This window comes from Loxodonta africana, chromosome X (assembly GCF_030014295.1).
Source record: "Loxodonta africana isolate mLoxAfr1 chromosome X, mLoxAfr1.hap2, whole genome shotgun sequence".
Taxonomy (NCBI): Eukaryota; Metazoa; Chordata; class Mammalia; order Proboscidea; family Elephantidae; genus Loxodonta; species Loxodonta africana.
Genome location: NC_087369.1, coordinates 69,657,641 through 69,945,998, shown reverse-complemented (window position 1 = coordinate 69,945,998; position 288,358 = coordinate 69,657,641). Strand labels below are relative to the sequence as shown.

Genomic DNA, 288,358 nt, shown 5'->3' with positions numbered 1-288,358 from the left:
AAAGACATTTCCTTAAAAAACTGAACACTTCAAAGGCCAGCATAGCAGGGGTGGGGGTTTGAGGGCCGTTGTTTCAGGGGACATCTAAGTCAATTGGCATAATAAAATCTATTAAGAAAACATTCTGCAGCCCACTTTGGAGAGTGGTGTCTGGGGTCTTAAACGCTAACAAGCGGCCATCTAAGATGTATCAATGGATCTCAGCCCACCTGGAACAAGGAAGAATGAAGAACATCAAGGACACAAAATGATTATAAGCCTAAGAGACAAAAAGGACCACATAAACCAGAGACTACATAAGCCTGAGACCAGAGGAGCTAGATGGTACCTAGCCACGACCGATGACTGTCCTGACAGGGAACTCAATAGAGAAACCCTAAGGGAGCAAGAGAGCAGTGGGATGCAGACCCAAAATCTCATAAAAAGACCAGACTTAATGGTCAGACTGGGACTGGAGGAACCCCGGAGGCCATGGACTCCACACCTTCTGTTACCCCAGGGCAGAAATCAATCCCAAAGCCAACTCCTCAGACAGGGATTGGACTGGAATAAGGGATGGAAAATGAGACTGGTGAAGAACAAGCTCTTGGATCAAGTAGACACATGAGACTATCTTGGCATTGCCTGTTTGGAGGGGAGATGAGAGGACAGAGGTGTCCAGAAGCTGCCTGAATGTACATGAGGAAAGAGAGGGGAGGGAAGTACTGTGCCATCTCATCAATGTGAGAGCAATTAGGAGTGTATAGCAAAGTGTATGTAAATTTTTGTATAAGAGACTGACATGATTTGTAAACTTTCACTTAAAGCACAATAAAAAAAAGTAAAAAAAAGCTCATCACAGGGAAACAATGAAGTTATTAGGTAAAAGAAAACAACGTAAAAACAATAAGGAAGAACTAAGACATGTAGTCATAAATCTTCCATATGGGAGGAAGACAAGGTGATAAAAAGAAATAAAAGTTAGCTTTAAATTTAGAAAATTAAGGGTAAATAATAAGGTAACCACAAAGGAGACAAACCATCCTACACATCAAAACAATATACAAGAAAAAAATAGAGACTCAGCAGAAACAAAATCAACAACAATGAATAAGAGGAAAGCGCAATACATAAAGATAATCTACTCACCACAAAAAATTAAGTGGGTAAAAGAAACTGTCAACGATACAGAAAAAAACATCAAAATGATAGCACTAAATTCATAAAAAAAATTCATACCTATCCATAATTATGCTGAAAGTAAATGGACTAAATGCACCAATAAAGAGACAGACAGAGGTAGAATGGATTAAAAAACACTCTCTGTCTATATGCTGTCTACAAGAGGCTCACCTTAAACTTAGAGATAAAAACAAACTAAAACTCAAAGGATGGAAAAAATATATCAAGCAAACAACAATCAAAAAAGAGCAGGAGTGGCAATATTGATTTCTGACAAAATAGATTTTAAAGTTAAATCCATCAGAAAGGATAAGGAAGGACATTATGTAATGATTAAAGGGACAATACACCAAGAAGATATAACCGTATTAAATATTTATGCACCCAATAAAAGAGATGCAAGATACATAACACGAACTATCAGCATTGAAAAGTGAGATAGACAGCTCCACAATAATAGTAGGAGACTTCAACACACCACTATCAGTGAAGGATAGGACATCCAGAAAGAAGCTCAATAAAGACATGGAAGACCTAAATGCCACAATCAGCCAACTTGACCTTGTAGACATATACAGAACACTCCACACAACAACAACCAAGTATACTTTTTTTTCTAGTGCACATGGAACATTCTCTAGAATAGACCACATAGTAGGTCATAAAGCAAGCCTTAGCAGAATCCAAAACATTGAAATATTACAAAGCATCTTCTCTGACCATAAGGCCATAAAAGTGGAAATCAATAAGAGGAAAAGCAGGGAAAAGAAACCAAACACTTGGAAACTAAACAATACCCGGCTCAAAAAAGGCTGGATCATAGAAGACATTAAGGATGGAATAAAGAAATTCAAAGAATCCAATGAGAATGAAAACACTTCCTATCAGAACCTCTGGGACAGAGCAAAAGTGGTGCTCAGAGGCCAATTTATATCAATAAATGCACGCATCCAAAAAGAAGAAAGGGCCAAAATAAAAGAATTATCCCTACAACTTGAACAAATACAAAGAGAGCAACAAAAGAAACCCAGAGGCACCAGAAGAAAACAAATAATAAATATCAGAGCAGAACTAAATGAAATAGAAAACAGAAAAACAAGTGAAAGAATTAACAAGACCAAAAGCTGGTTCTTTGAAAAAATCAACAAAATTGATAAACCACTGGCTAAACTGGCAAAAGAAAAACAAGAGAGGAAGCAAATAACCCGAATAAGAAATGAGATGGGCGATATTACAACAGACCCAACTGAAATTAAAAGAATCATATCAGATTACTATGAAAAATTGTACTCTAACAAAGTTGAAAACCTAGAAGAAAAGGATGAATTCCAGAAACATACTACCTACCTAAACTAACACAAACAGAGGTAGAAAACTAAATAGACCCATAACAAAAGAAGAGATTGAAAAGGTAATCAAAAAACTGTCCCCCCCAAAAAACCCTAGCTTCACTGCAGAGTTCTACAAAACATTCAGAGAAGAGTTAACACCACTACTACTAAAGGTATTTCAGAGCACAGAAAAGGACGGAATACCCCGAAACTCATTCTATGAAGCCATCATATTCCTGACACCAAAACCAGGTAAAGACACGACAAAAAAAGAAAATTACAGACCTATATCCCTCATGATATTGGATGCAAAAATCCTCGACAAAATTCTAGCCAATAGAATTCAACAACATACCAAAAAAATAATTCATCATGACCAAGTGGGATTCATACCAGGTATGCAGGATGGTTCAATATTAGAAAAACAATTAATGTAATCCATCATATAAATAAAACAAAAGAGAAGAAACACAAGATTTTATCAATTGATGCTGAAAAGGCATTTGACAAAGTTCAACACCCATTCATGATAAAAACTCTCAGCAAAATAGGAATAGAAGGAAAATTCCTCAGCATTATAAAGGGCATTTATACAAAGCCAACAGCCAACATCATCCTAATTGGAGAGAGCCTGAAACATTCCCCTTGAGATCAGGAACCAGACAAAGATGCCCTTTATTACCACTCTTATTCAACATTGTGCTGGAGGTACTAGCCAGAGCAATTAGTCTAGATAAAGAAATAAAGGGCATCCATACTGGCAAGGAAGAAGTAAAAGTATCTCTTTTTGCAGATGACATGATCTTATACACAGAAACCCCAAGGAATCCTCCAGAAAACTACTGAAACTAATAGGAGAGTTCAGCAGATTATCAGGATACAAGATAAACATACAAAAATCAGTTGGATTGCTCTACACCAACAAAAAGAACAACGAAGAGGAAATCACCAAATCAATACAATTTACAGGAGCACCCAAGAAGATAAAATACTTAGAAATAAATCTTACCAGAGATGTAAAAGAGTTATACAAAGAAAACTAGAAAACACTTCTGCAAGAAACCAAGACTCCTTAAAAAAACAAAACAAAACCCAGTGCTGTTGAGTCGATTCTGACTCATAGTGACCCTATAGAACAGAGTAGAACTGCCCCATAGAGTTTCCAAGGAGCCCCTGGTGGATTCGAACTGCCAACCCTTTGGTTAGCAGACGTAGCACTTAACCACTACTCCACCAAGGTTTCCAAAAGAGACCTGCATAAGTGGAAAAACATACCTCACTCACGGATAGGAAGACAACATTATAAAAATGTCTAATCTACCAAAAGCAATCTATAGATTTAAAGGAATTCAGTTCCAAATTCCAATGACATTTTTTAAATGAAATGGAGAAACAAATCACCAACTTCATATGGAAGGGAAAGAGGCCCAGGATAAGTAAAACATTACTGAAAAAGAAGATCAAAGTCCGAGTCCTTACACTACCTGATTTTAGAAACTATTATACTGCCACAGTAGTCATAACGCCCTGGTACTGGTACAACAACAGATACATAGACCATTGGAACAGAATTGAGAATCCAGACATAAATCCATCCACATATGAGCAGCTGATACTTGACAAAAGCCCCAAAGCAGTTAAATAGGGAAAACACAGTCTTTTTAACAAATGGTAGTGGCATAACTGGATATCCATCTGCAAAAAAATGAAACAAGACACGTACCTCACTCCATGCACAAAAACGAGACCAAAATGGATCAACGACCTAAATATAAAATCTAAAACAATAAAGATCATGGAAGAAAAAATAGGAACAACATTAGGAGCACTAATACATGGCATAAACAGTATACAAAACATTACTAACAATGCAGAAGAAAAACTAGATAACTGGGAGCTACTAAAAATCAAAAACCTATGCTCATCCAAAGATTTCACCAAAGGAGTAAAAAGATTACCTACAGACTGTGAAAAAGTTTTTAGCTATGACATTTCTGATCAGCACCTGATCTCTAAAATCTACATGATACTACAAAAACTCAACTGCAAAAAGACAAATAACCCAGTTAAAAAATGGGCAAAAGATATGAATAGACACTTCATTAAAGAAGACATTCAGGTAGCTAACAGATACATGAGGAAATACTCATGATCATTAGCCATTAGAGAAATGGAAATCAAAACTACAATGAGATTTCATCTCACTCCGACAAGGCTGGCATTAATCCAAAACACACAAAATAATAAATTTTGGAGAGGCTGTGGAGAGATTGGAACACTGCTGGTGGGAATGTAAAATGGTAAAACCACTTTGGACATCGATTTGGCACTTCCTTTTTAGTTTTTTTTAAAAAAACTAGAAATAGAACTACCATACGATCCAGCAATCCCACTCCTTGGAATATATCCTAGAGAAATAAGAGCCTTTACACGAAGAGATATATGCACACCCATGTTTATTGCAGCACTGTTTATGACAGGGAAAAGATGGAAGCAAGCAAGGTGCCCATCAACGGATGAATGGATAAATTATGGTATAGTCACACAATGGAATACTATGCATCGATATAAAACAGTGATGAATGTGTGAAACATTTCATAACATGGGGGAATCTGGGAGGTATTATGCTGAGTGAAATTAGTAGTTGCAAAAGGACAAATATTGTATAAGGACACTATTATAAGAACTCGAGAAATAGTTTAAACAGAGAAGAAAAATTTCTTTGACGGTTAAGAGAGGGCAGAGGGAGGGAGGGTGGGAGAGGAGTACTCACTAATTACATAGTAGATAAGAACTACTTTAGGTGAAAGGAAAGACAACACAATATACATGTGAAATCAGCACAACTGTACTAAACCAAAAGCGAAGAAGGTTCCTGAATAAACTGAATGCTTCAACGGCCAGCATAGCAGGGGTGGGGGTTTGGGGACCATGGTTTCAGGGGACATGTCAGTCAATTGGCATAATAAAATCTATTAAGAAAACAATCTGCATCTCACTTTGGTGAGCTGCATCTGGGGTCTTCAATGCTAGCAAGCGGCCATCTAAGATGCATTGATTGGTCTCAACCGACCTGGATCAAAGGAGAATGAAGAACACCAAGGACACAAGGTAATTAGGAGCACAAAAGACAGAAAGGACCTCATAAACCAGAGTCTACATCAGCCTGAGAACAGAAGAACTAGATGGTGCCCGGCTACAACCGATGACTGTCCTGACAGGGAACACAGCAGAGAACCCCTGAGGGAGCAGGAGAGCAGTGGGATGCAGACCCCAAATTCTCATAAAAAGACCAGACTTAATGGTCTGACAGAGACTAGAAGGACCCCGGTGGTCATGGCCCCCAGACCTTCTGCGGGCTCAGGACAGGAACCATTCCCGATGTCAACTCTTCAGACAGGGATTGGACTGGACAGTGTTTGGAGAGGGATGCTGGTGAGGAGTGAGCTTCTTGGATCAGGTGGACACTTGAGACTATGTTGGCATCTCCTGTCTGGAGGAGAGATGAGAGGATGGAGGGGGTTAGAAGCTGGCGAAATAGACAGGAAAAGAGAGAGTGGAGGAAGGGAGCGGGCTGTCTCATTGGGGGGAGTGCAATTAGGAGTATGTAGAGAGGTGTATATAAGTGTTTGTGTGAGAGACTGAGTTGATTTGCAAACTTTCACTTTTAGCACAATAAAAGTTAAAATATATATAATATATATACTCACATATTGCTTATTTTTCCCATATTCCCACCCAAACTGTGTTATGTCCAAACCATGTTTACTTGTTCAAGCCTATCATGACATCATTTTTTGGCTCTTACATCCCCTCCCCTTATCTCCTTCTACCAGCCCTCTACTGCTTTCTATAAACATTTGAAGGCACCTATGTGTCAGTTTCTGTGCTAGAGATATGCTGGTGAAAAAGGTAAAAGCATCCCTTGCCCTCATGGAGTTTATGTCCTAGCATATCTCTCAATACACAGTTACTAAATTGAACATCTCACACAGAATCTAGACCTTAAAGTCCATTATCAACACAATTGATTTAGCCATGCAATTGACCTGTTTTTGTAGCTTGTTTCCTTCAGGAATCATTAATTGTTATTTTGGATAGTCAAGTCAATATTGTCCTATCTCTCCTTTTCCTCCCCCCAAAAGCATGTAATCGGTGCATATTTTTGCAATTTGGACATGTCTTTGGTCTCATTTTTCAGCCAAGCATCACATACATATGTGTGCTTGTGAGTATATAAGTCATGCCCAGCCTGATCTCTACTCCCAGGGGTCTAGTAGGGAAAATGGAATGTAGATTCATCCCTAGGACACTTACTAGAAAGAGATGAAGTCCAGAACAGAAGAAAAATGTTCCCTAGGGGGATTACGAGTAGCGAAGAGAAAATTAAGGAAGGTTTCATGCAGAAGGTAGCTTTTGACCTCGGCTTTGAAGGGTGGATGGTACTGAGGGTTTAAGTAACAGAATGGAGTCAACTGATTTACGTGAAGACAATGGAGGATGGTGCCTTTCCTTATGTCAAATCATAAATTTTCTTGGAGCCCAGGAAAAGCAGGAAATCAGCAGCTCCTCATTATTTTACATAACACACTGGTATAGAGATTTGACAGTTGAAGAGACGCATTTGGATTTTTTTTTACTCTAGATGAACGTTTACAGAAAAAAACAGCTTCTCATTGAACAATTAGTACACATATCATTTTGTGACATTGGTTGCCAACCACACGACATGTTCGCACTCACCCTTCTCGAACTTGAATACCCCATTATCAGTTTTCCTGTCCCCTCCTGCCTTCTCGTCCTTGCCTCTGGGCTGGTGTGCTCATTTAGTCTCATTTTGTTTTATGGGCCTGTCTAATCTTTGGCTGAAGGGTGAATCTTGGCAGTGACTTCAGTACTGAGCTAAAAGGGTGTCCTGGGACTACACCCTCAGGGTTTCTCCAGTCTCTGTCAGACCAGTAAACTTGGGTTTTTTTTTGTGTGTGTGTGTGTGAGTCAGAATTATGTTCCACATTTTTGTCCAGCTCTGTCCAGGACCCTCTATTATGATCCCTGTCAGAGCAGTTGGTGGTGGTAGCAGGCACCATCTAGTTGTTCTGGACTCAGTTTGGTGGAGGCTGTAGTACTTGTGGTCCATTAGTCCTTGGAGCTAATCTTTCCCTTGTGTCTTTGGTTTTCTTCATTTTCCCTTGCTCCAGACAGGGTGAGACTGGTGGAGTATCTTAGATGGTCGCTCAAAAGCTTTTAAGGTCCCAGATGCTAATTACTGAAGTAGGATGTAGAACATTTTCTTTATAAACTATGTGATGCCAGTTGAGCTAGATGTTCCCTGCGACCATGGTCCCCACAGCCCTCAGCCCAGTAATTCAGTCCCTCAGGAAGTTTGGATGTGTCTATGTAGCTTCCATGACCTTGCCTTAGTCAAGTTGTGCTGGCTTCCCCAGGATTATGTACTGTCTTACTCACACACCAAAGTTACCACTTATCTATTCTTTATTTAGTGTTTTTCCATCCACATCCCTCCCCTCCCTAGTAACCATCAAAGATTGTTACATTTTGTGTGTAAACCTCTTCATGAGTTTTTACATTAACGGTCTCATACAATATTTGTCCTATCGTGACTGACGCATTTCACTCAGCACAATGCCCCCCAGATTTATCCATGTTATGAGATGCTTCACAGATACATCCTTGCTCTTTATCGTTGCATAGTACTCCATCATGTGTGTGTACATTTTGTCTATTCATTCATCTATTGATGGACATCTAGGTTGTTTCCAACTTTTTGCTATTGTGAACAATTCTGCAATGATCATAGGTGTGCATATCTCCATTCATGTGACAGCTCCTATTTCTCTAGGCTATTTTCCTAGGAGTGGGATTGATGGATCATATGATATTTCTATTTCTAGCTTTCTAAGGAAGTGCCATATTATTTCCAAAATGATTGTACCATTTTGCATAGCTATCAGCAGTGCATAAGAGTTCTAATTTCCCCGCAGCCTCTCCAACATTTGTTTTTTTTTTATTTGTGCCAGTAATGTCGGAGCAAGACGGTGTCTCATTGTGGTTTTGATTTGCATTTCTCTAATGACTAATGATAGCGAGCATTCCTCATGTGTCTGTTAGCCACATGAATGTCTTCTTTGGTGAAGTCTGTTCATATTCTTTACCCTTTTTAAAATTGGATTGCTTGTCTTTTTGTTGTAGAGGTGTTGAATTTTCCTTTAGATTTTAGAGATTAGAACTTTGTCAGATTTGTCATAGCCACAGATTTTTTTCCCAGTCTATAGGGTCGCTATGAGTCGGATCAGTACCATCGGTTCCTGATCATATGCCACCTCTTGAAATGGTTGAACATCGACTAATTCTTTTGGTATAATGATTCTGTGTATTCTTTCCATCTTCTTTTGATGCTTCCTGCATCATTTAATATTTTCCCCATGGAATCCTTCACTATTGCAACTCCAGGCTTGAATTTTTTCTTCAGTTCTTTCAGCTTGACAAATGCTGAGCGTGTTCTTCCCTTTTGGTTTTCCATCTACAGCTTTTTGCACATGTCATTATAATACTTTATTTTGTCTTCTCGAGAGGCCCTTTGAAATCTTCTGTTCAGTTCTTTTACTTCATCAATTCTTCCTTTTGCTTTAGCTGCTCAATGCTCAAGAGCAATTTTCAGAGTCTCCTCTGACATCCACCTTGGTCTTTTCTTTCTTTCTTGTCTTTTCAGTGATCTCTTGCTTTCTTCATGGATGATGTCCTTGATGTCATTCCACAGCTCGTCTGGTCTTTGGTCACTAGTGTTCAAAGCATCAAATCTATTCTTCAGACGGTCTCTTAATTCAGGTGGGATATGTTCAAGGTCATATTTTGGCTCTTGTGGACTTGCTCTGATTGTCTTCAGTTTCAGCTTGAACTTGCATAGGAGCAATTGATGGTCTGTTCCACAGTCGGCACCTGGCCTTGTTCTGACTGATGATATTGAGCTTTTCCATCGTCTCTTTCCACAGATGTAGTCAATTTGATTTCTGTGTGTTCCATCTGGGGAAGTCCATGTGTATAGTCACCGTTTATGCTGGTGAAAGAAGGTATTTGCAATGAAGAAGTTGTTGATCTTGCAAAATTCTATCATTCAATCTCTGGCATTGTTACTGTCACCAAGGCCATACTTTCCAACTACTGATCCTTCTTCTTTGTTTCCAGCTTTCACACTCCAATCACCAGTAATTATCAATGCATGTTGATTGCATGTTCGATCAATTTCAGACTGCAGCAGCTGAAACTGAAGGAAAAAGTCCAAACTGCTCTGAAGGCATTGGCGAAAAACAAGGCTCCAGAAATTGATGGAATATCAGTTGAGATGTTTCAACAAACAGATGCAGCACTGGAGGTGCTCACTCACCTATGCCAAGAAATATGGAAGACAGCTTCCAGGCCACCTGATTGGAAGAGGTCCACATTTATGCCTATTCCCAAGAAAAGTGATCCAACCGAATGTGGAAATTATAGAACAATATCAGTAATATCACACGCAAGGAAAATTCTGCTGAAGATCATTCAAAAACGGCTGCAGCAGTATATCAACAGGGAACTGCCAGAAATTCAGGCTGGCTTCAGAAGAGGACATGGAACCAGGGATATCATTGTTGATGTCAGATGGAACCTGGCTGAAAGCAGAGAATACCAGAAGGATGTTTACCTGTGTTTTATTGATTATGCAAAGGCATTTGACTGTGTGAATCATAACAAACTATGGATAATACTGCAAAGAATGGGAATTCCAGAACATTTAATTGTGCTCATGAGGAACCTTTACATAGACCAAGAGGCAGTTGTTCGGACAGAAGAAGGGGATACTGATTGGTTTAAAGTCAGGAAACGTGTGCATCAGGGTTGTATTCTTTCACCATACCTATTTAATCTGTATGCTGAACAAATAATCCGAGAAGCTGGACTACATGAAGAAGAACGGAGCATCAAGTTTGGAGGAAGACTCATTAACAACCTGCGTTATGCAGATGACACAACCTTCCTTGCTGAAAGTGAAGAGGACTTGAATCACTTACTAATGAAGATCAAAGACCACAGCCTTCAGTATGGATTACACCTCAACATAAAAAAAACAAAAATCCTCACAACTGGACCAATGAGAAACATCATGATAAACGGAGAAAAGATTGAAGTTGTCAAGGATTTCATTTTACTTGGATCCACAATCAACAGCCATGGAAGCAGCAGTCAAGAAATCAAAAGACGCATTTCACTGGGCAAATCTGCTGCAAAGGACCTCTTCGAAGTGTTGAAGAGCAAAGATGTCACCCTGAAGACTAAGGTGCGCGCGACCCAAGCCATGGTATTTTCAATCCTATCATATGCATGTGAAAGCACGGCAGTAAATAAGGAAGACCGAAGAAGAGTTGACGCCTTTGAATTGTGGTGTTGGTGAAGAATATTGAATATACCACAGACTGCCAAAAGAAGGAACAAATGTGTCTTAGAAGTACAAGCAGAATGTTCCTTAGAAGCAAGGATGGCAAGACTGTGTCTTACAAACTTTGGACATGTTGTCAGGAGGGATCAGTCCCTGGAGAAGGACATCATGCTTGGCAGAGTACAGGGTCAGCGGAAAAGAGGAAGACCCTCAACGAGGTGGACTGACACAGTGGCTGCAATAATGAGCTCAAGCATAAGAACGATTGTAAGGATGGCGCAGGACCGGGCAGTGTTTCGTTCTGTTGTGCTATGAGTCGGAACCGACTCCACGGCACCTAACAACAACAACATGAGTCAGAATCGACTGGACAGCACTGGGTTTAGTTTTGGTTATAGGTTCTTTACTTACTCTTTTGGTGAAGTCTTTCAGTGAGCATGTGTTTAATTTTTAGAAGATCCCGGTTATTTAACTTATCTTCTGGTGTTTGTGTATTGTTAGTTATTTGTATCCTGTTAATGCTTTGCATTAGGTCCTCTAGTGTTGACCTTATTTTTTCTTCTATGATCTTTATAGTTTTTAGTCTTATATTTTGGTCTTTGATCCATTTTGAATGAGTTTTTTTGTATGGTGTGAGGTCCTGTATCATTTTTTTGCAAATGAACATCCAGTTTTGCCAGCACCGTTTGTTAAAAAGACTATCTTTTCCTCATTTAATGAACCTTGGGCCTTTGTTGAAGATTAGGTGACTGTGAGTGGATGGATTACATCTGGGTTCTTAATTCTCTTCCATTGGTCAATGTGTCTGTCATTGTACCAGTACCGGGCTGTTCTGACTACTGTAGCTTTATTGTAGGTTCTGAGGTCAGGCAGTTGGAGTCCTCCTACTTTATTCCTTTTCTTCAATAGTGCTTTATTTATCTGAGGCCTCTTCCCTTTCCATATAAAGTAAATAGCTTTTCCATGTCTTTAAAGAATGTTGTTGGTTTTTGGATCGGGATTGAATTGTATTTGTGGGCCACTTTGTGTAGAATTGACATTTTCACAATGCTGACTACATATCCATGAGCAGGGTATGTTTTTCCATTTATATAGGTCTCTTTTGGTTTCTTATAGTAATGTTTTGTAATTTTTTTTTTCTGTACAGCTTTTTCATCCCTGGTTAGATTTATTCCTAAGCACTTTACCATTTTTAGGAACTATTATAAATGGTATTGCTTTCCTGATTTCCTTGTCATAGTTCTCATTATTAGTGTATAGGAAGACTAAGGTGCACCTGACCCAAGCCATGGTATTTTCAATCACATCATATGCATGTGAAAGCTGGACAATGAATAAGGAAGACTGAAGAAGAGTTGATGCCTTTGAATTGTGGTGTTGGCGAGGAATATTCAATATACCATGGACTGTCAAAAGAATGAACAAATCTGTCTTGGAAGAAGTACAAGCAGAATGTTTCTTAGAAACAAGGATGGCGAGACTGTGTCTTACAAACTTTGGACATGTTGTCAGGAGGGTCAGTCCCTGGAGAAGGACATCATGCTTAGTAAAGTACAGGGTCAGCGGAAAAGAGAAAGACCCTCAAGGAGATGGATTGACACAATGGTTGCAACAATGGGCTCAAGCATAGCAATGATTTTAAGGATGGCACAGGACCGGGCAGTGTTTTGTTCTGTTGTGCATAGGGTCTCTATGAGTTGAAACCGATTCGACAACACCTAACAACAACAACAATATTATATCCTGATACTCTGCTGTATCTTTCTATTAGGTTCAGTAGTTTTCTTGTGGAGTCTTTTGAGTTTTTGATATATAATATCATATCTTCCACAAACAAGGATAGTTTTACTTCTTCCTTACCAATCTGGATGCCCTTTATTTCTGTTTCTTGCCTTACTGCTCTAGCTAGGACTTCCAGCACAGTGTTAAATAGGAGTGGTGATTAAGGACATCCTGTCTTGTTCCTGTTCTCAAGGGGAATGTCTTCAGCCTCTCTCCATTAAGAATGATGTTGGCTGTTGGTTTTGTATAGATGTCCTTTATTATTTGAGGAATTTCCCTTCTATATCTATTTTATTGAGAGCTTTTATCAGGAATGGGTGTTGGACTTTGTCAAACTTGAGGCTTGAATTTTTTCTTCACTTCTTTCAGCTTGAGAAACGCCGAGCGTGTTATTCCCTTTAGTTTTTCAGCTCTAGCTCTTTGCACATGTCATTACAGTACTTTACTTTGTCTTCTTGAGCTGCCCTTTGAAATCTTCAGTTCTTTTACTTCACCAATTCTTCCTTTTGCTTTAGCTACTCGACGTTCGAGTGCAAGTTTCAGAGTCACCTCTGACATCCATTTTGGTCTTTTCTTTCTTTCCTGTCTTTTCAACGGCCTCTTGCTTTCTTCGTGTTTGATGTCCTTGATGTCATTCCACAACTCTTCTGGTCTTCAGTCACTAGTGTTGAAAGCATCAAATCTATTCTTCAGATGGTCTCTAAATTCAGGTAGGATATACTCAAGGTCATATTTTGGCTCTCGTGGACTTGCTCTGAGTGGAAGGCATTATGCTGAGTGAAATCAGTCAGATGCAAAAGGACAAATATTATTTGAGTCCACTAACATAAGAACTGGAGAAATAGTTTTAACAATGAAGAAAATATTCTTCGATGGCTACAAGAGTGAGGAGCGAGGGAGGCAGGGAGTGAAGGAGGGGTTTTCACCATTTAGACAGTAAATAAGAACTATTTTAGGTGAAGGGGATGATAAGATACAATACAGGGGAGGTCAGCACAGCTAGACTAAGCCAAAAGCAAAGAAGTTTCCTGAATAAAGTGAATGAGTCCAATGCCAGCGTAGCAGGGGTGGGGTTTGGGTACCATGGTTTTAGGGGCATCTAAATGAGTTGGCATAATAAAATCTATTAAGAAAGCATTCTGCATCCCATTTTGGAGAGTGGGTTCTGGGGTCTGAAGCCCTAGCAATAGGCCATCTAAGATACATCAATTGATCTCAACCCACCTGGACCAAAGGAGAATGAAGACCACCAAAAACACAAGGTAATTATGAGCCCAAGAGACAGAATGGGCCTCATAAACCAGAGACTACATCAGCATGAGACCAGAAGAACTAGATGGTGCCAAGCTACAACCGATGACTGCCCTGACAGGCAACACAAGAGAGAACTCCTGAGGGAGCAGGAGAGCAGTGAGATGCAGACTCCAAATTCTCATAAAAAGACCAGACTTTAATGGTCTGACTAAGACTAGAAGGACCCCAGAGGTCATGGTCCCCAGACCTTCTGTTAGCCCAAGACAGAAACCATTCCCAAAGCCAACTCTTCAGATAGGGATTGGACTGGACTATGTAATAGAAATCGATTCTGGTGAAGAGTGAGCTTCTTGAATGAAGTAGACACAAGAGACTATGTGGGCAGCTCCTCTCTGGAGGAGAGATGAGAGGGCAGAGGGGTTCAGAAGCTGGCCGAATGGACATGAAAATAGAGAGTGGAGGGAAGGTGTGTGCTGTCTCATTAAAGGGGGAGCAACTAGGAGTATATAAGAAAGGAGTATATAGCAAGGTGTATATAAGTTTTTGTATGAGAGACTGACTTGGCTTGTAAACTTTCACTTAAAGTAAAATAAAAATGTCAAAAATTAGAACTTGGATAGTGAAAACCTTATGAATAGCAGTAGAATATTGTCTGATATAGTGCTGGAAAATGAGCCTCTCAAGTTGGAAAGCATTCAAAATATGACCAGGGAAGAACTGCCTCTTCAAAGTAGAAAGAAAACTAAACCCATTGCAATTGACTTGATTCCAATTCATAGCCACCGTAGAGGACAAAGTAGCATTGACTTTAATGATATGGATGAAGTAAAGCTATTGGGACCTTTATTTGATGAGGTGGCATGACTCAAAATGAGAATAAACAGAGGCAAACATACATTGATAATTGGAATGTGGAATATATGAATCTAGGAAAATTGGAAATTATCAAAAATGAATTGGACCACATAAAGATCGATACCTTGAGTATTAAAAAAAAAAGAAAAAAATACCTTGAGTATTAGTGAGCTAAAATGGAGGAGTACTGGTCATTTTTAATTGGACAATCACATTGTTTACTATTCCAGGAATGACAAAATGAAGAATGGCATTGTATTCATCTTCAAAAAAATTTTTTTCAAGAACTATCCCGAAGTACAAAACTGTCAGTGATAGGATAATATCCATATGCCTACGAGGAAGACCAGTTAATACCACTGTCATTCAGATTTATGCACCAACTACTAATGCCAAAGATGAAGAAATCAAAGGTTCTTTATGAACGTCTGAAGTTTGAAATTGATCAAATATTCAATCAAGATGCGTTGATAATTACTGGTGATAGGAAAGCAAGAGTTGGAAATAAAGAAGGATCAGTACTTGGGAAACATGGCGTTGGTGATAGAAAAGATGTAGGAGATCGCATGATAGAATTTTGCAAGACCAATGACTTATTCATTGCAAATATCTTTTTTCAAAAATATAAATAGAGACTATACACATAGACCTCACCAGGTGGAATACACAGGAATCAGATCAACTACATTTGCGGAAAGAGATGACAGAAAAGCTCAATATCATCACCCAGAACAAGGCCAGGGGCCAACTGTGGAACAGATCATCAATTGCTGAAGAAAATTAAAACAAGTCCACAAGAGCCAAAGTACAAATTTGAGTATATCCCACTTCAAATAAGACACAATCTCAAGAATATATTTGACCCAGTGAACATTAATGGCTGAAGACCAGACTAGTATGTGATGACATCAAGGACATCACACATGAGAAAGGAAAGGTCATTAAAAACACAGGAAGACCGGATAAATAAAGCTTTACTGAAAAAGAAGAACAAAGTGGAAGGTCTCACTCTACCTGATTTAAGAACCTATTCTACTGCCACAGTAGTCAAAACAGCCTGGTATTGGTACAACAACAGATACATAGACCAACGGAAAAGGATTGAGAATGCAGACATAAATCCATCCACATATGAGAAGCTGGTATTTGACAAAGGCCCAAAGTCATTTAATTGGGGAAAACACAGTCTTTCTACAAATGGTACTGGCATAACTGGATATTCATCTGCAAAAAAATGAAACAAGAGCCATACCTCACACCATGCAAAAAAACTAACTCTAAATGGATCAAAGACCTAAATATAAAATATAAAACAATAAAGATCATGGGAGAAAAAATAGGGGCAAGGCTAGGAGCCCTAATACGTGGCATAAACAGTATACAAAACATTACTAAAAATGTAGAAGAGAAACCAGGTAACTGGGCACTTCTAAAAATCAAACACTTATGCCCATCCAAAGACTTCACCAAAAGAGTAAAAAGACTACCTACAGACTGGGAAAAAGTTTTTAGCTATGACATTTCTGATCAGCTTCTGATCTTTAAAATCTACATAATACTGCAAAAGCTCAAGTATGAAAAGACAAATAACCCAATTAAAAAATGAGCAAAGGATATGAACAGGCACTTCACTAAAGAAGACATTCAGGCTGCTAACCAATACATGAGGAAATGCTCACAATCATTAGCCATTAGAAAAATGCAAATCAAAACTACAAGGAGATTCCATCTCACTCCAAAAGGCTGGCATTAATCCAAAAAACACAAAATAATAAATGTTGGAGAGGTTATGGAGAGACTGGAACACTTAAACACAGCTGGTGGGAATTTAAAATGGTACAACCACTTTGGAAATAGATATGATGCTTCCTTAAAAAGCTAGAAATAGAACTACAATATGATCCAGCGATCCCACTCCTTGGAATATATCCTAGAGAACTAAGAGCCTTTACATGATCATGTCTTCAGGGGACATCTAAGTCAATTGGCATAATAAAATCTATTAAGAAAACACTCTGCATCCCACTCTGGAGAGTGGCATCTGGGATCTTAAACCCTAGCAAGCGGCCATCTAAGATACATCAATTGGTCTCAATCCACCTGGAGCAAGGAAGAATAAAGAACACTGAACACACAAGGTAACTATTAGTCTAAGAGACAGAAAGGTCCACATGAACCAGAGACTATGTTAGCCTGAGACCAGAATAACTAGACGGTGCCCAGCCACAACTGATGACTGCCCTGACAGGCAACAACAGAGAACCCCTGAGGGAACAGGAGAGCAGTGGGATGCAGACCCCAAATTCTGGTAAAAAGACTGGACTTAATGGTCAGACTGGGACTAGAAGGACCCCAGAGGTCATGATCCCCAGAGCTTCTGTTAGTCCAAGACAGGAACCATTCCCTGGGCCAACTCTTCAGACAGGGATTGGACTGGAATATGGGATGGAAAATGTTACTGGTGAAAAACAGGCTTCTTGGATCAAGTAGACACATGAGACTGTGTTTGCATCTCCTGTCTGGAGGGGAGATGAGAGGGCAGAGGGGGCCTGAAGATGCCCAAATGGACACAAGGAGAGAGAGTGGAGGGAGAAGTGAGCTGTCTCATTAGGGGGAGAGCAATTAGGAGTGTATAGCAAGCTGTGTATAAGTTTTTACATGAGAGACTGACTTGATTTATAAACATCCACTTAAAGCACAATAAAAATTAATTTAAAAAATGTGGGAAGAGAGGTAAAGACCACATGGCACTATAGACAGAAGCACCACACTGTCATCCAGAGCAAAGTCTCCAAAAACTAAGTAAGACAGAGACAAATTTCAATCCTGGAACTCTAAGTGTCGAATGATTAAAGAGAGTCCTTCAGTTTGAGAACAAACACCATGAGAACACAGCTTGCCAGATACCAACCTAGGAAATGAACTCTCACGGACTATTCAAAACCAAAAGATTTTCAACAGGGAACCAGAGAGATTAGACTGTAAATGACAACAAAGTCAGAACAATAAAAGGGGGAATAAATGGTGTAGGCATATAGCTTTCTAATGGAGAAGAAGGCAAGATGATACCAGGTAATAACAGACTGCTTCAAACCTAGGAAGATAAGGGTAAACTGTAAGGTAACCACAAAGAAAGTTAACAAACCTACTCATCAAAATAAAGAAGAAAAACAAAGTCTCAGAAAAATAAATTCTACAAAAACAAAAGGAATGAAAAGAAAAAATCCACAAACGAATGAAATTCAGCTCAGGAAAGTAAGAGGAACAAAGAAAACGTCTGTACCACAAAAATAGCACTACAAAAGACAGCAATAAACTCACACCTATCAATAATTATACTGAATGTAAATGGCCTAAACGTACCCAAAAAGAGACAGAGGGTGACAAAATGGATTAAAAAAAACTGGGTCGGAGGGGGCCAAGATGGCTGACTAGGCAGACGCTACCTCGGATCCCTCTTGCAACAAAGACTCGGAAAAACAAGTGAATCGATCACATACATGACAATCTACGAACCCTGACCATCAAACACAGATCTAAAGAATTGACCTGAGTGACAGGTGAGCGAAAAGCTGCATCCTGAACCAGCGACCGCTTCTGGAACCTGCGACCCACTCCACAGCCTTGAGCTCCGGCGGTTCCCTGGTGCCTAGTGGCGGGGCTGATTGTAGCTTGCTGAGGTGGGACACAGCCCTAACCCCTGCCCCCCTGGGGTAACCTCCGTAGAGACTCAGCCAGCGCAAGCAGGCTACACACTGACGGGACTAAGGAGAGAACCAACAACCACGGGGAAACAGTGACTGTTTTCGGAGCCTGGGGCCAGCGTCCCAGTCAGAAAACCTTGGCGCCGGGCTTTGGACTGGGCGCAGGGGAGCTGAGCACGGCATCCTAAGATGGCACAAACACAGGACATAGCCCTAGCCCCCAGAAGTGACCTCGAGGTAAAGCCAGCCAGTGCACGCAGGCAGCTCAGTGATGCAGCTGACAGGAGGAGAAGTCACCGGGAGGCAGCAACTGGTTTTGGAGCCGGGAGTGTAGCATCCCAGCCAGGGAACCTTGGCTCTGGGCTTTGGGCTGCGAGCGGAGGAACTAAAGACGGCTTCTGAGACAGCGCAAGCACAGGACATGGGCCTGACCCTCAGGGGTAATCTCTACCCAGCCAGAGCACAAAGTCTACGCGCCCCTCGGGAATCTCAGATAAAAAAGTCATCCCAAGCAAGATAAGTAACTTTGTCTATATTCCTGGGTGCTGTGCTATCTATCTGATCCCTCCTCTCCCCTTCCCAGGTGACTTCATTAACATTGGAATTTCCTGGGCCAGAGAGTGAAGTGCTCTTCAGTTTTTTTTTTTTCTTGGTTTGTTTGTTTTGTCTTTTCCTAATCCACTCTCCTGGCTTGAAAGAAGCAGCTACAAAAAAACCAGAGACAAAGAATCCTTCCCTGACTTCCCAAATTGGGCTAAAAATACAGAACCAGCTCCAGCCAAGCATTTGAGATCCACAGTCTTGGGCTTTCATCCCTACAGGGATCAAGGTGGCTATTATAATGCAAAGGCAATTCCAATAGGGATCTGACTGTGATAGTTTTAGCCAATTATGGGAAAGACAAGTTTCCCAGGTCTGATATCTCTACCTATTAAACAGAGCCCTCACTGACACACAAAGGGGAACTGAGGGCTGAAGCTCCACCCAAACCACCTAACCTCCTGCCATAGGGGTCTGAGGATAGTGACATCTACCAATCTGTAGAGGTACATGCATTGGGTGCCTAAGGTACAGCTGCAGAGCCCACCCACCAAAGTGCTTTAGGAATAGAGACACACCTAACTCACTGGCACTTGGGTGAAGCCTGTCAGCATCCTGCCCCCCCCCAGAATGTGACCCCCTGCTGCTACTAGAATCTGGTGCACACAACTATCACAACTACTTCTCTAAGCGAATAGGTGACTGTCTACCCCACACACTTGGTGACCCAAAATCAGATTCTACTCAAGAATAGTGAATGGATTCTTAGGCTTATATTTCTGGTAACGGCCCAAACCAGCTGGTAAGAGGACATAAGTGAGTCAAAGCCTACAACAATCAAGACAGCATAATCTAGTAGCCCATCTACGTACATTGAAAGAAAACAAAACAAGATAAGTCTCAGTGAGCAAATATAAAACAAATCATTACAATATCTTATAGATGGCTCAGAGACAACAGTAGATATCAAACCACATAAAGAAGCAGACCATGATTACTTCTACAACTCCCCAAAGGAAAGAATCAAAATCTTCCCCAAATGAAGATATGGTCCTGGAATTGCCAGATACAGAATATAAAAAACTAATTTACAGAATGCTTCAAGATGAAATAAGGCAATCTACAGAAAAAGCCAAGGAACACACTGATAAAGCAGTTGAAGAAATCAAAAAGATTATTCAAGAACACAGTGGAAAAATTAATAAGCGACAAGAATCCATAGAGAGACAGCATTCAGAAATCCAAAAGATTAACAGTAAAATTACAGAATTAGACAAATCAATAGGAAGTCAGAGGAGCAGAATCGAGGAATTGGAATGCAGAGTGGGGTAGCTGGAGGATAAAGTAATTGACACCAATATAGCTGAAGAAAAATCAGATAAAAGAATTTTAAAAAATGAAGAAACCCTAAGAATCATGTGGGACTCTATCAAGAAGAATAACTTGCATGTGATTGGTGTTCCAGAGCAAGGAAGGATAACAGAAAATACAGAGAGAATAGTTGATGATCTGTTGGCAGAAAACTTCCCTGACATCATGAAAGACAAAAGGATAGCTAACCAAGATGCTTATCAAACCCCATATAAGATTGAGGCAAAAAGAAAATCACCAAGACATATTATCACCAAACTTGCCAAAACCAAAGATAAAGAGAAAATTTTAAAAGCAGCCGGGGAGAAAAGAAAGGTCTCCTACAAAGGAGAATCAATAAGAATAAGTTCAGACTACTCAGCAGAAACCATGCAGTCAAGAAGGCAATGGGATGACATATATAGAGCACTGAAGGAGAAAAACTGCCAGCCAAGGATCATTTATCCAGCAAAACTCTCTCTCAAATATGAAGGTGAAATTAAAACATTTACAGATAAACACAAGCTTAGAGAATTTGCAAAAACCAAACCAAAGCTACAAGAAATACTAAAGGAAATTGGTCAGAAAATCAATAACATCAGATAACAACACAATACAAGGTCACAGAACAGAACATCCTGATATCAACTCAAATAAGGAAATCACAAAAACAAATTCAGATCACAATAATCAGAAAGAGGGACTAAATACAGGAGGCATAGAACTGCCATATGGAGACGAAAACAAGGCAATATAGGATGATACATGATAGGTTTTTACTTACAAAAATAGGGGTAAATATTAAGGTAACCACAAAGAGGTTTAACAATTCCATAACTCAAAATAAAAACCAAGAAAAAGATAAAGACTCAGCAAACATAAATTCGACTACTGTAAAATGAGGAACACACAATTTACAAAGAAAAACATCTCAGCACAAAAGGGAAGTGCAAAAATGAAATTGTCAACAACACACATAAAAAGGCTTCAAAATGACAGCACTAAACACATTCTTATCTGTAATTACACTGAATGTAAATGGACTAAATGCACCAATAAAGAGACAGAGAGTCTCCGACTGGATAAAGAAACACGATCCGTCTATATGCTGCCTACAAGAGACACACCTTACACTTAGAGACACAAACAAACTAAAACTCAAAGGATGGAAAAAAATATATCAAGCAAACAACAATCAAAAAGAGCAGGAGTAGCAATATTAATTTCTGACAAAATAGACTTCAAAGTTAAATCCACCACAAAGGATAAAGAAGGACACTACATAATGATTAAAGGGACAATTGACCAGGAAGATATAACCATATTAAATATTTATGCACCCAATGACAGGGCTGCAAGATACATAAAACAAACTTTAACAGAACTAAAAAGTGAGATAGACACCTCCACAATTATAGTAGGAAACTTCAACACACCACTTTCCGAGAAAGAAAGGACTTCCAGTAAGAAGGTCAATAGAGACACGGAAGACCTAATTGCTACAATCAACCAATTTGACCTCAGAGATCTATACAGAACACTCCAAGCAGCAGCTGGAAAATATATATTATTTTCTAGTGCACATGGAATATTCTCTAGAATAGATCACATATTAGGTCACAAAACAAACCTTTGCAGAATCCAAAACATCAAAATATTACAAAGCATCTTCTCAGACCACAAGGCCATAAAAGTGGAAATCACCAACAGAAAAATCAGGGAAAAGAAATCAAATACTTGGAAACTGAACAATACCCTGCTTAAAAAAGACTGGGTTATAGAAGACATAAAGGAGGGAATAAAGAAATTCATAGAATGCAATGAGAATGAAAGCACTTCCTATTGAAACCTCTGGGACACAGCAAAAGCAGTGCTCAGAGGTCAATTTTTACCGATAAATGCACACATACAAAAAGAAGAAAGAGCCAAATCAGAGAACTGTCCCTACACCTTGAACAAATAAAAAGAGAGCAACAAAAGAATCCATCAGGCACCAGAAGAAAACAAATAATAAAAATTAGAGCTGAACTAAAAAAAAAAGAAAATGAAATAGAGAACAGAAAAACAATTGAATTAACAAAGCGAAAAGCTGGTTCTTTGAAAAAATTAACAAAATTGATAAACCATTGGCTAGACCGACTAAAGAAATACAGGAAAGGAAACAAATAACCCGAATAAGAGAAGAGATGAGCCATATCACAACAGACCCAACTGAAATTAAAAGAATCATATCAGATTATTATGAAAAATTGTACTCTAACAAATTTGCAAACCTAGAAGAAATGGATGAATTCCTGGAAAAACACTACCTACCTAAACTAATACAATCAGAAGTAGAACAACTAAATAGACCCATAAAAAAAAAGAGATTGAAATGGTAATGAAAAAACTCCCAACAAAAAAAAGCCCTGGCCCTAATGGCTTTACTGCAGAGTTCTATCAAACTTTCAGAGAAGAGTTAACACCATTACTACTAAAGGTATTTCAAAGCATAGAAAATGATAGAATACTACCCAACTGATTCTATGAAGCCACCATCTCCCTGATACCAAAACCAGGTACAGACCTCCCCCAAAAAAGAAAATTACAGACCTATATCCCTCATGAATGTAGACGCAAAAATCCTCAACAAAATTCTAGCCAATAGAATTCAACAACATACCAAAAAAATAACCCACCACGATCAAGTGGGATTTATACCAGGTACATAAAAATATATATATATATATATATATATATATATATTATTTTTTTATGCAAGGTTAGTTTAATATTAGAAAAACCATTAATGTAATCCACCATATAAATAAAACAAAAGACAAAAGCCACATGATCTTATCAACTGATGCAGAAAAGGCATTCGACAAAGTCCAACACCCATTCATGATAAAAACTCTCAGCAAAATAGGAATTGAAGGAAAATTCCTCAACATAATAAAGGGCATCTATGCAAAGCCAAGAGCAAACATCATTCGAAATGGAGAGAGCCTGAAAGCATTTCCCTTGAGAACCGGAACCAGACAAGGATGCCCTTTATCACTGCTCTTATTCAACTTTGTGCTAGAGGTCCTAGCCAGAGCAATGAAGCTAGACAAAGAAATAAAGGGTATCCAGATTGGCAAGGAAGAATTAAAATTATCTCTATTTGCAGATGGCATGATCATATACACAGAAAACCCTAAGGAATCCTCCAGAAAACTACTGAAACTAATAGAAGAGTTTGGCAGAGTCTCAGGTTACAAGATAAACATACAAAAATCACTTGGATTCCTCTACATCAACAAAAAGAACACCGGAGAGGAAATCACCAAATCAACACCATTCACAGTAGCCCCCAAGAAGATAAAATACTTAGGAATAAATCTTACCAAGGATGTAAAAGACCTATACAAAGGAAACTACAAAGTACTAGTTCAAGGAACTAAAAGGGACCTACATAAGTGAAAAAACATACCTTGCTCATGGATAGGAAGAATTAATATAGTAAAAAGTCTGTTCTACCAAAAGTCATCTATACATACAATGTACTTCTGATCCAAATTCCAACGACATTTTTTAATGTGTTGGAGAAACAAATCACCAACTTCATATGGAAGGGAAAGAAGCCCCGGATAAGTAAAGCATTACTGAAAAAGAGGAAAAAAGTGGGAGTCATCACTCTACCTGATTTCAGAACCTATTATACAGCCACAGTAGTCAAAACAGCCTGGTACTGGTACAACAACAGGCACATAGACCAGTGGAACAGAATTGAGAACCCAGATATAAATCCATCCACATATGAGCAGCTAATATTTGACAAAGGACCAGTGTCAGTTAATTGGGGAAAAGATAGTCTTTTTAACAAATGGTGCTGGCATAACTGGATATCCATTTGCAAAAAAATGAAACAGGACCCATACCTCACACCAGGCACAAAAAACTAACTCCAAGTGGATCAAAGACCTAAACATAAAGACTAAAACAATAAAGATCATGGAAGAAAAAATAGGGACAACCCTAGGAACCCTAATACAAGGCATAAACAGAATACAAAACATTACTAAAAAGGATGAAGAGAAACCAGATAACTGGGAGCTCCTAAAAATCAAACACCTATGCTCATCTAAAGACTTCACCAAAAGAGTAAAAAGACCACCTACAGACTGGGAAAGAATTTTCAGCTATGACATCTCCGACCAGCGCCTGATCTCTAAAATCTATATGATTCTGTTAAAACTCAACCACAAAAAGACAAACAACCCAATCAAAAAGTGGGCAAAGGATATGAACACACACTTCACTAAAGAAGATATTCAGGCTGCTAACAGACACATGAGAAAATGCTCTCGATCATTAGCCATTAGAGAAATGCAAATTAAAACTATGATGAGATTCCATCTCACTCCAACGAGGCTGGCATTAATCCAAAAAACACAAAATAATAAATGTTGGAGAGGCTGCACAGAGATTGGAACTCTTATACACTGCTGGTGGGAATGTAAAATGGTACAACCACTTTGGAAATCTATCTGGCGTTTTCTTAAAAGTTAGAAATAGAACTACCACACAACCCAGAAATCCCACTCCTCGGAATATACCCTAGAGAAATAAGAGCCTTTACACGAACAGATATATGCACATCTATGTTTATTGCAGCACTGTTTACAATAGCAAAAAGCTGGAAGCAACCAAGGTGTCCATCAGTAGATGAATGGTTAAATAAATTATGGTACTTTCAGACAATGGAATACTACGCATCGATAAAGAACAGTGAGGAATCTGTGAAACGTTTCATAACACGGAGGAAGCTGGAAGGCATTATGCTGAGCGAAATTAGTCAGAGGCAAAAGGACAAATACTGTATAAGACCACTATTATAATTTCTTGAGAAATAGTATAAACTGAGGACACATTCTTTTGTGGTTAGGAGAGGGGGGAGGGAGGGAGGGTGGGAGAGGGTTATTTACTGATTACTTCGCAGATAAGAAGTACTTTAGGTGAAGGGAAGGACAAAACTCAATACAGGAAAGGTCAGCTCGAATGGACTGGACTGAAAGCAAAGAAGTTTCGGGGATAAACTGAATGCTTCGAAGGTCAGCGGAGCAAGGGCAGGGGTGTGGGGACTATGGCTTAAGGGGACTTCTAAATCAATTGGCATAATAAACTCTATTATGATAACATTCTGCATCCCACTTTGAAGTGTGGCGTCTGGGGTCTTAAATGCTAATGAGCGGCCATCTAAGATGCATCAATTGGTCTCAACCCGCCTGGAGCAAAGGAGAATGAAGAACACCAAGGTCACACGATAACTATGAGCCTGAGACAGAAAGGGCCGCATGAACTAGAGACTTACATCATCCTGAGACCAGAAGAACTAGATAGTGCCCGGCCACAACCGATGACTGCCCTGACAGGGAACACAACAGAGAACCCCTGAGGGAGGAGGAGAACAGTGGGATGCAGGCCCCAAATTCTCAAAAAAAGACCAGACTTAATGGTCTGACTCAGACTAGAAGAATCCTGGTTGTCATGGTCCCCAAACCTTCTGTTGGCCCAGGACAGGAACCATTCCCAAAGACTACTCATCAGACATGGAAGGGACTGGACAATGGGCTGGAGAGAGATGCTGATGAAGAGTGAGCTACGTATCAGGTAGATACTTGAGACTGTATTGACATCTCCTGCCTGGAGGGGAGTTGGGAGGGTAGAGAGGGTTAGAAACTGGCAAAAGGGTCATGAAAGGAGAGACTGGAAGAAGGAAGTGGGCTGACTCATTGGGGGAGAGTAAATGGGAGTATGTAGTAAGGTGTATATAAGCTTATATGTGACAGACTGACTTGATTTGTAAACTTATACTTAAAGAACAATAAAAATTATTTTAAAAAACTGGGTCCATCAATATGCTGTCTACAAGAGAATCACCTTAGAAACAAAGATATAAATTTATAAAAAATCAAACGTCCCTCTGCAGAACCCACCCACCAGCACGCTGTAGGGAACAGAAACGCATTTTCCAGAGACACTTGGGGGTCGGATCTCAGCCCCCTTCCTTGTTCAGAGAGTGACCCACTGCTGCAATCTGATACCGGTATATACTCCAATCAGCCCTGCCCCTCTAAGACTGTAGGACAGAGCCTATACCGCACACTTGATGATCAGCTACCTGGAAACCTGAGCTGAATTCAAACAAGAAAGCTGCATGGGCTCTTACACTGATATACCTGATAACACCTCTAGCCAGCTGGGGACAGGGCACAAGAACTCCAAAGGCAAAAATAATCAAGCCAGTTCACTCAAGCAACGCATAGTGGTATACCAAAACAAAACAAAGCAAGCAGCCATGACACAGTAAGGAAGCATAAACTAATACAAAAACTTATAGATGACTTGGACACAACAGTCAATATCAACTCACATAAAGAAAGAGATCATGATGACCTCCACGGGCTCTCAAAACAAAGAATCCAGGGATCTTCTAGATGAAAGTGCATTCCTGGAATTACCAGATGCAGAATACAAAAGTTTAATATACAGAACCCTTCAAGACATCAGGAAGGAAATGAGACAATACGCAGAACAAGCCAAGGAACACACAGATAAAGCAACTGAAGAAATCAGAAAGATTATTCAGGAACATAATGAAAAGTTTAATAAGCTGGAAAAATCCATAGACATACAGCAATCAGAAATTCAGAAGATTAACAATAAAATTATAGAAGTAGAAAACTCAATACAAGGTCAGAGGAGAATTGAACAAGTAGAAGCTAGAATTTCTGAACTCAAAGATAAATGACTTGGCACTAATATATTTGAAGAAAAATCAGATAAAAGAATTTTTAAAAAATGAAGAAACTTAAGAATCATGTGGGACTCTATCAAGAGAAACAACCTACCAGTGATTGGAGTACCAGAACAGGGAAGGATAATAAAAAATACAGAGAAAATTGTTGAAGATTTGTTGGCAGAAAACTTCCCTGATATTGTGAAAGATGAGAAGATATCTATCCAAGATGCTCATGGAACTCCACATAAGGTAGATGTTAAAAGAAAGCCACCAAGACAAATTATAATCAAACTTGCCAAAACCAAGGATAAAGGGAGAATTATAAAAGAAGCGAGAGATAAATGAAAAGTCACGTACAAACGACAGCCAATAAGAATAAGCTCAGACTACTCAGCAGAAAACATGCAGGCAAGAAGGGAATGGGATGACATATGTAAAAAACTGAAGGAAAAAAATTGCCTTCTAAGAATCATATATCCAGCAAAACTGTCTCTTAAATATGAAGGTGAAATTAAGACATTTCCAGATAAACACAAGTTTAGGGAATTCGTAAAAACCAAACCAAAACTACAAGAAATACTAAAGGGAGTTCTTTGGTTAGAAAATCAATAATATCACGTATCAACCCAAGACTAGAACACTGGGCAGAGCAAACAGAAGTCAACCCAGACAGGGAAATGCAAAAAAAAAAAAAAAAACCAGGATTATTAAAAAAAAAAAAGCCCAACACAGGGTAACAGCAATGTTATTATTTAAAAGAAGACAACATTAAAATAGTAAAAAGGGACTAAGAAATGTAAACATACACCTTCCATATGGAGAGGCAGATACGGCGATACAGAGAAATAAAAATCAGTTTTAAATTTAAAAAAATGAGAGTAAATAATAAGGCAACCACAAAGGAGACAAACTATCCTACTCATCAAAATAAAATACAAGGGAAAAATACAGACTCAGCAGAAACAAAATCAACAACAACAAATTTGAGGAAAGGACAATATATAAAGAATATATATATCTACTCAGCACATAAAATTAAGTGGGGAAAAAGAAACCGTCAACTACACACAAAAAAAGACATAAAAATGATAGCATTAAATTCATACCTATCCATAATTACCCTGAATGGAAATGGACTAAATGCACCAATAAAGAGACAGAGGGTGGTAGAATGGATTAAAAAACAAGATCCGTCTATATGCTGCCTAAAAGAGACACACATTAGACTTAGAGACACAAACAAACTAAAGCTCAAAGGATGGAAAAAAAATATATCAAGCAAACAACAATCAAAAAAAGAGCAGGAGTAGCAATATTAATTTCTGACAAAATAGACTTTAAAGTTAAAGCCATCTGAAAGGATAAGGAAGGACACTAATGATTAAAGGGACAAAATACCATGAAGATATAACCATATTAAATATTTATGCACCCAATGACAGGGCTACAAGATACATAAAACAAACTGTATCAGCATTGAAAGTGAGATAGACAGCTCCACAATAATAGTAGAAGACTTCAACACACCACTTTCGGTGAAGGACAGGACATCCAGAAAGAAGCTCAATAAAGACACTGAAGATCTAAATGCCACAATCAACAAATTTGACCTCATGGGCGTATACAAAAAACTCCACCAAACAGCAACCAAGTATACTTTCTTTTCTAGTGCACATGGAACATTCTCAAGGATAGACCACATATTAGGTCATAAAGCAAGACTTAGAAGAATCCAAAACACTGAAATATTACAAAGCATCTTCTCTGACCATAAGGCCATAAACGTGAAAATCAATAACAGGAAAAGCAAGGAAAAGAAATCAAACACTTGGAAACTGAACAATACCCTGCTGAAAAAAGACTGGACTATAGAAGACATTAAGGATGGAGTAAAGAAATTCATAGAATCCAGTGAGAATGAAAACACTTCCTTTCAGAACCTTTGGGACACAGCAAAAGCGGTGCTCAAAGGCCAATTTATATCAATAAATGCACACATCCAAAAAGAAGAAAGGGCCAAAATAAAAGCATTATCCCAAAAACTTGAACAAAGAGAAAGAGAGCAACAAAAGAAACCCAGAGGCACCAGAAGAAAACAAAAATTAAAGCAGAACTAAATGAAATAGAAAACAGAAACAATTGAACGATTAACAAGACCAAAAGTTGGTTTTTTTAAAAAAATCAACAAAATTGATAAACCACTGGCCACACTGACAAAAGAAAAACAGGAGAGGAAGCAAGTAACCCAAATAAGAAATAAGATGGGCGATATTACAACAGACCAAACTGAAACTAAAGAATCATATCAGATTACTATGAAAGACTATACTCAAACAAATTTGAAAATCTAGAAGAAATGGATGAATTCCTAGAAACACACTACCTACCTAAACTAATACAAACAGAGGTAGACTACATAGACCCATAACAAAAGAAGAGATTGAAAAGGTAATCAAAAAACTCCCAACAAAAAAAGCTCAGGCGGCTTCACTGCAGAATTCTACCAAACTTTCAGAGAAGAGTTAACACCACTACTACTAAACAAAGGTATATCAGAGCATAGAAAAGCATAGAATACTACCAAACTCATTCTATGAATCCACCATATCCCTGATACCAAAACCAGGTAAAGACGCCACAAGAAAACAAATTATAGACTTATATCCCTCATGAATGTAGGTGCAAAAATCCTCAAGAAAATTCTAGCCAATAGAATTCAACAACATATCAAAAAAAAAATTCATCATGACCAAGTGGGATTCATACCAGGTATGCAGGGATGGTTCAACATTAGAAAAACAATTAATGTAATCCACCACATAAATAAAACAAAAGACAAGAACCACATGATTTTATCAATTGATTCAGAAAAGGCATTTGACAAAGTTCAATACTCATTCATGATAACTCTCAGCTAAATAGGAATAAAAGGAAAATTCCGCAACACAATACAGGGCATTAATACAAAGCCAACAGCCAACATCACCCTAAATGGAGAGAGCCTGAAAACACTCTCACTGAGATCAGGAACCAGAGAAGGATGCCCTTTATCACCACACTTATTCAACATTCTCCTGGAAGTCCTATCCAGAGCAATTAGACTAGATAAAGAAATAAAGGGCATACAGATTGGCAAAGAAGAAGTCAAAGTATCTCTATTTGCAGATGACAGGATCTTATACACAGAAAACCCTAAGGAATCCTCCAGAAAACTACTGAAACTAATAGAAGAGTTCAGCAGAGTATGGGGATACAAGATAAACATACAAAAATCACTTGGATTACCCTATACCAACAAAAAGAACATCGAAGAGGAAACCACCAAATCAATGCCATTTACAGTAGCCTCCAAGAAGACAAAATACTTAGGAATAAATCTTACCAGAGATGTAAAAGACTTATACAAAGAAAACTACAGTACACTTCTGCTAGAAACCAAAACAGACTTACGTAACTGGAAGAACATACCTTGCTTGTGGATAGGAAGACTTAACATTATAAAAATGTTTATTCTACCAAAAGCGATCAATACAATTAATGCAATTCCTATCCAAATCCCAACAACATTTCTTAATGAGATGGAGAAACAAATCACCAACTTCGTATGGAAGGGAATGAGGCCCTGGATGAATAAGGCATTACTGAAAAAGAAGAACAAAGTGGGAGGCCTTACTTTACCCGAATTTAGAACCTATTATTCTGTGACAGTAGTCAAAACAGCCTGGTACTGGTACAACAACAGACACACGGACCAATGGAACAGAATTGAGAATCCAGACATAAATCCATCCACATATGAGCAGTTGATATTTGACAAAGGCCCCAAAACAGTTAAATAGGGAAAAGAGAGTCTTTCTAGCAAATGGTGGTGGCATAACTGGATATCCATCAGCAAAAAAATGAAACAAGACCCATACCTCACTCCATGCACAAAAACTAACTCTACATGGATCAAAGACCTACATATAAAATCTAAAACGAGAAAGATCATGGGAGAAAAAATAGGGAGAACGTTAGGAGCCCTAATACATGGCATAAACATTATACAAAACATTATAAAGAATGTAGAACAAAAACTAGATAACTGGGAGCTCCTAAAAATCAAACAGCTATGCTCATACAAAGACTTCAACAAAAGAGTAAAAAGACTACCTACAAACAAAACAAAACAAAAAAAAGACTACCTACAGACTGGGAAAAAGTTTTTAGCTATGACATTTCTGATCAGCGCCTGATCTCTAAAATCTACATGATACTGCAAAAACTCAACTGCAAAAAGACAAATAACCCAATTAAAAAAAGGGCAAAAGATATGAATAGACACTTCACTAAAGAAGACATTCAGGTAGCTAACAGATATATGAGGAAGTGTTCACTATGATTAGCTATTAGAGAAATGCAGATCAAAACTGCAATGAGCCTCTCTGAGGCTCTGTGACTGTGCCTGCGCTAGCGGCTCTTAAGCCTAGAATCAGTGGGAGGCGGGGCGAAAATGGCGGACTAGGTGGACGCTACCGCGGATCCCTCTTGCAACAAAGACTCGGAAAAACAAGTGAATCAATCATATACATAACAATCTACGAACTCTGAACAACAAACACAGATTTAGAGACAGAGAACAAACAAATACGGGGAGACAGCGATTGTTTTCAGAGCCAGGAGCCAGCGTACCAGTCAACGGATTTTCTGGAAAAACTAGTTTCCCAGTGATGGCTCGGAGACAGCAGTCCATATCAAAACACATAAAGAAGCAGACCACGACAGCTTCTACAACCCCCCAAACAAAAGAATCAAAATCTTTCGCAAATGAAGATACAATCCTGGAATTATCAGATACAGAATATAAAAAACTAATTTACAGAATGCTTAAAGACATCACAAATGAAATTAGGCTAACTGCAGAAAAAGCCAAGGAACACACTGATAAAACAGTTGAAGAACTCAAAAAGATTATTCAAGAACATAGTGGAAAAATTAATAAGTTGCAAGAATCCATAGAGAGATAGCATGTAGAAATCCAAAAGATTAACAATAAAATTACAGAATTAGATAACGGAATAGGAAGTCAGAGGAGCAGACTCGAGCAATTAGAATGCAGACTGGGACTTCTGGAGGACCAGGCAATCAACTCCAACATAGCTGAAAAAAAATCAGATAAAAGAATAAAAAAAAATGAAGAAACCCTAAGAATCATGTGGGACTCTATCAAGAAGGATAACCTGCGGGTGATTGGAGTCCCAGAACAGGGAGGGGGGACAGAAAACACAGAGAAAATAGTTGAAGAACTCCTGACACAAAACTTCCCTGACATCATGAAAGACGAAAGGATATCTACCCAAGATGCTCATCGAACCCCATTTAAGAATGATCCAAAAAGAAAAACACCAAGACATATTATCATCAAACTTGCCAAAACCAAAGATAAACAGAAAATTTTAAAATCAGCCAGGGAGAAAAGAAAGGTTTCCTTCAAGGGAGAATCAATAAGAATAAGTTCAGACTACTCAGCAGAAACCATGCAGGCAAGAAGGGAATGGGACGACGTATACAGAGCACTGAAGGAGAAAAACTGCCAACCAAGGATCATATATCCAGCAAAACTCTCTCTGAAATATGAAGGAGAAATTAAGATATTTACAGATAAACACAAGTTTAGAGAATTCGCAAAAACCAAACCAAGGCTACAAGAAATACTAAAGGAGATTGTTTGGTCAGACGACCAATAATATCAGGTACCAGCACAATACAAGGTCACAAAACAGAACGTCCTGATATCAACTCAAATAGGGAAATCACAAAAACAAACAAATTAAGATTAATTCTAATAAATAAATAAAATAATACACATAACAGGGAATCATGGAAGTCAATAGGTAAAAGATCACAATAATCAAAAAGAGGGACGAAATACAGGAGGCATTGAACTGCCATATGGAGAGTGACACAAGGCGATACAGAACGATACAAGTTAGGTTTTTACTTAGAAAAATAGGGGTAAATAATAAGGTAACCACAAAAAGGAATATCAACTCCATAACTCAAGAAAAAAGCCAAGAAAAACGTAACGACTCAACTAACATAAAGTTAAACATTATGAAAATGAGGATCTCACAATTTACTAAGAAAAACGTCTCAGCACAAAAAAGTATGTGGAAAAATGAAATGGCCAACAACACACATGAAAAGGCATCAAAATGACAGCACTAAAAACTTATTTATCTATAATTACCCTGAATGTAAATGGACTAAATGCACCAATAGAGAGACAGAGAGTCACGGACTGGATAAAGAAACATGATCCATCTATATGCTGCCTACAAGAGACACACCTTAGACTTAGAGACACAAACAAACTAAAACTCAAAGGATGGAAAAAAATATATCAAGCAAACAATAAGCAAAGAAGAAGAGGAGTAGCAATATTAATTTCTGACAAAATAGACTTTAGACTTAAATCCACCACAAAGGATAAAGTAGGACATTATATAATGATAAAAGGGACAATTGATCAGGAAGACATAACCATATTAAATATTTATGCACCCAATGACAGGGCTGCAAGATACATAAATCAAATTTTAACAGAATTGAAAAGTGAGATAGACACCTCCACAAATATAGTAGGAGAGTTCAACACACCACTTTCGGAGAAGGACAGGACATCCAGTAAGAAGCTCAATAGAGACACGGAAGATCTAATTACAACAATCAACCAACTTGACCTCATTGACTTATACAGAACTCTCCACCCAACTGCTGCAAAATATCCTTTTTTTCCTAGTGCACATGGAACATTCTCTAGAATAGACCACATATTAGGTCATAAAACAAATCTTTGCAGAGTCCAAAACATCGAAATATTACAAAGCATCTTCTCAGACCACAAGGCAATAAAACTAGAAATCAATAACAGAAAAACTAGGGAAAAGAAATCAAATACTTGGAAAATGAACAATACCCTCCTGAAAAAAGACTGGGTTATAGAAGACATCAAGGAGGGAATAAGGAAATTCATAGAATGCAACGAGAAGGAAAATACTTCCTATCAAAACCTCTGGGACACAGCAAAAGCAGTGCTCAGAGGCCAATTTATATCGATAAATGCACACATACAAAAAGAAGAAAGAGCCAAAAGCAGAGAACTGTCCCGACAACTTGAACAAATAGAAAGTGAGCAACAAAAGAACCCATCAGGCACCAGAAGAAAACAAATAATAAAAATTAGAGCTGAACTAAATGAATTAGAGAACAGAAAAACAATTGAAAGAATTAACAAAGCCAAAAGCTGGTTCTTTCAAAAAATTAACAAAATTGATAAACCATTGGCTAGACTGACTAAAGAAAAACAGGAAAGGAAACAAATAACCCGAATAAGAAACGAGAAGGACCACATCACAACAGAACCAACTGAAATTAAAAGAATCATTTCAGATTACTACGAAAAATTGTACTCTAACAAATTTGAAAACCTAGAAGAAATGGATAAATTCTTGGAAAAACACTACCTACATAAACTAACACATGCAGAAGTAGAACAACTAAATAGACCCATAACAAAAAAAGAGATTGAAACGGTAATCAAAAAACTTCCAACAAAAAAAAGTCCTGGCCCGGACGGCTTCACTGCAGAGTTCTACCAAACCTTCAGAGAAGAGTTAACACCACTACTACTGAAGGTATTTCAAAGCATAGAAAAAGACGGAATACTACCCAACTGATTCTATGAAGCCACCATCTCCCTGATACCAAAACCAGGTAAAGACATTACAAAAAAAGAAAATTACAGACCTATATCCCTCATGAACATTGATGCAAAAATCCTCAACAAAATTCTAGCCAATAGAATCCAACAACACATCAAAAAAATAATTCATCCTGATCAAGTGGGATTTATACCAGGTATGCAAGGCTGGTTTAATATCAGAAAAACCATTAATGTAATCCATCACATAAATCAAACAAAAGATAAAAACCACGTGATCTTATCAATCGATGCAGAAAAGGCATTTGACAAAGTTCAACACCCATTTATGATAAAAACTCTTACCAAAATAGGAATTGAAGGAAAATTCCTCAACATAATAAAGGGCATCTATGCAAAGCCAACAGCCAACAACACTCTAAATGGAGAGAACCTGAAAGCATTTCCCTTGAAAACGGGAACCAGACAAGGACGCCCTTTATCACCGCTCTTATTCAACATCGTACTTGAAGTCCTAGCCAGGGCTTTTTTTTTTTTTTTTTTTATGCAAAGCCAACAGCCAACAACACTCTAAATGGAGAGAACCTGAAAGCATTTCCCTTGAAAACGGGAACCAGACAAGGATGCCCTTTATCACCGCTCTTATTCAACATCGTACTTGAAGTCCTAGCCAGGGCAATTAGGCTAGACAAAGAAATAAAAGGTATCCGGATTGGCAAGGAAGAAGTAAAGTTATCGCTATTTGCAGATGACATGATCGTATACACAGAAAACCCTAAGGAATCCTCCAGAAAACTACTGAAACTAATAGAAGAGTTTGGCAGAGTCTCAGGTTATAAAATAAACATACAAAAATCACTTGGATTCCTCTACATCAACAAAAAGAACACCGAAGAGGAAATAACCAAATCAATACCATTCACAGTAGCCACCAAGAAGATAAAATACTTAAGAAAAAATCTTACCAAGGATGTAAAAGACCTATACAAAGAAAACTCCAAAGCTCTACAACAAGAAATTCAAAAGGACATACTTAAGTGGAAAAACATACCCTGCTCATGGATGGGAAGACTTAACATAGTAAAAATGTCTCTTCTACCAAAAGCCATCTATACATATAACGCACTTCCGATCCAAATTCCAATGTCATATTTTAAGGGGATAGAGAAACAAATCACCAATTTCATATGGAAGTGAAAGAAGCCCCGGATAAGCAAAGCATTACTGAAAAAGAAGAAGAAAGTGGGAGGCCTCACTCTACCTGATTTCAGAACCTATTATACAGCCACAGTAGTCAAAACAGCCCGGTACTGGTACAACAACACGCACATAGACCAATGGAACAGAATTGAGAACCCAGATATAAATCCATCCATGTATGAGCAGCTGATATTTGACAAAGGACCAGTGTCAGTTAATTGGGGAAAAGATAGTCTTTTTAACAAATGGTGCTGGCATAACTGGATATCCATTTGCAAAAAAATGAAACAGGACCCATACCTCACACCATGCACAAAAACTAACTCCAAGTGGATCAAAGACCTAAACATAAAGACTAAAACGATAAAGATCATGGAAGAAAAAATAGGGACAACCCTAGGAACCCTAATACAAGGCATAAACAGAATCCAAAACATTACCAAAAATGATGAAGATAAACCAGATAACTGGGAGCTCCTAAAAATCAAACACCTATGCTCATCTAAAGACTTCACCAAAAGAGTAAAAAGACCACCTACAGACTGGGAAAGAATTTTCAGCTATGACATCTCCGACCAGCGCCTGATCTCTAAAATCTACATGATTCTGTCAAAACTCAACCACCAAAAGACAAACAACTCAATCAAGAAGTGGGCAAAGGATATGAACACACATTTCACTAAAGAAGATATTCAGGCAGCCAACAGATACATGAGAAAATGCTCTCGATCATTAGCCATTAGAGAAATGCAAATTAAAACGACGATGAGATTCCATCTCACACCAACTAGGCTGGCATTAATCCAAAATAATAAATGTTGGAGAGGCTGCGGAGAGATTGGAACTCTCATACACTGCTGGTGGGAATGTAAAATGGTACAACCACTTTGGAAATCTATCTGGCGTTATCTTAAACAGTTAGAAATAGAACTACCATACAACCCAGAAATCCCACTCCTTGCAATATACCCTAGAGATACAAGAGCCTTCACACAAACAGGTATATGCACACCCATGTTTATTGCAGCTCTGTTTACAATAGCAAAAAGCTGGAAGCAACCAAGGTGTCCGTCAACGGATTAATGGGTAAATAAATTGTGGTATATTCACACAATGGAATACTACGCATCGATAAAGAACAGTGACGAATCTCTGAAACATTTCATAACATGGAGGAATCTGGAAGGCATTATGCTGAGCGAAATGAGTCAGAGGCAAAAGGACAAATATTGTATAAGACCACTATTATAAGATCTTGAGAAATAGAAAAAACTGAGAAGAACAGATACTTTTGTGGTTATGAAGGGGGGAGGGAGGGAGGGAGGGAGAGAGTTTTTTATTGATTAATCAGTAGATAAGAACTGCTTTGGGTGAAGGGAAAGACAACACTCAATACAAGGAAGGTCAGCCCAATTGGACTGGACTAAAAGCAAAGAGGTTTCCGGGATAAAATGAATGCTTCAAAGGTCAGCGGAGCAGGGGCAGGGGTCTGGGGAACATGGTTTGAGGGGACTTCTAAGTCAATTGGCAAAATAATTCTATTATGAAAACATTTTGCATCCCACTTTGAAATGTGGCGTCTGGGGTCTTAAATGCTAACAAGCGGCCATCTAAGAGGCATCAATTGGTCTCAACCCACCTGGAGCAAAGGAGAATGAAGAACACCAAGGCCACACGACAACTAAGAGCCCAAGAGACAGAAAGGGCCACATGAACCAGAGACCTACATCATCCTGAGACCAGAAGAACTAGTTGGCGCCTGGCCACAATCGATGACTGCCCTGTCAGGGAGCACAACAGAGAACTCCTGAGGGAGCAGGAGATCAGTGGGATGCAGACCCCAAATTCTCATAAAAAGACCAGACTTAATGGTCTGACTGAGACTAGAGGAATCCCGGCGGCAATGCTCCCCAGACCTTCTGTTGGCACAGGACGGGAACCATCCCCGAAGACAACTCATCAGACATGAAAGGGACTGGTCAGCGGGGGGGAGAGAGATGCTGATGAAGAGTGAGCTAATTAAATCAGGTGGACACTTGAGAGTGTGTTGGCAACTCTTTACTGGAGGGGGGATGGGAAGATAGAGAGAGAGGTGAGATGGCAAAACTGGCACGAAACGAGAGACTGAAAGGGCTGACTCAATAGGGGGAGAGCACGTGGGAGAAGGGAGTAAGATGTATGTAAACTTACATGTGACAGACTGATCGGATTTATAAATGTTCACTTGAAGCTTAATAAAAGTTAATTAAGAAAAATTAATCAGTGAAAAAAATAAATAAAAACTGTGTGTTAAAAAAATCTGCAATGAGATTTCATCTCACTCCAACAAGGCTGGCATTAATCCAAAAAACACAAAGTAATAAATGTTGGAGAGGTTGTGGAGAGATTGGAACACTTATACACTGCTGGTGGAAATGTCAAATGGTACAACCACTTTGGAAATCGATTTGGCTCTTCCTTAAAAAGCTAGAAGTAGAAATACCATACGATCCAGCAATCCCACTCCTTGGAATATATCCTGGAGAAATAAGAGCCTTTACACGAACAGACATATGCACACCCATGTTTATTGCAGCACTGTTTACAATAGCAAAAATTGGAAGCAACCAAGGTGCCCATCAACGGATGAAGGGATAAATAAATTATGGTATATTCACACAGTGGAATAGTACACATTGATAAAGAACAGTGAGGAATCTTTGAAACATTTCATAACATGGAGGAACCTGGAAGGCATTATGCTGAGTGAAATTAGTCAGTTGCAAAAGGACGAATATTGTATAAGCCCACTATTTTAAGAACTTGAGAAATAGTTTAAACTGAGAAGAAAATATTCTTTACTGGTTACGTGAGGGGGGAGGGAGGGAGAGCGGGAGAGGGACATTCACTAATTAGATAGTAGATAAGAATTACTTTAGGTGAAGGGAAAGAGAGTACACAATACAGGGGAGGTCAGTACAATTGGACTAAACCAAAAGCAAAGAAGTTTCCTGAATAAACTGAATGCTTTGAAGGCCAGCGTAGCAGGGGCAGGGGTCTGGGGACCATGGTTTCGGGAGACATCTAAGTCAATTGGCATAATAAAATCTATTAAGAGAACATTCTGCATCCCACTTTGAAGAGTGGTGTCTGGGGTCTTAAACGCTAACAAGCAGCCATCTAAGATGCATCAATTGGTCTCAACCCACCTAGATCAAAGGAGAATGAAGAACATCAAGGACACAAGGTGATTATGAGCCCAAGAGACAGAAAAGACCCCATAAACCAGAGACTACATCATCCTGAGACCAGAAGAACTAGATGGTGCCTGGCTACAACCAATGACTGCTCTGACAGGGAACACAAAGGAGAACCCCTGAGGGAGCAGGAGAACAGTGGGATGCAGACCCCAAATTCTCATAAAAAGACCAGACTTAATGGTCTGCCTGAGACTAGAAGGACCCCTGTGGTCATGGCCCCCAGACCTTCTGTTGGCCCAGGACAGGAGCCATTCCCGATGTCAACTCTTCAGACATGGATTGGACTGGACAATGAGTTGGAGAGGGATGCTGGTGAGGAGTGAGCTTCTTGGATCAGGCGGTCACTTGAGATTATGTTGGCATCTCCTTCCTGGAGGGGAGATGAGAGGGTGGAGGGGGTTAGAAGCTGGCCAAATGGACACGAAAAGAGAGAGTGGATGGAGAGAGTGGGCTGTCTCATTAGAGGGAGAGTAACTGGGAGTGTGTAGCAAGGTGTATATGGGTTTTTGTGTGAGAGGCTGACTTGATTTGTAAACTTTCACTTAAAGCACAATAAAAATTATAAAATATATGTATATACCAAGCAAAGAGCTACCAAAAAAGAGCAGGAGTGGCAATACTAATCTCAGAAAATAGGCTTTAAAACACAATCCACCATAAAAGACAAAGAAGGGCACTATATAATGATTAAAGGGATGATCCATCATGAAGACATAGCCATAATAAATATTATGCACCCAATGACAGGGCTCCAGAATACATTATACAAACTCTAAGAGTTTGTGGTCATTGACAGTTCCACAATATTAGTAGGGGACTTCAACAAACCACTCTCGGTAAAGGACAGAATAACCAGAAAGAAACTCAGCAAAGAAACAGAAGATCTAAAGGATACAATCAGCCAACTTGATCTCATAGACATATGTAGAACACTCCACCCCATATTTGCAAAGTACACATTCTTTTCCAATGCATATGGAACGTTCTCCAGAATAGACCACATCTTAGGCCACAGAGCAACCCTCAACAAAATCCAAAGCACTGAGATAATACAAAGTGTCTTCTCTGACCACAATGCCATCAAAGTAGAAATTAAGAACAGGAAGAGCAAAGAAATCAATTACATGCAAATTGAATAACACCCTGCTTAAAAACCACTGGGTAATAGAAGAAATCAGAGATGGAATAAAGAAATTTCTAAAATCAAATGAGAGTGAAAATACATCATACCAAAACCTTTGGGATATACCAAAGGCAGTGCTCAGAGGTCAATTTATAGCAATAAATTATTATTGGTGGTGGTGGTAGGGGCCATCAAGTCAGTTCCAACTCATAGCGACCCTATTCACAACAGAATGAAACACTACCTGGTCCTGCACCATCCTTACAATTGTTACTATTCTTGAGTATATTGTTCCAGCCACTGTGTCAATTCATCTTGTTGAGGGTCTTCCTTTTTTTCACTGACCCTCTTCTTTACCAAGCATGATGTCCTTCTGCAGGGACTGATTCCTCCTGACAACATGTACAAAATATGTGAGATGTAGTCTTGCCATCCTTGCTTCTAAGGAGCATTCTGGTTGCATTTCTTGCAAGACAGATTTGTTCATTCTTTTAACAGTCCATGGTATATTCAATATTCTTCACCAACATCACAATTCAAAGGCATCAATTCTTTGGTCTTCCTTATTCATTGTCCAACTTTTCCACGCATATGAGGCGATTGAGAACCCTATGGCTTGGGCCTGGCACACCTCAGTCCTCATGGTGACGTCTGTGCTTTTCAACACTTTAAAGAGTGTTTTGTATCCGATTTGCTCAAAAAGCAACGAGCTTTTTGATTTCTTGCCTGCTGCTTCCATGGGTGTTGATCGTGCATCCAAGTAAAACGAAATCCATGACAACCTCAGACTTTTCTCCGTTTATCATGATGTTGCTTATTGGTCCAGTAGTGAGGATTTTTGTTTTCTTTATGTTGAGGTGTAGTCCATCCTGAAGGCTGTGGTCTTTGCAGTAAGTGCAATAGATGCACACATCAAAAAAGAAAAAAAGGAAAAAAACAAAACCTTAGCTACACAACTTGAACAAATAGAAAGAGAACAGCAAAAGAAGCCCACAGCCACCAAAAGAAAGGAAATAATAAAGATCAGAGCAAAAATAAATGAAATAGAGAATAGAAAAACAATAGAAAGAATCAACAAAGTCAAAAGTTGGTTCATTGAAAAGATCAACAAAATCAACAAACCACTGGCCAAATTGACAAAAGAAAAACAGGAAAATACTCCAATAACCCAAATAAGAAATGAAATGGGGGAAATTACAACAGAACCAACTAAAATAAAAAGAATCACAACAGAATATTATGAAAAACTATATTCCAACAAATATGAAAACCTACAAGAAAAGGACAAAATTTCAAGAAACACACTACCTACCCAAATTTACACAAAATAATGTTGAAAATCTGAAAAGACCTATAACAGAGAAGAGATTGAAAAGATAATAACCCCCCCCCCAAAAAAATAATAAAGCCCTGGCCCAGATGGCTTCACTGGAGCATTCTACCAAACATTCAGGGAAGAGATTACACCAGTACTACTCAATTATTTCAGAACATAGAACAGGAAAGGATACTTCCAATTTCATTCTATGAAGCCAGCATAACCCTGATAGCAAAACCAGACAAAGACACCACAACAAAAGAAAATTACTGACCAATGTCTCATAAATATAGATGCAAACATTCTCAACAAAATTCTAGCCAATAGAATTCAGCATCACATCAAAAAAATAATACTCCATGACCAAGTAGGATTCAAATCAGGTATGAAAGGATCGTTCAACAGTAGAAAATCAATCAATGTAATCCACCACATAAATAAAAGAATCACATGATCATCTCAACCAACATAGAAAAGGCATTCAACAAAGCTCGACCCTCATTCCTGATAAAAACTCTCAAAAAATACGTATAGAAAGAAAATTCCTCAACATAATAAAGGTCATCCATACAAAATCAACAGTCAATATCATCCTTAATGGAGAGAGGCTGAAAAAAATCCCCTTGAGAACAGGAACAAGACAAGGATGTTCTTTATCACTGCTCCCATTTAACATTGTGCTAGAAGACCCAGCCAGAGCAACAAGACGACAAACAGAAATAAAGGGCATCCAAATTGGTAATGAAGAAGTAAAACTGTACCTATTTGGGGACGATATGATACTATACATAGAAAAACCAAAAGACTTCATGAAAAAACTACTGGAACCAATAGAAAAATTGAGCAGGGTGGCAGGATACAAGATAAACATATAAAAATCAGTTGGATTTTTATACACCAATAAAGAGAACAATGAAAGAGAAATCAGGAAAACAATGCTATATATAATAGCCCCTAAAAAAAGTAAAATACTTAGGAATAAACCTAACCAGGGATGTAAAAGATGTATACAAAGAAAACGACAAAACACTACTGAAAGAAACCAAAAGACATCTACATAAATAGAAAAACATGCTTGTGGACAGGTACACTCAACATTGTGAAAATGTCAATTCTACCCAAAGAAATTTACAAATACAATGCAATTCCCATTCAAATGCCAACAAGATTCTTTAAAGAGATGGAAAAACTAATCCTTAACTTTATTTGGAAGGGGAGGAAGCCCCGGATAAGTAAAGCACTACTGAAGAAGAATAAAGTAGGAGGACTTGCACTACCTGACCTCAGAACCTACTATACAGCTATGGTAGTCAAAACAGCCTGGTTGGTACTGGTACAACGACAGATACATTGAACAATGGAACAGAATTGAGAAACCAGATATAAATCTATCCACCTACTGTCACCTGATCCTTACAAGGGCCCAAAGTCCATCAAATGGGAAAAAGACAGTCTTTAAACGAATGGTGCTGGCAAAACTGGATGTCCACCTGCAAATAAGTGAAACACGACCCATGCCTCACACCGTAAACAAAAACTCATTCAAAATGGATCAAAGACCTAGATATAAAGCCAAAAAGTATAAAGACCATAGAAGAAAAAAAATGGGTCAACTGTAGAGGCCCTAATACATGGCATTAAAAGGATACAAACCATAACCAAGGACACACAAAAATCCAGAAGATGAGCTATATAACTGGGATCTTCTAAAAATTAAACACTTACGCTCATCATACAGGCTGGGAAAAATTTTTTTGGCTACTGCAAATCCTACAAAGTTCTAATCTCTAAAATCTACAGGAAAATTCAATACCTCTTACTACATAAAGACAAATAATCAAATTAAAAAATGGGCAAAAGAAAATGAACAGGCACTTCACAAAAAGAACATTCAAGCAGCTAACAGAAACATGAGGAAATGCTCCTGATCACTAGCCATTAGAGAAATGCAAATCAAAACCAAAATGAGATACCTCCTCACCCCGAGATTACTGGCACGAATTAAAAAAAAAGAAAACAGAAAATAACAAATGTTGGAGTGGCTGGGGGTAAATTGGAACTCTTATGCACTGCTGGTGGGAATGAGAAATGATAAAATCATTTTGGAAAACATACAGCACTTCCTTAGAAAGCTAAAAATAGAATTACCATATGATCCAGAAACCCCTCTTCTAGGACTATATCCCAGAGAAATGAGTCATCACACAAATAGATGTATGCACACCCATGTTCATCGCAGCATTGTTCACAATAGCAAAAAGATAGAAACAACCTAGATGCCCATCAACAGATGAATGGATAAATAAACTATGGTACATATACACCATGGAATACTATTCAATAATAAAGAACAATGAAGAATCTGTCAAGCATCTCACAACATGTGTGAATCTGGAGGGCATTGTGCTGAGTGAAATCAGTCAATCACAAAAGGACAAATATTGTATGAGACCACTACTATAAAAACTCATGAAAAGGTTTACACACAAAATGAAACAATCTTTGATGGTTACGAGGGAGGGGAGGGGTGGGGATGGAAAAACACTAAATAGACAATAGATAAGTGGTAACTTTTGTGAAGGGTAAGACAGCACACAATACTGGGGAAGACAGTACAGCTTGCACAAGGCAAGGTCATGGAAGCTCCACGGACACATCCAAACTCCCCGAGGGGCTGAATTACTAGGCTAAGGGCTGTGGGCACTATGGTCTCCGGGAACATATAGCTCAACTGGCATAACAGTTTGTAAAGAAAATGTTCTACATTCTACTTTGGTGAGTAGCGTCTGGGCTCTTAAAACCCTATGATCGGCCATCTAATGTATTTCACGGGTCTCTCCCCTGTAGGAGCAAGGGAGAATGAAGAAAACTAAAGACACAGGGGAAAGGTTAGTCCAAAGGACTAACAGCTTCCCCCAGACTGAGTCCAGCACAACTAGATGGTGCCCAGGCACCACCACTGTCTGCTCTGACAGGGATCACAATAGAAGGTCCCAGACAGAGCTGGAGAAAAATGTACAACAAAACTGTAAATCACAAAGAAGTACCAGACTTATTGGCCTGACAGAGACTGGAGAAATCCCAAGAGTAGGGCCCCAGGGCGCCATTTTAGCTCAGTAATAAATTCACTCCTGAAGTTCGCTGTTCAGCCAAAGAGTAGACAGGCCCATAAAAGAAAACCAGATTAAAGGGGCACACCAGCCCAGAGCCAAGGACAAGAAGGCAGTGCAGGACAAGAAAGCCTGTAATAGGGAACCTAAGGTTGAGAAGGGAGAGTGTTGACATGTTTTGGGGTTGTTAAAGAATGTCAAAAAACAATATGTGCACTACTTTTTTTTTTTTAATGAGAAGCTAGTCTGTTCTGTAATCCTTCATCTAAAGTACAATTAAAAAAAAAGGTATGGGTCAAAGCAGAGAGAATTGGTTTCAGGGGCAAAGAGGCACCCCTTCAGGGCCTGTACAGGACCTGTAGCCCAGTTGGACACCTTTGAGAATCAGAGCATTCAGACCCAGGGGGAACGGAAGAAGAAGGTGAGGATGCCTGGCAGAGAGTCCAGATTTTCTGTGAGCACAGTGCTTCAGGGGTGAGCTGATTCTGGACCAAGAAGCCAGGGTGCAGGAGGTGGTGAAGGAGAACACTTGGGGACTCTGGGGGTTCAAATCTCAGCTCTGCCTTTTTAGGGCTGTGTGACATTGGAAGATGGGGTCATGTCATCTTTTTGACCCTCAGTCTTCTCTTCCTCAACCCGAATTTGTTATGAGCAAAAAATGGGAAAAAGAATGTAAATATGCTTTTAAATGGTAAATGGGTCTACTATTATTTAGAATCTTGATCTCTGAGAACCAGGGAGGGAGTCAGGTGAACTAGGGATAGCTGAGCTCTGCAAGAATTATGCTTTTTGTTTCTTGTTTAAGAAACCCTACTTTACCCCCACAGTCACAAGATAACCTATATTTTTGTTCTATAATGACATGGACTGGTTGTGTTAGAAACTACCTAGCAATTATGCAATACCAGAGGATACTTATAGATTAAATGAATTTTTAGTGGGTGATCCTGGGAATAAATACCTACTTACAGCAAAAAAAAAAAAAAAAAACCCACAGGAATGAAAGAAAATACCAAAAAGAATGTCAGAAGAGACTCTGAAACTTGCTCTTGAACATAGTTAAAGGGAAGAGAAGAAACAATGAAGTAAAAGAGCTGAACAGAAGATTTCAAAGGGCAGACTGTGTAGGCAAAGTATTATAACGAAATGTGCAAAGACCTGAAGTTAGAAAATTAAACTAAAAGGGAAGAACAAGCTTGGCATTTCTCAAACTGAAAGAACTGAAGAAAAAATTCATGCCTAAGGTTACAATATTTAAAGATTCTGTGGGCAAGATATTGAATGATACAGAAGGCATCAAGGGAAGATAGAAGGAATATGTAGAGTCACTATATGTAAAAGAACTTGTCGGTGTTCAACCATTTCAGGAGGTAGCATATGATCGAGAACTGGTGGTACTGAACGAAGAAGTCCAAGGTGCACTGAAGGCATTAGTGAAAAACAAGGCTCCAGGAATTGATGGAATACCCACTGAGACGTTTCAACAAACTGATGAAGTGCCAGAAGTTTGCCTGTGTTTTATTGACTGTGCAATGGCATTCATCTGTGCGGATCATAACAATTTATGGATAACATTGTGAACAATGAGAATTCCAGAACACTTGATTGTGCTCATGCAGAACCTGTACATAGACCAAGAGGCAGTCGTTCGAACAGAGCAAGGGGATGCTGCATGATATAAAGTCAGGAAAGGTGTGTGTCAGGGTTGTATCCTTTCACCATACCTATTCAATCTGTATGCTGAGCAAATAATCTGATAAGCTGGACTATGTGAAGAAAAATGGGGCATCAGGATGGGGGGAAAACTCATTAACAACCTGCGATATGCAGATGACACAACCTTGCTTGCTGAAAGCGAAGACGGCTTGAAGCACTTACTGAGGAAGATCGAAGCCTACAGCCTTCAGTGTGGATTACACCTCAACATAAAGAAAACCATAAATCCTCACAACTTGGCCAATAGGCATCATCACCATAAATGGAGAAAAGATCAAAGTTGTGAAGGATTTCATTTTACTTGGATCCACAGTCAACACCTACAGAAGCAGCAGTCAAGAAATCAAAAGATGCATTACATTGGGTAAATCTGCTGCAAAAGACCTCTTTAAGTGTTAAGAAGCAAAGATGTCACTTTGAGGACTAAGGAGCCTGATCCAAGCCATGGTATTTTCAGTTTCCTCAAATGCATGGGAAAAGTGAACAATGAGTAAGGAAGACTGAAGAAGAATTGATGCCTTTGAATTATGGTGTTGGCAAAGAATATTGAATATACCATAAACTGCCAGAAGAATGAAAAAAATTGTCTTGGAAGAAGTACAGCCAGAATGCTCCGTAGAAGCGAGGATGAGACTTCGTCTCATGTACTTTGGACATGTTATCAGGAGGGACGAGTCCCTGGGGAAGGACATCATGTGTGGTAAAGTAAAGGGCCAGGAAAAAAAGCAGCAGACCCTTGACAAGATGGGTTGACACAGTGGCTGCAACAATAACCTCAAACAGCAACAATTGTGAGGATGGCTCAGGACCCGGCAGTGGTTCATTCTGTTGTACACAGGGGTCACTATGAGTCGGAACCAACTGGATGGCACCTAACAAGAACAACATGCTAAGCACTGTGCTAAGAGTTCACACACATGCCAATTTATTAATTCTCACAATATTCCAATCATGGAAGTAGTATAGTTCCCATTTTGCTGATGAGGTTTTAGAGGCTCAGAGAAGTTAACTGACTTGCCCAAGGTCAAACAGCTCAGAAGGAGCCAGCCAGGGTACAAATCCTGGTCTTTCTGATTTGAAACCCCATTCTTCTCTGGTTAGACATGAGGGTTTCTGTGATCCACTCATCTTTGAAGCCACGCTTGTGTCATGCTCTTGTGATGTCCATAGATGGGTAACCTAAAAATATAAAAAATATATAGATTGTGTAAATGAATAAGTGAAGGGATGGGTTAATAAAAGAATTTAAAACTTTAAGTTCCCTTAGGAAGAGTCTAGTCTTGTGCTTCTCTAACCTGCTCTTAGTGCTCTGGGGGTTCTTTGCTGGTGCCTCAGAATTAACCATATTTTCTGGTAGGGCAGGCATACTAAGGGGGCAGGTCCCTACTTCCCCTCAACCCTTCCCATTTCCTTTCTCCCTCTCAGCTTTACCTAGAATAGCTCCACTTTCCCCTTTCATAGAAATTGGGTGTTTACTACAAGATTCTGTTCAGGTAAAGAGTTCTGCTTCAAAAATAATTTTAAAACTACAAATTTTAGACCATCATCTCCATGTGGCAGGTGAAGGAACTGAGCCCCTGAAAGGCAAGATGACTTGTCCAAGACCGTACAACCAAACCAAACCCATTACTGTTGAGTCAGTTCTGACTCATAGTGACCCTATAGGACAGATCAGGACTGTCCCATAGGGTTTCCAAGGAGTGAGTGGTGGATTCGAACTGCTGACCTTTTGGTTAGCAGCTGAGCTCTTAACCACTGTGCCACCAGGGCTCAGCCAGGATTCTTGAAATATTGTTCTTTTTCATCATGAATTAATAAAATTTATTTTTTAAGAATGAGGAAGAAAAATAAAGATTTCTTTATTATTAAAAATAATAACTGTCATTTTTGAGTTTTTACTATGTGCCAGGCACTGTGCTAAACCGTTCATATGTATAATCTTGTTTCAGTTGCCACAATAGCCCTATGAAATAGGTATTATTATTATCTCCATTTTACATAGGTGAAAACCGAGGTTTAGAGAAGTTTAGTGACTTTTACAAGGGGCCCTTGTGGCACAGTCGTTAAAGGGCTCAGCTGCTAACTGAAAGATTGGCAGTTCAAATCCACCAGCCGCTCTTCGGGAGAAAGATGTGGCAATCTGTGTCCTTAAAGATTTCAGCTCTGGAAACCCTGTGGGCCAATTCTACTCTGTCCTATAGGGTCACTATGAGTCAGAATCGACTTGATGGCAATGTGTTTTTTGTGTTTAGTGACTTTTCCAAAGTTACACAACCAGGAAGTGGAAGAGTTGGGATTTCAATCCAGGATTCCAGTTTTCATACTCTTAATCATGATGTTATATTGCAAATACTACCAAGTCTATAGCAGGGGTTGGCAAATTATGGCCATGGGCCAAATCTGGCCTGCCACCTGTTTTGTAAAGAAAGTTTTATTGAAACCTAGACATACCCAATGTGCTCCAGTGGCAGAGTTAAGTAGTTATAAGAGAGATTGTGTCTTCTGAAAAGCCTAAAATATTTACTAACTGGACTTTTATAGAAGAAGTTTGCCAATAGGCATCAACCTAAAATATGGTGGCAAGGGGGGAAGGGTTAAGCCCTGGGATTAGTCCCCAGAAATGTCCCCAGGGTAGGAAGGAGAGGTGAGCACTCAGGTGTTTGATGTGCCCTCTCAGTGACACTGCTGAATGGATACAAGCCCAGAAACCTGGCCTAGCTGACCTCCTGCAGCCTTCACTGTGTTGATTCAAGTGGGTCTATGCCTCCTTTTTCTTATTGTCTTTCATGAGTCAGAGCAGAGGTCTTAATCCTTCTCCTCCCTGTCATAAATGCTTTACAGCATTTGGACTTGGATCCCAGCTTAATGGGTTTGGCCCCCACCTTCCTTCTCTAGTTCCAAGGTCCATATCCGTGCTGGGTGGGGGAAGAGGCAGATAACCCCAGGGGCTGCCGTGGCCTGATCCAGCTTCCCATGATAGCTAGGCACTTCTGAGGGAGCTGAGGCTGGCGGCTTCTCTCTTCTCCCCACTGGTGTTTCTATTTGGCTTGGTCCAGATTGTAGTTCATAAATATCTGGTCACCCTTAATCGCCTCCAGTGGTTTATGACCCAGACTTTGTCCCACCATCTCAGTCTTCTGCAAATTTTCCTCCTTGGATCCTGCTCCAGATGCTTTAAAGCCAGGAGAGGAAAATGTGTCAAGCCTGCCTGGAGAAGATCATCTGTTCCTAGCCAATATCTCCTCATCACAAAGTAAGACTACTAGGCAGTAGAACTGCCATCATACCTGTCCCCTTCCTATCCCTGTACATGGTGGGTAATTGAAATCCTTTCTGAAGAGGCATTAAACTCTTAGCCTTTTCTCCACAGATTATCCCCTCTCCTTTTCTCCTTATACTTTGCATCTTTGAAAACTCTTTTTCTTCTGCTCTTAACATCTAGAATCTGGCTTCCTCATGGAATCATAGATATGCAAATTGACAGAGCTGGGTGGGCCCATATTTAAAGGCCCTCATTATACAGATGGAAAGACTAAAGCCCAGAGAATACAAGGACCTGGGCCAAAGACACATAGCTTATTACTACCAGAGCGAGTGGGGCTGGAACCTAGATTGCTTGTCAGTTCTTTTTCACTACCCTGTTTCCAGCAGGGAATTACTTTGGCTTTAAACAAATCCAGGCTCCAGTTTCACACTGAAGTTTTATTGCCCATTTTGTTATTATTTATTACTATTATTTTAATATTTCTAATTCTAAGTTTAAGAGTTTTCAGGCTGTCGATCTTTGTTAATCTGGCTATCTTCTAGCTACATCCAATCTCAGATGGGAATTGTAAGCAATGCGAGTTAATGTATATTAAAAAAAGAAAAACTAGCAATGACTGTTGAACAGTAGACACTGAATAATTGTGAATTCCTTTCTCCCATTTAAAAAGGACTATGCGTTTCCTCCAGAAGCAGCACACTGTGGTGGTTAACAGTCTAGACTGGCCCAGTAAAATTCCCTGCCTGAACATGTTACTTCCCCTCTCTGGCTTTCCACAGTTGTAAAATAGGGGAATTAAAGTATCCATTCCACAGGATAATCTTGAGGCTTACATGAGAGAATGCATGTAAAGTGTTTAACATAGGGTTTGGCATATAGAAAGTTCTTTGTTTCATTACCAGTTTTATCATTCTCTATTTTTTTTTTTATTATAAAGCAGCCATGACCTCAGAATAACAGGCAGGGCTGACAACTATGCTTCAGAACAAGAAGAGAAACAGTTTGTGGGAATGGGGGCTCTTCTCACATGTAGTAACAATTACAGAGGGTCATTGTCTTAAACGGTGTTGTCAGCAGCAGCCTATGAACTTTGGCTGGTCACACTGAGGGAGAGTTTTCTTCACCTTCTCAGCAGAGGCTAGCTAACAAGCTTTTGTTGAGTGCTCACCAGTCATTTTCAACTCAAAGCGACCCCATGTGACAGAGTAGAACTTCACCACAGGTTTACTAGACCGTGATCCTTACTGAATCAGATCATCAACCTTTTGGTTAGCAGCTCAGCACTTAAATATTTATTTCACCAGAGCTCTTAGCAAGCTGCAGTAACAGAAATGTATCCCACTCCCTTGGATTTCCTCCTGACATCCTAACTGGGATTTGGAAAACTCCTGAATATGGTCAAAGAAACATCCCAGGTTTTGTACAAAACTGTCCCAGAACAGGACATTCCAGGAATTTAGTTTCTGGAAAAGAGGGAATCCAACACTTCCCCACCCACCGAAGCACATACGCTCTTTGCTACAGTAAACCCTGCCAAATTGGAGCCCCTGACTTAATTTCTGAAAAAGGCTCTGTGTCATGGATTGAATTGTGTCCCCCCAAAATATGTGTCACATTGACTAGGCCATGATTCCCAGTATTGTGTGGTCTTCATGATTCTGTGATCTGATGTGATTTTCCTGTGTATTGTAAATCCTACCACTATGATGTTAATGAGGTGGGATAAGAGGCAGTTAGGTTAATGAGGTAGGACTCAATCTACAAGATTAGGTTGTTTCCTAAATCAATCTCTTGAGATATAAAAGAGAGAACTGAACAGAGAGACAGAGGGACCTCATACCACCAAGAAACAAGAGCCAGGAGAATAGCATGTCCTTTGGACCCGGGGTTACTGTGCTGAGAAGCTCCTCGTCCAGGGAAGATTGAGGACTAGGACCTTCCCTCAGAGTCAACAGAGAGAGAGAGCCTTCCCCTGGAGCTATTACCCTGAATTTAGACTTCTAGCCTCCTAGACTGTGAGAGAATAAATTTCTCTTTGGCAAAGCCATCCACTTGTAGTATTTCTGGTATAGCAGTACTAGATAACTAAGATACCCTGTAACCCAGGATACTGACTAAGCAAGCCTGGCAGGCTCAGATTGGGGTCTGCAGTTCATTATTACTGGGCCACTGACATGAATATGGAAGTGTTTTCCCTAGCAAACATAAACTTTCTTTCCTCTCTTTCCAAACGCTATCTCACCTGCCTTCCTCTGCAAAAACCTTTGTTTAGCAAGGCTTAGGGGAATCCTAAGCTCCTGGGAGAGAAAGTCAGTGGCTGAAAAGCTGGAGGAAGTTTGGCTGGGTGTGCAGGGAAGTTAAAGGAGACTATGGGCCTTTTTTTTTATCTCTCTCCTCAAAGTGCCTAGGACCACTACCAGCTTAACTCCTTCAGGAGCAATTTTGGAGTTATACAGAGTAGTAAATTTTCCTGTTGCAACAGCATCTTGCTCATTTTCTGTCACAGGTTTGGGGGTTTATTGAGGCAATGGATCTGAGGATCACATAAATGGGAGGCTGGAACACTTTAAAATGACCAAGCTTGGTTTCATATTTTGAAAGCCAGATCGGCACATCCAAACCCCTTTGCCATCAAGTCTCTTACGACTCATAGCGACCCTAAAGGACAGAGTAGAGCTGCCCCATAGGGTTTTCAAGGAGCCCCTGGTGGGTTTGAACTACTGACCTTTTGTTAGCAGCTGTGGCTCTTAACCATTGTGCCATGATATCTGATCTAAACTATCAGCTTAACATCTGAATTATTTCTTACTCTTATTGTCAAAATAGCAGAAATCTTTACAAAACATAGGCTCAAATTCTGACTTTGCCAGTAACAGGGTACATGACTTTGAGCTAACACCTTCACCTCTTTGGCCTCAGTTTCCTATATGTCACATCAGGAGGTTAAAGAATGATGATTTCTAAAGGTTTTTGTGGATGTATGAATCTATAATTCACTCTGTTCTTTGTTACTGAGCATCTATTACATGTCAGACTCTTTGATACCAGCTCAAATATCCATTATTTTGTATGAGCCTTAAAACAATTCTGTGAAATAAATATTTCAATTTTTTAGATGACAAAATTGAGGCTTAGAGAGGTGAAAATGATTTGTTGAAAGATCACAAGCAAGAAATGGGATGTGAACCCAGGTCATGGAAACCCTGGTGGCGTAGTGGTTAAGTGCTATGGCTGCTAACCAAGAGGTCGGCAGTTTGAATCTGCCAGGTGCTCCTTGGAAACTCTATCAGGCAGTTCTACTCTATCCTATAAGGTCGCTATGAGTCGGAATCAACTCGACGGCAGTGGGTTCTACTAATTTCAATTCGGTATGCTTTCTATAATATCACAAATGGGATGTGAGGAAATAAGGCAGCCAGTATGCTAACTATGAAGGTAGATATTTGGTGAAATCTTATTTGCCCCATGAATGATGTGGTGATACTATGCTGGACACAATTGCCAGGCTGAGAGGTCAAGAGCCTTACGTTATAGTACTAGCTCTCAGGTCTTCAGGTGTGTCCCCTTCCTCTTTGGATCTCAATTTCCCCACCTCTCACATGCTAGGACACAGTGATAATGATTAAATAAGAATTTAAATTGTACTTGTAGTTTTCAGAACCCTTTGGGGATGTCAACACACTCTCCATTTTCCCTCCCACCAAAGAAAGGCCTATGCCCACAGAAAGTGAAAAAATACCCACCTGGGAGCTATTTTGAGTCACAGAGGGGAGAGCCTGAAAGAGCTAAGAAAACAGAGGACCAAAATGTGAATCATTTTTGTTGTTGTTGTTAGGAAGGCTGCTGAGATTGGAGACAGGGGTCCAAGGATCGTTCAGCGTTCTCATGTTCAGTTGAGTAAGTGATATTTGTCTAGGATGAGCAAGTCCAGCTCTACTCAAAAAGGGAGATGGAGGAAGGGATAAGAGCATTGGCACATAAAAAGAACAACTTGCAAATTCTAGGAAAAACAGTGGTGCAAATTGTCATGGATAATGGGGCCTAGGCCCAATTGACATTGAGATGACAGGAAGGTACGGTAAAGATAGAGAAGGCCTGACTTGATGCTGGTTGACTTTCTTCCCAGGTTGGAGCAAAGTCTCAGTGTATTTTTAATTAAAAATTAAGCTATGCTTAATTCCAAGTAGCCCAGGAATTTTCCCTCTTTCTCTTTCCCTTCCCTTGAGTGACTCTTTCTTCTGCCTTCTTTTGTACATTTTCCCAGGACTCTTGCTGAAATTTCTTATTTTATTTTTCATTTTACCTTGTCCTTTTCTTTTCCCTCCTCAACCTGGCTTTGGATCAGGCCCTTATGTTAGCCCTATCTGCTCTACTGCCTGTAAGACTTCTTTCTGTACTCTCAGCTAAGAGAAAACAGCCCTACCCAAGTGAAAAAAAATTACACAGGGCCTTCACATTCAACATCTCACTTGATCACATTCAACTCTTCATTTGATCTTTATAGCAAACTGATTAGAGCCCAAAGCAGATATTATTCCCATTTGAAAGATGAAGAAACAGGCTCAGAGAAGTTAGGTGATCCTATTTTTTTTCCAGTTTTAACGCTCCCCACTTTGCCATGCAATGTCCCAGTGATTCTAAAGGAATGCTATAGGCTATCTCTTTGTTCTGCTTTTATAATGTATGACAAAACCAAATTAAAAACAATAATAAAAGCAACAACAAATTGAGCTTTGTGGATGAAAGAAAGGAAGCCAATGATTAGAAGGAAGGAGAGCTAATATTTATTAAGTCCCATATATACTATATAAGATTATCTCATTTAAACACAGCTTAAAACATTACTCAAACCTAGGTTTGTCTGACCTAGAAGTTCTGGTTCTTCCCACTATACCTTGTTGTTTCCAAGGAGAGTATAATCTCAGCCTGGGGTGTGTCGCTGTATATGGGAACTTGTGAGTATCCATAAAATGTCAAGGTTTTGTGACCATAAAATAGAAAGCTTTATTTCTAAACCTATTTCCTCATTTATATTAATAATGGCTACTAATACTTTTTGATCACTTACTTATGCACTTCAGCACTTACATGTGTTTTAAGTACTTACAGATCTTAATTAATTTAATCCTCACAACAACTCTATAAGGTAGCTACTACTATTAGTTCCACTTTACAGATAAAGACACTGTGACTAGAGAATTGCAGCAATTTGCTCAAGTCACACAGCTAGGAAAAGTGGATCCAGTATTTGTTAAGGTAGTCTGATCCCAAAGCCTGTGCCCTAGATACAAAATGGGGAAAACAATCCTTATCTTACAAGGTTTTGAGAATTATATAAGATGGCAGATTTGAAATATACACTGTAAAATGGAAAGTGCTAGGCAAATGCTAGGTAGCATTTTTTCTTAGGTTCTATCGTCTAGCCCTTTGGGTCATTAGTCACCACCTTTGAATGCTTATCATTGTATGCTGAAGATCTGTACTAGTCTCTCCCAGGAACATTTCCACCTTTGCCGTATGCTTCTTCAGTTGTGGAGTGTTCTTACCTGGGACAGTTTTCTCTCTAGGAAAATGAGATCAAGGCATAACTGTCTTTCTGACTCCTCTTTGAGATGGTAGTTTGAAGGAGTTTCATGTTGCATTCAGACTTGCATTGAGCCAAGGACACATCCTTCCCGCTAAGTGTTCCAAAATGTGGCTATTGCTGTGCTACTGTATATAGGTATATGTGATTGTGCCTGTGTTTCATCAATGAATGTGAATATTGGCAACATATGACAGCTAGAAGGGCTCTTTTAGAGCTCTTTATATGTAGCATTTTTTTTGTAGTTCTGCATTTGTGTATTTCATTAGATTCCCAAACAGATCTGTGGCCCCAAAATGGTTGAGAAGCTCCATTATTTTACAGGTGGAGAAACTGAGGCTTACTAAGGTAAAGTGACTTGCCTAAAGTCACTATTTAAGCCAGTGGCAGAACTTGAACTAGGGCCAACTAGTGGGAAAATGTATGTTTGTGCCTCTTTATGTTACCTTAGCAGTAATTGTTTACAGAACAGGGGTCCCTGGATAGCACAAATGGTTACATGCTCAGCTGCTAACCAAAAGGTTGGCAGTTTAAGTCCACCCAGAGGCACCTCAAAAGAAAGGCCTGCTGATTTACTTTTGAAAAATCAGCCACTGAAAACCTATGGAGAAGTTCTACTCTGACACACATGGCGTCTCCATGAGCAACTGGTGGTTTATGGAACGCCTACTGGACCCCATCACCAAGTCTGGCAATAGATACACAAAGATCTCTAAGATATAATATCCACCCTCAAAGGAGTTTAGAACCCAATCTGGAAAATAAAGACAGTTCATGAGGCAGTTCATGAGACAGAAAGGTAAAAATAGTACAAAGTCTGACTTAATACATTTGGGTGTTATAGAGAGCAAATAGTCCTTAAGAAGAAAGTAGGATGGAGATGTTAGAGGGGGTTTTCTGGAGTACTTGGGATTTAAGTTAGGCTTTAGAGCATAAATATGGAAGGTATGTTTTGTGGGAGATAGGATAAATGAGCAAACTGTAGCTAGGAGGAGGAAGGAAGGAAGGAAACCAGCAGTTGCTGTCTATTATGTTCCAGGCACTGATCGTACTCGGGCCTTTCACGTAGGTTTGCTAATTTATCCAAAGTTGATATTATTATCCCCACTCCAGATTTCAGTAGTCAAGTATTACCCAAGGCCATACAACTAACTGGTCAGTGGGAGAGCCAGGATTTGGAAAGAGGGACCCCAAAAGCGGTCCTGTCCTACATCGGGAGCTTTCTGCCCAATATCATTGGATACTGGGCCACTGCTGCGTATGGAGGAGCCTGAGAGTTTGTAGGGAAGTTTACAGATCTGTTTTTTAATCAGAGTAAATATCTGCACCTAGCCAGGGTAAATATCCAGGGATTTCCTATACACGTGTTTCTGTATATATCTTTAATTTTCTGTTTTTTATTATTATCCCTATGTCATGTGCTTGGGATGAGGATTTAGTGAAATAATTTATATAAAGCACTTAACATAGTGTTTAGTATGTAGTATTCTCTCAATGAATGGGAGCTATCATCATCATCATCATACACATTAGGTGTGTCTCTGCCTATGTGAATATTTGTGTCCGTTTCTAGAAGTGATCATAACCACACGTGATTCAATGTCTCGGAAGATTTTTTTTTCCCCAGATATGGCTGCAGCTATGGGCATATATATGTTCTGTGTGTGTGTGTGTATATATATATATGTTAGTGTGCAAGTATGCTTCAGTGGAAGGCAGTCTAGCATGGTGATTAAGAGCATAGACTCTGGAGAATACTGCTTGGTTTCAAGTCCCAGCTCTACTGACTGTTAACAGGTGACCATGGGAAAATTACTTTACACCTCTGTTCTGTCGTTTCTTCTTTTGTAATATGGGGATAATAAGGACATCTACCTCCTAGGGTAGTGGTTAGGATTAAATGATTTAACCTATGTAAAACATTTAGAACAGTGTCTGGAACACAATGAGCATCCAATAAATATTGATATTATTATAATGATGAAAGTTACTAAGGATTTTTGTGACAGTGTGGTTCTATGTGTGAATACAAGTGCACGCATCCCTATTTTTAGGTAAGACTGTGAGGCTATGTGTATGTAAGTGTATGTATGTGTATGTATATGACGTTGCCTATGTTTCAGGGTTTGATGTGGGTGCGTATGGTATGACTAAGGGCTTTATTCCATCTCCAAGAAGTCTAATCTCCTGATTGATGCATTGGAATGAGAGGCTAGAGGCTTGGGACTGCCTCTGATTTAGAATTTAAAAAACCCATTGCCAAGGAGTCGGTCCCAACTCATAGTGACCTGTGACGTGGGTTTGTGCATAGCCTTGGGGGCCAGCAAAGAACCTTTCTTCTGAGAAGTTAAAAACATCTTCCTTGTATATTCTCATTTTTTTTTTCATTTTAACTTTTCTTTTGAGGTGTAACACAAATTCTAAGTTTATAGCTCAATGTTTTTTCACAAATTTAACACACTTGTGTCACCAACACATAGATGAAGGAAGAGAACATGACCTAGAAGCCTTCCTGCTTGACTTTTCCAGTCACTGATCTCCACTGCCCTCAAGGGAAAACATTATCCTGACTTCTAGCAGCATAGATTAGTTTCACTTGATTTTGTACTTTACATAAATGAAATCACACAGTATGTACCCTTTTGTGCATGCGTGTGTATGTGTGTTTCCTGCAACATTATGTTTGAGAGTCACCCATATTTTTGTGTGTAGTTGTGGTTTGTTCATTATCATTGATGTGTAGAATTCCATTGCATGAATGAAATGCAATTTTTTCCATTCTAGTGTTCATGGACATTTAAACAGTTTCTATTTTCTGTTTATGAACCTTCTAGTAATGTCTTTTGGTAAATTTTCGTTTGTTTTTAACCACAATTCACAGAAGATGGCAAGTGGCAAAAATTAGTCTCCCCTTTGCCTATCGGAAAACAGAGGCATAGGGAGAATTTGTGACTTGTTTCAGACATTGAGTGAATCAGTGGCCCAGTCAGGGTTCTGGTGCCTGTTTCCTGGTTCCTGGGCCAGAGTAAATTCTTCTTTTACACTGCTGAAGGAACTGGAACCAAATTTTGTTTCTAAAGGAAGTGAATTATAATTATCAGTACAAGGGATTTTTTAACTTTGCCCTACAAAGTCCAATGTGTAGATATCGGTGAATGCTTGTTGAACTGAAAGGAATCAAGTAAGGCAGAGAATCCGGGCAAATTGGTTTCTGCTTTCTCAGTTACTTTGACTCTTTCCCTTCTTTTCTTTCCCTCTTTAGTTTTCCAGGCACGTGCAAAGCTTGTGTTCTTTTCTTCCATACCAGCAGGTATTCATTTGCCTGTTTCCCAAAGTAATGTGGACCATGGAGCCAGGACATCTCCTCTGGGCTCTGCTATTTATGTGTCCATTGTGGCCCCAACTGACTAATGGGGCCACTCGAGTCTACTATCTGGGCATCCAGGATGTGCAGTGGAACTATGCTCCCAAGGGAAGGAACGTCATCAAGAACCAGCCTCTGGACAATGACACGTAGGTTTCATCTCTTGTGGTATTAGAGTTGGAGTTGAGGCAGAAGACTCTTCCTTGAGGGCAGGGGGTAGCTTCTTGAGGACCCTTTCTCAGGATGTAATAGCAGCCAGATCTTGAGCTTTCTGGGTCCTCCACCCAGTGGCGGGTTTCCTGGGAAAAGAGGTGATTGACTCAGGAGCCAGCATCCCATCTGGAGTCTGCTCTTTCACACTGATGTGCCTCAGCCTGCTAAGAATCCTAAAAGATAACAATTCCATATTACCTTGATTCTAAGATGAAATTCACATTTTTGATGTAATAACAGTTGTTGGACTTAAAAAAGGACAGATATATGAAATACAGTGTTTATAAGATGCATAGTTATTTCAGATAAGTGTAAATGTGAAAAAAAGGTAAGACCTAGAATCAAGGAAATAGAAGTAATAGCTATGATTTATATAACATTCTGTGACAGGCATTATACTAGAAATTTACATACTTTGTCTTATCTAATTCTTAAAAAAATGCTCTCAGAGGCATGAGTGTCCCTGTTTTACAGACAAGAAAGCTGAGTCTCAGGGAGGTCAAGTGACTTGCCCAAGCAACACAGGTAGTAAATGGAAAAGCTAGGATAAGAACCTGGGTAATGTAGATATGTTAGGTCCCTGGGTGTCACAAATAGTTTTTGATTACTAACATAAACGTTGGCAGTTCACACCCACCCAGCAACACCATGGAAGAAAGGCCTGGTGATCTGCTTCTGTGAAGATTGCAGCCAAGAAAATTCTTTGGAGCAGTCCTACTCTGTAACACATGGAGTAACCATGAGTTTTGGAATTGCCTGGACAGTAACTTTTTTTTTTTTAATGAGGATGCCAAGTGTCCTTGAGGGAAAACTTCATTATCCCCCATTCCCAATGCTTTAAAGTAATAGTTAACATTCATTGAGCTCTACTACGTGCTGGGCACTGTTCTGAAAGCCCTGGTGGCGTAGTGGCTAAGTGCTACGGCTGCTAACCGAAGGGTCGGCAGTTCAAATCTGCCCGGCGATCCTAGAAAACTCTACAGGGCAGTTCTACTATGTCTTATAGGGTCGCTATGAGTCGGAATTGACTCGACGGCACTGGGTTTGGTTTGGTTTTTGGTTGGGCACTGTTCTAAGCTTTTAATTCATTTAGTTCCCATTAACAACTTTCTGAGCTTGGTAATGTGATTATTTCATCGTATAGATGCGGAAACTACACAGAGCATATAACTTGCTCAGTGTCCCGCAAATTCATAAGTGCCAGTATTGGCATTTAATTCAAGCAGCCTGGCTTCAGAGCTTATAAGACCTCCCATATATAGCAGGATGGCACTAAAAAAAGTCAGGCCATATCAACAGGGAGTTAATCACTTAAAGATTCACTCCACAGTTGGTCACCTTCCCATTACTATATATTTGGTTGAACCATGTAAAACTACTTTTTTTTTTTTTGGCTAAAGCTGACCAAATATCAGCAATTTCATATGCTTCAATTAATGGTTCCCATTGCCTAACAGACTCTAACCTAAAGCTTTCATGTTTTGATCAATACAATCCCATGTTCTCTTGCTGTGCTCTAAAAAAAGATGGACATTTTTTGGTCAGCTTTCTCTGGAAAAGAACCCTCCAGAGATTCAAAGATTTTGGCTAAACGTAACTCTCTCTTTTCTTCTTTCCCAGAGTGGCTTCAAGCTTCCTAAAGTCTGACAAGAACCGAATAGGGAGTAGCTACCAGAAGACCATCTACAAGGAATACAGGGACAGCTCATACATGGACGAGGTGGCTCAGCCAGCCTGGTTGGGCTTCCTGGGGCCAGTACTACAGGCTGAGGTGGGGGATGTCATCCTTATTCATCTGAAGAATTTTGCCACTCGTCCCTATACCATCCACCCCCATGGTGTTTTCTATGAGAAGGACTCGGAAGGTAAACCAGCCCAATCTGTCTTCCTTCTGCTCGACAAAAATGTCACTTTTCTTCTGCTGCCATATGGGATAGAGGGGCTGGGAGAGAGGGCAATCTTTTCTCCCTTATTGATCTGAGATGGCAAGGACTCTTTCAGAGAAACCGTGACTGGGTGCTGGTATCAATTCTGCTCTTCATACACTATGTGACTTTGGGCAAGTCACTGCCCCTCTTTGGGTCGTAGATTCCTCATCAGGAATGTGGAAATACAATCTACCTTTTATCAGAAGGGTCTTGAGGTGGCATTTCCATAAAATATTTGAATACGCTTTGAAAAGAGAAGAGTGTACTGTGAATGTAAAAAAAAAAGGGAGTGTTAATATAATGTCACCGTCTTCTGAAGGGTCTATTTTTTTCTTAAAAGGACATTCAGTTTATTCATCTGTATCTGCCACTATCGCAGGCCCATGGCTTAAAATTGAGTGAGAGAATAAACCAAAACCAAACCCGTTGCCAACAAGTTGGTTCCGACTCATAGCGACCCTATAGGACAGAGTAAAACTGCCCTATAGGGTTTCCAAGGATGGCCTGGTGGATTCGAACTGCCGACCTTTTGGTCAGCAGCCATAGCTCTTAACCACTACGCCACCAGGGTTTCCAAGTGAGGGGAATAGAGAGGGAAATCTGAAGATTCTGGCTTGGCTGTTAACTCTCTACATGACATTAGGCAAGATACTTTTCCTCAGTTTTCTCTTCCTTAAAATGGGGAAGTAGACCAGCTGATCATTAAGTTGCCCTCGAATTAAAATTCTATGATTGTCTGCTTTCAGTTTTCCAAAGTGAGTGCTTGAAGGAAGGGAATTCTCTTTTTTCCCTTGTCTCTGTGCCACCAGCTTTGTACTCGGGCAGTACTAGATCAGGCCATGCAGCACTTTGCCTGACCACAGCTCCCCCTCCAGTGGCTGCTACCTTTCCACTCGCTGTTGACATGGGGTATGAGGTTCTTTGGCTAGATGTTACCTGCATCCGTACCCTTATCAATTTGCCAGGAGCACTGTGCTGGACTTTATAATTCTCTCTTTCACAAGACTGGACGTAAGTGCCCCACATGTCAGTCTACTCTTGGCTTATATATCTACCAGGCTCCCTCTCATTGACCCTGCAACTAGGCATGTGCTAATTTCATTTTCTAGGCTCCCTATACCCAGATGGCTCCTCTGGGTGGCTGAAAGCTGATGACTCTGTTCCACCTGGGGGTAGCCACATCTACAACTGGACCATTCCAGAAAGCCATGCACCCACAGATGCTGACCCAGCATGCCTCACCTGGATCTATCATTCTCATGTGGATGCTCCACGAGACATCGCAACTGGTCTCATTGGACCCCTCCTTACTTGTAAAAGAGGTACAGGCCCTAAGAGTAAACTGAGAGATCTAGTTTGGGACATGCAGTGGAAACCAGTGATGTGATTTAACCACCTATGTATTGGACAACAGTAGCCCCAGGAGTGTTAATTCAGCATTCTGGTTTACTAGCAGTAACAAGCCCTTCCAAACTCCCTTTCCACTATTTTATTTTTCCATTTTGGTATTTTTTCTGAAAAAAAAATTTATCCTTTCTTACTCTTTCCTTATTTCATTGTTAAAGCTCAAATTAGTAATAATGAGGGTCAGGTCACATTGAAGTAAGGCCTGTGATAAGAGTTCAGGTGTGGATAGAATTGAAAGTGAGGCCATCAGGGTTTGGAGAGGATTGAGTGCCTGGTTGGAAATAGGGTATGTTCAAGGTATAGTCAGGCTTGAAGACCTGGGTGTGTGTTTCAGGAGTGTGATCGGGTTAAGGCCTTATTCTAGGTTGAATAGGCAGCGTTGGTAGAGGGAATTATTTTAGGTTCCACCTTTAAGCCCTAGGCTTAGCTGAATCAGTGGTTTTATCTGGGAATTCTGAAAATGAAAATTAGCAGAAAAAGTCTCTATCTGCTTTTCTGTTGCTGACAGACTCTTAAGTTCCCATATCTTCCTACTGCTTTCTTTTGAGTACCGCTGCAGCTTATTGTTGCTATGGAAAGGAGGTTCTCAAGGGCACCTTTCTTACTTGTCCTAGGAGCCCTGGATGGGAACTCCTCTCCTCGACGGCTGGATGTGGACCATAATTTCTTCCTGCTCTTCAGTGTGGTAGATGAGAACCTTAGCTGGCACCTCAATGAGAACATTGCCACTTACTGCTCAGACCCTGCCTCAGTGGACAGAGAAGATGAAGCCTTTCAGGAGAGCAACAGGATGCATGGTGAGCTGGGAGGAAGTGGCCACACTATGACAGTGAACACTAAATGCCTTCTCTGGCCCTAGCATTTGGTGGGTGCTTTAACATACCCGGCTCTTTTTAATTCTCACAAGGACCAGGAGTAGCAGGTAGCTTTCCTCTGTCTTACCTATGAGGACACAAGCTCCTAGGGTTAAACAGCAGATAAGTGGCACAGCTGAAATTCCAACCCTTATATGTCTAACTGCATAGGCTGTGCTTTTTCCATTAAGCTGCCCAGCCTCATAATGTAGAATAGCCAAGGCTGTTGACTCCAAAGTCATATAATGTAAGTACAATTACTTTGGAGAAGGCTGTCCACTGATATAATTAATATTTTTTTGTTTTTAAAAATGATGCAAGCTGGCAGAATTGCCCACTTTTTGGAGGAAAATCATTGCTTCAAGTTAACATGACTAAGTCACCCAAGCTGCTTTATGTCTATAAGAGAACTGACCATTTTAAACTAAAAACAAACCAAAGCCATGAAAGCCCTGCAGCATGAGTGGAGAACAGCCTTTAGGAATAGAAAAAAAAAAGTTGATTTTGTTTTTGTTTAATTAAGGGAGTGATTTACTTACCTTTGGTGGCAGAGGTAGGTTCAAAGCCAGACAGTTGATAAAAAAAAAAGAGAGGTGAAAACTCAAAGGGAAGATGTAAGGATGGCTTGGAACCCTCAAATTTCTCTTGGGTTTTATACCAATTGCTTATATTACTCATGATATTTAGCTAACTTGACAATTGTCCAGTGGAAATATCAAGACAGAAACAGTCCTGAAAGGAAAGAATAGCCTGCAAAATAAACCCTAGAGAGATTTCCTAGATTATTGGGTCTGAACCTTGGCTCTACCACTTAATAGCTCTATGGCCTTGGGAAGTAACTTCACCTCTTGAGCCTCAGTTTTCTCATTTTATGAATGAGAATAATGATATCTGCCTATTTTTCAGGACAGTTTATAAAATTTAAGTGGGATAATACATATGATCAGTACAGTGTGCTCTTTAAAACCTCAACTGAATGTTGTCTTAGTATTGTCAAATGATAAGGCTTCTCCCATTGGGGAAGGTGAGGTGTGCTAACTATGATATTTTCTTTGGATTTTTTTTTTTGCAGCAATAAATGGCTTTGTCTTTGGGAACTTACCAGAGCTGAGCATGTGTGCACAAAAGCGTGTGGCCTGGCACTTGTTTGGTATGGGCAATGAAGTGGATGTCCACACAGCTTTCTTCCATGGACAGATACTAACCATCCGGGGCCACCGCACTGATGTAGCTCACATCTTTCCAGCCACCTTTGTGACTGCTGAAATGGTGCCCCAGGAGTCTGGCACCTGGTTAATTAGCTGTCAAGTGAATAGTCACTTGCAAAGTAAGACCCAACATCTTTGACCCTTGGGGTGCAGGGGTGAGGTGGTGTGGAGCCATCAAATAGGTCTTTTAGGTGAGGCATCTTGGTATAAAGAAAGAAACACTAGGCTCGAAGTCAGGGTACCCAAGTTCTTTCCTGGCTCTGTCATTAACTTTTTGAGTGAACTCAAGAATATTTCTCTCGGTTTCGTTTGCCCCATCTCTAGTATAAAATGGTCTAAGGATGGAAAGATGGACTTTTTTAAGTTTTGATTTTATTGTGGTAAAAATACATATAACAATTTTAAGTGTACAATCCAGTGACATTTATTACTTTCCCCATGTTGCGCTACCATCATCACTACTCATTTCTAAAAGTTTTAAGTCACCCCAAACAGAAACTCAGTACCTCTTCAGCAAACTCCTATTCCCTCCTCCCCTCAGTCACTGGTAACCAGTAACAGAGTTTTGTCTCTGTGCATTTGCCTATTCTAGATATTTCATATAAGTAGGGTCATGCAATGTTTCTTCTTTTATGTCTGACTTATTTTACTCAGCAAAATGTTTTCAGGGTTCATACGTGTTGTCACATGTATCAGAATTTTATTTTTCTTTATGGCTGAATAATATTCCATTGTGTGCATGTACTGTGTTTTGTTTATCCATTCATGGGGTTGTCTCTGCTTTCATGTCTTTTGTGTATGTATGATGTACTCAGAAGTGTAAGTCATGTGATAATTTTATGTTTAACTTTTTAAGGAACCTCTGAAGTAGCTGCACCATTTTACAGTCCCACCAGCAATGCAGAAGTGTTCCAAATTCACTGCATCCCTGTCAACACTTGTTATATCACGTTTTTCTGATAATACCCATCTTAGTGGGTATGAGGTGGTATCGCATTGTGATTTGGATTTGCATTTCCCTAATGACCACTGTGTTGATCATCTTTTCATGTGCTTTTGTTGGCCATTTGTATATCTTCTTTAGAGAATTGTCTACTCAAGTCCTTTGCCACATTTTAAATTGGGTTGTCTTTTTGATGTTGAGTTGTAGTAGTGCTTCATATATTAAAACATTCTCAGATACATGTTTACCAAATATATCTCCCATTCTGTAGGTGGTCTCTTCACTTTTTTTAATCTGGAAATTTTGTATTTGTATTTTTTTTTTAATTGTACTTTAGGTGAAGCATTACAGAACAAACTAGTTTCTCATTAAACTGTACACACATTGTTCTACAACATTGGCTAACAACCCAACGACAAGTCAACACTCTCCCTTATCAACCCTGGGTTCCCTATTACCAGGTTTCCTATTCCCTCCTGCCTTCCAGTCCCTGCCCCAGGGCTGGTGCGCCCCTTTAGTCTTGTTTTGTTCCATGGGCCTGTTCAATCTTGGTTGAAGGGTGAACCTCAGGAATGACCTCATTACTGAGCTGAAAGGGTGTCCAGGGGTCATACTCTCAGGGTTTCTCCAGTCTCTGTCAGGCCAGTACGTCTGGTCTATTCTTTTTTTAGTTAGAATTTTGTTCTGTGCTTTTCTCCAGCTGTGTCCAGTACCTTCAATAGTGATCCCTGTCAGAGCAGTCAGTGGTAGTAGCCGGGCACCATCTATTTGTGCTGGACACAGTCTGGTGGAGGCCTTGTAGATGTGGTCCGTTAGCTCTTTGGACTGTTCTTTCCCTTGTATCTTTAGTTTTCTTCATTATTCCTTGCTCCCGAAGGCTGAGACCAGTGGAGTATCCTAGATGGCCACTCATAGGTTTTTAAGACCCCAGAAGCTACTCACCAAAGAAGACTGTAGAGCATGTTCTTTATAAACTATGTTATGCCAGCTCAGCTGGATGTTCCCCAAGACCATGGACCCCACAGCCCTCAGCCCAGCAATGCGGTCCTTCAAGGAGTTTGGATATATCTATGGAGCTATCTATGGAGCTACCATGACCTTGCCTTGTACAAGTTGTACTGGCTTCCCCAGTATTGTGTACTGTCTTCCCCTTCACCAAACTTTCCACTTATCTATTGTCTATTAAGTATTTTTCCATCCCCACCACTCCCCTCCCTTGTAACCATCAAAGATTGTTTCTTTATGTATATAAGCATTGTCATGAGTTTTTACAGTAGTGGTCTCATACAATATTTGTCCTTTTTTGATAGACTTATTTCTCAGCATAATGCCCTCCAGATTCATCCATATTATGAGATGCATCACAGATTCATCATTGTTCCATAAAATTGCATCGTATGTATGTACCACAGTTTGTTTATGCATTCATCTGTTGATGGGCATCTAAGTTGGTTCCATCTTTTTGCATTGTGAACAATGCTGCAATGAATGTGTCTATTCATGTGACGACTCATATTTCTCTAGGATATATTCCTAGGAGTGGGATTGCTGGATCATATGGTATTTCTAGCTTTCTAAGGAGGCTCCATATCATTTTCCAAAATGGTTGTATCATTTTTAATTCCCTGCAGCAGTGCATAAGAGTTCCAATCTCCCGGCAGCCTCTCCAACATTTGTTATTTCCTGTTTTATTGATTTGTGCCAGTAATGCTGGGGTGAGATTGAATCTCATTGCAGTTTTGATTTGCATTTCTCTGATGGCTAGAGATCGTGAACATTTCCTCATGTGTCTGTTGACTGCTTGAATGTCTTCTTTGGTGAAGTGTCTGTTCATTTCCTTTGCCCATTTTTTAATTGGATTGTCTTTTTGTTGTAGAGGTGTTGGATTTTCTTGTAGATTTTAGAGATTAGACCTTTGGCTGATTTGTAATAGCCAAAATTTTTTTCCCAGTCTGTAGGTTCTGTTTTTACTCTTTTGTTGAAGTACTTTGATGGGCGTAAGTGTTTAATTTTTAGAAGATCCCTGTTATCTGGCTTGTCCTCTGGAGCTTGTGTGTTGTTGATTGTGGTTTGTATCCTGTTAACGCCATGTATTAGAGCCTCTAGCTTTGATCATGTTTTTTCTTCTATGAACTTCATGGGTTTTGGGTTTATATTTAGGTCTTTGATCCATTTTGAGTTAGTTTTTGTATATGGTGTGAAGTATGGGTCCTGTTTCATTTTTCTGCAGATGGACATCCACTTTTGCAAGCACCATTTGTTAAAAAGGCTGTCTTTTGCCCATTTGATGGACTTTGGGCCCTTGTTGAAGATCAGGTGACCATAGGTGGATGGATGTAAAATCTGGGTTCTCAATTCTGTTCCGTCTGTCAATGTATCTGTCGTTGTACCAGTACCAGACTGTTTTGACTACTGTAGCTGTATAGTAGGTTCTGAGGTCAGGTAGTGTGAGTCCGCCTGCTTTATTCTTCTTCTTCAATAGTGCTTTACTTATCTGGGGCTTCTTCCTTTCCCATATAAAGTTGTTTTTGGTATTTGGATCAGTATTGCACTGTATTTGTAAATTGCTTTGGGTAGGATTGTCATTTTCACAATGTTGAATCTACCTATCCATGAGCCTGGTAAGTTTTTCCATTTATGTAGATCCCTTTTGGTTTCTTGCAGTAGTGTTTTGTAGTTTTCCTTGTATACATCTTTTACATCCCTGGTTAGATTTATTCCCAAGTAATTTTTTTTTATGAGCTATTATAAAGTTTTGTTTTCCTGATTTCCTTTTCATCTTTCTCTTTATTGGTATATAGAAATCCAACTCACTTTGTATGTTTACCTTGTATCCTGCTACTCTGATCGATTTTTCGATTCATTCCTGTGGTTTTCTCATCGAGTCTTTTGGTTTTTCTATGTATAGTATCACATCATACACAAATAGGGAGAGTTTAACTTCTTCATTACCAATTTGGATGCCCTTTATTTCTGTTTCTTGCCTTATTACTCTAGCTAGGACTTCCAACACAATGTTAAATAGGAGTGGTGATAAAGGGCATCCCTGTCTTGTACCTGTTCCCAAGGGAAATGTTTTCAACCTCTCTCCATTAAGAATGATATTGGTTATTGGTTTTGCATATATACACTTTATTATGATGAGAAATTTTCCTTCTATACCTATTTTATAGAGAGTTTTTATCAGGAATGGGTGTTGCACTTTGTTGAAAGCCTTTTCCGCATTGATTGAGATGATCATGTGATTCTTTTTATTTATGCGGTGGAGTACATTGATTGATTTTCTAATGTTGAACCATCCCTTGCATACCTGGTATAAATCCCTCTTGGTCATGGTGTATTATTTTTTTGATATGTTCCTGAATTCTATTGGCTAGAATTTTGTTAAGAATTTTTGCATGTATATTCATGAGAAATATTGGTCTGGAACTTTCTTTTTTTGTGCTGTCTTTCCCTGGTTTTGGTATCAGGGTTATGCTGGCTTCATGAATGAATTCAGAAGTATTGCTTCCTTTTTTATGTTCTGAAATAGTTTGAGTAGTACTGGTGTAAGCTCTTCTCTGAATGCTTGGTAGAATTTTCCAGGAAAGCCATCTGAGCCAGGGTTTTGTTGTTGTTGGTAGTTTTTTTGTTACCTTTTCAATCTCTTGCTATAGGTCTTTTCAGATTTCAACACCATTTTGTGTTAGTTTGGGTAAGTAATGTGTTTCTAGAAATTTGTCCATTTCCTCTAGATTTTCAATTTTTTTGGAATATAGTTTTTCATAATACTGTGTTATGATCCTTTTTTCTTCAGTTGGCTATGTTGTAAAGTCCCCCATTTCATTTCTTACTTGGGTTATTTGTGTCCTTTCCTGTTTTTCTTTTGTCAATTTGGCCAGTGGTTTGTTGATTTTATTGATCCTTTCAGAGAACCAACTTTTTTTTTTTTAACTTTTATTGAGCTTCAAGTGAACGTTTACAAATCCAATCAGTCTGTCACATATAAGTTTACATACATCTCACTCCCTACTCCCACTTGCTCTCCCCCTCTTCAGTCAGCCCTTTCAGTCTCTCCTTTCTTGACAATTTTGCTGGCTTCCCTCTCTCTCTATCCTCCCATCCCCCCTCCAGACAAGACTTGCCAACACAATCTCAAGTGTCCACCTGATATAATTAGCTCACTCTTCATCAGCGTCTCTCTCCCACCCGCTGACCAGTCCCTTTCATGTCTGATGAGTTGTCTTCGGGGATGGTTCCTGTCCTGTGCCAACAGAAGGTCTGGGGACCATGGCCACCGGGATTCCTCTAGTCTCAGTCAGACAATTAAGTTTGGTCTTTTCATGAGAATTTGGGGTCTGTATCCCACTGATCTCCTGCTCCCTCAGGGGTCCTCTGCTGTGCTCCCTGTCAGGGCGGTCATCGATTGTAGCCGGGCACCAACTAGTTCTTCTGGTCTCAGGATGATGTAGGTCTCTGGTTCATGTGGCCCTTTCTGTCTCTTGGGCTCTTAGTTGTCGTGTGGCCTTGGTGTTCTTCATTTTCCTTTGCTCCAGGTGGGTTGAGACCAATTGATGCATCTTAGATGGCCGCTTGTTAGCATTTAAGACCCCAGACGCCACATTTCAAAGTGGGATGCAGAATGATTTCATAATAGAATTCTTTTGCCAATTGACTTAGAAGTCCCCGCAAACCATGTTCCCCAGACCCCCGCGCTTGCTCCGCTGACCTTTGAAGCTTTCATTTTATCCCGGAAACTTCTTTCCTTTTGGTCCAGTCCAATTGAGCTGACCTTCCATGTATTGAGTGTTGTCTTTCCTTTCACCTAAAGCAGTTCTTATCTACTGATTAATCAATAAAAAACCCTCTCCCACCCTCCCTCCCTCCCCCCCTCGTAACCACAAAAGTATGTGTTCTTCTCAGGTTTACTATTTCTCAAGATTTTATAATAGTGGTCTTATACAATATTTGTCCTTTTGCCTCTGACTCATTTCGCTCAGCATAATGCCTTCCAGGTTCCTCCATGTTATGAAATGTTTCACAGATTCGTCACTGTTCTTTATCGATGCGTAGTATTCCATTGTGTGAATATACCACAATTTATTTACCCATTCATCCGTTGATGGACACCTTGGTTGCTTCCAGCTTTTTGCTATTGTAAACAGAGCTGCAATAAACATGGGTGTGCATATATCTGTTTGTATGAAGGCTCTTGTATCTCTAGGGTATATTCCGAGGAGTGGGATTTCTGGGTTGTATGGTAGTTCTATTTCTACCTGTTCAAGATAAAGCCAGATAGATTTCCAAAGTGGTTGTACCATTTGACATTCCCACCAGCAGTGTATGAGAGTTCCAATCTCTCCGCAGCCTCTCCAACATTTATTATTTTGTGTTTTTTGGATTAATGCCAGCCTTGTTGGTGTGAGATGGAATCTCATTGTAGTTTTAATTTGCATTTCTCTAATGGCTAATGATCGGGAGCATTTTCTCATGTATCTGTTGGCTGCCTGAATATCTTCTTTAGTGAAATGTGTGTTCATATCCTTTGCCCACTTCTTGATTGGGTTGTTTGTCTTTTTGTGGTTGAGTTTTGACAGAATCATGTAGATTTTAGAGATCAGGCGCTGGTCTGAGATGTCATAGCTGAAAATTCTTTCCCAGTCTGTAGGTGGTCTTTTTACTCTTTTGGAGAAGTCTTCAGATGAGCATAGGTGTTTGATTTTTAGGAGCTCCCAGTTATCGGGTTTCTCTTCATCATTTTTGGTAATGTTTTTTATTCTGTTTATACCTTGTATTAGGGCTCCTAGGGTTGTCCCTATTTTTTCTTCCATGATCTTTATCGTTTTAGTCTTTATGTTTAGGTCTTTGATCCACTTGGAGTTAGTTTTTGTGCATGGTGTGAGGTATGGGTCCTGTTTCCTTCTTTTGCAAATGGATATCCAGTTATGCCAGCACCATTTGTTAAAAAGACTATCTTTTCCCCAATTAACTGACACTGGTCCTTTGTCAAATATCAGCTGCTCATACGTGGATGGATTTATATCTGGGTTCTCAATTCTGTTCCTTTGGTCTATGTGCCTGTTGTTGTACCAGTACCAGGCAGTTTTGACTATTGTGGCTGTATAATAGGTTCTGAAATCAGGTAGAGTGAGGCCTCCCACTTTCTTCTTCTTTTTCAGTAATGCTTTGCTTATCCGGGGCTTCTTTCCCTTCCATATGAAATTGGTGATTTGTTTCTCTATCCCCTTAAAATATGACATTGGAATTTGGATCGGAAGTGCGTTATATGTATAGATCGCTTTTGGTAGAAGAGACATTTTTACTATGTTAAGTCTTCCTATCCATGAGCAAGGTATGTTTTTCCACTTAAGTATGTCCTTTTGAATTTCTTGTAGTAGAGCTTTGTAGTTTCCTTTGTATAGGTCTTTTACATCCTTGGTAAGATTTATTCCTAAGTATTTTATCTTCTTGGGGGCTACTGTGAATGGTATTGATTTCGTTATTTCCTCTCCGGTGTTCTTTTTGTTGATGTAGAGGAATCCAAGTGATTTTTGTATGTTTATTTTATAACCTGAGACTCTGCCAAACTCTTCTATTAGTTTCAGTAGTTTTCTGGAGGATTCCTTAGGGTTTTCTGTGTATAAGATCATGTCATCTGCAAATAGTGATAACTTTACTTCCTCCTTGCCAATCCGGATACCCTTTATTTCTTTGTCTAGCCTAATTGCCCTGGCTAGGACTTCAAGTACGATGTTGAATAAGAGTGGTGATAAAGGGCATCCTTGTCTGGTTCCCGTTCTCAAAGGAAATGCTTTCAGGTTCTCTCCATTTAGAGTGATATTGGCTGTTGGCTTTGCATAGATGCCCTTTATTATGTTGAGGAATTTTCCTTCAATTCCTATTTTGGTAAGAGTTTTTATCATAAATGGGTGTTGGACTTTGTCAAATGCCTTTTCTGCATCAATTGATAAGATAATGTGGTTTTTGTCTTTTGTTTTATTTATGTGATGGATTACATTAATGGTTTTTGTGATATTAAACCAGCCTTGCATACCTGGTATAAATCCCACTTGATCAGGGTGAATTATTTTTTTGATGTGTTGTTGGATTCTATTGGCTAGAATTTTGTTGAGGATTTTTGCATCAATGTTCATGAGGGATATAGGTCTATAATTTTCTTTTTTTGTAATGTCTTTACCTGGTTTTGGTATCAGGGAGATGGTGGCTTCATAGAATGAGTTGGGTAGTATTCCGTCATTTTCTATGCTTTGGAATACCTTCAGTAGTAGTGGTGTTAACTCTTCTCTGAAAGTTTGGTAGAACTCTGCAGTGAAGCCGTCCGGGCCAGGACTTTTTTTTTGTTGGGAGTTTTTTGATTACCGTTTCAATCTCTTTTTTTGTTATGAGTCTATTTAGTTGTTCTAATTCTGAATGTGTTAGTTTATGTAGGTAGTGTTTTTCCAGGAATTCATCCATTTCTTCTAGGTTTTCAAATTTGTTAGAGTACAATTTTTCGTAGTAATCTGAAATGATTCTTTTAATTTCATTTGGTTCTGTTGTGGTGTGGTCCTTCTCGTTTCTTATTCGGGTTATTTGTTTCCTTTCCTGTTTTTCTTTAGTCAGTCTAGCCAATGGTTTATCAATTTTGTTAATTTTTTCAAAGAACCAGCTTTTGGCTTTGTTAATTCTTTCAATTGTTTTTCTGTTCTCTAATTCATTTAGTTCAGCTCTAATTTTTATTATTTGTTTTCTTCTGGAGCCTGATGGATTCTTTTGTTGCTCAGTTTCTATTTGTTCAAGTTGTCGGGACAGTTCTCTGATTTTGGCTCTTTCTTCTTTTTGTATGTGTGTATTTATCGATATAAATTGGCCTCTGAGCACTGCTTTTGCTGTGTCCCAGAGGTTTTGATAGGAAGTATTTTCTTTCTCGTTGCTTTCTATGAATTTCCTTATTCCCTCCTTGATGTCTTCTATAACCCAGTCTTTTTTCGGGAGGGTATTGTTCAGTTTCCAAGTATTTGAATTCTTTTCCCTAGTTTTTCTGTTATTGATCTCTAGTTTTATTGCCCTGTGGTCTGAGAAGATGCTTTGTAATATTTTGATGTTTTGGATTCTGCAAAGGTTTGTTTTATGACCTAATATGTGGTCTATTCTAGAGAATGTTCCATGTGCGCTAGAAAAAAAAGTATGTTTTGCAGCAGTTGGGTGGAGAGTTCTGTATCAGTCAATGAGGTCAAGTTGGTTGATTGTTGTAATTAGATCTTCCGTGTCTCTATTGAGCTTCTTACTGGATGTTCTGTCCTTCTCCGAAAGTTGTGTTTTGAAGTCTCCTACTGTAATTGTGGAGGTATCTATCTCACTTTTCAATCCTGTTAAAATTGGATTTATGTATCTTGCAGCCCTGTCATTGGGTGCCTATATATTTAATATCGTTATGTCTTCGTGATCAATTGTCCCTTTTATCATTATATAGTGTCCTTCTTTATCCTTTGTGGTGGATTTAAGTCTAAAGTCTATTTTGTCAGAAATTAATATTGCTACTCCTCTTCTTTTTTGCTTATTGTTTGCTTGATATACTTTTTTCCATCCTTTGAGTTTTAGTTTTTTCGTGTCTCTAAGTCTAAGTTGTGTCTCTTGTAGGCAGCATATAGATGGATCGTGTTTCTTTATGCAGTCTCTGACTCTCTGTCTCTTTATTGGTGCATTTAGTCCATTTACATTCAGGGTAATTATAAATAAGTTTTTAGTGCTGTCATTTTGATGCCTTTTTATGTGTGTTGTTGACAATTTCATTTTTCCACATACTTTTTTGTGCTGAGACGTTTTTCTTAGTAAATTGTGAGATCGTCATTTTCATAGTGTTTGGCTTTATGTTAGTTGAGTCGTTACGTTTTTCTTGGCTTTTATCTTGAGTTATAGAGTTGTTATACCTTTTTGTGGTTACCTTATTATTTACCCCTATTTTTCTAAGTAAAAACCTAACTCGTATTGTTCTATATCGCCTTGTATAACTCTCCATATGGCAGTTCAATGCCTCCTGTATTTAGTCCCTCTTTTTGACTATTGTGATCTTTTACCTATTGACTTCCATGATTCCCTGTTACGTGTATTTTATTTTTTTTAATTAATCTTAATTTGTTTGTTTTTGTGATTTCCCTATTTGAATTGATATCTGGACGTTCTGTTTTGTGACCTTGTGTTGTGCTGATATCTGATATTATTGGTTCTCTGACCAAACAATATCCTTTAGTATTTCTTGTAGCTTTGGTTTGGTTTTTGTAAATTCTCTAAACTTGTGTTTGTCTGTAAATATCTTAATTTCGCCTTCATATTTCAGAGAGAGTTTTGCTGGATATATGATCCTTGGCTGGCAGTTTTTCTCCTTCAGTGTTCTGTATATGTCGTCCCATTCCCTTCTTGCCTGCATGGTTTCTGCTGAGTAGTCTGAACTTATTCTTATTGATTCTCCCTTGAAGGAAACCTTTCTTTTCTCCCTGGCTGATTTTAAAATTTTCTGTTTATCTTTGGTTTTGGCGAGTTTGATGATAATATGTCTTGGTGTTTTTCTTTTTGGATCAATCTTAAATGGGGTTCGATGAGCATCTTGGATAGATATCCTTTCGTCTTTCATGATGTCAGGGAAGTTTTGTGTCAGGAGTTCTTCAACTATTTTCTCTGTGTTTTCTGTCTCCCCTCCCTGTTCTGGGACTCCAATCACCCGCAGGTTATCCTTCTTGATAGAGTCCCACATAATTCTTAGGGTTTCTTCATTTTTTTAAATTCTTTTATCTGATTTTTTTTCAGCTATGTTGGTGTTGATTCCCTGGTCCTCCAGATGTCCCAGTCTGCATTCTAATTGCTCGAGTCTGCTCCTCTGACTTCCTATTGCGTTGTCTAATTCTGTAATTTTATTGTTAATCTTTTGGATTTCTACATGCTGTCTCTCTATGGATTCTTGCAACTTATTAATTTTTCCACTATGTTCTTGAATAATCTTTTTGAGTTCTTCAACAGTTTTATCGGTGTGTTCCTTGGCTTTTTCTGCAGTTATCCTAATTTCATTTGTGATATCCTTAAGCATTCTGTAAATTAGTTTTTTATATTCTGTATCTGATAATTCCAGGATTGTATCTTCATTTGGGAAAGATTTTGATTCCTTTGTTTGGGGGGTTGGAGAAGCTGTCATGGTCTGCTTCTTTAAGTGGTTTGATATGGATTGTTGTCTCCGAGCCATCACTGGGAAACCAGTTTTTCCAGAAAATCCGCTAAAAAAAATGCAGTCAGATCCCTATCAGAGTTCTCCCTCTGGCTCAGGATATTCGGATGTTAATGAAGCTGCCTGGGGAGGGTGGGGGAGGGAACAGAGAGATAGGAGAGTAGCCCCTCAGAATATAGCCAGAGTTGCTTGTCTTGCTTGGAATGACTATTATATCTGAGATTCCCGCGGGGTGCGTCGCCTATGTGTGCTGGCTGTGTGGAGATTGCCCCCGGGGGCTCTGGCCCGCTGGAGTCACGGTCAGATCCTCCCCTTCCAGCCCCACGCCCATCGTCAAGGCTCCCCTACTGGGACTGTGCACTCTCGACTCCAAAATCAGTCGCTGCCTCCCGGGGACTTCTCGTCCCTCCAGCTGCGTTGCCGTGCCGCCTCCGCCAACTAGTTGGGCCTCCTCCCGGGGTTAGTTCAGATGGGTGGAGCAGCTCCCCGTGCTTGTGCCGTGACCGAGTGTCCCGGCTGGGACGCTGTTCTCCCTGCTCCAATACCAGTCGCTGCCTCCCGGGGACTTCTCCTATCGGCTGCGTCCCACGCCGCCTGTGGGACCCAACTGGTCCCCCTCCCTGGGTTAGTTCAGGGGGGTGGAGCAGCTCTCCGTGTTTATGCCGTACCTGCGTCCAGTCCAAATCCCGGCGGGATGGTTCCCTGGCTGGGACACTGCTCTTCCTGCTCCAAGACCAGTCACTGCCTCCCGGGGACTTCTCCTACCGGCTGCGTCCCACGCCGCCCGTGGAACCGGCTGGTCCCTCTCCTGGGGTTAGTTCAGGGGGGTGGAGCAGCTCTCTGTGCTTGTGCCGTACCTGACTGGTACGCTGGCTCCAGGCTCTGGAAACAATCGCTGCTTCCCCGTATTAGTTCGTTCTCCGTCTCTAAATCTGTGTTTGTTGTTCAGGGTTCGTAGATTGTTATGTATGTGATCGATTCATTTGTTTTTCCGTGTCTTTGTTGTAAGAGAGATCCGAGGTAGCGTCTGCCTAGTCCGACATCTTGGCTCCGCCTCTCGAGAACCAACTTTTTAGTTTCGTTGATTTTACTGTTTTTCTATTCTCTATTTCACTTATTTCTGCTCTGATCTTTATTATTTCCTTTTTCTGGTGGCTGTGGAGTCCTTTTGCTGTTCTCTTTCTAATAGTTCAAATTGTGTAGCTAATGTTTTGATTTTGTCCCTTTCTTCTTTTTCGATGTGTGCATCTATTGCTGTAAATTGACCTCTGAGAACTGCCTTTGATGTGTTCCAAAGGTATTGGTTATAATGTGTTTTCATTCTTTTTTGATTCTAGGAACTTTTTGATTCCATCTTTCATTTCTTCTATTACCCAGTGGTTTTTAAGCAGGGTGTTATTTTTTTTTATTCAGTTTCCATGTAATTTTTTTTCCTTACTCTTCCTGTTGTTAATTTCTACTTTGATGGCATTGTGGTCAGAAGAGATACTTTGTACTAGCTCAATATTTCAGATTTTGTTGAGGGTTGCTCTGTGACCTAAGATGTGGTCTATTCTGGAAAATGTTCCATGTGCGTTGTAAAAGAATGTGTACTTTGTAAATGTTGCGTGGAGTGTTCTATATATATCTATGAGGTCAAGTTGGCTGATTGTGCTCTTTAACTCTTCTGTATCTTTGTTGAATTTCTTTCTAGATATTCTGTTCTTTACCGAGACTGGTGTGTTGAAGTCTCCTACTATTATTGTGGAACTGTCAATTTATCTTTTAAGTTCTCTTAGAGTTTGTTTTATGTATTTTGGAGCCCTGTCATTGGGTACGTAGATGTTTATTATGGTTAAGTATGATAACCCACAAAAAAACCCCACTGCCGTTGAGTTGAAGTATGATAGATCATCCATTTAAACATTATATAGTGCCCTTCTTTGTCTTTTATGGTAGATTTTGTTTTAACGTGTATTTTATCTGAGATTGGTATTGCCACTCCTGCTCTTTTGGTAGTTATTTGTTTGATATATTTTTTCTATCCTTTGATTTTTAGTAAATTTATGTCTTTTTTTCTAAGATGTGTCTCTTTTAGACAGTATATTGATGGATACTGTTTTTATCCCTTTTGTCACTCTGTGTCTCTTTACAGGTACATTTAGGCCATTTACATTCAGTGTAGTTATTGATAGGTGTGAGTTTATTGCTGTCATTTCATAGTGCTTTTTTGTGGTGCTAACACTTTCTTTGTTCCTCTTACTCATCTGTGCTGTGTTCATTTTTTTGTGTGGATTTCTTTTTCATCTCTTTTGTTTTTGTAGATTTTGTTTTCGGTGAGAATTTATGTTTTTCTGCTTTATTTTGACAAGTAGGTTTGTTAACTTTCTTTGTGGTTACCTTGAAATTTACCCTTATCTTCCTAGGTTTGAACCATTCTATCATTACTTGGTATCGCCTTGACTTCCTCTCCATTAGAAAGTTATATATCTACACCATTTATTCCCTCTTTTATTGTTTTGATGTTGTTGTCATTTACAGATTAACTTCTCTGGTTCCCTGTAGTAATTCTTTTGGTTTTGGATAGTCTTTGAGAGTTCATTTCCTGCATTGGAATCTGGCTAGTGCAATCTTGTGTCCTAGATTCAGGTTGTGGTCTGATGTTGTTTGTTCTCAGGCTGAAGGACTCCCTTTAATTACTCTTGTAGGTTTGGTTTAGTTTTTACATGTTCCTTTAATTTCTGTTTATCTGGAAATGCATGAATTTCACCATCATATTTGAACAAAAGTTTTGCAGGATGTATTATTCTTGGTTGGCATTTTTTTTCTTTCAAGGTTTTATATATGTTATCCCATTGCCTTCGTGCCTGGATGGCTTCTGCCTAATAATCAGAGCTTAGTCTAATTCTTTCTCCTCTGTATGTGACTTTTTGTTTTTCTCTAGCTGCTCTCAGGATTTTTTCTTTGTCTTTGGTTTTAGCAAGCATGATTATAATATTCCTTGCTGTTTTTATTTTGGGGTTTATGCTAAGTGGGGTTCGTTGAGCTTCTTGGATGGTCAGCTTTCCATCATTCATGATATTGGGGAAGTCTTCTGTCAGCAATTCTTCAGTGATCCTCTCTATGGTTTCCATCTTCTCTCCCTGTTCTAGAACTCTGATCACTTGGAAATGTTTGCTTTTGTTTGTATCCCACAAAATTCTCAGGGTTTCCTCTTTTTTTTTTTTATTTTTCCTCAAACAGAGTTGTATTCAAGTGTTTGTCTTCAATTTCACTGATCCTGCCTTCCAACATTTCAAACCTGTTCCTTAGCACTTCTACGACACTGTCCATTTCTGAAATCTTGTTTTTTATCTTTTGGATTTCTAAATGTTATTTTGTATGATTTCTGGTTGTGAATGTATTTTGGCATTTTTTTCATGTATTATTTTCCTGAATTCTTCTATTTCTTTCTGTATTTTCCATGAATTTGTCTGCCTTTTCCATAAGTTTGTCTATTTTTTCCTCGCTTTATGCTTCAACTCTTATATAGCGCTGAATATTAATGATTTTAATTCCCTGCCATGTAGTTCTAGTGCCTTTTCTTCTATAGGAAAGTCATTTGGTATTTTGTTTTGGACGCCCACTGGAACTATCCTGTCCTGTTTTTTTTTTTTTATGTTTTGATATTGTCTGCTGTCTTTGAGACATTCAGTAGTTACTTTCTGTGTTTCTTGATTTTAGATTTGTTAGTTTCATGCTGTTTTTTTGTTTTATTTGGTTATGTCTTAGCAGGCAGGATGTGCATTCTTTGTTGTTTGCTCATTTGTAGTCCTGATACTTTTCACCTCCTTGTCCAATGGGTGGGACCAATCACTCTGCTATGGTGCAGCAGGGTAGGTCGAGCAGGTGCTCTGTCTCCTGCCAGGAATTTTGTAAAACTGCTTTCTGTACACCCTGTCCATGGATCTGTGATGTGGGTGGGGTGAATCCAAGTGGCACATACCCTGCACTTCCCAGCCAGCCAAGCCTCTGCATCCAGCCAGAAAGTTCTGAGGTACAGCAGTGTGGCAAGGATCGGGATGGGAGAACATGTAATGCTGGTTACTTGGTGCTCTGTCTCCTACTGGGAGCTCTGTGAAGTTGTTTTCTCATGCTCCCTGTCTGCCGATCTCCAACAGGAGTTCAAGATGGCTAATCCATGCTGCCTTAGCTGATAAGGAGCCTTCGCAAATATTTCTCCTCATTCTCTGTCCTCTGTCAGCTTCTTTTGCCATTTGGTGTTTGGTTGAGTTCTTTTTCTCTTCATTTGATACTTCGGGTTCCAGGAACGACGTTTGCATCTGTTTGTACTTAATTTTCCAGGTCTTTGCTGTGGAGGGATGATGTTTTGCTTCTGTCTAGGGTGCTATATTCTGTCTCTTCACTTTCTTCATAAAACCCTTTGATGAAAAAACAATATTTTTGTTTGGTTGAAGTACAATTTGCTTATTTTCTTTTTTGTTGCTCTTTGATTTGCTGTCATATCTGAGAATCCGTTGTCAAAAAGAGATCTTATGAGACAGAGCCAAGATGGTGGAATAGACAGAAGGTTTCAGCGAGCCCTCTTTACAACAAGGAGCTGAAAAAGAAAAGCAAAACGAGTATATTTGTGACAATCTGGGAGCCCTGAGCTTCAAAGACAAGCTTAGAAAATGAACTGAGGGGCAGGAGAAGGAAGAGCCCATTCAGAAATGGAGAGGAGTTACTGGACCTGAATCATGGGGAACCCTCAAGCACCATTTCTGGAGTGACGGCGGTGGGCTGGCACTAGCGTTCGGCCACAGTTTCCTCAGGGAGAAGCAGCGAGCCACACAGTCTACTCAAACCTCTGGAACCTGAGAATAATGGCGTTCTCGGCAAAAGCTAAGTACTTGCATATATTTTACCTTCTCCCCCCACGCCCAAGCCGACTTCAGCAGCTGAATTCCCTGGGCCTGAGATAGGCCGTGATGAGCACCTAGAGCTATCCTCCCAGACTTGGAGAAGCAAAAAATTTTCCACTGGGGGAAAAGAAAATTTACCAGCTCCACTAACCGGGGGAGCTCAAGACAGAAGCAGCTCCTGTCCAGGCATAAGTGGTCCATGGACTTTCAGCAGATTTCCCTTCTGCATGGGCCTGTGTGGGCCTATTTTGGGAGAATAGGCCCTTGTTGGAAGACTCCAACAATTTCAGCTGTGTGATGGAGAGGTGGGTGTTTGATGTTTGGCATTGCTTTGCCTATTAAACAAGGTCCTCACATACCCACATCAGGGACCTAAGGACTGGTAACTCCACTCAGGTCACCCAGCCAACAGTGACGAGGGTCCAAGGATAAGTGGTACCTCCCAGTCCTTACAACCAAAAATATTGGGTGCACATGGTTCATCTGCCGAACCCACCCACTTGCACACTCTAGGGAACAGGGACACACTTCCCTCAGAGACACTCAGGGGTCAGTTCTCAGCTGCCTGCCTTCTTCAGAGAGTGACACCCTGCTGCAATCAGATATTGGTACATACACCAATCACCCCTGCCTCTCTAAGACTGTAGGACAGAGCCTGTACCACACACTTCATGACAAGCTACCTGGACACCTGAGCTGAATACATAAAAGAAAAGTCAATCGACTCCTAGGCTGATATACCTGATAACAGTTCTAGCCATCTGGAGACAGGATGTCAGAGCTCAAAGGTGAAAATAATCAAGCTAGCTCGCTCAAGCAACCCATGTGGGTATATCAAAACAAAACAAAGCAAGAAGCTATGACGTAGTAAGCAAGCATAAACTAATACAATAATTTTTAGATGGCTCAGAGAAAATGGTCAATATCAAGTCACATATAGAAACAGACCATGATCACCTCAACAAGCTCTCAAAACAAAGAATCCAGGGATCTCCTAAATGAAAGTGCATTCCTGGAATTACCAGATGCAGAATACAAAAGTTTTAAATATACAGAACCCTTCAAGACATCAGGAAGAAAATGAGGCAATACACAGAACAAGCCAAGGAACACACAGATAAAGCAAATGAAGAAATTACAAAGATTGTATGGGAACATAATGAAAAACTTAATAAGCTGGAGAAATCCATAGGCAGACAGCAATCAGAATTCCAGAAGATTAACAATAAAATTACAGAATTAGACAACTCAACAGAAAGTCAGAGGAGCAGAACTGAGCAAGTAGAAGCCAGAATGTCTGAACTTGAAGATAAATCACTTGGCACTAACATATTTGAAGAAAAATCAGATAAAAGAATTTAAAAAATGAAGAAAGCTTAAGAATCATGTGGGGCTCTATCAAGAGAAATAACCTACAAGTGATTACAGTACCAGAACAGGGAGGGAATAACAGAAAATACACAGAAAATTGTTGAAGATTTTTTGGCAGAAAACTTCCCTGATATTGTGAAAGATGAGAAGATATCTATCCAAGATGCTCATCAAACTCCACATATGGTAGCTGTTAAAAGAAAGTCACCAAGACATATTATAATCAAACTTGCCAAAACCAAAGATAAAGAGAAAATTTTAGGAGCAACTAGGGATAAACGAAAAGTCACCTACAAAAGAGAGCCAATAAGAATAAGCTCGGACTACTCGGCAGAACCCATGCAGTCAAGAAGGCAATGGGATGACATATTTAAAAAAAGTGAAGGAAAAATCTTGCCAGCCAAGAATCATATATCCAGCAAAACTGTCTCTTAAATATGAAGATGAAATTAGGACATTTCCAGATAAACAGAAGTTTAGGGAATTCATAAAAACTAAACCAAAACTACAAGAAATACTAAAGGGAGTTCTTTGGTTAGAGAATCAATAATATCAGATATTAACCCAAGACTAGAACACTGTGCAGAACAATCAGAAGGCAGCCCAGACAGCGAAACAAAAAAAAAAAGAAGCTCAAAACAGGGTAACAGCAAAGTTATTATATAAAAGAAGACAACATTAAAACAATAAAGAGGGACTAAGAAATGTAATCTTAGATATTCCAAATGGAGAGGAGAATACTGCAATGCAAAGAAATAAAAGTTAGGTTTAAATTTACAAAAATAGAGGTAAAAAATATGGTAACCACAAAGGAGACAAACTATCCTACTCATCAAAATAAAAGAGAAGAAAAAAATACAGACTCAGGAGAAATAAAATCCACAACAACGAATATGAGGAAAGGACAATATATAAAGATAATTTACTCAGCACATAAAATTAAGTGGGAAAAAGAAACTGTCAACAACACACAAAAAGACATCAAAATGATAGCACTAAATTCATACATATCCATAATTACCCTGAAAGTAAATGGACTAAATGCACCTATAAAGAGACAGAGAGGGGCAGAATGGATTAAAAAATAAGATCCCTCTATATGCTACCTACAAGAGACACACCTTAGACTTAGAGATGCAAACAAACTAAAACTCAAAGGATGTAAAAAAATATACCATGCAAACAACAATCAAAAAAGAGCAGGAGTGGAAATATTAATTTCTGACAAAATAGACTTTAAAGTTAAAGCCATCTGAAAGGATAAGGAAGGACACTATATAATGATTAAAGGGACAATATACCATGAAGATATAACCATATTAAATATTTATGCACCCAATGGCAGGGCTGCAACATACATAAAACAAACTCTATCAGCATTGAAAAGTGAGATAGACAGCTCCACAATAATAGTAGAAGACTTCAACACACCGCTTTTGGTGAAGGACAGGACATCCAGAAAGAAGCTCCATAAAGACATGGAAGATCTAAATGCCACAGTCAACCAACTTGACCTCATGGACATATACAGAACACACCACTCAACAGCAACCAAGTATACTTTCTTTTCTAGTGCACATGGAACATTCTCAAGGATAGACCACATATTAGGTCATAAAGCAAGCCTTAGGAGAATCCAAAACGTTGAAATATTACAAAGCAACTTCTCTGACCATAAGGCCGTAAATGTGAAAATCAAAAACAGAAAAAGCAGGGAAAAGAAATCAAACACTTGGAAACTGAACAATACCCTGCTCAAAAAAGACTGGATTACAGAAGACATTAAGGATGGAATAAAGAAATTTATGGAATTCAATAAGAATGAAAACACTTTCTATCAGAACCTTTGGGACACAGCAAAAGCTATGCTCAGAGGCCAATTTATATCAATAAATGCACGCATCCAAAAAGAAGAAAGGGCCCAAATCAAAGAATTATCCCAAAAACTTGAACAAAGAGAAAGAGAGCAACAAAAGAAACCCTCAGGCACCAGAAGAAAACAAATAAGACAAATTAGAGCAGAACTAAATGAAATAGAAAACAGAAAAACAAGTGAAAGAATTAACAAGACCAAAAGCTGGTTCTTTGAAAAACTCAACAAAATTGATAAACCACTGGCCAAACTGACAAGAGAAAAACATGAGAGGAAGCAAACAACTAGAATAAGAAATGAGATAGGCGATATTACAAAAGACCCAACTGAAATTAAAAGACTTATAACAGATTACTGTGAAAAAATTGTACTCTAAGAAATTTGAAAACCTACAAGAAATGGATGAATTAATAGAAACACACTACCTACCTACCTAAACGAACACAAACTAAGGTAGAACAACTAAATAGACCCAAAACAAAGGAAGAGGTTGAAAAGGTAATCAAAAAAACTCCAAAAAAAAAAAAAAAGCCCTGGCCCGGATGGCTTCCCTGCAGAGTTTAGCCAAACATTCAGAGAAGAGTTAACACCACTACTACTAAAGGTATTTCAGAGCAGAGAAAAGGACGGGATACTACCAAACTCATTCTATGAACGCAACATATCCCTGATACCAAAACCAGGTAAAGACTCCAGAAAAAAAGAAAATTGTAGACCTATATCCCTCATGAAAGTAGATGCAAAAATCCTCAACAAAATTCTAGCCAATAGAATTCAACAACATATCAAAAAAATAATTCACCACGACCAAGTGGGATTCATATCAGGTATGCAGGGATGGTTCAACATTAAAAACATTAGAAAAACACTTAATGTAATCCACCACATAAATAAAACAAAAGACAAGAATCACATGATTTTATCAACTGATGCAGAACAGACATTTGACAAAGTTCACCACCGATTCATGATAAAAACTCTCAGCAAAATAGGAATAGAAGGAAAATTCCTCAACATAATAAGGGACATTTATACAAAGCCAACAGCGAACATCACCCTGAATGGAGAGAGCCTGAAAGCATTCCCCTTGAGATCGGGAACCAGACAAAGATGCCCTTTATCAGCGCTCTTATTCAACATTTTGCTGGAGATCCTAGCCAGAGCGATTAGGCTAGATAAAGAAATAAAGCATCCAGATTGGCAAGAAAGAAGCAAATTTAACCTTATTTGCAGACCACATGAGCTTATACACAGAAAAACCTAAGGAATCACCAAGATAACTACTGAAACTAATAGAAGAGTTCAATAGAGTATCGGGATATGAGATAAACATACGAAAATCAGTGGGATTCCTCTAAACCAACAAAAAGAACATCAAAGAGGAAATCACCAAATCAATACCATTTACAGTAACCCCCAAGAAGATAAAATACTAAGGAATAAATCTTACCAGAGATGTAAAAGACTTATACAAAGAAAACTACAATACTCTTCTGCAACAAACCAAAAGAGAACTACATAAGTGGAAAAATAGACCTTGCTCATAGAGAGGAGGACTTAACATAATAAAAATGTTTATTCTACCAAAAGTGATCTATAGATTTAATGGAATTTGGATCCAAATTCAATGACATTTTTTAATGAGATGGAGAAACAAATCACTGACTTCATATGGAAGGGAAAGAGGCCCAGGATAAGTAAAGCATTACTGAAAAAGAAGATCAAAGTCTGAGTCCTCCCACTACCTGATTTTAGAAATTATTATACCACCACAGTAGTCATAACAGCCTGGTACTGGTACAACAACAGATACATAGACCATTGGAACAGAATTGAGAATCCAGACATAAATCCATCCACATATGAGCAGTTGATATTTGACAAAGGCCCCAAAACAGTTAAATGTGGAAGAGACATTCTTTTTAACAAATGGTGCTGGCATTACTGGATATCCATCTGCAAAAAAATGAAACAAAACCCATGCCTCACTTCATGCACAAAAACGAGATCAAAATGGATCAAAGACCTAAATATAAAATCTAAAACGATAAAGATCATGGAAGAAAAAATAGGGACAATGTTAGGAGCTCTCATACATGGCATAAACAGTATATAAATCATTATTAAGAATGCAGCAGAAAAACTAGATAACTAGCAGCTCCTAAAAATCAAACATCTATGCTAATCCAAAGACTTCACCAAAAGAGTGAAAAGACTACCTACAGACTGGGAAACAGTTTTTAGCTATGACATTTCCGATCACCACCTGATCTCTACAATCTACATGATACTGCAAAAATTCAACTACAAAAAGACAAATAACCAAATTAAAAAATGGGCAAAAGGTATGAACAGACACTTCACTAAAGAAGACATTCAGGTAGCTAACAGATACATGAGGAAATGTTCACGATCATTAGCATTAGCCATTAGAGAAATGTAAATCAAAACTACAATGAGATTTTATCTCTCTCCAACAAGGCTGACATTAATCCAAAAAAACACAAAATAATAAATTTTGGAGAGGCTGTGGAGAGATTGGAACACTTATACACTGCCGGTGGCAATGTCAAATGGTACAACCACTTTGGAAATCGATTTGGCGCTTCCTTAAAAAGCTAGAAATAGAACTACCACATGATCCAGCAATCCCACTCCTTGGAATATATCCTAGAGAAATAAGAGCCTTTACACAAACAGATATATGCACACCCATGTTCACTGCAGCACTGTTTACAATAGCAAAAAGGTGGAAGCAACCAAGGTGCCCATCAATGGATGAATGGATAAATAAATTATGGTAAACTCACACAATGGAATACTATGCATCGATAAGGAGCAGTGATGAATCTGTGAAACATTTCATAACATGGAGGAACCTGGAAGGCATTATGCTGAGTGATATTAGTCAGTTGCAAAAGGACAAATATTGTATAAGACCACTATTATAAGAACTCAAGAAATAGTTTAACCTGAGAAAAAAACATTCTTTTATGGTTACGAGAGGGGGGAGGGAGGAAGGGTGGTAGAGGGATATTTACTAATTAGATAGTAGATAAGAACTACTTTAGGTGAAGGGAAGGACAACACTCAATTCAGGGGAGGTCAGCACAGCTGGACTTAACTAAAAGCAAAAAGTTTCCTGAATAAACTGAATGCTTCGAAGGCCAGCGTAGCAGGGGCAGGGGTTTGGGGACATCTAAGTCAATTGGCATAATAAAATCTATTAAGAAAACATTCTGTATCCCACTTTGAAGAGTGGTGTCTGGGGTCTTAAATGCTAGCAAGCAGCCATCTAAGATGCATCTATAAGTCTCAACCCACCTGGATCAAAGGAGAGTGAAGAACACCAAGGACACAAGGTAATTACAAGCCCAAGAGACTGAAAGGGCCACATGAACCAGAGACTACATCAGCCTGAGAGCAGAAGAACTGGATGGTGCTCGGCTACAACAGATGACTGCCCTGACAGGGAACACAACAGAGAACCCCTGAGGGAGCAGGAGTGCAGTGGGATGCAGACCCCAAATTCTCATAAAAAGACCAGACTTAATGGTCTGACTGAGACTAGAAGGACCCGGGTGGTCATGGTCCCCAGACCTTCTGCTGGCCCGGGACAGGAACCATTCCCTATGTCAACTCTTCAGACAAGGATTGGACTAGACAATGGTTGGAGATGAATGATGGTGAGGAGTGAGCTTCTTGGATCAGGTGGACACTTGAGACTATGTTGGCATCTCCTGCCTGGAGGGAAGATGAGAGGGTAGAAGCTGGTGAAATGGACACGAAAAGAGAGAGTGAGGGAGGTAGTGTGCTGTTTCATTTGGCAGCGTGTATTTGGGAGTATGTCGCCAGGTGTATGTAAGTTTTTTTGTGTGAGAGACTGAATTGATTTGTTATATATTAAAAAAGGAGATCTTACACCTATTTTTACATCCATGTTTTCTCCCCTTTTTTTTTTTTTACTTTAAAACAATAGAAAATTTATTCTTTCAGAGTTCTGGAGGCCAATAGTTCAAAATCAAGGTGTTGTCGGCAGGGTTTGTTCCCTACAAAGGCTCTAGCAAGGATTCTCTTCCTTGTCTCTTCCAGCTTCTGGTGGCTGTTAGCATCACTCCACACTCAGCATCCATCTTCACATGGCCTTCCCCCTGTGTTTCGGTGTCTCTTTTTTTCTGTCTCTTATAAGAACACTTGTCATTGGATTTAGGGCACACCTAGATAATCCAGGATGATCTCATCTCTAGATCCTTAATTATATCTGCAATCTGCAAAGACCCTTTTTCAGATATACAAATTCTGGGGATTAGGAAGGTCTAAGAATTAGGAAGCAGACATACTTTTTAGAGGTACCATTCAACCAGTTAGCTGCTCTTTGTGCTTTTACAGTGCAAATAGATAACGTGGTTTTATTTTCATCCTGAGAAGTAGTTCCTGACTCATAAAATAGAAATGAGTAAGCATTTACTGGGGCTTCACAGAAAGCCTTGTCTTCTCATCCAAGTTGGATAACTACTTAGTTCATACATGAAAAAAGGTTTTTTTTTTTTTTTAACTTTAAAAAAAATTTCACAGAGGAAATAAAGGGTTGTGATATATGACATGTTCTTGATAGTATAAGTTCCTGTCTCCCTGAGAGAGAGGCAGGTATTTCCCAGGACAAACATGGACAAAGAGGTCCAACATAAGATATAGGTTTACTGAGAAAAAAAATATGAATAAAATTAGCAGAAAGCAAATGAGTATAAGAAGGGAAAAACTAGTCATGTTTTGAGGCCATTTAATCTCCCCTGAGAGATTGTGGATGGGTCCTAGAAAGACAGCTGTGGACATTGGAAAGGAGAGAAAGGACATTGGACTTGGAATCGGATAGACCTGATTCATGTTTTTCCATATAATCTTGAGTAAGTAATGGGTTCTTGCTGAATATGTTTTACCTCTTTTAAGTTTTAGGAAAATTACATTTCCTGGCAAAAGTTTATTTCATAAAAATGGGGATAATGATAGGCACCTCTCAAGGTTTTTATGAGGATAAAATGATTTGTACTCTGTGAAAAGTATCTTATACATGTTAGGGGTTTGATGAGAATCTAAACGAGAAATGTCTGTAGGGAGTGACAGATTGGGAACACCTACAGTGTGGGTGTGTTATCACAATTCTTCAGTCACGAATTTCTATAAGGCTTGCTGAAACTGAAGCCTTATAGGCTTCAACTTGAAATAAAAAGGTCAAGATAAACAAATTGGGCTCCAGTTTTTAGCCATCACAGAGTAATCGTTATGGATTAGCCCTCCCGCTGAACATGACCATAAACCTGGACAAAATACATGGGCAACTTTTGTACAGACAATGGACAACAGGCATCACAAGACTGCGATCCCTGAGAGAACAAAAACTCTTGAGAAGAGTTCCATAATCGTCTAGCTCCCTGTCCTGGAGCAAGATTCCTAAGTGCTGCATGTTGTTGTTGTTGTTGTTAGGTGCTGTCGAGTTGGTTCCGACTCATAGCGACCCCATGCACAATAGAACGAAACACTGCCCGGTCCTGCACCATTCTTACAATCGTTGTTATGCTTGAGCTCATTGTTGCAGCCACTGTGTCAATCCACCTCGTTGAGTGTCTTCCTCTTTTCCGCTGACCCTGTACTCTGCCAAGCATAATGTCCTTCTCCAGGGACTGATCCCTCCTGACGTGTCCAAAGTATGTAAGACACAGTCTTGCCATCCTTGCCTCTAAGGAGCATTCTGGCCGCACTTCTTCCAAGACAGATTTGTTCGTTCTTTTGGCAGTCCATGGTATATTCAATATTCTTCGCCAACACCACAATTCAAAAGCGTCAACTCTTATTCATTGTCCAGCTTTCACATGCTTATGATGTGATTGAAAATACCATGACTTGGGTCAGGCTTACCTTAGTCTTCAGGGTGACATCTTTGCTCTTCAACACTTTGAAGAGGTCTTTTGCAGCAGATTTGCCCAATGCCATGGGTCTTTTGATTTCTTGACTGCTGCTTCCATGGCTGTTGATTGTGGATCCAAGTAAAATGAAATCCTTGACAACTTCAACCTTTTCTCTGTTTATCATGATGTTGCTCATTGGTCTAGTTGTGAGGATTTTTGTTTTCTTTATGTTGAGGTGTAATCCATACTGAAGGCTGTGGTCTTTGATCTTCATTAGTAAGTGCTTCAGGTCCTCTTCACTTTCAGCAAGCAAAGTTGTGTCATCTGCATAACGCAGGTTGTTAATGAGTCTTCCTCCAATCCTGATGCCCCGTTCTTCTTCATATAGTCCAGCTTCTCGGATTATTTGTTCAGCATACAGATTAAATAGGTATGGTGAAAGAATACAACTCTGACGTACACCTTCCTGACTTTAAACCAATCAGTATCCCCATGTTCTGTCCCAACAACTGCCTCTTGATCTATGTAAAAGTTCCTCATGAGCCCAATTAAGTGTTCTGGAATTCCCATTCTTCACAGTGTTATCCATAGTTTGTTATGATCCACACAGTCAAATGCCTTTGCATAGTCAATAAAACACAGGTAAACATCCTTCTGGTATTCTCTGTTTTCGGCCAGGATCCATCTGACATCAGCAATGATATCCCTGGTTCCACGTGCTCTTCTGAAACCAGCCTGAATTTCTGGCAGTTCCCTGTCAATATACCGCTGCAGCCGTTTTTGAGTAACCTTCAGCAAAATTTTGTTTGCGTGGGATAATATTGGTATTGTTCTATAATTTCCACATTCGGTTGGATCACCCTTTTTGGGAATAGGTATAAATACGGATCTCTTCCAGTCAGTTGGCCAGGAGGCTGTCTTCCATATTTCTTGGCATAGACGAGTGAGCACCTCCAGGGCTGCATCTGTTTGTTGAGACATCTCAACTGATATTCCTTCAATTCCTGGAGCCTTGTTTGTCGCCAATGCCTTCAGAGCAGCTTGGACTTCTTCCTTCAGTACCATCGGTTCCTGATCATATGCCACCTCTTGAAATGGTTGAATATCAACTAATTCTTTTTGGTATAATGACTCTGTGTATTCCTTCCATCTTCTTTTGATGCTTCCTGCGTCGTTTAATATTTTCCTCATAGAATCCTTCACTATTGCAACTCAAGGCTTGAATTTTTTCTTCAGTTCTTTCAGCTTGAGAAATGCCGAGCGTGTTCTTCCCTTTTGATTTTCCATCTCCAGCTCTTTGCACATGTCATTATAATACTTTGTTGTCTCGAGAGGCCCTTTGAAGCCTTCTGTTCAGTTCTTTTACTTCATCAGTTCTTCCTTTTACTTTTGCTGCTCGACGCTCGAGAGCATGTTTCAGAGTCTCCTCTGACATCCATCTTGTGCTGCATAGAGAACTAGAATTTCAGGCAGAGCATGATGGCCCTACCGCCTGATGATCAGAGTATAAGGCAGCTGAGGAAGCCGGAATCTGTGGACAGAATATTAGAGAGAACTGAGCCTTTGTGAGGAAGGATCATCTAGCCAGAGATCTGAATGATGAGGAGGAAAAAGTCATGTGAAAATTGGAGGGAAGAGGTCTGCGGACAGAGGAAACACAGCTCAGGGGCAAAAATGAGTTGCTATGCTTGAAGAAAAGTAACTAGAAGGTCATCGTGGCTGGAGAGGAGGCATAGAAGTGAAGGTAACAATCCCCATTCTGTCCAAAGTGAAGCCTCCTCCTTGTGTAGAAAACTGGGTACTCCTATCACTTTAGGAACGTTTTAGGAGAATCCTTTCTGTCTTCCCCCCTCATTTCCCCTGCAGTAGTTTCAGAGAGAAAGACCAGACATCTTGGCAGTTCAAGAGAAAAGAGCCAGCCATTTCTCCCTTCTTCCAAGTTCCCAGTGATTATGAGAGACGGTAAATTACCTGAAAATTTCCTTAGCCTATTAATGCTGAAAATTATTAGTGTGACCTGGATAAAAATTGGATCAATTTAAGGACTGTGTCATATTAAAGCAGTAATAACAACTACAAAAATAATTGTGTAGCCAAAAGTGAAAATAATTCTGAGCCTCACATGCCCAGTAATATTTAAGGGAATCAGATTTGCAAATACAACACTCATATCCCTGTGGTGGTTGTATGTCCAGAAAGTATTTGACACTCTTCCCTGGGTAAAGGTAAAGTCTAATCCCCTTCCCTTGAGTGTGGAATGGGCTCAGTAACTCACTTCTAATAAATAGAACATGGTGGAAGTGATAGAGTGTGATTCTCAAGACTAGGTCATAAAAGGCATTACATATTCCCCTTGTTCACTGTCTTGGATCACTCACTCTTAGGGAAGCTCATTGCCATGTTGCAAGGATACTCATGCAGTCCTATGGGGAGGCCCTTGTGACAAGGAACTAAGGACACTTGCCAACATCCATATGAGGTCTTCCTGTCCATCAAGACTTTAGATGACTTCAACTCTGCCTGACATCTTTACTGCAACCTCATGAAAGACCCAGAACCAGAACAACTCAGTTAAACCACTCCCGAATTCCTGATCCACAGAAACAGTGAGATAATAAATGTTTATTGCTTCAAGCTGCTAAATTTCGGGGTAGTTTTTATACAGCAATAGATAACAAATTCAATGCCCTTTCCCAGTTTATCTTATTCATCACTTCTCACGCTATACAAATATTCCAAAACCTGTCATCTTGTTTGTTTGTTTCTTTTTTTTTTTTTAAGGTGTCTTACAAATTAGTGTGTTAAGGACGGGAATTATGTATACTTTATGTAAAAGCTATGAAGGGAGGAATTATTATTTTTATTCTTATTTAGGTGAAATTTTACAGAGCAATTAGTTTCTCATTCAAAAATTTATACACAAATTATTTCATGACATTGGTTAAAATCCGCGTTGTGTCAGCACTCTTCTCCTTTCCCTTTTTACCCTGCATTCCCTGGTTCCATTCATTCAGTTTCTCTATTCTTTCCTGCCTTCCCGTCTTTGTTTCTGGGCAGGTGCTGCCCATTTGATCTCTTACACTTGATTGTTCAGCTAAGCACATTCCCCAAGTGCGTTATTATTTATTTTATAGACCTTCTTAATCTTTGGCTGAAAGGCAAACTTTGGGAGTGGCTTCAATTCCGAGTTAGAAGGGTGGCCAGGAGTCATAGTCTTGGGGGTTCCTCCAGTCTGTCAGACCACTAAGTCTGGCCTTTTTTTTGTGAATTTGATCATTAGTTCTGTATTTTTCTCCCGCTCTGTCCAAGATCCTCTGTTGTAATCCCAGTCAGAGCACTTGGTAGTGGTAGCCAGGCACCATCTAGTTCTTCAGGTCTAGGGTTCTTCTGGTAGGCTCTGGTTCATGTGGTCCATTAGTCCTTTGGAGTCTTTAGTTTTTTTTTCCCTCTCTTTTGCTGTGGACTAGAAGAGAGTGATAGTTGTATCTTAGATGGCTGCTCAAAAGCTTTTTTTTTATTGACTTTTATTAAGCTTCAAGTGAACATTTACAAATCCAATCAGTCTGTCACATATAAGTTTACATACATCTCACTCCGTACTCCTACTTGCTGTCCCCTTATTGAGTCACCCCTTTCAGTCTCTCCTTTCGTGACAATTTTGCCAGCTTCCCTCTCTCTCTATCCTCCCATCCCCCCTCCAGACAAGAGTTGCCAACACACTCTCAAGTGACCACCTGATATAATTAGCTCACTCTTCATCAGCATCTCTCTCCCACCCACTGACCAGTCCCTTTCATGTCTGATGAGTTGTCTTCGGGGATGGTTCCCGTCCTGTGCCAACAGAAGGTCTGGGGAGCATGGCTGCCGGAATTCCTCTAGTCGCAGTCAGACCATTAAGTAAGGTCTTTTTATGAGAATTTGGGGTCTGCATCCCACTGATCTCCCGCTCCCTCAGGAGTTCTCTATTGTGCTCCCTGTCAGGGCAGTATTCGATTGTGGCCAGGCACCAACTAGTTCTTCTGGTCTCAGAATGATGTAAGTTCATGAGGCCCTTTCTGTCTCTTGGGCTCTTAGTTGTCATGTGGCCTTGGTGTTCTTCATTTTCCTTTGCTCCAGGTGGGTTGAGACCAATTGATGTATCTTAGATGGCCGCTTGTTAGCATTTAAGACCCCAGATGCCACATTTCAAAGTGGGATGCAGGATGTTTTCATACTAGAAATATTTTGCCAATTGACTTAGAAGTCCCCTCAAACCATGTTCCCCAGACCCCTGCCCCTGCTCCGCTGACCTATGAAGCATTCATTTTATCCCGGAAACTTCTTTGCTTTTGGTCCAGTCCAATTGAGCTGACCTTCCATGTATTGAGTGTTGTCTTTCCCTTCACCCAAAGCAGTTCTTATCTACTGATTAATCAATAAAAAAACCCTCTCCCTCCCTCCCTCCCTCCCCCCTTTGTAACCACAAAAGTACGTGTTCTTCTCAGTTTTTACTATTTCTCAAGATCTTATAATAGTGGACTTATACAATATTTGTCCTTTTGCCTCTGACTCATTTCGCTCAGCATAATGCCTTCCAGGTTCCTCCATGTTATGAAATGTTTCACAGATTCATCACTGTTCTTTATCGATACGTAGTATTCCATTGTGTGAATATACCACAATTTATTTACCCATTCATCCGTTGATGAACACCTTGGTTGCTTCCAACTTTTTGCTATTGTAAACAGAGCTGCAATAAACATGGGTGTACATATATCTGTTTGTGTGAAGGCTCTTGAATCTCTAGGGTATATTCCGAGGAGTGGGATTTCTGGGTTGTATGGTAGTTCTATTTCTAACTGTTTAAGATAACGCCAAATAGATTTCCCAAGTGGTTGTACCATTTGACATTCCCACCAGCAGTGTATAAGAGTTCCAATCTCTCCGCAGCCTCTCCAACATTTATTATTTTGTGTTTTTTGGATTAATTCCAGCCTTGTTGGTGTGAGATGGAATCTCATTGTAGTTTTAATTTGCATTTCTCTAATGGCTAATGATCGAGAGCATTTTCTCATGTATCTGTTGGCTACCTGAATATCTTCTTTAGTGAAATGTGTGTTCATATCCTTTGCCCACTTCTTGATTGGGTTGTTTGTCTTTTGGTGGTTGAGTTTTGACAGAATCATGTAGATTTAAAGATCAGGCGCTGGTCTGAGATGTCATAGCTGGAAATTCTTTCCCAGTCTGTAGGTGGTCTTTTTACTCTTTTGGTGAAGTCTTTAGATGAGCATAGGTGTTTGATTTTTAGGAGCTCCCAGTTATCGGGTTTCTCTTCATCATTTTTGGTAATGTTTTGTATTCTGTTTATGCCTTGTATTAGGGCTCCTAGGGTTGTCCCTATTTTTTCTTCCATGATCTTTATCGTTTTAGTCTTTATGTTTAGGTCTTTGATCCACTTGGAGTTAGTTTTTGTGCATGGTGTGAGGTATGGGTCCTGTTTCCTTCTTTTGCAAATGGATATCCAGTTATGCCAGCACCATTTGTTAAAAAGACTATCTTTTCCCCAATTAACTGACACTGGTCCTTTGTCAAATATCAGCTGCTCATACGTGGATGGATTTATATCTGGGTTCTCAATTCTGTTCCTTTGGTCTATGTGCCTGTTGTTGTACCAGTACCAGGCAGTTTTGACTATTGTGGCTGTATAATAGGTTCTGAAATCAGGTAGAGTGAGGCCTCCCACTTTCTTCTTCTTTTTCAGTAATGCTTTGCTTATCCGGGGCTTCTTTCCCTTCCATATGAAATTGGTGATTTGTTTCTCTATCCCCTTAAAATATGACATTGGAATTTGGATCGGAAGTGCGTTATATGTATAGATCGCTTTTGGTAGAAGAGACATTTTTACTATGTTAAGTCTTCCTTTCCATGAGCAAGGTATGTTTTTCCACTTAAGTATGTCCTTTTGAATTTCTTGTAGTAGAGCTTTGTAGTTTCCTTTGTATAGGTCTTTTACATCCTTGGTAAGATTTATTCCTAAGTATTTTATCTTCTTGGGGGCTACTGTGAATGGTATTGATTTCGTTATTTCCTCTCCGGTGTTCTTTTTGTTGATGTAGAGGAATCCAAGTGATTTTTGTATGTTTATTTTATAACCTGAGACTCTGCCAAACTCTTCTATTAGTTTCAGTAGTTTTCTGGAGGATTCCTTAGGGTTTTCTGTGTATAAGATCATGTCATCTGCAAATAGTGATAACTTTACTTCCTCCTTGCCAATCCGGATACCCTTTATTTCTTTGTCTAGCCTAATTGCCCTGGCTAGGACTTCAAGGACGATGTTGAATAAGAGTGGTGATAAAGGGCATCCTTGTCTGGTTCCCGTTCTCAAGGGAAATGCTTTCAGGTTCTCTCCATTTAGAGTGATATTGGCTGTTGGCTTTGCATAGATGCCCTTTATTATGTTGAGGAATTTTCCTTCAATTCCTATTTTGGTAAGAGTTTTTATCATAAATGGGTGTTGGACTTTGTCAAATGCCTTTTCTGCATCAATTGATAAGATCATGTGGTTTTATCTTTTGTTTTATTTATGCGATGGATTACATTAATGGTTTTTCTGATATTAAACCAGCCTTGCATACCTGGTATAAATCCCACTTGATCATGGTGAATTATTTTTTTGATGTGTTGTTGGATTCTATTGGCTAGAATTTTGTTGAGGATTTTTGCATCTATGTTCATGAGGGATATAGGTCTATAATTTTCTTTTTTTGTAATGTCTTTACCTGGTTTTGGTATCAGGGAGATGGTGGCTTCATAGAATGAGTTGGGTAGTATTCCGTCTTTTTCTATGCTTTGAAATACCTTCAGTAGTAGTGGTGTTAACTCTTCTCTGAAAGTTTGGTAGAACTCTGCAGTGAAGCCGTCCGGGCCAGGGCTTTTTTTTGTTGGGAGTTTTTTGATTACCGTTTCAATCTCTTTTTTTGTTATGGGTCTATTTAGTTGTTCTACTTCTGAATGTGTTAGTTTAGGTAGGTAGTGTTTTTCCAAGAATTCATCCATTTCTTCTAGGTTTTCAAATTTGTTAGAGTACAATTTTTCGTAGTAATCTGAAATGATTCTTTTAATTTCATTTGGTTCTGTTGTGATGTGGTCCTTCTCGTTTCTTATTCGGGTTATTTGTTTCCTTTCCTGTTTTTCTTTAGTCAGTCTAGCCAATGGGTTATCAATTTTGTTAATTTTTTCAAAGAACCAGCTTTTGGCTTTGTTAATTCTTTCAATTGTTTTTCTGTTCTCTAATTCATTTAGTTCAGCTCTAATTTTTATTATTTGTTTTCTTCTGGTGCCTGATGGGTTCTTTTGTTCCTCGCTTTCTACTTGTTCAAGTTGTCGGGACAGTTCTCTGATTTTGGCTCTTTCTTCTTTTTGTATGTGTGCATTTATCGATATAAATTGGCCTCTGAGCACTGCTTTTGCTGTGTCCCAGAGGATTTGATAGGAAGTATTTTCATTCTCGTTGCATTCTATGAATTTCCTTATTCCCTCCTTGATGTCTCCTATAACCCAGTCTTTTTTCGGGAGGGTATTGTTCTTTTTCCAAGTATTTGATTTCTTTTCCCTTGTTTTTCTGTTATTGATTTCTAGTTTTATTGCCTTGTGGTCTGAGAAGATGCTTTGTAATATTTCGATGTTTTGGACTCTGCAAAGGTTTGTTTTGTGACCTAATATGTGGTCTATTCTAGAGAATGTTCCATGTGCGCTAGAAAAAAAAGTATGTTTTGCCCAGTTGGGTGGAGAGTTCTGTATAAGTTAATGAGGTCAAGTTGGTTGATTGTTGTAAGTAGGTCTTCCGTGTCTCTATTGAGCTTCTTACTGGATGTCCTGTCCTTCTCCGAAAGTGGTGTGTTGAAGTCTCCTACTATAATTGTGGAGGTGTCTATCCCACTTTTCAATTGTGTTAAAATTTGATTTATGTATCTTGCAGCCCTGTCATTGGGTGCGTAAATATTTAATATGGTTATGTCTTCCTGATCAATTGTCCCTTTTATCATTATATAGTGTCCTTCTTTATCCTTTGTGGTGGATTTAAGTCTAAAGTCTATTTTGTCAGAAATTAATATTGCTACTCCTCTTCTTTTTTGCTTATTGTTTGCTCGATATGTTTTTTCCATCCTTTGAGTTTTAGTTTGTTTGTGTCTCTAAGTCTAAGGTGTGTCTCTTGTAGGCAGCATATAGGTGGATCGTGTTTCTTTATCCAGTCCGTGACTCCTCTGTCTCTCTATTGGTGCATTTAGTCCATTTACATTCAGCGTAATTATAGATAAATAAGTTTTTAGTGCTGTCATTTTGATGCTTTTTCATGTGTGTTGTTGGCAATTTCGTTTTTCCACATACTTTTTTGTGCTGAGACGTTTTTCTTAGTAAATTGTGAGATCGTCATTTTCGTAGTGTTTGACTTTATGTTAGTTGAGGCGTTATGTTTTTCTTGGCTTTTATCTTGAGTTATGGAGTTGTTATACCTTTTTGTGGTTACCTTATTATTTACCCTTTTTTTTCTAAGTAAAAACCTAACTTGTATCGTTCTATATCGCCTTGTATCACTCTCCATCTGGCAGTTCAATGCCTCCTGTATTTAGTCCCTCTTTTTGATTATTGTGATCTTTTACCTATTGACTTCCATGATTCCCTGTTATGTGTATTATTATTTTCTTTAATTAATCTTAATTTGTTTGTTTTTGTGATTTCCCTATTTGAGTTGATATCAGGACGTTCTGTTTTGTGACCTTGTATTGTGCTGGTATCTGATTTTATTGGTTCTCTGACCAAACAATATCCTTTAGTATTTCTTGTAGCTTTGGTTTGGTTTTTGCAAATTCTCTAAACTTGTGTTTATCTGTAAATATCTTAATTTCGCCTTCATATTTCAGAGAGAGTTTTGCGGGATATATGTTCCTTGGCTGGCAGTTTTTCTCCTTCAGTGCTCTGTATATGTCGTCCCATTCCCTTCCTGCCTGCATGGTTTCTGCTGAGTAGTCTGAACTTATTCTTATAGCTTTTCCCTTGAAGGAAAGCTTTCTTTTCTCCCTGGCTGCTTTTAAAATTTTCTCTTTATCTTTGGTTTTGGCGAGTTTGATGATAATATGTCTTGGTGTTTTTCTTTTTGGATCATTCTTAAATGGGGTTCGATGAGCATCTTGGATAGATATCCTTTCGTCTTTCATGATGTCAGGGAAGTTTTGTGTCAGGAGTTCTTCAACTATTTTCTCTGTGTTTTCTGTTCCCCCTCCCTGTTCTGGGACTCCAATCACCTGCAGGTTATCCTTCTTGATAGAGTCCCACGTGATTCTTAGGGTTTCTTCATTTTTTTTAATTCTTTTGTCTGATTTTTTTTCAGCTATGTTGGTGTTGATTCCCTGGTCCTCCAGATGTCCCAGTCTGCATTCTAATTGCTCGAGTCTGCTCCTCTGACTTCCTATTGCGTTGTCTAATTCTGTAATTTTATTGTTAATCTTTTGGATTTCTACATGCTGTCTCTATGGATTCTTGCAACTTATTAATTTTTCCACTATGTTCTTGAATAATCTTTTTTAGTTCTTCAACTGTTTTCTCGGTGTGTTTCTTGGCTTTTTCTGCAGTTTGCCTTATTTCGTTTGTGATATCTGGAAACATTCTGTAATTAGTTTTTTATTTTCTGTATCTGATAATTCCAGGATTGTATCTTCATTTGGGAAAGATTTTGATTCTTTTGTTTGGGGGGTTGGAGAAGCTGTCGTGGTCTGCTTCTTTATGTGGTTTGATATGGACTGCTGTCTCTGAGCCATCACTGGGAAACTAGTTTTTCCAGAAAATCCGCTAAAAAAAATGCAGTCAGATCCCTATCAGAGCTCTCCCTCTGGCTCAGGCTATTCGGATGTTAATGAAGCCGCCTGGGGAGGGTGGGGGAGGGATCAGAGAGATAGGAGAGTAGCACCTCAGAATATAGCCAGAGTTGCTTGTCTTGCTTGGAATGACTATTATATCTGAGATTCCCGTGGGGCGCGTGGCCTATGTGTGCTGGCTCTGTGGAGATTGCCCCCGGGGGCTCTGGTCCGCTGGAGTCAAGGTCAGATCCTCCGCTGCCAGCCCCACGCCCAACTTCAAGTTTGCCCTACTGGGACGGTGCACTCCAGACTCCAAAATCAGTCACTGCCTCCCAGGGACTCCCCGTCCTGCCAGCCTCGTGGCCGCGCCGCCCTCGCGAACCGGCTGGGTACCCCCCCGGGGCTAGTTCAAGGGGGTGAAGCAGCTCTCCGCGCCTATGCTGTGCCTGCGCTCAGTCAAAATTCTGGTGGGACGGTTCCCCGGTTGGGACGCTGCTCTCCCTGGTCCAAGACCAGTCGTTGCCTCCCGGGGACTTCTCCCACCGGCTGCATCGCCACGCCGTCCGCGAGAACCGGCTGGGCCCCCTCCCGGGGTTAGTTCAGGGGGGAGAAGCAGCTCCCCGTACTTATGCGGTGCCCGCCCCCCACAAAAATCCCGGCGGGACGGCTCCCTGGCTGGGACGCTGCTCTCCCCGCCCCAAGACCAGTCGCTGCCTCCCGGGGACTTCTCTCACCGGCTGCGTCGGCACGCTGCGCGTGCGAACCGGCTGGGCCTCCTCCCAGAATGAGTTCGGGGGTCAGGGCTGGGCCCCTTGTTTGTGCCGTCTGCCCCCCTGGGCTCTGCCCCAAATCAGGCGCCGAAGGTCACCTGACTAGTACGCTGGCTCCAGGCTCTGAAAACAATCCCTGCCTCCCCGTATTTGTTTGTTCTCCATCTCTAAATCTGTGTTTGTTGTTCAGGGTTCGTAGATTGTTATGTATGTGATCGATTCACTTGTTTTTCTGAGTCTTTGTTGCAAGAGGGATCCGCAGTAGCATCCACCTAGTCTGCCATCTTGGCCCCGCCTCCTCTGGAATTGCCTTTTTATGTGTGGAAATGAGTACCTCAAAAGCTTTTAAGACTCTGGTCACTACTCCTCAAAGTGGGACATAGAATATTGTGTTTAGGAACTATGTTGTGCCAATTGACATAGATGTCCCCGAATCTATGGTGCTTTGCCTTCGAGCCTGGGAACTTCATCCCTTGAGGTATTTAGTTGTGTTTAAGAGATTTCCCTGACTGTGCCACTTGTGTGCTCTATTATCTATATTAAAATATGAGTTGCATCTACAGTCATGTATTTAGGAATTTCCACCACCAAACCTGTATCTGTCGGTAGGCTTGTTCCCTTACCCCCTTCCTCACCTCTTGGCATATCTATCTATATCATCTGTCTATCTATCTATCTATCTATCTATCTATCTATCTATCTATCTATCTATCTATCTATCTATCTATCTATCTATCTATCTATCTATCATCTATCTATCTATCATCTATCTATCATCTATCTCTCTATCTATCTATCTATCATCTATCTATCTATCAATCTATCTATCTATCTATCTATCTATCTATCTATCTATCTATCTATCTATCTATCTATCTATCTATCTATCTACCTATCATCTAATCTATCTATCCATTCATATATTGCTGTTTGTTGATTCTATCATTGCAGGATTGTCTCTGTTGTAGTAGTTACCATACAAAAAGAAAATAAAAACCCGTTGCAGTCAAGTAGATTCCAACTCTTAGCAACCCTAGAGGAGTAGCTGGAGGATTAGAACTGCCTACCTTTGGTTAGCAGCTGTAATTCACCATAGCTCTTAACCACTGCACGACCAGGGCTCCCAGTAGTTACAATAATTGTCCTTTACTCCTGCATTCCTCTCAGTGTCCTTTCTTGCCTTGGTCATGTCGTGCTGACTTCTCCCATATTGTGTATTGTCTTTCTCTTCATCAATATTAACTCATGTCTACTATCTCTTTGGTAATTTTCCCTCCCTCCCCCTCCCATCCCCTTGTAACCATAGAAGAGTTTTTTTTCATGTGTGTAAACCTTTTGTTGTAACTTTATAAATGCAGTCTCATACAACATTTGTGTTTTTGTGATTGACTTATTTCACTCAGTATAATGCCCTCCAGATTCAACCAAGTTGTGAGATGTTTTGCAGATTTGTCATTATTCTTTACAGTTGCATAGTATTCCATTGTGTGTATGTACCAGTTTGTTAATCCATTCATCTGTTGATGGGCACTTAGGTTGCATCCCCATTTTTGCTATTGTGGATAATCCTGCAATGAACATAGGTGTACATATGTCTATTCATGTCATGGCTCCTATTTCTTTAGGGTATATACATAGGGGAGATATTGCTGAATCATATGGTATTTCTATTTCTAGCTTTTTAAGGAGGTGCTGTAGCATTTTCAATAGTGGTATGCCATTTTACATTCCCACCAGCAGTGTATAAGAGTTCCAATCTCCTCATATCCTTGACGACATTTGTTATTTTCTGTTTTTATTATTATTATTATTATTAGTGCCAGTAGTGTCGGGATCAGATGGTACCTCATTTTAGTCTTGATTTGCATTTCTCTAATTGCTAATGGGAAACCCTGGTGGTGTAGTGGTTAAGTGCTATGGCTGCTAACCAACAGGCCAGCAGTTCAAATCCACTTGGCTCTTCTTGGAAACTCTGTGGGACATTTCTACTCTGTAGAACTATAAGGTCACTATGAATTGGAATCGACTCCACGGCCATGGGTATGGTAACTGCTAATGATCACAAGCATTTCTTTACATGTTGGTTAGCAGCCTGAATGTATTCTTTGGTCAAGTGTCTGTTCATATCCTTTGCCCATTTTTTTTTATTGGATTGTTAGCCCTTTTTTGTTGAGGTGTTGAAGTTTTCTATAAATTTTAGAGATTAGACCCTTGTCAGGTAAGTCAAAGCCATTTTTTCCCCCAATCTGTAGGTTCTCTTTTTTACTCTTTTGGAGAAGTCCTTTGTTGAGCATAAGTGTTTAATTTTTAGGAGGTCCAGTTTATCTAGTTCATCTTCTTCTGTGTGTGCCTTTTTAGTAATCTATTTATGCCATATATTAGAGCCCCTAGAGTTGTCCCTAGTTTTTCCTCCATGACCTTTATAGTTTTAGGTTTTATATTTAGGTCTTTGATCAGTTTTGAGTTAGTTTTTCTGTGTAGTGTGAGGTATAGACCCGGTTTCATTTTTCTACAGATAGATATCCAATTTTGCCAGCACCATTTGTTGAAGAGACTCTCTTCCCCTTTCAATAAGCTTTGGTCCATAAGTGGATGAATTTACATTTGCATTCTCAATTCTGTTCCATTGGTCTACGTGTCCATTGTTGGACCAGTACCAGGCTGTTTTTTGTTTGTTTGTTTTGTTTTTCATTTTATTGAGCTTTAGGTGAACATTTACAGACTGGAGTTAATTTCTCATTCAAAAATATATACACATATTGTTTTGTAACATTCGTTGAAGTCCCCACAATGTGCCAGCATAATACCCTTTTCCACCTCAGGTTCCCTGTGTCTGTTTGTTCAGTTCCTGCCCCTTCCTGCGTTCTCATCTTGCTTTTGGACTGGAGTTGCCCATTTTGTCTTGTATATTTGATTGAACTAAGAAGCATGTTCCTCATATGTGTTATTTTTTGTTTTATATGCCTGTCCAATCCTTGTCTGAAAAACGGGCCTCAGGAATGATTTCAGTTATGGGTTAGCAGAGAGCCACTCTGCTAACCCAGTATTGGGCCTTTTTTTTTTTTAATACGGTGGCCGTATAGTAGGTTCTGAGATCAGGTAGTGTGAGGCCTCCTACTTTGTTGTTCCTTTTTAATAAAACTTTACTTTTTCAGGGCCTCTTTCCCTTCCATATAAATTAGTGATTAGTTTTTCCATCTCACTGAAGAATGCTACAGGGATTTGAATTGGGAATTGCATTGTATCTGTATATTGCTTTGGGTAGTATTGATATCTTCATGATGTTAAGTCTTCCTATCCAAGAGGAAAAAGGATGGTATGTTTTTCCATTTACGTAAGTCTCTTTGGTTTCTTGCAGCAGTATTTTGTAGTTTTCTTTGTATAAGTCTTTTAAGTCCCTGGTTAATGTATTCCTGAGTGTTTTGTCTTTTGGAGGGCTATTAGAAATGATATTGTTTTCCTGATTTCCTTTTCACAGTTCTCTTTGTTGATGTAGAGGAATCCCACTGATTTTGCATCCCTTTACTTTACTGAATCCTTCTGTTAGTTCCAATAGCTTTCTTGTGGAGTCCTTAGGATTTTCTATACATAGGATCATATCATCTGGGAATAGGGATAGTTTAACTTCTTCCTTACCAATGTGAATGCCCTTTATTGCTTTTTCTTGCCTTATTGCTCTGGGATAGAAACTTCAACACAATGTTGAGTAAGAGTGATGATAAAGTTCATCCTTGTCTGGTTCCCATTGTCAAGAGGAATGCCTTCAGACTCTCTCCATTTAGAATGATGTTGGCTGTTGGATTCGTATAAATGCCCTTTATTACGTCAAGGCATTTCCCTCCTATTCCTATTTTGCCGAGAGTTTTTATCATGAATGGGTGCTGGACTTTGTCAAATGCCTTTTCTGCATCTATTGTTAAGATCGTGTGTTTATCTTTTGCACCATCCCTGCATACCTGTTATGAATCTCACTTGGTCCTGATGAATTTTTTTATGCTGTTGAATTCTATTGGCTAGAATATTGTTGAGGATTTTTGCATCTATGTTCATGAGGGATAAAACCAAAAAACAAACCTGTTGCAGTCTAGTTGATCCCCACTCATAACAACGCTGGTGGCGTAGTGATTAAGAGCTACGACTGCTAACCAAAAGGTTGACAGCTCGAATCCACCAGGTGCTCCTTGGAAACCTGTGGGGCAGTTCTACTCTTTCTTAAAGGGTTGCTATGAGTCATGAGGGATTTTGGTCAGTAATTTTCTTTTTTTGTGGTGTCTTTACCCTGGCTTTGGTATCAGGGTTATGCTGGCTTTATAGAATGAGTTTCGGAGTATTCCTTTAGGGATGTTTTCTGTCAGTACATCTTCAACAATGCTCTCTTTGCTTTTTGTTGACTACTCCCGTTTTGTGATTCTGATCACATGTAAGTTATTCCTCTTGATGGTGTCCCACATGTCTCAGTATTTTTTCATTCTTTTTTTATTATTATTGTTATTTGAACAGATTAGGGTCAAGGCATTGGTCTTCTATTCTTCTGATCCTGTCTTCCATTGTTTCAATTCTATTCCTGTGATTTTCCATCGAGTTGTCGATTTCTGCAATTTTATTGTTAAGCTTCTTGATTTCTGGTTGCTGTTTCTGCATCATTTCAAATTGTCTGTGTATTTTGTCATTTTGTTATTGCATTATTTTCCTGAATTCTTCTAGTGTTTATCTGTGTTTCCTTGGTTTTCCATATGTTTTTCCATGTTTTCCTTGATTCCTTTGAGGACCTTATACATAAGCCTTTTGAATTCCTTATAAGGAAGCTCCATTAATTTTTCTTCCTCAGGGAAGATCTCTGGTTCTTTATTATGGTTACTTGCTGGGGTTATCTTGCCCCCCCCCCTTTTTAATGTGGTTTGCTATTTTCCGTTGCCTCCAGGACATTAAGGAGTTATTGTATTTATTTCTTATTTGTATAATTGTTTTCTGGGTCCTTTTTTTTTGGTGATTCCTGGCAGGTGTGGCTTGAGTGGTGCTCTGGTCACTGAACTGGCTGTCCCTACCTGTCTTTGGGCAAGTGGACTGGTGGGTAGATGTGGGGGCTCAGGTCTCTGTTTACTGATCTTGCAGGGCAGCTGAGGGTGAGTTGGTTGGGCTTTGGCCTCCGCCTGTCTTCAGTTTGGTGGCTCAGGAGCAGGGAATGATGCTGTTCATACGGGTGGAGCAGCTGATGTGGTGGGTGTGGTTGGTGAGTGGGGGCATGCTCATCACCTCTCGCTGGTTGTGGGGGGAGGTGTGGATGGTAGAGGTGGTTGGCAGGAGTACATTCACACTGTCCACCTCTTCCTGGGCAGGAGGAGAGAGGAAGTAATGGCAGGCATATGTTCACTCAGTCTTACTGCAACTGCAGGAAGAGGGCGGAAGGTGCAGCAGGTGGGTAGATGCGTATTCACTCTTCTTCTGCCCTGTGCTGGGCAGGAGAAGGGAGGAAAGATCCTCAGGGGGATGCTCAAGTAGTTGTAGCTCCCCTGCCCATTTCTGGGCAGGTTAAGGGATAGAGTCACATCTGGCAGGTGCATACACAAAGATGCTTCCTCATGTCAGGCAAGGGGAGGGAGGAAGGGGCTGCCCAGTCACGGTTCCTCTGGCCTTCGCTGGGTGGATTAAGAGAGGCACACCTGGTGAATACGAGCACAGTGGTGCCCCCTTGCATCAGGTGGAGGGAAGGAGGAAGGAGATCCAGGGTGATACACACACAATCACAGCTTTTCTACCCCTGGCTGTGTGGGTAAAGGGATGGAGTCACACCTGGCAGATGTATGCACACAGGTGCTGCCTCGCACCAGTTGGCAGGAAGGAGGAGGGAATGGTGGGTGAGCTCTCTTGATGTCTTGCTGCTGCTGCCCTCTATCAGGCCCTTGTGGGAGGAGTAGGTAGAAGGTGGGCATACGCACGGGGCCACACCTAGTCTGGCTCATCAGATGGGCAAGGGAGAGTAGTGGACAGGGTTGGGTGGGGTAGAGGGGAAGAGGATAGGCTCATGTTATGGTCCCCTAGTCAGGCAAAGCGATCAGAGTATGGGATCTTCTGCCACCTCTGATCAGGAGGATGGTTTGAAGGGTAGTCCATTCCCCTGGCTAGGATACACAGGTGCCAGGGGACCTCACGTCTGCTGCAGCCAGTGAGTGGGACCTGTCCTCTCTAGAGTACAAGGAGGGGGTGCTGCCAGGGGACCAGTTGGGTGGGAGAGCTCCCACCAAAACTCCAATGGTCCACTGCCTTGTATGCACCACTCACCCCTGAGGTCAAGGGCCGCTGCTCTTAAGTATCTCCGGTTCTAGATCTTGCACCCTCCCTGTCTCTGCTTCTTTCCTTGTGTGTCTATAGAGGCTCTCTGTCCTTTTTGGGAAAGTTGTGAAGTTGCCAGATTGCTGCTGGCTTTGTCGTAAGTTAGCTGCAGTGGTCTGATATGGCTGATTGAGCTTGTTCATTTTATGTTACTCCTCTTTCATTGCTTTCCTTATTTCTTTCAATCAGTGCTCGGTTTACTCCTTAGACTTTCTTTTTTTTAATGTTCAGTGTCCCTGGATTGTTATTTGCTCTGTTTTGCTTTTTTTTTGGGGGGGTTGCTGTAGGGGGACATTATGGTGCATCTGACTAAGCCGCCACCTTGGCTCCAACTCTTTCAAGATTTTTATGGTTTTAATTCTTATATTTAGGTCATTGATTCATTATAAGTTAATTTTCACATGTGGTATAAGGTATTAGTACAATTTCATTCTTTTGCTTGTGGAAATCAGGTGGCTCCAGAACCATCTATTTATTTATTTTTATTGTGCTTTAAGTGAAAGTTTACAAATCAAATCAGTCTCTCATGCAAAAACTTATATACACCTTGCTATGTAATCCTAGCTGCTTTCCCCCTAATGAGACAGCACACTCCTCCTTTCCACCCTGCATTTCCCATGTCCATTCAACCAGATCCTGATCTTCTCTGCCTGCACATCTTGCCTCCAGGCAGGAGCTGCCCACATAGTCTCATGTGTCTACTTGAAGCTCACTCCTCACCAATGTCATTTTCTGTCTTATAGTCCAGTGAAGTCCCTTTCTGAAGGGTTGGCTTTGGAAATGGTTCCAGTCTTGGGCTAATAGAAGTTCTGGGGACCATGACATCCAGGGTCCCTCTAGTCTCAGTCAAACCATTAAGTCTGGTCTTTTTATGAGAACTTGAAGTCTGCATCCCACTGTTCTTCTGCTCCATCGGGGATTTTCTGCTGTGTTCCCTGTCAGGGCAGTCATCGGTGATAGCCAGGCACCATCTAGTTCTTCTGGTCTCAGGCTGATGTAGTCTCTGGTTTATGTGGTCCTTTCTGTCTCTTGGGCTCATATTTACGTTGTATCTTTGGTGTTAGAACCATTTATTAAAGAGACTATTCTTTCCCCGTTGAATGGACTTGGCACCCTTGTCAAAGATTACTTGGCCCTAGATATATGGCTTTATTTCTGAACACTCAATTCTACTTCATTGATCTGTATGTCTATCCTTATACCAGTAACACATTGTTTTGATTATTGTAGCTTTCTAGTAGGGTTTAAAGTTTGGTAGTGTGAGTCCTCCTACTTTGTTAAACTTTTTTCATGATTGTTTTGCCTATTCACGGGCACTTGAAATTTCATATGAATTTGAAGATTGACTTATTCCATTTTTGCAATTTGGTTGTTGGAATTTTGATATAAATTGTGTTGAATCTAGATCACTTTCAGTAGTTTTAACATCTTAACAAAATTTCTTCCAGTCCACGAATACAGAATGTCTATCTATTTATTTAGGTTTTTTAAAATTTATTTCAGCAACATTTTATAGTTTCTGTGTAGAAGCCTTTCATATCTCTGGTTAAATTTATTCCTAGGTATCTTATTCTTTTAGATGTTATTGTAAATATGATGGAAACACTGGTAGCATAGTGGTTAAGTAGTATAGCTGCTAACCAAAAGGTCGGCAGTTTGTATCCACCAGGCGCTCCTTGGAAACTCTTTTGGGCAGTTCTACTCTGTCTTACAGGGTCACTATGAGTTGGAATCGACTTGATGACAACGGGTTTTTTGGTAAATATGACTGTTTTCTTGACTTCCTTTTCAGATTATTCATTGCTGCTGTATGGAAGTACAACTTTTTTTTTTAACGTGTTGATCTTGTACCCTGACACTTTGCTGAATTGGTTTATTATCCTTAGTAGCTTTCTTGTGGATTCCTTGGGATTTTCTGCATATAGGATCATGTCATCTACTAATATAGCTTTATTTCTTCCTTTCCTATTTGGATACCTTTATTTCTTTTTTCTTTCTTAATTGATCTGGCTAGGACTTCCAGTACAATATTGAACAGCAGTGGTGGGGGTAGGCATGCTTGTCTTTTTCCGGACCATAAGTGGGGAATCTTTCAGTATTTCTCCATTGAGTATGATATTAGCTGTGGCTTTTTTTCATAAATGCCCTTTATAATGGTGAGAAACATTTCCCTTCTATTCCTAATCTACTGAGTGCTTTCAAATGAAAGGGCATTGGATTTTGTTAAACGCCTTTTCTGCATCAATTGAGATGATCGTGTGGGTCTTTTCCTTTGTTCTATGAATGCAGTGTATTACATTGACTGCTTTTCTAATGTTGAACCACCCTTGCATCCCTGGGTTAAATCCCAGTTGGCTTTTATTATGTCGTTATATTCAGTTTGCTAGTATTTTGTTGAGGATTTTTGCATCTATATTATAAAGGATATTGGTCTGTAGTTTTTTTTTTTTTTTCCTTGTGGTGTCTTTATTTGGCTTTGGTATCAGGGTAATGCTGGTCTCATAGAATGTGTTAGGAAGTGTTCCCTACTTCTCATATTTTTGGAAAAATTTAAGTAAGATTGGTATCAATTCTTCTTTAAAAATTTGATAGAATCCTCCAGTGAAGCCTCTATTTGAGGACTCTTTTTGTTGGAAAGTTTTTGATTACAGATTCAATCTCTTCACTTGTTATAGGCCTGTTGAGACTTTCAATTTCTTCTGGAGTCAATTTAGGTAGTTTGTGTGTTTCTAAGAATTTTCCCATTTCATGTAAGTTATCTAATTTGTTGGTATATAGTTGTTCATAGTAATCTCTTTTTTTTTTTTCTATACAGTTGATAGTAGTGTGCCCTCTTTCACTTCTGATTTTAGTTATTTGTGCCCTCTCTTTTTTTTCCCTTGTCATTCTAGGTAAAGATTTGTTTAATTTATCATTCTTTTCAAATAACCACCTCCTGGTTTCATTTTGTCTATTGTTTTTCTATTTTCTATTTCACTTATTTCTGCTTTGATAGTTTTTATTTTCTTTCTTCTGGTTGATTTTGGCTTAGTTTGCCCTTTTTCTTGTTTGTTTTTTAAGATGTAAAGTTAGGTTATTGATTTGTGATCTTTAATCTTTCTTAATGCAGGTATTTATAGCTATAAACTCCCTCTGAGTACTGCTTTTACTGCATCCCATAAGTTTTGGTATGTTGTGATCTCGTTTTCTTTCATCCCAAAGTATTTTCTAATTTCCCTTGTGATTTTTTTTGACCCATTGGTTGTTTAATAGTGTGTTGTTTAATTTCCACATATTTCTGAAATTTTCAGTTTTCTTTGTGTAATTGTTTTCTAGTTTCATTCTATTTTAGTCAGAGAAGATACTTTGTATGATTTTAATTTTAAAAAATTTATTGAGAACTATCAAGTCTCAATAAATATATAATATATAGTCCATTCTGGAGAAAAATCCATATGCACTGGAGAAAAACATGTATTTTGTTGTTGGTGGTGAGAAAGGTGGACCTTTAAGTTACCTTTTTTTACTCAGAACTCTAAGGAAGTACCTGGAGTTATTTGCAGTTGATTGAACATAGTGTGAAGGAGAGATTAAAAGACAGAAGGGATTCTGCAGGAGATCATGGAGTATTGTTGGTGAGTAGTGACATTCTAGTTGGGTTTCAACAGCAATAGAGTTGAAAGATTTGGTTTTTAGAGGAAAAATGGTTGAAGTTATGGCACACTGTATTGAAGAGCATCAGAGGTGAGGAGAACTTCTGAGGCAATGGAAAGAGGACTAGATAAATAGAATGTTTGCATTGTGATCTCAGCTGTAATGATGCTTCAGAGAGATAATGTGATTTTGAACCTGAAAGACTAGGGGGATGATGAGACCAACATAGTGGATATAATAGAAGAAAACAGGTACTCAAGATTTTCAGTTACAAGATGGGAACTTAAGTCTTATCTCTACCACTGATTAGCTGTGTGATGTTGGACAAGTTACTTAATCAGTCTGGTCCTTAGTTTTCTTCATATGAAAAAGAGGACTTTAAAATCCTGTTTCACAGAGTGGTTGTGAAGATTGAAGTAGATAACATATGTAAAGCATCTGACACAGGGCCTGACATAGAATGCATACTCAACAAAAACTAATATACTTTCCCCCTCCTTCTTCACACCTCAGAGTTACAATTTACAGAATAGAAATAATGATTGGTAGGAATCTCCATAAGCTGTTGTGAGGCTCAAATGAGATAATGTAGCCGAATGATCTTTATAAGCTGCTAAGCAAATGTAAGGCAGTAACATCCATTACCATTATGCCTTACTACAGCATCTTATGCATTTGGAGACATTATTTAGAATATGCACTTCCGTGTCAGTCCCAAATATGAAGCTTCATCCCTGTGTATAAAAGGAGTTCCATTATTTTTGGAGTTTCCTAGTTAACATAGGACTTATGTTTCTTTTTTAATTCAATATTCCCACCAACCTTGTGAGGTGGATTTCAATATTCTACCCACTTACAAAAGAGGGACTTAGCTCAGATTGAGTAAATGACTTGCCTACAGTCTTACATATAGTGGTAAAGCTTGAGCTTGGACTCAGGTCTCCTGACTTCAAGCCCTGTGATGTTGCTGCAATGTAAACCTGTTGCAAAGACAGGACTAAGGATCTAGTAAATGAGTCAGTGGTTGTGTCAGCAGATGGAGATACTTTAATTCTGACCTGGGCTTCCTCTGTCCCATCCAAGTTCTTGAGGAGCATAAGAATGTGGCCTGTGGTTTGGCAGGGTTAAAGAGTCTAGTGGAGGATGGGAGGGGGAAACACTAGGAGAAGGAGGAAGGTGGGTCCTCTGAGTAGAAATATTGTAGGTTGGAATGGGGTCGGTCATAATGTTTTTTTTCTCCAGATGGCATGCAGGCACTCTACAAGGTCAAGTCTTGCTCCATGTCCCCTCCTGTGGCCCAGCTCACAGGAAAAGTCCGTCAGTACTTCATTGAGGCCCATGAAATTCAATGGGACTATGGCCCAACGGGGCATGACGGGAGCACTGGGAAGAGTTTGATGGAGCCAGGCAGGTAAGAGGTAGTGGGCTCCCTTTCCCTGTTCTAGGTACAGTCCCAAACACCTGTTGTCTTCCTTTCAGAAACTTCTTACTCCACTTAGGTTATAAAGACTGTCTGGCTAGGGTTACATCACAACTTTTAGCCAACTTCTTGTGGGCCCCTGGGGAGAATGTTCTTGGGAAACTGTGGGTAATAGAGTTTTTTGTAGAGTTAAGTCATATCACCAGCAAAGGGTTCTAGCAGAGTTTTAGGTTGGTCCTGTTAGACACTCAAGACATGTTCAGAAAGAAAGGCCAAGGTGGGGCCAGATCTTAAGTCAGTTTTTTTCAACCTCTTCTTTATCTCACCCATTATTTATATCCTTGCTCTTTCCTTTCTCGTCCATACTCTATAGGATGCAGTTGAGCAGGGATGCAAAGCACACTCAGAGAAATTTAGGGAGAGGAGAACCAACCTGATTTCTGGTCATTCCATGCCCATTTTTTTGGAAGAATTTCTCCAAGTTCTCTTGCTTCTCCCATGATCCAGATAGGGGTAGGGTAGAACAGTAAGTTATTGCCCTCTTTAGTTGGTAGGCCTTATTTATGCAAATTCACTGAGAAATAATTGATGCCAGGTCTTTCACAAAAGATGCAGTTAGTAGATGACTAGGAAGGGACATAGGGGAAGATTCTAGGGCACCCATGCTTATTCTTCCAGCAGGAAATAATGGAGTGGATCTGCAGAAAACTTAGGAAAGTAGATGCCTGAACCTCAGCGTGGGCTTTAGAATCTCCAACTGGGCTTACCAACTTGTTGGGCTTTCATTTTGGAGTGAAGGGTATTCTTGGTTAAGATGAAAGAGTCATGAGTACCTGAGGTTGATTAAAGACACATGTAGACTATGTAACTCCACAGGACAGAACTAATACCAGTGACTGGAACTTAGAAGCAAACAGATTCAGCTTACCATAAAGAAAAACTCCTCTGAGCCTGTGCTTGGAAAGTCTCAAGTGGAAGCTGCATGTCATTTGTTAGGGGTGTTGATAGAGAAAATACCTTCACTGGGTGGGAGTTAATCTGTATGATCTCTGAGGTCCTTTCTAACCATGAAGATCTATAACTTGATGGGACCCAGGGTGAGAAGGGAGTACTTTGGTACCCAATGAAATTATGTGACATTTGCCTTTTTATGTGCCAGTGGATCAGATAAGTTCTTTCAGAAGAGCTCCAGCCGAATTGGGGGCACTTATTGGAAAGTCCGATATGAAGCCTTCCAAGATGAGACATTCCAGAAGAAGGTAAAGCTAGAGGAAGAAAAGCATCTGGGAATCCTAGGTAAAGAACCCTTAACTTATGAAATCCATTGACTACAGCCAAAGAAGTGGGGGAGACTTGGAAACTGCCTCAGAGGCACAGTCTAGGCCAGCATTTTCAAACGTGAGTCCCAAGAGATTAGTATTGTGTGAAAAAGGTTTGAGGAGTGATTGCGAAACAGTAGGCTAAGCATAGTTAAATAGTGTTTTGCAGCCTTTTATTCATTCTTGTTCATCATAGATTTTCTAGATGGGAATAGAGTATGTATCATTTCTCACACTTATGTTACAACTGAATCTTTTTCCAGTGAACATCTTCCAGTACCACACTACTGTACAGATCACACTTTTAAAATTGCTTCTATAGGGGTATTCTTGAAGATATGATCTAGATAAGACAATAAGATTCTCCAGGTCCTTAGATGTGTGGAGCCAGAAGAAAGCTGACATGACATAGAGACTTGCTTTCTATGGTGAGGGATGGAGAATCAGACTTACAACCTAACCCTAGAGAAGATATCCAGGAAGTCTAAGTAACAGTATTGAAACAGTATAACAAGGTTAGGTGTGGTTTGGTCACTTGGTGGAACCAGGAATCAAAATAGATTAGATAGGGTAAACTTTGGAAATATAATGAATCTTACTCTGGGGAAGTGTGCAAAGACCTGGAGATAGAAAACCAAAAGAGAAGAACACGCTCAGAATTTCTCAAGCTGAAAGAACTGAAGAGAAAATTCAAGTCTCAAGTTGCAATATTGAAGAATTCTACAGGGAAAATATTAAACAACTCAGGAAGTATCAAAAGCAGATGGAAAGAATACACAGAGCCACTGTACCAAAAACAATTGGTCAACATTCAACCATTTCAAGAGATAGCATATGAACAAGAACCAATGGTACTGAAGGAAGAAGTCCAGGCTGCACTGAAGGCATTGGTGAAAAACAAGCCTACAGAAATTGACAGAATACCAATTGAGATGTTTCAACAAATGAATGCAGTGCTGGAGGCGCTCATTCATCTATGCCAAGAAATTTGGAAGATATCTACTTGGCCAGCTGACTGGAGGGGATCCATATTTGTGCCATTTCCAAAGAAAAGTGATCTGACAGAATGTGGACATCACTAAAAAATATAATATCAAATGCAAGTAAAATTTTGCTGAAGATTATTCAAAAGCAGTTGCAACAGTACATCAACAGAGAACTGCCAGAAATTCAAGCCAAATTCAGAAGAGGACGTGGAACAAGGGATATCATTGCTGATATCAGATAAATGGTGGTTGAAAGCAGAGACTACCAAAAATGTTTACCTGTGTTTCATTGACTATGCAAAGGCATTCAACTGTGGGGTCATAACAAATTTTGGATAACATTGGGAATTCCAGAATGCTTTATTTTGCTCATGAGGAACCTGTGCATAGATCAAGAGACAGTTGTTTGAACAGGACAAGGGGAAACTGTGTGGTTTAGAAGGTGAGCATCAGGGTTGTATCCTTTCACCATGCTTATTCAATCTGTATGCTGAGCAAATAATCCAAGAAGCTGGACTATATGAAGAAGAACACAGCATCAGGATTGGAGGAAGACTCATTAACAACCTGCCATATGCAGATGACAGAATCTTGCTTGCTGAAAATGAAGAGGACTTGAAGCACTTACTGATGAAGATCAAAGACCACGGCCTTCAGTATGGATTACACCTCAACATAAAGAAAACAAATTCCTTACAACTGGGCTAGTAAGCAACATCATGATAAATGGAGAAAAGATTGAGGTTGTCAAGGATTTCATTTTACTTGGATCCACAATCAATGCCCATGAAAGCAGCAGTTGAGTAATCAAATGACGCATTGCATTGGATAAATCTGCTCCAAAAGACCTCTTTAAAGTGTTAAAAAGCAAAGATGTCACCTTGAGGGCTAAAGTGCTCTGACCCAAGCCATGGTGTTTTCTATCGCCTCATATGCATGGGACAATGAATAAGGAAGATGGAAGAACTGATGCCTTTGGATTATGGTGTTGGTGAAGATATTGAATATACCATGGACTCCAAGAAGAATGAACAAATCTGTCTTGGAAAAATTGCAACCAGAATGCTCCGTAGAAGCAAGGATGGCGAGACTTAGTCTCTCATACTTTGGACATGTTATCAGGAGTGACCAGTCACTGGAGAAGGACATCATGCTTGGTAAAGTAAAGAGTCAACGAAGAAGAGGAAAACCCTCAATGAGATGGATTGACACAATGGCTGAAACAACAAACTAAAGAATAACAATGATCATGAGGATGGCGCAGGACCAGGCAGTATTTTGTTCTGTTGTACATAAGATTCTTGAGAGTTGGAACTGACTTGACAGCACCTAACAACAAAAACAACACTCCTGGAATAGGTGTGCATCAGTTGATTCTAAGAGATTTGGACGTGGACAATATGCTCTGCATCAGCTGGGAATCAGGACTGGAGGAAGACTCATTAACAACCTGCCATATGCAGATGAAATATAAGGAGCAAAAACTCACCATAGGAAAGAGGGCTGGCAGTGAGTATTAAGGAACTATCATTGACTTGGGTTCAGTATGGATCCCCAGTATTTAGGCAGGGGTGAAAAATTAGGTATGGAAATTGAGTAAAAACCAAAATAGAAACTCAGATCTAGGCTTAGAGCCAGCATAAGTGTTCAGAGTGCTTCTAGTTGGCCTCAAAGGTGACCAAAACTAGGTAATAAGTGATGGGCAGTGGAGCACACAGAAGCCCAGGAATCGTGGCTAGACTACCTAGTGCAGGTCCTGGATAGAAGATATAATAATTTTCTTTGGTCATATTTGCTTTAGGATTGAGCCAATCTCAGACATTTAAATAGGTCCTATCAGGAGCTCTGGTGGAACAATGGTTAAGGTCTCTGCTGCTAACTGAAAGGTTGGTAGTGGAACCCACCCAGCTTCTCCATGAAAGACCCTGGCCAGCTGCTTCCGTAAATATTGTTGTTGTTAGGGGCCACTGATTCAGTTCCAACTCATAGCAATCCTATGTACAACAGAATGAAACTCTGCCCGGTCCTGCGCCATCCTCACAATTGTTGCTATGCTTGTTCCCATTGTTGCAGCCAATGTGTCAGTCCATCTCACTGAGGATCTTCCTCTTTTTTGCTGACCCTATACTTTACCAGGAAACTCTGGTGGCATAGTGGTTAAGTGCTATGGCTGCTAACCAAGATGTTAGCAGTTTGAATCCACTAGGTGCTCCTTGGAAACTCTATGGGGCATTTTTACTCTGTCCTATAGGGTCACTATGAGTCGGAATCAACTCGACAGCAGTGGGTTTTTGGTTTGCTTTACTTTACCAAGCATGACGTCTGTCTCTAGTGACTGGTCCCTCCTGATATCATGTCCAAAGTATGTGAACAAAGTCTCACTATCCTTGCTTCCAAGCAAATACAGCACTCTGGCTGTATTTCTTCCAACACGAATGTTAAGACTGCAGCCTAGAGAACGCAATGGGACAGTTCTCTCACGTGGGGTCACTATGAGTTGGAATTGCCTTGAAGACATCTAACAACAATAACAACATCAGGAGATGCAGCTATAAGAGCTGTTACAATAAAGTTAGGGGGAATGGGATTGGACCTGACAACAAGGTGGGGGAAAGTCTTGGCTTCAAGTCCTGGCTCTGCTCTTAATCAGCCATGTGAAAGTGGGCAGGCCATTTCCATCTCTCTGAGCTACAGTTTCCTCATCTGTAAAACGGAGATAATAACTCCTGCCCTATACACCTTAAAATGATATTTGATTATGAAAATAAGATAATGAATTTAAAAGTGTTTTTTATGTAGAGTATGTAGAATTTCTCACGCTGCAAATTGCAGTATAGTCGGAAGAGATTAGTATTCTTATTATTGCAAAGAGATGGGTTCTCTGTTTTTTTCACCTTTTGCTTCCCCTTTGCTTTCCCTCACTGCCCTTCTGTTTACCACTGTTTTCATTCTAATTCTCTCTCCTTCCCATTTCCAGGGCCAGTGATCCGGGCTGAGGTGGGTGACATCATCCAGGTAGTCTTCTACAACCGTGCCTCCCAGCCCTTCAGCATTCAGCCCCATGGGGTCTTTTATGAGAAAGACTACGAGGGCACAGTCTACAATGATGGTGAGCAGGCAGAGTTTCCAAAAAACATGGGCTGCAGGTGGTAGCTGGTGGCTCTAGAAGGCAAAAATTGGGGGAAGGAGGAAGGGAAATGGAGGCAGAATTAGTTGCAACAAGTGGACGTTGTTTAATCAATGAATGGTAATATAGCAAGGCAGAGCTGGGCTCAATATACGGGACAACTTCTTTTATATTTAAATTTATTTTGATTAAAAAATAAAATGTATATTATGGAATTTGGAAAACAAAAAATTGCAAAGGAAATAAACATCATTCACAGATAAATTTCCATGTACATTTTGATGTATTTTTATTTTTCTGTGCTGATAAAAATGCATGTATTTATAGATTTGAGATCATATGGTTTATGCAGTTTTTTATCTTGCTTTTCTCACTTGGGGAGCAGTGATGGTTCAGTAGTAAAATTCAACTTCCAACCAGAAGTCCCAGGTTCGATTCCCAGCCAATGCACATCATGTGCAGCCACCAGTCATCTGCCAATGATGCTGAACAGGTTTCAGCAGAGCTTCTAGACTGACAGACTAGGAAGAAAGACCTGTCAATCTACATCTGAAAATCAACTGGTGAAAATCCTATGGATTACAACAGGCTGTTCCCTTTGTGCATGGGTTCACCATGAATCGGGGGCTGATTTGATGGCAGCTAACAACAACATTCTCACCATTATATTGTGACCATTTTCCATGTAGTTATAATGTTATAAACATTTTAATGACTATATAATACTCTGCCGTATGTATTTGCCATAATTTATTTACCTTATCCTCTATTGTTTGGACGTGTAAGTCCCACCTCCAGTATTTTTTAATATCATAAACCATGTTGCAATGTCTGGTTGTATCCATACATCTTGGTTTGCAATTTGGATTATTGTTTTAGGAGAAAAATCTAGAAGTGGAAATATTAATTCCTTGTTTTCTTTAAGAATAATATTAAAACATGTTAGTTCTAGGCAAAAATTATCAAACAATATGAAAACATAAAGGTCAAAAAGTTGCAGAAAATCTAGAATAAAAGGACATTATATAGTGCAACTGGTCTGGCCTCTTCAAGAAGTCAATGTCATGGGAAAAAAGAAACTAAAGAAACATAACAACCAAATGCAATGTGTGAATCTTGACTGGATGCTCGCTGTAAAATACAGTTTTAAGAAAAAATTTAGAAATAAATGGAAAAACTTTGATATAAACTGGATATTAGATGATATTAAGGAATTTTCCTAGGTGTGAAAATGATATTGTGGTAACATAGGAGATGCTCGCTGATGTATTTAGGAGGAAATGTCATGATGTCTGCATTTTATTTCTAAATGCTTCAGCAAAAACAAAAACTGTGTGTGTGCGTGTGTGTGTAGTTATACATACACATAGGTGTAAATAAAGTAAACATGGCAAAATGTTAACAATCATTCCTAGGTGTTAAATGGTAGGGTGATCTTCGTACTATTCTTTAAAGGTTTCTACATGTTTGAAAATTTACTGAGTTAGAAACAAAAAATAAGTAAGATAAATTAAAACCACGCTCAATTATATTACTCTATTGTAAGCTATAAATATCCTTGTATATGCATCTTTGCACACTTTTGTGATTATTTCTTCAGAATATATTTCTAAGATGTGGAATTGCTGTATCAGAAGGTAAAATTTTTGATGTTGTTGTGCACTGTCAGGTCGACTCCAACTCATAGCAACCCTATATGACAGGGTAGAAATGCCCAATAGAGTTTTCTAGGTTGTAATCTTTATGGCAACAGATTGCCAGCTCTTTTCTCCCATGGACAGGCTGGTGGGTTTACACTGCTGACTTTTCAGTTAGCAGCTAAGTGCTTAAATTGCACCACCAGGGCTATGTCCAAGTTGCTTCCTGGAGAGGTTTGTAGTCCCATCAATTTTCAGTTTCATCAACAGGGGCGTGAGAGGGCCCCTTTCCTCACAACTTCACTAGCACTGGGACAACCTTTTTGTTTGTTTTGTGAAAGTATACACAGCCAAAGATACATCATTTCAACAATTTCTACCTGTACAATTCAGTGACATTGGTTATATTCTTCAAGTTGTGCTACCATTCTTACTCTCCTTTTCAACTTTACTCCACTACCATTATCTTAAACTCACAGCCCTCTAAGCTTCCCATCCAACCTTTCCATTTGCCATTATCAATTTGATCTCACACAGATAATTCTTTTAAAGAGGACAGTACTCAAAGCAGATGTGATTTGCTAATTTAAATAATCTTTTCCTTTTTTTTTTGGTTCAAAGAAGATTTCAGGGAATAGTTTTGGTTTAAAGTTTAAAGATTTCCTCAGCACAATAGTTTTAGTGGCTCATGCAGCCTCTGTGGCTCCAGAAAGCCTGGATTCCATGAGAATTTGAAATGCTTTCCCACATTTTCCTCCTTTTGATCAGGATTCTTCCATAGACTCTTTGATCAAAACATTCAGTAATTGTAGCCAGGCACCATTCAGTTCTCCTGGTCTCATGTCAAAGGAGGCAGTTGTTCATGGCGGTAACCAGACACACATTCAGTTTCCTCCTCTGATTCCTGATTCTCCTTCCTCTGTTGTTTCAGGTGAACGGAGACCAATTGTTGTACCTTGGATGGCTTGCTAGCTTTAAGACCACTGGGGCAGTCTTTGCAATCCGTGTTAACCTTACAGTCTTATACACAAAACAGCAGCAACAACAACACTCACTGTTATGATTTGCATCTGTTTGATTACTTTAGGTTGAACGTTCTTTCCAACATTTATTGTGAACTTTACTTACTGTTTTTGTGTGCATGAACATTTTAGGGTTTTTTATACATTTTATTAGTTTTTCAATAAGGGCTATTCCCATTTAGACTAACTCTTCATAGGTAAATGAGAGGGGTAGGTGCCATCTGAACCACTTCTCGCCGGCATTGATTATCATAATTTACAAAATGTTTGATAATTTGATAGGCAAAAAGTTATCTTTCCCTTTTCATTTTTCATTTATTTTATTACTAATAAGCCTGTACATTAGAAATATGTATATATACATATATATATTTCTGTGCATTGTGTGACCATGTCCTGTGTCCACTTTTAAAATTACAGCTTTGATGTCTTTTCATATACACACACATGCATATATACATACATATAAAAAGGAAAAACTGATCAACAATCAAAGTCATTCAAAGACGAACCGGCTATGATGACAGGTAGTGAGTCTCCCATCACTAGAGATTTTTAGCAGCTGTAAGAGATATAAGAACAGATGAATGTATGTTTTCAAATGACTGTAAGTTTTAAAGTCCCTTTTATTTCTGAGGTCCTATGATTTTGGAAAACTGAAATATAGGGAAGTTTAAATCGTTCCAGTTCATATAGAAAGTAGCGGCAGACCTAGAAACCAAACTTGGGGTCTCTCTCTTGACTTCTAGCTCACGGTCCTTCTCAATATTCTACTCACTGCTAACCCACAGAACTGGTTTTGTAGTTTCTGGTCTTTACCCCATGTTTGGAGCTGATGGTTTTCACTCTAGTCATTGTGAATAATGAATCCTATGTTTTTTTATGCAGGCTCATCCCACCCCGGTTTGGTGGCCAAGCCCTTTGAGAAAGTAACATACCGTTGGACGGTACCCCCCCACGCTGGCCCCAGTGCTCAGGATCCTGCCTGTCTTACTTGGATGTATTTCTCTGCCACAGATCCCATCAGAGATACAAATTCTGGCCTCGTGGGCCCCCTGCTGGTGTGCAAGGCTGGTGCCTTGGCTGCAGATGGCAAACAGGTATTGCCAGAGCTTCTGGCTGGGAAGCCTGCTGGTAGGAGGATGAGGCTGGGTGTGCTGAATAGGACTTATGCATGGAGCTAGGTTCCAGAGGTGAGGGCATAGAAAAAAATTAACCAAGCTGTTGAATCACAAAATTAGTTGTTGTTGACGTCATGCTATTTTGCATGCTATTCTTTCACTCACAAAACACACAACTGCCCTCAAAACACACAACTGCCTTACCCCATATTCTTTCCATTTTAGCTCCTCCCATCATCTTCTGTTTTTTTTTTTCTCATCTCAGTGGCTCCTAACCCTTGCTCTTAATCCATAAATCTACCTTAATATTTGCTTGTATTCTTTCATATCTAGCCCACCATTTCTATCTGTGTAATTTTGGGCAAGTTATCTAACTTCTCTTTGCCTCAGCTTCCTCATCTGTAAAAAGAGATTAACAGTGAAAGGAAGTACCTCAGGTTTCTGTGAAGATTAATTAAAATAATCCATATAAAGTGCTTAGCACAGTGTCTGGAACATAGTAAATACTCAATAAATGTCAGCTGCAACAGCAATAATAATAATTTCTTTTCTCTTATTTTCTAATTTCCCGCAGAACCCTCCCCTGCTCTCCTGGCTACCTTCACCCACTCCTCTCCCCAGGTGATTCTAGATCCTTGCCTATTTTACTCAGTGTACTCCTTAATCCTCATCTTTTGCTTCTTCTCTGCCTCCTTTCCTACATTCCTCCCTTCTGGTATTCTAATTCCTCCATATTGTGCCTTTATTCTGACTTCTTTTCATCCACTTGCAATTTGAGATTAGCCTAGGAGCAACAATTGTAGCTCTGGGCAGGAGGTATGGGCATTGCTTTGAGTATGGGAAAGAAAATTAGAATCAGGTTCCCTTGGGTCTGCAACTTCACAGTCCACAACTGCTGAAACTATTGTCATTCCTTCCTCCGATCTTCTCCACTTGGCCTGCAGAAAGGGGTGGATAAGGAATTCTTTCTACTCTTCACTGTGTTGGATGAGAACAAGAGCTGGTACAGCAGTGCCAATCAAGCGGCTGCTATATTGGATTCCCGACTGCTCTCAGAGGATACCAAGGGCTTCCAAGACTCCAATCGGATGCATGGTACGGGCAATACCTTTGCTCTGGGCTACAGATAATGGTTCCCAAGCAAAATATAACGCTAACTTTAACCATGGCTCATCCTTGAAAACACTGATCCCATTTGTCAACCCTGCACAAGTGAAAAGCTAGATTCAGAGATTTGATCTAATACAAAAATCCTTTAGGTAGCACCTTCTTGTGCCCTGCTCTGTATTACATATGGGGGGGCACTGGAAGAAGGGATTGGCACAAGAGGAATAAGCTGGGCTGATACCTCTGAGCTTATCTTCCTCTTCCTATTTCCTACTACCACTCCTTTCCTATGCCATATGCCAGACAAATGGACTATTTTTCTTTCCAGGAATATGTGTATATATGTGTGTGTGTATGTGTGTATATATATATATATATATATATATATATATATATATTACTTTTGCAACCCTCCACCTGAAATTCCCCTCTTTACATCTTTGCCCTCTGCCTGTGAAAATTCTGCCCATTCCCTAAGGTAATATTCAAAAGTCACCTCCTCTGTGTAGCCATATATTATCACCCAAGGCCAGAGTGATGACACCTTCTTCTGAAATATCATTGCATTTTGATTAGACCATTTTAATAGCAAGTTCCATATACTTTTTGATACTATAGTTACTTTTTTATGTTGCTTTTGACTTCTGCTATGGTTTTTGACTTCTGCTAGAGTACAGTCTCCTTAAAGGTGAGTACTGGGTGTTGCTTATCTCTATATCTTATACACTACCCTCTACACTGTCTAACACACAGTAAATATTTATTGGATTAACGAACTAACAAATGAGTGGGTAGGTGGGTGAGTGAGTGAATAGGAAGACATGACCCCATCTTGCAAGGAGATCCTAGCATTTTGGAATGAGACAAGACTAATAACATCCACAAAAAAAATTAGAATGATACAGGGAAGTCTATAATTAAGTGCTAAATTGTGAGGAACAGCTTTTAAGTGACATAGGACTTCAGGAAAAAAGAACATTGAGGAGAAACAATCAAGAAAAAGGATCCCTGGTCCTTTGGTTAGAGAACAAACATCAGATGAAAACCTGAATCTAGGATGCAAGAATGCATCAGCTAGCTACCAACCTAGGTAATGAACTCTCAATGATCACTCAGAACTAAAAGATTTACAACAGTGAACCAGAGAGGTTAATCATAAAACCACAGCAAAGTCAGAGCAATAAAAGAGGGAATAAACACTATAGGTAAAAAACTTTTCAAATGGCTACGTAGTCAATGCAATACTGAGTAATAAAAGACTGGTTCAAACTTAGGAAGATAAGGGTAAATTTTGAGGTAACCACAGAGAAAGTTAACAAACTCATCAAAATAAAGAAGAAAAACAAAGTCTCAGTAAACATAAAATCTACAAAAACAAATGGAAAAAACCCACAAACAAAAGGAATTCAGAACAGGAGAGTAAGAGGAACAAAGAAAATGTCAGCACCACAAAAAAAAAAGACAGCAATAATCTCACACCTATCAATAATTACACTGAAAGCAAATGCCTTTAATTTACCCAAAAACAGACAGAGAGTGACAGAATGGACTAAAAAAAAAAAGCATCCATCAATATGCTGTCTGGAGACACACCTTAGAAATAAAGACACAACTTTATTAAAACTCAAAGAATGGGAAAAGTATATCAAGCAAACAGCTTCCAAAAAAGAGCAAGAGTGGCAATACTAATCTCAGATAAAGGAGACTTTAAAACAAAAACCAACATAAAAGGCAAAGAAGGGCATAAATAATGATTAAAGGGACAATCCATCATTAAGACATCACAATAATAAACATGTACATTCTCAATGACAGGGCTACAAAATACATAAAACAAACTCTAACAGAACTGAAAAGAAAAATTGACAGTTCCACAATAGTAGTAGTAGATTTAAACACACTATTCTTGGTAAAGGACAGAGCATCTAGAAAGAAACTCTATAAAGATACAGAAGATCTGAAGGCCACAGTCACACAACTTGACCTCATAGCTTGACACAATAGCTGCAAAGTACAAATTCTTCTCCACCACACATGGAACGTTCTCGAGAAAAGACCACATCTTAGACCACAAAGCAACCCTTAACAAAATCCAAAACATTGATGTAATACAAATATCTTCTCTGACCACAATGCCATCAAAGTAGAAATTAACAACAAGAAGAGCAAGGGGAAAAAATCAAATACATGGAAACTGAATAACACCCTGACTAAAAACCACTGGGTAATATAAGAAATCAAAGAGGGAATAAAAAAATTCCTACAATCAAATGAGAATGAAAACACATCATACCAGAACTTTTGGGACACAGCAAAGGCAGTGTTCTGAGGTCAATTTATAGAAATAGATGCACACATCAAAAAAGAAGAAAGGGACAAGACCAAAACATTAGCTATACAACTCAAATAAATCAAAAGAAAACAGCAAAAGAAGCCCACAGCCACCAGAAGAAAGGAGATAATAAAGATCAATGCAGAAATAAATGAAATAGAGAATAGAAAAGCAATAGAATCAACAAAACCAAAAGATGGTTCTTTTAAAGAATCTACAAAATCGACAAACCACTGGTCCAATTAACAAAAGAAAAACAGAAGACGCAAATAACACAAATAAGAAATGAAATGGGGGACATTACAACACACCCAACTGAAATAAAAAGAATCAGAGTACTATGAAAAAAAAATTCCAACAAATTTGAAAACCTAGAGGAAATGAAATTTCTAGAAACACATTACTTACTCAAACTAACATAAAATGATTCTGAAAATCTGAACAGACCCATAACAAAAGAAGAGATTGAAAGGTAATAAAAAATAAATAAATAAACTTCCAACAGAAAAAAAAAAAGCCCTGTCCCCGATAGCCTCATTGATGAAATCTACCAAACGTTCAGAGAAAGGCTTACTATAAGTGGAAAAACATATCTTGCACGTTGATAGGAAGACTTAACATCATAAAAATGTCTATACTACCAAAAGCAATCTATATATTTAATGCAATTCCAATCCGAATCCCAAGGACATTCTTTAATGAGATGGAGAAACAAATCACCAACTTAATATGGAAGGGAAAGAGGCCCAGGATAAATAAGGCATTACTGAAAAAGAACAAAGTGGGAGGCCTTACTTTACCTGATTTTAGAACCTATTATACTGCCACAGTAGTCAAAACAGTCTGGTACTGGTACAACAGACACATAGACCATTGGAACAGAATTGAGAATCCAGACATAAATCCATCCACATATGAGCAGTTGATATTTGACACAGGCCCCAAAACAGTTAAAAGGGGAAAAGACAGTCTTTTTAACAAATGGTGCTGGCATTACTGGATATCTACCTGCAAAAAAATGAAACAAGACACATAACTCACTGCATGCACAAAAACTAACTCAAAATGGATCAAAGACCTAAATATAAAATCTAAAACGATAAAGATCATGGAAGAAAAAATGGGGACAACGTTAGGAGCCCTAATACATGGCATAAAGAGTATACAAAACATTATAAAGAATGCAGAAGAAAAACTAGATAACTGGGATCTCCTAAAAATCAAACACCTATGCTCACCCACAGACTTCACCAAAAGAGTAAAAAGATTACCTACAGACAGTGAAAAAGTTTTTAGCTATGACATTTCCAATCAGCACCCAATCTCTAAAATCTACATGATACTGCAAAAATTCAACTACATAAAGACAAATAACCCAATTAAAAAATGGTCAAAAGGTATGAACAGACACTTCACTAAAGAAGACATTCAGGTAGCTAACAGATACATGACGAAATGTTCACGATCATTAACCATTAGAGAAATGCAGATCAAAATTACAATGAGATTCCATCTCACTCCAACAAGGATGGCATTAATCCAAAAAACACAAAATAATAAATGTTGGAGAGGCTGTGGAGAGATTGGAACACTTATACACTGCTGGTGGAAATGTCAAATGGTACAACCACTTTGGAAAGTGATTTGAAGCTTCCTTAAAAACCTAGAAATAGAACTACCATATGACCCAGCAATCCCACTCCTCGGAATATATCCTAGAGAAATAAGAGCCTTTACATGAACAGATATATGGACACCCATGTTTATTGCAGCACTGTTTACAATAGCAAAAAGATAGAAGCAACCAAGGTGCCCATCAATGGATGAAGGGATAAATAAATTATGGTATATTCACACAATGGAATGCTACCCATCAGTAAAGAACAGAGGTGAATCTGTGAAACATTTCATTTCATAACATGGAGGAACATGGAAGGCATAATGCTGAGTGAAATTAGTCAGTTGCAAAAGGACAAATATTGTATAAGACCACTATTATAAGATCTTGAGAAATAATTTAAACTGAGAAGAAAACATTATTTCTGTGGTTCCGAGAGGGGGAAGGGAGGGAGGGTGGAGAGTGGTATTCATTAATTAGATAGTAGATAAGAACTACTTTAGGTGAAAGGAAAGACAACTCACAATACAGGGGAGGTCAGCGCAACTGGACTAAACCAAAAGCAAAGAAGTTCCCTGAATAAACTGAATGCTTCAAAGACCGGCATAGCCGGGGTAGGGGTTTGGGGACCATTGTTTCAGGGGACATCTAAGTCAATTGGCAAAATAAAATCTATTAAGAAAACATTCTGCATCCCACATTGAAGAGTGGCGTCTGGGGTCTTAAACGCTAGCAAGCAGCCATCTAAGATACATCAATTGGTCTCAACCCACCTGGATCAAAGGAGAATGAAGAACACCAAGGACACAAGGTAATTACGAGACCAAAAGACAGAAAGGGCCACATGAACCAGAGACTACATCATCCTGAGATCAGAATCAACAGATGGTGCCTGGCTACAACCAATGACTGCCGTGACAGGGAACACAACAGAGAACCCCTGAGGGAGCAGGAAAGCAGTGGGATGCAGACCCCAAATTCTCATAAAAAGACCAGACTTAATGGTCTGACTGAGACTGGAAGGACCCCAGTGGTAATGGCTCCCAGACCTTCTGTTGGCCCAGGACAGAAACCATTCCCAAAGCCAACTCTTCAGACAGGGATTGGACTGGACAGTGGGTTGGAGAGGGATGCTGGGGAGGAGTGAGCTTCTTGGATCAGGTGGACACTTGAGACTATGTTGGCATCTCCTGTCTGGAGGGGAGATGAGAGGGTAGAGGGGGTTAGAAGCTGGCAAAGTGGACTCAAAAAGAGAGAGTGGAGGGAGAGATCAGACTGTCTCAATAGGGGGAGAGTAATTGGGAGTATGTAGCAAGGTTTATATAAGTTTTTGTGGGAGAGACTGACTTGATTTATAAACTTTCACTTAAACACAATAAAAGTTATAAAAAAGAAAAAGTTCAGAATAGAGCTTGCACCAGTACTGCTCAAAATATTTCAGAGCATAGAAAAGGAAAGGATACTTCCAAATTCATTCTGTGAAGCAAGCATAACCCTGATAAAAAAAAAATCAGGTCAAAGACACCAAAAAAAAAAAAAAGAAAGAAAGAAAATTACAGACTGGTATATCTCATGAATATAGATGCAAATATTCTCAACAAAATTCTAGCCAGTGGAATTCATTATCATATCCAAAAAATAATAGACACCATGACCAAGTGGGATTCATACCAGGTATGCAAGGATGGTTCAACATTAGAAAATCAATCAACGTAATCCACCACATAAATAAAAGAATCACATGATCATCTCAATCTACTCAGAAAAGGTAATTGAAAAGTCCAACACCCATTCCTGATAAAAACTCTCCATAAAATAGGCATAGAAGGAAAATTTCCCAGCATAATAAAGTGCATCGATACAAAACCAATGGAAACCCTGGTGGCATAGTGGTTAAGTGCTATGGCTGCTAACCAAAGATTCAGCAGTTCAAATCTACCAGGTGCTCTTTTGAAACTCTGTGGGGCAGTTCTACTCTGTACTATAGGGTTGCTATGAGTCGGAATTGACTCGATGGCTCTGGGTTTGGTTGTGGTATACAAAACCAATAGCCAGCATCATTCTTAATGGAGAGAGACTGAAAACATTCCCCTTGAGAACAGGAACAAGAAAAGGATGCCCTTTTCACCACTCCTATTTAATATTGTGCTGGAAGTCCTAGCTAGAGCAGTAAGGCAAGAAAAAGAAATAAGGGGCATCCAAGTTGGTAAGGAAGAAGTAAAATTGTCCCTGTTTGGGGATGATATGATACTATATATAGAAACCCTAAAAGACTTCAAGATAAAACTACTACAACTAACAAAGATTCAGCAGAGTAGCAGGATATAAGATAAACATCTAAAAATCACTTGGATTCCTATATACCAATAAAGAGAAAGATGAAAAGGAAATCAGGAAAACAATATCTCTTATAATAGCCTATAAAATAATAAAATACTTAGGAATAAATCTAACCAGGGATGTAAAATATGTATACAAAGAAAACTACACGACACTACTGCAAGAAACCAAAAGAGATCTACATAAATGGAAAAACATACCGAGCTCATGAATAAAAAAAAAATAGGCAGACTTAATATTGTGAAAATGTTAATTCTACCAAAAGCGATTTACAAATACAATGCAAACCCGATCCAAATACCAACAGCATTCTTTAAAGAGATGAAAAAACTAGCCCTTAACTTTATTTGGAAAGGGAAGAGATCCTGGATAAGTGAAGCACTACTGGAGAAGAAGAAAGTAGAAGAACTCTCACTATCTGACCTCAGAACCTACTATACAGCTATGGTTCTCAAAACACCCTGGTACTGGTACAAGGACAGATACATTGACCAGTGGGACAGAATTGAGAACCCAAATGTAAATCCATCCACCTACAGTCACCTGATCTTTGACAAGGGCCCAAAGCCCATCAGTTAAGAAAAAGACAGCCTTCTTAAAAAATGATGCTGGCAAAACTGGATGTCCATCTGCAAATAAATGAAACAGGTCCCATACCTCATATCATACACAAAAACTGATTCAAATGGGGATCAAAGACCTAAATATAAAACCAAAAACTATAAAGGCCATAGAAGAAAAAATAGGGCCAAAGCTAGAGGCCCTAATACACAGCATTAACAGGACACAAACCATAACTAACAACACACAAATTCCAGAAAATAAGCTAGGTAACTGGGATCTTCTAAAAATTAAACAATTATGCTCATCAAAAGAATTCACCAAAAGGATAAAAAGAGAACCTAGAAACAGGGAAAAAATAATTTTGGCTATGACAAATCCGACAAAGATCTAGTCTCTAAAATCTACAGGAAAATCCAACACCTCTACAACAAAAAAGACAAATAATCCAATTAAAAAATGGGCAAAGGAAATGAACAGGCACCTCACCAAAGAAGACATACAAGCGGCTAACAGACACATGTGGATATACTCGCAATCACTATCCATTAGAAAAATGCAAATCAAAGACATTACTGGCACGAATCCAAAAAACAGAAAATAACAAACGTTGGAGAGGCTGCAGGAAATTTTACGTATTGCTGGTGGGAATGCAAAATGGTACAACCATTTTGGAAAATGAAATGGTGCTTCCTTAGAAAGCTAGAAATAGAAATACCATATGATTCAGCAACTCCACTCCTAGGAATATATCCTAGAGAAATAAGAGTCGTCACACGAATAAACATATGCACACTCATGTTTGTTGCAGCATTGCTCACAATAGCAAAAAGATGGAAACCATCTAGACGCTCAACAACAGGTGAATGGATAAAAAAACTATGGTACATACACACAGTGAAATACTATGCAAGGATAAAGAACAATGATGAATCTGTGAAGCATCTCACAACATAGATGAATCTAGAGGGCATTATGCTGAGTGAAATAAGTCAACCACAAAAGGACAAATATTGTATGAGACCACTACTATGAAAACTCATGAAAAGCTTTACACACAAAAAGAAACAATCTTTGGTGGTTATGAGGGAGGGGAGCGGTGGGTATGGAAAAACACTAAGTGGGCAATAGATAAGTGTTAACTTTGGTGAAGAGTAAGACAGTACACAGTATTGGGGAAGCCAGTACAGACTGTCCAAGGCAAGGTAATGGAAGCTGCATAGACAAATCCAAATTGCCTAAGGGACCAAATTATTGGACTGAGGGCTGTGGGGATCGTGGTCTTGGGGAACATATAGCTCAACTGGCATAACATAGTTTATAAAGAAAATATTCTACTTTGGTGAGCAATATCTGGGGTCTTAAAAGCTTGTGCGTGGCCATCTAAGATACTCCACTGTTCTCACCTCCTCTGGAGCAAGAAAGGATGAAGAAAATCAAAGACACGAAGGAAAGATTAATCCAAATTCCTGATGGAGCTCAAGTACTACAGCCTCCACCAGACTGAGTCCAGTACAACTAGATGGTTCCCTGCTACCACCACGTACTGCTCTGACAGGGATCCCAACAGAGGGTCCCAGACAGAGCTGGAGAAAATTGTAGAACAAAATTCTAACACAAAAATAAATAAATAATAAAGGCCATACTTACTGGTCAGACGGAGACTGGAGAAATTCCTGGCTTATGGCCTCTAGACACCATTTTGCCTCAGTAATGAAGTGTCTCCTGAGGTCCACCCTTCAGACAAAGATTGGACAGTCTCATAAAACAAAATGAGACTAAAGGGGCACACCAGCCCATGGGCAAGGACTAGAAGGCAGAAGGGGACAGGAAAGCTGGTAATAGGGAACCCAAGATTGAGAAGGAGAGAGTGTTGACATGTTGTGGGGTTGATAACCAATGTCACAAAACAATAAGTGTACTAATTATTTAATGAGAAGCTGGTTTGTTCTGTAAACCTTTATCTAAAATACAATAATGAGTGGAAAAAGGGATTAGGTTTAGGACCTATCCTACAATGATACGACCCATTAACATAACAAAAGAAAACTCCCTGTTTCCAAACAGAGTCATGTTTATAGGTACAGGGGTTCAGAGTTCAATATAACTTTTTGAGGGACACAGTTCAATACTTAACCCTGGGATACCACCTAGTCGAATCTCGAACATCCTGAATCAGTCCTCTAAGCGTCTCATCATTCCACTCCTATTTTCTGTTTCTTGATTTTGTTTTTTCTGGGGGCTTACATTTCAGAAATTTCCTCAACTTTATTATTTTGTGTGTGTCTTTGTATTTTTTTTAATTCAGAAATGACATTATTTACATTTCTAGGATTTTTTTCCTTTATTTTGATCAAATTATTCCTTTTAATAGCACCCTGTTATTGTTAAGTGTATATAATGTGCTCTCAAATCTCCCTGATAATTTTTCAATCTGAAAAATAAAGTTTTCTAAATTAAAAAAAAAGAAAAGAAAAAGGATTCCTGGAGGAAAAAAAGTGCTTGAGCTGGGGCTTGAACACTGAATAGATTTGTAATCAGGACATTATGGGCAGGGAAAGCAGAATCGGGGTATTGGTAATATTCCCATAGGCAGTCCAGGGGATTATCAGACAGGATGTCTCATTATGGATAGTTCCAGCGATTGTGGGGGTCAACTCTAAACAGGCTTACCTGTATTTTTCAGAGGAGGGTAAGAGGGTGGGAGGAGTGGAAGAACAAGTGCATTGCCTTTTGGCGCTATCTCTTGGTTCCCATCACCAATCATTTCCATTAGCTGGAAAAAGTAAGACAGTCCTGTGGGCCAAGTTCATTTCAGTTTGAATTTACTGAGCACCTAACTGGTACCTGGCAATGTACCAGGCACTCAGGCTGTCACATATATAAAAGAAAAAAATTAAATGATGTACTTCCTGCTAGGTCAATCCAGTGCAGGAGATAGATAAATCATTGTAGTCTGTGTGGTAAGTGCTACTGCAGAATTTTGTGATGCAAAATTGCTGTGGGAAAGAGATAGAGAGATATCTCTGCTTCGCAGGGTGGTGACCTTTGTGCCAGAACATGATGGACGAATTACAGGTTACCATAGAGAGAGACCATAAAGGAAGATTACTCCATGTAGAAGGAATAGCATGTGAAAAGTCAGCGTATGTTTTATAAGCACCTATCATGTTTAAGGCCTTGGGGATGCAGAGAACATAGAGTTCATATGATAATGGGGTGTGTATGTGAGGGAGAGGGAGACAGAGTGTAGGCAGGAGTACCAGGGAGGAAGCTACTGCAGAAGTCCAGGCCAGAGAGGATGAGGGCAAGAACCAGGGCAGTGGCAGTGATGATGAAGAGGAGACAGGTAGAGAGTTGAAGGTGGAACCCTGGGGAACCCCAACACTTATGCAGGGCATGGAGAATGAGAGCAAGATGGATAATGAACTATTAGAGAGGTTGGAAGAGAACCAGGAGAGTGTGATGCCACAGAAGCCAAGGAAGAGGAAATAGGTTGGTGCTTTTGGCAGTGGGTAGGAGGGGAAGGAAGATGGCGTTGTGGCAGTGGAAAGTGGTTCAGTGTTGCCAAGACATGAGGCATGGTGAAGGAGTGGCAGGAGATGAGGCCAGAAAGACCAGTTTGGCCCTCATGCCAAAGAGCCTTGAAACCAGACTAAGGAGTCAGGATTTCATTCCGTAGATGGTGGGGAACCCTTGAACGGCTTCAAAAATAAGCTAAATAAGTGATCCGATCTCTGAGTTTTTTTTTTAAGAAAGTTTAGCCTTAGGCAGTGTGAGGATCCTGTGGGGGGATTGCACTGGAGGCAGGAGCTTACACTGGAGCAGAGTGGAGTGGCAGTTGGGCTGTGGAGAGTTGAGGCAGGTCTGGATGTGTGGAGTGGCCACAAGGGATACTGAGGGAGAGACAGAAATATCTACTAGCTGTCATAAGTATAACCAAAGTGGTTTAGGGAAGAAGGCAGAGGGGCTGAGGATGACTTGGCAGTTTCCAGTTGTAGGAAATCATAGTACAGAACTGATGCCATGTTACTGGCTGGTGCTTGAGTCTCATCTTCCAATTTTGCTTTGTTTTCTTGTTTTCCAGCCATTAATGGGTTTCTGTTCTCTAACCTGCCCAGGCTGGACATGTGCAAGGGTGACATGGTGGCCTGGCACCTGCTCGGCCTGGGCACCGAGACTGATGTGCATGGGGTCATGTTCCAAGGCAACACCGTGCAGCTTCAGGGCATGAGGAAGGATGCAGCCATGCTGTTTCCTCACACCTCTCTCACGGCCATCATGCAACCCGACAACCCTGGTAAGTGCTTTAGCATCTGATCCTAGGCTCAGAGACTTTGTTGGGCTTGAGGTGTAGGGAATTGGTGAAGAGAAAAGAAGAGGCATGTTGAGTGTCTTGGGAAAGTTTTCAAATTCTTTTGTCTCCTTCCTCCTCAACGCGCTCTCCATGTTCTGATTCTTTAGATGATCTTCCCAGCTGCAAGTAGAATAGAATGAATAAAAGACTGAGGCAACTCCTTTCTGGAACAACAGGAGAGAAGCCTGGATGCTGCCGAAACTTCAGGCAGTTCTTATATAGACAGACAGTGGACTTGGCTAAGTAGCCCCTTGGCCACATAAAGATTATAATTACACAAACAGTCCTTGCATTAGAAGGGAGGTTGATGAGAAGTACCTTTCAATTCTGAAATTCTGTGATGATTTCTGCAAACTCTTCCACTTCTGAGGGGAGGGGGAACTGTAACATGTTCAGCCCAGGAATCTGAGCACACAAGCTTGCTCATTAACTTGTTCTGTAATTTTGATCTAATCACTACTCTGCTCTGTGGCTTGCTTTCCTTCCTTTGCCCTCACCCCTGCCCTTTTTGTAAAGAAGAGAGTTGACAAGAAGATTTAACTAGAATGTTTCTTCAGATTCCATCTATGTCTGGCATTTCCTAATGCAGCAGTATTTTTTCTTTGTAGTCCTTAGGTGTGTTCTGTTTCTAGCCAGTAAGTGGTAATAACAATTGTAAGAAAAATATGGCCATTCCAGGCAGGTCCCACCGAACTTCTTTTATTTTAGCTCTGTAAGTTCCATTCATATCTGGGAGAAAAAAAAATCCCTAAACAAAACAAGTCTTCTCCTTGACAATTTAATAATTCCAGCCTAGCACTGGATTTGACAAATACTTAGCATTAAGCTGGTTTCCCCAGATTTCCTGGGTCTTTATTTCTGTCCATCTACTTGGGCTACTTTCTTTGTGTGTGTATGTGTGTGTATATTAATTGTTTAATGAGAAACTTGTTTGCTCTGTATACCTTCATCTAAAATACAATTTAAAAAAGAAAAAGAAATACTAAGGAATTTGAATTATTCATTCCTCTTTCTGCAATATTTGTAATAATTTTACTAAAATCCACATGAATATGCCTTGTTCTAAGCCATTCACCATCCCAATAAATCTTCTTCCTTCTAAACGGGGGCATCTAAAACTAAGGGAAAATAACCAGCACACTGTGGAACTAGAGGAAAGATTAAAGGAAAACCATTCCAAAATTACCAATTTAGGAAGGCAGTATGTTTGCAAGAAGGAGAGAAACCCACAAAAGGAGTTCACCCTTTGTTTTGGGTTATTTAAAGATAAAATGGTGAATGAAAAACAAAACTGTCTTGTGCCATGTCGCAATGCCTACATCCAACCATTTAAAGTTTATCAGCCCCATAATGGCTCAGCAAGTCCCTGCATGATACAAACACCACGACGTCTACCATGTCAGAATCCAAAATCTTTCCGATGCAGTTATTTCGGGGACTAAGAGAAGTTCGTTTTTGTAACTAATCTTCCGTAGTGTCTCAGGAGGTTTGTGTTCAGCTCCCCCTGCAGTCCAAAGCGCGGTGTCGCTCACAGCACAAAAGTACTCAGCAAAGTCCTTTAATGAGCAGAGTGTTTCCTCAGGTTGAAGGAAGATTCACTTTTCCTAAATTCGGCCTCAAAACCTTTGATGCCTTTACCCAGGGGGTCACCTGTACCCTACTTAAGGAAAAGCTGGAGGCCTTGGCTGGGGTATTGAGTGTACCAGAAGAGATTAGGAGTTTCCCAATAGGAGTAATTGCATCTCAACTCCAGTGAGGCTCCTTCAGAGACAGAGACAGGACCATCAGGCTGGGTCACTGACTGGGCTCTGACGTCTCTCAGGGCAAAGATCGTTCCCAACATTGGGATGAGCAACAGGAAGATGGCTGAGCAGTGGAGACACGGCAGGCTCTTTTCTGAAGATCTCTCCTGAGCAGGCAGTAAAGTGGCTGCAGAATCTAAGCTCTTAACAATAGGAGCTGTCAGGAAGGTTAAGCTGGACAGGTTCTTAGATAAAAATACAAAAACTGTTGAGGTGAGCCTGGATGCTTTGTGGCCTCTGATTCTTGCCCCTTGTCTCCTTTAGCGAAGAATTCGATGAAGAGTTCTTCAGCCAGCTGCAGGGAGGGAGGAGGGGCTAAGCCAGTGATGCTTATCTTCAACAGAAGCAAAATCTCTAGTTTGTGCGGCATCGCCCTCTAGAGGCCAGGCACAGAATCAAGGGTGCAAAGTCCCCACAGACAGCTCATTAATGTTTTCCTTCGATTTCCTAAGGTATTATATTAAAACTTCCACATAATATGTTTCTTCCTTCCAAAAACTATGATGGTGTTTTCTTCTCTTGGCTTTGCCCTTATGACAAGCACTAGATGCAGGGCAGGGCAGCACTGAGACAGGAGACTAAGATTCCGAAAAAAAAAAAATCTTTCTCACTCTGTGTGCTGGATTAGTTCCCTGAGAGATTGATAACAGGATATCTGCTTAAATCTCATATTAAAACAGTATGTAACATGCCCAGCTAAATGTTGAAACAAATGTTTAAAATCCTTACTAGGTCTGTAATTTAGTCTTGTCATATTCCTCTTCTCAAATAAGAAGTGGAAACGCTATTTTCCTTTAAAAGGGGGAACATTTTTAGCCATTAGAATATCTAAAGATAAAATTCAAGCACTTTATCCCCATCCAAAACCAAATACACATTTCCATTGCATTCAGGGCCTATTAAGTTTTATTGGAAATGTAAAATCATTAAAATGACCCACTGGCATGAAGTTTGATGAATCCACATACGTAAGTTCAGCACCTGTTATAGACCTGTATATTAGACACTGGTGAATAATAAGGAATGCACAGTGCAGGAAGCTTGCCTTCAAGGAGTTAAAACAAAACAAAAATATTTGTTGTTGTTCTTAGGTGCCATACAGTCAGTTCTGACTCAAAGAGACCCTGTGTACAACAGAATGAGACACTGCCCAGTCCTGTGCCATACTCACAGTTGTTGCTAGGTTTGAGCCCATTGTTGTAGTCACTGTGTCAATCCATCTCATTGAGGGTCTTCCTATTTTTCTTTTTTAAATTAATTTTTATTGTGCTTTAAGTGAAGGTTTACAAATCAAGTCAGTCACTCGTACAAAAATTTATACACACCTTGCTATATACTTCTAATTGCTCTCCCCCCAATAAGACAGCACACTCTTTCCCTCCACTCTCCATTTTTGAGTCCATTTGGTCAGCTTCTGGTCCCCTCTGCCCTCTCATCTCCACTCTAGACAGGAGATGCCAACATAGTCTTATGTGTCTACTTGATCCATGAAGCTCATTCTTCACCAGTATCATTTTCTATCCCATAGTCCAGCCCAATCCGTGTTTGAAGAGTTGGCTATGGGAACGGTTCCTGTCTTGGGCTAACAGAAGGTCTGGGGACCATGACCTCCGGGGTCCTTCTAGTCTTAGTCAGACTGTTAAGTCTGGTCTTTTTATGGGAATTTGGGATCTGCATCCCACTGCTCTCCTGCTCCCTCAGGGGTTCTCTGTTGTGTTCCCTGTCAGGGCAGTCATCAGTTGCAGCCAGGCACCATCTAGTTCTTCTGGCCTCACGCTGATGGAGTCTCTGGTTTATGTGGTCCTTTCTGTCTCTTGGGCTCATAATTACCTTGTGTCTTTGGTGTTCTTCATGCTCCTTTGCTCCAGGTGGGTTGAGACCAATCGGTGCATCTTAGATGGCCGATTGCTAGCATTTAAGACCCCAGAAGCCACTCTCCAAAGTAGAATGCAGAATGTTTTCGTAATAGATTTTATTATGGCAATTGACTTAGATGTCCTTGTGCTACTTTCTTGGCCAGGAAGGGTCATGAGCAAATTGGAGATATCAGTTAGTGGAGCTGAAAGGAATGCGAGGAACAAGTGCTTGCAGTGGAGAGGGCATGCGGAACTTCTGAATAAGAAAGGCCTTATTCTCTGGCCTTGGCCTCAAAGCCAAACCCAGGTTTTATCTTCTTCCTACATAAGGAACTAGGCTCCCCAGCCAGGTACCTATGCCTCCCTATGGCTCATTCTTACTTTGGATGAATGAAATTATTGTTTGTGTCACATTGAGGCCCAAGGAAGGTGCTTGTAGTTGGCTTAAAACATTCTGATGGGTGGTGTGGGGAGAGAGAGGGAGAATGTATTTCTAAGAGTAAAAGCTTGGAAGGTTACTCTTGGTTAATTATTCCTGAGGGTTTTTTTTTTTTTGCTAGCTAAATCACAAACCTTTTTTATGTTTTTATTTTACAAGCCTTTTAAACTCTTTTCCTGAAGTGATTCCGTCGTAGAAGTTTGCAACTGAAGAACATTTTTGAGATATTCTTGGTTCTCTTAGTTTACTGATGGGGACAAGGTATAGAGATCTGGAGGGAAAAAATAACTTGCTCAGGCTGGAAATGTTGGCACTATTATTTCCTCTTCTCCCTCTTGCCCCTTCTCCATTAACTCCTATTGATTCTTACTCCTAGATAATCTCTCATAACCATTCTGCCCCTGGGGGCTTGCTCTCTGACTACTGATGAGAGAGACCATTGTGCTTCTCCAGAGACCTGGGCAAAGGCATCAAGTTAATGGAAGAGCCAGGACCAGAATCTGGCTTTGGAACTCTAGAGAGAATGGTAGCAATGGGGAACATTAAATATGCCTACGTACTTGAGGACTTTTGCCAATAGTTTAAAAACATCAGCTTGGAGATGCAACGTGTTATGTACTGAATGCTTACAATTAGGTAAAGATAAATAAAAAACTAAGTGAACAAAGAGAGAAAGAAAACAAAAGCCCAGAAAGAAATGCAGCAAAATGCTGAGTGTTTGAGTCATTGTGGGGCTATTGGTGATTTTTTAAAAATCATCTTTTCTCTTTATTCTACATTTTAACGACATTCAACAGAAAACAAAGTACTGTGTTTAAAAATACACCCTGCACAATATGCCTCAGCCCTTCACAATAGAACTACTACTATTAGAGCTTTAATAGCTAAGTAGAGTAGCAGATAAAAAAGTTAGAGCTTATGTTATTTCCCAATAAATTCATGTGAAACTTCTCAGCAGCAAAGAGGTGCATATTCATTACTGCCTTGGTTCCTCACTAGAGTTTCTTTCCTCTCTCACCATTGGAACTCTTCATTTGTTTTTCCCTTTTTCTCACCCTTTCCTGCCCTTTTTTTTTCTCACTCCTTTTCCCTCTCTTCTGTCATCTTTTCCCTTCCCTGTCTGCTTATTTTTTCTTTGTTTTCGTCTTTTCTCCTTTCTTATATCTCTCTTTCTTCTTTTCCTACCTTCTTTTATTCCTTCATTCATTCCTTCTTTTTCTTCCATCCCTTATTTTCTCCAATCTTCACTCTTATTTTTTTACATTCTTTCTTTTGTCTCTCTTGTTCTTTGTCTTTTCTTCTTTCCTTCTTTTTCACTTTCTCCTTTTTTACTTTTCCCTCCCTTCTTCCTTATTTTTTCTTCCCTTTTCTCCATATCTCCCTTCTTTCTTTTCTACCTTTTTTGCTTCTTCTTCTCCCCTTTTTGCTTCTCTTCTATTTCACTCCCTTCTTTCTATCTTATGTTCTTTTTCCCTTTTATTTTTAATTTTCTCCTTTTTTATTTTCTTTTCATTTTTCTTTCACTCTATATTCCTTCCTCTCTTCTTGTCTTTCTTTTTTATTCCTTTTCTCTGTTTTTTTCCTTTATCTCTTCTTTTTCTATTACATTTTTCCAAAACACTCTAAACATCTGTTTTCTTCTTGTTGATCTAGGTTTGAGGGATATGAAGATGAATGAGGTAGCTCACAGTGAGAAAGGGAGACAGGCATATCAACAATAATCACAAGGTTATGATGATGCTATGTACCAAGAGCTGTGATAACGGAGAGGAAACAATGAAAAATTCTGCCTGACTGTTGGAGTGAAGCTCCCTAGGAAAGCAGAGATTAAAATTGAGCTCTTAAGAAAGAGTAAGCTTTCACCAGGCAAAGAAAGGGAATGGGTGGTGAAGAATGGCATTATAAACAGTGGGAACCATATGGATAGTGGCATGGAAACAGCACCTATCTGGAAAAAGTTGAATAGCTGATTTGATCCAATGGTTCTCCACTCAAGGTAGTATAATAAAGAGCATCTGGAAATGTGTGGAGGCAGTTTCTGTTATCACAATGACTGTAGTGGGAAGGAGGTACTACTAGCACTTAGAGAGTGGGAGTCAGAAATGCTAAAACTTTTTCCAATGTGTACGATGGCCTTACACAATGAAGAAATGCTCACCCAAAATGCTAAAACACCCCTGTTTAGAAACACCAAGAGTGTAGAGTTGAAGGAGAATATAAATGGCTAAAACCCTGGTTAGAAAGAGAGGCAGAGGCCAAATTATGAAAGGTCTTGGTAAGGAGTTAGGACATCTAGGTTATGGAAATCTATCAAAGATTTTGCTTCTTTTATTAAGATGATGAGTGGCAGGATTTGATTAAGATTTTTGTAAGTTTACTATGGATTAGTATAAAAATAGCTCTGAGTCAGGAGGCACCAGAGTCAGGGAAACACAGCAGGAGGCTCTTGCAAGAGACTATGAGTGCCTGCCAGTGGGTGCAGGCTGTGGGGCTGGAGAAGGGGAGAGGAGTTAAAGAATATTTTAGAGGAAAATGACACAAATTTGATGTGTGTTTGAGCAAGAAGAAAGGATGGCTGAGATTTCCAGCTTGTGTAATATGTGGATAGTGATGTCATTAACCAAATGAGCAAATACAGAAGCAGGGACAGGGTGATATGGTTGCAGTTGAAAGTGTTCATTTGGGGACATGTAACATTTTAAGTTACTGGTAAAACCCAGGTGGAGATTTCATAGTAGGTGGTTTTACATAGAAATCTAGAGCCAGAAAGAGAAGCCCAGGTACAGAGATAAATCTGGGCGTTTTCATAGTTAAAATACATAAACATACAGAGTGATAGGAAAGAAATCCTAAGGGAGAAATCAACACTTAAGTAGGTAGAAGAAGATAAGTTAGAATAAAGGGACTGCAAAGAACTGGTTAAAAAAATGTAGGAGGATATTTGGAAGAGAGAGAAATGCCATGGAAGCCAAGGTCAACAGAGTATTGAAAAGAAGGGGCTTCGACAACAAATGAAAGGTTCAGAGGATGTGGCTAGCCCCAGGTTACATGACTCAGAATTTCTTCTACCTATTCCCATCTCCTCAAGGAATCATCAGACTTTCTTCTCCACATCAACCGCTCATCCATGACTTTTGGACAGTGTATATAGTTATTTATTCACGTATACATTCACTCATATAATACAATTATTTCACACCTTCTATGTGCTAGAGAATTGAAAAACATAGGCATGATTCTTGCTCTCAGGGGAAATTCACAATAAGCACATAACGACCCATAAATAAAAGAACAAGATAATTTCATATAATTATACATGCCATGAAGGAAGTAAAATACAGTTATGTTATAAAATGTTGAGAACATTACCTCAGAGAGGCTTTCAGGAAAGCTTCTATGTCAATTTGAGGTGATGCCTAAATAATGAAGAGGAGTGAACTATACGAAGATTTCTGAGCAAAGAATTCCAGGCAGAGGGACCAATAAGTCCCAATGTCCTAAGGTAAGAATAAGCATGACTGGTTTAAGGATCAGAAAGAAGACCGATATGGTTGGAGTGTAGTGAACTAGGGGAAGCCTGATATGAAATGAGACCATAGAGGTTTACAAAGATCATATTATATAGGGCTTTGTAGACCATAGTCAGGAGCTTGGATATTATTCTGAATGTGAATGCAATGTTTAAAGCAAGTGAGCAATGTACTCTGGGTTGTATTATTAAAGAGCACTCTGGCTCCTGTGTGGAGAATGGTTGAGGAGGGCAGGGAGAGAGCAGAGTAGGCAGCTGGTAGGCTATTGCAGTTTTCCAGGTGAGATGATGATGGAGTTTGGACTAGGGAAGTGGCAGTAGAAACGGAAATAAATGAATGGATTAATATAAATTTGAAAGGAGAGCTGATAGGATTTACTGATGGATTGGTGTGGAGGATACGGGAAAGAAAAGAGTTGGGGTGCTGATAAGGAAATAAAAGAGTGGACCCCTTCTTTTGCAGAGCCTATAAAGTAGTGGAAGGGATCCATTTTAAAGAGAGAAGACCATGTGGTTTAGATGTGAAGTGCCTTAGGAAATCAAAAAATCAAACCCATTGCCTCTGAGTCAATTCCGACTCATAGCAATTCCATAGGACAGAGTAGAACTGCCCCATAGTGTTTCCAATGAGTGCCTGCTGGAAATGAAATGTCTTAGGAAGGGAGGGTCAAAAGTGAAGAGGTCATTGTGGGCTAGAATAGTCAGGGAGTGCTTTCTGGGAGAAAAGAAACATGATTTGGATCTGGGGCAGGTAATTCCAGAAAGAGGGTAACAATATGAATGAAGATTCCAAGGTAGGAGCAAGATATATGAGAAGGCAGTGAGGGACAGATTTAATTGGAGCACTGGTTGAGTTTGGGACAATAAGTGGAAAGTGGGATTGGGTTCATAGTTTGGGGCCAGGTCCCAGACGGCTTTGAAGGTTATAGTGATGGAATAGGCAGTGGGCAGCAAGGGAAAGGGATGATGAAAGTAATATCATGACCAGTATTTCTGAGACTCAGTGTCCTTGACATAGAAACCTGGAGATTGAGATTAGCTCCAGGCAGCTTTGCAACTCAAACATTCAAGATTGTTATTTCAACATTCCATTGTAAAAATCTTCTAGGGAAGGTCATTCCAAAGCTGTCTTGTATAAGCTAAAAACCAAACCAAACCCGTTGCCATCGAGTCGATTTTGACTCATAGCGACCCTATAGGACAGAGTAGAACTGCCCCATAGAGTTTCCAAGGAGCACCTCGTGGATTCAAACTGCCCTCCTTTTGGTTAGCAGCCATAGCTCTTAACCACTGCACCACCAGGGTTTCCCTTGTATAAGCAGAAGTTCCTTTTTTATATCTAATTATTTAAGCTCACCTTTTTTTTTTATTGCATAGGTTAAAACTTTCTTTGGAATAGTAATCATTACAACTTCATTTACTATGGTTAAGCATTCGGCTGCTAACCAAAATGTCGGCAGTTTGAATCCACCAGCCGCTCCTTGGAAACCCTATGGGGCAGTTTTACTCTGTCTTACAGGGTTGCTATAAGTCGGAATCAACTGGATGGCAACGTTTCTTTTTTTCTTTTTTTTTTTTTTTGTATACACTGTGCTAAGCACTGTGAACACATTATTGTGTTTAATCTTAGAACAACCCAACAAATTCAGTAAAATGATCCCCATTTTGCGAATGAGGGAACTAAAAAATACAGAGCTTTAGAAATGCCTCAAGGTTATATAGATAGTAAGTGGCAGGTAGGGTGACTAACCATCTTAGTTTGCTCAGAATTCAGGGATTTCCAGGGATATGAGGCTTTCAATGTTAAAACAAGGAAATCCTCTGGGCAAACCAGGAGGGTTTTGTCATCTTAGTGGCAGAGTCAAGTTTCAAACCTTAACAGTGTAGTTTTGGAACTGGAACTCTTAATCTCTGTGCTTATTGCTCTCAATGAATCTGTAATAATATTTAATCTAATGCATAGAAGAACCTTATCTGAGACTACCTACCCTCAGCAATATACCTAGGGAGAGGCAGGAAATCCTCCAGGCACTTCCCAGGGGAGTCCTGAGCCAAGTTTTTTTTTTTAATTTTATTGTGCTTTAGGTGAAAGTTTACAAAGCAAATTAGTTTCTCATTAAAAAATGTATACCCAAATTGTTTTGTGACATTGGTTGAAATCCCCACATTGTGTCACCTCTCACCCTTTCCCTTTCCACCCCGGGTTCCCCGTGTCATTCCTCCAGTTTTCCTGTCCTTTCCTGCCTTCTTGTCTTTGCTTTTGGGCCCATTTGGTATTCTATACCTGATTGCGCTAAGAAGTATTTTCCTCATGCATGTTGTTTGTTTTATAGGTCTGTCTAATCTTTGGCTGAAAGGTGGACTTCAGGAATGGCTTTCAGTTCTGAGTTAGCAGATTTTCTGGAGGCCATAGTCTTTTATAGTCTCAGGTGTTGATGCAGACTCTGCGAAACCTTTAAATCTGAACTTTTTTTGGAGAATTTGAATTTTGTTCTACATTTTTTTCGCTCTCTGTCTTGGGGTCTCTGCTGTGATCCCTGTTAGAGCAGTCAGTGGTGGTAGCTGGGCACCATCTAGTTCTTCTGGGCTTAGGCTGTTTGAGCCTCTGGTTCATGTGGTCCATTAGTCTTTTGGACTAATATTTTCCTTGTGTCTTTGGTTTTCTTCATTCTCCTTTGCTCCAGATGGGATGGGACCAATAGATGTATCTCAGATGGCCACTCAAAAGCTTTTAAGACCTCAGATGCTACTCACCAATGTAGAAAGTAGAACATTTTATGAACTATGATATGCCATTGACCTAGATGTCCCCTGAGACCACAGTCCCCAGCCCTCAGCCCCTGTACTTGGTCCCCTAAGGTGTTTGGATGTGTCTAGGAAGCTTCTATGACTTTGCCTTGGTCAAGTTGTGCTGACTTCCCCTATATTGTGTGTTTTTCCCTTCACCAAAGTTTACACTTGTCTATTATCTGGTTAGTCATTTACCCTACCCGCAAGTCCCATCCCTAGTAACCATCAAAGATTGTTTATTTCTGTGTGTAAACCTTTTCTTGGGTTTTTATAGTAGTGGTCTCATACAATATTTGTCCTTTGGAAATTGACTTATTACATTCAGTATAATGTCCTCCAGATTCATCTATGTTGTGAAATTTTTCCCAGATTCATCATTGTTCTTTATCGTTGTGTAGTATTCCATTGTGTGTGTGTACCATAATTTGTTTGTTCATTCATGTGTTGGTGGGCACTTAGGTTGTTTCCATTTTTTGCTATTGTAAATAATGCTGCAATGAACATGGCTGTGTTTGTATATGTCTATTCGTATGATGGCTCTTATTTCTCTAGGATATATTCCTAGTACTGGAATTGCTAAAGAAACCCTGGGAGTTTAGTGGTTAAGGCAATGGACTGCTAACCGAAAAGTCAACAATTTGATACCAACAGTGGCTCCATAGGAGAAAAATGTGGCAGTCTGTTTTTGTAGAGATTTGCAGCCTTGGAAACCCTATGGGGTCACTACGAGTAGGAATCAACTCAATGGCTGTGGGTACTGAGATTGCTGGATCATATGGTATTTCTATTTCTGGCTTTTGAAGGAGGTGCCATATAGTTTCCCATAGTCGTCGTACCATTTTACACTCCCACCAGCAGCGCATAAGAGTTCAAATCTCCCCACAACCTCTCCAACATTTGTCATTTTGTGTTTTTTTGGATTAGTTGCATTAATGTTGGGGTGAGATGGTATCTCAGTGTAGTTTTGATTTGCATTTCTCTAATGGCTAATGATGGCAAGCATTTCCTCATTAGTCTGGCAGCTACCTGAATGTCTTCTTTGTTCAAGTGTCTGTTCATATCCTTTGCCCATTTTTTAATTGGATTATTTGTCTTTTCATTGAGCTGTTGAAGTATTCTATAGATTTTTAGATATTAGACCCTTGTGGGATATGTTATAACCATTTTTTTCCCCCAGTCTGTAGGTTCTCTTTTTACTCTTTTGGTGGAGTTTTTTGATGAGCATAAGTGTTTAATGTCTAGGAGTTCCCAGTTATTTAGTTTATGTTCTAGTGTTTGTACATTGTTAATTATGGTTTATATTGTATTTATGGAAACCCTGGTAGTGTAGTGGTTAAATGCTACGGCTGCTAATCAACAGGTCGGCAGTTCAAATGTTTATGCCATGTACTAGTGTCGTCCCTATTTTTTCTTCCATGATCTTTAACATTTTAGGTTTTTTATTTAGGTCTCTGGTCCATTTTGTGAGGTATGGGCCCTATTTCTTTTTTTTTTTTTTTCAGATAGACATGCAGCTTTACCAACACGATTTGTTAAAAAGACTGCCTTTTTTTTCCTTTTTAAAGAACTTTGGGCCTTTGTCAAAAATCACCTAACCATAGGTGGATGGGCTCTCAATTCTGTTCCATTGGTCTGTCATTGTATCAGTACCATGCTGTTTTGACTACCACAGCTGTATAGTAGTTTCTGAGATTAGGTAGTATGAGGCCTCCTACTTTGTTCTTTTTCTTCAATAATGCTTTGCTTATCCCCGGCTTCTTTCTTTTCTGTATAAAGTTGGTGATTTTTCCATCTTGTTAAAGAGTGCTGTTGGTATTTGGATCAAAGTGTATTGTATTTATAGATTGCTTTGGGTAGAATTGACATTTTCAAAATGTCAAGCCTTCTTATCAATGAGCATGATATGTTTTTCCATTTGCGTAGTCTCTTTTGGTTTCTTGGAGTAGAGTTTTGTAGTTTTCTTTGGGTAGGTCTTTTATGGCCATTGTTAGATCTATTCTTAAGTGTTTTATCTTTCTATAAAAAAATAGGTATTACAAATTGTATTTTTCCTTGATTTCCTTTTCAAAGCTCTCTGTATTGGAGTATAGGGATCCTACTGATTTTTGTGTGTTGATCTTGTATCCTGCTTCTCTGCTTTAGTTCTAGTACTTTTCTTGTGGAATCTTTGGAGTTTTCAATGTATAGGAACATATCATCTGCAAATAGGGATAGTTTTATTTATTCCTTTCCAATTTGGATGCCCTTTATTTTTTTCTCTTGCCTTATGGCTCTAGCTAGGACTTCCAGCATAATGTTAAATAGGAGTGGTGATAAATGACATCCTTGTCTTGTTCTCATTTTCAGGAAGAATGCTTTCAGCTTCTCTCTGTTGAGAATAATATGGGCTGTTGGTTTTGTATACATGTTCTTTTTATGCTTTCTATAAGTATTTTATTGAGAGTTTTTATCAGGAATGGGTGTTGGAATTTATCAAATGCCTTTTCTGTGTTGCTTGAGCTGATCATGTGATCCTTTTATTTTCTTTTATTTATATGGTGGATTATGTTATTGATTTTCTAATGTTGAACCTTCCTTGCGCACCAGGTATGTATACCACTTGGTCATGGTGTATTATTATTTTTTTGATATGATGTTGAATTCTATTGGCTAGAGCTTTGTGGAGAGCTTTGCATCTATATTCATGAGAGATATTGGTCTGTAATTTTGTGTGTGTGTGTGTGTGTGTGTGTGTGTGTGTGTGTTTGCCTGGCTTTGGCATCAGGGTTATTCTGGGTTCATAGAATGAATTATGGAGTATTCTTTTCTTTGCTCTGAAATAGTTTGAGTAGTACTGGTGTGAGCTCTTTTCTGAATGTTTGATAGAATTCTCCAGTGAAATAGTTTGGACCAGGGCTTTTAGTTGTCGTTGGGAGTTTTTCTTTTTTTATTACCTTCAATCTCTTCTCTTGTTATGGATCTGTTCAGATTTTCTATCTCAGTTTGTGTTAGTTTAGGTAGGTAGTGTGTTTCTTGAAATTTGTCCATTTCTCAAATGTGTTGGAGTACAATTTTTCATAATATCCTCTTATGATCATTTTTATTTCAGTTGGATCTGTTGTAATGTCTCCCATCTCATTTCTTACTTGGGTTATTTTTTTCCTGTTCTGCCTTTCTTTTGTCAGGTTGTCAATTGTTTTTCAATTTTGTTGCTCTTTCCAAAGAACAAACCTTTTGATCTTGTTGATTCTTTCTATTGTTTTTCTGTTCTCAATTTCATTTATTTCTGGTCTACTCTTTATTACTTCCTTTCTACTGGTGGCTATGGGCTTCTTTTGCTGTTCTCTTTCTATTTGTTCAAGGTATAGGGCTAAAGTTTTGATTTTGGCCTGTTCTTTTTTGATGTGTGCATTTATTGCTGTAAGTTGACCTCTAAGCGTTTCCTTTGAGTGTCTCAAAAGTTTTGGTATGCAGTGTTTTCATTCTCATTTGATGCTAGTAAATTTTTTTTATTCCCTCTTTGATTTCCTCTATTGCCCAGTTGTTTTTAAGCAAGGCAGTATTCAGTTTCCATGTATTTGATTTTTTATCCTTAATTTTCCTGATATTGTTTACTACTCTTATGGTGTCATGATCAGAGAGAATGCTTTGTATAATTTCAGTGTTTGGGATTTTATTGAGGATTGCTTTGTGGCCTAAAATGTGGTCTGTTCTGGAGAATGATCTATGTGCATTGGAAAAGAATGTATACTTTACTGTTATTGGGTGGAATGTTCTGTATATGTCTATGAGGTCCAGTTGTTTGATTTTTGCCTTTAGATCTTTTGTATCTTTGTTGAGTTTCTTTCTAGATGTTCTGTCCTTTACTGAGAGGTGTGTGTTCCAGTCTCCCACTATTATTGTGGAATTGTCTACTTCTCTTTTCAGTGCTGTTAGAGTTTTATGTATTTTAGAGCCCTGATATTGGGTGGATAGTTGTTTATTAAGGTTATGACTTCTTGGTGGATTGTTCCTTTAATCATTATATAAAGTCCTTCCGTGTCTTTTATGGTTAATTTTGCCTTAAATTCTATTTTACCTACGGTTCGTATTGCCACTTCTGCCCTTTTTTGATTATTGTTTGCTTGATTTTTTTTCCATCATGTGATTTTTGTGTGTAAGGTGTGTCTCATGTAAACAGGATATTGATTGGTCATTTTTTAATCCATTCTGCCACTCTCTATTTAAGTTTGCATTTAAGCCATTTCTGTTCAGTGCCATTATCAATAGGTGTGAGTATATTTCTGTCATATTGTTGTGCTTTTTTTTTTTGTGGTGCTGCCATTTTCTTTGTTCCTCTTACTTTCTTGTGCTAAGTTCCTTTTGTTTATAGTTTTTGTTTCTTTTAATATTATAGATTTTTGTGTTTACTGAGTCTTTATGTTTTTCTTTTTACTTTGATGACTAGGTGTGTTAACATTCCTTCTGGTTATCTCAAAATTTACCCTTATCTTCCTAAGTTTGACCCAGTCTTTTATTAATTGATATTGCCTCGACTTCCTCTCCATTTGAAAGCTCTATACCTGCACTGCTTATTCCCTCTTTTATTGATTTGATGTTGTCATAATTTACAGACTGACATCTCTTTTTCCCTGTTTTAAGTCTTTTAGCTTTGTTTTATTATTGAGAGTTTTCCCTAGGTTCTTACCTGGTTAATGCTGTCCTGTGTCCTTGACTTGGGTAGTATTCTGATGTTGTTGGTTCTCTAACTGAAATACTCCCTTTAGTATTTCTTTTGTTTTGTTCAGTATTTAATAATTCCCTTAATTTCTGTTTATCTGAAAATGTCCTGACTTCACCATCATATTTGAAAGCGTTCTGCAAGATATGTTATTCTTGGTTGGTAGTTTTTTTTTTTTCTTTCGTGTTGTATATATATATGTCATACCATTGCCTACTTGCATGCATAGTTTCTGCTGAGTAATCGGAGCTTAGTCTTATTGTTTCCCCTTTGTATGTGACTTCATTTTTCTCAAGCTGCTCTCAGGATTCTTTCTTTGTCTTTGTTTTTGGCAAGTGTGATTATGATATGTCTTGGTGACTTTCTTTTGGAGTCTATCCTATATGGGGTTCATTGAGTTTCTTGGATGGACAGCTTTTCATCTTTCATGATATTTAGGCAGTTTTCTGCCAGCAAATCTCCTCTTTGTTTTCCATTTTCTCCCCCTTTCTGGAATTCTGATCACACACAAATTTTTGCTCTTAATTGTGTCCCACATAATTCTTAGGTTTTCTTGATTCTTTTCTCTGATTTTTCCTTAAACAAAGTGGTGACCATGGATTTGTCTTCAATCTCACTGATTCCATCTTCCATTGTTTTGAATTTGCTCCTAAAACGTTTTATTGAGTTGTTTGTTTCTGAAGTTTTGTTTTTTATCTTTTTGATTTCCAGTTGCTGTTTTTGGATGATTTTTAATTGTTTATTTATTTTCACATTTTGTTTTTGTATTATTTTCCTGAATTCTTCTATTGTTTTGTCTGTGTTTTCCTTGATTTTGGCTATGTTTTCATTGTTTGTGTGTGTGTGTTTTCATGGTTTTGAATATTTTCTTCCTTGGTTTTGTCTGTTTTCCTTGATCTCTTTCCTAATCTCTTGCCAAAAACAAAACAAAACCCATTGCTGTCTTGTTGATTCCAACTCATAGCAACCCTAGAGGACAGAGTAGAATTGCCCCATAGGGTTTCCAAGGGGCAGTTGGTGGATTTGAACTGCTGACCTTTTGATTAGCAGCTGAACACTTAACTACTGCTCCACCAGAGCTCCTAATCTCTTTCAGAGCCCTAAATACTACTGTTTTGAATTCCATATTAGATAGTTTCACTGCCTTTTCTTCTACATTAAGGTTATCTGATTCTTCATTTTGGTCACTTGTTATGGTCATCTTGTTCTGCTTTTTTATATGTGTTTTGATACTGTCTGCTGTTTCCAAGACATTGAGGTATTATCTTCTTTATTTATTGATTGTGTGTTCATCTGTTTCATCTTGCTTTTTTGTTTTGTTTTGAAATGTCAGGGTAGATGGTCCAGGCATGCTTTGCTACTTGCTGGCCCATGTGCCTGATAGCCCTCATCACCTTGTCTGTGTGTGTAGGGTAGCAGCAGGCAGGGAAAGCCTACTTTTCTGTTCACTGGTTTCACGAGACGGCTGAGGGCAGACTGGGTGGGCACTGTCAGCCTCCTGATGATGGTCAAGTGGTGTGGCAGTGTTCAAAGCCCCTTCTCAGATGGGTGGGGGTGTCATATGGGTAGTCATATGAGTTTGCTTCCCACCATTCAGCAGTTGATCAAGTGGAGAAGGGAAGAGGAGGTGCAGGTCCAGTGTACCAGCAGCCTTAGCTCTGGGGTTGCTCTAGTGTACTGGTGTAGTGCGGCCTGACAGGAAGCGAGGTAGGTGGCCTACAGGCCTTGTGGGAGGGAGAAAGAAAAGAAAAAGGGAGAAAAAAGGTATGGTGCAACAGTAGCTGGGGGGTAGGGGTGTTGCAGATCCAAGGGCTGGTGGGAGTCTGGGGGAGGTTATGTACTGGACTAGGTGGGAGGAAGAAAGAAAAGAAAGAAAAAGAAATAAACAATAAAAATAAATGGCTGTGTAGTGGGGGACAGGGGTTGAGATGGGGCAGATTCAGGGCAATGGCATGCCAGTGTGCCAATGGCACTCTATCCATGGAAGTGTGACAGGGGCTGATGGGAAAGGGAGGAGGTGGTGTACGGGGCTAGATGGGAGTGAGAACAAGAAGGAAGAGAGAGGAAAAAAAAGAAAAGAAAATGGTGATGTTGTGAGGGCCAGTGAGTGGAGGTGGGACAGATCCAGGGGACAGTGGGAAGGGAGGGGAGGTGATGTATTGAGCTAACTGGAAGGGAGAAAGACAAGAAAATAAAGAAAGATTCAAAAAAATTGGTGTGGTGGGGGCCAGTGAGTGGGAGGGGGTGAAACCAGGGCAGTAGTAGGCTGGTATGCCAGTGGATCTCTAGCCGTGACAGTGCCATGTGGGCCTGGGGGAAGGGAGGGAGGTGGAATACAGGGTTACGTGGGAGGGAGAAAGAAAAAAATTTTTTAAATCATTTTAAAAAGGCGACCTGGTGGGGGCTAGCGGTGGTGAGAACAGAATGGACCCAGGGGCCTGTGGGAAGGGAAAGGGGCTGACATATGGGGCTAGGTGTGAGTGAGGAAAGAAACACAGAAGAGAAAAAAAGAAAGAAAAATAAAAAAAAGACAGTGGGGCAGGAGCCAGTGGGTGAGGGCAGGGCAGACCTGGAGTGGTGGTGGGCCAGTGGATCTCTAGCTGTGGTGGCACAGCAGGGACTGACAGGAAGCAGGCGAGATGGTGTATGGGGCTAGGTGAGAAGGAGAACAAAAAGGGAGAAAAAGAAAAACAAAAAAAATGGCTGTGTGACAGGAGCCAACAGGTGGGGATGGGAAGACCCAGGGCAGTGGTAGGCCTGTGGCCTCTAGCCATGGTGGCACAGGGAGATAGCTGGTAGGAGGGAGGAAGGTGGTGTATGGGCCTAAGTAAGAGGGAGAAAGAAAAGGAAGAAGGAGGAAAAAAAGCCAAGCAGCAGATGGGGATGGGGCAAGGTGGGCTGGGAAGGGATCTTGTATTGTGGACAACACTGGTGGGGGCTCCCAGGATGGATTCCTGCTTCTACTCACCAGAAGAGTAAGAGGTAGGAAAGCCTGTTTCTCTGTTTACCAGAGTTTACCAGGTGCTCTGTCTCCTGTTGGGAGCTCTGTGAATTTGCCTTCCCCTACTCCCTGCCCCCCATGTGTCTCTCAGTTTGTCATACTGTGGGTGTTTGCCCGTTGCTGTGATGCTGACAGCCATGCCACCAGTGTTCAGATACCAGCAGGGTCACCAATGGAGGACAGGTTTCAGCTGAGCTTCCAGACTAAGACAGGCTAGGAAGAAGGACCCAGCAGTCTGTTTCCGAAAAGAACTACCCAGTGAAAACCTTATGAATAGCAGCAGAACATTGTCTAATATAGTGCTGGAAGATGATCCCCCCAAGTTGGAAGGCTCTCAAAAGAAGACTGGGGAAGAACTGCCTCCTCAAAGTAGAGTCAACCTTAATGACGTAGTAAAGCTATCAGGACCTTCATCTGCTGATGTGGCATGACTCAAAATGAGAAGAAACAGCTGCAAACATCCATTAATAATTGGAACCTGGAATGTACGAAGTATGAATCTAGGAAAATTGAAAATCATCAGAAATGAAATGGAACACATAAACATCGATATCCTAGGCATTAGTGAGCTAAAATGGACTGGTATTGGCCATTTTGAATCAGACAATCATATAGTCTACTATGCTGGGAATGACAACTTGAAGAGGAATGATGTTCCATTCATGGTCAAAAAGAACATTTCAAGATCTATTCTGAAGTACAATGCTGTCAGTGATAGGATAATATCCATACACCTACAAGGAAGACCAGTTAATGTGACTATTATTCAAATTTACTCACCTACCACTAAGGCCAAAGATGAAGAAATAGAAGATTTTTATCAGCTACTGCAGTCTGAAATTCATCGAGCAGCAGTCAGGATGCATTGATAATTACTGATGATTGGAATGAGAAAGTTGGAAACAAAGAAGAAGGATTGGAAGTTGGAAAGTACAGCCTTGGTGATACAAACAATGCCGGAGACCAAATGTTAAAATTTTGCAAGACCAACGACTTCTTCATCACAAATACCTTTTTTCACCAACATAAATGGCTACCACACACATGGACCTCACCAGATAGAACACACAGGAATCAGACTACATCTGTGGAAAGGGACGATGGAAAAGCTCAATATCATCAGTCAGAACAATGCCAGGGGCCAACTGTGGAACAGATCATCAACTGCTCATATTCAAGTCCAAGCCGAAACTAAAGAAAATCAAAGCAAGTCCACAAGAGCCAAAATATGACTTGCATATATCCCACCTGAATTTAGAGACCATCTGAAGAATAGATTTGATGCATTAAACACTAGTGACTGAAGACCAGACAAGTTGCGGAATGACGTAAGGTCTTCATACATGAAGAAAACAAGAGGTCGTTGAAAAGACAGGAAAGAAAGAAAAGGCCAAGATGGATGTCAGAGGAGACTCTGAAAGTTGCTCACAAACGTCGGGCAGCTAAAGCAAAAGGAAGAAACAATGAAGTAAAAGAACTGAAGATTTCAAAGGGCAGCTCAAGAAGACAAAGTAAAGTATTACAATGACATGTGCAAAGAGCTGGAGATGGAAAACCAAAAGGGAAGAACACGCTCCATGTCTCTCAAGCTGAAAGAACTGGGGGAAAAATTCAAGCCTCGAGTTTCAATAGTGAAGGGTTCTATGGGGAAAGTATTAAACGACGCAGAAAGCATCAAAAGAAGATGGAAGGAATACACAGAGTCAATATAACAAAAAGAATTAGTTGATGTCCAAGCATTTCAAGAGGTAGCATATGATCAGGAACCAATGGTACTAAAGGAAGAAGTCCAAACTGCTCTGAAGGCATTGGCAAAAAACAAGGCTCCAGGAGTTGATGGAATACCAAATGAGATGTTTCAACAAACAGCTGCAGCACTGGAGGTGCTCACTCATCTATGCCAAGAAATATGGAAGACAGCTTCCTGGCCAACTGATTGGAAGAGGTCCACATTTATGCCTATTCCCAAGAAAAGTGATCCAACCCAACGTGGAAATTATAGAACAATATCATTAATATCACATGCAAGCAAAATTTTGCTGAAGATCATTCAAAAACAGCTGCAGCGGTATATTGACAGGGAACTGCCAGAAATTCAGGCCGGTTTCAGAAGAGGGCGTGGAACCAGGGATATCATTGTTGATGTCAGATGGATCCTGGCTGAAAGCAGAGAACACCAGAAGGATGTTTACTTGTGTTTTATGGACTATGCAAAGGCATTCGACTGTGTGGATCATAACAAATTGTGGATAACATTGCGAAGAATGGGAGTTCCAGAACACTTAATTGTGCTCATGAGGAACCTTTACATAGATCAAGAGGCAGTTGTTCGGACAGAACAAGGGGATGCTGATTGCTTAAAGTCAAGAAAGTGTGTGTCAGGGTTGTATCCTTTCACCATACCTATTCAATCTGTATGCTAAGCAAATAAATAATCCGAGAAGTTGGACTATATGAAGAAGAACGGGGCATCAGGATTGGAGGAAGACTCATTAACAACCTGCGTTATGCAGATGACACAACCTTGCTTGCTGAAAGTGAAGGAGACTTGAAGCACTTACTAATGAAACCAGAGATCACAGTCTTCAGTATGGATTGCACCTCAACATAAAGAAAAAAAAAATCCTCAAAACTGGAGCAATAAACAACATCGTGATAAACGGAGAGAGGATTGAAGTTGTCAAGGATTTCATTTTCCTTCGATCCGCAATCAACAGCCATGGAAGCAGCAGTCAAGAATTCAAAATGACACATTGCTTTGGGTAAATCTGCTGCAAAGGACCTCTTTTAAGTGTTGAAGAGCAAAGATGTCACCTTGAAGACTAAGGTGCGCCTGACCCAAGCCAAGGTATTTTAAATCACATTATATGCATGTGAAAGCTGGACAATGAATAAGGAAGAATTGTGGTGTTGGTGAAGAATATTGAATAGGCCATGGACTGCCAAAAGGATGAACAAATCTGTCTTGGAAGAAGTGCAACCAGAATGTTCCTTAGAAGGGAGGATGGAGAGACTGCATCTTACTTACTTTGGACATATTGTCAGGAGGGATCAGTCCCTGGCAAAGTACAGGGTCAGCTGAAAAGAGGAAGACCCTCAAAGAGGTGGACTGACATAGTGGCTACAACAATGAGCTAAAGCATAACAGTGATTGTAAGGATGGTGCGGGACCAGGCAGTGTTTCTTTTTGTTGTGCATAGGGTCTCTACGAGTCAGAACTGCCTCCACGGAACCTAAGAACAACAACAACTCCCTGCCCGGGGTCATTGCTGGCTGTGTTCCAAGATGGCAATGCTGTGCCCTATCAGTTGGCAGCGGACCTCTGCTCTGTATCTCTCTTCATTCCGTTTTCCATCAGTTTCTTTTTCTGTTTGGTGTTTGATCTAGTTCTTCATCCCTTAATTTGATGCAATTGACGTTTGTAACTGTTTTACTTAGTTTTTCAGGTCTTTAATGCAGAGGCACAGCACGGTGCATCTCTCTAGGGGTCCATGTTGGCTCCACTTCTGAAGTCAAAATTTGCTCTCTGTTCCTTCCTCAGGGACATTTGAGATTTATTGTCAGGCAGGCAACCATCGCGAAGCAGGAATGAGTGCAATCTACAATGTCTCCCAGTGTCCTGGCCGCCAATCTACCCCTCGGCACCACTACCAGGCTGCAAGAATCTACTACATCATGGCAGAAGAAGTAGAGTGGGACTATTGCCCTGACAGGAGCTGGGAATTTGAATGGCACAACCAGTCTGAGAAGGAGAGGTAAGTTTTCAGAAAAGGAGAGATCACACTTCCAGAGAATCTGGACCATTTATCAGATGAAGATACTAAAACTCTGAGATGAGAAGAAGGGACACATCTAAGGTCATTTATTAAGATACCAACATATCTTAAAAAAAAAAAAAAAGATACCGACAGATCTGAGAACAAGGACTAGAATGCAGGTCTTCCAAGTTCCAGCTCAGTGCTTCTTCTAGCTTGCTGTAATATTGTAGGACTGAAGTAAAGAGACCTTACTCGCACTCTCATTTTTTTTTAGTTTTTTGCTGTCCTTCCTCTGGTTAACCAGAAGAACCTATCCTGGGACCTAAAATTTATAGAGGATTTACTCAAGGGACTGAATGCCCCAGTGCAGCTGTCCCTTGGCAAAATGGCATTGCATTCATTAAGGTACAGTTTAAGCTATGTATCAGAAAAAATCCAAAATAAAGTGGCTTAAATAAGAATTTTATTTCTTGCTCAAGTAACAGTACAGACAAATGGTCCACAGCTGATAGGTGAACTACACCACTTTTTTTTTTTTTATCTCTGGGACCAAGATGTACATTCCAATTATAGCCATCCCCAACTATCAAGAAGGGGAAAGGAATCCAGGGCAATCAGCATTGTCTATAAGGAGATTACCTGGAAGTTGTATACATCACTTTCTCTCATACCCCATTGTGCTGAACCTATTAGTACGGCTACATCTAGCTGCAAGGTAGAATAGAAAATGTAATTATTGTTAGGCAGCTATAAAAAAACTCAGCTAAATTCTAGGGAATTCTACTACTGAGCAAAGAGGGATAGGAGAATGGAAAACGAGGTATAATTTAGCAGTCTCCACTACAAAATTTGTTTCCAGTGCTCTTTGTCCTTTTCCAATTTTTGTCTGATATGTTGGTTGTTGAAGAATGAAGTCTTCTTTCTAACTTACTCTGAGACCTGGGAAAAGTGACTTCCTTTCTCTGAACCTTGTTTTACTCATCTGTAAAATGATGTGGTGTAGTTGAAAGAACCTGACTGTAGAGGAAGGGAGGCTTAGATTTCAGTCCTGGCTCCCTCACTAGCTGACAGTGTCATTGTAGGTAAGACCTGTCACCTCTGGGCTGCTGATTCCACCTCTGGGACTTACCTACCTCATAGGCCTTTTGAGAATGTCAAACAATAAAGTGAATAATCTGTTTGTAAATTGGAAAGCATCACATAAGAAAAAATCTGTAAGGTTTCATTTCCTCTCTACCTCTCCCCACCCCACCCAGCAGCAGCACCACTTAGTACTCTTCAGCCACCTTGTATTTTGTCCATTTGTCAAACTAATTCCATCTAAGACATCCTTAAGACTGGAGCTAGAACCCAGAGCTCCTGATTGTTATCCCAGTGTTCTTACTATATTAAGTGCACTTCAAATTCCTATGTGGAGGATAGGCAAGCAAGAAAACATCAATAGATGTATCAATAGATACTGAAATCTTCCGTTTTTAATTGTGATTGTGTGGCCAACATGATCAGCAATCCAGCATTAGCAGGTCTCCTTCCTTTTCTACCTATAACATGGTTCGGACTTAACTTCCCCACATCTGAAAATCAGGGGTTGAGGGCCAAGTGCTGATACCACTCTTTGGATTCCTTTAGTTATGGTCACATCTTCCTGAGCAACAAGGATGGGCTCCTGGGTTCCAGATACAAGAAAGCTGTATTCAGGGAATACACTGATGGTACATTCAGGATCCCTCGGCCAAGGACTGAGCTAGAAGAGCACTTGGGAATTTTGGGTAAGGGAATGCCACTTCCTTCTTAGTGTCTAGAACCCTGGGCTGCTCCTTGTATGTCATATCAGGAAGGCCTTCCCATTTCCCATTCTCAGCTTTTACTTATGATGTGCTGAAGCTATAGTCATATTTTATAAAACAGCCACATGAAAATAAGCATTTACCCATGTGTCATGGACTAAAAGTTAATCAGACTAGATAATTCAAAGGGAGGAATCCATGAATTTTGTTGCAACATGAACCAGGTTTTTGCAGGCCTCTATACTTATGGGTCTCTAAGAATGATAGATTTAAACACGTAGGTATAATTTAAGAATATCAAAGAATAGGAAAAATGATACAGGGAACCAGTATTACTCCTGTACCCCAGTTTAATTATTGCTACAGTTTTCTTCACTTTTATAGGAGCAGATGGGTTTCCTCATTCTTGTCCTGTCCCAAAAGGGGCCCACTGGCCTCTGAAGAGACCCTAGTCACTTTGTATTCTGGGCCAAACTTTCACTCCTTGCCATCAATGATTCCACAGAGTTCTGATTCCCTAGAGCCTTGGGCTATTATGGAGAGAGGATTGGGGTGGGAGAAGTGGGGAGAATTAGAGGCACAATCCTGTTGTTGAGGCATCCTCTTCCTGTGGGTAGGCAAATCCCTAGTTCTAGGGAGCTCCTATGTACATCCCTTTCTTTACTGCCTCCTGTTCCACTCTTCCAATAATGGGATTTTTTTTCTTTTGCATATATTAGGTCCGCTGATCAGAGGAGAGGTTGGTGATATCCTGACTGTGGTGTTCAAGAATAATGCCAACCGCCCCTACTCTGTGCATGCCCATGGAGTGCTAGAATCTAGTAACAACCAACCACTGGCTGCTGAGCCTGGTAAGTGGGGACACTAAGTGAAGAGACAAAGCACCTCTGCTTCAACCCTATGGTTTGCTCCTTAAAAAAAAATGCTTTTAGTGTTCTGAAACAGGAATATTGGTCAGGACTAAGCCATAGCCTATATTTGTCTCAATGAAATACTTGCAATCAATCCCAGAACAGGCTACCTACCTTAGATCTTTTGCTTCATTGAAGACTGATCCCTAGCCCTTGTCACACACTGAGGCTTATACTGCCCTTAACCGTGAACATAGATGGAGCTTTTAACCCTCTATAGATTCTGGCATTAACCTGGCTACAGTCTGAGGTCCTAATCTGGGCTAGAGAGTGGCTTAGTCCAGACCACAGACTGATCCTCAACCTCATCCATAGACCAGTTCTTATCCCCTTGTTAGTTGCCATCGAGTTGGTGTGATCTCATGGAAACCCCATGCATAACAGAATCAAATGTTACCTAGTCCTGTGCCATCTTCATGATATTTGGTATGCTTGAGCCAATTGTTGAGTCCACTGTGTATTTCCAACCTAGGGGGCTCATCTTCCAGCACTGTATCAGATAATATTGTGTTATAATCCATAGGGTTTTCACTAATTTTTGGATGTATGTTGCCAGACCTTTCTTCCTAGACAGTCTTAGTCTAGAATCTCTTCTGAAACTTGTCCACCATGGGTGACCGTATTGGTATTTGAAATACCAGTGGCATAGCTTCCAGTATCATAGCAATACACAGGCCACCATAGTACAAAAAACTGGCAGAAGAGCCTATCCTTTCAGGACAGACTAAATCCCAACCCAGTCCAATATTAAATGTAGAGTGACCATACTCTTGGCCACATTCTCTTCCATTTATTCATTCATTCATTTTTTTTAGTGGAGGCCTACTAGGTGAAAAAACTGTTTAAGAAGCTATAGATGCAGTAATAAATAATACTTCTTCCTGCCGTTAAAGAATTAGAACTCTTAGGATAGCAAGACAAGCAAACTGGTGATTACTGGTTATTTTAATGCACTGTGATAGTTGTTAAATAGGAGTTTTTACAGTGTGCTAGGGAGATGAAGAAGAAGATGTCTAATGTTTAAATGGGCAAGAATGATTTCCTAGAGGAGGTGATATATAAGCTGAGATCTAAATCAGTAGTTCTCAAACTTTAATGTGCATCAGTTATCTCCTGGACGCCTTGTTAAAATTCAGATTACTGGGCTTTACTTCCAGAGTCTTTAATTTAGTAGGTCTGGGCTGGGGCCCAAGAATTTATGTTTCTAATAATTTCCAGGTGATACTGATGTTGCTGGTTCAGGAACTAAACTTTGAAAATCATTGATCAAAAAAATGAGGAAGAGGCATAAAATTCAAGGGTAGTGTGGGAGAAAATGAGGGAAAAGGAAGTTCCAGATGTAGAGAAAGCAATATGTAAAGACCCAGTAGTAAGAGAGATTGGAGTACAAGTAGAGGAAATGGTATAGATTCCAAAAAGATCAATGACGTAGAGTCAACAGGATTTGGGGATTAATTGGACATAAACCCAAAAACCAAACCAAACCCACTGCAGTCGAGTCAATTTCAACTCATAGCAATCCTATATTTGGACATAGGAGGTGAGAAAGAGAAGGATTCTTGAATGACACCCACATATTTGGAGGAATATTCTTGAATGATACAGATTTCTGGCTTGGGCAACCAAGTAAATAGTGATGCCATTCACCAAGATAGAGAACATGTAAGGAAGCAGATAGGATCAGGAGAGGTAAGATGATGATGAGTTCACCTTTGAATTTGTTGAATTTGAGATGTCTAAAAACAACAAAAAAAATAGAGCTATCTAACAGATATAAAGTTCTGGAACTCAGGAGAAAGGTATGATCTTAAGGAATAGATTTAGGAGGCATCAACGTTTAGTAATAATTGAAGACAGGAATGAACACAGTCATCCCAGAAGATATATGAAATAATACAGTAAAAATTCTCGGATGAAACCCTGAAGAACACCAAATTATAAGGGATGTACCAATTGTAAAGTAAGCCTGAGAAATAGCAAGACAGGTAAGAGGAAAACTAGGAGAAGACAGTATCACAGGTGTTAAAAAGAAGAACATTTCCAGGACAAAGTGGTCAACGGTTTCTCCTACTTCAGAGAGGTTAAATAAGATAAGGCTGGACAATTTCTCATTAGATGTAGCAACAGGAGAGTTCTAGTGATCTAGATAAATTAGATGGAAAAGAACACAGATTTGAATGGGCTAAAGATTAATTGATAGATGCAGAAGTAGAAAGAAACCGAGTGCAGTTTAATTTTAAGACACAGGCAGAATAATTTAACTTGATGAGAAGGTCTGGGGCGTGAAAGGACAAAAGTAAGTGGAGGTGAAGGGCACAGGTATTGAGGAGGTCAAGGCAGTGTTGGATAAGTCATACACACAGAAATTGAAGCCACTCAGGAAGATGACGAAAATTGGGGTTAAAAGGAAGACAGTGACCCAGGTACTAAGATCATCAATAAATGACCAAAAAAGAGAGAAAGGATATATTGGAAGCAGGAAAACCAGTTAAAATGTCGTCATACTGATCCAGACAAGTGATGAAAATGACTTTAACTAAGGTGGTAGGAAATGAGAATGGAGAGATTTAGATGGATTTGAGAGATGTTAGGGGAGAATTAATAGGATATAATGATTGAACAGACGCTAAGGAGATAAGGGAAATGGTGGAGACAAGGATAACTCCAAGATTTTTGAATTAGCACCTGGATGGTAGTGTCATTCGCAGAGAAGATGGGAAATGTAGAATCAGGGAGGGGGGAGGCAGTTTTTTTTTAAGAGGTGAAGATATTGAGTTTATTCTTAGTTTTTTATTACTTAATATTTCAATGGGCTTTAAATGAAAGTTTACTAATCAAGTCAGTCACTCACAAAAATTTATATACACTTTGCTATGTACTCTTAGTTGCTCTTCCCCTAATATGACAGCACACGCCTCCTCGCCATCCTGTATTCCCCGTGTCCATTCAGCCAGCTCCTGTCCCCCTCTGCCTTCTCATCTCGCCTCCAGATAGGAGCTGCCCACGTAGTCTCATGTGTCTACTTGAGCCAAGAAGCTCACTCCGCACCATATCATTTTCTGTTTTATAGTCCAGTCCAATCCCTGTCTGAACAGTTGGCTTTGGGAATGGTTCCTTTCTTGGGCTAACAGCAGGTCTGGGGACCATGACCCCTGGAGTCCTTCTAGCCTCAGTCAAGCCATTAAGTCTGGTCTTTTTACCAGAATTTGGGGTCTGCATCCCACTGCTCTCCTGCTCCATCAGGGGTTCTCGATTGCGTTCCCTGTCATGACAGTTATCAGTTGTAGCCAGGCACCATCTAGTTTTTCTGGTCTCAGGCTGATGTAGTCTCTGGTTTGTGTGGCCCTTTCTTGTCTCTTGGGCCCATAATTACCTTGTGTCTTTGCTGTTCTTCATTGTTCTTTGCTCCAGGTGGGTTGAGACCAATCGATGCACCATAGATGGCCACTTGCTAGCATTTAAGACCCCAGATGCCCATCACCAAAGTGGGATGCAGAACGTTTTCTTAATATATTTTGTTATGCAAATTGACCTAGGTATCCCCTGAAACCAGGGTCCTCAGACACCCGCCCCTGCTACTCTGGCCTTTGAAGTGTTTGGTTTTATTCAGGAAACTTCTTTGCTTTTGGTTTAGTTCAATTGTGCTGATCTCTCCTGTATTGCGTGTTGTCTTTCCCTTCACCTAAAATACTTCTTGTCTACTCTTTAATTAGTGAATACCCATCTCCTTCCCTCCCTCCCCACCCTTGTAACCATCAAAGAATATTTTCTTCTGTGTTTCAACTATTTCTTGGGTTCTTATAATAGTGGTCTCATACAATATTTGTCCTTTTGCAACTGACTAATTTCACTCAGCGTAATGTCTTCCAGATTCCTCCCAATTATCCGATGTTTCACGTATTCATCGTTCTTCTTTATCGTTGCCTACAATTCCATTGTGTGACTATACCATAATTTATTTATCCATTCACCCATTGATGGGCACCTTTGTTGCTTCCATCTTTTTGCTATTGTAAACAGTGCTGCAATGAACATTGGTATGCATGTATCTGTTCATGTGAAGGCTCTTATTTCTCTAGGATATATCCCAAGGAGTGAGATTGCTGGATCATATGGTAGTTCTATTCCTAGCTTTTTAAGGAAGCACCAAATCAATTTCCAAAGTGGTTGTATCATTTTACATTGCCACGAACAGTTCATAAGTGTTCCAGTCTCTACACAACCTCTACAACATTTATTATTTTGGGTTTTTTTGATTAATGCCTGCCCAGTTGGAGTGAGATGGTATCTAATTGTAGTTTTGATTTGCATTTCTCTAAAGGCTAATGATTGTGAACATTTCCTCATGTGCCTGAATGTCTTCTTTGCTGAAGCGCCTGTTCATATCCTTTGCCCATTTATTAACTGGGATATTTGTCTTTTTGTTGCTGAGTTTTTGCAGTATCTTGCAGGTTTTAGAGATTAGAGGCTGATCGGATTTCTCATAGTCAAAATTTTTCCCAGTCTGTAGACAATCTTTTTACTCTTTTGGTGAAATCTTTGGATAAGCATTAGTGTTTGATTTTTAGGAGCTCCCAATTATATAGTTTCTCTTCTGGCGTTTGTGCATTGTTAGGAATGTTTTGTATACTGTTTATGCCATGTATTAGGGCTCCTAGTGTTGTCCCTATTTTTCTTCCATGATCGTTATTGTTTTAGATTTTATATTTTGGTCTTTGATCCATTTTGAGTTAGTTTTTGTGCATGGTATGAGGTATAGGTCTAGTTTCATTTCTTGCAGGTGGATATCCAGTTATGCCAGCACCATTTGTTAAAGACATTGTTTTTTCCACATTTAACAGAGTTTGGGCCTTTGGCAAATATCAGCTGCTTGTATGTGGATGGATTCATGTCTGGATTCTCATTTCTTTTCCATTGGTCTATATATCTGTTATTATACCAGTACCAGGCTGTTTTAACTACTGTGGCAGTATAATAGGTTCTAAAATCAGGTAGTGTGGGGCCTCCCAATTTGCTCTTCTTTTTCAGTAATGCTTTACTTATCCAGGGCCTCTTTCCCTTCCATATGAGGTTGGTGATTTATTTCTCCATCTCATTAAAAAATGTCATTGGAATTTTGATCAGAATTGCATTGTATCTATAGGTTGCTTTGGGTAGAATAGACATTTTTACAATGTTGAATCTTCCTATCTGAGAGCAAGGTATGTTTTTTCTACTTATGTAGGTCTTTTTTGGTTTCTTGAAGTAGTGTCTTATAGTTTTCTTTGTATAGGTCTTTTACATCTCTGCTAAGATTTATTCGTAAGTATTTTATCTTCATGGGGGCTACTGTAAATGGTATTGATTTAGTGATTTCCTCTCCGATGTTCTTTTTGTTGGTATAGAGGAATCCAACTGATTTTTGTATGCTAATCTTGTATCCTGTTACTCTGCAGAACTCTTCTATTAGGATCAGTAGTTTTCTTGAGGATTCTTTAGGGTTTTCTGTGTATAAGATCATATCGTCTGCAAAAAAAGATACTTTTACTTCTTCCTTTTCCATCTGGATGCTCTTTATTTCTTTATCTAGCCTAATTTCTCTGGCTAGGCCATCCAGCACAATGTTAAATGAGAGTGGTGATAAAGGGCATCCTTGTCTGGTTCCTGTTCTCTAGGAACTTTGCTTCTATTCCTATTTTGCTAGGAATTTTTATCATGAATAGGTGCTGGACTTTGTCAAATGTGTTTTCTGCATCAATTGATAAGATCATGTGGTTCTTGTCTTTTGCTTTATTTATATGGTGGATTACATTGTTTTTCTAATGTCGAACCATTCCTGCATACCTGGTATGAATCCACTTGGTCATGGTGAATTTTTTTTTTTGGTATGTTGTTGAATTCTACTGGTTAGAATTTTGTTGAGAATTTTTGCATCTAAGTTCTTGAGTGCTAGAGGTCTGTAATTTTCTTTCTTTGTGCTGTCTTTCCTGGTTTTGGTATCAGGGATATGCTGGCTTCATAGAATGAGTTTGGGAGTTTTCCATTCTTTTTTATGCTATGAAATACCTTTAGTAGTGGTGTTAACTCCTCTCTAAAAGTTCAGTAGAATTCTCCAGTGAAGCTGTGAGGGCCAGGGCTTTTTTTTTTTTTTTTTTTGGAGTTTTTAAACACATTTCAATATCTTTTTTTCTTATGGATTTATTTAGTTCTATCTCTTTTTGCTTTTATTTAGGTAGGTAGTGTGTTTCTATTAATTCATCCATTTCTTGTAGGTTTTCAAATTTGTTAGAGTACAATTTTTCATAGTAATATGATATGATTCTTATAATTTCAGTTGGGTCTGTTGTGATATTGCCTATCTTATTTGTTATTTGGGTTATTTGCTTCCTCTCTGGTTTTTCTTTTGTCAGTTAGGCCGATGGTTTGTTGATTTTGTTTATTTTTTTAAAGAACCAGCTTTTGGTCTTGTTAACTCTTTCATTTTTTTTTCTCTTCTCTATTTCATTTAATTCTTCTCTAATTTCAATTATTTGCTTTCTTCTGGTGCCTGAGGGTTTCCTTTATTACTCTCTTTTTATTTGTTCAAGTTGTAGGAATAATTCTCTGATATTGGCCTCTTCTTCTTTTTAGATGTGTACATTAATTGCAATAAATTGACCTCTAAGCACTGCTTTCTCTGTGTCCCAAAGATTCTGATAGGAAGTGTTTCCATTCTCATTGGATTCTATGAATGTCTTTATTCCATCCTTAATTTCTTCTGCAACCCAGTAGTTTTTGAGCAAGTTTCCAAGTGTTTCATTTCTTTCCCCTGCTTTTTCTGTGGATGTCTACTTTTACGGCTTTATTGTCAGAGAAGATGCTTTGTAATATTTCAATGTTCTGGAGTCTGTTAAGGTTTGCTTTATGATCTAGTATGTGGTCTATTCTAGAGAATGTTCCAAGTGCGTTGGAAAAGAAAGTGTACTTGGCTGCTGTTGGGTGGACTCTTCTGTATATGCCTATGAAGTGAAGTTGGTTGATTGTGGCATTTAGATCTTCTGTGTTTTTATTGAGCTTCTTTCTGCATGTTCTGTCCTTCACTGAAAGTGGTGTGTTGAAGTTTCCTACTATTATTTTGGAGCTGTCTGTCTCGCTTTTCAATTCTGTTAGAGTTTATGTATTTTGAAGCCCTGTCATTGAATGTGTAAATATTCAATATGGTTATATCCTCCTGGTATATTTTCCCTGTAATCATTATATGGTGTCCTTCCTTATCCTTTGTGGTGGATTTAACTTTAAAGTCTATTTTGACAGAAATTAATATTGCCACTCCTGCTCTTTTTTGATTGTTGTTTGTTTGATATATATTTTTTCATCCTTTGTTTTAGTTTGCTTATGTCTTTACATCTAAGTTGTGTCTCTGGTAAGCAGCATATAAATGGATCTTTTTTAATCCAATCTGCCATTGTTTGTCTCTTTCTTGGTGAATTTAGCCCATTTACATTCAGCATAATTATGGATAGTTATGAGTTTAGTGCTGTCAGTTTGATGTCTTTTGTGTGTGTGTGTGTGTTGTTGACAGTTTCTTTGTTCCACATAACTTTTTGTGCTGAGTAGTTTTTCTTATTTTTAGTTTTTCTTTATATATTTTATTTTCCTCTTTTTCATTGATTTTGCTTTTGCTGATTCTTTATGTTTTTCCTGTATTTTATTTTGATGTGTAGGCTTGTTAGTTTCTTTTGTGTTTACCTTAATATTTACCCCTATTTTCCTAAGTTTAAACCAACCTTTCCTTTATTTAAATTACCTTGGCTTCCTCTCTGTATGAGAGAGAGTTTTCCTAGATATATAATTCTTGGTTGGCAGTTTTTTTCCTTCAGTGCTTTATATATGTCATCCCATCACCTTCTTGTCTGCATGGTTTCTGCTGAGTAGTCCATGCTTTCCTTTGTAGGTCACTTTTCGTTTATCCTTAGCTGCTCTTAAAATTCTCTCTTTATCTTTGGTTTTGGCAAGTTTGATTATATCTTGGTGAGCTTTCTTTTGGGATCTACCTTTTGTAGGTTCTATGAGCATCTTGGATAGATATCTTCTCATCTTTCATAATATCAGGGAAGTTTTCTGCCAACATTCTTCAATAATTATCTCGTATTTTCTGTTCTGTCTTCCTACTCGGTATTCCAATCACTCATAGGTTATTTCTCTTGATACAGTCCCACATGATTCTTAGGGTTTCATTTTTTTTTTATTCTTTTATCTGATTTTTCTTCGAATATATTGGTGTCAAGTGTTTTATGTTCTATCTCACTAATTCTGCCTTCCACATCCTCAATTTCTCTCTTCTGACTTTCTACTGAGTTGTCTAATTCCAAAATTTTATTGTTAATCTTCTGAATTTTTATTGCTGTCACTCTGTGGATTCTTGCAACCTATTAAGTTTTTCCTTATGATCTTGAATAACCTTCTTAAGTTCCTCAACTGCTTTATCTATGTGTTCCTTGGCTTGTTCTGTGTTTTGCCTGATCTCCTTCCTGATCTCTTGGGGAGTTCTGTACATTAATCTTTTGTTTTCTACCTCTGATAATTCCAGGAAAACACCTTCATCTGGAAGATTCCTTGATTCTTTGTTTTGAGAGCTCGTTGAAGTTATCAGGGTCAACTTCTTTAGGTGTTCTGATATTAACTGTTGTCTGTCTCTGAGCCATCTATAAGTTACTGTATTAATTTATTTTATGTTTTCTTACTGTTTCCTAGCTTCTTTCTTTGTTTTGTTTTGATACGCCCAAATAGGCTGCTTGAGTGAGCTAGCTTGATTATTTTCGCCTTTGAAGCTGTAATGTCCTGTCACCAGGTGCTAGAAATGTTACCAGGAGCCTAGGAGTCCATTCACTTTTCTTGTAGTGTTTCAGCTCAGGTGTCCAGGTAGTCAGTCAGCGACTGTGTGGTTCAAGTTCTGTCCTACAGTCTAAGAGGGGCAAAGGTGATTGGCATAGTCACAGGCATCTAGTTGCTGCAGGGATTCATGCTCCAAGCAAGGCAGGGGTCTGACAACTCTTCCCCAAGTGTCTGTGGGGAAAGCGGGTCCCTGTTCCCTAGAGTGCACAGGTAGGTGAGTTCTGCAGACAGACCATGGGCACCCAATGCTTTTGGTTGTAAGGACTGTAAGGCTCCACTTATCCTTGGGTCTCTGTCAAGGGTGACTGCGTGGTGTGGGCAGAGCCACTAGTACTCAGGCCTCTGATGTAGGTAGGTGAGGACTCTGTTTAATAGGCAGAGTGGTGTCAAACATCAAAAAGCTGCCTCTCCACCATAGAGCTGAAGCAATTGAAGTCAGATCTCAGGCACATACACAGTTGCAGTCTGTCTACGAGGGCCTAACTACTGAAATGGGCCCAGAGAGGTCCATGCAGGGGCGAAAGGCATTCAAAATCCATTGACCATTTTTGCCTGGACAGTAGCCGCTTCTGCCTGGAGTTCCCAGCTTAGGGGAGCTTTCAGATTATCTTTCCCCCCAATTGTCCATTTAGTCCTCCTCCAAGGCCAGGAGAATGGCTCAGGGCAAGGAGAAGCACCTGTCTCAGAATCAGGGAAATCAACAACCACTGAAGCTGGCTTGGTGTTTGGGGGCACTGTAAATTAGACACAAGTACTTATCTTTTGCCGAGAGTGCTGTTATTGTCTGATTCCAGAGGCATGACTAGACTGTGTGGCTCACTTTCTATCCCTGAGGAACCTGTGTCCCGAATGCTACCACCAGCCCCACTGTGGTCACACCAGAGGATGGTACCTGAGGGGGTGCCCATTCCCGCCATGTCAGGTCCAGCAACTCCTCTCTGCTTCTGAACCATCTCTCCCTCCCCCTGCTGCACAGTCCTTTTTCTAACTTTGCCCTTGAGGTTCAGGGCTCCTAGATTGTCATATATATAATCACTTCACTTGTTTTTTCGGGTCTTTGTTGTAAGAGGGATCACCAGAAGCGTCTGACTACTCTGCCATCTTGGCCCCGCCTCCTTTTCTTAATTTTTTTGAATGAGGTACCTGTAAGACATCCAAGCGGAAATAAGAGAGCTGTAAAGATAGGAGGTTATACTCAGTTTGAGATGTGGGTCTATAGCTTGGAAGAGACACCCAGGATAAATACAGAAATTTCACAGCCATTAGAAACTTCAATCAACGATAGTTGAAATCATGATTATGCATGACATCACAGGGTGAGATAGTGTGTAGAGTGAAAATAACATTGAATTCAGAATGACAATTTGGAACATCATCATTTAAGGCGAGGTGACCTACCCTAAATAATTTATAGGTTTAATGCAATTCTGATCAAAATCACAATTGGATATATATGTACTGAAATAAAATATATATAAAGTTCATTTGAAAAATAAAGAATACCTGGGAAAGAAGAGCCAAGACATTTCTGAAAAAATTAATGAGAGAAGATAGTACAACCCAATATTAAAACATCTTATAAAGGTCCAATAATTAAAGTAGCATGATATTGTAACAAAAAATAAATACATCATTTTACCAGTACTGACTCTTTTTATTGCTGTAGCTTTATAATATATTTTGAGATCAGGAAGTGAGAGTACCCCTACTCTGTTCTTTTTCAAGATTGCTTTGGCTATTCAGGACCCTTTATTGTTTCATGTAAATTTAAGGATTGGCCTTTCCAATTCAGCAAAGAAACCAAAATGGAACCAAACCCAGTGCTGTCGAGTCGATTCCAACTCATAGTGATCCTATAGGACAGAGTGGAACTGCCCCATAGAGTTTCCAAGGAGCACCTGGCAGATTCAAACTGCCAACCCTTTGGTTAGCAGCCATAGCATTTAACCACTACACCACCAGGGTTTCCTCAGCAAAGAAGGCTGTTGAAATTTTGATAGGTATCGCATTGGATTTATAGATTGCTTTAGGTAGTATAGACATCTTGACAATATTAAGTTCATTGAGTTTGTGTTTTTGTTTATGGGGATGTAGACTTTGGCAACAGATATGGATGGTTGCACAATATGGTGGTTGTAATTGGTCTCACTGAATTGTACAGTGAAAAATGTTGAAATGACAAATATTTTCTTTTGTATATTTTACAATAATACAATATTTTAAAAAGCTCTACTATGGGATGGTAGGATTTTCACATTTAAAAAATAATTTTCTTTACTATTTGAAATAAAAAAATTAAAACCCTGATATTTAACATACAGTCCTATTTATCAGGCATTTTGCTAAATAATTTTATTTCATGTTTTCTTTTAAGTTTTACAGCAAAAGGTACGAATTATGCCATTCTCATTTCACTGATGATGAAACCGAGTTTTGGGTTTTAATTGTCCAAGATGAAACAAGTAATAAATAGTGGAGGATATATTACATTTGTTGTTAGAAACAACTAGGAAGTTATTTACCCTTAAGATAAATAATGATGTAGAAATATATTTAATAACATGGAAAGATGTTTAGGATATAGTAACTGATTTTTTTTAAATTGCTTATGATACAATTGTCCCAGAAGACCGTCATACTGTTTTGGGTACAGAATGGGTACATTTTTGACACTGGACATTATGAGTTGAATTATGTCTCCCCAAAATACATGTTGAATTCCTGGCCCTTATACCTGTGCATATAATCCTGTTTTGAATAGGGTTTTCTTTTCTTATGTTAGTGAGGTCATACCAGTGTAGGGTTGATGCTACATCTAATCACACCTAAATTATGAAAAGAGAAGAATGGACCCAAACACACACACAGGGGAAGACATGTGAGTATCGGGATCATAAAATAAATGAATGAATGAACAGATAGATCAATAGATCAGCAGAAGAGAATAAAAGCCCTGAAATAGACCAAGCTTCTGCCTCTGTCAATATTGACTCTATTACTAGCTCCATACTTCTGTCTTCTACCTGTATTCTTTTTTTAAATTGTATTTTAGATGAAGATTAACAGAGCAAATTAGTTTCTCATTAAACAATTAATACACATTGTTTTGTGACATTGGTTGCCACCCCCACAACATGTCAATACTCTCTGGTTCTTGACCTTGGGTCCCTAGTTAACGGCTTTCCTGTCTCCTCCTGCCTTCTCATCCTTGCATCTGGACTGCTGTGCCCATTTAGTCTTGTTTTGTTTTATGGACCTGTCTAATCTTTGGCTGAAATGTGACCCTCAGGAATGACTTCAGTACTGAGTTAAAAGGGAGTCCAGGGCCATACTCTCAGGGTTTCTTCAGTCTTTGTCAGACCAGTAAGTCTGGTATCTCTCACTCTCTCTCTCTTTTTTTTGCGGGGGGGGAGTTAGAATTTTGTTCTACATTTTTTTCCAGCTTTCCCTGGGACCCTCTATTGTGACCCCTGTCAGGGCAGTTGGTGGTATTAGCAGGCACCATCTAGTTTTTCTGGACTTAGTCTGGTGGAGGCTGTGGTAGTTGTGGTCCATTAGTTCTTTGGGGTAATCTTTCCCTTTTCTACTTGGTTTTCTTCATTCTTTCTTGCTCCAGACAGGGTAAAACCAGTGGAGTGTCTTACATGGTCTCTCACAAGACTTTAAGACCCCAGACACTACTCACCAAAGTAGAATGTAGAACATTTTCCTTATAAACTGTGTTATGCCCTACCTTCATTCTTAACCAGCTCCTCATAAGAGAGAAGTTATTAACCTATAATCTGATTAGTCAGAACTGAAGATATTTGTTGGTAAATGTCTTACTAGTGGGCAGGGTTACTTTTGTCTTTCATGTTAGCACTCCTCCTTGCACTGACTGCTTCCATGTTGTAAGTTGATCTGTGTCTGCAACTGGGTGAACTGGATGAATGAAAGTTCAGGACCTGAACCGCAGACCTAGAAACCTTAAATTCACAAGACTGGAAAGAGGAAACACAAAGCTTTTTTCTCCAACTCATCTGTTATCAGAGCTCTGCAATGGTGATTACTGGACACTAACTCTTTTAAAGAAACTGGTACTTTGAATCTCATTTGGCTACTATTCTTGTTTTTATTGTGGTAAAATATGTATTATAAAACAATGTGCCATTTTAACCATTTTTAAATGTAAAATTCAGTGGCATTAATTATATTCACAATGTTGTGCACCCATCACCACTATTCATTTACAAAACTTTTTCATCACCCCAAAAAGAAACTCCATACCCATTAACAATGACTCCCACTTTCCCCTTCCCTCTCACTCATCCCTGTTAACCTCTAATAAACTTTGGTCTCTATATACTTGCCTATTCTAGATATTTTGTATAAGTGGAATCATACAATATTTGTCTTTTTGTGACACTTATTTCACTTAGCGTAATGTTTTAAATGTAAATCCATGTTGTAGCATGTATCCGGACTTCATTTCTTTTTATGGTTGAGTAATATTCCATTGTGTGCATGTACCCCATTTTGTTTATCCATTCAACTATTGATGCACTTTTAGGCTGTTTCCACCTTTTGGCTATTCTGAATAATGCCACAATGAACATTGGTGTACAAGTATCTCTTGGAGTCCCTGCTTTCAAGGGTACATACCTAGGAATGAATTTACTGAATCAGATGGTAATGCTATGTTTAACTTTTTGAGGAGCCATCAAACTATTTTCCACAGTGGCTGCACCATTTTAAGTTCCAACCAGCAATGCATGAGTGTTCCAATTTCCCCACATTCTCTTCAACACTTTTATTTTCAAATTTTCTAATAATAGGCATCCTTGGTTGTGTGCCTTTGAGTTGATACTGACTCATAGTGACACTTACGACAGAGTAGAACTGCCCCAGAGGGTTTCCCAGGCTGTAATCTTTACAGAAGCAGATTGCCAGATCTTTTCTACCACAGAGCCACTGGTGGGTTTGAGCCACTGACCTTTAGGTTAGCAGCTGAGCACATAACCATTGCGCCACCAGGGTCACTATGGCCATCCTAGTGGGAATGAAATGGCATCGCATTGTGGCTTTAATATGCATTTTCTTAACGACTAATGATGTTGAACATCTTTTCATGTGCTTATTTGTCATTTTTTAAACAATTTATTCTATTTTTGTTGTTGAGTATGTATACAGCCAAACACACCAATTCAACAGTTTCTACATGTACAATTGAGTGATGCTGATTATGCTTTTCGAGTTGTACAGTTGTTCTGACTTTCCTTTTCTAAGTTGTTCCTTCTCCATTGACATAAGCTCACTGCCTCCTACGGTTCCTGTCTAATCTTTTGGGTTGTTATTTTCAACTTGAATCCATATAGATAGATAAATCTTAAAAAGAGCATAATGCTCAAGGAGGACATTCTTTACTAGTTAAGCTAAACTATTCTTTGGTTTTAAGAAGACTTCAGGGGATATTTTTGGTTTAGGGCATAAGAATTATCTCAAGGCAATAGCTTTGGGTGTTGATCCAGGCTCCATGGCTCCAGAAAGTCTGGACTCCATGAGAATTTGAAATTATGTTCTGCATTTTCCCCTTTTGATAGGATTATACTATAGAATCTTTGATCTTTGTTCAGTAATAGTGGCTGGGGACCATCCATTACTTCTGGACTTGTGGCAGAGGAAGGAGTTTTTAATGGAGGCAATTAGCCACACATCCATTTTCTCTTCCTATTCCTTCTTCTCTGTTGCTCCAGGAGAATAGAGACCAATTGTGTCTTGGATATGCGCTTGCATGCGTTCAAGACCTGAAGCACTACATAAACTAGGAGATACTAAACAAAATATTAGGCCAAACTTGTTGCTGTCTAGTCAATTCTGACTCATAGCAACCCTGTAAGACAGAGTAGAACTGCCCCATAGGGTTTCCAAGGAGCCCCTGGTGGATTCAAACTGCCAACCTTTTAGTTAGCAGCCATAGCACTTAACCACTACACCACCAGCGTTTGCAAAAATATTAGGCCAATTAACAATTAAATGTCTCATGACACCATGACCCTAAACCTCTAAAGCTAGAAGCAGAATCCTATGAGGTTGTACGTAAGCAGTCTCAGCAGTTATTCTTTTTTGTCAACGTAGTGAAAATATTTATCACAAAACTTTTGTCAATTCAACTTTTTTTCTTTTTATTGTGCTAAATCAAGTCAGTCTCTCATATAAAAATTTATACACACCCTACTATGTACTCCCAGTTACTCTCACCCTAATGAGATACCACACTCTTTCTCTCCACCCTGTGTTCCCTGAGTCCATTCAGCCAGCTTCTGTCCCCCTCTGCTTTCTCATCTCCCCTCCAGACAGGAGCTGCCCACAGAGTCTCATGTGTCTACCGAGCCAAGAAGCTCAATTCTCACCAGGATCATTTTCTATCTTATACTCTAGTCGAATCCCTGTCTGAAGAATTGGCTTTGGGAATGGTTCCAGTCTTTGGCCAACAGAAGGTCTGGGAACCATGACCTCTAGGGTCCTTCTAGTCTCAGTCAGACCATTAAGTCTGTTCTTCTTATGAGAATTTCAGATCTGCATCCCACTGCTCTCCTGCTCCATCAGGGATTCTCTGTTGTATTCCCTGTCAGGACAGTCATCGGTTGTAGCTGGGCACCATCTGGTTCTTCTGGTCTCAGGCTGATGTAGTCTCTGGTTTATGTGGCCCTTTCTGTCTCTTGGCTCATAATTACCTTGTGCCTTTGGTGTTCTTCGTTCTCCTTTACTCCAGGTGGGTTGAGACCAATTGATGCATCTTAGATGGCTGTTTGCTAGTGTTTAAGACCCTGGATGTCACTCACTAAAGTGGAATACAGAATGTTTCCTTAATAGATTTTATTAGGCCAGTTGACCTAGAAGTCCCCTGAAACCATGGTCTGCAGACCACTGCCCCTGCTACTCTGGACTTCAAAGCTTTCAGATTGTTTAGGAAACTGCATTCCTTTTGCTTTAGTCCAGTCGTACTGACCACTCCCGTATTGTGTGTTGTCTTTCCCTTCACCTAAAATACTCCTGGTCTATCTAATTAGTGAATACCCTTTCCCTCCTCACCTTCTTAACCATCAAAGAATATTTTCTTCTGTGTTTAAACTATTTCTTGAGATTCTATAATAGTGGTCTCATACCATATTTGTCATTTTACAACTGACTAATTTCACTCAGCATAATGTCTTCCAGATTCCTCTATGTAATGAAATGTTTTATGGATTCATCATTGTTCTTTATCGATGCATAGTATTCCATTGTGTGACTGTATCATAATTTATTTATCCATTCATCCATTCATGGGCACCTTGGTTGCTTCCATCCTTTTACTATTGTGGACAGTGTTGCAATGAACATGGGTGTGCATATATCCATTTATGTAAAGGCTCTTATTTCTCTAGGATACATTCCAAGGAGCGAGACTGCTGGATCGTATTGTAGTTCTATTTCTAGCATTTTAAGGAAGCGCTAAATCGATTTCCAAAGTGGTTGTGCCATTTTACATTCCCACCAGCAGTGTATAAGTGTTCCAGTCTCTCCACAACCTCTCCAATATTTAATATTTTGTGTTTTTTTGATTAATGCCAGCCTTGTTGGAGCGAGATGGATTCTCATTGTAGTTTTGATCTGCATTTCTCTAATGGCTGATGATCATGAGCATTTCCTCACGTATCTGTTAGCTGCCAGTATGTCTTCTTTACTGAAGTGCCTGTTCATATCCTTTACCCATTTTTTAATTTGTTTATTTCTCTTTTTGTTATTAAGTTGTTGCAGTATCATGTAGACTTAAAGATCAGGAGCTGATAGGAAATGTCATAGCTAAAAACTTTTTCCCAGTCTGTAGGTAATCTTTTTACTCTTTTGGTGAAGTCTTTAAAAAAATTTTTTTTTCTTTTTTTTTTTTTTTGGATGAGCATAGGTGTTTGACTTTTAGGTGCTCCCAGTTATCTAGTTTCTCTTCTGGTGTTTGTGCATTCTTAGTAATGTTTTGTATACTGTTTATGCCATGTATTAGGGATCCTAGTGTTGTCCCTATTTTTTCTTCAATGATCTTTATCATTTTAGACTTTATATTTAGGTCTTTGATCCATTTTGAGTCAGTTTTTGTGCATGCTGTGAGGCGTGGGTCTTGTTTCATTTCTTGCAGATGGATATCCAGTTATGCCAACACCATTTGTTAAGGAGACAGTCTTTTCCCCATTTTACTGACTTTGGGCCTTAGTCAAATATCAGCTGCTCCTGTGTGGATGGATTTAAGTCTGCATTCTCAATTCTGTTCCATTGTTGTATGTGTTTGTTGATGTTCCAGTACCAGGATGTTTTGACTACTGTGGCTGTATAATAGGTTCTAAAATCAGGCAGTGAGAAGCCTCCCACTTTGTTCTTATTCGGTAATGCTTTACTTATCCGGTGCCTCTTTCCCTTCCGTATGAAGCTGGTGATTTGTTTCTTCATCTGATTAAAAAATGTCGTTGGAATTTGCATCAGTATTGTAGTATTGCAGATCACTTTTGGTAGAATAAATATCTTTGCAATGTTAAGTTCTCCTATCCATGAGGAAGACATGTTTTTCCACTTACGTAGGTCTCTTTTGGGTTCTTGCCCTAGTGTCTGGTAGTTTTCTTTGTATAGGTCATTTATGTCTTTGGTTAGATTTATTTCTACGTATTTTATCCTCATGGGGGCTACTGTAAGTGGTATTGATTTGGTGATTTCCTCTTCGATGTTCTTTTTGTTGGTGTAGAGGAGCCCAACTGATTTTTGTATATTCATCTTGTATCCTGATACTCTGCTGAACTCTTCTATTAGTTTCAGTAGTTTTCTTTAGGGTTTTCTGTGTGTAAGATCATGTCATCTGCAAATAGAGATACTTTGACTTCTTCCTTACCAATCTGGATACCCTTTATTTCTTTATCTAGACTAATTGCCCTAGCTAGGACCTCCAGCACAATGTCGAATAAGAGTGGTGATAAAGGGAATCCGTGTCTGGTTCCCGATCTCAAGGGGAATGCTTTCAGACTCTCTCCATTTAGGATGATGTTGGCTGTTGGCTTTGTATAAATGCCCTTTATTGTATTGAGAAATTTTCCTTCTCTTCCTATTTTGCTGAGAGTTTTTATCATGAATGGGTGTTGAACTTTGTCAAATGCCTTTTTTTCTGCATCAATTGATAAAACCATGTGATTCTTGTCTTTTACACATCATATTACATTAATTGTTTTTCTAATGTTGAACCATCCCTGCATACCAGGTATGAATCCCACTTGGTCATGGTGAATTATTTTTTTGGTATGTTTTTGAATTATATTGGCTAGAATTTTGTTGCGGATTTTTGCTTCTGAGTTCATGAAGGATATAAGTCTGTAATTTTCTTTTCTCGTAGTGTCTTTACCTGGTTTTTGTATCCGGGATATGTTAGCTTCTTGGAATGAGTATGGGAGTATTCCATCCTTTTCTACACTGTGAAATACCTTCAATAGTAGTGGTAATAACTCTTCTCTGAAAGTTTGGCGGAACTCTCCAGTGAAGCCATCCAGGCCAGGGATTTTTTTGCTGGGAGTTTTTTAATTACATTTTCAATCTCTTCTTTTTTTATGGGTTTATTTATTTGTTCTACCTCTGTTTCTGTTAGTTTAAGTAGGTAGTGTGTTTCTATAAATTCATCTATTTCTCCTAGGTTTTCAACTTTGTTAGAGTATAATTTTGCAGAGTAGTCTGATATGATTCTTTTAATTTCAGTTGGGTCTGTTGTGATATCCCCCATCTCATTTCTTATTCTGGTTCTTTGTTTCCTCTCCTGTTTTTCTTTTTTTCAGTTTGGCCAATGGTTTATCCATTTTGTTATTTTTTTTTTTCAAAAGAACCAGCTTTTGGTCTTGTTAAATCTTTCAATTGTTTTTCTGCTGTCTGTTTCATTTAATTCTGCTCTAATTTTTATTATTTCCTTCCTTCTGGTGCCTGAAGGTTTCGTTTCTTGCTCTCTTTCTATTTGTTCAAGTTGTAGGGGTAATTCTTTGATTTTGACCCTTTCTTCTTTTTGTATGTGTGCATTTATTGATGCAAATTTACCTCAGAGCCCTACTTTAGCTGTGTCCCAGAAGTTATGATAGGAAATGTTTTCATCTTCATTGGATTCTATGAATTTCTTTATTCTATCCATAATATCTTCCATAACCTAGTCATTTTTGTGCAGGGTATTGTTCAGTTTCCAAGTGTTTGCTTTCTTTTCCCTGCTTTTTCTGTTAAAAATTTCTACTTCTATGGCCTTATTGTGAGAGAAGATGCTTTGTAATATCTCAGTGTTTTGAATTCTGCTAAGGCTTGTTTTATGACCTAATATGTAGTCTGTTCTAGAGAATGTTCCGTGTGTGCTAGAAAAGAAAGTAAACTTGGCTGCTGTGGGGTGGACTGTTATGTATATGTTTATGAGGTCAATTTGGTTGATTGTGGCATTTAGATCTTCCGTATCTTTATTGAGCTTCTTTCTGGAGGTTCTGTCCTTCTCCAAAGTGTTGTGCTGAAGTCTCCTACTATAATTTTGGAGCTGTCTATCTCACTTTTCAGTGCTGTTAAAGTTTGTTTTATGTATCCTGCAGCCCTGTCGTTGGGTGCATAAGTATTTAACATGGTTATATCCTCCTGTTATATTGTCGCTTTAGTCATTATAGAGTTTGCTTCCTTATCCTTTATGATGGATTTCACTTTAAAGCCTATTTTGTCAGAAATTAATATTGCCACTCCTGCTCTTTTTTGATTGTTGTTTGCTTGATATATTTTTTTCATCCTTTGTGTTTTACTTTGTTCATGTCTCTAAGTCTGAGGTGTGTCTCTTGTAAACAGCATATACATGGATCGTTTTTTTTAATCCATTCTGCCACTCTCTGTCTCTTTATTGCTGCATTTAGTCCATTTACATTCAGCATAATTATGGATAGATATGAGTTTAGTGCTGTTAGTTTGATGTTTGTGCGCGTGTGTATTGTTGACATTTTCTTTTTCCTACGTGATTTTTTTTATTAACTTTTATTAAGCTTCAAGTGAACGTTTACAAATCCAGTCTGTCACATATAAGTTTACATACATCTCACTCCCTACTCCCACTTGCTCTCCCCTTCTTGAGTCAGCCCTTTCAGTCTCTCCTTTAGTGACAATTTTGCCGGCTTCTCTCTCTCTATATCCTCCCATCCCCCCTCCAGACAAGAGTTGCCAACACAATCTCAAGTGTCCACCTGATATAATTAGCTCACTCTTCATCAGCGTCTCTCTCCCACCCGCTGACCAGTCCCTTTCATGTCTGATGAGTTGTCTTCGGGGATGGTTCCTGTCCTGTGCCAACAGAAGGTCTGGGGACTATGGCCGCCGGGATTCCTCTAGTCTCAGTCAGACCATTAAGTTTGGTCTTTTTATGAGAATTTGGGGTCTGTATCCCACTGATCTCCTGCTCCCTCAGGGGTCCTCTGCTGTGCTCCCTGTCAGGGCAGTCATCGATTGTGGCCGGGCACCAACTAGTTCTTCTGGTCTCAGGATGATGTAGGTCTCTGGTTCATGTGGCCCTTTCTGTCTCTTGGGCTCTTAGTTGTCATGTGGCCTTGGTGTTCTTCATTTTCCTTTGCTCCAGGTGGGTTGAGACCAATTGATGCATCTTAGATGGCCGCTTGTTAGCATTTAAGATCCCAGACGCCACATTTCAAAGTGGGATGCAGAATGATTTCATAATAGAATTATTTTGCCAATTGACTTAGAAGTCCCCGCAAACCATGTTCCCCAGACCCCCGCCCTTGCTCCATTGACCTTTGAAGCATTCATTTTATCCCGGAAACTTCTTTGCTTTTGGTCCAGTCCAATTGAGCTGACCTTCCGTGTATTGAGTGTTGTCTTTCCCTTCACCTAAAGCAGTTCTTATCTACTGATTAATCAATAAAAAACCCTCTCCCACCCTCCCTCCCTCCCCCCCTCGTAACCACAAAAGTATGTGTTCTTCTCAGGTTTACTATTACTCAAAATCTTATAATAGTGGTCTTATACAATATTTGTCCTTTTGCCTCTGACTAATTTCGCTCAGCATAATGCCTTCCAGGTTCCTCCATGTTATGAAATGTTTCAGAGATTCGTCACTGTTCTTTATCGATGCGTAGTATTCCATTGTGTGAATATATCACAATTTATTTACCCATTCATCCGTTGACGGACATCTTGGTTGCTTCCAGCTTTTTGCTATTGTAAACAGAGCTGCAATAAACATGGGTGTGCATATATCTGTTTGTATGAAGGCTCTTGTATCTCTAGGGTATATTGCAAGGAGTGGGATTTCTGGGTTGTATGGTAGTTCTATTTCTAACTGTTTAAGATAACGCCAGATAGATTTCCAAAGTGGTTGTACCATTTGACATTCCCACCAGCAGTGTCTAAGAGTTCCAATCTCTCCGCAGCCTCTCCAACATTTATTATTTTGTGTTTTTTGGATTAATGCCAGTCTAGTTGGTGTGAGATGGAATCTCATCCTAGTTTTAATTTGCATTTCTCTAATGGCTAATGATCATGAGCATTTTCTCATGTATCTGTTGGCTGCCTGAATATCTTCTTTAGTGAAATGTGTGTTCATATCCTTTGCCCACTTTTTGATTGGGTTATTTGTCTTTTTGTGGTTGAGTTTTGACAGAATCATGTAGATTTTAGAGATCAGGCGCTGGTCGGAGATGTCATAGCTGAATATTCTTTCCCAGTCTGTAGGTGGTCTTTTTACTCTTTTGGTGAAGTCTTTAGATGAGCATAGGTGTTTGATTTTTAGGAGCTCCCAGTTATCGGGTTTCTCTTCATCATTTTTGGTAATGTTTTGTATTCTGTTTATGCCTTGTATTAGGGCCCCTAGGGTTGTCGCAATTTTTTCTTCCATGATCTTTATCGTTTTAGTCTTTATGTTTAGGTCTTTGATCCACTTGGAGTTAGTTTTTGTGCATGGTGTAAGGTATGGGTCCTGTTTCATTTTTTTGCAAATGGATATCCAGTTACGCCAGCACCATTTGTTAAGAAGGCTTTCTTTTCCCCAATTAACTGACACTGGGCCTTTGTCAAATATCAGCTGCTCATACGAGGATGAATCTATGTCTGGGTTCTCAATTCTGTTCCATTGGTCTATGTGCCTGTTGTTGTACCAGTACCAGGCTGTTTTGACTACTGTGGCTGTATAATAGGTTCTGAAGTCAGGTAAAGTGAGGCCTCCCACTTTCTTCTTCTTTTTCAGTAGTGCTTTGCTTATCCGGGGCTTCTTTCCCTTCCATATGAAATTGGTGATTTGTTTCTCTATCCCCTTAAAATATGACATTGGAATTTGGATCGGAAGTGCGTTAAATGTATAGATGGCTTTTGGTAGAATAGACATTTTTACTATGTTAAGTCTTCCTATCCATGACCAGAGTATGTTTTTCCACTTAAGTATGTCCTTTTGAATTTCTTGTAGTAGAGCTTTGTAGTTTTCTTTGTATAGGTCTTTTACATCCTTGGTAAGATTTATTCCTAAGTATCTGATCTTCTTGGGGGCTACTGTGAATGGTATTGATTTCGTTATTTCCTCTTCGGTGTTCTTTTTGTTGATGTAGAGGAATCCAAGTGATTTTTGTATGTTTATTTTATAACCTGAGACTTTGCCAAACTCTTCTATTAGTTTCAGTAGTTTTCTGGAGGATTCCTTAGGGTTTTCTGTGTATATAATCATGTCATCTGCAAATAGTGATAACTTTACTTCTTCCTTGCCAATCCGGATACCTTTTATTTCTTTGTCTAGCCTAATTGCCCTGGCTAGGATTTCCAACACGATGTTGAATAAGAGCGGTGATAAAGGGCATCCTTGTCTGGTTCCCGTTCTCAAGGGAAATGCTTTCAGGTTTGCTCCATTTAGAGTGATATATGCCCTTTATTATGTTGAGGAATATTCCTTCAATTCCTATTTTGGTAAGAGTTTTTATCATAAATGGGTGTTGGACTTTGTCAAATGCCTTTTCTGCATCAATTGATAAGATCATGTGGTTTTTGTCTTTTGTTTTATTTATGTGGTGGATTACATTAATGGTTTTTCTGGTATTAAATCAGCCTTGCATACCTGGTATAAATCCCACTTGATCAGGGTGAATTTTTTTTTTGATGTGTTGTTGGATTCTATTGGCTAGAATTTTGTTGAGGATTTTTGCATCTATGTTCATGAGGGATATAGGTCTATAATTTTCTTTTTTTGTAATGTCTTTACCTGGTTTTGGTATCAGGGAGATGGTGGCTTCATAGAATGAGTTGGGTAGTATTCCGTCATTTTCTATGCTTTGGAAAACCTTCAGAAGTAGTGGTGTTAAGTCTTCTCTGAAAGTTTGGTAGAACTCTGCAGTGAAGCCGTCCGGGCCAGGGCTTTTTTTTGTTGGGAGTTTTTTGATTACCGTTTCAATCTCTTTTTTTGTTATGGGTCTATTTAGTTGTTCTACTTCTGAATGTGTTAGTTTAGGTAGGTAGTGTTTTTCCAGGAATTCATCCATTTCTTCTAGGTTTGCAAATTTGTTAGAGTACAATTTTTCATAATAATCTGAAATGATTCCTTTAATTTCATTTGGGTCTGTTGTGATGTGGTCCTTCTCGTTTCTTATTTGGGTTATTTGTTTCCTTTCCTGTTTTTCTTTAGTCAGTCTAGCCAATGGTTTATCAATTTTGTTAATTTTTTCAAAGAACCAGCTTTTGGCTTTGTTAATTCTTTCAATTGTTTTTCTGTTCTCTAATTCATTTAGTTCAGCTCTAATTTTTATTATTTGTTTTCTTCGGGTGCCTGATGGATTCTTTTCTTGCTCAGTTTCTATTTGTTCAAGTTGTAGGGACAGTTCTCTGACTTTGGCTCTTTCTTCTTTTTGTATGTGTGCATTTATCGATATAAATTGGCCTCTGAGCACTGCTTTTGCTGTGTCCCAGAGGTTTTGATAGGAAGTATTTTCATTCTCGTTGCTTTCTATGAATTTCCTTATCCCCTCCTTGATGTCTTCTATAACCCAGTCTTTTTTCAGGAGGGTATTGTTCAGTTTCCAAGTATTTGATTTCTTTTCCCTCGTTTTTCTGTTATTGATCTCTAGTTTTATTGCCTTGTGGTCTGAGAAGATGCTTTGTAATATTTCGATGTTTTGGACTCTGCAAAGGTTTGTTTTATGACCTAATATGTGGTCTATTCTAGAGAACGTTCCATGTGCGCTAGAAAAAAAAGTATATTTTGCAGTAGTTGGGTGGAGAGTTCTGTATCAGTCAATGAGGTCAAGTTGGTTGATTGTTGTAATTAGAGCTTCCGTGTCTCTATTGAGCTTCTTACAGGATGTCCTGTCCTTCTCCGAAAGTGGTGTGTTGAAGTCTCCTACTATAATTGTGGAGGTATCTATCTCGCTTTTCAATTCTGTTAAAATTTGATTTATGTATCTTCCAGCCCTGTCATTGGGTGCATAAATATTTAATATGGTTATGTCTTCCTGATCAATTGTCCCTTTTATCATTATATAGTGTTCTTCTTTATCCTTTGTGGTGGATTTAAGTCTAAAGTCTATTTTGTCAGAAATTAATATTGCTACTCCTCTTCTTTTTTGCTTATTGTTTGCTTGATATATTTTTTTCCATCCTTTGAGTTTTAGTTTGTTTGTGTCTCTAAGTGTAAGGTGTGTCTCTTGTAGGCAGCATATAGATGGATCGTGTTTCTTTATCCAGTCTGTGACTCTCTGTCTCTTTATTGGTGCATTTAGTCCATTTACATTCAGGGTAATCATACATAAATAAGTTTTTAGTGCTGTCATTTTGATGCTTTTTATGTGTGTTGTTGACAATTTCATTTTTCCACATACTTTTTTGTGCTGAGGCGTTTTTCTTAGTAAATTGTGAGATCCTCATTTTCATAGTGTTTGACTTTATGTTAGTTGAGTCATTACGTTTTTCTTGGTTTTATCTTGAGTTATAGAGTTGTTATACCTTTTTTGTGCTTACCTTATTATTTACCCCTATTTTTCTAAGTAAAAACCTAACTTGTATTGTTCTATATCGCCTTGTATCACTCTCCATATGGCAGTTCAATGCCTCCTGTATTTAGTCCCTCTTTTTGATTATTGTGATCTTTTACCTATTGACTTCCATGATTCCCTGTTATGTGTATTTTTTTTAATTAATCTTAATTTGTTTGTTTTTGTGATTTCCCTATTTGAGTTGATATCAGGATGTTCTGTTTTGTGACCTTGGGTTGTGCTGATATCCGATATTATTGGCTCTCTGACCAAACAATATCCTTTAGTATTTCTTGTAGCTTTGGTTTGGTTTTTGCAAATTCTCTAAACTTGTGTTTACCTGTAAATATCTTAATTTCTCCTTCATATTTCAGAGAGAGTTTTGCTGGATATATGATCCTTGGCTGGCAGTTTTTCTCCTTCAGTGTTCTGTATATGTCGTCCCATTCCCTTCTTGCCTGCATGGTTTCTGCTGAGTAGTCTGAACTTATTCTTATTGATTCTCCCTTGAAGGAAACCTTTCTTTTCTCCCTGGCTGATTTTAAAATTTTCTGTTTATCTTTGGTTTTGGCAAGTTTGATGATAAGATGTCTTGGTGTTTTTCTTTTTGGATCAATCTTAAATGGGGTTCGATGAGCATCTTGGATAGATATCCTTTCGTCTTTCATGATGTCAGGGAAGTTTTGTGTCAGGAGTTCTTCAACTATTTTCTCTGTGTTTTCTGTCCCCCCTCCCTGTTCTGGGACTCCAATCACCCGCAGGTTATCCTTCTTGATAGAGTCCCACATGATTCTTAGGGTTTCTTCATTTTTTTAAATTCTTTTGTCTGATTTTTTTTCAGCTATGTTGGTGTTGATTCCCTGGTCCTCCAGATGTCCCAGTCTGCTTTCTAATTGCTCGAGTCTGCTCCTCTGACTTCCTATTGCTTTGTCTAATTCTGTAATTTTATTGTTAATCTTTTGGATTTCTACATGCTGTCTCTCTATGGATTCTTGCAACTTATTAATTTTTCCACTATGTTCTTGAATAATCTTTTTGAGTTCTTCAACTGTTTTATCAGTGTGTTCCTTGGCTTTTTCTGCAGTTTGCCTTATTTCATTGGTGATGTCTTGAAGCATTCTGTAAATTAGTTTTTTGTATTCTGTATCTGATAATTCCATGATTGTATCTTCATTTGGGAACGATTTTGATTCTTTTGTTTGGGGGGTTGTAGAAGCTGTCATGGTCTGCTTCTTTAAGTGGTTTGATATGGATTGTTGTCTCCGAGCCATCACTGGGAAACTAGTTTTTCCAGAAAATCCGCTAAAAAAAAAATGCAGTCAGATCCCTATCAGAGTTCTCCCTCTGGCTCAGGCTATTCGGATGTTAATGAAGCCTCCTGGGGAGGGTGGAGCAGGGAACAGAGAGGTAGGAGAGTAGCACCTCAGAATATAGCCAGAGTTGCTTGTCTTGCTTGGAATGACTATTATATCTGAGATTCCCGCAGGGTGCGTCGCCTATGTGTGCTGGCTGTGTGGAGATTGCCCCCGGGGGGTCTGGCCCGCTGGAGTCAAGGTCAGATCCTCCGCTTCCAGCCCCACGCCCAGCGTCAAGGCTCCCCTACTGGGACGGTGCACTCTCCACTCCAAAATCAGTCGCTGCCTCCCAGGGACTTCTCGTCCCTCCAGCCCCGTTGCCGTGCCGCCTCCGCCAACCAGTTGGGCCGCCTCCCGGGGTTAGTTCAGATGGGTGGAGCAGCTCCCCGTGCTTGTGCCGTGACCGAGTGTCCCGGCTGGGACGCTGTTCTCCCCGCTCCAATACCAGTCACTGCCTCCCAGGGACTTCTCCTACCGGCTGCGTCCCACGCCGCCCACGCGACCCAACTGGGCCCCCTCCCGGGGTTAGTTCAGGGGGGTGGAGCAGCTCTCCGTGTTTATGCCATACCTGCGTCCAGTCCAAATCCCGGTGGGATGGTTCGCTGGCTGGGACGCTGCTCTCCCCATTCCAAGACCAGTCGCTGCCTCCCAGGGACTTATCCTACCAGCTGCGTCCCACACCGCCCGCGGAACCGGCTGGTCCCCCTCCCGGTGTCAGTTCAGGGGGGTGGAGCAGCTCTCTGTGCTTGTGCCGTACCTGACTGGTACGCTGGCTCCAGGCTCTGAAAACAATCGCTGCTTCCCCGTATTAGTTCATGCTCCGTCTCTAAATCTGTGTTTGTTGTTCAGGGTTCGTAGATTGTTACGTATGTGATCGATTCACTTGTTTTTCCGTGTCTTTGTTGTAAGAGAGATCCGAGGTAGCGTCTGCCTAGTCCGCCATCTTGGCTCTGCCCCTTTCCTACATGATTTTTTGTGCTGAGTAGTTTGTCTTTATATATTGTCTTTTCCTGTTATTCATTCTTGTTGATTTTTTTAAATAATTTTTATTGAGCTTTAAGTGAAAGTTTACAAATCAAGTCAGTCTGTCACATATAAGCCTATATACACCTTACTCCATCCTCCCACTTACTCTCCCCCAAATGAGTCAGCCCTTCCAGTCTCTCCTTTCGTGGCAATTTTGCCAGTTTCTAACCCTCTCTACCCTCCTATCTCCTCTGCAGACAGGGGATGCCAACACAGTCTCAAGTGTCCACCTGATACAAGTAGCTCACTCTTCAGCAGCATCTCTCTCCAACCCATTATCCAGTCCCTTCCATGTCTGATGAGTTGTCTTCGGGAATGGTTCCTGCCCTGGGCCAACAGAAGGTTTGGGGACCATGACTGCCAGGATTCTTCTAGTCTCAGTCAGAGCATTAAGTTTGGTCTTTTTATGAGAATTTGGGGTCTGCATCCCAGTGATCTCCTGCTCCCTCAGGGGTTCTCTGTTGTGCTCCCTGTCAGGGCAGTCATCGGTTGTGGCCGGGCACCATCTAGTTCTTCTGGTCTCAGGATGATGTAAGTCTCTGGTTCATGTGGCCCTTTCTGTCTCTTGGGCTCATAGTTATCATGTGACCTTGGTGTTCTTCATTCTCCTTTGCTCCAGGTGGGTTGAGACCAATTGATGCATCTTAGATGGCCGCTTGTTAGCATTTAAGACGCCAGACGGAACATTTCAAAGTGGGATGCAGAATATTTTCATAATAAAATTACGTTCCCAATTGACTGAGAAGTCACCTTAAGCCATAGTCCCCAAACCCCCGCCCTTGCTCCACTGACCTTTGAAGCATTCAGTTTATCCCGGAAATTTCTTTGCTTTTGGTCCAGTCCAGTTGAGCTGACCTTCCGTGTATTGAGTATTGTCCTTTTCTTCACCTAAAGTAGTTCTTATCTACTAACTAATCAGTAAATAACCCTGTCCCTCCCTCCCCCCCCTTAACCACAAAAGTATGTGTTCTTCTCAGTTTTTACTATTTCTCAAGATCTTATAATATTGGTCTTATACAATATTTGTCCTTTTGCCTCTGACTAATTTCACTCAGCATAATGCCTTCCAGGTTCCTCCATGTTATGAAATCTTTCACAGATTCATCACCGTTCTTTATCGATGCGTAGTATTCCATTGTGTGAATATACCACAATTTATTTACCCATTCATCTGTTGATGGACACCTTGGTTGCTTCCAGCTTTTTGCTATTGTAAACAGAGCTGCAATAAACATGGGTGTGCATATATCTGTTTGTGTGAAGGCTCTTATTTCTCTAGGGTATATTCCGAGGATTGGGATTTCTGGGTTGTATGGTAGTTCTATTTCTAACTTTTTAAGAAAACGCCAGATAGATTTCCAAAGTGGTTGTACCATTTTACATTCCCACCAGCAGTGTATGAGTTCCAATCTCTCCGCAGCCTCTCCAACATTTATTATTTTGTGTTTTTTGGATTAATGTCAGCCTTGTTGGTGTGAGATGGAATCTCATCGTAGTTTTAATTTGCATTTCTCGAATGGCTAATGATCGAGAGCATTTTCTCATGTATCTGTTAGCTGCCTGAATATCTTCTTTAGTGAAATGTGTGTTCATATCCTTTGCCCACTTCTTGATCGGGTTGTTTGTCTTTTTGTGGTTCAGTTTTAACAGAATCATACAGATTTTAGAGATCAGGCGCTGGTCGGAGATGTCATAGCTGAAAATTCTTTCCCAGTCTGTAGGTGGTCTTTTTACTCTTTTGGTGAAGTCTTTAGATGAGCATAGGTGTTTGATTTTTAGGAACTCCCAGTTATCTGGTTTCTCTTCGTCATTTTTAGCAATATTTTATATTCTGTTTATGCCTTGTATTAGGGCTCCTAGGGCTGTCCCTATTTTTTCTTCCATGATCTTTATTGTTTTAGTCTTTATGTTTAGGTCTTTGATCCACTTAGAGTTAGTTTTTGTGCATGGTGTGAGGTATGGGTCCTGTTTCAGTTTTTTGCAAATGGATATCCAGTTATGCCAGCACCATTTGTTAAAGAGACTATCTTTTCCCCAATTAACTGACACTGGGCCTTTGTCAAATATCAACTGCTCATATGTGGATGTATTCATATCTGGGTTCTCAATTCTGTTCCATTGGTCTGTGTGCCTGTTTTTGTACCAGTACCAGGCTATTTTGAGTACTGTGGCTTTATAATAGGTTCTAAAATCAGGTAGAGTGAGGCCACCCACTTTCTTCTTTTTCAGTAATGGTTTACTTATCCGAGGCTTCTTTCCCTTCCATATGAAGTTGCTGATTTGTTTCTCCATCACATGAGAAAATGTCATTGGAATTTGGATCGGAAGTGCATTGTATGTATAGATGGCTTTTGGTAGAATAGACATTTTTACTATGTTAAGTCTTCTTATTCATGAGCAAGGTATGTTTTTCCACTTAAGTAGGTCCTTTTTAGTTTCTTGCAGTAGTACTTTGTAGTTTTCTTTGTATAGGTCTTTTACATCTTTGGTAAGATTTATTCCTAAGTATTTTATCTTCTTGGGGGCTACAGTAAATGGTATTGATATGGTGATTTCCTCTTCGATGTTCTTTTTGTTGATGTAGAGGAATCCAAGTGATTTTTGTATGTTTATCTTTTAACCTGAAACTCTGCCGAACTCTTCTATCGGTTTCAGTAGTTTACTTGAGGATTCCTTAGGGTTTTCTGTGTATAAGATCATGTCATTGGCAAATAGAGATAATTTTACTTCTTCCTTGTCAGTCCAGATGCCCTTTATTTCTTTGTCTAGCCTAATTGATCTGGCTAGGACCTCTAGCACAATGTTAAATAAGAGTGGTGTTAAAGGGCATCCTTGTCTGGTTCCCGTTCTCAAGGGAAATGCTTTCACTCTCTCTCCGTTTAGAGTGATGTTGGCTGTTGGCTTTGCATAGATGCCCTTTATTATGTTGAGGAATTTTCCTCAATTCCTATTTTGCTGAGAGTTTTTATCATGAATTGGTGTTGGACTTTGTCAAATGCTTTTTCTGCATCAATTGATAAGATCATGTGGTTTTTGTCTTTTATTTATATGGTGAATTACATTAATGGTTTTTCTAATATTAAACCAGCCTTGCATAAAAAAAAAGTGCATACCTGGTATAAATCCCACTTGGTAGTGGTGGATTATTTTTTTGATATGTTGTTGAATTCTATTGGGTAGAATTTTGTTGAGGATTTTTGCATCTATGTTCATGATGGATGTAGGTCTGTAATTTTCTTTTTTGTGGTGTCTTTACCTGGTTTTGGTATCAGGGAGATGATGGCTTCGTAGAATGAGTTAGGTAATATTCCGTCATTTTCTATGCTGTGAAATACCTTTAGTAGTAGTGGTGTTAACTCTTCTCTGAAAGTTTTTTGGAACTCTCCAGTAAAGCCACCCGGGCCAGGGCTTTTTTTTGTTGGGAGTTTTTGATTACCGTTTCAGTCTCTTTTTTTGTTACTGGTCTATCTAGTTGTTCTACTTCTGATTGTGTTAGTTTAGGTAGGTAATGTTTTTCTAGGAATTCACCCATTTCTTCTAGGTTTGCAAATTTGTTAGAGTACAATTTTTCGTAATAATCTGATATGATTCTTTTAATTTCAGTTGGGTCTGTAGTGATGTGGCCCATCTCGTTTCTTATTCGGGTTATTTGTTTCCTTTCCTGTATTTAGTCAGTCTGGCCAATCCTTTATCAATTTTGTTAATTTTTTCAAAGAACCAGCTTTTGGCTTCATTAATTCTTTCAATTGTTTTTCTGTTCTCTAATTCATTTAGTTCAGCTCTAATTTTTATTATTTGTTTTCTTCTGGTGCCTGATGGATTCTTTTGTTGCTCACCTTCTATTTGTTCAAGTTGTAGAGACAATTCTCTGATTTTGGCTCTTTCTTCTTTTTGTATGTGTGCATTTATTGATATAAATTGACCTCTGCTACTTTTGCTGTGTCCCAGAGGATTTGATAGGAAGTGTTTTCATTCTCGTTTCATTCTATGAATTTCTTTATTCCCTCCTTAATGTCTTCTATAACCCAGTCTTTTTTCAGCAGGGTATTGTTCAGTTTCCAAGTATTTGATTTCTTTTCCCTAATTTTGCTGTTATTGATTTCCACTTTTGTGGCCTTATGGTCTGAGAAGATGCTTTGTAATATTTTGATGTTTTGGATTCTGCAAAGGTTTGTTTTATGACCTAATATGTGGTCTATTCTAGAGAATATTCCATGTGCGCTAGAAAAAAAAGTATACTTTGCAGCTGTTGGGTGGAGTGTTCTGTAGAAGTCAATGAGGTCATGTTGGTTGATTGTAGCAATTAGGCCTCCGTGTCTCTATTGAGCTTCTCACTGGATGTCCTGTCCTTCTCCGAAAATGGTGTGTTGAAGTCTCCTACTATAATTGTGGAGGTATCTATCTCGCTTTTCAGTTCTGTTAAAATTTGTTTTATGTAACTTGCAGCCCTGTCATTGGGTGAACAAATATTTAATATGGTTATATCTTCCTGGTCAATTGTCCCTCTTATCATTATGTAGTGTCCTTCTTTATCCTTTGTGGTGGATTTAACTTTAAAGTCTGTTTTGTCAGATATTAATATTGCTACTCCTGCTCTTTTTTGCTTTTTGTTTGCTTGATATATTTTTTGCATCCTTTGAGTTTTAGTTTGTTTGTGTCTCTAAGTCTGAAGTGTGCCTCTTGTAGGAAGCATATAGATGGATCGTGTTTCTTTATCCAGTCTGAGACTGTCTGTTTCTTTATTGGTACATTTAGTCCATTTACATTCAGCATAATTATAGATAAGTATGTTTAGTGTTGTGATTTTATGCCTTTTTATGTGTGTTGTTGACAATTTCATTTTTCCACTTTTTTGTGCTGAGACCTTTTTCTTTGTAAATTGTGTGTTCCTGATTTTCATATTATTTGACTTCATGTATGCTGAGTCGTTATGTTTTTCTTGGTTTTTATTTTGAATTATGGACTTGTTATACCTCTTTGTGGTTACCTTAATATTTACCCCTATTTTTCTAAGTAAAAACCTAACTTGTATTGTCCTGTATCGCCTTGTATCCCTCTCCATATGGCAGTTCTATGCCACCTGTATTTAGTCCCTCTTTTTGATTATTGTGATCTTTTACATATTGACTTCAATGATTCCCTGTTTTGAGCATTTTTTTTTCTTTTTAAAATTAATCTTTGTTTTTGTGATTTCCCTATTTGAGTTGATATCAGGATGTTCTGTTCTGTGACCTTGTGTTGTGCTGATATCTGATATTATTGGTTTTCTGACGAAACAATTTCCGTTAGTATTTCTTGTAGCTTTGGTTTGGTTTTTGCAAATTCTCTAAGCTTGTGTTTATCTGTAAATGTTTTAATTTCACCTTCAGATTTGAGAGAGAGTTTTGTTGGATATATGATCCTTGGCTGGCAGTTTTTCTCCTTCAGTGCTCTATATATGTCATCCCATTGCCTTCTGGACTGCATAGTTTCTGCTGAGTAGTCTGAACTTATTGATTCTCCTTTGTAGGAGACCTTTCTTTTGTCCCTGGCTGCTTTTAAAATTTTCTGTTTATCTTTGGTTTTGGCAAGTTTGATGATAATATGTCTTGGTGATTTTCTTTTTGGATCAGTCTTAAATGGGGTTCGATGAGCATCTTGGATAGATATCCTTTCGTCTTTCATGATGTCAGGGAAGTTTTCTGCCAACAGATCTTCAACTCTTCTTTCTGTGTTTTCTGATATCCCTCCCTGTTTTGGGACTCCAATCACACGCAACTTATTCTTGATAGAGTCCCACATGATTCTTAGGGTTTCTTCATTTTTTTTAATTCTTTTATCTGATTTTTCTTTAGCTATATTGGTGTCAATTTCCTGGTTCTCCAGATTTCCCACTCTGCATTCCAACAGCTCAAATCTGCTCCTCTGACTTGCTATTGCATTGTCTAATTCTGTAATTTTATTGTTAATCTTTTGGATTTCTGAATGCTGTCTCTCTATGGATTCTTGCAACTTATTAATTTTTCCACTATATTCTTGAATAATGTTTTTGAGTTCTTCAAGTGCTTTATCAGTGTGTTCCTTGGCTTTTTCTGTAGATTGCCTTATTTCATTTCTGAGGTCATCCCTGATGTCTTGAAGCATTCTGTAAATTAGTTTTTTATATTCTGTATCTGGCAATTCCAGGATTGTATCTTCATTTGGGAAAGATTTTGATTCTTTAATTTTGGGAGTTGTAAAAGCAATCATGGTCTGCTTCTTTATGTGGTTTGATATCCACTGCTGTCTCCGAGTCATCACTAAGATATTGTAGTGATTTATTCTATATTTGCTCACTGAGTCTTATCTTGTTTTGTTTTCTTTCAATATACGTAGAAGGGCTACTAGAATGCGCTGTCTTGATTGTTGTAGCCCTTGAATCACTTATGTCCTATTACCAGCTGGTTTGGGCTGTTACCAGATATATAAGCCTAAGAGTCCATTCACTATTCTTAAGTACAATCTGATTTTGTGTCACCAAGTGTGTGGTGCAGACTGTCACCTGTCCACCTAGAGAAGTAGTGGTGATAGTTATGTGCACCATATTCTAGTAGCAGCAGGGTTTCACACTCCAGGGGGGGCAGGATGCTGACAGGCTTCCCCCAAGTGCCAGTGAGTTAGGTGTGTCTCTATTCCTAAAGCACTTTGGTGGGTGGGCTGTGCAGCTGTACCTTAGGCCCCCAATGCAAGTACCTCTACAGATTGGTAGGTTTCACCCTCCTTAGACCCCTAAGGCAGGAGGTTAGGTGGTCTGGGGGGAGCTTCAGCCCTCAGTTCCCTGTTGTGGGTCAGTGAGGGCTCTGTTGAATACGCAGAGATATCAGACCTGGGAAACTTGTCTTTCCAGTAATCCGCTAAAACAATTATAGTAAGATCCCTATCAGAAATGCCTTTGCATTATAATAGCCACCTTGTTCCCTGTAGGGATGAAAGCCCAAGACTGTGGATCACATATGCTTGGCTGGAGCTGGTTCTGTGTTTTTAGTCCAATTAGGGAAAGATTTTTGGTCCCTGGGTTTTTTTGTAGCTGCTTCTCTCAGGCCAGGAGAATGGGTTAGGAAAACACCAAAAGAAAAGAAAGAAAAACCGCAGGGCAGTTCTCTCTCTGGCTCAGGAAATTCCAATGTTAATGAAGCTGCCTGGGAAGGGGAGGGGAGGGTTCAGATAAATAGGAGAGAGTAGCACCCCAGAATATAGCCAGTTACTTATCTTGCTTGGGATGACTGTTTTATCTGAGATTCCCGATGAGCGCGTCCACTGTGCACGCTGGCTAGGTAGAGATTGCCCCTGAGGGTCAGGCCCACATCCCGTGCTTGCTCTGTCTCAGAAGCCATGGTCAGTTCCTCCACTCCCAGTCCAAAGCCAAGGTTCCCCAGCTGGGTTGCCACACTCCCAGCTCCAAAACCAGTCGCTGCCTCCCAGTGACTTCTCCTCCTGTCAGCTGCGTTGCTGCACTGCCTGCGTGCACTGGCTGGGCTTCTCCCGAGGTCAGTTCTGGGGGGTAGGGCTGTGTCCCGTGTTTGCGCCGTCACAGGATGCCGTGCTCAGCTCCCCTGCGTCCAGTCCAAAGCCCGGTGCCAAGGTTTTCTGACTGGGACCCTGGCTCCAGGCTCCGAAAACAGTCACTGGTACCCCGGGGTTGTTCGTTCTCAGTCTGTGTCACTCAGGTCAAGTCTTTAGATCTGTGTTTGATGGTCAGGGCTCGTAGATTGTCATATATGTGATCGATTCACTTGTTTTTCTAAGTCTTTGTTGCAAGAGGGATCCGAGGTAGCTTCTACCTAGTCAGCCATCTTGGCCCCGCCTCTGTTGTTAATTTTTTTTTCTGCTGAGTCTTAATTTTTTTCTTGTATTTTATTTTGATGAGTAGGATTGTTAGTCTCCTTTGTGGTTACCTTAATATTTACCCCTATTTTTCTAAGTTTAAATGTAGCTTTTATTTTTTTATATCGCCTTGTCTTCATCTCCATATGAAAGATCTATGACTACATTTCTTACTATGACTACATTTCTTAGTCCCTCTTTATTGTTTTAATGTTGTCTTCTTTTACATAATGACAGCACTGTTTCCCTTTCTGAGTGTTTTTTATCTTGATTTATTTTTGTGATTTCCCTATCTGGGTTGACATCTGCTTGCTCTGTCCTGTGTTCTAGTCTTGGGTTGATATCTGATATTATTGATTTTCTAACCAGACAACTCCCTTTAGTATTTCCTGTAGGTTTGGTTTGGTTTTTACAAATTCCCGAAACTTCTGTTTATCTGGAAATGTCCTAATTTCACCTTCATAAAGTGGGTGTTTTTTGTTTTGTTTTGTTTTGTTTTGAGAGACAGTTTTGCTGGAATATATGATTCTTGGCTGGCAGTTTTTTTCTTTCAATGCTTTACGTAAGTGATCCTATTGTCTTCTTGCCTGCATGGTTTCTGCCGAGTATTCTGAGCTATTCTTATTGACTCTCCTTTATCTCTGGTTTTGGCAAATTTGATTAGAATATGTCTTGGTGACTTTCTTTTGAGATCTACCTTATGTGGTATTAGATGAGGTTCTTGGATAGATATCTTTTCATCTTTCATGGTGTCAGGGAATTTTTCTGGCAACAAATCTTCAACAATTTTCTCTGTATTTTCCATTATCCCTCCCTGTTCTGATACTCTAAACACTTGTAGATTATTTCTCTTGATAGAGTGCCACAGATTCTTAGAGTTTCTTCATTTTTCTTAATGCTCTTATCTGATTTTTCTTCGAATATATTGGTGCCAAGTGTTTTATCTTCAGTCTCACTAATTCTACCATACATTTCCTCAATTCTGCTCCTCTGTGTTTCTATTGAGTTGTCTAATTCTGTAATTTTATTGTTAATCTTCTGAATTTCTGATTGCTGTCTCTCTATGGATTCTTGCACCCTATTAACTTTTTCATTATGTTCTTGGACAACCTTTTTGATTTCTTCAACTGCTTTATCTGTGTGTTCTTTGGCTTGTTCTGTGTTTTGCCTGATCTCCTTCCTGATATCTTGAAGAGTTCTGTATATTAATCTTTTGTATTCTACATCTGATGATTCCAGGAATACATCTTCTTCTGGAAGAGTCCTTGATTCTTTGTTTTGAGAGCTTGTGGAAGCAGTCATCATCTGCTTCTTTATGTGGTTTGATATTGACTGTTGTCTCCAAGCCATCTACAAGTTATTGTATTATTTTTTTTTATGTTTGCTTACTATATCCTAGCTTCTTTCTTTTTTTGTTTTTTTTTTGATATGCCCAAAGGCCGCTTGAGTGAGCTAGCTTGATCATTTTTGCCTTTGAAGTTCTAACATCCTGTCATCGGATGACTAGAGCTGTTACAGGTGCATGAGCCTAGGAGTCCAATCACTTTTCTTGTATTGATTCAGCTCTGATGTCCAGGTTGTTGGTCATCAAGTATGTGGTATCAGTTCTGTCCTACAGTATTAGAGGAATGGGGTGATTGGTGTAGGCACAGGTATCTAGTTGCAACAGGGGGTCACTCTCTGAGCAAGGTAGGGGGCGGACAACTGTCCCCTGAGTGTCTAGGGAAAGCACAATCCTGTTTCTTAGAGTGTACAGGCTGGTGTGTTCTGCAACCAGGCCATGGGCACCCAATGCTTTTGATTGTATGGACTGGGAGGCATTGCTTATCCTTGGACTCCTTTTGTGGGTGGCTAGGAAACCATGGAGGCATAGTGGTTAAGTGCTACAGCTGCTAACCAAAGGGTCGGCAGTTCGAATCCGCCAGACACTCCTTGGAAACTCTATGGGGCAGTTCTACTCTGTCCTATAGGGTCGCTATGAGTCAGAATCGACTCGATGGCACTAGGTGTGGTTTGGTTTTGGATGTGACGTGGGTGAATCCACCACTCCTCAGGCCCCTCATGACCCTGTTTAATAGGCAAAGTATTGTCATACATCAAAATCCCACCTCTCCACTGCACAGTTGAAACATGTTGCAGTCTGCAAACAAGGGCCTAATCTCCTGAAACGGGCCCACATTTGTCCATGCAGGAGGTAAAGTATTCAAAGTCCACGAGGTTAAAAGTATTCAAAGTCCACAGACCATTTGCGCCTGGACAGGAGCCGCTTCTGTCCCAAACCCCCCAGCTTAGTGGAGCTGGCAGATTATGTTTTCCCCAATTGTTCATTTATTCCCTCTCCAAGGCCAGGAGAATGTCTCAGGGCATGCAGCAGGACCTATCTGAGGTCCAGGGAAATAGCCACTGAAACTGGCTTGGGGCCTGCGGGCACAGTAAAATAAATGCAAGTACTTAACTTTTGCCAAGACCCTTGTTCTTCTTTGGTTCCAGAGGTGTGAGTAGACTGTGTAGCTCGCTGCCTCTCCTTGAGGAAACTGCTTCCCGAACGTTACCTTCAGCCAGGCCATGGTTGCTCTAGGGATTCGTGCCTGAGTCAGGTCCGGCAACTCCTTGCCACTTCTGAACCATCTGTTCCTCCCCTGCCATTCAGTCCGATTTTCTAACATTGCCTTTGATGTTCAGGGCTCCTAGCTTGTCATATATATCATCATTTCACTTTTTTTTTCTGGTCCTTGTTGTAAGAGGGTTCACCAGAAGCATTTGACTACTCTGCCATCTTGGCCCTGCTTCATCAATTCAACTTTTTACAACTTATTGACAGCAATTAGAATTGCAGTAATTGTCTAATCGACCCTACCCTGAGCCATAAACCAAATCTCAGTACTCCTTAAGCAATAACCACCCTCCTTGCCTCCTTCCTCTGGCCCCTGAAAACCACTAATAAACTTTCATTTCTATACATTTGCTTGTTCTTGTCTTTTTATATAAGTGAGGTCATACAATGTTTGTTCTTTTGTGATTGACTTATTTTATTCAGCATAATGTCTTCAAGCTCCATCCATGTTGTAGCATATATGAAAACATCATTTCTCTTACTGGCTGAGTAGCATTTCATGGTATGTACGTACCACATTTTATCTATCCTTTCATCTGTCGATGGTCATTTTGATTGTTTCCACCTTTTGGCTTTTGTGAATAGTGCTTCAGTGAACTTTTCATTGATGTACAAGTAGCTGTTTGAGTTTCTACCTTCAAGTATTTTCAATATATAACTAGGAGTGAAACTGCTGGATCATATGGTGGTTGTATTTTTAGTTTTTTGAGTAACTGCCACACTCTTTTCCACAATGGCTGTACCATTTTGAATTTCTACCAGCAATGGATAAAAATTCCAGTTTCTCTGCATCTTTGCCAACTTTTGTTATTCTTTCTCTCTCTGTGTGTGTGTGTGGATGTGAGTGAAATGGTATCTCATTGTGGTTTTGATTTGCATCTCTCTGATGGCTGGTGACACTGATCATCTTTTCATATGTCTTGTCATCATTCGAATGTCCCCTTTGATAAAATGTCTATTCAAGTCCTTTGCCTATTTTATGATTGGGTTATTTGTTTTGTCAAAGTTTTATATATATTTTAGTTATTAGATTCTTATTGGATAAATGATTTCTGAAGATTCTCTCCCTCTGTAGCTTATCTTTTCCCTTTTTTGGTGAAGTTTTTTGATAAACAACTTTTTATTTTTTATGAGGCCCTATTTGTTCATTTTGTCCTTTGCTGTTTGTGCTTTTGTTATTACATTAGATAATCCATTGTTAGAAGGTAGGCCCGACATCATTGCCCCTGCATTTTCTTCTAAGAATTTTACAGTTTGAGTTTGCACATTTTGGTCCTTAATCCGTTTTGAATTTGTTTTTGTGTATGGTGTGATGCATGGATCCTGTTTAATTTTTCTGCATGTGGGAATCCAATTTTCCCAAATCTTGTCTGGGTAAATGTCTGTTCAATTCCTTGTCCCATTTTTAATTGGATTGTTTTGTCTATTTATTGCTGAGTTGTAGGAGTTCTTGATATATTCTGGATATTGAATCATTCTCAGTTGTATGGTTATCAAATATTCTCTCCCAATCTGTAGGTTTTCTCTTCACTTTTTTGATAAAGTCCTTTTTTTGCACAAGCATTTTTCATTTTGATTATATCAAATTTATCTATTTTATCTTGTTGCTCGTGCTTTTGGTGTTATATTTAAGAATCCATTTTCAAAAAAGGTCTTGAAGCTTTACTCCCATGTTTTCTTCTAAGATTTTCATAGTTTTAGTTCCTATATTTAGGTCATGGATACATTTTGAGTTAGTTTGCATACACATGGTTTTAAGAAAATGTCCAACTTCATTCTTTTGCATATGGAGATCCAGGTGTTTCAGGACCATTTGTTTCAGAGACTCTTCTTTTCTTATGAAATTGCCTTGGCACATCAATTGGCTATGGATGTGTGAGTTTATTTCAGGAATTCCGATTCTATTCCACTGATCTATTTGTATATCCTTATGCCAGTACCAAGCTGTTTTGATTACTTTGGCTTTACAGTATGATTTGGAATCAAGTGGTGTGAGGATTTCTACTTTGTTCTTCTTTTACAGGAATGTCTTAGCTATTCGAGGTCACTTGCAATTCCGTATGAATTCGAGGTTTTTCTGCTGCCACAAAAGAGGCTGATGAAATTTTGATAGGGGTTGCATTGAACCTATAGATTGTTTTGTATAAAACTGACATCTTAGTAATGTTAAATCTTCTAATCCATAATCATGGAGCCCTGGTGGAGCACTGGTTAAGCATTAGGCTGCTAACCAAGAGGTCTGCAGTTCGAATCCACCAGGCACTCCTTGGAAACTCTATGGAGCAGTTCAGCACTGTCCTATGGGGTCACTATGAGTCAGAATTGACTCGGCGGCAATGCGTTTGGTTATTTTGTTTTGTTTTTTTGTTTTAATCCATGGACATGCGAGGCCTTTCCATTTATTTAGGTCTTCTTTAGTTCTTCCAGCAATGTTTTATTCTTTTTCTGCATACAAGTATTTCACCTCCCTAGTTAAATTTATTCCTAGGTATTTCGTTCTTTTAGATAGTCTCACTTTAATTTTTGTTTTAGTTATTTGTATCTTTCCTCTTTTGTTTTATTTTTTCTTGGTCTACCTAAAGATTTGTGGATTTTATTGAACTTTTCAAAGAATCAACTTTTGGTTTTATTGATTTAGTCTATTGTTTTTCTATACTACATATAATTTATCTCCATTCTAATCTTTATTATTTTCTCTCCTCCAGTGCCTTTGGAATTAGCTCTCTCTTCTTTTTATATTTCCTCAAGGTGTAAAGTTATGTTACTCATTTGAGATATTTCTTTTTTTAATTTATATTGTGCTTTAAGTGAAAGTTTACAAATCAAGTCAGTGTCTCATACAAAAATTTATATACACCTTGCTATATACTCCTAATTGATCTCCCCCTAATGAGAAAACACATTCCTTACCTCCACTCTCTCCTTTCCTGTCCATTCGGGCAGCTTCTGACCCACTCTGACCTCTCATCTCCCCTCCAGATAGGAGAGGTTAAGAGTCTCCTGCATCTACTTGATCTAAGAAGCTCATTCTTCACCAGCATCACTTTCTATCATATTATCCAGTCAAATCCCTGTCTGAAGAGTTGGTTCCTGTCATGGGATAACAGAAGGTCTGGGGACAATGACCACCAGAGTCCATCTAATCTCAGTCAGACCATTAAGTCTGTTCTTTTTATGAGAATTTGGGGTCTGCATCCCGCTCCTATCCTGCTCCCTCAAGGGTTCTTTGTTGTTTCCGGTCAGGGCAGTCATCAGTAGTAGCCGGGCACCATCTAGCTCTTCTGATCTCAGGCCGATGTAGTCTCTGGTTTATGTGGCCCTTTCTGTCTCTTGGGCTCATAATTACCTTGTGTCCTTGGTGTTCTTCATTCTCCATTCCTGCAGGTGGGTTGACAACAATTGATGCATCTTAGATGGCTGCTTGCTAGCGTTTAAGACCCAAGACGCCACTCTCCAAAGTGGGATGCAGAATATTTTCTTAATAGGTTTTATTAAGACAATTGACTTAGATGTCCCTTGAAACCAGGTCCCCAAACCCCTGCCCCTGCTAAGCTGGCCTTGGAAGCATTCAGCTTATTCAGGAAACTTCTTTGCTTTTCGTTTAGTCCAGTTGTGCTGGCCTCTCTTGTATTCTGTGTTGTCTTTACCTTCACCTAAAGTAGTTCTTATCTACTATCTAATTACTACCTCTCCCCTCCCTCCCCCCTTTCAGAACCATCAAAGGATATATTCCCCTCTGTTTAAACTCTTTCTTAAGTTCTTATAGTAGTGGTCTTACACAATATTTGTACTTTTGCTACTGACTAATTTCACTCAGCATAATGCCTTCTAGATTCCTCCATGTTTTGAAATGTTTCACAGATTCATCACTGTTCTTTATCAATGTGTAGTATTCCATTGTGTGAATACACAAGAACTTATTTATCCACTCATCCGTTGATGGGCACCTTGGTTGCTTCCATCTTTTTGTCATTGTGAACAGTGCTGCAATGAACATGGGAGTGCATATACCTGTTCGTGAAAAGGCTCTTATTTCTCTAGGATATATTCCAAAGAGTGCGATTGCTGGATCCTATGGTAGTTCTATTTCTAGCTTTTTAAGGAAGCGCCTAATTGATTTCCAAAGTGGTTGTACCATTTTATGTTCCCACCAGCAGTGTATAAGTGTTCCAGTCTCTCCACAACCTCTCCAACATTTACCGTTTTGTGTTTTTTAATTAATACAAGCCTTTGTTGGAGTGAGATGGAATCTCATTGTAGTTTTGATTTGCATTTCTCTAATGGCTAATGATCGTATTTCCTCATGTATCTGTTAGCTACCTGAATGTCTTCTTCAGTGAAGTGCCTGTTCATATCTTTTGCCCATTTTTTAACTGGGTTATTTGTCTGTTGTAGTTTAGTTTTTGCAGTATCATGTAGATTTTAGAGATTAGGTGCTGACCAGAAATGTCATAGCTAAAACCTTTTTCCCAGTCTTTAGGTAATGTTTTTAATCTTTTGGTGAAGTCTTTGGATGAGCATAGGTTTTTTATTTTTAGGAGTTTCCAATTATCTAGTTTGTCTTCTGCATTGTTAGTAATGTTTTGTATATTGTTTATGTCTTGTATTAGGGCTCCTAACATTGTCCCTATTTATTCTTTCTTAATCCTTATACTTTTAGATTTTATATTTAGGTCTTTGATCCATTTTAAGTTCGTTATTGTGCCTGGTGTGAGGTATGGGTCTTGTTTTATTTTACTTGCAGATGGATATCTAGTTATGCTAGAACCATATGTTAAAAAGACTGCCTTTTCCCCCATTTAACTGATTTTGGGCCTTTGTCAAATATCAGCTGCTTGCATGGGATGGATTTATGTCTGGATTCTCAGTTCTGTTCCATTTGTCTGTGTATCTGTTTTTGTACCAGTACCAGACTGTTTTGACTACTGTGGTGGTATAACAGCTTCTAAAATCAGGCCGAGTGAGGTCTCCCACTTTATTCTTCTTTTTCAGTAATACTTTACTTTTCCGGGGCCTCTTTCCCTTCCATATGAAGTTGATGATTTTTTTCTCTATCTCATTAAAAAATGGCACTGGAATTTGGATAGGAAGTGCATTGTATCTATAGGCCGCTTTTGGTAGAATAGACATTTTTACAATGTTATGTCTTCCTATCTATGAGCAAGGTATGTTTTTCCACTTATGTAGGTCTCTGTTCATTTCTTGCAGAAGTGTTTTGTAGTTTTCTTTGTGTAAGTCTTTTACATCTCTGGTAAGATTTATTCCTAGGTATTTTATCTTCTTGGGAGCTCCTGTAAATATTATTGATTTGGTGATTTCCTCTTCGATGTTCTTTTTGTTGATGTGGAGGAATCCAACTGATGTTTGTATATTTACCTTGTATCCTGATACTCCGCGGAACTCTTCTATTACTTTCAGTAGTTTTCTTGAGGATTCCTCAGGGTTTTCTGTGTATACGATCATGCTGTCTGCAAATAGAGGTACTTTTACTTCTTCCTTGCCAATTCGGATGTCCTTTATTTCTTTGTCTAGCCTAATTGCTCTGGCTAGGACTTCCAGCACAATGTTGAATAAGAACAGTGATAAAGGGCATCCTTGTCTTGTTCTCATTCTCAAGAGAAATGCTTTCAGGCTCTCCCCATTTAGGATGATGTTGGCTGTTGGCTTTGTATAAATGCCTCTTATTAGGTTGAGCAATTTTCCTTCTATTCCTATTTTTCTGAGAGTTTTTATCATGAATGGATGTTGAACTTTGTCAAATGCCTTTTCTGCATCAATTGATAAAATCATGTGATTCTTGTCTTTTGTTTTATTTATATGATGGATTACATTAATTGTTTTCCTAATGTTGAACCATCCCTGCATACCTGGTATGAATCCCACTTGGTTATGGTGAATTATTTTTCTGACACGTTGTTGAATTCTATTGGCTAGAATTTTGTTGAGGATTTTTGCATCCAATTTCATGAGCGATATAGGTCATTAATTTTCTGTTTTTTGTGGTTCCTTTACCTGGTTTTTGAAATCAGGTGTATGCTGGCTTCATAGAATGAGTTTGGGAGTGTTCGGTCCTTTTCTATGCTCTGAAATATCTTTAGTAGTAGTGGTGTTAACTCTTCTCTGAAAGTTTGGCAGTACTCTGCAGTGAAGCCGTCTGGGCCAGGGCTTTTTTTGTTGGGAGGTTTCGTATTACCTTTTCAATCTTCTTTTGTTACGGGTCTATTTAGTTTTTCTACCTCTGTTTGTGTTAGTTTAGATAGGCAGTGTGTTTCTAGAAATTCATCCATTTCTTCTAGGTTTTCAAATTTGTTAGAGTACAGTTTTTCATAGTGATCTGATCTGATTCTTTTAATTTCTTTTGGGTCTGTTGTAATATCACCCATCTCTTTTCTTGTTTGGGTTTTTTGGCTTCCTCTCCTGATTTTCTATTTTTCATTTTGGCCAATGGTTTATAAATTTTGTTATTTTTTTCAAAGAACCAGCTTTTGGTCTTTTTAATTGTTTTAATCTTTTTTCTTTTGTCGGTTTCATTTAAATCTGCTCTAATTTTTATTATATGCTTTCTTCTGTTGCTGGAGGATTTCTTTTGTTGCTCTCTTTCTCTTTGTTCAATTTGTTAGAATAATTCTTTGATTTTGGCCCTTTCTTCTTTTTGTATGTGTGCATTTATTGTTATAAATTGACCCCTGAGCAGTACCTTCACTATGTCCCAAAGGTTCTCATAGGAAGTGTTTATATTCTCATTGGATTCTATGAATTTCTTTATTCCATCCTTAATATCTTGTATAACCCAGTCTTTTTCGAGCAGGGTATTGTTCAATTTTGAAATGTTTGATCTCTTTTCCCTGCTTTTTCTGTTACTATTTTCTACTTTTAAGACTTTATGGTCAGAGAAGATGCTTTGTAATATTTCAGTGTTTTGGGTTCTGCTAAGGCTTGTTTATGATCTAATATGTGGTCTATTCTACAGAATGTTCCATGTGCTCTAGGAAAGAAAGTATACTTGACTGCTGTTGGGTGGAGTGTTCTGTATATGTCTATAAGACCAAGTTGTTTGTGGCATTTAAATCTTCCATAGCTTTATTGAACTTCTTTCTGAATGTCCTGTCTTTCAGCGAAAGTGGTGTGCTGAAGTCTCTCACCTTCATCGTGGAATTGTCTATCTCACTTTTCAAAGCTGTTAGAGCTTGTTTTATGTATCTTGCAGCCCTGTCATCGGGTGCATAAATATTTAATATTGTTATACCCACCTTTTATATTGTCCCTTTAATTATTATATACTGTCCTTCCTTATCCTTTGTGGTGGATTTAACTTGAAATTCTATTTTTCAGAAATTAATATTGCCACTCCTGATCTTTTTGATTCTTGTTTGATTGAGATTTTTTTTTCCATCCTTTGAGTTTTAGTTTATTTGTGTCTCTAAGTCTAAGGTGTGTCTCTTGTAGGCAGCATGTAGACGGATAGTCTTTTTTAATCCATCCTGCCACTCCCTGTCTCTTTATTGGTGCATTTAATCCATTTGCATTCAGCGCAATTACGGATAGGTATGAATTTTGTGCTGTTATATTGATGTCTTTTTGAGTGTGTTGTTGACAATTTCTTTTTCCCACTTAATTTTTTGTGCTGAGTAATTTATCTTTATATATTGTCTTTTCCTCATATTTGTTGTTGTTGCTTTTGTTTCTGCTGAGTCTCTATTTTTTTCTTGTATTTCACTTTGATGTGTAGGATAGCTTGTCTCCTTTGTGGTTACCTTAATATTTACCCCTATTTTTCCAAATCTAAACCCAACCTGTATTTTTTTAGCATTGCCTCATCTTCCTCTCCAGATGAAAGATCTATTACTATATTTGTTAGTCCCTCTTTATTGTTTACTAACATTGCTGTTTCCCTGTTTTGAGCATTTTTTTATCTTGATTTATTTTTTTGATTTCCCTGTCTGTGTTGACATCTGATTTCTCGGTCCTGTGTTCTAGTCTTGGGTTGATACCCAAAATTATTGATCGCCTAACCAAAGAACTCCCTTTAACATTTCTTGTAGTTTTGGTTTGGTTTTTACAAATTCCCCGAACTTCTGTTGATCTGGAAATGTACTAATTTCACCTTCATATTTAAGAGATAGTTTTGCTGGATATATGATTCTTGGTTGGCAATTTTTTTCCTTCAATACTTTATACAAGTCATCCCGTTGCCTTCTTGCCTGCATGGTTTCTGCTGAGTAGTTGCAGTTTATTCTTATTGACTCTTCTTTGTAGGTGACTTTTCATTTTTCCCTAGCTGCTCTTAAAATTCTCTCTTTATCTTCAGTTTTGGCAAATTGGATTATAATATGTCTTCGTGACTTTCTTTTAAAATCTACCTTATGTGGATTTTGATGAGCGTCTTGGATAGATATTTTCTTATCTTTCATGATATCAGGGAAGTTTCCTCCAACAAATCTTCAACAATTCTCTCTGTATTTCCTGTTATCCCTCCCTGTTCTAGTGTTCCAATCCCTCGTCGGTTAATTCTCTTGATAGAGTCCCAGATGATTCTTAAAGTTTCTTCATTTTTTTTAATTCTTTTATCTGATTTTTCTTCAACTATATTGGTGTCAAGTGCTTTGTCTTCGAGTTCACCAATTCTGCCTCCACTTGCTCATTTCTGTTTCTCTGAGTTTCTATTGAGTTGTCTAATTCTGTAATTTTATTGTTAATATGAATTTCTGACTGCTGTCTCTGTATGGATTCTTGCAGCTTATTACATTTTTCATTATGTTCTTGAATAGCCTTTTTAATTTCTTCAACTGCTTTATCTTGTGTGTTCCTTGGCTTGTTCTGCATATTGCCTGATCTCTTTCCTAATTTCGTTCCCGATGTCATGAATAGTTCTGTATATGAATCTTTTGTAGCCTACATCTGGTAATTCCAGGAAGGCACCTTCATCCAGAAGATTAGTTGATTCTTTGTTTTGAGAGCTTGTTGAGGTGATCATGATCTGTTTCTTTATGTGACTTGATACTGACCGTTGTCTCCTAGCCATCTATTAGTTATTGTATTAGTTTATTTTATGTTTGCTTACTGTATCTTAGCTTCTTGCTTTGTTTTGTTTTGATGTGGCGAAATGGGTTGCTTGAGTGAGCTAGCTTGATTATTTTCACCTTTGTGCTCTGATGTCCTGTCCCCAGATGGCTACAGCTTTTATCAAGTATATCAGTCCAGGAGCCCATTCACTTTTCTTGTATGAATTCAACTCAGGTGTCCAGGTAGCTGATCATCAAGTGTGTGGTACAGACTCTGCCCTACAGTCTTAGAGGGGCAAGGGTGATTGATGTAGGTTCCAGTATCTGTTTGCAGCAGGGGGTCATGCTCTGAACAAGTAGGAGACTGACAACCATCCCCTGAGTATCTGTGAGGAAAGCCCTTCCACGTTCCCTAAAGCACACAGGTGGGTAAATTCTGCAGACAGATCATGGGCACCCAATGTTTTTGGTTGTATGGACTGGGGGGTACCAGTTATCCTTGGACCCCTGTTGTGGGTGGCTGGGCGACCTAAGTGGAGCCACCAGTCCATAGGCCCCTGATGTGGGTAAGTGAGGACCCTGTTTGATAAGCAAAGCAGTGTCAAACATCAAACTTCCACCTCTCTGCCACACAGCTGAAACAGTTGTAGTCTGCCAACAAGGGCCTTTTCTCCAGAAATAGGCCCACAGAGGTCCATGCAGTGGGGAAAGTTGTTCAAATTCTACAGACCATTTATGCCAGGACAGGAGCCGCTTCTGCCCTGAGCTCCCCAGTTTAGTGTAGCTGGCAAATTATCTTTTCCCCCAATTTCACTTTATTCCTTCTCCAAGTCCAGGAAGAAGGTTCCAAGAGCTCAGCAGGTACTACCTCAGGCCCAGGGAAATCAACAGCCATTGAAGCTGACTAGGGGGTGGGGGGCCAGTAAAATATACACAAGTAATTAGCTTTTGCTGAGAACGCCATTCTCCTCTGGTTCCAGAGGTGTGAGTAGGCTGTGCGGCTGGCTGCTTCTCCCTCTGTAAACTGCTGCCGAACGCTACTACCAGCCCACAGCAGCTGCTCCCAGGAGTGGTGCCTGAGGGATCCCAGAGATTCAGGTCCGGCAACTTCTCTCTGCTTCTGAACCTTCTCTCCCTGTGCCGCTCAGTTCGCTTTCTAACTTTGCCTTTGATGTTCAGGGCTCCTAGGTTGTTATACATATAATCGTTTCACTTGTGTTTTCGTGTCTTTGTTGTAAGAGGGTTCGCAAGAAACGTCTGGCTATTCTGCCCTCTTGCCCCCGCTTCATTTCTTCTTTTAATGTGGGCATTTACAGCTACAACTTTCTCTCTGAGCACTGTCTTTACAGCAGCCCATAATTTCTATATCGTGCTTTCCTTTTCATTCATCTGTAAGTATTTTTTAATTTCCCTTGTTATCTCTTCTTTGACCTGTAGCTTGTATGATAGTGTGTTGTTTAATTTCCAAATATTTTTGAAATTTCCAGTTTCTCTTGTGTTATTGATTTCTAGTTTCTCTTGTTGTTGGGGAAGAATTTTGGTATGGTTTCAATATTTTTATATTTATTAAGACTTGCTTTGTGACCTAACATGTAGTCTATCCTAAACAGTGGTCCATGTGCACTGGAGAAGAATTCATATTATTCTGATGTTGGATGAATGTCTTATATATGTCTGTTAGGTCTAGTTCATTCATAGTGTTGTTCAATTCTTATTTCCTTGTTGATGTTCTATCTAAATGCTCTATCCATTATAGAAAGTGGGGTACTGATGTCTCCAACTGTTATTGTGGAATTGTTTACTCCTTGTTTCATTTCTGTCAGTGTTTGTTTCCTATATTCTGGACTCTGTTGTTGGATGTATATATATTTAAAATTGTTATATCTTCTTGATGAATTGAACATTTTATCATTATAATGTCCTTCTTTGTATCTTGTGACATATTTTAATGTAAAGTCTATTTTTCTTGATATTAATATAGCCACCCTAGCTCTGTCTTGGTTACTATTTTCATGAAGTATTTTTTACACCCTTTCACTTCCACCACGCTTGTGTCTTTGCTTCTAAATTGAGTCTCTGGCACATAGCAGATCATAGTTTTTATGCATTCTGGCAATCTCTGCCTTTAATTGGAGAGTTTAATCAATATACATTTAAAGCATTTATCCATAAGGAAAGACTTAATTCTGTTGTCTTGCTGTTTTGTTGTGTGTGTGTGTCTTACACTTCCTTGTTTTTAATTTCTCCAACACCACCTAATTTTGTGTTTAGCTGACTTCTTGTAGTAAACCATTTTGATTCCCATATTGTTTATTTTTTGTGTAAATTTAAAGATATTTTCTTTGTGGTTACCATGAGGATTACGTTTAACATCCTAAATTCATTACAAACTAGTTTCGATTTATATCAACCTAATTTAAATAACATACAAAATCTCTTTTCCTATACCACTCCTTTCTCCCTTTATATTGTTGTCACACATTCTGTCTTTATACATTGTGTGCCCAATAGCATAAATTCATTAATATTTTTATTATTTGTCTTTTAGATCATGTCAGGCATAACAAGTACTATAAACCAAATATACCATAAAACTGGCCTTTACATTTGCCTATGAAATTACGTTTACTGAAGATCTTTTTTTCTCTATATGGCTAAAACCAGAAACCAAACCCATCGCCGTCAAGTTGATTCTGACTCATAGCGGCCCTATAGGACAGATTAGAACTGCACCATATGGTTTCCAAGGAGTGGCTGATGGATTCGAACTGCCAACCTTTTGGTTAGCAGCCTGAGCTCTTAATCATTACATCACCAGGGCTCCTTCATATGGCTAGTGTCTTTTTAGTTCAACCTGAACTGCTCCTTTTTTCATTTCCCACAGGACAGGTCTCCAGGAAACAAACTGATTCAGCTTCTGTTTATCTGGGTGTTTTAATTTCACCTTCGTTTTTGAAGGACTGTTTTGCCAGATATAGAATTCTTAGTCTACTGTTCTTTTCTTTCAGCACTTTAAACATATTATCTCACTGCCTTCTGGCCTCCATGGCTTCTAAGAAAAAATTGGTGCTTAATCTTATTAAGGATCCCTTGTATGTGATACTTATTTCTCTCCTCTGTTTTCATAATTCTCTGTCTCTCTTTTTTTAATTGTGGTAAATATATAAATATATATATATGTAAGAATAATTTGCCATTTCAACAATCTTCACATGTATAGTTCAATAACATTAATTGTATTCATCACGTTATTCAACTGTCATCCTTATCCATTCCTACTTTGTTTCATCGCCAATTAACAGAAGCTCAGTGTCCCCTACGCATTGAGTCCTCCTTTTTCCCTCCCTCCTGCATTCCCAGGTGATCATTAATAAATTTCAGTTCTTTTATATTTGGTTTTTGAGAGTTTGATTATAAAATGTCTCAATGTGGATTTCTTTGGGTTTATTCTACTTGGAGTTGGTTGAGCTTCTTGGATGTTTAGATTCATAAAAAAAATGTCTTTTAGTAAGTTCGGGAAGTTTTTGGTCATTATTTCTTCAAATATTCTTTCTGCCACTTTCTGTTGGTCCACTTGATGTTGACCCACAAGTAACTTAGGCTCTGTTTACTTTTCTTCATTCTTTTTTCCTTTTTCTCCTCAGAAGCAATAATTTCAGTGGTCCTATGTTCAATTTCACTGATTCTTTTTCTAGTTGAAATCTACTGTTGAAACTTTCAGGGGAATATTTCATTACAGCTCTTGTACTTTCCAGTTTCAGTATTTCTGTTTGATTATTTTTTATAATGTCTTTTCATTGATATTCTTGTTTTGTTCTAATATTATTTTCCTGATTTCTTTTGGTTCATTGTCCTTTTCCTTTAGCTCTTTGAGCATATTTAATACTGTTGTTTTAAAATCTTTGTCTAGTATATCTGTTATCTGGGCTTTCCTGGGGATGGTTTCTGTCACTTAATTTTCTTCATATGCCTTGTGGTTTTTTTGTTATTGTTGTGTTGAAAACTGGACATTTGAATATTATAATGTGATAACTCTGGAAATAAAATTGTTTCCCTTCCCCAAGGTTTGCTGTTTTTTTTTTTTTTTTGCTCATTTGTTTTTAATTATTGAAGTCTGTAGTATTTATTTAGTAACTTTCCCTAACTACTTTGAAGACTAACGTCGCTTTTCAATAGCTTGTGTTCAGCTAGGAAACACTAGTCAAACACTCTGCCAAAACAGAGATTTCCTTAAATGGTAAGAGGGGGAAAAAAAAAACCAAACTTCTCCTAGTCTTTGCAGATTGGCAGCATAGTGATGGAGCACTATTCCAACAAGTAACCAGTCTTGCTCTGAGGCTAGGGATCAGCCCAAGTTGAAAACGTCAGGTCTCCTTAGGTATTTTCTGAACATGTGTCTTGCTCTGGGATGCATGTGACTTTCTCAATTCCTCCATATAAATGGTGATTTTCAATGCCTATATTTTCAAAGAAATTCTCTTCTGGAATTCTTCTCTCAGTCTTTAGGATACTACTGTATGCTTCATTCACACTTTTAGCCCCAGGTGGCTCCCGGCAGTTACAATTTTCAGGCATTGCTGGTCACTTTTCCATCTTGCCTTATCTCTCAGACCAAACAGAGGCAAATGCTTTGCTTCAGTTCTTCAGGCAGCTCCCTCCCTCCCCTGACTGGTTAGACAAAACAGAGTCATTTTTTTGATGGTTGTAGGTTTTTTTTTTTAATGGTGCATTGGAAAGAGCAAAAGATTTGGAGTCAAACAGAGCTAAGTTCAAGTTCTAGATCTGCTACTTTTTAGAGCTTACACAAATTATTTAATTGTTCTGTGCCCCAATTTCTTTGTCTGTTACATGGATATAATAATTGCTACTTGAAGGTCAAAAAAGATAAAAGAATTTGCAAGAGATTGGGCATAAGCTTGATGCATATTGATTCTCTTCCTCTTCACCTATACCTTGATAAGAAAGGTTAAGTTATGTAAATAGTGTTAAATGAATAATTTCTTTTATAAGGATCAGCACAAAGTTGGTTCCTGTGAGGTGGAGGTTCAAGATGTCACAAATGCCCAGCTATTTCAAACTACTGTCCCACTCCATCATCTTTAACATCAGCTGCTCCTTCTCCCATTAGTACTGTCCCTCCCATCTTTGGGTTCAGTAATTCGCTACAACATCTCACAGAACTCAGGAGCCATATCTCAAGGAAATGGCTCACACGGTTGTAGAGGCTGGCAAGTCCCAAATCCATGAGTCAGGCACGAGGCTGGAGGCTTCTCCAGACCCACATGGTTACAGGGGCTGAAAAACCCAAACTGGCAGGTCAGACGACAGGGTGCTGGCTCACAAACCTGTGGAAGCTGGCAAATTCAGGTCAGACAATAGGCTGCTGGCTGAAGGGGCTGTGAAAGCTGGCAAATCCCAGAATCGGCAGGTCAGAGATCAGGCTGCTGGCTCAAGCTCCAAGAATCAGAGGTTAGATGATCATGAACCAAATGCAGGATCTAGAGTGAGAGAAAGAACTTCCCCAGAGTATTCATATGCATTTGATGCAGACCACACCTTCGAGGAAACTTCCCCTACTTGAGAAGGCAGTGACTTGAGTCATGCCCTTTAGTAAGGGTAGTAACTGGAGTAAGAGTGGTGTCTTGAGTCACACCCTCTAGTAAGGTTGGTTACCCTAACCCTGCCTCATTAACACAACCACAGGCATAGAGGCTAGGATTTACAACACATCATAGAATGGAGGATAATTATATCAGATCACAGAATGGAGGACAACCATACGATACTGAGAATTATGACCTAGTTAAATTGACACAGAACCCCAACCAGCACAGGTTCTATACACCTTATTTGCATAGTTCCACTCAATCATTGCGTGTGAATCACAGAGACTATATCTGGAAGGGCCATACTGAGCAATTCATTGCATTGCAGGCCACCTCTTCTAGCCATTGGCCCTTTCAAACTTGAAGGATTAACTTTCCCCTCCCAATCATTTTACAAGTCCGAAATAGGTATTAGCAATTAGCCCTTCAGTAGGGCAAACACTCCTCAGACTGAGGTTACTCAGGTGCCAGTCATTCAGGTTTGCTGCATGTGTCCATATAATCTGGTCAGGTTGTCCAAAAGTCATCTCCATCTTCACCCTTTCTGGCTTCTGATAAAATTTATCTGAGAGATTATTCCCTTGTTCTAAGTCTCTCTTGAAGTATCAGCATAATGTTATATTTCCCCCACTGCATAACTCATTTATTCTTTCCATTACCTTCAGCTATTATTTTTCTTTCCTTTCATTTGTCCTTTGTCTTTACCCAGACTTTTTCACCTTGGGAAGGGGCATAAGGTTCAGCTGCTGTGCCAGTCCAGATTGCTGGTAGTGAGACCAGTCTAGCAAGTGCTTCCCCTTTAGTTCACTCCCATTCAAGTTGGGCAGGGTTACATAGGAAAAACACTAGTGGGCTATCTCGCACACTAGGCAAAAAAAAAAAAATTGCAGTACGGCAATATTCACTGTCAACCCCAATTTAGCCACATGGGGGGAAGATACAATCCATCCCATCAGGCCCTTGGGAATTCTGGCGTATAGTTTCAGGGGTATGTGGCCTTTTGTGTCTGGCTTCTTTCACTCAGGATATTTTCAAGGTTCACACTTGTAGCATGTGTCAGTATTTCATTCCTTTTTATACCCGAATATAGCTGGGTATATCATATTTTGTTTAACCATTCAGCAGATTGGCTGTTTCCACTTTTTGGCTACTGTGAGTAATACTGCTGGAACATTTGTGTACAAGTTTTTTTGTGGACATATGTTTTTATTTCTCTTGCGTATATACCTAGGAATAGAATTGCTGGGTCATATGATAACTCTATACTTAACTTTTTTTTTAAGAACCGCCAGATTACTTTCCAAAGTGGCTGCACCATCTTACATTCTCACTAGCAACATATGAGGATTCCAATTCTTCCACATCCTTTTGAACACTTTTTTTAAAATAATTTTTATTGTGCTTTAAGTAAAATTTCACAAATCAAGTCAGTCTCTCACATAAAAACTTATATACACCTTACTACATACTCCCAAATACTCACACCCCAATGAGACAGCCCTCTCCCTCCTTCCAGTCTCTCTTTTCATGACCATTTTGCCAGCTTCTAACCCCCTCTACCCTCTCATCTCCCCTCCAGACAGGAGATGCCAACATAGTCTCAAGTGTCCACCTGATACAGGTAGCTCACTCCTCATCAGCATCTCTCCAACCCATTGTCCAATCCAATCCATGTCTGAAGAGTTGGCTTCAGGAATGGTTCCAGTCCTGGGCCAACAGAAGGTTTGGGGACCATGACCACCAGGGTCCTTCTAGTCTCAATCAGACCATTAAGTCTGGTCTTTTTATGAGAATTTGGGGCCTGCATCCCACTGTTCTCCTGCTCCCTCAGGGGTTCTCTGTTGTGTTTCCTGTCAGGGCAGTCATCATTTGTGGCAAGACACCATCTAGTTCTGGTCTCAAGTTGATGTAGTCTCTGGTTCACATAGCCCTTTCTGTCTCTTGGGCTCGTAATTACCTGTGTCCTTGGTGTTCATTCTCCTTTGATCTACGTGCGTTGAGACTCATTGACGCATCTTAGATGACTGCTTCCTAGCGTTTAAGATCCCAGATGCCACTCTTGAAAGTGGGGTGCAGTATGTTTTCTTAATAGATTTTTTTTGCCAGTTGACTTAGATGTCCCCTGAAACCATGGTCCCCAAACCCCTGCCCCTGCTTTGCTGACCTTCGAAGCATTCAGTTTATTCAGGAAACTGCTTTTGGTATATTCCAGCTGTGCTGACCTCCCCTGTATTGAGTGTTGTCCTTCCCTTCACCTAAAGTAGTTCTTATCTACAATCTAATTAGTAAATATCCCTCTCCGACCCTCCCTCTCTCCCACCTCTCGTAACCACAAGAGAATGTGTTCTTCTAAGTTTCAATAATTTCTCAAGATCTTATAATAGCAGTCTTATACAATATTTGTCCTTTTGCAACTGACTAATTTCACTGAGCATAATGCCTTCCAGGTTCCTACATGTTATGAAATGTTTCACAGATTCACCATTGTTCTTTATCGATGCATAGTATTCCATTGTGTGAATATACCATAATTTATTTATCCTTTCATCCATTGATGGGCACCTTGGTTGCTTCCAACTTTTTGCTATCATAAACAGTGCTGCAATAAACATGGGTGTGCATATATTTGTTTCTGTAAAGGCTCTTATTTCTCTAGGATATATTCCAAGGAGTGGGATTGCAGGATCCTATGGTAGTTCTATTTCTAACTTTTTAAGGAAGTGCCAAATCGATTTCCAAAGTGGTTGTACCATTTTACATTGCGACCAGCAGAGTATAAGTGTCCCAATCTCTGCAAAATCTCTCCAACATTTAGTATTTTGTGTTTTTTAGATTAATGACAGCCTTGTTGGAGTGAGATGGAATCTCACTGTAGTTTTAATTTGCATTTCTCTAATGGCTAATGATCCACAGCATTTTCTCGTGTATCTGTTACCCGCCTGAAAGTCTTCTTTAGTGAAGTGCCTGTTCATATCCTTTGCCCATTTTTTAATTGGGTTGTCTGTCTTTTTGTGGTTGAGTTTTAGCAGAATCATGTAGATTTTAGAGATCAGGCGCTGGTCGGAGATGTCATAGCTGAAAATTTTTTCCCAGTCTGTAAGTGGTCTTTTTAATCTTTTGGTGAAGTCTTTAGATGAACATAGGTGTTTGATTTTTAGGAGCTCCCAGTTATCTGGTTTCTCTTTGGCATTTTTAGTAATGTTTTGTATTCTGTTTATGCCTTGTATTAGGGCTTCTAACATTCTCCCTATTTTTTCTTCCATGATCTTTATCGTTTTAAACTTTATGTTTAGGTCTTTGATCCACTTGGAGTTAGTTTCTGTGCATGGTGTGAGGTATGGGTCCTGTTTCATTTTTTTCCAGATGAATATCCAGTAATGCCAGCACCATTTGTTAAAAAGACTATCTTTTCCCCAATTAACTGACACTGGGCCTTTGTCAAATATCAGCTGCTCATACGTGGATGGATTTATATCTGGATTCTCAATTCTGTTCCATTGGTCTATGTATCTATTGTTGCACCAGTACCAGGCTGTTTTGACTACTGTGGCTGTATAATAGGTTCTAAAATCAGGTAGGGCGAGGCCTCCCACTTTATTCTTCTTTTTCAGTAATGCTTTACTTATTTGGGGCTTCTTTCCCTTCCAGTGAAGTTGATGATTTGTTTCTCCATCATATTAAAAAATGTCGTTGGAATTTGCATCGGAAGTGCATTGTGTATATAGATGGCTTTTGGGAGAATAGATATTTTTACAATGTTAAGTCTTCCTATCCATGAGCAAGGTATGTTTTTCTACTTACGTAGGTCCCTTTTGGTTTCTTGTAGTTTTCTTTGTACAGGTCTTTTACATCTTTGGTAAGGTTTATCCTAAGTATTTTATCTTCTTAGGTACTACTGTGAATGGTATTGATTTGGTGATTTCCTCTTCGATGTTCTTTTTGTTGATGTACAGGAATCCAACAGATTTTTGTATGTATATCTTGTAACCTGATACTCTGCTGAACTTTTCTACTAGTTTCAGTAGTTTTCTGAGGATTCCTTAGGGTTTTCTGTGTATAAGATCATGTCATCTGCAGAGATACTTTTTCTTCTTCCTTACCAATCTGCATGCCCTTTAGTTCTTTATCTAGCCTAATTGCTCTGGCTGGGACCTCCACCACAATGTTGAATAAGAGCAGTGTTAAAGGGCATCCTTCTCTGGTTCCCGATCTCAATGGGAATGTTTTCAGGCTCTCTCCATTTAGGGTGATGTTGGCTGTTGGCTTTGCATAATGCCCTTTATTATGTTGAGTAATTTTCCTTCTATTCCTATTTTGCTGAGAGCTTTTATCATGAATGAGTGTTGAACTTTGTCAACTGCCCTTTCTGCATCAATTGATAAAATCATGTGATATTTGTCTGTTGTTTTATTTATGTGGTGGATTACATTAATTGTTTTTCTAATGTTGAACCATCCCTGCATACCTGGTATGAATCCCACTTGGTCATGGTGAATTATTTTTCTGACATGTTGTTGAATATTATTGGCTAGAACTTTGTTGAGTATTTTTGCGTCTACATTCGTGAGGGATATAGGTCTGTAATTTGCTTTTCTTGTGGTGTCTTTACCTACTTTTGGTATCACGGATATGGTGGCTTCATAGAATGTGTTTGGTAGTATTCCATCCTTTTCTATGGCCTGAAATACCTTTAGTAGTAGTGGTGTTAACTCTTCTCTCAAAGTTTGGTAGAACTCTGCAGTGCAGCCTTCTGGACCAGGGCTTTTTTGTTGTTGTTGTTGGGAGTTTTTTGATTACCTTTTCAATCTCTTCTTTTGTTATGGGTCTATTTAGTTGTTCTATCTCTCCTTGTGTTAGTTTAGGTAGGTAGTGTGCTTCTAGGAATTCATCCATTTCTTCTAGGTTTTCAAATTTGTTCGAGTACAGTTTTTCATAGTAATCTGATATTATTCGTTTAACTTCAGTTGGGTCTGTTGTAATATCACCCATCTCATTTCTTATTCAGGTTATTTGCTTCCTTTCCTGGTTTTCTTTTGTCAGTTTGGCCAGTGGTTTATCAATTTTGTTGAGTTTTTCAAAAAACCAGCTTTTGGTCTTGCTAATGCTTTCAATTGTTTTTCCGTTTTCTATTTCATTTAGTTCAGCTCTATTTTTTATTATTTGTTTTCTTCTGGTGCCTCTGGGTTCCTTTTGTTGCTCTCTTTCTATTTGCTCAAGCTGTAGGGATAGTTCTTTGATTTGGGCCCTTTCTTCTTTTTGGATGTGTGCATTTATTGATACAAATTGATCTCTGAGCCCCGCTTTTGCTGTGTCCCAAAGATTCTGTTAGGAAGTGTTTTCATTCTCATTGGATTCTATGAATTTCTTTATTCCATCCTTAATGTCTTCCATAATCCAGTCTTTTTTGAGCAGGGTATTGTTCAGTTCCAAGTGTTTGATGTCTTTTCCCTGCTTTTCCTGTTATTGATTTCCAGTTTTATGGCCTTATGGTCAGAGAAGATGCTTTGTAATATTTCAACGTATTGGATTCTGTTAACGCTTGCCTTATGATCTAATATGTGGTCTATTCTAGAGAATGTTCCATGTGCAATAGAAAAGAAAGTATACTTGGTTGCTGTTGGGTGGAGTGTTCTCTATATGTCTATGAGGTCAAGTTGGTTGATTGTGGCATTCAGATCTTCCTTGTCTTCATTAAGCTTCTTTCTGGATGTCCTGGCCTTCATTGAAAGTGGTGTGTTGAAATCTCCTACTATTATTGTGTAGCTGTCTATCTCACTTTTCAATCCTGATAGGGTTTGTTTTATGTATGTTGCAGCCCTGTCATAGGGGGCATAAATATTTAATATGGTTATATCTTCTTGGTGTATTGTCCCTTTAATCATTATAAAGTGTCCTTCCTTATCCTTTCTGATGGATTTAACTTTAAAGTCTACTTTGTCGGAAAGTACTATTGCCACTCCTGCTCTTTTTTTATTGTTTTTGCTTGATATATATTTTTTATCCATCCTTTGAGTTTTACTTTGTTTGTGTCTCTAAGTCTAAGGTGTGTCTCTTGTAGCCAGCATATAGATGGATCTTGTTTTTTAATCCATTCTGCCACTCTCTGTCTCTTTACTGGTGCATTTAGTCCATTTACTTTCAGCGTAATTATGCACAGGTGTGAATTTAGTGCTCTCATTTTGATGTCTTTTTTTGTGTGTTGCTGACAGTTTCTTTTTCCCACTTAATTTTATGTGCTGTGTAGATTATCTTTATATTTTATCCTTTCCTCATATTCGTTGTTGTTGATTTTGTTTCTGCAGAGTCTCTATTTTTTTCTTGTATTTTATTGTGATGATTAGGATAGTTTGTCTCCTTTTTGGTTACCTTATTATTCCCCCCTATTTTTCTAAATTTAAACCCAACTTTTATTTTTTTGTATCACCGTATCTTCCTCTCCATATGGAAGGTGTATGATTACATTTCCTCGTTCCTCTTTATTATTCTAATGTTGTCTTCTTTTATATAATAACTTCGCTGTTACCCTGATGGAAACCCGGCAGTGTAGTTGTTATTGCTACAGCTGTTAACCAAAGGGTCAGCAGTTCAAATCCATCAGGCGCTCCTTGGAAACTCTAGGGGGCAGATCTACTTTGTCTATAGGGTCGCTATGAGTCGGAATCAACTCGATGGCACTGGATTTGGTTATGGTTTTTTTGGTTACCCTGTTTTGAGCTTTTTTTTTAATATAATCTTGCTTTGTTTTTTTGGATTTCCTTGTCTAGGTTTACTTCTGGTTGCTCTGCCCAATGTTCTAGTCTTGGGTTGATACCTGATATTATTGATTTTCTAACCAAAGAACTCCCTTTAGTATTTCTTGTAGTTTCGGTTTGGTTTTTACGAATTCCCTCAACTTGTGTTTATCTAGAAATGTCTTAATTTCACCTTCATATTTAAGAGACAGTTTTGCTGGGTATATGATTCTCGGCAGGCAATTTTTTTCCTTCAATTTTTAAAATATGTCATCCCATTGTCTTCTTGCCTGCATGGTTTCTGCCGAGTAGCCCGAGCTTATTCTTATTGGCTCTCCCTTGTAGGTGACTTTGTTTATCCCTCACTGCTCTTATAATTCTCTCTTTATATTTAGTTTTGGCAAGTTTGTTTATAATATGTCTTGGTGACTCTCTTTTAAGATCTACCTTATGTGAAGTTCAATGAGCAACTTGGATAGATATCTTCTCATCTTTCACAATATCAGGGAAATTTTCTGCCAACAAATCTTCAGCAATTCTCTCTGTATTTTCTGTTATCCCTCCCTGTTCTGGTACTCCAATCACTCGTAGATTATTTCTCTTGATAGAGTCCCAGATGATTCTTAAGGTTTCTTCATTTTTTTTAATTCTTTTATCTGATTTTTCTTCAAATATATTAGTGCCAAGTCATTTATCTTTGAGTTCAGAAATTCTAGCTCCTACTTGTTCAATTCTTCTCCTCTGACTTTGTAATGAGTTTTCTACTTCTGTACTTTTATTGTTAATCTTCCGAATTTCTGATTGCTGTCTATGGATTTTTCAAGCTTATTAAGCTTTTCATTATGTTCCTGAATAATCTTTCTGATTTTTCCAGTTGCTTTATCTGTGTATTCCTTGGCTTGTTCTGCTTATTGCCTCATTTCCTTCCTGATGTCTTGAAGGGTTCTGTATATTAAACTTTTGTATTCTGCATCTGGTAATTCCAGGAATGCACTTTCATCTAGAAGATCCCTGGAATCTTTGTTTTGAGAGCATGTTGAAGGTATCATGGATTGTTTCTTTATGTGACTTGTTATTGACTGTTTTCTTTGAGCCATCAATAAGTTATTGTATTATTTTATGCTTGCTTACTGTGTCGTAGCTTCTTGCTTAGTTTTGTTTTGGTGTACCCCTATGTGTTGCTTGAGTGAGCTAGCTTGATTATTTTCCCCTTTGGAGCTATAACGTCCTGTCCCCAGCTGGCTAGATCTTTTATCAGGTATATCAGTCTAGGAGTCCATTCAGTTTTCTTGTATGAATTCAGCTCAGATTTCCAGGTAGCTGATCATCAAGTGTGTGGTACAGGCTCTGTCCTACAGTCTTAGAGGGGCAGGGGTGAATGGCATATATACCTGTATCTGATTGCAGCAGGGGTCATGGTCAACAAGGCAGGGGGCTGAGATTCGACCCTCGAGTGTCTCTGAGGAAAGCGCTTCCCTGTTCCCTAGAGCATGCAGGTGGGTGGTTTCTGCAGACAGACCATGGGCACCCAAAGTTTTTGGTTGTAAAGACTAGCAGGTACCAGTTATCTTTGGACCCCTGTTGTGGGTGGCAGGGTGACCTGAGTGGAGCTACCAGTCCTTAGGTCCCTGATGTGGGTAGGTGAGGACCTTGTTTAATAAGCAAAGCAATGTCAAACATCAAACACTCACCTCACCACTGCACAGCTGAAATGGTTGGAGTCTGTCGACAAGGGCCTATTCTCCCGAAATAGGCCCACACAGGTCCATGCAGAAAGGAAAGGTGCTCAAAGACCACAGACAGTTTATGCATGGACAGGAGCTGCTTCTTTCCTGAGCTCCCCCGTTTAGTGGAAATAGCAAATTATCTTTTCCCCAAATGCAAATTTTTTTCTCCCCCAAGGCCGGGAGGATGGCTCTAGGTGCTCAACAGGGCCTATCTTCGGCCCAGGGAATTCAGCTGCTGAAGGTGGTTTACGGGTGGGGGGGGTGTGTTAAAATATGCGCAAGTACTTAGCTTTTTCCGAGAGTGCCGTTCCTCTCAGGTTCCAGAGGTGTGTGTAGGCTGTGTGGCTGGCTGCTTCTCCCTGAGGAAGCTGTGGTGGAATGCTAGTAGCAGCCTGCCACCACCACCGCCGCTCCGGGAATGGTGCCTGAGGGCTCCCCACAATTCAGGTAGGGTAACTCCTCTCCACTTGTTAACAGTCTCTTCCTCCCCCTGCCCCTCGGTTCGTTTTCTAAGCTTGCCTTTGATGCTCAGGGCTTCCAGCTTGTCACAAATATAATCGTTTCACTTGTTTTTGGGGGTCTTTGTTGTAAAGAAGGCTCACCGGAAGCGTCTATTTCACCATCTTGGCTCCACCTCCCGTTAGGATCTTTTTTTTATGTCAGTTCACTCTGTTGTGATATCGCCCATCTAATTTCTTATTCAGGTTATTTGCTTCCTGTACTGTTTTTCTTTTGTCAGTTTGGCCAATGGTTGTCAATTTTGCTGGTCTTTTCAAAGAACCAGCTTTTGGACTTGATTCTTTCTATTATTTTTCTATTGTCTATTTCATTTTTTTCTGCTCTAATCTTTATTATTTTTTTCTTCTGGTGCCTGAGGACTTCTTTTCCTGCTCTCTTTCTATTTGTTTGAGTTGTAGGGTTAACGTTTTGATTTTGGCCCTTTCTTCTTTTTTTTAAATTGTATTTTAGATGACGGTTTACAGAATAAACTAGCTTCTCATTAAACAATTAGTAAATTCGTACACATATTGTTTTCTGACATTGGTTGCCAACCCCATGACATATCAACACTCTTCCTTTGTCGAACTTGGGTTCCCTATTACCATCTTTCCTGCCCCCTCCTGCCTCTGGGCTGGTGTGCCCATTTAGTCTCATTTTGTTTTATGACCTGTCTAATCTTTGACTGAAGGGTGAGCTTCAGGAGTGACTTAATTACTGAGCTAAAAGGGTGTCCAGGGTCCATACTCTCAGAATTTCTCCAGTCTCTGTCAGACAAGTATGTATGGCTTTGCGTGTGTGTGTGTGTGTGTGTGTGTGTGTGTGTGTGTGTGAGTTACAATACTGTTCTATATTTTTCTCCATCTCTGTTTGGGACCCTCTATTGTGATCCCTGTCAGAGCAGTCAATGTTGGTAGCCAGGCACCATCTAATTGTGCTGAACTCAGTCTGGTGGAGGCTGTAGTACTTGTGGTCCATTATTCATATGGACCAATCTTTACTTTGGGTCTTTAGATTTCTTCAGTCTCCCTTGCTCCAGATGGGGTAAGGCCAAGTGGAGTATCTTAGGTGGCCATTCACAAGCTTTTAAGACCCCAGATACTACTCAACAAAGTAGAATGTAGAAAATTTTCCTTATAAACTATGTTATGCCAGTTGAGCTAGATGTACTCTGAGACTTTGGTCCCCACAGCCCTCAGCCCAGTAATTCAGTCCCTCAGGGAGTTTGGATGTGTCTATGGAGCTTCCATGACCTTGCCTTGGACAAGTTGTTCTGGCTTCCCCAGTATTATGTACTGTCTTATCCTTCATCAAACTTACCACTTACCTCTTGTGTATTTAGTGTTTTTCCAACCCCACGCCCTCCCCTCCAATGTAATTATCAAAGGTTTTTTCTTTTTTTTTTCAAAGATCCAAATTTGTTGATTCTTTCTATTGTTTTTCTAGTCTCTATTTCATTTATTTCTGCTCTGATCTTTATTATTTCCTTTCTTCTGGTGGCTGTGGACTCCTTTTGCTGTTTTCTTTCTATTTGTTCAAATTGTGTAATTAATGTTTTGTTTTGGTCCCTTTCTTCTTTTTTGATGTGTGCATATAGTGCTATAAATTGACCTCTGAGGACTGCCTATGCTGTGTCCCAAAGGTTTGGTATGATGTGTTTTAATTCTCGTTTGATTCCATCTTTGATTTCTTCTATGATCCAGTGGTTTTTAAGCAGGGTGCTATTCAGTTTCCATGTAATTGATTTTTTTTCCTTACTCTTCTGTCGTTAATTTCTACTCTGATGGCATTGTGGTCAGAGAAGATACTTTGTATTATCTCAATGTTTTGGATTTTGTTGATGGATTTTTGTTGAGATATGGTCTATTCTGGAGAACGTTTCATGTCCGTTGGAAAAGAATGTGTACTTTGCAGCTTTTGGGTGGAGTGTTCTACATATATCTATGAGATCAATTTGGCTGATTGTGCTCTTTAGCTCTTCTGTATCTTTCTAGAGTTTCTTCCTAAATGTTCTGTCGTTTACCGAGAATGGTGTGTTGAAGTCTCCTACTATTATTGTGGAACTGTCAATTTCTGTCTTCAGTGCCATTAGAGTTTGTTTTATGTATTTTGGAGCCCTGTCATTGGGTGCATAGATGTTTATTATGGTTAAGTCTTCATGATGGATCATAACCTTTAATCATTACATAGTGCCCTTCTTTGTCTTTTATGTTGGATTTTGCTTTAAAGTCTACCATACCTGAGATTAGTATTGCCACTCCCACTCTTTTTTGGTAGTTATTTCCTTGACATCTTTTTTAATAAACTTATGTCTTCGTTTCTAAGGTGTGTCTCTTGTAGACAGCATACCGATGGATCCTGTTTTTTTTAATCCATTCTGTCACTCTGTGTCTCTTTATGGGTGCATTTAGGCCATTTACATTAAATGTAATTATTGATAGGTGTGAGTTTACTGCTGTCATTTTGTAGTGATTTTTGTGTGTGTGTGTGCTAAGATTTTCTTTGTTCCTCTTACTCTCCTGTGCTGAGTTCCTTTTTTTTTTTTGTGGATTTCTTTTTTGTTTCTTTTGTTTTTGTAGATTTTGCTTTTATTGAGACTTTATGTTTTTCTTTTTTATTATGATGAGTAGGTTTGTTAACTTTCTTTGTGTTTACCTTGAAATTTACCCTTATTTTCCTCGGTTTGAACCAGTCTATCATTACTTGGTAGCGCCGTGCCTTCCTCTCTATTAGAAAGTTCTATACCTATACTGTTTATTCCCTCTTTTATTGTTCTGATGTTGCTGTCATTTACAGATTAATGTCTCTGGTTCCCTGTTGCAATTGTTTTGGTTTTGGATAGTCCTGGAGAGTTCATTTCCTAGGCTGATATCTGGCTGGCACAATCTTGCCTCCTAGATTCAGGCTGTGGTCTGATGTTGTTTGTTCTCATACCGAAGGACTCCCTTTAATAATTCTTGTAAGTTTGGTTTGGTTTTTACATATTCTCTTAATTTCTGTTTATCTGGAAATGTCCTAATTTCACCATCATATTTGAACAAAGTTATGCAGGATATATTATTCTTGCTTGGCATTTTTTTTTCTTTCAAGGTTTTATATATGTCATCTCATTGCCTTCTTGCCCGCAAGGTTTCTGCTGAATAATCAGATCTTAGTATTATTGTTTCTCCTCCGTATGTAACTCTTAATTTTTCTCGAGCTGCTTGCAAGATTTTTTCTTTGTCTTTGGTTTTAGTGAGTGTGATTATAATATGCCTTGGTGTTTTTCTTTTGAGGTCTATCCTATATGGAGTTCCTTGAGCTTCTTGGATGGTCAGCTTTTCATCATTCATGATATTGGGGAAGTTTTCTGTTAGCAATTCTTCAATGATCCTCTCTGTGTTTTCTGTTTTCTCTCCCTATTCTGGGACTCCGATCACTTGCAAATTTTTGCTTTTGATAGTATCCCACATAATTCTCAGGGTTTCTTCATTTTTCTTCATTCTTTTTTCTGATTTTTCCTCAGAGTTGTAGCCAGGTGTTTGTCTTCAATTTCAGTGGTTCTGTCTTCCATCATTTCAAACCTGCTCCTCAGCCCTTCTGTGACTCTGTGCATTTCTGAAATCTTGTTTATCTTTTGGATTTCTAATTGTTGTTTTTGAAGGATTCCTTGTTGTGAATTTATTTTGGTGTTTGTTCCTGTATTATTTTCCTGAATTATTCTGTATTTTCCATGAATTTGTCTGCTGTTTCCATAGATTTGTCTATTTTTTCCTCATTTTGTCTGCTTTTTGCTTCAATTCTTTGATTGCTCTGAATATTAGAGATTTGAATTCCCTATCAGGTAGTTCTAGTGCCTTTTTTTTCTACTGGAAAGTTATCTGGCATTTTATTTTGAAGGCCTACTGGATCCATCCTGTCCTTTTTTTTATGTTTTGATACTGTCTGCTGTCTTTGGGACACTCAGTAGTTATTTTCTTCATTTCTTCATTGTAGATTTGTTAGTTTTACCCTGCTTTTTTTGTTTTATTGAGTTATGTATGAGCAGACAGGCTGTGTGTTCTTTGTTGTTTGCTTGTCTGTAGTCACGGTATTTTTCACGTCTTTGTCCAACGGGCCGGGCCAGTCATTCAGCTATGATACAGCAGGGCAGATCCAGCTGAAGGGGAGTGGCCGGGATGAGTTTTTTGTGGTATGTACTAGGACCAAGAAGGCAGGCCAGGAATCAGTTCTGTGCAGGTTCAAGTAGGCCGTGCCTATGCTGCTTGTAGGTGTGATGCTCAGTGCACGATGTAGGTAGGCAGGAAAGGGGGGGAGGTTGTGATATGTGGAGCTAATAGGGGTATGGGTAAGAGGAGAGAGAGGAGAGATAAACAGGAGCCAAAAACAAACAAGCAAACAAATTTTTAAAAAGGAGTTCTAAGGGAGCTTGCTGTCGGAGTGGGTAGATGAACCCACTGCCGTCGAGTGGATTCCGACTCATAGCGACCCTATAGGACAGGATAGAACTGCCCCATAGAGTTTCCAAGGAGCGCCTGGGGGATTTGAACTGCCGACCTTTTGGTTAGCAGCTTTAGCACTTAAACACTGTGCCACCAGGGTTTCCTTATGAGCATATTGTTTAATCTTTAGAAGATCCCAGTTACCTAGCTTATTTTCTGGAGTTCATGCATTGTTAGCTATGGTTTGTGTCCTGTTATTACCATGTGTTAGGGCCTTTAGAGTTGGTTCTGTTTTTTCTTCTATGATCTTTAGTTATTTTATTTTATATTTAGGTCTTTGATTCATTTTGAATTAGTTTTTGTGTCTGGTGTGAGGTATGGGTCCTGTTTCATTTTTTTACAGATGGACATCCAGTTTTGCCAGCACCATTTTTTAAAAAGACTGTCTTTTCCCCATTTAATGGACTTTGGGCCCATGTCAAAGATCAGGTTGCCATAGGAGGATGGATTTACATCTGGATTCTCAATTCTGTTCCATTGGTCAATGTATCTGTCCTTGTACCAGTACCAAATTGTTTTGACTACCCTAGCTGTATAGTAGTTTCTGAGGTCAGGCAGTTCTTTGTTCTTCTTCAGTAGTGCTTTACTCATCCGGGGCCTCTGCCCTTTCCATAAAAAGTTAATGATTACTTTTTCCACCTCTTTAAAGAATGCTGTTGGTATTTGGTTCAGTATTGCATTGTATATTGCAGATTTCTTTGGATAGAACTGGCATTTTCACAATGTCGATTCTACGTATCCACGAGCATGGTATGTTTTTCCATTTATGTACATCTCTTTTGGTTTCTTGCACTAGTTTTGTCTAGTTTTCTTTGTATAGATCTTTTACATCCCTTGTTAAATTTACTCCTAAGCATTTTATTTTTTTTAGGGGCTATTATAAGAAATATTGTTTTCCTGATTTCCTTTTCATCATTCTCTTTATTGGTGTATAGGAATTCAACTGATTTTTTGTATGTTTATCTTATATCCTGCCTCTCTGTTTCATCTTTCTATTAGTTCTAGTAGTTTTCTCTTTCAGTCTTTTGGGTTTTCTATGTATAGTATCATACCATCTGCAAATAAGGATAGTATTACTTCATTATCAGTTTGAATCTCCTTTATTTCTTTTTCTTGCCTTATTACTCTAGCTAGAACTTCCAGCACAATGTTAAATAAGAGTTGTGATGAAGGGCATCCTTGTCTTGTTTCTTTTCTCAAAGGGAATGTTTTCAGCCTCTCTCCATTAAGACTGACGTTGGCTGTTGGTTTTGTAGAGATGCCCTTTATTATATTGAGGAATTTCCCTTCTATACCTATTTTATTGAGAGCTTTTATCAGGAATGAGTTTCGGGCTTTGTCGAATGCCTTTTCTGCATCAATTGAGATGATCATGTGATTCTTTTCTTCTATGTATGTGGTGGATTGAGTCTATTTGTTTTCTAATGTTGAAACATCCTTGCATGCCTGGTATGACTCCCACTTGATCGTGGTGTCTATTATTTTTTTTTTGACATGATGCTGAATTCTATTGGCTAGAATTTTGTTGAGAATCTTTGCATCTACCTTCATGAGTGAAATCGGTCTGTAATTTTCTTTTTTGTGGTGTCTCTGCCTCGTTTTGGAATCAGCATTATGCTGGCTTCATAGAATGAATTTGGAAGCATCCCTTCCATTTCTATGCTCTGAAATAGTTTGAGTAGTGCTGATGTAAGCTCTTTTGTGAATGTTTGGTAGAATTCTCCAGTGAAGCCATCTGGGCCAGGTTTTTTTTTTTTTTGATTGGGAGTTTTTTAAATTATCTTTTCAGTCTCCTCTCTTGTTATGGGTCTGTTCAGGTGTTCAACTTCAGTTTATATTAGTTTGTGTAGGTGGTACGTCTCTAGAAATTTGTTTATTTCCTCTAGGTTTTCAAATTTGTTGGAGTATAGTTTTTCATAGTACTCTGTTATGATCTTTTATTTCTGTTGGATATGTTGTATTGTCCCCCATTTCATTCCTTATTTGGGTTATTTGCTTTCTTTCCTTTTTTTCTTTGTCAATTTGTCCAATGGTTTGTAGATTTTTTGATCCTTTCAAAGGAGCAACTTTTTGTTTTGTTGATTCTATTTTTTTTCCATTCTCTATTTCAATTATTTCTTCTCTGATTTTTATTATTTCCTTTCTTCTGGTGGCTTTTTTTTTTTTTTTTTTTGCTATTCTCTATTTGTTTAAATTGTGTAGCTAGTGTTTTGATATTTTCCCTTTTTTGCTGTGTGCATTTTTTGGGTATTTTTTGCATCTATTGCTATAAATTGATCTCTGAGCACTGTTTTTGCTGTGTTCCAAAGGTTTTGGTATGATGTGTTTTCATTCTTGTTTGATTCTAGGGATTTTCTTATTCCATCTTTGATTTCTTGTATTACGCAGTGGTTTTTAAGCAGGGAGTTATTCAGTTTCCATGTATTTGATATTTTTCCTTGCTCTTCCTGTTGTTAATTTCTACTTTTATGGTGCTGTGATCAGAGAACATACTTTTTATTATCTCAAAGTTTTGGATTTTGTTGAGGGTTGCTTTGTGGCCTAAGATATGATCTGTTCTAGAGAATGTTCCATGTGCTTTGGAAAAGAATGTGATCTTTGTTGCTGTTGTATGGAATGTCTATGTATGTCTATGACATCAAATCGGCTGATAGTGGCCTTTAGATCTTCTGTATCTTTTTTGAATTTTGTTCTAAATGTTCTGTTCTCTACTGAGAGAGGTGCATCGAAATCTCCTACTGTTATTGCAGAATTTTCAGCTCTTCATTGCTGTTAAAGTATATTTTATGCATTTTCCACCTTTTGATTTTTAATAAATTCATGTCTCTTTTTTCTAAGTTGTATCTTTTGTACACATCATATTGACGTGCCCTGTTTTTTTTTTTTTTATCCATTCTGTCACTCTTTGGCTCTTTATGGGTGCATTGAAGCCATTTACATTCAGTGTAATTATTGATATGTCTGAGTTTGTTTCTGTCATTTTGTAGTGCTTTTTTTTTTTTTTTTTTTTTGGTGGCTACATTTTCTTTGTTCCTCTTACTCTTTTGTAGTGAATTCCTTTGGTTTGAGGATTTCGCTTGTTTGTTTTTTCGTTTTTTTTTTTTTTTTTTGTGTTTACTGAGACTTTATGTTTTTCTTCATTATTTTGATGAGTAGGTTTGTTAATTTTATTTGTGGTTACCTTGATATTCACCCATATCTTTCTAAGTTTGAAGCAGTCTTTTATACTTGGTATCACCTTAACTTACCCTCCATTTGAAAATTTTATATCTACACCATTTATTCCCTCTTTTTTATATCAAAGGCAGTGTTTTTATTATTATTATTATTATTGTACTGATATTTTTGTCATTTACAACAGGTGCCCCGTTGTAAATCTTTTGGTTTTTTATTATTCTTTTTTTTATATTCTTGAGACGTCATTACCTTGGTTGGAATCTTGCTGTTGTTATCTTGCATCCTAGATTCAGACTGTTGTCTGATGTTGTTGGTTCTTGAATCAAAGGAATCTTTTTAATAATTCTTGTATGTTTGGTTTGGTTTGGTTTTTACATATTCCTTTATTTTCTGTTTATCTGGAAATGTACTGTGTACATGAGTGAGGGTTTTGCAGGATATATTATTCTTGGTTTGCCATTTTTTTCTTCCAAGGTTTTATATGTATCATCCCATTGTCTTCCTGTCTGCTTGGTTTCTGCTGAGTAATCAGGGCTTAGTCTTATTGTTTCCTATCTGTATTTGACTTTTTTGTTGTTGTTGTTTGTTTTTTGAGCTGCTTTCAGGATTTTGTCTTTGGTTTTACAGAGTGTGATTATGATAGACTTGGTGATTTTCTTTTGGTGTGTATCCTATATGGGTGTGTTGAGCTTCTTGGATGGTCAGCTTTCATGATATTAGGGAAGCTTTCTGTCAGCTATTCAATGATTCTCTCTGTGTTTTCTGTTTTCTCCCCCTGTTCTGGAACTCCAATCAGATGCAATTTTTTGCTTTTGATCGTATCCTACATGATTCTCAGGGTTTCCTCATTTTTATTCCTTATTTTCTCTGGTTTTTCCTCAAAGTGATATCCAAGCATTAGTCTTCAATTTCACTGATCCTGTCTTCCGTTGTTTGAAACTTGCTTCACAAATTTTCTATGACACAGTCCATTTCTGAAATCTTGTTGTTTATCTTTTGAATTTCTAACTGCTGTTTCTGTATAATTTCTAGTTGTGAGTTTATTTTGGCATTTCATTCTTGTATTATTTTACTGCATTCTTCCATTGTTTTGTTTGTCTTTCCAAAATTTTGTTTGCCTTTTTCATGGCTTTGTCTATTTTTCCTCATTTTTTTCTACTTTTTCTGTCATCTCTTGGATAGCCCTGAATACTAGAATTTTTTTTTCAGGTAGTTCCAGTGCCTTTTCTTCTACTGGAATGTCATCTGGTGCTTTATTTTGGGTGCCTACTGGAGACACCCTGTCCTTTTTTTAAAATATGTTCTGATATTTTCTTCTGTCTTCAGGACATTTGGTAATTATTTTCTTTGTTTATTGACTATAGATTTGTTTGTTTCACCCTGCTTTTTGTTTTATTTATTTTTTTCTGAGCAGGCCAGCTGGGCATTCTTTGTTGTTTGCTCACCTGTGGGCAGCACCTTGTCCAATGGGCAGGGCCAGTCATTCAGCTATGGTGCAGCAGGGCGGGTTAGCAGAGGGAAAGGGGCTGAGATGGGTCTTTTGTGACACATAGTGGGGCTGACAGGGCAGTGCCAGGGGCAGTGCTGGGTAGTTTCTGGTAGACTATGCCTGTGCCACTCGGGAGTGTGATGCTCAGTGCACAGTGCAAATAGGCAGGAGGGATTGGGGGAGGATGTCATGTGTGCACCTAAGTGGGTGTGGGGAAGAAGAGAGAAACAAAAGCATAAAAAATGGAGGGGGGCTTGCCTTTGGAGTGGTGCAGAACTGGGGATGCCAAATGCTGGTGGCTTTCTAGACAAGTGGTGTGGCACAGCCTGTAAAAAAGGGACAGATATGACAGACTCACCTAGGTGGGCAAGAGAAAGAAAAGGAAAGAAGGGAGAGAGAGATAAGAAACTAGATTTAAAAAAAGAGAGAAAGGCACTCATGGCCAGGTACTCTGGAGAAAGGAAAAGAAGAAAGGTAGAGAGAGACAGGAAACCGAGGGGGAAAAAAAAGATGCCAGGTGGTTCGGAGAAAGGAAAGGAAGAGAAGGTAGAGAGAGAGAAGAAAGTAAGAAAAAAAGAAGAAAAATGCCCCAAGGGAGCCCACCAGAATCATGCACCCAGTCAAGTTGTGCTGCACAGCCCGTCAAGAAGGAGCGGAGATGGCGCATGGCACCAGGTGTTCAGGAGAAGGGTAATGAAGGAAGGTAGGGAGAGACAAGAAACAGAAGCAAAAAAAAAAAAGGAAGTTCCCTTCTTGTTTATTTGGTATGCTGTAGTTCTCTCTCCCCTTCTCCCCTCTCTATTTTTTTTATTGTGCTTTAAATGAAAGTTTACAGAGTATATTAGTTTCTTATTCAACAATTTGTACATATATTGTTTTGTGATATGGGTTGCAATCCCTATGTGTCAACACTTCCCCCTTCTCCACCCCAGGTTCCGCATTTCCATCTGTCCCTTCCTGTTCTCTTTTCATTGCTTTTGGACAGGCATTGACCATTTGGTCTCGTATACATGATTGAACTAAGAAGCACATTCCTCATGTGTGTTATTTTTTTTTAATAGAGCTGTCTAATCTGTCTGAAGGGTGAACTTTGGGAGTGGCTTCAGTTCTGAGTTAAAAGAGTGTCTGGAGGCCATAGTCTTGGGGGTTCCTCCAGTCTCTGTCAGACCAGTAAGTCTGGTCTTTTTGTGTGTGTATTAATTTGAATTTTGTTCTACATTTTTCTCCTACTCTGTCCGGAACCCTCTATTGTGATCCCTGTCAGAGCACCGGTGGTAGCAAGACACCATCTAGTTCTTCTGGGCTTGGGTTGGTGAAGGCTGTTGTACTTGTGGCCCATTAGTCCTTTGGACAAATATTTCCCTTGTTTCTTTGGTTTTCTTCATTCTCTTTTGCTCAAGATGGGATAGAACCAATAGATATTTCTTAGATGGCTGCTTGCAGGCTTTTAAGACCCCAGATGCTACTCACCAAATTTGGAAGTAGAACATTGTTTTTATGAATTATGATATGACAATTGATTACATGACCCTTGCGATCATGATCCCTAGCATTCAGCCCCAATAACTCAGGCCCTTGGATATGTCTACAAAGCGTCTACAACTTTGCCTTGGACAAGTTGTACTGATTTGCCCTATATTGTGTACTGCCTTTCCCTTCACCAAGTAAACACTTACCTACTATCTAGTTAGTGATTTCCCCTTCCCAACCCTCCCCTCTCTCATAACCATAAAATACTGTTTCTTTCTGTATTTAAACCTTCTCTTGAGTTTTTATAATAGTGATCTCATACAATATTTGTCCTTTTGTGACTGCCTTATTTTGCTCAGTCTAATGCCCTCCAGATTCATCCATGTTGTGTGATGTTTTGTGGATTCATCATTGTTCTTTATAGTTTCATAGTATTCCATTGTGTGTATGTACCATAATTTGTTTATCCATTCGTTTGTTGATGGGCATTTAGGTTGTTTCCATCTTTTTGCTGTTGTGAATTGAGCTGCACTGAACATGGCTGTACATATGTCTATTTGTGTGGTGGCTTTTATTTCTCTCAGGTATATTTCCAGGAGTGGGATTGCTGGATCATATGATATTTCTATTACTAGCTTTTTAAGAAGAAGTGCCATATTTGTTTTCCATGCTGGTTGTACCATTTTACATTCGCACCACCAGTGTATAAGAGTTCCAGTATTCCCACAACCTCTCCAATGTTTGTTACTTTGTTTTTTTGATTACTGCCAGTAATTTTGGGGTTAGATGGTATCTCAATGTAGTTTCCATTTGCCTTTTTCTAATGGCTAGTGATCATGAGCATTTCCTCATATGTCTGTTAGTCTTCTGAATGCCTTCTTTGGTGAAATGTTTGCTCAAATCCTTTGCCCATTTTTAATTGTATTATTTGTCTTTTTTTGCTGTTGAGGTCTTAAAGTTTTCTATAGATTTTAGAGAATAGACCCTTGTCAGATATGTCATAGCCAAAATTTAATTCCCAGGCTGTAGATTCTCTTTTTACTCTTTTGCTGAAGTCTTTTGATGAGCTTAAGTGTTTAATTTTTAGGAGCTCTCAGTTGTATAGTTTATTTTCTGATGTTTGTGCATTGTTAGTTATGGTTTGTATAGAATTCATGGCACATAATAGGGCCCCTAGCATTGTTCCTATTTTTTCTTCCATCATCTTTGTGGTTTTAGGCTATATATTTCAGTTTTGATCCATTTTGAATTAGTTTTAGTGTATGACGTGAAGTATGGGCCCTGTTTCATTTTTTTACAGATGGACATCCAGTTTTGGTAACACCGTTTGTTAAAGAGATTGTCCTTTCCCCATTTAATGGACTTTGGACCTTTGTCAAAAATCAGCTGACCCTAGGTGGATGGATTTATGTCTGGGTTCTCAGTTCTGTTCCATTGGTTTATGTGTCTGTCAATGTACCAGTACCTGGCTGTTTTGTCTACTGTGCCTGTGTAGGAGGTTCTGAGATCAGGTAGTGTGATGCCTCCTACTTAGTTCTTCTTTTTCAGTAATGCTTTATGTATCTGGGACCTCTTGGCTTTCCATATAAATTTGCTGATTAATTTTCCATCTTGTTAGAGAATGCTGTTGGTATTTAGATCGAATTGCATTGTATATGTACGTTGCTTTGTGTAGAATTGACATTTTCACAATGTTGAGTCTTCATATCTATGAGCATGGTATGTTTTTCCATTTATGTAGGTCTGCTTTAGTTTTTGCAGTACTGTTTTGTAGTTTTCTTTGCGTAGGACTTTTTTTTTGCTGGTTAGATTTATTCCAAAGTATTTTATTTTTTAGAGTCTATTATAAACGGTACTTTTTTTAAAATTTCATTTTCTTTATTGGTGCATAGGATTTGAACTGTTTTTTTATATTTATCTTGTATCCTGATACTCCTGCTGAATCTTTCTGTTAGTTCCAGTAGTTTTCTTGTGGAGTCTTTAGGATTCTGTATGTATGGTCACTATGAGTCATAATCGACTCGATGGCACTGGGTTTGGTTTTTACTTATAGTATCATAAGGTCTATGAATAGAGATAGTTTTTCTTTTTTCTTTCCAATTTGGAAGCCCTTCATTTCCTTTTCTTGCCTGGTTGCTCTAACTAGGACTTCCAGCACAATTTTAGATGAATGGTAAGGGCATCCTTGTCTTTTGTCCATTCTCAGGGGGAGTATTTTCAACCTCTCTCCATTGACAATGATGTTGGCTGTTGGTTTTGTCTAGGTGCCCTTTGTTATTTTGAGAAATTTCCCTTCTATTCCTATTTTGCTGAGAATTTTTATCAGGAACGGGTGTCATACTTTATCAAATGCCTTTTCTGCATTGACTGAGATGATCATGTGATTTTTTCTTTTGTTTTATTTATGTGAATTATGTTGATTGATTTGATAATGTTGAACTATCCTTGCATATATGGTATGCATCCACTTGATCATGGTGTATTGCTATTTTTTGACATAATGTTGAATTCTATTGGCTACAAGGCTACAATTTTAAGAATTTTTGCATCTGTACTCATGACACATATTGGTCTGTAATTTTCTTTTTTGTGCTGTCTTTGTCTCCCTTTGATATCAGGGTTATGCTGAAATAAAATGAATTCTGGAGTATTCCTTCTTTTTCTATGCTCTGAAATAGTTTGAGTAGTACTGGTGAGAGCTCTTCTCTGAATTGGTAGAATTCTACAGTGAAGCCGTCCAGGCCAGGGCTTCTTTACCTTGGGAGTTTTTTTTTTTTTTTTTTTTTACTCCCTCTTCAGTATCTTCTTTTGTTACAGGTCTGTTTAGATTTTTTCTCTCAGTTTGTGTTGGTTTAGGTAGGTAGTTTGTTTCTAGAAATTTGTCCATTTCCTCTAGGTTCTCAAATTTATTGGAGTACAATTTTTCATAGTATTCTGTTATGATCCTTTTTATTTCAGTAGGGTGTGTTGTAATGTCCCCCACCTCATTGCTTATTTGGGTTATTTACTTCCTCTCCTATTTTTCTTTTGTCAGTTTGGCCAATGGTTTGTTAATTTTGTTGATCTTTTCAAAGAATGAACTTTTGGTCTTGTCGATCCTTTCTATTGTTTTTCTGTTCTCTATTTCACTTAACCTCCTCCCATGGCGTAGTGGTTAGTAAAAGCTCGGCTGATAACCAAAAGGTCAGAAGTTCAAATCCACCAGGCTCTCCTTGGATGTCCTATGGGGCAGTTCTACTCTGTCTTATAGTGTTACTAAGAGTCAGAATCGACTCGATGGCAATGGGTTGGAAACCCTGGTGGCACAGTTGTTAAGTGCTATGGCTGCTAACCAAAAAGTCAGCAGTTCGAATCCACCAGGCACTTCTTGGAAACCCTGTGGGGCAGTCCTACTTTGTCTTGTAGGGTTGCTATAAGTCAGAATTGACTCGACAGCAATGGGTTTGGTTATTTTTTTCTTTTTATTTCACTTACTTCTGCTCTAATTATATTATTTCCTTTCTGCTGGTCCCTGTGGGCTTCTTTTGCTGTTCTCTATTTGTTCGAGTTGTAGCGCTTAAGCTTTGAGTTTGGCCTGTTCTTTTTCTATGTGTATGATTATTGCTATAAATTGACCTCTAAGCACTGGCTTTGCTGTGTCAAAGGTTTTGGTATGATGTGTTTTCATTCTGATTTGATTCTAGGAGTTTTTTATTCCCTCTTTAATTTCTTCTATTACTCAGTTGCTTTTAAGCAAGATGTTAATCAGTTTCCATGTATTTGATTTTTTTATCCTCGCTCTTCCTGTTATTTGTTTCTACATTTATGATGTTATGATCAGAGAGAATGATTTGTACTACTTTGATGTTCGCCATTTTATTGAGCTTTGCCTTTGGTCTAAAATGTGGCCTATTGTGGAGACTGTTCCATGTGCGTTGAAAAAGAATGTACACTTTGCTGCTATTGGGTGGAATGTTTATATATGTCTATGAGCTCCAGTTGTATGATTTTGGATTTTAGATCTTCTGTACTTTATTGAGTTTCTTTCCTGATGTTGTGTCCATTACTGAGAGTGGTGTGTTGCAGTCTCCTACTATTATTGTTCTCTTTTCAGTGACTATTATTGTTCTCTTTTCAGTGCTGTTAGAGTTTGTTTTATGTATTTTTGGAGCCCCATTTTTGGGTGCATAGATACTTATTAAGGTTATGACTTCTTGGTGGGTTTTCCCTTTAATCATTGCATAATGTCCTTCCTTGTTTTTTATGGTTGATTTTGCCCTAGTGTCTATTTTATCTGAGAATTGTATTGCTACTCCTGCCCTTTTTTGGTTATCATTTGCCTGATATATTTTTTCCATGCTTTGATTTTTAATAAATGTATGTGTTTGTGTCTAAGATGTGTCTCTTGTAGACAGCATATCGATGGATCATGTTTTTTTAATCCATTCTGCCATTCTCTGTCTCTTTATGGGTGTGTTTAAACAATTTACATTCAGTGTGATTATCAATAAAAAACGTATGCCTTTATTGCTGTCATATTGTGCTTTGCTTTTTTTGTTGTGCTCAAGTTTTCTTTGTTTCTCATACTCTCCTGTGCTGAGTTTCTTTTATTTGTATTTTTTTTCTTCTTTCATTAAGGTGTATTTTGTCTTTACTGAATCTTTACATTTTTCTGCTTTTTTTTTTATTGTGGTGAGTAGGTTTGATAACTTTCCTTGTGATTACCCTGAAATCTACCCTTATCTTCCTAGGTTTGAACGAGCATTTTGTCACTTGATATGGCCTTGACTTCCTCTTCATTTGTAAGTTCTATATCTACATTGTCTATTCCCCCTTTTATTGTTTTATGTTGTCCTTTACAGATGACTCTGTTTCCCTCTTTTAAGTTTTAAGTTTGTTTTATTATTGAGAGTTTGTTACTTAGGTTGTTATCTGGCTGAAGCTGTCCTGTGTCCTAGACTCTGGTTGCTGCCTGATGTTGTTGGTTCTCTAAGCAAAAGATTCCTTTTAATATTTCTTGTAAGTTTGGCTAGATTTTTGCAAATTCCTTTAACATCTGTTTATATCTGCAAATGTCCTAATTTCACCATCATATTTGAGAGAGGGTTTTGCAGGCTATATTATCCGTGGTTGCAAATTTTTCTTTTTCTCCTTTCAGGGTTTCATACAATGTCATCTCATTGTCTTCTTGCCTGCACAGTTTCTGTCAAGTAATTACAATTTAGTCTTACTGTTTCCCCTTTGTAAATGACTTTTCATTTTTCTATAGCTACTCTCAGGATTCTTTCTTTGTCTTTGGTTTTGGCACGTTTTATTAAGATGTGGCTTGGTGACTTTCTTTTGCGGTATATCCTATGTGGGGTTCATTGAGCTTCTTGAGTGGTCAGCTTTTCACCTTTCCTGATATTAGGGAGGTGTTCTGCCACCAAATCTTCAACAATTTTCTGTTTTCCATTTTCTCTCCTAGTTTCGGAATTCTGATCATGCACAAATTTTTGCTCTTGATTATGTCCCACATAATTCTTGAGTTTTATTCATTTTTTTTCTCTGATTTTTCTTCAAAGTGGTGGCCATGGATTTGTCTTCAATCTCTGATTCTCTCTTCCATTGTTTCAAATTTGCTTCTAAAACCTTCTATTGAGTTGTCCACTTCTGAAATTTTATTTATGTTTTGGATTTCTAATTGCTATTTTAGTATGATTTCTAATGGTTTATTTACTTTCATAGTTTGTTCTTGTGTTATTTTCCTGAACGCTTCAATTGCTTTTTGTGTGTTTTTTTCTTGATTTTGGCTACATTTTCATTGTTTTTTTCTGTTTTCCAAGATTTTGTCTATTGTTTCCTTGGTTTGTCTGTGTTTTCCTTGATCTCTCTCCTAATTTCTTGGAGGGCCCTAAATATTAGTCCTTTGAATTCCGTATCAGGTAGTTCCACTGTCTTTTCTTCTCCCAGAAGGTCATCTGATTTTTTTTTCACTTGCTGGAGCCATCTTGTCCTGTTTACTTATCTGCTTTGACATTGTCTGCTATCTCCAAGACAGTAAGGTATTATTTTCTTTAATTATTGATTGTATATTTGTTTCATCCTCTTTTTTTGTTTTTTCGATATGTCAGGATGGGGGAGCCAGGCATGTTTTGCTGCCTGCTTGTCTGTGGGCACCATAGTTCTCATCACCTTTTTTGGGTACGCAGGGCAACCGCGGGCAGGGCAAGCCCACTTCACTGTACACTGATTTGGCAAGGCGGTAGGGGTGCTTTCTGCTTCCTGATGCTGGTCCAGTTGTGTGGGAGAGTTCAGAGCCCCTAGCCAAATAGGCGTGATAGCAGATCGGGAATGGTAAGGGCTCGCTTCTGACGGTTCAGCAGGTGGTCAAATGGCAGGATAGAGGAGGGCAGTGTAGGTCCACTGTGGCAGCACACCTGAGAACCAGGGATGCTCTAGGAACAGTGGCACATCAGGGTTCAGTGGGGGGGGTGGTATGGGGTAGATGCTCTGTCTACTGTTGGAAGCTCTGTGCAGTTGTCTTCCTGTACTCCCTGTCCAAGGCCATTGCTGGCTCTGTTCTAAGATGGGTGAAGCTTTGCCACATTAGCTGGCAGAGAACTTCCACTCTGTAGCTCTCCTCATTCTCTGTAATTTCTTCTTTTGTTCGGTGTTGGTTTAGTGCCTTATCGCTTCATTTGAAGCTTAGGGTTCCACGATTGATGTTTGTATCTGTTTTACTTAAATTTTGGGGTCTTTGCTCTAGAGGGACAGTATGGTGTTTCTGCCTATAATGCCATTTTATCTTCACCTCCTCTCCCCTCTCTCTTTCTCTAACTTCTTGAGTAGAACACTTAGTTTGTTTTAAACCTTTTTTGTTTCCTCACAAATAAATTTGAAAACTCTACGTTTCTCTCTAAGTACTCTTTTAGCTGTACGCTATCAATTTTTCTTTGGAGTGTTTGATGCAATTATAAGTATTTATTCATTTATTTTTATTTCCTTTTCATGTTTTGATTTATTGTATACTATTTTTTTATTTCATTACCAAACGTTTTGAATTCTTAAAACCCTTTATTTTGGAAACTTTCAAACATACACAAAAACAAAGAGAATAGTATGATGCCCCCATGTTTCCATTGTCATCTAGCTTTAAAAATTACAAACATTTTGGAGGCGAGGCCAAGATGGCAGAGTAGTCAGATGCTTCTGGTGATCCCTCTTACAACAAAGACCCGAAAAAACAAGTGAAATGATGATATAAATGACAGGCTAGAAGCCCTGAATATCAAAGTCAAAATTAGAAAATTGATTGAAAGGTGGGGGGGAGAGCTGGTTCAGAAGCAGAGAGGAGTTACTGGACCTTAATCATCAGGAAGCCTCAGACACCATTCCATGGAACAACCAAGATGGGGTTGGCAGTAGCATCCCGGATGCAGGTTCTTCAGGGAGAGACAGCCAGCAGCACACCCTACTCACACCTCTGGAACCAGAGAAGAATGGTGATTTCAGTAAAAGCTAAGTAATTGTGTATATTTTACCAAGCCCACAACCTCCAAGCCAGCTTTAGTGACTGTCGATTTCCCTGGGCTTGGGATAGGTGCTGCTGAGAACCCTAAGCCATTCTCCTGGCATTGGAGAAGGAATAAATTCACAACTGGGGGAAAAGATAATCTGCCTGCTCCACTAAGCTGGGGAGCTCAGAACAGAAGAGGCTCCTGTCCAGGCGTAAATGGTCCGTGGACTTTGAATACTTTTCCCCCCTTCATGGACATGTGTGGGCTGATTTCAGGAGAATAGGCCATTGTTAGCAGACTGCAACTGATTCAGCTGTGTGGTGGAGAGGTGGGTGTTTGATGTTTGACACTGTTTTGCCTATTAAATGGGGTCCTCACTTAACCACATTAGGAACCTAAAGATTGGTGACTCCACCCACATCATCTACCCACCCACGACACAGGTCCAAGCATTGGACACCCATGGTCTTTCTGCAGAACCCATGCACCTGCGCACTCTAGGGAACAGGGACATACTTTCCTCAAGACACTCAGGGGATGGTTGTCAGCCCACTGCCTTGTTCAGAGCATGATCCGCTGTTGCAACAAGATACTTTTACCTACACCAATAACCTCTGCCCCTCTAAGACTGTAGGACAGAGCCTGTACCACACACTTGATGAACAACTACCTGGATGCCTGAGCTGATGCCATACAGGAAAAGTGAATGGACTCCTAGGCTCATAAACCTGATACAGCTATAGCCACCTGCTGCCTGGACGTTAGAGCTTCAGAGGCAAAAGTAATCAAGCTAGCTCACTCAAGCAACCTGTTCAGGCATATCAAAACAAAACAAAGCAAGAAGCTAGGATACAGTAAGCAAAATAAAATAAACTAGTACAATAACTCACAGAAGGCTCAAAGACAACAGTCAATATCAAATCACATAAAGAAGCAGACCATGATCTCTTCAACAAGCACTCAGAACAAAGAATCAAGGGATCTTCTGGATGAAGGTGCCTGCCTGGAATTACCAGATACAGAACACAAAAGATTAATATACAGAGCTCTTCAAGATATCAGGAACGAGATCAGGAAGGAGATCAGGCAAAACGCCGAACATGCCAAGGAACACACAGATAAAGCAGTTTAAGAAATTTAAAAGGTTATTCAAGAACAGAATGAAAAATTAAATAAGCTGCAAGAATCCATAGACAGACAGCAATCAGAAATTCAGAAGATTAAAAATAAAATTACAGAATTAGACAACTCAATAGAAAGTCAGAGGAGCAGAATTGAGGAAGTTGAAGGCAGGCAGAAGAGAAAACACTTGGCACCAATATATTCAAAGAAAAATCAGATAAAAGAATTTTAGAAAATGAGGAAACCCTAAGAATAATGTGGAACTCTATCAAGAGAAATAACCTATGAGTGATTGGAGTACCAGAACAGGGAGGGATAACAGAAAATACAGAGAGAATCGTTGAACATTTGTTGGCAGAAAACCTCCCTGATATTGTGAAAGATGGCAAGATATCTATCCAAGATGCACATTGAACTCCACATAAGGTAGATCTGAAAAGAAAGTCAACAATACATACTATAATCAAACTTGCCAAAACCAAGTTTGAAGAGAGACTTTTAAGAGTGGCTAATGACACTGGATTGGGGTAAGTTAGGGATAAAAAGAGACATCCACAAAGGACAGCCAATAAGAATAAGCTTGAACAACACGGCAGAAATAATCCAGGCAAGAAGGCAATGGGATGACTTATATAAACCATTGAAGTAAAAAAATTGCCAGTCAAGAATCACATATCCAGCAAAACTGTCTCTCAAATATGAAGGTGAAATTAGGCCATTTCCAGATAAACAGAAGTTTAGGGAATTTCTAAAAACCAAAACAAAACTACAAGAAATACTAAAGAGAGTTCTCTGGTTAGAAAATCAATAATATTAGATATGAACCCAAGACTAGAACACTGGACAGAACAACCAGATGTCAACCCAGATAGGGGAATGACAAAAACAAATCAAGGTAAAACCCTCAAAACAAGGAAACAGAGATATCATTATGTAACAGAACACATCATTAATACAGTAAAGAGGGACGAAGAAATGCAGTCATAGATCTATCATATGGAGAGGAAGTCAAGGCTATATAAAGAAATAAAAGTTAGGTTTAAGCATAGAAAAATAGTGGTAAATATTAAGGTAACCTCAAAGTAGTCTAAATCCTGCTCATCCAAATAAAATACAAGACAAAAATACTCAGCAAAAACAAAACCAACAACAAAGAATAAGAGGAAAAGACCATACGTAAAAAAAATGCTCTGTACAAAAAATTAAGTGGGAAAAAGAAACTGTCAACACATAAAAAAGACATCAAAATGACAGCACTAAACTCATACCTATCCATAATTAAACTAAATGGAAATGGACTGAATGCACAAAGAAAGAGACAGAGAGTGGCAGAATGGGTAAAAATAACTTGATTCTTCCTTATACTGTCTACAAGGGACACACCTTAGGCTTAGAGATGCAAATAAACTAAAACTCAAAGGATGGAAAAAAGATATCAGGCAAACAACAATCAAAAAAGAACAGGAGTGGCAATATTAATTTCTGACAAAATAGACTTTAAAGTTAAATCCACCACAAAGATTAAAGAAGGGCACTATATAAGAGGATATAACCATATTAAATATTTACGCACCCAATAACAGGGCTGCAAGATACATAAAAAAAACTCTAACAGCATTGAAAAGTGAGAAAGACAGTTCCACATTTATACTACGAGACTTCAACACACCACTTTCAGTGAAGGACAGATATCCAGAATGAAGCTCATTAAAGACATGGAAGACCTAAATGCCACAGTAAACCAATGTGACCTCATAGACATATACAGACCACTCCACCCAATAGCAGCCAAGTATAGTTTTTTTTCTAGTGCAAATTTAACATTCTCTACAATAGACCAAATATTAGGGAATAAAGCAAGCATTAGTAGAATCCAAAACTTTGAAATATTACAAAGCATCTTCTCTTACCATAAGGCCATAAAAGTAGACATCAATAATAGAAAAAGCAAGGGAAAGAAATCAAACACTTGGAAATTGAACAATACCCTGCTTAAAAAAGACTGGGTTATAGAAGACATTAAGGATGGAATAAAGAAATTCATAGACTCCGATGAGAATGAAAACACTTCCTATCAGAAACTTTTGGACACAGCGAAAGCAGTGCTTAGAGGTCAATTTACATAAATAAATGCACACATCCAAAAAGAAGAAAGGGCCAAAATCAAAGAATTATCCCTACAACTTGAACAAATACAAAGAGAGCAACAAAAGAAACCCACAGGCACCAGAAGAAAGGAAACAATAAAAATTAGAGCAGAATTAAATGAAATAGAAAACAAAAAAAAATTGAAGAAGTTAACAAGACCAAAAGCTGGATCTTTGAAAAAAATTGATGCAATTGATAAACCATTGGCCAAACTGACAAAAGAAAAATAGGAGAGTAAGCAAATAACCCAAATAAGAAATGAGATGGGTGATATCACAACAGACCCAACTGAAATTAAAAGAATCATGTCAGATTACTAAGAAAAACTGTACCCTTAACAAATTTGAAAACCTAGAAGAAATGAATGAATTTCTAGAAACACACTACCTACCTAAACTAACGTAAACAGAAGTAGAACAACTAAATAAACCCCAAACAAAACAAGAGATTGAAAAACTAATTTAAAAACTCTCAACGACAAAAAAAAAAAAAATCCCTGACCTGGACGGCTTACCTGGGGAGTTCTACTAAAGTTTCAGAGACAAATTAACACCACTACTACTAAAGGTATTTCAGAGCATAGAAAATGATGGAACGCTCCCAAACACATTCTATGAAGCCAGCATATCGTGTTACCAAAACTAGGTAAAGACACCACAAAAAAGAAAATAACACGAAGCAAAAATCCTCAACAAAATTCTAGCCAATAGAATTCAACAACATATCAAAAAGATAAATCACCATGACTGAGTGGGATTTATACCAGGTATGCACGGATGGTTCAACATTAGAAAATCAAATAATGTAATCCATCATACAAACAAAACAAAAGACAAGAACCGTATGAACTTATCAATTCATGCAGAAAGGCATTTGACAAAGTTCATCACCCATTCGTGATAAAAAAAAATCCCAGCAAAGTAGGAATAGAAGGAATATACATCAACATAATAAAGGGCATTTATACGAAGCCAATAGCCAAAAAAAAATACATCATCCTAAATGGATAGGGTCTGAAAGCATTCCCATTGAGATCGGGAACCAGACAAGGATTCCTTTATCACCACTCTTATTCAACATTGTGATGGAGGTCCTATCCAGAGCAATTTGGCTAGATAAAGAAATGAAGGGCATCCAGATTGGTAAGGAAGAAGTAAAAGTATATTGATTTGCAGATGACATGATCTTATACACAGAAAACACTAAAGAATCTTCAAGAAAACTACTGAAAATAATGGAAGAGTTCAGCAGATTATCCGGATACGAGATAAACATACAAAATCAGTTGGATTCCTCTACACCAACAAAAAGAACATCAAAGAGGAAATCACCAAACCAATACCATTTACAGTGGCTGCCAAGAAGACAAAATACTTAGGAATAAGTCTTACCAGACACATAAAAGACCTATACAAAGAAAACTACAAGACGCTACTGCAAGAAAACAAAAGAGACATACATAAGTGGAAAAACATACCTTGCTCATGGATAGAAAGACGTAATACTGTAAAAATGTCTATTGTACCAAAAGCAATCTATAGATACAATGCAATTCCGATCCAAATTCCAATGACTTTTTTTTAATGAGATGGAGAAACAAATCACCAAATTCACATGGAAGGGATAGAGGCCCCGGATAAGTAAAGCATTACTGAAAAAGAAGAACAAAGTAGGAGGCCTCACGCTACCTGACTGAAGAACTTATTATACTTCCACAGTAGTCAAAGCAGCCTGATACTGGTACAACAACACATACATAGACCAATGGAACAAAATTGAGAATCCAGACACAAATCCATCCACATAAGAGCAGCTTGTATTTGCAAAGGCCCAAAGTCAGTTAAATGGGGAAAATACAGTCTCTTTAACCAATGGTGCCAGCATAACTGGATATCCATGTGCAAAAAATGAAACAAGATCCATACCTCACACCACGCACAAAAACTGACTCAAAATGATGAAAGATCTAAATATAAAATCTAAAATGATGAAGATCATGGAAGAAAAAATAGGGACAAAGATAGGAGCCCTAATACATGGCATAAACAGTATACAAAACACTCTTAAGAATGCACAAGCACTGGAAGAGAAACTAGATAACTGGGAGCTCCTAAAAATCAAATATGTATGTTCACCCAAAAACTTCACCAAAAGAGTAAAACAATTACCTACAGACTGAGGAAAAGTTTTCAGCTATGACATTGCCAATCAGCATCTGGTGTCTAAAATCTACATGATACTGCAAAAACTGAACAACAAAAAGACAAATACGCCAATTAAAAAATTGGTAAAGGATATGAACAGGCACTTCACTAAAGAAGATATTCAGGTAGCTAACAGATACATGAGGAAATCCTCTCGATCATTAGCCATTAGAGAAATGCAAATCAAAACTACAGTGAGATTCCATCTCACTGCAACAAGGCTGGCATTAATCCAAAAAACACAAAACAATAAATGTTGGAGAGGTTGCAGAGAGACTGGAATACTTATACACTGCTGGTGGGAATGTTCAACCACTTTGGAAACCGATTTGGCGGATCCTTAAAAAGCTAGAAATAGAACTACCATATGATTCAGCAAACCCACTCCTTGAAATATATCTTACAGTAATAAGAGCCTTTACAGAAACAGACATATGCACATCCATGTTCATTGCAGCGCTGTTTACAATAGCAGAAGGATGGAAGCAACCAAGGTGCCCATCAACGGATGAATGGATAAATTAATTATGGTATATTCACAGAGTGGAACACTATGCATTGATAAAGAACAATCATGAATCGGTGAAACATTTCATAACATGCACTAATTTGAAAGGCATTATACTGAGTGAAATCAGCCAATTGCAAAAGGACAAATATTGTATGAGACTACTATTATAAGAATTCAAAAATAGTTTACACAGAGAATTAAATATTCTTTGATGGTTATGAGAGTGGGGAGGGATGGATGGAGAGGGGTATTCATTAATTAGGTAGTAGACAAGAACTATTTTAGGTGAAGGGAAAGACAACACAAAATACAGGAGAGGTCAGCACAACTGGACTAAACCAAAAGCAAAGACTTTTCCCGAATAAACCAAAAGCTTTGAAGGCCAGCGTAGCAGGGGCGGGGGTTTGGGGACCATGGTTTCAGGGGACATCTAGGTCAATTGGCATAATAAAATATATTAATAAAACAATCTGCATCCCACTTTGTTGAGTGGTGTCTTGGGTCTTAAATGCTAGCAAGTGGCCATCTAAGATGCATTAATTTGTCTCAAAGCACCTGGAGCAAAGAGGAATGAAGAACACCAAAGACACAGGTTAATTATGAGCCAAGAGACAGAAAGGGCCACATAAACCAGAGACTACTCTAGCCTGAGACCAGAACTAGATGGTGCCCGGCTACAATCAATGACTGCTCTGACAGGACAACAGAGAACCCCTGAGGGAGCAGGAGAACTGCGGGGATGCAGTCCTCAAATTCTCCTAAAAAGAGCAGGCTTAATTGTCTGGCTGAGACTAGAAGGACCCCAGAGGTCATGGTCCCCAGACCTTCTGTTAGCCCAAGACAGGAACCACTCCCAAAGCCAACTGTTCAGGCAGGGATTGGACAGGAATAAAGAATAAAAAATGATACTGGTGTGGATTGAGCTTCTAGTCTCAAGTAGACACATGAGACTATTTGGGCAGCTCCTGTCTGGAGGGGAGATGAGAAGGTAGAGGGGGTCAGAAGCTGGCTGACAACTCTTCAGACAGGGATTGGACTGGACTATGGGATGGGAAAGGATACTGGTGAAGACCGAGCTTCTTGGATCAAGTAGACACATGAGACTATGTCGGCATCTCCTGTCTGGACGGGAGATGAGAGGGCAGAGGGGGCCAGAAGCTGGCTGAATGGACACGAGGAGAGAGAGTGGAGGGCAGGAGCATGCTGGCTCATTAGGGGGAGAGCAATTAGAAGTGTATAGCAAGGTGTATATAAATTTTTGTATGAGAGACTGACATGCTTTGTAAACTTTCACTTAAAGCACAATAAAAATAATTTATTAAAAAATGAAGCTAGCTGAATGGACATGAAAATAGAGGGTGGAGAGAAGGAGTGTGCTGTCTCAGGGGGGAGCAACTAGGAGTATATAGCAAGGTGTATATAAATTTTTGTATGATAGACTTTAACTTTCACTTAAAGCACAATAAAAGATAAAAAAATTATTAACATTTTGCCAATCTTATTTCAACTATTTCCAGCTGTCCTTTCTCATACATTCATTTATTTGTCTTTTTTTATTGTGCTTTACGTGAAAGTTTACACCTCAAGAGAGTTTCTCATACAAAAATTAATACACACATTGTTATGAGACGCTAGTTGCTATCTGTATAATGTGACCACACATTCCTACTCTCCACCCTGGATTTTCCTATGTTTATTCATTATTCAACCACCTCCTATCCCTTTCTACCTTCTCATCTCACCTCCAGACAGAAGCTCCCCATTTAGTCTCGTGTGTCTACTTGAACTAAGAAGTACATTCTTCACGAGTATCATTTTATGTCTTATAATCCAGTCTATTCTTTGAAGAGTTGGCTTCGAGAAGGGTTTTAGTTCTGGGCTAATAGAAAATCTGAAGGCCATGTCATAGGGGTTCCTCCAATCTCAGTCAGACCATTAAGTCTAGAATTTGACTTCTTCATCTCACTTTTTTCCTTCTCCATCAGGGACTCTCTGTTGTGTTCTCTGTCAGGGCAGTCATTGGTGGTAGCTGGGCACCATCTAGTTCTTCTGGTCTCAGGCTGATGGAGTCTCTGGTTTATGTGGCTCCTTTTATCTCTTGGGCTAATATTTTCCTTGTGTCTTTGGTGTTCTTCATTCTTCTTTGCTCCAGGTGGGTTGGGACCAATTGATGCGTCTTAGATGGCTGCTTCTAGCTTTTAAGACCCCAGAATATTTTCTTAATAAACTTTGTTATGCCAATTGACCTAGATGTCCCCTGAAACCATGGTCCCCAGATCCCCGCCCCTGCTACACTGTCACTTGAAGTTTTTGGTTGTGTTCAGGAAACCTCTTAGCTTTTGGTTTTGTCCAGTGGTGTTGACTTCCCCTGTATTGTCTGTTGTCCTTCCCTTCACCTAGTTTTTGTCTACTATATAGTTAGCAAATCCCCTCTCCTTCCCTCCCCACTCTTGTAACCATCACATATTGTTTTCTTCTGTGTTTGAACTTTTTCTTGAGATCTTATAATAGTGGTCATATACAACATTTGCACTTTTACAACTCACTAATTTCACTCAGCATACTGCCTTCCACATTCCATGTTATCAGATATTTCCCGGATTCATCCTTGTTCTTTATCGGTGCATGGTATTCCATCGTTTGACTATACCATAATTTGTTTATCCATTGGTCCATTGATAGGCCCCTAAGTTGTTCCTGTCTTTTTGCTATTGTGAACAGTGCTGCAATGAACATGAGTGTGCATATATCTATTCTTGTGACAGCTCCTATTTCTCTAGGATGTATTCCAAGTAGTGGGATTGCTGGATAGTATGGTACTTCCATTTGTAGCATCTTGAGGAAGCACCAAATTGGTTTTGAAAGTGGTTGTACCATTTTACATTTCCACCAGCAGTGTAAAAGTGATCCAGTCTCTCCACAACCTCTCCAACATTTATTATTTTGTGTTTTTTGGATGAATGCCAGCCTTGTCGGGATGAGATGGAAGCTCATTGTAGTTTTGATTTGCATTTCTCTAATGGCTAATGATCGTGAGCATTTGCTCGTATATCTATCAGCTGCCTGAATGTCTTCTTTGGTGAAGTGGCCGTTCATATCCTTTGCCCATTTAAAAAAAATTTTCATTGTGCTCAAGTGAAAGTTTACAAAGCAAGTCAGTCTCGTACAAAAATTTATATACACCTTGCTATATATACTCCTAATTGCTCTCCCCCTAGTGAGACAGCCCACTTCTTCCTCCACTCTCTCTTGCCATGCCCATTCCACCAGCTTCTAACCCCCTTTGCCCTCTCATCTCCCCTCCAGATAGGAGATACCAACATAGTCTCAAGTATCTACTAGATCCACGAAGCTCATTCTTCACCAGTATTTTTTTCTATCCCATTGTCCTGTCCAATCCCTGTCTGAAGAGTTGGTTTGGGGAATGCTCACTGTCCTGGACTAGCAGAAGGTCTCGGGGCCACGACCTCTGGGGTCCTTCTAGTCTCAGTCACACCATTAAGTCTGGTCTTTTTATGAGAATTTGGGGTCTGCATCCCACTGCTCTCCTGCTGCCTCAGGGGTTCTCTGTTGTGTTCCCTTTCAGGGCTATCATTGGTTGTAGCCAGGCACCATCTAGTGCTTCTGGTCTCAGGCTGATGTAGCCTCTGGTTCATGTGGCCCTTTCTGTGTCTTGGGCTCTTAATTACCTTGTGTCCTTGGTGTTCTTCATTCCCCTTTGCTGTGGGTAGGTTGAGACAAATTGATGCATCTTAGATGGCCACTTGCTAGAGTTTAAGACCCCTGATGCCACTCTCCAAAGTGGGATGCAGAATGTTTTTGTTATAGATTTTATTATGCCAATTGACTTAGATGTCCCCTGAAACCAGGGTCCCCAAACCCCCACCTCTACTATGCTGGCCTTTGAAGTAATCAGTTTATGCAGGAAACATCTTTGCTTTTGGTTTGGTCCAGTTGTGCTGACCTCCCCTGTATCGTGTGTTGTCTTTCCCCTCACCTAAAGTAGTTCTTGTCTACTATCTAATTAGTGAATGTCCTTCTCCCACCCTGCCCCGCAACAATCAAAGAATATTTTCTTCTCTGTTTAAACTATTTCTCGAGTTCTTATAATAGTGGTCTTATACAATATTTGTCCTTTTGCAACTGACTAATTTCACTCAGCATAATGCCTTCCAGATTTGTCCATGTTATGAAATGTTTCATGGATTCGTCATAGTTCTTTATCCATGTGTACTATTCTATTGTGTGAATATATCATAATTAATTTATCCATTCATCTGTTGATGGGCATGTTGGTTGCTTCCATCTTTTTGCTATTGTAAGCAGTGCTGCAATGAACATGGGTGTGCATATATCTGTTCATGTAAAGGCTCTTATTTCTCTAGGATATATTCCAAGGAGTGGGATTGCTGGATCGTATGGTACTTACATTTCTAGCTTTTTAAGGAAGCACAATTTGATTTCCAAAGTGGTTGTACCATTTTACATTCTTACCAGCAGTGTATAAGTGTTCCAGTCCCTCCACAACCTCTTCAACATTTATTATTTTGTGTTTTTTGGATTAATGCCAGCCTTGTTGGAGTGAGATGGAATCTCATTGTAGTTTTGATTTGCATTTGTCTAATGGCTAATGATTGTGAGCATTTCCTCATGTATCTGTTAGCTACCTGAATGTCTTCTTTAGTGAAGTGGTTGTTCATATCTTTTGCCCATTTTTTAATTGGGTTTTTTGTCTTTTTGTTGTTGAGTTTTTGCAGTATCATGTAGATTTTAGAGATCAGATGCTGATCAGAAATGTCATAGCTAAGAACTTTTTCCCAGTCTGTAGGTAATCTTTTTACTCTTTTGGTGAAGTCTTTGAATGAGCATAGGTGTTTGATTTTTAGGAGCTCCCAGTTATCTAGTTTCTCTTCTGGTGTTTGTGCATTGTTAGTAATGTTTTGTATACTGGTATTCTCAATTCTGTTCCATTGGTCTATATATCTGTTGTTGTACCAGTGTCAGGCTGTTTTGACTACTGTGGTGGTAAAATAGGCTCTAAAATCAGGTAGTGTGAGGCTCCCCATTTTGTTCTTCTTTTTCAGTAATGCTCTTAGCATTGTCCCTATCTTTTCTTCCATAATCTTTATCATTTTACACTTTATGTTTAGGTCTTTGCTCCATTTTGAGTTCGTTTTTGTGCATGGTGTGAAGTAAGTGTCTTGTTTCATTTTCTTGCAGATGAATATCCAGTTATGCCAGTACCATTTCTTAAAGAGACTATCTTTTCCCCCATTTAACTGGCTTTGGGCCTTTGTCAAATATCAGCTGGTCATATGTGGATGGATTTAAGTCTGGATTCTCAATTCTGTTCCATTGGTCTATATATCTGTTGTTGTACCAGTGTCAGGCTGTTTTGACTACTGTGGTGGTAAAATAGGCTCTAAAATCAGGTAGTGTGAGGCTCCCCATTTTGTTCTTCTTTTTCAGTAACGCTTTACTTATCCAGGGCTTCTTTCCCTTCCATATGAAGTTGGTGATTTGTTCCTCCATCTCATTAAAAAAAGTCGTTGGAATTTGGATCGGAATTGCATTGTATCTTTAGATCGCTTTCGGTAGAATAGACATTTTTACAATGTTAAGTCTTCATATCCATGATCAAGGTATGCTTTTCCACTTATGTAGGTCTCTTTTGGTTTTTTGTGGTAGTGTCTTGTAGTTTTCTTTTTATAGGTCTTTTACATATCTGGTAAGATTTATTCCTAAATATTTTATCTTCTTGGGGCCTACTGTAAATGATTTTGATTTGGTGATTTCCTCTTTGATGTTCTTTTTTGTTGGTGTAGAGGAATCCAACCGATTTTTGTATGTTTATCTTGTATCCTGATACTCTGCTGAACTCTTCTATTAGTTTCAGTAGTTATCTTGAAGATTCTTTAGGGTTTTCTGTGTATAAGATCATGTCATCTGCAAATAGAGATACTTTTACTTCTTTCTTACCAATCTGGATCCCCTTTATTTCTTTATCTAACCTAATTGCTCTGGCTAGGACCTCCAGCACAATGTTGAATAAGAGTGGTGATAAAGGGCATCTATGATTAAGATTTTTAAAAAGTATAATGCTCAATGTTACTGGAGATACAGTGTAATGTGAACTACTCTTGGAAGATAAATTGGTGTCACATTTCAGTAGGGAAGTTTGGCAATGTGTATCAAGATAGCTAAAGATTTCCATCGTCTTTGACTCATTGGTTCTTCCTATAGAAATTTATCCTAAGCAAACAATAAGAGATGTACTTAGAGATTTATATGCAAAGCTGTGAAATATGTTATCTATAATAGAAATAAAAATGGATGCAATCCAAATGCTCAACAGGAAGAATCCTATTCAATAAATTATACTAAATCTATAAGATGCACAGCTTATACAGCCATTAAAATCATCGTTTTGAAAAATTTAAATAACATTGTAAAATGCTGATGAAAAAATGAATAATTAAGAAAAAGTCAGACTGCAAAACTCTATTTAAAACATGATTCCCATTTTATAAAATAAAAAAATACACTTACCTAAATGTGTATATTTATATACATTGAAAGGAGATGCACTTCTCATTTCTAGGTAATGAAATTACAGAAATTTTAGTTTTCTTTTCTCTACTTTTCAGAGTTCCTGAAATATTCGGCTTTGAACAAGTTTTATTTGTGTAAATTAAAAAAATATTTTAATCATGCCAGTAATACATGAATACATTCATATTATAAAATATTCAAATGTTACAGATAAGCAAAAGTCACCTTTGTCCCACTCTCAGCTGTAGATTCCTTCCCAGAGTTATCCCCTCTTATTAGTGTGGTATGCTTTCTTCTAGACTTTTTTCTCCTCATTTAAACATACTTTTATGTATATACATTACTTTAATATTCAGAAAAATGGCTATTGGTTACTTTTATTTCAGAATTAAAAAGGAAAGATGGGTAGAGAAAGAAAATAATGAAAGGGACCAAAATAGGGTGTCAAATTTCTGAGTGAATCAGGAAGGAGTAGTATGTAGATGATGTTAAATAGCATTTTGAGGAAGGGGTGTTCTAACTATAATGTCTGAATCCCATCCTCATCCTCATCTCCCACCCGCAGGCAGCCAAAGCAGTACTACAAGAGGTGGCTAGCTAGATTTGAATCTGGAAGTTGTTTTGAGGTGATAAAAATAGAAGAGGTAGTAAAGAAGTTTCTACTGAAGCAGGCCTGTGTGGGAAGTGTCAAAGGAGACACGGTTTGTAACTCACCTGCTTAATTAACCTCTCATCACTAAAGGAACTAGTAAAAGTTCTTTGGTCTCCAAGAAAAACATAGCTGTAATAGTTACTCCAATGCAGCATGACTCACACTGTCTCATTGTCACACAGGTTTTAGCTACTTTTCATTGATGGGGAAATGCATACTTGACATTGCAATAGATAAGTCATAAACTTACTAGCTTGGAGCACATTAGAGAAAGAAGTTGTTGTTGTTCTCGTTAGCTGCTGTGGAATTGGCCACCGACACGTGGTGGCCCCATGCACAGCAGGATCTGAATTTTGTGATCTTTAGGGTTTTCATTGGCTATTTTTTTTCAGGAGTAAATCTTAGTCTGTCTTATTCTGTAAGCATCACTGAAACTTTTCCAGCATCATAGCAACACACAAGCCTCCACAAACAGACAAGAGCTTACACTGACAGATAGGTAAAGGCTGAGCATGAGGTGCATTGGCCTGGAATTGAACCTGGGTCTCCTGCATGCGAGGTGAGAATTTTACTATTGAACGACCACTTCCTATTAAAGAAAGAAGTAGCTTAGAGCCAAAAAAAGAAAAAAGTGGTGAGGTTAGGTTTGGGGCTTTCAGTGGAGATGGAAAGTGTCCAACATTGCCAGTTCCATTTTTTCAGCTGCCAAAGCTGGGTTACAAAGTGCAAGAGCCAAGCAGAAATGGTGGACAGATCTAACAGACAGAACTGAGAGAGAGAGAAAGAGGACTGGATCAGAATAGTGGGGGATCAGAAACTAAGTGAGGAGGTTCCTGGGCAGTTGCTGGGAACACCATCAGACTGTCAAACACGTGCATATTTTTGGATAGTGGTGTATTAGCATATTGATTTGGTTTAAGGTATGAGGCACAAGGTCAATGTAGACACATGAGGACCCTAAAGTATCTATTTGCTTTGATAGTATGGAAGTTGTTGGAGGTCAGGCAAGAGGAATTCTGGTGGAGAGGTGGAGGTGGAAGCCAGATTATGTAGGACTGAGGTGCAAATAGGAGGTGAGGGAATAGAGATAGTAAATGACAAAACTTTCAAAAGGCTTTGCTGTGAGGGAGTACAGATAGAGTGGGAAGGACAGTAGCTTGGGGATCCCAGGAGTTAAGAAAGGGGATACTTGAACATGTTTTATAGGGGAACAGCAACCATCAGAGGAGAGGTTGAAGATCCAAGTAGGAGGGGGAATCCAAGTCTGACAAGAGATGGGGAGAGACTGAATTAAGAGCTCTAGTGGAAACATTAGCTTTGAGTTGGAGGAGGAGCACTTCTCCCTCTGAGGCTGGAGAATTTGGTGAGTATGGATGCAGATATGTTTGTGGGATGGAGAGTAGGAGAGTAAGGGATGACAGCCTTTATAGAGTGATTGTACGAGCAGGAATTCTGGAGCCAGACAGTATGAGTTCAAATTTCATTTATGCTCTGTGACCTTTGATGTTATTTAACATCTATAAGCCTCAGTCACCTAATTTATGCACTGGATTAGCTCATAGGGCTTTTGTGAGAATTAAATGAGTTAATATATTGTAAATTCTATATAAGTGTTTTCCATTATTATTATTATTTTCTGTGGAAATACAGTTAAAATTGACTAAGAGTGAGGAGGTAAGGAACAGATGGGGCTTGAGGATGGTGGTGAAAGTTTGGAATTGTCATCAAGGGGAATGGGAGAGGGAGCTATACAAGAGCAAGTAAAAGAATTTCCAAGCAACATTGAGGACACAGCTGATACTAGAAAGCATAAAATTTAAAGAGGCACAAAACCACAGGGTTGTGCAAATTTCTCCAGCCATGTTCAGCAGCCCCTGGTCTAAAATCAGAGGGGGCATATTGTAAGATATATCTAAGGCAGTGGTACTCAAGCTAGTGAACATCAGAATCACCTGGAGGGCTTGTTAAAACATAGAGTACTGAGCCCACACCCAGAGTTTCTAATCAGTAGGTGTAGAAAGGGCCCCCCAAATTTGCATTCCTAACAAATTTTCAGGTAGGACCACTGATTTAGAGGAAAGTATCAGAAGATGGTGATCATGGTGGCTGAGGAAAGGATACAGTGTGTGGGACAGAGTAGCAGGCGTGGAGACATGGGAGTTGAGGATATTTGTCAAAGAGTGATGTTAAGTGCTATCCTTAGCTGGGGATGGTGCAAAAAGTTAACATGCTCAGCTGCAAACTGAAAGGATGGTGGTTTGAATCCACCCAGAGGCACCTCAAAAGAAAGGCCTAGTGACCTACTTCTGAAAATTCAGTTATGAAAGACCCTACAGAGCACAGTTATACTCTGATATAGATGGGGTCTTCATGAGTGGGAATCTACTCAATGGTGACTGGTTTATGGTTGGGGGGAGTAGGGGATTCAGGGAAAATGGTGTAGTCAAGAGAGGCCTGATAAAAGAAGGTGGAGGAAGGCAGAGTCAAAACATTTATCCCAGAATTCCAGACAACATGGCATCATAGACAGAAGCACCTTGCCATCCTTCCACAGCAAAGACTGAAAAACTAAGTAAAACAGAGACAAATGTCATTCCTGGAACCTGAAGTGTCAAATGAAGAGATAAACAACTCAGCCAAACACCAAATGGAATGAGAAACTGACAGAGAACAGAGAGCGAGGAGAGATACGTGCGGAGGTCTCCTCTCTGCTAACGCAGCACGGATTTGCCATCTTGGACTCCTGTCAGATATTGGTGGACAGGGAGCATGGGAAAGCAGCTTCATGGAGCCCCCAGCAGGAGACAAAATACCTGGTAGCTAGTGATACATGGTTTCCCACCTTCCATCCTCTTCCCACTGCTCTACCTCCATGTTTCCTGGCTGGCTGCGGTGGCTCAGCCGACCGGGAAGTGCAGCATCCATGGAACTTGGATTCACCCTTCCCATATCTGAGATGGGTGGATGGGGAGTACAGGAAAGCAGCTTCATGAAGCTCCCAGCAGGAGACAGAGCGCCCAGTAACCAGTGATATACAGTTTCCTAACCCCCATCCTTCATCTCCTCCTCAGGATCTTCTGCTTTCCACCCGCCACAGTCTCTTGGCTGGAAGGCATCTGCTTCAGCCCTGGGCCACTTGGATTTTGTTGCTGGTGTAGCTTTTTTTGTTTTTCCATTTATTTTGGTTTCTTCTGTGCCTCCCACCAGCTACCCCTCCTTTCTTTTGAACACCCGGCTCTGTGTGAAATCTTTGCTTCTTCTTGAAAAGCTGTGAAGTGCCACTCGACTGAAGAACCACTCCCCCCGCCCATGACACCACACTGGTGGGATCCCCAGGGCTTTTTTTCTCCCCCTTTGTTTTGTTTGGCTTTGTTCTTTTCTGTTTTGTTTGTTTGTTTTCTTTTTCTTTTCACGGCTTGAGAGCCCCTTCTAGCCAGGCTGCATTGCACGGCTTGGGAGCCACTTCCCCAGTCTGCGAGGCCCCTGGGGGCATTTCTTTTTTCTTTTCTCTCTTCTTTCCTTCCTGTCTTTCTTCATTTCTCAGTTCTTGTCTCTCTATACTTACCTTCTTTTCCTGTCTCCTGAATACTTGGCACTGTGTGACATCTCTAACTCCTCTAGCCAGGCTATACTGCGCAGCCTGGGAGCCACATCCCCAATCTTTGCAGCCTCACTGGTGGGACCCCTAGGAGCTTCTCTCTCTCTCTCTCTTTCCAAATTTTTATCTAGTTTTTTTTCTTTCTTTTTCCCTTTTTTTCCCCATTTCTCAGTCTCTCATCTTTCCATTCCAATGGCAAGCTCCATTAGCACCTTTTTTTGTATCCTCTTTCTCTCTCCTCTTTCCCATATCCATATGAGCTCCACACATCACAACCTCCCACCTACTTCCTGCCTACTTGCACTGTGCACTGAACATCACACCCCCGAGCAGCACAGGCACAGCCTACCAGAAACTGTCCAGCACTGATTCCTGGCCTACCCTGTTGGCCACAGCATGTGCTACAAACAACACATCCCAGCCCTTGTCCTTCAGATGGAACTGCTCTGCTGCACCACAGCTGAGTGACTGGCCCTGCCTATTGGGCAAGGAGGTAAAAATTATCGTGACTGCAGACAAGCAAACAATAAGGATTACACAGCCCACCTGCTCAGACATAACCAAATAAAATACAAAATCAGGATGAAACAAACAGATCTATAATCAATAAAAACAAAATAAACAAAGAAAATAACTACAGAATGTCCCAAAGGCAGCAAAAAATGTCAAAACATATTTAAAAAACAAGACAGAATGGTTCCAGTAGGCATCCAAAATAAAACACCAGATGATTTTGCAGTAGAAGGAAAGGCCCTAGAACTACCTGCCAGGGAATTCAGATCTCTAATATTCAGAGTTAGCCAAGAGTTGAAGCAAAAACAGGCAAAAATGAAAAAAAAAAAAGACAAATTTATGGAAAAGGCAGACAAATTCATGGAAAATACAGACCGAAAATATAAGAATTCGGGAAACTAATACAGGAACAAAATGCCAAAATAAATTCACAACTAGCAATCATACAAAACCAACATTTATAAATCCAAAAGATAAACAATAAGATTTCAGAAATGGACAGCGTCATAGAAGGGCTGAGGAGCAGGTTTGAAATGATGGAAGACAGGATCAGCAAAATTGAAGACAAACACTTGTATACAACTCTGAGGAAAAATCATAAAAACTAACAAAGAAAAATGAAGAAACCCTGAGAATTATGTGGGATACAATCAAAAGCAAAAATTTGTGTGTGGTCAGAGTTCCAGAACATGGGAAGAAAATGGAAAACACAGAAAGGATCACTGAAGAATTGTTGACAGAAAACTTCCCTGATATCGTGAAAGATGGAAAGCTGACCATCCAAGAAGCTCAACAAACCCAATATAAGATAGAACCCAAAAGAAAAACACCAAGACATATCATAATCACACTCAATAAAACTGAAGACAAAGAAAAGATCCTGAGAGGAGCTCAAGAAAAAAACAAAAAGTCACATACAGTGGAGAAACAATAAGACTAATCTCTGATTATTCAGCAGAAACCATGCAGGCAAGAAGGCTATGGGATGACGTATATAAAACTTTGAAAGAAAAAAAAATTGCCAGTCAAGAGTAATATATCCTGCAAAACTCTTCTTCAAATATGATGGTAAAATTTGGACATTTCTAGATAGACAGAAATTAAGGGAGTATGCAAAAACCAAACCAAACCAAACTTATAGGAATTATTAAAGGGAGTCCTTTGGAACAAACCACATTAGAGCACAGCCAGAATCTAGGACACATAATTGTACCAGCCAGATACAAACCTAGGCACTGAACTCTCAAGGACTATCCAAAACCAAAAGAATTGCAACAGGGAAGCAGAGAGATTAATCTGTAAATGACAAAGTCAGAACAATAAAAGAGGGAGTCGATAAAAACAAAATCTACAAAACAAAAGAAATGAAAAAGAAATCCACAAACAAAAAGCACTCAGCACAGGAGAGTAAGGGGAACAAAGAAAATGTTAGCAAAACAAAAAAGCACTACAAAATGACAGAAATAAACTCACACCTATCAATAATTACATTGAATGTAAACGAACTAAATGCACCCACAAAGAAACAGAGAGTGACAGAATGGATAAAAATCCAGGATCCATCAATATGCTGTCTACAAGAGACACACCTTAAAAACAGACATAAATTTATTAAAAATTTTATTAAAAATCAAAGGATGGGAAAAAAATCAAGCAAATAACTACCAAAAAAGGAGGAGTGGCAATACTAATCTCAGATAAAATAGACTTTAAAACAAAATCCACCATAAAAGACAAGAAGGGCACTATTTAATGATTAAAGGGACGATCCACCACGAAGATTTAACCATAATAAACATCTACCCACTCAATTATAGGGCTCCAAAATAGATAAAACAAACTCTAACGGCACCGAAAAGAGAAAATGACAGTTCCACAATAACAGTGGGAGACTTCAACACAACATTCTTGGTAAAGGACAGAACATCTAGAAAGAAACTCACCAAAGATACGGAAGAGCTAAAGGGCACAATCACCCAGCTTGACCTCATAGACGTATATAGAACACTCCACCCAACAGCTGCAAAGTACACATTCTTTTCCAATGCACATGGAACATTATCCAGAATAGACTACATCTTAGTCCACAGAGCAACCCTCAACAAAATCCAAAACATTGACATAATATAAAGTATCTTCTGTGACCATAATGCCATCAAAGTAGAAACTAACATGAGGAGGAGCAAGGAAAAAAAAAACTACATGGAAACTGAATAACACCCTGCTTAAAAACCACTGGGTAATAAAAGAAAATCAGAGAGGGAATCAAAAAATTCCTGGAATCAAACAAGAATGAAAACACATCATACCAAAACCTTTGGGACACAGCAAAGGCAGTCCTCAGAAGTCAATTTGTAGCAATAGATGCACAAATCAAAAAAATAAGAAAGGGACAAAATTAAAACATTAGCTACACGACTTGAACAAATAGAAAAGGAACAGCAGAAGAAGCCCACAACCACCAGAAGGAAGGAAATAATAAAGATCAGAGCAGAAATAAATGAAATAGAGACTAGAAAAACAATAGAAAAAATCAACAAAACCAAAAGTTGGTTCTTTGAGAGGATCAATAAAATTGAGAAACCACTGGCCAAATTGACAAAAGAAAAACGCCACAGCACAAAAATAACCCAAATAAGAAATGAAATGCTGGGCATTTCAGCAGGCCAAACCAAACAAAAAGGATCATAACAGAGTATTATGAAAAACTATACTCCAAAAAATTTGAAAACCTAGAGGAGATGGACAAATTTCTAGAAACTACCTACCCAAACTAACACAAAATGATGTTGAAAATCTGAACAGACCCATAACAAGAGAAGAGATTGAAAAGGTAATTAAAAAAAAACTCCCCCCCCCCCAAAAAAATGCCCTGGCTCAGATGTGTTCACTGGGGAATTCTACCAAACATTCACAGTGTCCTACTACTCGAACTATTTCAGAACAAAGAAAAGGAAGTGATAATTCCAAATTCATTCCAGGAAGTGAGCATAACTCTGAAACCAAAACCAGGTAAAGACACCACACACACACACGCACAAATTACAGACCAATATCTCTCATGAATATAGATGCAAACATTTTCAACAAAAGCCTAGCCAATAGAATTCAGCATCATATTGAAAAAATAACACACCCTGACCAAGTAGGATTCATACCAGCTATGCAAGGATGGCTCAGTGTTAGAAAATCAATCAATGCAACCCTCCACATAAGTAAAGGAAATAAAAGAATCACATGATCATCTCAATTGACACAGAAAAGCATTTGACAAAGCCCAACACACATTCCAGATAAAAAACTCTCAATCAAGTAGGTATAGTAGGGAAATTCCTCAACATAATAAAGAGCATCTATGTAAAACCAATGGCCAACATCATTCTTAATGGAGAGAGGCTGAAAGCATTCTGCTTGAGAACAGGAACAAGACAAGGATACCCTTTATCACCACTCCTTTTTAACAGTGTGCTGGAAGTCCTAGCTATAGCAGTAAGGCAAGGTAAATTAAGGGTATCCAAAATGGTAATGAAGAAGTTAAATTGTCCCTATTTATGGGTGATATGATACTATATATAGAAAAGCCAAAATACTCCATGAGAAAACTACGGGAACTAATAGGAAGATTCAGCAGAGCAGCGGGATACAAGATAAACATACAAAAGTCATTTGGATTACTATACACCAATAAAGAGAATGATAAAAAGAGAATCAGGAAAAAAAATACCATTTACAATGTCTCCTAAAAAAATAAAATATGTGGTAATAAATCTAAAAGACCTATATAAAGAAAACTACAAAACACTACTGTAAGAAACCAAGAGATCTACATAAATGGAAAAACATACCATGCTCATGGATAAGTAGACTCAACATTGTGTAAATAACAACTCTACCCAAAGAGATTTACAATACAATGCAATCCCGATCCAAATTCCAGCAACTCTCTCTAAAGAGATGGAAAATCTTATCATTAACTTTATATGGAAAGGGAAGAAGCCCCAGATAAATAAATTACTATTGAAGAAGAATAAAGTAGGAGGACTTGCACTATCTGACCTCAGAACCTAGTATACAGCTAAGGTAGTCAAAACAGCCTAGTACTGGTACAACAAGAGATACATTGAGAATTGAGAGCCCAGATGTAAATCCATCCACTTATGATTACCTAATCTTTGACAAGGACCCAAATTCCATCAAATAGGGAAAAGACAGTTGTTGTTTTTTTTTTTTTTTACAAATGTTGCTGGCAAAACTTGATGTCCATCTGCAAAAAAATTGAAACAGGATCCATACCCCCCACCATATACAAAAACTAATTCAAAATGGATCAAAGACCTAAATATAAAGCCAAAAACAATGAAGAAAAAACAACAGAAGAAAAATTAGGATCAACACTAGAGGCCTTAATGCACAGCATTAACAGGATACAAACCACAACCAACAACACACAAGCTCCAGAAGATAAGTTAGATACCTGGGATCTTCTAAAAATTAAACACCTATGCTCATCAAAAGACTTCACCAAAAGAATAAAAACAGAACCTAGAAACTGGGGGAAAAATTGGCTATGATCTCTAAAATCTACAAGAAAATCCAACACCTCTACAAAAAAAAGACAAATAGTCTAATTTAAAATGGGCAAAGGAAATGAACAGACACTTCACCAAAGAAGACATTCAAGTGGCCAGCAGACACATGCAGAAATGCTCGTGATCGCTAGCCATTAGAGAAATGCAAATCAAAACCACAATGAGATACCATTTTGCCCCGACATTACTGGCACAAATCAAATAAACAGGAAATAACAAATGTTGGAGAGGCTGTGGGGAGATCGGAACTCTTATACAGTGCTGGTGGGAATACAAAATGATACAACCATTTTGGAAAATGATATGGTGCTTCCTTAGAAAGCTAGAAAGAGAAATACCATATGATCCAGCAACTCTACTCCTAGGAATATATCCTAGAGAAATAAGAGTCATCACATGAATAGACATATGCACACTCATGTTCATTGCAGCATTGTTCACATAGCAAAAAGATGAAAACAACCTAGATGCCCATCAGCAGATGAATGGATACACGAACTGTGATACATACACACAATGAAGTATTACGCAATGATAGAGAACAACGATGAATCTGTGAAGCGTCTCATAACATGGGTGAATCTGGAGGGCATTATGCTGAGTGAAATAAGTCAATCACAAAAGGACAAATATTGTATGAGACCACTACTGTAAAAACTAGTGAAAAGGTTTACATACAAAAAGAAACAATCTTTGATGGTTACAAGGGGGGGAGTGGGGATGGAAAAACTCTAAATAGACAATAGATAAGTGGTAATTTTGGTGAAGGGTAAGACTGTACACAATACTGCGGAAACCAGCACAACTTGTACAACGCAAGGTCATGGAAAGTCCATAGACACATCGAAACTCCCTGAGGGGATGAATTGCTGGGATGAGGGCTGCGGGGACCATGGTCTGCAGGAACATCTAGCTCAATTTGCTTAACAGAGTTCATAAAGAAAATATTCTACATCTACTTTGGTGAGTAGCGTCTAGGGTCTTAAAATTCTGTTAGCAGCCATCTAGGATATTCCACTGGTCTCACCCATTCAGGAGCAAGGAAGAATGGAGAGAACTAAAGATACAAGGAAAAGATTAGTCCAAAGGACTAATGGACCACATCAACCACGGTCTCCACCAGACTGAGCGCAGTACAACTAGATGGTGCCTGGCTACCACCACTGACTGCTCTGACAGGGATCACAGTAGAGGGTCCCAGACAGACCTGGGGGGAAATGTAGAACAAAATTCTAACTCAGAAAGAAAGACTAGACTTGCTGGCCTGACAGAGTTTGGAGAAACACTGAAAGTATGGTCCCCAGACACCCTTTCAGCTCAGTAATGAATTCACTCCTGAGGTTCACCCTTCAGCCAAAGAGTGGACAGAGCTATAAAACAGAACGAGACTGTAGGGGCACACCAGCCCTGGGGCAAGGACTAGAAGGCAGGAGGGGACAGGAAAGCTGGTAATAAGGAACCCAAGTTTGATAAGGAAGAGTGTTGACATGTCGTGGGGTGGTTAACCAATGTCATAAAACAATATGTGTACTATATTTAATGAGATACTGGTTTGTTCTGTAAACCTTCATCTAAAGTACAATAAAAAAGAAAAAAAAGAAAAAACTTTTATCCCAGTTTATAATTCTACATGTTTTTGTTAGATTACTTGTTTATTATTGTCGTGCTCAACTAAATTGCAAGATGGCAGGGACTTATCCTCAGCACAATAGTACAAGGACCTTAAAGTATTTGTTGACCCAAATATTTGTCGAATGAATTAGTCATGTGGTGTTTTTTTTTCTGCTTACCTAAGCTTGGTTCCCAGGTGGCGTAGTGGTTAAGTGCTGTGGCTGCTAACCAAAGGGTTGGCAGTTCAAATCCGCCAGGTGCTCCTTGGAAACTCTATGGGGCAGTTCTACTCTGTCCTATAGGGTCGCTATGAGTCGGTATCGACTCGACGGCACTGGGTTCTTTTTGTTGTTGTTGTTTACCCAAGCTTTTCTCATTCCTTGAGATTCAGGCCAAACTTCAACTCTCCCACTAAGCTATTCACGTGGCTTGTGCTGAAATTCATGCAACTGTTCAACAAAAGAAACAAACAAAAAAAATCAATTTTAATGTATGACCAAAAAAACCTACAGGAGTTCAGAGGTATTGCTTACTGGGGAAGGTATTATGGGAGAGTTGAAGCTTGGCCTGAATCTCAAGGAATGAGAAAACCTTAGGTAAGCAGAAAAAAAAAAAAAGCCACATGACTAATTTAGTGTAAGAACCACCATAATTAGGAATCAGACAGTTCATGACGTTTCATTATAGTCATATTCTCTCCCTATCCATACCCCCGCCCCGGCAACCACTGAATTCTCCTCCATTCCTATAGTTTTGCTTTTTCCAGAATGTCTTATCAGTGGAATCATAAGGTATGTAAACTTTTGGTATTTGCTTTTTTTTTTTTTTCAGTTGTTGTGTATATCCATAGTTCTCTTATTTTTACTGCTGAGTAGTATTCCATGGCATGAGTGTACCACATATTGTTCATCCATTCACTCTGGAGGGACATTTGGGTTGTACCCAGTTTTGGGTCATTTGAATACAACTTCTATGAATATGTGTGTACAGGTTTTTGTGTGAATACAGTTCTTATTTCTCTATGGTAAATACCCAGAAGTGGAGTTGCTGGATCAAACAATAAGTGAATATTTACCTTTGAAAGAAACTTCCAAACCGGATTCTAGAGTGACTGTACCATTTTACATTCTTACCAGCAAAGTATGAGTGATTCAGTTGCTCTGCATTCCTCACCAGCACTTTTTATTGCCAGTTTTTTTAAGCCATTTGATATGTGTGTAAGGATATCTCCTTGTGGTTTTAATTTTTGTTTTCCCAATGGCTAATGATGTTGAACAGTTTTTTATGTGATTATTTGTCATTCTTATAACACCTTTATTGAAGTATCAGTTCAAAATGTTTGCCCATTTTTAATTGGGTTGTTTTCATATTGTTGAGTCTTGAGAGTTTTTTTTTTTTTTTTGTATATTCTGGGTACAAGAATTGCAGCAACAATTACAAATACCTTGAGACAGGAATGATGTCAGTATGTTTGAGGAACAAAAAAAGACAGTGCGGCTGGAGCATATTGAACAAGAGGAAATTTGTTTTGAGAGATAAACAGGGATCAGATAGATTGTGTAGAGCTTAGCAAGCCATGATAAGGATTTTTGGTTTTAATAGCAATGGGATGCTGTTGTATGGGAGTGACATGGTTTAATCTATATTTTTTAAAGACTACATTTGTTGCTATGTGGAGAATATGTTATGAGAGAGACCAGTTAGGTGACTATTGTAATTGTCCAGGTAAAGAAGATGATGTCACAGACTAGTGTGGTAGCAGTGGAGATGGACAGAATAGAAGTGAATGAATATGGAATATGTTTTTCAGGGCATGCTGATAGATGTGAGAGATGAGGGTATGAGTAGAAGAAAGATAATTCCTGAATTTTTGCTTTGGATAATTGGTGGTGCTATTTCCTGAGATAAGGAAGACAAGTGGAAAAGCAGATTTGCAGATCTGTTTTGGAAATGTTGAGTTTGGGATGTCAGTTAGACAAGTGGAAGTGTCAAGTAGGCAGTTGAATAAAGGAGTCTGGAACTCAGTGGAAAGGTTAGATGGCAGTCCAGATAAAGAGAACATGAGAAAGGGTACAGAGCTGTGAATTCTTGAAGTAAGCAGGTAGTGAAGTTTGAGTACTCTATATTTTTCAGAAATAAGAAGAGTAAGAAACAAGGCTAGGAAATCAGACCTAGGTTGAGGTGCTTGGGTATAGAGTTTATTCTTTGGGTATCAAAAACCAAAAACAAACTCAGTGCCGTCGAGTCGATTCCGACTCATAGCGACCCTATAGGACAGAGTAGAACTGCCCCATAGAGTTTCCAAGGAGCGCCTGGCAGATTCGAACTGCTGACTCTTTGTTTAGCAGCCGTAGCACCCATTAAAAGTTTTCGACCAGAGGAATTACATGAATAAAGAGAGGTTTTGGAAAGATTAAAATGGCATAGCCAAAACAATTTTAAAAAAGAATAAAGAGGGAGGACTCAACTTCTTGATTTAAAAATTACTACAAAACAACAGTAATCAAGACAGTGTGGTACTGGCATAAGGATAGATGTATAGATAAGTAGAATTGACTTGAGTGCCCAGAAATAAACCCTCACATTTAAGATCAATTTATTTTCAACAAGGGTGCCAAAGACAATTAAATGGGGGAACAGATAGTCTTTTTAACAAAAGGTAGTGGAACAATTAGAAATTCACATGCAAACAATGAAGTTGGACCCCTACCTCACACCAAATACAAAAATTAACTAAATATGGATCAAAGATTTAAATATAAGTTCTAAAACTATAAAGAAGAAAACACAGGAGTAAATGGTTGTAACCTTGGATTAGGCAATGATTTCTAGGATAAGATACCAAAAGCACAAACGACCAAAGAAAAAATAGATAAATTAGACTTCCTCAAAATTAAAAACGTTTGGGCTTCTATGAAGAGAGTATGGAAAGAGAGAAGAGGGCTGAGGGTCTGGGGAAAACAGCTACAAGTAGGGGATAGCAGGAAGAAAAGAAAACCGAAACATAACTAAAAAAGGAAGGATATTACAAGCAGAGAAAACAATAGCAGGACTGCCTTCCTAGAGAATTTGAGCTGGGCCTCTAAGAACAGGGAAAGTAGAAAAGCAGGCTGAGAGTATCTCAGGAGGGAGAAGAGAAAAGTCACAAAAATAAAAATGCAACTGGTGTAGAAATAATGAAGAATGGTCTTACACCCACCACGGCCTCTTGGAGAAACCTGAGGGTTGGAAGACTTGTCATGATCAGTCTATCTGGATGTACTTTGTTATCCCTTCTAGGTGAGGTGATCACTTATCGGTGGAACATACCAGAGAGATCTGGCCCTGGACCCAATGACTCTGCTTGTGTTTCCTGGATCTATTATTCTGCAGTGGATCCCATCAAGGTAAAGACAAAAAGGGCTGAGTGGGGTTGAGCCTCAGAGATAGGAAAACTGTGTGACATTAAGAAGCTATTAAACAGGTATAATGAGAAATCCAGCTAGAGCTAGAGCCCAGGATTTGAGGGAAATTCCTCAAATGATGGGCTTATTTGAATAGTCAGGAAGAGGGGTGAAAGGAGTAGGTAGCTCCAGATATTTCTATCCTGAAGATTTTCTTCCCTACTTCTTCTTCTTACTGAATCCCCTAAGGCAATATACTGTCATCTAAAAAGCCTCAGATTGGCTGTCAAGAGATTGGGGCTCTAGCACCAAATTTGCTTCTAGCTTGCCTTTTGAGTAACTTCAGACAAGTCACTCTGCCTCTGTTTCCTTAACTGGAAATGGGTTTACCCATCTAGACATCCATGCACAGCCAACCAGGAATCATTTATTAAGTGCCTACCACAATTTAGGCATTTTGATTGATGCCTTGTAAAATACAAAGCTAAGATGCAGTTCCCACCTTCAAAAAGCATGGTCTAGTTGGGGGTGACAGTTGAATATAGCAAAATGTAATAATAAATGTGCTGTGGGGGTAAATGAAAGAGCAATTACTTCTGCTTAGAGGAGGAGATTTGGGCAAGGAAGCTGGAGGAGGCATCACAATGGGAGATATATGTACCCTGGGTCTTGAATGCTGAATAGCAGTGTGGCAGGCAGATAAGAGATACGGTGGAGGAGAAGGCATTACAAGCAGAAGAAACAGCAGGAGAAAAGGCACTGGGCTGTGAAAGTGCTTGGAGGTGTGGAGATCAACGAATAGTCCAGCCTAACTAAAGCATAGGTTAGAAAGCATATCTTACCTCTGCCCCAAGATAATTGTGAGAATAAATTCAGATTACATAATAGAGGTGCTGGGAGTTCCTGAGTGGTGCAGTTAATGCACTTTGTTGCTAACTGAAAAGTTGGAGGTTCAAGTCCACCCAGATGCCCCTCAGAAGAAAGGTCTGCTGATCTACTGTTTAAAAATCAGCCACTGAAAACCCTGTGGAGCACAGTTCTACTCTGACACATATGGGGTCGTCATGAGTTGCAACTGACTCTACAGCTATTGGTTTTTGGAGTAGAGGTGCTTGTAAATGTAAGACATTATGATGAAGAGCTGAGGGGCTCAGTGGGCTTGGATGAGAACTTGGCTCTGGGCAGAGCACTACCTACCACCCAGGGGACAAGAACAAAAATCTCTTTCTCTCCCCCTTCCTTTCTTCCTCAGGACATGTATAGTGGCCTGGTAGGACCTTTGGCCATCTGCCGAAGGGGCATCCTGGGGCTCCATGGAGGACGGAGTGACATGGACAGGGAGTTTGCCTTGTTGTTCTTGATCTTTGATGAGAACCAGTCATGGTATCTGGAGGACAACGTGGCAACCCATGGGCTCCAGGAGCCAGGCCTTGTCAACCTACAGGATGAGACTTTCTTGGAGAGCAATAAAATGCATGGTGGGTAGACAAGAACCTACCCCTCTTCCAAGTCCCCACTGGTTGGTTGTGGGGAGTATCTGATAGACCCATCATTATATAAAAAAACACAAATTCCAGAGGGAATGGGAAGGTAGGAAGGTGAAATGAGGGTGAAATAACCCAGTGCCATCGAGTTGATTACAACTCATAGCGACCTTATAGGACAGAGTAGAACTGCCCCCTAGAGTTTCCAAGGAGCGCCTGGCGGATTCGAACTGCCAACCCTTTGGTTAGCAGCCGTAGCACTTAACTACTATGCCACCAGGGTTTCCTGAGGGTGAAATAGTACTCCAATATGTTCATCCTTTTCTCAGGTCCTAGCATGAACTCTGACCCAAAGAGACCCCAGAATTCATTGACTATTCAGCAGAAGGCTGACTCTCTCCTAAAACATGCATGTCTATATTTGGCTGAGGCAAGCAGCCCAGTTACTGGGGTCTCGTTTCTGTGAAAGGTTCCACCCATCAGAGCCTGTGTGAAGTCCCATCTTTTGGAAGAAGTGTTTTCTGCTATTGCACATTTATATACACAGAGCAGATATGTGGTCCACGTTAGATCAGATGACCATAAAGCCAGAAGCTGATTCTGTAAAGCTGTTGTTATGGTACCAGCAAAGTTTAACATAATAGAGAAAACAAGATGGACATTTTTGAGCTTCAGTGTACCTGGTGAGATGGCCACTCAGGACCCCTCTGCTTCAATCCTGAGTTTAGTCTCTCATCATCATGTTGTTTCTTCACTGTTCTGGATCCAGTATCTGCTTTTTCAATGGACTCCAGCTTTTCTTTTAATCTGTTTATAAAAACAAAGGTTGAATTTACAGATGGAAGAATTAGAGGAGAGAGCCTCAGGCTCTCATGCTGTGCTTACATTAGATAAGAGGAAGAACTTTTTTATGCTTGAATGGATTTTGGAGGGAAATTTTGCATCCAAGCCTTCCTTTGTTCTGGACATCTGTGTAGCTTTTAAAAAACAAAGTCTCAGATATGAGGGAGACTTTAAGTGCAGTGGAATGTATGAAGTGACCTCTCATTATCCCTTCTAGCCCAAGATGTTTTTGATCTGAGGATAAAGTACAGCTTTATAGTGCCTCTAATAGAACTCAAAAGTAGTATCTCATTGTCCCACAAATTTTAACAATTTCCCGGTGATAGAGAGATGGGTGATTACCACTAGACAAATATTTCACAAACTTCACAGGGTGAACTTTTTAGCTCCTGTTAAATCAGAGAAATAAATGGCTCAGGACAAATAGGGATTTAGGACACAGTTAGGTCCTGCTAATGCCTACTTCCGTCTCTTGATTCATGTGTCCATCTGTCCAAACTCTTCAGGTATCAATCCATTTACCTATCCAACCAGCAGGCGTCAATACTTTCTGAGTTCTGGAACTGAAGATAAAAAGATAAATACTGTTGTGTTCTGAGGGGGACACAAATAAATAATATCTTTCTCTTCCCTCCCAGAATCTTAAAGCAATTGAGAAAGAGACAGAGATTCGTGAGGTCAAATGACAACTGTATTACTGAGAAGGCTAATTGGAAAACTGAATTTAATTCTGCAACTAAATGGGCTTTCTGATACTCCCTCTGCAATAGATAGATTTTTCTCATCCTGTTATTGACACAGATGGACAACAATAGGCCTCCCCTTTGCAGGAACAGAATCATTCCCCCAATGGAAGAGTAAGTCAGCGTGCACCCTTTTCTGTGGTCACACTGATCCAGGAGAGAGAAAATGCAGAAGAGGCCGAGTTGAACACATTTAGTTCCTTCTCTCAGATTCACAAGTTGATGGGCATAGACACAGAGAGAGGCTGGAAATTTTCCTTTCATTATTTCTGTTGTGGAGTAGAGTGGAAATTACCTTCACTGTATGAGAACATGATGAGTAGGGGCAGTGTTCTGGGCAAATTCTTGGCACTGTGAATTAATATGGTGATGAGTAGTTTGTTTTTGAACAATGATGTGTGACCTGGAAGAATTAGATGAAGAGGCCCATGCATTAATATCATTATGAGTTCAAAGATTGTAGCAAGTCTTTTTTTACATTTATTGTAGGCTCAGGTGTCTGCTGGGTATTCTGAAGAAAATAGTGAAACTGTAGTACTGTAGTATATACCTTCATTTCCTGCTTACTAGACTAGCTGAGGATGTGAGCTTCTATACATTAAAAGATAGCTAAAGGTAGAAGGCAGTTTCTGGTGAATTCCAAGAATGGTACAGACAGTGCTGGAGGAGTTTAGAGATGGAAGAGGATGAAGGGAATGAGAGGTATGGAGAAGAGCTAGGAAATTAGAATTCCTTCTTGGGGAAGGTGAAGTTTTGACTAGAATTTGAAAAGATGGTTAAGAAGAGGCAGGATTTCTGAGAGGGAAGCTCATAAACATGAGTATAGACACAGATAACATGCATAGGCCATATGGGGCATGGTGAAAAGATCACCCTAATTGGAATTGGGTAGTGGGAGATGAGTCTGGGACAGTAGTTTGGAGCTATATTTTAACGGACCTTGTTAGCTAAGATAAGGAGCCTGACCTTTGGGGTAAGAGGGACCTATTAAAGTATTTTAAGCAGCAGAATGATATGGTCAGATTAGTTGTTTAGAAAGAAAACTCTGATAAACCAGTTATATTACTGGTGTTATAACACTAGCATGATAGATTGGAAAGGGGTGGACAGATGGAATAGAGATGAGGCAAATTAGGAGGTCACTGTTTTCATGAGAGATGATAGGGACTAGACTTAGGACAGTGGCAATACAGAATCAAAAGGAGACATGTAAGAGAATTTTTCTTTTTTTTTTCACAGCCATCAATGGGAAGCTCTATTCCAACCTCAGAGGTCTTACCATGTACCAAGGAGAACGAGTGGCCTGGTACATGCTGGCCATGGGCCAAGATATTGACCTACACACTGTCCACTTCCATGCAGAGAGCTTCCTCTATCGGGTGAGCTGAAAAAGGGCTGAGTCACTCAGAGATGATTAGAGTCGAGAAGTGTTTATAGCCATTGAGGAAGAGAGGAATAAAAAGGAATCGGGTGATAAGTAGTTAAAAGAGCAGGTCCAGTACATGAAAAATTGAGCTGTGGATTCTAGCCTGGCTATATATCCCCTAAGCTAAAGGAAGAAAAGAATTACTAATTTGTGTGGTAGACAGATTGAAGGAGTCAATGTAACTGAGTCTCAGTCAAGGACTTCAGACTTAGTGAACAGTTACCTCAAGAATAAGTTATTTCAGAGTGGCATCTCAGAATCCCTGAAAGTCCTTAATTCATTATAAGAAGAGCTTCAGTTTAGGAGCTACATGGAACAAGAAGTAGGTTCTGAAGAAAAGAATTTAGTCTTAGGGAAAGGGGATAGAGTTGGAGGCATTTATGTAGAAATCTAGAAGTGCTGAAAAAGGTGAACAAGGATTCATGTGTCCATCTGTCCAAACTCTTCAGGTATCAATCCATTTACCTATCCAACCAGCAGGCGTCAATACTTTCTGAGTTCTGGAACTGAAGATAAAAAGATAAATACTGTTGTGTTCTGAGGGGGACACAAATAAATAGTGCCTTTCTCTTCCCTCCCAGAATCTTAAAGCAATTGAGAAAGAGACAGAGATTCGTGAGGTCAAATGACAACTTTATTACTGAGAAGGCTAATTGGAAAACTGAATTTAATTCTGCAACTAAATGGGCTTTCTGATACTCCCTCTGCAATAGATAGATTTTTCTCATCCTGTTATTGACACAGATGGACAACAATAGGCCTCCCCTTTGCAGGAACAGAATCATTCCCCCAATGGAAGAGTAAGTCAGCGTGCACCCTTTTCTGTGGTCATTTCTATAGGAAATATGTGGCTCCTTCCTACAGGTCAATGCTTAAGCCAAATTCTCTGATTTTAGCCTGCTGAAAAGTTTGGTTTGTTAGTTTTGAGCCCCAAAAATGAAGCTGGAAAGTATTTTACTTTGGGAGGCTCTAAGAAAAAGTAGGAGAGAGTCTGCTCTGTTGAATCAGTTTGTGGGGGTGGGTTCATAGGGAAGAAGTATAAAGTGGATTCTTCAAGCTGCTCTCCGGTCTAGGAATCTTGAGTCCTATGTTCCTGTGGTAGGCATTCCAGCCTTTTAGTTCTTACAGGCTCTGAAGTGATCTCTATACCTTTTGCTTTCTTTCTCCTACCCCCAATCTCTTTTGCAGAATGGAGAGAGCTACCGGGCTGATGTGGTGGATTTGTTCCCAGGGACCTTTGAGGTTGTAGAGATGGTGGTCAGCAACCCTGGAACATGGCTGATGCACTGCCATGTGACTGACCATGTCCATGCTGGTATGGAGACCCTCTTCACTGTCTTTCCACAACAAGGTAAAGCCTTATTGCCCAAAATGAGCCATTTTCTAGCACTCTATCTAACCTATAGAATAGATGATCCCCAAAAGTTTCTTGCATCCCTCCTTCTGATCCCAAAAGTTGGCGTTCCCCTAACCAATATTGCCCATCTTCCATTTTACCTTTGCCATCTGACTCTCTCCTAATCACTTAGACACCTATTGGGCTCACATGGGTTGACCCAGCCTGAAACTGGCTGGGCTACAGCATTGCTGCCTAGTGCAGGCTTACTTCCTTTGAAATACATTTAATTCATACATAAATTTATTATTTTAGAAATGTGCTAGAAACACTATTTTAAGAATCTTGCTAATGAGTCATTTTTCTTAAAGAGAAGAAATACAATTCTAACATTTCCCTCTTAATTGATTTACTTTTGGGGGGTTGTACATGGCAGTTTTTTCTGTCCTGGGAACAACTCTGTTTGAGGCTAGAAAGAGATCTTGACCTTCAACTTACATATTATCCAAGATAAAGTTGTTACCAAGAGTGGAAAAATCTTTTTACTTATTTTTATAAGAAGGGGAAGAGTTGGGGCAGTTTGTTTACCAGTCACCCCTTACTCTTCACCAAAAATGAAGAAAGATAGGTTCTTATGTTGACCTGAGTCCAGCCTCCAGATGCACTTCCCCTTCCAAGAGGCCCTCTAGAATCTCCTGGAACCAACAGTAATCAGGGGTCCCCCTCCTCTTTAGTAGGTTGAGCTGTGCTTTTATTTATTTTTAATGTCATACTGCTTAAAATAATGGTGGTATTGAGGTGGATATTCTGGGGTTTGCAGCCACTGGCAATCTGGCAGCAGGAATAGAAAGTGGGAAAATGTCTTTGGTCGTTCAAACAGGCTTAGTGCACCAGGGTAAAGAATATAAATCTGCTCTTTTCTCCCAGGAATGGATAATAATTGTACATTATGATTTACTGTGTTCTCTGGTAACCTATACTGCTAGAATGTAGTTTCTATTTGCTACTGTAGTGCTATTCCCTAGAACTCAGATGGGTACACAGAATTAATTTTTATGTACTGTCAGCCATGAGAACCAAAGTCAAGTAATAAATTGAGACATCATCAAGATGTTAGAGGTTCAAGACAACAGGTTATCTCCATATGTAATGGGCCATCCAAAATATGGAAGATCCCATATATAACTGACCATCTTAATACATACCATAAAGGCACTTTTATAAGTAAAACTGAAAAAATGAAACAAAACAAAAAAAACAAACCTGGTGCCATGAAGTTGATCCCGACTCATAGCAATCAATTAGGACAGAGTAGAACAGCTCCACAGGGTTTCCAAGGCTGTAATCTTTATGGAAGCAGACAGCCACATCTTTCTCCCATAGAGCATCTGGTGAGTTCAAACCACTGACCTTTCGGTTAGAAGCCAAGTGTTTTAAACACTGCACCACCAGGGCTCTTGTCCTTCCATAGGTAAGGAGAGCTCATATCTCTCTATGACAATGAGCCAGCCCATAAATCTTACCTATTTGCTTTTTTGTTTGCTTATGCCCCACCATTGTATAATTTGATATTATTCCAACCTCATATGTGCTAACAGGCCAATCAGAGGGATGAGTTGAATATAGATAGGGAGGAAAGGACTAACTGTTGGAACAAGGTTTCTGGTGAGCCAGCAGCAGAGGAGAGCCAGAACTAAGATGAATGATTAGTGAAAGTCTGGAGGAGGCCATCTTTTCTACTGTAAGAAGAGAGAAGATAGGAAAGGTAAGGCTCAATATGTAGGCTTGGGTGGGGGACTTGACAAAGAGAGAGTTTCCGCCTTAGAATCTCTCTTTTCTCTGTGACGGAGGAGGCAGCATCATCTGCTGATAGTGAAAGGCATGTGGTAGGGTAAGGGGTTTGAGGAGAGTTGGTAAAGTTTTCAAATAGCCACTCTGGATGATGTTAAATAAATGTACTATTGCCAGGCAGCATTGATGGCTTAGCTGAGGTTGGACACAAGGAATACTAGTCTATACAACTGCATGATTTTTCTCCAGTAGCAATAAGAATACCAGATAAAATACAGAAAAAGCATAGTTACTGGTGTTTAAGTAGATGTTTGTGACACTCCTGGATAATTAGTAGTTGAAGTGATAGACCAAAATGAAGTTTGTAGTTGGAGTCTAACCTGACCAGGAATGGAAGACATGATAGGATGAAGCTCATGGGTTGGGAAAAATTAAAAAGAGTTAAGGAGCTAGAGGTCTTAATGAGGGGTAATATCAGGTGTAACAGAAGAAAGGGCATTTGAAAGGATAGGAGGTGGCTATTAGATTTTAAATTTATGAGATGGAGCAATTCTGGATAACAAGTCCCATGTGACCATAGGAGTAGTTGGTTGAAATGCAATGGATATGAAAGTCATTGGAGTTAAGAGGTCTAGAATCTGTGAGACTTGAGGGTTGTATGAGTCAACACTCATGGTGGGAATTAAGGAAAAAAGAGGAGGACTAAGCCAGGTACCAAAGACTTCTATGAATGAAGTGACCTGCTAGGTAACAGTGACAAGAAGTGGTTGTGCCTTCTCTAGCCAAATAATATGGGCTTCAACAAAGATAGAGGAACAATGCTCTGAAAGCAGTATTGAGAGGCTGTAAAGGAAACAGAGTCCTCAGAGGAGAGACCAGTCTCATCAAATCAGGAAGAGGAAGATGTGTTCTGAGAAGAAGTTAAATATGTAGGGAAGAACGTTTGACAAGGAACAGGGACTTCCTGAAGGCAGGGTGGAAATGGAAGGAAAAGAGCAGTAATAGGGATATAGGCAGTGCCAGGAAATACCTAAATAATGGCAGAGGGATAACTTACATTTTGGATTCCTAAGCTTGTATTCTTGCCCATATTTTGTGCCACCTCTCAAAATAAAATCTGCATGCCAATATTGACTTTAACAAATAGTTAATTCCAGGCATCTTCATTTTGTTTTCTATACCACAGAAGAGTTCCCCAACCAATACTGATCTCCCATGATGAACCTATAAATCTGTATGAAGAAAAACAAGACTAATCTCTTGTCTTTTTTCTTTCCCAGAACCCTTAAGCACCATCAGCACCATCACCGAAGAGATTGGAAAAGGTAGGGAGAATGATGCACAGACTGAGTAGTCTGCACGTGTGTGTGTGGGAGGGGGCAGGATCTCTAGCAGATGGTACACACATGATCAGAAAGTGGTTATCATGATACTAGCAGCAAGCATCCTAAGATTGTTGTAAGGCTTCAGAAACAAGGGGCCCAAGGCTCAGCTTCCCTCACCAGGTTTATTGTCTCTGGCCCCCCACCCCCAATCTTCTCAGTCTGAGCAAAATAGCCTCATCCCCAGTTGAAGGCTGTTGTCTTAACCTGCAATTTAATGCCCAAGAGGGAAGAAAATTCTAGGTTCTGCTAGGCTAGACATGAATTAGCTTTAGCACAGGCATGGATTCCCCACAGGGACAGTGGAGACTAAACAAACACCAGATGGTCTGCACCAGATATTTTTACTCTTTCTTCTTTCCCCTTTGTCTATGGGATACCAAATAACTGAACCTTTGGAACCAGCTGTTTCTAATCTTCAAGAAAATAGAGGCTCTTTTCCTATACAGCCTAGGTCTAAATAGTGCTTCACTCCCCACCCCGTTTGTCCTGGACTAGGAGAGATTCAGAAAGTTCTGAGAGCTGGAAGGGACTTTAAAGATCATTAGTTTAGTCAAAAGGTTTTTCATCAGTGCCTAAGTATCTGATGAACTCCCAGCCAGGGGACTCGGGTGTGTCCTGGGAGGAGCAGGATGGAAGGTATCTCGGTTTGCTAGTGTGCCATAACAAAAATACCACAAGTGAGTAGCTTTAAAGAACAGGAATTTATTATATCACAGTTTTGGGGACTAACCCAAAAACCAAACCTGTTGCCATTGAATTGATTCCAACTCATAGTGACCCTATAGGACAGAGTAGGACTGCCCCATAGCGGCTGTTCAATTCATACTGCAAGCCTTTTGGTTAGCAGCCGAGCTTTTAACCACTGTACCACCAGGGCTCCTTTGGGGACTAGGAGTCCAAACTCAAGGTGTTTGCAAGACTATACTCTCTGGCTGGAAAAAGATCATTCCTGGTTTCTTTCAGATTCAGGTAGCTCAGGACATTCTTCACTTGTAGATAGTTCCTCACATGGGGTTCTTCCCCTATGTATGTCTCTTTGTGTTTGTTTTCCCTTTTTCTAAGATACCGCTCAGGATTAACAAAAGAAAAATCCTATTTCCAAATGGTCACATTCATAGGTACAGGGGTTAGGACTTCAGCATATTTTTTGGGGGGATGCAAATCAATCCTTAACAAGGAAAGGTAAGGTGAGGCTAAGTGGGTGGGGTTTCAGATCCATGTCTCCTTCAATCCGAACTGCTCAATTATGATCTTAAAGGATATGTATATACACATAAAATTTTTTTTGTGCATATATATATATCTATATATATACATGCACATGTGTATAAACCCAGTGATGTCGAGTTGATCCCAACTCATAGTGACCCTAAAGGACAGAATAGAACTGCCCCATAGAGTTTCCAAGGCTGTAATATTTATGGAAGCAGACTGACACATCTTTTCTCCTGCGGTGTGGCTGGTGAGTCCGAATTGCCGACCTTTTGGTTAGCAGCTGAGCACTTAACTACTGTGCACATATATACACACACATGCCTAGGTGTATTCCTCATAAGCTCTTTTTTTAATAATTTTTATTGTGCTTTAAGTGAAATCAAGTCAGTCTGTCACATATAAGCTTATACATGCCTTACTACATGCTCCCATTTACTCTCCCCTAATGAGTCAGCCCCCTCCCTCCTTCCAGTCTCCTTTCGTGACCGTTTTGCCAGTTTCTAACCCCCTCTACCCTCCCATCTCCCCTCCAGACAGGAGATGCCAACACAGTCTCAAGTGTCCACCTGATACAAGTAGCTCACTCCTCATCAGCATCTCTCTCCAACCCATTGTCCAGTCCCTTCCATGTCTGATGAGTTGTCTTCGGGAATGGTTCCTGTCCTGGGCCAACAGAAGGTTTGGGGACCATGACTGCCAGGATTCTTCTAGTCTCAGTCAGACCATTAAGTCTGGTCTTTTTATGAGAATTTGGGGTCTGCATCCCAGTGATCTCCTGCTCCCTCAGGGGTTCTCTGTTTTGCTCCCTGTCAGGGCAGTCATCAGTTGTGGCCAGGCACCATCTAAGGTGTTCTGGTCTCAGGATGATGTAAGTCTGTAGCTCATGTGGCCCTTTCTGTCTCTTGAGCTCATAGTTATCATGTGACCTTGGTGTTCTTCATTCTCCTTTGATCCAGGTGGGTTGAGACCAATTGATGCATCTTAGATGGCCACTTGTTTGCATTTAAGACCCCAGACACCACATTTCAAAGTGGGATGCAGAATGTTTTCATAATAGAATTATTTTGCCAATTGACTTAGAAGTCCCCTTAAGCCATAGTCCCCAAACCCCTTCCCTTGCTCCGCTGACCTTCAAAGCATTCAGTTTATCCCGGAAACTTCTTTGATAAGCTCTTTTTTGTATATTAAAAAAAAAGCCCCATGATGGGAAAAAAAAAATCCTTAAACTGTTGGTCTAATAAAAGCCTATAATTTTCTACAGGAGAAGCTAAGAGATAGAAAGTGATACGTCCAAGTGCACAAAAGGAGTAAGTGATAGAATGTAGACTCAGAACCAGTATGTTTTCCAGATTCTATTTGAACTCACTGCATTTCAGTAATGTTTTATCAGAACATCCATTTATCCAGTTATACATTCATCACACAGGTTCTGAGTGTCAGGGGTACCAAAACAAGCAAGATGTAGTCTGTACCTTCCAGGAAATTAGTGTCTGAAAAGGAAATGAGACACAGAAACAATCATTGCAGTGCTGGATGCTATGTGTTGTAACAAATGGCAAGTAATGATAACATAAAACATTTATTGTATATTTTCTATTTGCCAGGTACTATATTAAGCATTTTATAATTAACTCACTTAACCTCACAACAAACCCCTGAATTAGTATGGCTATTTTTCTCATTTTATAAAAGAGGAGACTGAGGTCCAGGTGGAGGGAAGGAGGTGGTTAAGTCACTTGGCCCAAGGTCACACAACAAGTAAATTTTGGGAATAAAAAGAGTACAGGTACTTTAGAAACATAGACGAAAGGACCATTAACTGAACTGAACTGAAGGAAGCTTTGCAGAGACACATAACATTAAAGCTGGGGCTAGAAAGATGAGAAGGAGAAAAGGGTGGTCAGGCAAAGGGAGCAGCATGAACAAAGGCAAGAAGGAGTTTCTGTGACTGAAGACTAGTAGATGAGACTAGAAAGATAGGTGAGCGTTTGCATGCTTGGCTCAAGAATCTGAGCTTTACTCTGTAGGTGAATTGGGGGTTATCAAAACTTTGAATGCCAGGAACTCACACAATCAGGTATTTCCACTGGGAAGTTCAATTTGACATCCGTGTTATGGATGACCCAAAAAGATGAAAGACTGTAGGCACGTTGGGAGGTTGTTATCAAACTCTGCTTTTCTGGAGTTACCACCTACTGATTTCAATTCAGCACCCTCTGGGGCTGTGAAGACCAAATCCAATACTTTTGTCTATATCACTTTATATATTTGTAGAAATTTATCAAGTGCCTTCCCACTATGAGTCTTAGCTCCTTCCATGGGGGACTGAGGCTTCAGTGATACCTAAGGACCCACCCCAAAACACACTGTTTTGCTGATTCGCTGTAACCTCTGAATCTGTCTTCACCAGTTGGTCTTGTGAGGGACGATAAAGAGAGTTCCTCTCTTCTATTTGGACAGGATTGTTTCTCCTCTTTCAAGAGTTGAATGTAAAAGATGACTTTTTAGAGTATTCCCCAGCCCAGAGTGCCCATTTTCTTCTTACTCCATTTCAGCTGGACTTCCCAGAGACATTGAAGAAGGCAATGTGAGGATGCTAGGCATGCAGATCCCCATGAAGGATGTCAAGATGCTGGCCTCTGTCTTGATTGCTGTGGGTATCATCCTCCTGCTCATTGTTCTTGCTCTTTGCGGAGTGGTCTGGTACCAGCATCGGCAGAGAAAGCTACGGCGTAACAGGAGGTCCATCCTGGATGACAGCTTCAAGCTTCTGTCCCTCAAGCAGTAACATCTGGGGCCTAGGGATACCCTCAGAAAGCATACCTGGAATGCACTCTCAGCAGGCCATGGACTAGCAGTGATCCCAATGTTAAAGGGGGCATGGGTGGTGGAGAGGCAGGGGAGGGAATCAAACTTATCTGAGTATTTCTTCATTTACTTATTTACATGGAAATAGTAGGCTTACAAGTTTTCCTTTTGGTTCTTGGGCACCTGGGGAGAGATGAGTCCCCTAGTATCCTTCATCACTAATTTCAAAAGCTGAATTACGACTGTCAGAGACACTCAGAAGGTCTGGAAATTCCTAGAAACTGATCTTTCTCACAAATGAGGTATCAAGAGAAGAAATTAATTGATTAGGTTTCTACTTCCTTCCCAGGGAATGAGCAACTTCACTTTGAAATGAGACTAAATGAACTGAGAAGCCACATTTAAACTAAGGACTAAGAATATAGGGATGATGGGGAATGAGCGGTGGGAACTGAGAAACGAAATTGTATTTCGATTATCCTTGACAATGGACTATTTTGAAGAAGTGGGTGGAAGGAAGGGTTATTGCTGCCATGAGCACCTACAACTTCTGGAACCAGAAGCTCCTCTGGGAGCCATTCTTTCTCCAAATTCCTGGCACAGTGGCACTGTAGGGAATGTTGTGTAACCTCTCCATGTTTTATGCAGCAAAACCTTTCCATTAAAGTACTTGTTAGAAAACTGAGAGACTGGACTTGATGATTTTGGTAGTTCCTGTGGCCTCTGCAGGGTTGTAACTATGACAGAAATGTAGAACACTTGGGAGTGGGGGGAATACAGTTTTGGTCTGTCTGTTCTTTGTGGAGCCTGCAGGTTTATGTTTTGGAGATGAGGAGGTAGTCTTAGAGTCTGTCTTAGAGTTCTCTGGAGAAAAAGAAACAGTAAGGGGTGTGTGTGTGTGTGTGTGTGTGTGTGTAGAGAGAGAGAGAGAGAAGAGAGCACAGTGGTTAAAACCTGGGCCGCTAACCAAAAGGTTGGCAGTTCAAATCTACCAGCTGCTCTTTGGAAACCCTATGGGGCAGTTCTACTCTATCCTACAGGACCACTATGAGTTGGAAATCAACTCGACAGCAATGGGTTTTTATGGTTTTATAGGGTCGCTATGAGTCGGAATTGACTCATCGGCACTGGGTACTGGGTATATATATATATGGAAATCCTGGTGGCATAGTGGTTAAGTGCTATGGCTGCTAACCAAGAGGTCAGCAGTTTGAATCCGCCAGGTGCTCCTTGGAAATTCTATTGGGCAGTTCTACTTTGTCCTATAGGGTCACTATGAGTCGGAATCGACTCAATGGCAGTGGGTTTTATAGAGAGAGAGGTTTACTTTTGAGGAATTTGCTTGCATCATAATGTGACTGTAAGTCAGGTGACAAGGTGGAAATTCTGGCAGTCTGTGTCCCAAAAACAGTAGATCAAGCTGTGAGGGAGCAAGATAAAATTTGTAAGAGGTGTATATAGTCTGGAGGCAGAATACTCCCTTGGAAAACCTCCCTTTTTCCTCCTTAAGCTTTCAACTGAATGGATTAGGCCCACTCATATTATGGACGGTGATCTGCTTTACTTAAGGCCAAGTGATTTAAATGTTAATCACTTGTATTTCAAAACAACATCTAGAATAGAGATTGACCGAACAACTGGGCAACATAGCCTAGCCAAGTAGACACACAAAATTAACCATCAGAGCCTACCGCTTGTCAATTTGGCACCCATACACATCTCTTTAAACCATACTTAATCTGCAAATAAAGACTAACATAGTCATACTTCCACCTAACGTGGTAGAACTAATCTGCTTACACCAAAAATACACTAATCCATTCCCCAGGGAGGATGCAAAATCACTGTTGTTGTCGTGGTTAGGTGACCTCAAGTCCATTCTCACTTATAGTGACCCTATTTACAACACAAGGAAACACTGCCCAGTTCTGCACTATCCTCACAAACATTGTTATGTTTGAGCCAATGTTGCAGCCACTGTGTCAATCCATCTCATTGAGGGTTTTCCTCTTTTTCGCTGACCTTTCTCCAGGGACTGATTGCTCCTGAAAATATGCCCAAAGTACGCCAGAAGAACTCTCACCATCCTTGCCTCTAAGGGGCATTTCAGCCGTACTTTTTCCAAGAGAGATTTGTCTATTCTTCTGGCAGTCCATGGTATATTCAATATTCTTCACCAACATCATAACTCAAAGGCATCAATTCTTCTCTGGTCTTCCTTATTAGTGGCCCAGCTTCCACATGCATATGCGGCAATTGGAAATACCATGGCTTGGGTCAGGCACACCTTAGTCCTAAAGTGCCATCTTTGCATCTCAACACTTTAAAGAGGTCTTTTGCAGCAGATTTTCCCAATGGAATATGTCATTTGATTTCTTGACTGCTGCTTCCATGGGTGTTGATTGTGGATCCAAGTAAAATGAAACCCTTGACAATTTCAATATTTTCTCTGTTTAACATGATGTTGCTTATTGGTCCAATTGTCAGAATTTTTTTTCTTTATGTTGAATTGTAATCCATACTTCTATCTTCCTCAATGTTTCAAGTTCTCTTTGCTTTCAGCAAGCAAGGTTGTGTCATCTGCATATTTCATGTTGTTAATGAGTCTTCCTCCAATCCTGATGCCACGTTCTTCTTCATATAGTACATCTTCTCAGATAATTTGCTCTCCATACAGATTTAATAAGTAAGTTGAATGAATACAACCCTGACACACACCTTTCCTGATCTTAAACCACGCAGTATCCCCTTGTTCTGTATGAATGACTGCCTCTTGGTCTATGTACAGGGTCCTCATGAGCACCACTCATCTGTCAATTTGTTGTATCATGGTGGTTTGTGTGTTGCTCTGATGCTGGAAGCTATGCCACCAGTATTTCATATACCAGCAGGGTCACCCATGCTGGACAGGTTTCAGAGGAGCTTCTAGACTAAGACCGGCAAGGAAGAAGGACCTAGCGGTCTACTTCTGAAAACATTGGCCAGTGAAAAACCTTATAAATAGCAAAATCCTTGAGTTATGTTTAATTCACTCCTTGATATCCTGTAACTTAAATACTATGATTGTCGTGGTTAAGGTTGTGTGTCAACTTGGTTGAGTCATGATTCTCAGTGGTTTGGCAGTCATATGATGTGATAACTTCCATGATGAGATTTAATATTATATGATCACCTCCATGATGGGACTTGCTGTGAATAGCCAATCAGTTGAAAGGGAGTTTCCCTGGGCCTGTGGCCTGCACTGAAGATATGTGGATAGTCTGGCAAGGCTGGGGAGATTTTTGCTAGTGCTGGATCCTGCAGCTCACTCCTGTTCGTCTGATCTCTGGTTCTTGGGACTTGAACTAACAGCTTACCTGTGGTGTTGCCTGTCGGTCTTGGGATTCATCAATCTTCGAAGTCTGTGAACAAGAGCCCTGCTCTCTGACCTACCGATCTTGGGTTCCCCAGCCCCTGTGGCTAAATGAATCATGAGAAGCCTCTATCCTGACCTGCAGACTTGGGACATTCCAGCCTCTATAGCAGCGTGAGCCATTTCCTTGTTATAAATCTCTCTCTCTCAGTCTCTCTCTATATGTATTTATACCCGTTACTGGTTTTGCTTCTCTAGAGAACCCAGCCTAAGGTCAATATATCTTATGTTATATGATAAGATAATTGGATAAGAGAGGGAAGAAAATAAAGATATATATATAAATATATACAAATAAAAAAATATATTTATGTAACAGTCCTTGTTTCTGGAATTGCTCACATGGCCATAACTGGTGTTTATAACCATCCTCTTCCACTACCCATTCCATAGTCTCTTTACTGTCAGCAAGCACCTCAGCTGGTCATTGTTCTTTGCTTGGTAGGGCGACCCAAATCGTCATTCCTGTAGGGTCTGTGCCATTAGTAGTCTTGCCTGAATTGGGTTGTTGTAATTTTCCATTTACTTTAATCACAGGGCATGGTAATGCTAAGAGATGCTCTGAGTAACCTCCTGTATTCCAGACATACTCTTCTTTACCTTCATTGTGAAACAGTCCAATTTCCCTTGGTAATCAGAACCAATAACGAAAGCCAATAGAGTAACTGTCTTCTTTGCCTGTTGATTCAGAAGAGTAAGGAGCCCATAGTGGCCAGGCAGCAACATTAACTTCCAGTTCAGTTGAATCATTGCTGTGTCTCCTGGCGGAATTATCCCTACCTATTTGGAACAAACAAAGACCTCTAGACCAGCAGAGCACAGGGCCACGGGGATAGGAAGCAAAAATTTTGATAGTGGATCAATATGGGGGCAATAGTGAGTGGTGACGCCCCCCTTTACATCCCTTGATTCCCAGGTCTGTGAATCCTGACTGTGGGAGAAACAACACCATGTATTGGGCACTGATTTAAAGCATACACAGAATCCTGGAGAACATCGTCCCAACAGTGTGAGGTATTGACACCTAGCTGGTGTCATAATTGAATCTTCAGAAGGCTATTCCACCATTCTATCAAGCCAGCTCTTCAGGATGTTGAGGGACATGGTAAGAAGAGTGAACTCCATGAGCTTGGGTCCATTGCCGCACTTCCTTTGCTGTAAAGTGAGTTTCATGATTGAAGGCAATGCTGTGTGGAATATTATGACAGTGGTTAAGGCATTCCTTAAGTCCACAGATGGTGGTTTTGACAGAAGCATTGTGGACAAAGGAAGTAAATCTTTATCCAGAGTAAGAGTTTACTCCAGTAAGAAAAACAAAACAAAACAAAAAACACTATCCCTTCCATGGTAGAAGCAAGTGGCTGGAAGGTCATCTCAGGGTATGGTGCCATATCAGGACTCAGTGTTGGTCTCTGCTGCTGGAAGATTGGGCACTCAGCAGTATTTTAGGAAAGTTGGCCTTGGTGAGTGGAAGTCCATATTGCTGAGTCAATGCATAACCTACACAACTGCCACCATAGCCACTTTGTTCAAGAGCCCATTGGGTAATGATAGGTGTGGCTGGGGAAAGAGGCTGACTGGTATCCACAGAATGCACCATCTTATTCACTTAATTATTGAAGTTTTCACCTGGTGAGGTCACCCTTTGGTGAGAATTCACATGGGACACAAATGTTTTAATGTTTTTTGCTCATTCAGAGAAGTCTGTCCACAATCCTCTTCCCCAGACCTCCTTGTCACCAATTTTCCAATCATGTTCCTTCCAAGTCCCTGACAATCCAGCCAAACCATTGGCTACATCCCATGAATTGGTATACAGTCACACATCTGGCCATTTGTCCTTCCCTGCAAAATGAACAACCAGGTGCATCACTTAAAGTTCTGCTCACTGAGAGAATTCCCCTTCACCACTGTCCTTCAGGGATATCCCAAAAATGGACTGCAGTGCTGCAGCTGTCCACTTTAGGGTGATGACTGCATATTGGGCAGAACCATTCACAATCAGGCCTACATTTTCTCTTCCTCAGATCATAGGGAACTCCTCATGAGACCCTGGGTACAGACTGCAAGACAGAAGGTAGTGTGCAGAATAGCAACCATCATCAGCATTTGGGCCGCTACTTCATGTAACCTATTTGTAACTTCAGGGCCTGCACAAGCCCAATCTTGTATATACACTTCCATATCATGATGGAGTGCTGCTGTGCACACCCAGCTTAATGGCTTTTTGGGTCAGACTGCACCCATTTTGTGATGGGCAGCTCAGGTAACACGGTAACTTGATGGCCCCTGGTTAGGAGTTCAGTTGCTACTAAGGCCCAGTAGCAAGCCAAAAGCCATCTGCAGAGGATGGCAGGGTTTTGCTCCAAAATCCTAAAAATTTGTGTTGTGATTCACCAATAGGGACCTGCCAAAGACTTCAAACAGCATCTCTATCTGCCACTAACACTTCAAGCATCATTGAATCTGCTGGATCATGTGGCTCTAGTGGCAGAGCTGCTCGCACAGCAAGCTGAACCTGTTGCAGAGCCTTCTCTTGCTCTGAGCCCTACTCGAAACAAACAGCTTTTTGGGTTACTTGGTAAATGGGCTGGAGTAGAACATCCAAATGAGGAATATATTTCCTCCAAAATCCAAAGAGGCCTACTAGGCATTGTGCCTCCATTTTAGTTCTAGAAGTGACCACATGCAGCAATTACCTTCACCTTAGAAAGGATATTTCAACATGTCTCACACCACTGGATCTCAAATATTTCACTGAAGTTCAAGACACCTGATTTTTTGTCCAGTTTATTTCTCACCCTCTAGTACACAAACACCTTAACAATAAGTCTTTTTTTTTAGTACACAAACACCTTAACAATAAGTCTAGAGTAGTTGTTACTTCTTGTTCACTATGTCCAATCAGCATGATGTCATCAATATAATGGACCAACGTGACGTCTTGTGGGAGGGAAAGGCTATCAAGATCCCTATGGACTAAATTATGATGCAGAGCTGGAGAGTTGATGTACCCTTGAGGTCGGTGTATATTTGGCCTTGTCAGATGGAAAACTGCTTCTTGTGATCTTTACTATCAGGAATCAAGAAAAAATATTTGCTAGATCAATAGCTGCATACCAGGTACCTGGAGAAGTACTGACTCACTCAAGCAATGAAACCACGCCTGAAAAAGCAGCTGCAGTTAGAATCATCACCTGCTTAAGATTATGATGATCTACCATCATTCCTCCATATACATCTGTTTTTTGTACAGGCCTAATGGACAAGCTGAACGGAGATACGGTCAGAATCATCACCCCTGAGTCCTTCAAGTCCATCTCTGTAGTCCCTCCAGGAGTGTGGTACTGCTTTTGGTCTACTACTTTCCTAGGTGTAGACAGTTTAAGTAACTTCCACTTGGCTTTTCTACCATAATAGCCCTCACTCCACAGGTCAGGGAACCAATGTGGGGATTCTGCAAGTTACTGAGTATATCTATCCCAATTATGCATTCTGGAACTGGAGAAATCACTACAGGATGGGCTCAAAGATGCACTGGACCCACCGTGGCACAGATCTAAGCTAAAACGCCATTGATCATTTGACTTCCATTTGCCCTTACTCTCTGACTCATGGACCACAGTGATGTTTTGAGTCTCTTAGTTCAGAACCAATAATATCTTTAAAGATCAATTATTTCCTTCTCTACAAGCACAGTCAGGCTGGTAGAAGTTGGTAGGTCCCTTTGGTGAATGCTTGGAGAAGATTAACAGTATGAATTTTTGGCAGTGTAGTGGGGTCCTTCCTCAAGGGGCCCCAGCCACCCCTTCACTGAAGAGCTTGTAGATCTGGAAATTGGCTCAAGTTTGGGAATTGATTGAGGGGCTGTTGACTCTAGTTTGGCACTTCAGTTAGAATTCTGTTCACTTGGCCTAGAACTTTTCCACTTATACAAATCAAGTAAGAATGTGACTCCCTCTATTTAACTCCTAGGGACACTATGATCAATAAGCCAATGCCATAGAGCTCTGAGAGTCAGATTATTCTGATTATTGCTACACTATCCATTATGGTGACCATGCCAACCTTATCTTTGGTAATTAAGAGCTGCCATTGTCCCCTGCCACCCAGAGATTCAATTACCCCCATTGCATTTAGGTTTCCCAATTCAGTGGAAGCACCTTCCACTGAAATATCTGATCTACAGGGGATAATTATCACAGCTGTCTTCAAGGATGCTGGACCTCTCATCACAAATTTGCTCCTCACAGTCATGTGAAAGATGTGTCCTCTGGGCACTATCAGAGTGTTTAGGTGGGTCTGACATGATAAAACCATGCTAACATCCCAATTTTCCTAAGCCTTTGGATACCTTTGCCTGTAGTATATTAAGGCACTTTTGGCATCTCAACTGCATTTACTGTAGGGCAGCCACCTTATCATCCATGTTTCAGCCAACCAACTAAGAAACTGTTAGAGCCCTTGTAAACTCCTTGAGCTGAAACAGTGAATTCAGAATCTCTGCTTAGTGAGCCTATATAAATAAATTCAGGCTGATCCAACCTTATGTTTCTTCTACCATTATCCAACACCCTTAACATCCATTTTCAAACATATCCCCTGGATTTTTGTCTGTATAAATTAGAAAAACCGTGTAGTTGTTTTGGAGTGTAGTGCACCTTCTGACCTTCTAGGGCCTGTTGGAACTTGAGTCTAGTTATTGGTCTAGAAGTATCATGGAGACAATCAGAAACTGCCTCAAGGGAGGCCATTGCAGGGTCCTTAAGAAAAGCAGGGTGCAGGGTTAATCTCCTCAGACAGGTATAGAAGAGCTGCTTCTACTGACAAAGAAGGCTCAGCATGATTTAGGGTCTCAATGTCCCTACGTTATCAGTATAACCAGTATCTGGCTATATATTCTCATTCTAATTTTCAGAATCTCATTTCTTCCAAATCACTTTAACATGTGACACCTTGTGAGGCAGGGAATTCAATTTGTGTAGTAATTCAGCCACTTATATGATGACACTCTGAGTTTGGTTTTCAGCAATCTCAGTTCTGTGGCTATAGAATATAAAACTTTCTTTCAGGGCACACATAGCAACTTTCAATTGTTTTATGTGGTGATTGAACTCGGAATTCAAAGCCCTGAGCTCATCCTTCTCTTTCCCCACTTTGTCCAATGAAAGTAAGGACAACCATCCAATGTCAATATACTCATCAATTTGACAAAAATGTTCTGAAGGACCCAATACATGATTATCCAGAACTTTGTCTCTGATAAGGATTTGATTAGGAGTATCCAATGATGATATTTTATGTATCTCTATTGCCACATCATGTCATGGACTAACAGTGTCCTCTTTACTAGTGGAAAGAGAGTCATTAGTGCCTTTAAATCTAATATATTTTTGCAGAATAACTCCAGAAACCCCAAAACAATTCAGAAAATTCATCCTTTATATTCTCTTTTTTTTAGAACCTTCCTCTGTACCAAAATGTCTTAGCCAGGGTTCTCTAAAAAAACAGAACCAGTAACATAGGTACAGATGATATGGATATACAGACGATAACGATATAGATATTTAGTGGGATTTTTAACAAATTGGTTCACACAATTGTTGGGGCTGGCAGGTACAAAATCTGTAGGTCAGGAGACAGGCTGGAGATTCCAACAGTTTTTTTTTTTTTGTCCAAAAATAGGTAGGTCAGGCAGTGGGAGAGCTAGAAGTATCTTGGTAAGATATTTGCTTATAGTCTGGATGAAGAATACTCCCTTGAGTAACTTCTATTTTTGCTTTTAATACTTTCAAATGATTAGATGAGGGTCACTCACATTATGGATGGTAATCTGCTTAACTAAGGTCAACTGTTTTAATCACATATAAATGTTTCATAACAACATCTAAACAAGTGTTTGACCAAATAATAGGATACCAGAGCCTAGAAAAAGCTGACACACAAAATTGACCATTACAGTCAGTGGCTGGTGCTGTCCTATAAAAAGAAGGAGCTGGGAGGTGAGGCCAAGATGGCGAATAGCCAGACACTTCCGGTGAGCCCTTTTACAACAAAGTCCCCCCAGAACAAATGAAATGATTGTATTTATGACAACCTAGGAGCTCTGAACATCAAAGATAAAGTTAGAAAATGGACTGAGGGGCAGGGGGAGAGACAGTTCAGAAGCGGAGAGGAGTTGCTGGACCTGAATCCCTGGGAACCCTCAGGCACCATTCCTGGGAGTGGCTGCAGTGGGCTGGTGGTAGTGTTCAGCCACAGTTTCCTCAGGGAGAAGTAGCCAGCAGCACAGCCTACTCACACCTCTGGAACGAGAGAAGAACAGCACTCTCAGCAAAACCCCCCACTGCCCCCAAGCCAGCTTCAGTGGCTGTTGATTTCCCTGGGCATGAGATAGGCCCTGTTGAGTGCCTAGAAACATCCTCCTGGACTTGGAGAAGGAATAAATTCACAATTGGGGGAAAATAATTTGCCAGCTCCAACAACCTGGGGAGCTCAGGACAGAAGTGGCTCCTGTCCAGGCATGAATGGTCCGAGGACTTTGAGTACCTTTCCCCACTGCATAGACCTGTGTGAGCCTATTTCAGGAGACTAGGCCCTTGTTGTTAGACTATGACTGTTTCAGCTGTGCGGTGGAGAGGTGGGTGTTTGATGTTTGACACCACTTTGCCTATTAAACAGGGTCCTCACCTACCCACATCAGAGGCCTGAGGACTGGTGGCTCCACTCAGGTCACCCAGCCACATGCAAGAGGGGTCTAAGGATACTAGTGCCTCCCAGTGCTTACAACCAAAAACAATGCGTCCCCATGGTCTGTCTGCAGAACCCACCCACCTGTACGCTCAGAGACACTTGGAGGACGATTCTCAGCCCCCCGCCTTGTTCAGAGTGTGACCTCTTCCTGCAATCAGATACCTGTACCTACACCAATCATCCCTGCCCCTGTAAAACTATAGGACGGAGCCTGTACCACACACTTAATGATCAGCTACCTGGACACCTGAGCTGAATTCATAAAAGAAAAGTGAACGGACTCCCAGACTGATATACCTAATAACAGCTCTAGCCATCTGGTGACAGGACATCAGAGCTCCAATGGTGAAAATAATCGAGCTAACTCACTCAAGCAACCCGTTTGGGCATATCAAAACAAAACAAATCAAGAAGCTAGGCTACAGTAAGAAAACGTAAAATTAACTAATACAATAACTTATAGATGGCTAGGAGACAATCAATATCAAGTCACATAAAGAAACAGGCCAAGATCGCCTCAACAAGCTCTCAAAACAAAGAACCAATCTTCTGGATGAAGGTGCCTTTCTGGAATTACCGGATGCAGAATTCAAAAGATTAATATACAGAATTCTTTAAGACATCAGAAACGAAATTATGATCCATACACTCCAATGCCTTTGCATAGTCAATGAAACACAGGTAAACATCCTTCTCGTATTCTCTGCTTTCAGCCAGGATCCATCTGACATCACCAGCGATATCCCTGGTTCCACGTCCTCTTCTGAAACTGGCCTGAATTTCTGGCAGTTCCCTGTCGATATACTGCTGCAGCCGGTTTTGAATGATCTTCAGCAAAATTTTGCTTGTGTGGGATATTAATGATATCATTCTATAATTTCCACATTCGGTTGGATCACCTTTCTTTGGAATAGGCATAAATATGGATCTCTTCCAGTCAGTTGGCCAAGAAGCTGTCTTCCATATTTCTTGGCATAGACGAGTGAGCACCTCCAATGCTGCATCCGTTTGTTGAAACATCTCAATTGATATTCCATCAATTCCTGGAGCCTTGTTTTTTGCCAATGCCTTCCTAGCAGCTTGGACATCTTCCTACAGTACCATCAGTTCCTGACCATATGCTACCTCTTGAAACGGTTGAACATCAACTAATTCTTTTTGGTATAATGACTCTGTGTATAACTTCCATCTTCTTTTTTTTTTTGAAATAATACCAATAAAAATTTATTCATTGCTAACATTGTTCCTGACATCCTGGTGTACA

The 288,358-nt window shown here is 39.4% G+C and overlaps 1 protein-coding gene across 6 annotated transcripts; it reads left to right on the top strand.

Moving 5' to 3' along the window:
• The first annotated feature begins 58,580 nt into the window (after nt 1-58,580).
• Nucleotides 58,581-276,909, top strand: HEPH (hephaestin). 6 transcript variants are annotated; one of them, XM_064278366.1, is made up of 20 exons: nt 58,581-58,945; nt 60,630-60,874; nt 62,047-62,259; nt 62,959-63,141; nt 64,271-64,525; nt 111,383-111,551; nt 112,720-112,856; nt 116,849-116,974; nt 120,540-120,751; nt 121,717-121,867; nt 132,818-133,030; nt 154,745-154,958; nt 156,591-156,730; nt 157,468-157,599; nt 263,795-263,901; nt 265,151-265,376; nt 268,208-268,347; nt 269,583-269,745; nt 272,802-272,846; nt 276,677-276,909. In XM_064278366.1, exons 1-20 carry the CDS (start codon nt 58,770-58,772, stop codon nt 276,907-276,909), a joined length of 3,480 nt encoding a protein of 1,159 aa, XP_064134436.1. In that variant the 5' UTR covers nt 58,581-58,769. The 6 variants fall into 6 exon arrangements, with proteins under 6 accessions (XP_064134436.1, XP_003412796.2, XP_064134437.1 ...); XM_003412748.3 differs by having other exon boundaries at nt 116,843-116,974; XM_064278367.1 differs by lacking the exon at nt 132,818-133,030 and having other exon boundaries at nt 116,843-116,974.
• The last annotated feature ends 11,449 nt before the right edge of the window (nt 276,910-288,358 follow it).

What these genes read in the sequence shown, in the direction of transcription:
- HEPH (XM_003412748.3), top strand. Translation starts at nt 58,770, where the DNA reads ATGTGGACCATGGAGCCAGGACATCTCCTCTGGGCTCTGCTATTTATG. An exon ending in AGTGAATAGTCACTTGCAAA is followed by an intron (nt 64,526 to 111,382) that starts GTAAGACCCAAC and finishes TTTTTTCTCCAG; the next exon opens with ATGGCATGCAGGCACTCTAC. An exon ending in CACTGTCTTTCCACAACAAG is followed by an intron (nt 269,746 to 272,801) that starts GTAAAGCCTTAT and finishes TTTCTTTCCCAG; the next exon opens with AACCCTTAAGCACCATCAGC.